Source organism: Fringilla coelebs (assembly GCF_963513975.1).
Source record: "Fringilla coelebs genome assembly, chromosome: 12".
Lineage (NCBI taxonomy): Eukaryota > Metazoa > Chordata > Aves > Passeriformes > Fringillidae > Fringilla > Fringilla coelebs.
The window spans coordinates 7047220-7291063 of NC_140038.1; the positions used below are offsets into that span (position 1 = coordinate 7047220).

Genomic DNA, 243844 nt, shown 5'->3' on the forward strand with positions numbered 1-243844 from the left:
TAACATGTAGAAAAGAATTGGGCCGGGAAATGTGTTTGTGGTTGTGTTCATTTGAATAAAAAATACATATCACAGACTAAACTCTCTTCACACATAGGAGGATATGAGCTACAGTCTAGGCAGTTTTGCCCTTTGAACCCAAACCATTCCACGGTTCTATTATCTCCATAATAGGTGTGGTGAGCTGAAAACTGAGTTAGAAAAATTCTTGTTTGAAACAAGGTGCTAAAAACCCAGAACAAATGCTAAATACTTGGTAGTCCATAAGTAAGACTGAACAAAAGATTATCTTTGCTAGGATGATGGTAGAAGTCCATTTTTCTTTCCTTCCTCCGTAAGAGGATTGGTTTAAAATGCTTGTCCAATGTTTTGGTTTGCAGCTGTGTTTGGAGCTTCCATTAATGATTAATTTGGGATTATCTTCAGGCCACCAATTTTGTTCAGTACTAATACTTTGTGTGTGTTTAAAACTGCCAATGGGGTCAAAAGCCTTCTAGATGGAGTGCTACGTTTCAGCTGCAGATGTAAATAATACTTGCAAAGTGCACAAGTCCCACTTTGCAACTCCAGCATTTTTAGTGCAAGGTGAGTAAAGCTGAAGGGAGGATACAAGTCTTCAGGGAAAAAAAAAACCACACCAAAAAAACCCCCCAAAACTGAAAAACAACCAATCCCAAGCCACTCTTTGTTTTCGAGTCACCTAAAAAGGAACACTTGAAGCATGTCATACTTGTAAAAAGCAATTCCTCTGTATTTCAGCATCATCTCAGCATTGTTTGCTTTTCTTTTCAACTTCAGAATCCATGAAAAACTGCCAGAATGCAGTGCTGGACTCTGCGACCCTCAACACCTAACAGTGGGACTAAATTAGACAAGCACTTGAAGCGGATATAGCCTTGCCAAATTACTGGAGGTATCAGCAACACCTGTCTGACAGGTGACAAAGAGGATCTGGCAAATCCAGTATATTGTAGGATCTGCCTCTAACACTGCTCCACTCTCACTGTTTGTTTCTAACTAAACTGAAGTTAATTTACAGCTCAGAGAACTGGCTACATTCCATTGACTAGGCCTGTTGTTCAACTCAGGGTGAAGAGTTCAACTCCATTTCAAATTCTTCTATTGTTTCCAGCAGATGATTCAAATAATGAGTGTGAGACATTCTGCCAATAACTAAATCTTAACTTCAAGTTAATTGTGTTTATATTCTATACATATAAAGATAATATGCCTCTTCTGAGCAGCGTCCCATGTGATGGTTGATAGATTTACACTCTTTTATAGTGAAAAAGCTGTATGTGTCTTATTAGTTAAATGTGAACTAGTTACTCCTTATGTTTCTTTATAGCTTGTCAAGGGTTTCCTGTGAGGAGCCGAGCAGGAAGGCATTGTGAGGGAGAACTTTCATCCATAGTAACAAATCCTGTTCTGTCTCCCGGTGAGTGTCAGGACTAGACACTGCCTCTGGCACTGAAGGTATGTATAGCACTGTTACCTTTGGTATATCCTTCAAAAGTGTCCCTCAGCTAGAAATGACTGTTAACCTATACACATATACTCCCATCTGTCCAAATGTCTATCCTACTGAGACACAGGATGTGAATTTTAATGGGAATTTATAGGAAGCAAAAAGAAAAGGAAGCTGGTTTTTTTCCAGAGGAAAAACGAATAAAACGTGACTAAAATAATCACCAAGACCAGAACTGCTGGTTAGGAAGGAAGAACATTTTTGTGTCAAAACTCTCCTCAAATGTTACGGGTTCTGTGTGGTTTTATTTGGTTTGTGCAGCACTGTTTTTGAATCAAATCACAAAGTAATGGTGACAAAGTGAACTTTATCTTTTTAAGTTAAAAACTATTATTTGCTGTATACAAACATGTTCAAACAATATCAGCTGTCTTTTCTTCTGCAGATTTCTAATTCATTTTATGAAATGAGCAAAGTTAATTTGTTTTTGTCACCTTGCAGAATCATAAATTACTACAGAATGAGTTTTATGTATTTAAAATATGTGAATACAATGTTCTTGGGCAAGTGCCTGCTTAGTAATGCAAGAATAACTCAATGTTTCCTTCCTAAAGAACACCAGGGCTTTTAGCTTGGCACCTCTGTGGATGCAATAAACCCACTCACCTGCTGGTTCAAGGAGGGATGGCTCTGCTTGCTCTGAGTTCCCTTGTCACTGCTAGCAGGATGACTGGAATGAGAGCAGCCACACGAGAAAAGGGTCAAGATTTCAACTTACTTCTCTCTATCAGATCATTTCAGTGACCTAGAAGTTGGAGAAACATAAACTTTTTTTAAAGGAGTGAGACTGTCTTTTCTCTGCAGTCCTCATGCTTTCTTCCACAAGAATTTAACTAAACTCCAGAAAGGAATACACTGGAAATTCTTTTAATGGGAGCTAATCAGTTTAGGCCTATACTTGGAAAATAATTCTTTTAAAGTTACTAGAATAACTACAGTGAAGTAAATTTCCAGAAAAATTATGCATTCATTCAGTTCTTTCCATGCCTTTTTTAAAAACTTTGTGGTGCTTTTTATTAGAAAATAGAAAACTTCTGGATTAAAAAGGAAAAAGTGTGTTTGTGTGGGAGAGAGAGAAAAGGGGACACTTTCAGTTGCCTCTTCTGATGTTTATTTAGATAACTGTAACAAGTTCATATTAGTGACCAATAAAACACAAATGTGCCTGTATGTAGATGAAATCTGAACTTTTAGGCAATCTAGAAGTTGTATATTTTTTGATTAAAATTTAAAATGCTTTTCAGATTATTTTTTTTAGCCATGCTGTCTGACCTTGCTTTATCCTAGTTAATGACATAAATTTTGGTCGTGCCATCTTTCAATTAGCCTACACATTTCACAAAATTTAATACTTTGAGAAAAGGTGCAGTTTGGATAGAATCTGGGCATATATTTCAGTGTTATTCCAGTGCTATTACTCCAACAATACAGAAATAATGTAATCAAAAAGAGGAGAGACTGTTCCTGCCTCAGAGAAGACAAGGATGTTCAGAGGGCTAGCCTGGGAATAAGATTCATTTTCATTTTTAGACTTTGCGTTGGTGAAGAGCAATGTAATGTAATTTTTTGAGCTTCATTTTTGTACTCCTTTTGTGGAAGTGATCATCCATGTCTCACAGGGCTTTTCCTAAGTTAAATATTTCCTCTCAGTAATCTCTTTTACAGTATGAGGTGCCATGCGAGTACGTAAGCCTTAATCATAAAGCTAATCTTCCTCACTTCGATTGGCATTTTAGCTCATGAATGTTCTTGGGCACCCAGAGGGATCAAGTCTGCAAATATAAAAAATCTGCTGAAAAATGTGCACTTAGTATCTTCCCTGACTAGGACCTATGAACTTAATCAGAGCACTGGATATACAATACATGCTTTGGAAATCTGCTTCCTACAGAGCCTGGTGTAGTCTCTATTGCACAATCATAGAATTGTTTGGCTTGGAAAGGCCTTTGAGACCACAAGGTCCGTCTGTCAGCCCAGCACTGCTGGTTTAGTCCACCACTAAACCATGTCCAACATGCCACATCTCACTTTTACTGTACACATTTAGTCTTTTATCTCCAGGGCTGGTCACTCAGCCACTTTGCTTGACAACGCTTTTGGTTGTCACAGTATAAACCTCCCCTGATGCAGCCTGGGGCCATTTCCTCTTCTTGTATGGCTTGTCACTGTTCTTTTCAGCCTTGTGCAAAGCACACACTGGCATGGAAATTGTGTCTTCTCTTCAGTGTTTCCTTGCTTGCTTTTGTGACAGCTGTCCCTTAGCCAGCAGATTTCTCAAGAGCAGCTTATCTGACAGATTTTTTTTTCCGTGCTGTCTTGTGTTTGTTCTCAGGATGGGAGGATCCAGGATAAGCCTAAGTGCCACAGCCTGGCCTCTATTTGCTTTAATGTGCTGTGTGTAATTCCTTGTGGGTTGACCTAGAGTTTGTCATGCAATGCTTTCTGACACAACTTCTCTAAGGTTGCAAGGCTGGGTCACACCTGTATCCCTGCTGCTGTCCAGAATGGCCACAAGCATCATCCTGTGGTGGAGAGATTAAGCTCAAATTCTGTCACTTGGAGGCTGATAATGAAATTAATAGCCTGGCTTCAAAAGAGAGCTGCCAGCAGTCATGCTCACAGAGCAACCAAGGTGGCTTTCCCACAGCAGATTTTGGGGCTAGCTGATGCTGGGGTTCAGAGTGGGCTGGAGGCCCTGTTCCTTGTTTCTCTTCAGCCTGTCCCCTACTCTGCCCCTCTCTGCAGCAGCATTGGAGCAAAGAGGATGGAGGCCAAATTTGCAACCAAGTGGAAGAGCTTTGTTAGGAAAGGCAAAGGAAGTGAATAGAAGAGGATTCTCACCAGTTGAGATGTGAGGAGTCTTACAAAGGACAGATCTTGCTAAAATGGCTTCATCTTCCACCTCAGAGGAAGTCAAGTGTGCTGAGCTAGGGAGCTGCCCTAGGCAGTACTCTGAGATGGAGGTATTGAAGGTGGCACTTCAATAACCATAGTGGGGAGTTGCATTTGTGGGGATTTAAGTTAAGACTTGGCCTGGCAAAATACCTGTCTCAGTAAACCCTCCAGTGTAAACATAATTTTGCCAGCATGGAAATACATGGTCAGGTCAGCTCTCCCTATAGGACTTAAGGGGGTGACATAAAAGTTCATATCAGGATGAACTGCTCTCAGTACAAGCCAGCAGCTCTGCTGGTGTGGGGATACAGTGCCACAGGCCACGTGGGGTGCTGGGAAAGGCCTTGTAGTGCAGATGTGCCCTCAGTATTGATTTTGTGGTTTCTGCTCATCCTCATGTGAAAAGATTTTCTTCTAGTTCCTATGGGAATAGTATCAACCCAAAGAGGCTGCATCACTGTTGAAGGTATTTAGTTACTATATAGCTGCCTTATTCCATTGCATAAAGCATTTATATGGTGTATGAGAAGAAAATTGACTCTAACTGGATCATTGATCTTCATTTTCTTCCATGAATAATCAAGCTATTTCTGGATTATTGTAGGACTTCCACTCTATCTCTTAAGAGCTCTATTAATGTTTTTTTTAAAATTGTTGGCATATTTACTACACAATTCTGTTCAGTGCAGTGCAAGAGGAAAAGGGCACACTCGATATCCCTTCTGGGCAGTTGGATTCCTGGTAAATCATGTCATACCTTTCTGACACTCAGTTCAGTTTCTCTTTGCCATTCTGGCAGAGTTACAGACTTGATGACTGATTTTGTGGTGTTTAGTTTAGAATAGTAAAAGGCTTGACAGCTAAATGTATAATACATATCCAAGAAATGTTCTTTCCTATAATGAAAGTCACAAGTCCTGTCATCTCCTGGGGAAATTTTATCCCCTGAATGTATTCAGAGTGAGAAGAATCTTCTCAGTTATCTTGGCTTTCAGGTCTTAGTTATTAATGTATTAGTCACAATCTCCCTGTAGGTGTGTATTACTCAGCAGGTTTTTGTTTGGTTTTGGGGGGTTTTTAGGTTCACCTGGTGGGTGGCCATGGCAGGGTGGAGCTTTCTTTCCTGTGCAATGAAGGCGTGTGCTTTCCACGTGTTATCTCACATGCCTGAATAATTAAATAGTCTCTTTGACGTCTACTGCCTGATAGAAAATTTACCTTGTCTACATGATTTACTCCTAGTGTTAGCTATCCAACACTTCCTTATTCTTATAGGCTTCAATGTACATTATGCAAAACTTTGGTTATAATCTCATTACTGATGATCATTAAAAATATATTTCTTGGAATAACGCACATATTAGGTTTCTAGTTCTGCTGGTCATGAACAAAGTAAGCTCAGGTCTTCCTATGCTGTGCATCTAGAACTGGAGAAGACATTTTGCTTTATATATCAGTGTAGGGGGATAAAATATAAGAAAATGAAGATAGTGTAGAAAGTAATCTCACTCCTAAGGAGTTGCAGCTGGGCCAGTTATCAAAGATCAGGAACAGGCCTGACTTTAACAGGCCACAGCTGTAAGCAATGAGAAGAAGAGTGCTATAAAAGAGTGGGGTGGCTGGTTGAGAGGGGAGCTGCAGTCAGTTGGCTGCTTTGGGAAGAGGAAAGAGGCAGTACTCTGAGGAGCTGCCCATGAGAAACACCAAGAAGGTGTGAAACTTTTGTGATAAGGAGACAACAGTATGGAACCCCTGCAATAAGATGACAACATATCAGTTTAACTTAATTTGTAATGAATGGTTCCTGGTACCATTGTTAAATGTTTAACCAAGTTACTAAAATAAAAATCCAGTCATTCTTCACCACCAGTAAAGGCATCATATACATACTAAAATACTTCACCATTTTGGAACATGGCATCATTTTTAAATGTATTTTTCATCTCAGCATTCCTCTGAGGTTGGAAGTGCTAACAGACAGTCCATGAACTTATTTCCAGATGAGAACTGAGGTGCAATGAGGTTGAGACTTGTTTTTTGGGTTTGCTGAGTTACTGTGTCCAGCAGAGGAGGGAGCTGAATTTGCCTTTTCTTGAGATCAAGAACAGCATTCTGTCCACCCTGATCTGCAGTGGCTGGTCACTTCCCTCCTCCCAGAGCTCCCAAGTCCCAGAGCCTCAGGGAGGTCACAGCCATTTAGCGACCAGTTTTCCCTCAGATGACCAAATACTTCCTCCTCTTTGAAAGAAATACCAAAGAAGTGAGCGAGTTATTGCCTCTAGGGCCAAAGTCAGCAATTTTGCCAAATACAAATCACAGAAGCTCTGTTTGCTTGGCAGTGCTAAGTTGTCTCTTGCTGTTGCTGGGATGGAGAAGAGGCAGGGGACTAGCAGTGGATTTATGAATTATTTAAACTCTTGCACCATCTAGTGGTAGCTTTTCAAAAAAGCCTCTCAATCATCTAAGGTAAAAGTAGATAATCTATTTAATTTTCTATTTTAGATTCCCCCTTCATGTATTATTAAAAGCAAGTAGCTGTGTAAAAGCGAATATTAATCATCTCTCCCCTAAGAGGCCTGATGTTATATTCCTTAACATGTGTTTACATATTTCTTGCAGATAACATAACTGTTGGGTTTATGGTCTTAAGCAAAATGCTCTTAGTTGCAGAAGAATTAGCTTTCAGAGAAGAGAAACCAAGAACAGTTTGTGCACAAAATAATATTTCTTTTCAGTTCAAAAGGCCAAATGTTCTCTTTAAAAGTATGACTTTTAAGAGAAGTTGGATTGGTACTCTGAAGAGTAAGAATATCCCCTGCACAGAAAGAGCAGTGACAGTGGCACTGCATATTTTTTTTCCATATAAAACTGCTGATGTGCCTTACATCTGCTCTGGGAAGATTCTGATGAACAGCCAGCCATGAGGAATCCATGCATTATCTAGCTCCTGCCACTCAGGCAATCAGCTTAGATATTGTGAGCTTTTTTAAGAACAAAACAAAACCCACCCTGAATTTCTTGTATTATTTCTAGTTTTTTAGCCTGTAGGCTGCAGTCGTTTCACACTTTCAAGCTTTTCTCAGGATGCAGGGGAGTGGAAATGTTTTAAAATAAAAATTAATGCTGAGTCTCAGACATGATTCCAGTAGCAGACTCTAAGCAAAGCACTAAAAATAGTGAGAGTCATGATAAAATTGCAAGAGCAGGAAGTGTTGCCTCTGAGAGGAGTGGGGAGGAATCTCAATTTGCATGCATTCATTAACTTGGTGTCTGAAGTTAAGCTGCTTTTTCTAGGGTGCTGCTTCTTTCTTTGCTGTAAGAATTTTTAAAATGTCACAAACCAACTCCTAGCTGAATGCTCTAAGGTAGTTTATACCCATTACAATAACATGCTATTTACAATACATTATCACAGATCTAGCACATAAATCAGTTTATTTATGATTTCCTGGACAGCTTTGATTTTGCAGGTAGACTGAAGCTGTGTGCATGCTTAATTTTTTTGGATAAAATGTTATGGGTGCTAATCTCTGGTTAGTGGAATGATCTGGAGCACGTTGGGAAGATAATTGTATGCTGGGCACAATGAAATCACTGGAACTGGTGATTGTGCTGCTTGATCTCCATTGTAATACCTATGGCTTCAAAAGATGCTGCATTAATACTTCTGCATAGAGATAAATCTGTATCTGGCAAGGTTATACTTAAATGCAGCTATTTATGCTCACACTCTTTTAATTATCATTTAAATATAAAAGCTTTGTAATTGCTGCCAGGTGTAATGCAAATACAGTGTAATGCAAATACATCTCACTTTGCAGAAAGGAGGCCACAGGGCAGCTCATAATTCTACAAAACAGTGTGAAAGGAGGTAGGAAAACAAACATGATGGGCTGGGGATTTGTTCTGCCCAGGGTCCTTAGACAGACTAAGGACTGAGCCAGGTCCTTCCTACCTGTAAATTGGAATGGTTTATGATACCTTCTCTCTCAGGCAGTATGAATCTAATAATTATACCTTAGAAAGGAAATACCATTGAAAGTGGGAATGGCTGTTGCCAAGCTTGTGATACTTGGTACTGAAGGAAAAATGTCCCAACTTCACCTTTAGCACTGGATGTTTAGTAAGTGCAGAAAGACAATTTTCTGGTTTTAATGAATAGAAACATCTGCTCCTGAACAAACTGAGTATTTAAGCTTTTGAATAGTGATTTGTGTGGTATCTGTAGGAAGGTAGGTAAGTTTGTTGTATATTTGTTGTAAGCAAGGAAAGCATATTTAACTCTGTCCAGTGTAATACATGACCTTTCACATTGTAATTTTACTGTATCACACTTTAAATGTGGTCCCCATCAATACTTCAGTAGTCTTTTTAAAATTCAGTTTAATTTGTTACAGTTTCCTTTTGTGCTCTCATTTTGCTCAGTAATTCCATTCTCCTGTTGACTTGTTTGTGGTTGTACATAAAATGCCATAAATTGTCTTAAATTTCACTAAGATTCTGACATTGAAATATGAAGAGGCCATTGTGTCAGTAATGGAATTTTTCTGTTTGCCATATTTTATTCTTTCTTAGACAGTAGTGAAGTGGTATGTTGGTGGTAATGTTTTCAAGGGAGAAAGACTTTTCCTGCAGGCCCATCCTTGTGTTAGTGCACTGGGAAATTATGAAGTAAATAATAATCACAGTCCTTTCTACATATCACAAGGAGGTTTTGGAAATGCTCTTTTATATATTGCTGAACTGATTGGTTATACCTGGTTTTTTATTATGTGTATTTGAGTGAAATACCAACAAGGTCAAAATGAAATCTAACAACCAACCACTTTCTAAATCTCAAAGTAATCCATAAGTATAGTGTCAACATTATCTTCAACGTTCTTGGGCAATTATTAGCTTACATCAGCAGCTGATGAAATTGTCCATGCTTCCCTTTTCATTCCTCTTGGTACTAACTTGGAATTTGAATGTTTAAATTATTTAATTTAATGTTATTTGAGTGTTTAAACAGATGAAAGTCCCATTGTAGTCTGGAAAAATGTCTAGCTGTTGTAGTTTTAAAGCAGTTATTGGAAATAAAACAGTGCCTCTCTCCTAACATGATGTCCAGTTTTAGTCAAGTTCATCTCCTGATACAAGTAATGTCAGGCATCAGAAATATCTAAATAGGCCTTCTCTTTGCATTTCTTTGGAGGAACTCAAATGCTCTGCACATTTCTTTATTTTGAGAGCTTTCTAAAAATCTCTATTCCAACATTTAAGTAACATTGACTAAATCCATTAGCTGGCCAGTGGCATCCTTGTTCCTGAAATAGGATGACAATCTATTTTCAATAGACTCCCAGCTACCTAAATGATTTGAGGAAGTAACCAAAATGGTAGGTTTGCTTTCCCAGGGATTTCAGGGGTGGGAGCAATGGAACTAGAGTTGCAAATACTTCTGATATTATTTGAGGTTTAATATTATTAATATTATGAATTCTTATTTAGTTCTTAGGAATCAAGTCATCCTTATGGTAAGACACTGTTATTGAGTGCAGGAATGAAGTAAAGATTTAGTATAACCATGGTTTTGCTTCTAGAAATGCCCAAAGTTGAATATAATTTTCTTATCCTTTGTATCTGCCATTTTCAGAGTTAAATGTGTGCTTTTACTTGTGATGGCAACCCCATAGCAACACCATCTGTTTATTCAAATTGATGTTTCCTTACAAGTGAAACGTGGTAGTTAAATATAACTTGACAATTACCTGACATTTTCAGAATTTAGTTGTTTTTCATTGCTACATAGTAAAAAAGCAAAACTGGAATTAATTTTGTTGTCAGACACTAACTGTATTGTAAATAATATTTTACAAAACCAAATACCCCAATTTTCTGTGAAGAAATGCTCTTATCTCTCACATTCACCCATTCACCCATGACTTGCTTAGTGTGGGTGGCTGTACATCCAGATAATTGAGGAAGGACAGAGAGTGGGAAGTATAAATTCATAAATGTCAAAGTGCCTAGACCAGCTTTGGTTAGCTTTGGAAAACACATACCATAGTCTAGTATGTCACGGGCTCAGTTTTACCCCCTCACGTTTGTTGGGATGAATGAGAACTGTGTTCATGTTACAGTTGTAGCTTTGCCCACTTGTAGGTGTAAGTTCACAAATGTCAAGGAATATCAATCAGCATGAGAGTAAATTTTTAGATCCCACCACCTCTTAAATTAGAGCTGTGCATAGGAGTTGGTTTAGCACTACTAGTCCTGAAGGATGTTCTAGGAACTCTGGGGTTTACTCTTTTTTTTGGTTTTTTTTTTTCCCCTCTTTAAGAATACTGTGTATTTCAGATGCCTGCTTGCAGACAGAGTTCATATCCCTGTGTTTAAGTATCCAAACCCAATTTAAGTTGGAGGTAGCTGCAGATGCTTAATAGAAATTTGTAATAGAAGTATCTGTCCAAGCAGAGTTCCAGTCTCTGCCAAAACACATGGTAAGATAAACTGGCATAACCTTTAAATGATTAATGAAAAAACAATCTGGTATGGTCATCTAGAATAAATGACATAACAGCCTTAATCATAGCCACAAGTGCAGTTACTCTGTTTGAGCAGGAGAGTAAAAATATCACAAATATCAAGTTCTTCAGTTTTATTTGAATGTCTATTTTGGTTCTGTTTAGTGCATAACTCAAAATGGAAATGTCGCCGTTCATCTCATTTCTACAGATTTCAGCATGGTAGAGAAGGAAGCAAGAGGAAAGAGAAAACAGGGTAATTCTGTCTCAAATCCTACAACTCTGTGGCAAGCAGAGTGGCATTACTGAGAGCTGTTCCTGTCTCTGTTCCTTTTGTTGAAGCTTTAGAGACACTATAAATTGTTAAAGGCTGCTATCACAACAGCACAAGTGCTGCCAGTGACAGCCAGTGGGGGCTTTTCTGCTTGTCCTACTTAGTCTTAGGTACATGGGGAGAGGCAGGGGAGAAGGCTGTAATGAAACTGTACAACTTCAGTTCATCAACATGAAAGGAAAGGAGATTAAAATGAAATAAGAGGCATGAGTCATCAAATTGACATGCACCACTGGATTTAGCAGTCAGTATTGGTAGGGTTTCTGTAGGAAGACCTGGGGTATTTTTGGCTGTTGCTGTCAATAGCTGTCAGAAGAGTTGGACTGAGCAAACTGAGATAAGAAGGAAGACTGTAATACAGAAGGGAAGTTTCAAAAAGCAGCATATCTGCTTAATTAATTGCAGCCTACTTATATATTCATTAACTGCTATTATGAGTCAATCTTTCTTTGCTTCAGATTTCCATTCTGAAGGTAGAAGCTAAAGAGCAAAGCAACTGTTCTCCAGCCACTTCCCAATACTGTTTTACATTTTGTCACATTTTTGTTCCTCTCATTTTAAATAATGAAGTACAATTTTGAGAAAAAGTTCCTAAGGGAAAAACAAGAGTGGTGTTTATACAGGAAGACTGTGCTGTAGTTGAGATTAATGCAGTCATAATCTGAGAGTGCTTTTAAATAAGCAAGTATCTATTTATTAGCAACATTATTAGAACTAGAATTGTGTGTGTGTACGTGGGAAATAAAACTGTCAAACCTGTAAACTTTTAAGTTGAGAAATGTATTTATTCCTCCCCCCTATCCCCAATGTTGAAATAGTTGACTCTAAATCCTGGGGTTTTTGTTTTGTTTTCTTTTTTTGCTACTTCAAGCTACTTTAAAAAAAGGAAAATACCTTTACAAATATAGAAATTCTATTACGGATTGCCTCAGATTGAGTTCAAGACTGAGTTAGAAGCTGTAACACAGGCTTTTCACATGAAATAAGGAAAATACCATTTTAATAACTTGGTTTGGATAAAGTTCTCTCTTCCATCTTCTTTTCTTCAAATACGGTTTTACTTGCCAGTTGTTATTCTCTTACAAAATCTGTTTAAGCAGCTAGCATAGTATCCCAGAAAGGTCAATATAATAATCACAAGGCACTTGTCTTCAAAAATATTTTTCTTCAGCACCAGTGGCTTGTTTACTTCGCATTTGCTGCCGTTGGGTTCCCTCACAGTGTTTTCAGCTGAGCCAAGCTTAGAGATGACACAGGACTTTTCCTGGCTTGTTAGGGCAGCATGTGCCTGAAGCAATCCAAACTGACAGAACAACCTTCTTCCTACTTTCTTTCTTCTCCTTCATGGAAGTCCTTGATCCTGGCAGAGAGCTGTAATTCTGATAAGTCCTTTTCAAAGCCCTAGTAACTGTTCTTGGGGAACACAACATGTCCTGAATGGTGCTGCTTCAGAGAGCTGAATCTTACCCCACATAATACTGGGAGAAAGCACACAACTAATGGAAGAGTCTGTTTCTTTTTGCTGTTTCCTTAGGTAGAGGCAGGTAGAAGTCTTCCCTTTATGGCCCAGTGTAGCTTCCTCCCATTGCACCGCCCTAATGATTGTGGTCCTGCTCAAGGCAGCTGTTACAGCGAGACCCTCCCCAGTCAGAGCATTACCTCAGGTCACTTAGTGAAGTCTTCCTGAATTACTTTGCACTGAGCACAGACAGGGCTGGTGGCAGTCAGCACAAACCCAGCACTGCAGCCTGTGGGAGAGGAAGCTTTTGCCTGTTGTGATTGCCACTGGGAAATGCCTTTGACACACTTTGGACTTGAAATACTCCATTTCTGTGAGATGCCTCACAGTGCACCCCTAAAACATTAAAGGAAAAAGGAGTTTGAAGATTGCTGCCTCGAAAGTTTTGACTAGAGACCTTCCTTAAAGATGGCCTGCAAAGTCAGGATTACTTAATCACAGAATTGAAGATTTAGCAAATTATGGAATTGTTCCATAGGTGACAGGAAATCTCTGAAATGCAAGATTGAGGCTGTGGTCAGGCTGCAGGTCTGGTAAGCTGGGGTTGGATTTTTAGTAGGGTAAAGAGCCAGGGAAAGAACTCGACAGTGCCAAATTCAAGTCATTGCAAAGACCCAGCCAACAGAGTCCTCAGGTCAAGAGACTTGGGTGGCCCCCACTCCAGGGGCAAAAAGAGCAACATGAACAGCAGGAAACTATCTTCTAGGAAGAGTAGAGAGTATGCTATTGGTGATGAGGCAAGTGGAAATAAAAGCAATTTACTGTATGGAAATTTGCCATTTGTTTGTATTAATATCTCAGTAAAGAGGCTGAAGAGACCATGAAGTGCTGCCTGTCCAAAGCAGAGCTGCCAGTATACATCTAAAGGCTATATTTTCTTTTTATTATTATTTTAATTTGCAGCTAAGAAAAAAAAAAAAAAACAGAAAAGGGATGAGGGGGAAGTCTGATTTAAAATGAGTTCCAGGCAGTTCAATTCCTTTGGCTTCAGCTGAATATATCTTTTTTCCAGAATGTTCACAAGGAGTTTTGTGTTATTGTATATCTTTCTTCTTGGTGATGCTTATAACGACATTTACCTTGAAGCAGTTGTTCTGAAATTGCCAGAATTGTCTCTCTAATGGTTACATACATGGGTATGTAACTGTGGGTCTAATTAGCTGCTTTTAAAACGTTTTGGTGAGGTAGCTTTATGATTTATCCTGTTTTTCTTTAGTTTAAACACCAAAAGGTAGTCATTCTTGCTGATAACAGGGACTAGGATAAATGTGTTCTACTGAAATTTGAAAATCACTGAGTCACATGGATAAATGTTGGAGTTGTTCTTTTTGTACCTGGACTTTGGCTTCTGTACAGTTCTTGCAAAATGAGTGCCTTTGGTTTAACAGTAGGTTTGTTGTGTGCTGTATATACAAATGTAGATGAATGAGGTTTCTTTTCTATTTCTACCTTTACCACAGTAAAAAAGAAGGAAATTGCAGATTTTTCTAAAGCCTAATGCTCACCTCAGTATGATCTGTAGGGGTTTTTTGCACACAGTGCAAGTGTAGGCCTGCTGAAGTAACTGCTTGTCTTTCCACAATTTGAATATCTCACTAGCAAGTTGTGTCTAAAAATATAAAAATACCATAAATTGCTGGAATTAATTCATTATTAGGATCTATTTCAGATTGGAGTAGTGATGAAAGGAACTATTATCTAAATTCTACTCCTTCATGATTTACTGCAGAGAACAAACTCCCTGCAGGGATACTGCACTGCTTCTGGTTTATGGGCATAAGACACACAGCAAATGGCAGTGGCCCATAGGAAGCTCACAGGGGATCTGCTAGAGATAATTACTGCATCTGCTTTCTCTTCCCAAATTAATCTGTGCTACTAAACTAGCTGATGATTCTGTTTTGCTTGATAATTGTGAGGAAGGTTATTTGACTAATGAAAGGCTCAGTCTTCCTCATTCACGCAGGTAAATTAATGTTACCTTGAGAAATGTAATGTGGATAGCAGGAAATAGGTTGCTATGAAATACTGTTTCTTCCTAATGCTCTGCCCTGAATGAAGGCTTATAAAATGTGTGACTTGGAGTGAGGGGTGTTGACCCCTGTGAGTGCAGAGGGGAGGTTCTTGAGAAACAGTGCACCTGCCATACCTGGGAGGCTGATTTCTTTTTTTTTTTTTTTGAGATGATAAGCTGTATTAGCTCGTGAGTATTAGGTGAATACTGTTGCACTGACTCTTAAAAACTTACATATAATGAGTCAGAATCGATTCCATGCAAATCTGATTTCTCCCTTGCTCTTTTTCTAACTGTCAGAGAGGAGGAGGAAAATTTTATAAAATACTTTTTGCTTTAAGAGTAGAATTTCAGATGAGTTACATAATGTCCATGAAAACTGAGAGTGAAATGTACTATTTTGACCTTCACAGTCATCTGATAAGTGTTTTACAGCCATTTCAATTTTGTCTTCTTAGTATCATTAAATTCTAGAGAACTAAGTCTAGTCAATTAAGATTTACCCACTACTTTATCTAAGTTTAAAATGTGGTTTTGAAAAAGCTTTTGATGTTTTAATACTGAATGTATTTTCAGAACAGAGAAAGCTCATAGCTCTATTTCCCATCCCAAAGAATATATTCTTTATGCCTCTCAAGAGTACATTCTCTTGGTTGTCTTAAGCTTCTCCTCCTTTTGTAAATAATATCTGGGTTTGACTCTATCTTGATCATGGCATTCCTGGCAGTGAGTGTCAGTTTATAGAGTCACAGACTATCTGGAGCTGGAGGGACCCACAGGAATCTCTGAGTGCAGCTCCTGGAGCCCCACCCTGTGCCTGAGAGCCTCGGGCTCTGCAGGGCTGTCCTGGGGAGCTGCTCCAGTGCCCCCACACCCTCTGGGGGAAGAACCTTTCCCTAATGCCCGACCTAAACCTGCCTGGCACAGCTTCAGGGCCTTTGCCCAGGCCCTGTCAGGTCAGCACAGAGCAGGGGTCAGTGCTGTACCTGCAGGGAGGGCTGCCCTCCATCTCCTCCAGGTGCCCTCGGCCACTCCTTGCACCGTCTTTGTGGGCTCCTTTGGACACTCTCAAATAGCCTCATGTCTTTATTATGCTCTGGCACCCAAAGCTGCTCACAGGAGTCAAGGTGAGGCCGCACAAGTCAGAACAGACAGCTATCATTTGGGAATATTTTGGATTGGGAAGGAAGGGAATCGTATTTAAGCCCTTTTCCCACACCTGAAGTTACTTTTAGACTTCATAGGAATTACTACCAATGAAAATTTCTAATTTCATGATTTTGTGCAAGAAATAAAAAGCCTGGGCACATGCTTTAGTTGCCTGGTAATTTTAATATAAAATAATGATGTTTTATGGTAAATTTAGCATTTGATCAGCAAACTGGACTAGCTACCTTCCTTCCAACCTAGATTTTTCTGTCACTTCTGGAATATTATCTATGAACTGACATGAGTAAAAGGAACTAAGGATGACTGAAGCAGGTATTTATATTTATGTCCAGTTAGGTTTTAATTTTAGTGTGATTTTTTTTTTGAATTTGTTTTAGAGGCAGGAGAATGGAGAATCAATACAAGTCAACTCTAGGGAGTGTTTGAGTAGGAAAGGTTAAGGATGATCATTTTAACAGAGATAGTTCACCTAAAGCAAATAACTTCTTCTTATTTAGGGAGTAGCTATTCTAAGTCTGTTAAATGGACATTGATGGTATTTTCATTGCTACTTCTATAAATATATACACAAAATGGATAAAAATATTTTTTTAATGTTCTGGTGTTCTTAACTTTAGTAACCTTAAGAGATTTCTGTTATAATAAGTAGTTGGCACTTAATTGTCAGCATCAAACCAATGAAATACAGAGTTCCTGCCCAGTGCATCAGCTGTATGGAATAGATTGCCTTCTGTAGAAGAGGATGTTCATGCTTCCTTCTTCCCTCTGAGGTTCAGCAGAGCAAGACAGCCTTTATGATGCTTACTGGATAGGTTTAATTAGGCCATTTGAGGCACTTTGGATCAAATTAAGAGAAGAACCTGTAACTGCAGGTCCAATTTCTCAGTCCCAAAGGCCACTGGAACACTTTCTGTAGACAACTGTGAGAATGAAAGCATATTATAATTTTAAAGGATTTTTTTTTCCTTACAATAAAGGCTTAATCTTTTTGCAGAGTGCAGGGAAAGAAAGAATGCTGGTTCAGAAACTGAACTCTTGTTGAAGGTAGTGGTGTGTCTAATGGGCTGATTTCAGTCTTCCTGCAGGGTTTTCACTTGGTATGTAAGATACATTGTGGATAAAAACTAGGTATAAGCCCCATTGTGTTGTGTTTCATTTTTTAAAAGCAAGGTGAGAGTGCCTCTGACCCATCTTCTGGAATAATGTGTGAAGTGTGTTTGACTGTTTATCCTGTGCCATGTGCTTTCTGCTCTTCAGGCTGTGAGCTGGTAAATCTCAAAGGAGTAACAGTAGCAGTCCCAGAAACAGAAAAGCCAAAATTAGGAAAGGCAAACTCTACAGCAAGCTGATTTCATTCTATTCTGTTGTATGTTAATTGTAGCAGAATAATGATCTCTGGAAATAAATTGTGTCCCTGTGGACAGGGACAACCTACATCTCCAGACCTGTGTGCACCACAGTGATACACTTGCACCAGATGTGCAGGGGCAAACCAGCATATGTGTAATGTGAGATGTTTAATGTTTCTTGATAGTAATTCTTCTCTATTTAAAATTGGTGAAATTTAGTCTTATCATGTTTTATTGCAACCATAGAATCCAGGCTCATGGCAAACAGCTGTGCATTGCTGTGTATATGTCAGAAAGTAACATCATGGCATGACAATAAAGGGGAAAAAGCCTCAAAAAACCACACAACAGACATTGCTGTCACTCTGCTATCTCTGTTCTACCTGTGTGCATACATATTTTGGTTTAATTATAAAATTTTCAGGCTTGCCAGTGCAAGTTCTGGCTGCAGTTATGTAAAAGAATTCTAGTTGATGGCAAAAATATATTTGCCCTAAGAAAGTTTTATTTTAAATGAAATCAGTGTTAAGAGATGTTGACAGACTGAAATCACCAAAGTGAATACATGTCTAATTACTTTTCATGAAGTGTCATCTATTAGGGCAGTGTCAGTCAGGAGGTGTCTCAGAGAAAACCCTCTTAAATTACCCAAGAACCATTTTCATTAAAATCTGTAGAGGCACAACATATGCTTTTCTGTAACAGAGATCCCTGAATTTTATATGTGCAAGAATCCTATTTGTTTGAGAACTTAATCTTGTGTTTCATGAGGCTTTTGCTGTTGACTTCCCCACAGTCAGTATCAGCCTGAACACATGCCTCTTGCATTTAGTCACACGTACAATTGCAACTCGTGTCTCCAAGGTCCTGCTTTGTATCTGAGGGCAACCCATCTTGAATGCCATCTTTTAGAAAATTAATTTTTCCTTATGTTTCTTTTCATTTGTTTTCTCTCTTTGTGTTACTTGCTTTTCTTCTCTCCCATCAGCAGAGAGATGAGTTTTGGTTTTGGCACAGAAATGTTTTTAGTGGCTGCTGTGGGAAGATCAGATGTAGTCTTTCAGCTTAAGCTGATCTGCAGCAGGAGAGAAACTTGGGTATGTAACTGTCCTTCTGCCTTTTTCTTTCTTTCTGATTCTCAGACACCCTGAGTACATCCTGAGTTTCTCCCAGAAATTTGAATAGTGTAACGTGAAGACTTGGTACTCTTGTTTCATTCTGCTTGAGCCACCCTGATTAGAGCCAGAGCCTGGGCTGTGGCTCATTTGGGAGTATCTCACATACCAAATGTGCATGTGCAAGTAATGCCTCTGCCTTTGAGAGCAGTGTCTCCAGGAAGCATCCAGCCTCCTGAACATGTGCTTGGCAAAGTTCTGCACATTGCAAACCCTGGAACTGCTGCATGTGAGCTTCTCCTGTCATTAAACCCTGGGGTGACGTGTGGTGTCCACCCATCTGCCCAGGGATTCCTCCTGTCATTAAATCCTGTACTGATGTGTGGCATCCACCCATCTGCCCAGGGAGTGCTTGTTCGCTCAGTAGTGTCACAAAATTACTGTGGTGAGTCATAGCTAAGTGTCCTGAGGTAAACTCCAGCCATACAGTGTGCTGTGCTCCCTTCAAATTGAAAACCCACAACTCAAAATCAGCACAAATGGAGTAACTGTTGAAAACTCACTTCTTCAGAGGATAAAATCTTATCTTGGATTCACAGACCCTCTCTCACTTAAGAATGTCTGCATTATGTGTAAGAGCAAACTGGATGAGTTCTATGGTGTTGTCATTAAACACCCTTTCTATCAGCAAACCTCTGATGGAACCTAACTCAGCTCTTTTGCTGGAGAAAAGGAAAAAAAACACCACAACTATTTAATTAGGTCTTCTGTACTCTCAACCAAAGCTGAATTTTTTTGGTGAGATTTTTGTTTTTCTAGATAACATTTCCAGTAAACACTTCTGTTGGTAGAAGCTGCCCACTTTTCATAGTCTATACACGTGGGCTAAGCTCTACTGGATTTGGCAGCATCGGACAGTGTGGAAAACTGGCCTGACATAGGGGATGGGGCTAATGCTGTAGAATCTTTTGCTCAAATGTATTCTCTGATTGCTTTTAATCAGCATATGGTCGGTTCCTGCTTGAGGAGAAGGGAATAAAACTGAGAAATGCAAGAGCAGCAATAAAGACTCAGGATTTTCTCTCTTACTGTCCAGTTTCTGAACTTCACCAGAGAACTGGATAAATGAGTCATTTTCAGCCTGGAGTAAACCCACAGTAATTACTGGCCTTAGAAAGCATCCTGCCCTTCTGTGTTTTGAGATGCACATCAGGGTTTTTTTAAGAAACAGGTTTGTCTCCTTTGATATAAAGAACTTCCTGCGTGCTGTTTCTGTCCATAAAACCTTCCTTTCCTCTCCAGGGGTGAGTAATAGCCCTGTGCTGAGCCATAGGGTAAACACAGACTTGTAATCAAGGAGGTGTTAGCAGCTAAGTACTGGTCATTAACTGCCTGTTAGTACTCAGTCATTTGTTTGCAATTTTTTAATTTTCTTTTTTTACATGTCTGGGAGGAGCAAGGAAGTGATGATTTTTATTTTCCGCTCTATACTGGGGAAAGAACTGAGCAGGAACATAAAGGCTGATTTAGGGACTGGTTACCACTGAAGAGTGGTTTTACAACATGTCTTATCTGAATAATACTCTTTTCTGTGGTTTTGAGTTTTGCAGGGTAAAGCAAGAAACATTCTTTTACGAGCTGGTCTAGAAATATGTAGCACTCTGCCATGATTCTGGACCTTGAGCTAACAGTTGCAAAACTAGCTCTATGTACACCTAATTTTGCACTTCTTACGTTACCTTCCTTCTCTAACTGATGGGAAGAAGAGCAAACCTGCTATTGCAGTAGATTAATTTCTGATTGGGATAGTTGGTAATTAACTTTTTCATTTTTCTGTGGGCAAATTTTCCACTGTGTTTAAAATATCAGGGGTTTTCCTATTATCTTGTTTTCACAGTTCGTGTAAAAACCACTACTGTTCATGTGACATGGGGCTGTGATATTTCATTGCTGTTGAGTGCACATACATTAGTAATTGTCAGTCACTAGTGTTGTCACAAACCTGCACAGGACAGGTTTCTGTGCTGTTGCTTAGAAGGCTCTTTCAGAAATCCCATTCTCTTCCATGCTCCACTGACCTACATGCATCACACAGAGTGTACTTGGGTTCTTCTGCTCGGCCATGGAGCTGCAGTGCTTCCCAGCTGTCCTGTTCTCCTCCTCATGCGCACGTGGATGCAGGGGAGAGGAGATACGTGGCAGATGCTCCAGGAAGGGATAAAGCATTTCCCTGTCTTCTGGCTTTCTGTCCTCCACACTTCCTAATCTCAGGACCTTGTTTTAAGTTTTTGCTGTAAAATCTGGTGATGAGACATCCCTGCAGGTAATGTTTCCAGGGAGCTGTTCTTTCATTTTCAGTTGTATTCATCGGGAAGGGTGAGCCTGTAAAGCCTTGATGCAGATATATATTGTGCCATTGTGCCATTACTCAAATGTGAGGTGTTCTGTGGTTTTTCATTTAGCACTTCCTCAGCCAGTGCTTTTTCCCTCCTGCAGAGTTTAAAAAACCCCACTGTATTTTGCTGCTAGTGGAAATGTAATAATTTATACTCAAGTGTTTGCAGCAGCAGTCTGGCCTTCTTTAGCACTCAATGGAGAGTGGTAGGTTTAGGTTTGGGAGTCCTCTAAAGGCTCTGTGACTATATTGAGTGCAGGCTTCTAATTTGGACACCTGTATTAGATGGCTGCTGTATTAGATGGCACTAATGGTCTCTGAAGAGATTAAGTTGTGTGCGTGGATCCATCCATGGCAGGAATGAAGTCCATATAGCCTCATTCCCAGTCCTGTCCATGCTCTGAAGCAGAGGATTCCTAGGGAATGGTATTGCTCCCTGTAGCCCCTTGTTTGCAAAGGTAGGCTTTCAATTCTCTTCTGTGCCATGCCTTCATTTAATAGCAGTGTGTTCTCTCATGTTCTTCAATGAATCAGTGTTGAAAATTTCTATTTCATCCATCTAGGATGAGAAACCAGATAATCTTTTTGCAACAATGTTCACATAATGGGCCAGCTTTCCTCTCAGTGTGTTTGGTAACCACATCAATGTAGTAGGAGCTACGTGTACATACAGGGAATAATGGTCTCCAAAATCCCTATGACAACTGCTAATTCAGTGTGACCAATGTATAATTTCTGCTTCAAGCCTGAAGCAGTCTTTGGACCATTAAATTACTCTTATAGCCATGCAGCTAAGGTGTTAAAAGGGAAAGGAAAGTATTGTAATTTCAGTCACTGGGGGTGGGTACATTTTAATAAAATCCTTCTTTGGATTTCCCCACTGAGGATAATAGAAGCCCACCACTGTTGTCTTATTAACCATATAGCTTGTAGTGCCTCTGTTCTTTCTTTACATCTTTCTGACTCTCTTCAGCTTCTGCTCATAGATAGCATTTTCAGGCTGAACACAATAATCCAAAAGAAAATTTACCTTTCAGTAGTAAAATATTTGACATTGCTACTACCTTTGAAAGACACTGTTTTCTTTGCTCTTTCCAAGGCTCCTGCAAACTGAGCAGAATCTAATCTCCCACTTTTAACTCTTAGGATTTTGTAAAAGCTTTTTGTTACTAAAATGTGTAGCTTGTTTCTTTTCAAACCAATTGCCACAAGTCTTCTAACTGGTTCTATGATTTTTGGAACAGTATTGCTGTGCCTCTGCATAGATGTGAAAAATATATTAGGAGTCTGCAATTCAGGAGGAGTTGGGAATGCTCAGGGATGTTCTTTCACATTCATTCAGGAATGCTCAGGAATGTTGGTTTATCTGGTAAAAGAACAAGTCCCCTGTTTCACAGCAATATGGTAATGCAAGGGTAATGCTCTATTAAAGAAAGCTGAGACGATCTTCATTACTGGATTATTGTCCATATCCAGAACTGACTTCCAAGTACTTGGTCATAGCACAGAGGCAGTTATCTTCTACAAGTTCTAAATTTTCTACTGGAAGACTTCTCTGTTCATGGAGATCCAGTGGATTAGGAAGTTTACTCCACTCCTGAAATATCAGCCAAAACTGTGGTCATGCTCACAAAGCAAAACTTTCCCATATTATTTATAAATCAGGAATGCTTACTGTGTTCCTTATGCATGCAGTGCTGACCTTTTAGCTACTTAACTTGATTTAGAAATAAGAAACAAAATTTCAATTGGAATGTTATGCCACCTTTGTCTGTGACAAACAACTTCCACATCTACATTTCTCTACAGTAAACTGCAAAGGCATTGCAGATTTTGTGCAAGTTTCAGTGGAGAAGTGTCATGCCATGGTAATTCTGTTCTGTACCAGGTTTCTCTGCAGAATTAACTCCAAAACATCTGTAGAACAAATCTTCTTGCATGCTGCATAAAAAGATGTGTTGCTAATTGTGTGGGTGGCATTTATCAGTCTGCTTGTGAGTGTCAGGAACCATATTGTATTATTTTTAAAGTCTCTGAAGGCTGATTACAATCTGTCTTTAACTGTAAAATAGTAATTTTAACTGTAAAATCTGATGTAATGACAGGAGAAATAAACTTCCCAGCTGACCTGACAGAAAAATGTGTTCTTGTTGAGTAGATATTTACAGAGTCAACAAGTCATAAAAGCAATTGGCTGGCAAGAAATGCTGCTGATTTCAGTGATGCTTCATAATAATGAGATTTAAAACTCAACTTAATTAGGAAATAACGTCTTTTTGGTCCCAGTCTCACAGGTCAGAAGGAAGAAGAGGTAACCAGTCTGATTTCTTGTCCTGCCCTATTCTGTCCTGGCCTGCAGTGTATGTGCTTTATGCAGCAAAGATTCTGATGATTTGATTCCTATAAACATAAGGAGGGAAAGTAGCAACTCATAGTAACCCTGGTTTTATGTACTACTAGCTACAACTACTCAAAACCAGCTAAAAAAATAGTTATACTGCCCCTTTCTAGTTCAAGTTAAATATTCATTATGTATGTCCTTCTTGCCTTTTTAACTGGTCTCCTTGTGTCTGTAGTTTAATTTATTTAAAGCATTAATTTATATCTATAGTTAAAGAAGATTCTTCCTAAACCTTGAAGGAAATATTTTTCTGTGGATATTGTGTAATAAAATAGAATAATACTTCTTAATAAGAGGTATTTCATTAGAAACTTTCCAGGTGCTGCAGACCTACCATCAAAGTATCACTAAGAGCTATTTCTCACATAGCAACCATAAAAGATGACTAGAGGAGTTTCTCTTCTTGGGGATAGCTGACTGTGTCTTCACTGTATTAGACAAATCTAGATTTTCTGAACAACTTTCTGTTGGACTCTAAGCATAAATATCTCTTTATCTTAGTATGCAAGATGAAACTTTTGTCTGTCCATTTGCATCTAGTCTCTAGTGGTCTTGCAGATGGGTATCTGTAGGCACACAGATTGTGGTAATTGGGAATGGGCCCCAACTGTGAGCAGCAGGTGAGCAGCACTGCCAGCAATGAGCCATGGAGTGCCCAGGGGCACTGAGCAACCACCAAAGGGAGCAGAGGGCACACAGGGGCAGTGCATCAACATGAGGGGTATAGAAGGTTGGGCCAAAGAACAAGAAGGGCAGATGCTGTCAGCCTTCTGCAGTGGTATGCTGTTACTCTGTTTGGGTTGAAGCTTTCTGGACTTGTATGATAATGCTCTGTGTATTGGGGCCATCCCAGCTGTGGCGTGCTGTGACAGGTATTAGCAGAAATAAGAGCACTGTGTGTTGTACTTATCATTTATATTCACATCAGTTGTAATGGAAAGGGATCCAATTTGCATTTCTGTTGGGTATAGTTTAAACTGTGGTATATACCTTGTCTTTAACAGCTTTGCCCCAGTTTCTGTGTGTTCTGAAGGGGGAGATTGAAGTGAATGCTTAGGCAAAATACCTAACAGACCAATGAAGCCTGATTAGATTCCTTATTCCACTTTTTTTTGGGTCATATATATGTATTTATATCTTTTTTTTTTTGTTAGCTGCAGCAAATCTGTGGTCCTCTAAAGAACTTCCTGCATTCAGTGAGGTGTAGAAATGTGGATAGGCTGAAGAAAAAAGTATGATGGATGAAGAAAACATCAAAGTATGTCAAGGAGATATACAGCAAATGCTGTGGAGGAATCCCCATTCCCCAAGCTGAGGATTCAGCAGATTTTCATTTAAGCTCATTTAATCTGCTAAATATTATTAATTCTGCGTTTTAATAATTTCCTACAAAATAACTCTTTCCTGTGAAATACTGTGAGATACTACCACTTCCATGGAGGCAGAATATGAATATAATAGCCCCAAAGTATACTTCATCTAAATCCAGCATCTCTGCATTTTCACACTTCATCTGGGACTTTCTTAGAAACATATTTGCTTTCCCATAATGGTGGCATAAAATAAAGTTTTTATTGTAGGAAGAAAATATGAAGAATGAGGAACTTTCAGGCCTCAAAGGATAGCCTCTTCTTGCATGTACCTGGCCACCCTTTCCTGTGCTAAGCCCCTGAGACTTTTGCTGGCATCTGTGGCTTTGCTTGATAGACAACTGGCCACGTCCTTTGCAGTGACCATCTCAATGAGTCCCCAGCTCTGTGTCACCACTTGGCTAGCTAGAGCCTTCACATCCCGCTGTCTTTGAATATCTGGCACTATGTGGCTTCTCTGACTACTTTTAGAGTATTTTCAGTCCTGAGAGATCTAGAGCAGCCACCTGAGGGTCACATATTCACTAATTAATTTCCTTTGCAAGGCAAATGGACTAGAGCTTTCATCAAAACTCTGCTAAACTGTTCTTTCTTTTACAGACAGCACTCTTCCTGGCTGGGCATCACCTGTAGGACAATCTGTACAGACAGGCACACAAAGGAAAAAGGTATGCCTTTTTGTAATTATGGATCTTTTTTGAGTGTGTCATTTATTTTTCTTTGCCGCATTTAAAGAATGCTGGACTTTGCATGGTGAAGAAACCAAGGAACTGTTCTGCTCATGGAGATTTTTGTTTTGGGGTGAAGTAAAACTCAATCATGAGCATAAAGAGTTTCTCTAAGGAGAATAGACAATGTGAGGGGCAAACAATCAGAGTTCATTTTGTGCAGGCCCAAAACAGTATTGGACAAAACTGTTTTGGTTTTTGCCTGTCATGGTTTGCCAACAGCTAATAACTCAGTGCATTTACAGCAAAGGGTTATGTGTACAACTGTTGGGAACTTTTTCAAATATTTTTCCTGTCCTGTTTTTTCACATTAACTGCAGATTGAAATATTTTTCAAAGGTAAGATGAGATTCTTTTGGGGCTTTTAACAATATTCTATACTGATGTTGGGGTTCTAACAGAGAACTAGATCTGTTTTTTTTCCCCTATCAACCCTCACTTGCTTATGATATCAAAATGCGTATCTGCAAAACTGTCTTCATGTGTCACCAAATGTACTTCTCTGGGTATGTTGGTGCAAAATGTATTACATTGTTTACAGCTGGTTTTTCTTACTGATTCAGGGCTGCTGAATCTGTCACTGATTGTACATCATCTGTAGCAGGCTGATTTTAGGTGAGAATTCTTGGTATTTCTAGATAAGGAGACCTTTCTTGAACAGAAACAGGTACACCTGTGATTTTTTTCCCCCTTCTATCCCACATATTTTGCCTTGTTCTTAGCCTTGCATGTTTCTGGTTTTGTCATAGTAAGTTAAAAAAATGGAGAGCTTAGTTCTAGAGGTGTATTCCTTAACCCATTTCCTTTTCAACTCTAATGTTATTGGAAGAGTAACAGTGAAAGACTGCTTTGGTGTGGGGGAGGAAGATTTAACCAAGTGAGACAGTGCACACCTGTGTGCACAGTGGAATAGCTGGAACCAGGTTAGTTGAGAAGTTACTGTAACCTGAAGTAGACTTTCATGTCGAAATAGAAGGCACATCTACAGCAGTAACTTACTGTAAGGTACCCCACTCTGCAGCGAGCAAAACCGGGCATGGTGATTTCCAGAACGAGGATGGGAACGGAAAGGAAGCGACGCTTCCCATCTCCCCCTGCCGCGGGACATCGCGGGGCGGAGGAGCCTCGTGGTGCGGGGGGCTGGGGCCGTTCGGGCCGTGCTCTGCCGCCGGCATCGTCCGGGAGCGCCGAGGCCGCGCTCGCCCGGGGCCGTCGGGCAGGGAGGAAGGCGGCGGCCCCGCGGGCGGCCCGGGCAGGGCTGTGCCGTGCCGGGGGCTCGGCGCGGCTGCCGCGGGGGCGGAGCGGGGCGGAGCGCGGCTCCCCGGGCCGCTGCGGGCAGCCAGGGGAGGGAGGGCCCTGCGGCCGGTGACTTCATGAGAAGGAGGCGGCGGCGGCGGGAGGTGGGTCTCGCTTGTCGTCTCCCGGTGCCGTCTGCAGGGCGGGCGAGAGGCGGCCGCTGCGCCGGGCAGCGCGGGCGGGGGACAGCGGTGACGGAAAGCGGCAGCTGGGGGGGGACGGCAGCGCTGGGTTGACTCCCTCCCCCCCTTCCCCCTCCCGGCCGGAGGAAGATGGAGCTCGGTTAGCGAGGGCTTGCGGGAGGAGCAGCGGGAGCAGGTAAGAGCTGCTACTCCTCCTCCCGCGGCCGGGCTGCGAGCGGCGGGCGGGCCGGTGCCATCGGCACAGGTGGGCCCGGCCGATGCCGTGTCCTTGCCCGCGGCGCCCCGGCCGCAGAAGTTCCCGCGGCGCGGAGCTGCGGGCGGACAGCCCGGGGGCAGCGCCCTCGGCCGCAGCCCGTGAGGGCAAAGCCGGGCGCTCAGAAACGCCGCCCGCCCCGTGCCTCGGGGTGTCGTGGCGGGGATGCGGGTAGGGCTGTCGGCTCTGCCCCCGCCCCGTCTCCCCCGGCTCATTGATGAGCTCCGGGAAGGGCTTCTGCATTGCAGACTCGCTCCGCTCCTGCATTCGCGGCTTCAGCCTCTACAAGGAGCCTGTTTCCTGGCCGGGTGGCTCGGTGCTGCTTGGGCAAGAGGCCGATTCGGGCAGGTGGGATGTCCTTCTGTGTTTCTTAGACCATGTCAGGACATTTGGGAGGATTGACCTCATTCGATAACTATTAGATGTACATATGATATTTGTTCTCCTTCTGAAACCGCTGCAAAAGGGTACTGCCTGCATTTGTGGGAGTAATGCTCATCAGGAGTTCACAGGGTGCAATATAGTGCAGTGAGATATAACGTGTGTATAAAACATAATGCAGTGAGGAACACGACCTTACATAATCTAAATTTAAAAAGCTCGCCTCCCCTACGCTTACCCTGGAGGTTGTAGGAATATGTCTGTTCTAGGCGCTTTCTGGAGACTCCTTCGGTACCTGTCTGACATAAAGATGCAGCGTGCCCTCTGAGCCAGTGCTGAAAATAAAAGATAAATTGTTGACTACTTTTGCTGTAGTTCTGTCACAGTAAGTTCCTCAGTGCTGGTCAGTGTCTTTCACACACAGTGATATTCATGGCTTCGTGGGCATACACAGCTCCCACAGCCAGAGGGAATGGTCTCTTCTGTTGTCCCTTGGATGTGCCTTTAAATTGACCAGCTAAAACACTCTCATATTTTAATAAACTCTTGAGGCTTCTCTCCCTAGGCCTGAATAGTGCTGCATTTTCTAGCATTTGGATATAAATTTGATGTGAACAGAAAGAAACCTTTCACACTTTTCATTTGACCTTCACCATCTCAGACAAATACACAAAACAAGATCAGGGAAAGTATTTTGGAGAGGCCTGGTTTAAAATGTTGCTGGATGCAATGTATGCAACTCATACCATATCTGGGATGACATACAATCAGTGTTCTGAGTTCTGTATCAAAGGGAACTAATGTCTGATAAATTTGGCCCACATTTTATTTTAACTCAGTCCTTACAGATGACATTGACTTTAATAAAGGTTGCTATGGCACAGATTTAAAGCAAATTGTATTAAGCTTCTGGAATTGAAACTGCTGTTGATAGGAAAAGTGTTGTTTTGTTATTTACAATTTGTTATTAAAATATGAGTGTGTTAGCTGTTAAGGCTGGATCTGGCTCTGTTTTCTGCTGTTGGTGTGAATTGACTAAATGGTCCCTTTCTATGGATGGAGGCCAGATTTTTCCCTGGTATGACTGTGCTGCTCATGCAGGGGCAAGCTAGACTCTTCCCATTTGAATCTGGAATATAGGTGAATATCAGTGCCTACCAGCCTCTGGAGCACTTTCTGTTGCAAGGCTTTTGCTAAAGCTGTAACGTTGGTGTGGAGTACAGAACCTCTGTGGGCTGTGCGTGCCCACACAGCAGCAGTCGTGGTATGACGTGGGGTAGCAATGGCACCTTTGTCAGTCTGGGTCTTTTGTGATACTACATTTTCATGTCTGTAGTTTTTACAAGAAACTCAGTCATCTTCAGGACAGCTTAATTCAGGTATAGTATAAGGGAATTAGACTGGGTAGGGATCAGGTCTTATAGAGTCATATTTTTGTGTATGTATAGTGCAAAAGTAACTGATTATTTGCTTAATAATAATGTATCTGTGTTTGGAAAAGCTTGGCTGGAGGTTTTTTTGCCAATGGAGTCTAGAAGATTTTAGTCTTGGTTTAATCAATACATATTCATATAGAGGTGATGCTGGCTGGATGTTTCAGACTCCAGGGAAGCGTATAATGAGCAGGTAGAAAGGTGCTTAGTCCTCCCCTAGTAAGCCTCACTCTGCATCTTTCACTGCCCTGGCCCATCTCTCTTATTGTCATGTTGGCAGACTCAGCAAAAAGGCCATTCAGTGAATGGCACTCCAGGTAAGGCATTTCACAGGGGTGTGCACATGCAGGCTGTGAACACTGACTGATGCTACTGGTGCAACCACTGTGCTAATTGTTGTCATAGTTGCCCTTCGTGTCACTTTTTAAAAATCAGGGAATCTATGTTTTAACCGGCACTATACATAGAACATCTAATTTAATTTAAAATTGTGTGTTTTAAATATAATCCCTGTAGCGTTTTCAGATTATTTGGGGTCTTGTACGAATTCATTATATCTGTGTCATTTGAGGGGGGTGGGGGATGTTTTTATTGAATTTGTTATATACTGTATAAATGCAAGAAACAAAAAAAATGTGTGTATCACTGTCACATACTGTTTTTTTGCCTGTTCTTGCCTTTGGACCCAGTAACCCTCTGTAGTCTTCATGGGAGGAGAAGAACACTTGGAAGGCATAATTATGTATTGAGTTATACAGGAGGGAAAGTTGGACCTGAGAGAAGAAAAGGACCAAGGGAACTAGCGAAATGTTTGTGTCCAGATAGTCTACACTTCATATCTTGCAGTTTTTAATGAAATCTCCTTCATAGTTTAATATTTTTGGCATTTCAAAAACATAATGAAATCTGAAACTCCTTTTGACTCAAATTTCATAACATATCTTGGGATTCATATTAAGCAAAAATTAAACATAAACTTTTAATTAAGCAAATGGTAAGCTTAAAATACCAGGTGCAACTGTTCTTAAATTGAGGACTGAAAATAGAAAAGGCTTTGTTGTTGTTGTTGAAGATTTTGTATTCTGCTGGTTCATTTATCACTGATGTGACTGTATAAGCATTCATAGATATTTAGACTAAAGCATGGAGCTAAATGATACATGGACCTTCTAAACAAATAAATCGCGTGGCTCTAACGAAAAAACTGGGAGATTAACCTGGCTGCTTAGTTGGTCTGAAAATTCAGCTGTATAGACTTACACAAAAGTAGTTTACCAGTTGAGGTATGGTACAAATATTACATGGATATTTTATTGCATTTTCCTGTATTTTCTTTATCATTGTTTTCCTAAGGCAAAGCATGACACAAAACTGAGAAGTTGAGTAAGATGGCAGAACTCTTCTCAAATCCTAGGTGGTAATTGATTTGCTTTATTTTAAGGGCAGATTAATTAGTATATACATGTAAATGTAACAGTACAACACTTTCACTGTCAAATATTTTCTATTTGTCCTTCCCAGCTACTGACCCAAGGGAGGAAAAGCTATAAATCTGACAAGCATGGAGGTACTGGAGATATGAGAGACTTGACTTACTGTTCTGTTTTCATATTGTTCTCCTAACATCACTGTTTTTGCGATTATTTCTGAGTTTAAGCACTTTGAAAAGACAAAGCCAATTGTGATGTATTTTAAGTCTCATTCTCAGTTTACTAAAGTTTCTTATTCCTCTATTTAAGGTTGGTGTTGTCTATTTTAGGATGCTGTTTTACCAGTGATTTTTAGCTATAGTGCTTTGCTGTAGTGTTTTACTGTGGATTTACTGTGACATTATCTGTATTGACACAATATAGATATCAATACAATATCTGTATTGACATTATCTATATTTATTTAATATCTCTTGGATGGACATTTTGAAAAGCTTTAGGCTTGAAATAGAGAACTTGTTCACCTTGCTTATTAGCTTTTATTAAAAGGGTTTGTAAATTCATTTATTTAGAGTGTCTCAGCCTTTTGAAATAAACTTTTGGTTAAAAAAAAAACAAAACAGAAATCTCAGGACAAAAGTATGAATTTGCCCTAAGTTAGTTTGAAAAATTATTTTCCTATGTATTTTATAGATTACATGAATGATTACTGTTGCTGGAAGTATTTTTCAATACTTGCAGGGTATTTTTCAGGCTGAGCATATTTGCAAATTCTTCATGATATATTTAGTAGAATTAGAATGCTTCGTGTTCTACATTGAAAATTCCTTTGGTCAGAACCCTGAGTTTTGCTGCTGTCTGCTCATGATTTCAGTCTTGTGTGCAATGCTTCAGTTTAGCCTGTACACAGAGGAAAGTATGGGGATTTTGTACAAAGGGTAAAGTAGCTATTTTTATCTGTCAGTGTTTTGCAGATACTCAGTTCTCTACAGTGATTTTTTTTTTCATTTGCACATTCTCTTAGGATCTGCTGAGTAATCATTTGCATTGAGTAGTTAATCAAGGAAGAGGCAAAACCCATGTAGAAATTGAGCAAGCTGTGGAAGAATTTTGATTCTCATTTTGGTCACAATGGTTATATTCTCACTATTGTTTTCAGAATTAGAGTAAGGAACACTGAGAACTTGTTCTTTAATTAGATGCTCGAAATATCACATTTCTAATCCTGATGTCTGCTGACATTAGTGGCCTCTGTCCTATGGAAATGTACAAAGTGGTTACTGCTGCATGTGCCCAGGAGATGTAATACTGTGATGTTATCAGAAATGTGTTCAAATGCCTTTGATTAAAATGGCTAGCTGCCATGGTGATAGTGCCATAGAAACTGGTAAAATAATCAGTGCCTATTAGGAAATCTGAATGAAAAATTCTTTTCTAGTTTTCTGTCTTTTATGTTTCAGCACCTAAACAGGAATGAAACTCTGCTGATGTTGTATTTCTGACTGAAAAACATACTGAATGAATTCCTTTGTATTGCAGAGCAGACCAGGCTCAGGTTGTTGTACTGGTACTGCTGAAACACTGAATGCATGAGTGACTGACAATTCAGTCATCCCACAGACGACTTCTACTCCCAAGAACAAGGGCACTGGGGTAGGAGACCTTTCTTACAGAGCTGATATTTGTTGTCAAGTCACTTTACTTTTTTCCGTTGTTTTTACTTTCTAAATAGTACAAGAAGTATAATTTCCTTCAAAAGCACTCTTCAAGCAAAGAAGGGCTGTGACTGTGTCCCATAGCCAGTGTCTACATAGACACAGCACAGTAGTGGAAGATCTTTAATGTGGGAGCCTGACTTTGTAAAGGGTTTTGTCTGACTCAAACTATGCAAATCTTGAGTACAAGAATGCCCAATAACATCATATAACACTAATATTTTTACTGGCTCAGCTTTTCTCATCTCTTTTGAGATCTATTGCAACAAGAAACAAAGTGCAAAAAACAGTGCCTGGCTTGCATTTCTCCGTCTCTGCTTGGACTGAGTCATTTCACTGTTACTGGTTAGTGACTCTGTAGGGTACTTACACCCCGTTGGAAATTGCTCAGCAAGGATATGGGGGGATGAACACGCATGTGTCTGTCTAGCTATATACTGATTAAATTGCTGTGCAAAACTTACATTGCCTGCAGAGTTTCCGAGGTAGTGCAAAGGAGTTTTTACCCTGTGTTAAATAGTTTTCTCTCTTAGAGCTGAGATCAGTGTGAAGGACAGCTGCCTGATGGTGGTGAGCTTGAGTTTATTGCTTACATTCACCCTGTACTAAGCAGCAGACAGTAGAAGAAAACACAGACTATCAAGCTGTACTCTTAGATACAGAGATGATAACACACTTTCTCTAATCAGAATAACATACTTACCTGAGAACAGAACCCAGACCAAAGCATTGCAGATGGATGTGTCAGGAACAGTTTCAGATCTGCCATCTCTTAACATCTGCCCATCTCTTACCTGAGAATATGTAATATCCCAGGAGCTTCTGTTTCAAGTCTTAGAGCTGTTGCATTGTCAGTTCTTATGAAGAGGAGGACATACAGGTGTATTAAATAAAATTATGGTAATGAGACAGGATTGTTTTAGTGTAAATAAAGCATGGATTTAGCAAACAATAATTAAGTGTGAAGCAATGAAATCACCCCAATGTCCCTCTAAATAACTCATTACATATTTGTCTCTGGAAGAGTACAACTGTTTTAAAGGAAAGGCAGAGTCTAAAGGGAAGGCAGATTTGTGTAATTTCAGCAGAAAGAATGACAGAGTGTACAGCCCATCGATAAAGTTCACATGTGGGAAAGATTCAGTTAGTATGGGGTGTTCATCTGTTCTGCCAAGTACAGCTGAGTTAAGAGCTGGAGACAAGTTTCCCTTCTGAACAAATTAATAGAAGAACATATAATGGAGAAAGTCACAAGGATAAGGTTAAATAAAACCAGGTTGATACACTGTTTGCATTTACTAAATTGCCATTGAAAAGTAGTATCCTTTTTCATTACCCTGAGAACCATGCATTTACAAGAAGGGAATTAAAATTTGAGATTGTGAAGTTAACCTGAAAATTCAGAATTTAAATGAAAAATCATGAGAGCTGAAATGGTTTTGTATCAGTATTAGTGTTTCATGTTTGGTTTTCCAACAATCATAAAAAGCAAGTTTCAAAATAAAACTGTGGGAAGGCATGCCAATATTAAGTAATTTAGGGCGGTGTTTCCAGGGTTTCCACAGAGCTTTGAGGCCCTATGAGCTACTCTCACAGCTCCTTAGTTTTGATATTGCAGGATGCAGGTGAAAGAAAATCAGATATTCTACTACTGGACTTCTTGCAGTAGTACTTCTGTATTGAAAGAAGACCTGTGTGAAGGAATGAATTTTTGAGCCTTGTAGTTGGGATTGTCTCAGTGGCTGATGAGACCTGTAGAAGCCAAGTGTTTCTTAGCAATAGACAGTTGAAGCCTTCAGGCTTCTTTATATGGATGCATATGAAGCTCAGATACACAGAACTCACATCTGTGCTTATAATTGAAGTCTTCTTAGATGCTTGTGTTGAGGTTCAGTTCACTGCTCAATTCTTCAAGACAGAGTTTCAAATAAAGTAGGAAAAGTTGCTTGCACTCATATGAGGAATCCTCCTTTTCTGAGAGGCACCCAGAAGTGCTTTGCTGGTTTCCCCTTTCTCTCATATTTCTCTCTCTGTGTATAGTCACACTTGTATCTCTCTGCTCTGGCATTCCAACCTGAGCATGCCTAGTAGATAAGGGCTGTGTAACAGTTTTGGGCAGGAAATACAAAGGTAGCTATTCATTAGTGTAGACTCAGGCTGTAGATACGCAAAGCAGCATTTAATCAGGATTATTAAAAGGATGTCTTTTCTTGGCAAGAATAAGAGGAAACAAAAGGCTGTGAAAAAATGTTATATGAAGGTTCTCTTAAGAAACCCCATGTAGAGATCTGTATTGTCTCCTGGGCAACACAGTTTACATTTTTATTATTCTGCATTGTTCAAAATTTCTTCTGACATTGACAGATAAAAGCCCATGCAGAAGAAAGAGCAGCATCATAAATCTAGAGCTGTGTTGTTTGTAACAATAATCACTATGTTGTCTCTCTCTGGGCTACATCATCTTTATAACAGGAGATACCTGTTTCCTGTCCCTTAATCCATCCCAAATACTGTTCTCTGTTCCTTTACTGTTCAAAGGGAAGATCCCTGTGATTGGCAGAGGAGGATGTGTCAAACAGTGGCTAGTAACTGGAAATTGAATCTTGGTACTAGTGACTTGGAGAATTAATAAGAATTTTGTAATAGGGTCCAGGTGTATTTTGAACTGGTTTTGTGGTTAAAAATGCATGCTGCAAACTGTTAATTACTTATTACACATGAGGGAATCTTTCAAGCAAGCCTGTGGCACTCACTGACACACGCCCCTCACTGCTGTGGTGTGTTGCTCATGAGGCTTGGTAGCACTCTGACTTCAAAAAGATGATATTCTGGTGTCTGCAGATAAGCACTGTGTACTCACCCTGGAAAACCTGATGCATGTGCTGCCAGTTGAGGTATTGCTGGCTGCTCCCCCTCAGTGCTAATGCAGATCAGGTGCTTGATTATGAGCACACAAGGCTGCAAAGTGTAGACTTCAATTAGCACAGAAATATAAATCATTATCTTTTGCTACCACCAGAGATGAATATTCCCTGAGCCTGAGCAGCTCAGTTCTAAGTGTCTGGAGTTGATGACATGTTTGCATCTAGCTGATAATCTCTTGACTTTCTTTGATACAGAATTTGAGAAACAGAGCTGTTATCATTTTCCTTCCTCCAGTTTTGTCTCCTAAAATATGCTTTACATGAGAAATGGCCCCTTCAAGAGCTATTCAGTTGTTAGGTTTCATTCCACATGCCTCTCATATTTAAGATTAAATATTTTCCTATCCAGTATAAATAGAGAGATGTGTACTCATGAGAGAAGATATCTCTGAAACCTGTTGGTTGTCATTGAATGTATCTTTACAGAAAGAAATATGTGAAATATCCTCCTTTGGATTTCATGATTAAGTTTACTTCCATAAAAAGTTGCTTCATTTTTGTGAGGTAAAGATTGGGAGAGCACATAATTTTACTGTGTATTTTGGGTAGAAATAGTCCTATGACTGGCTTTATTTTCTTACAGAGGTTATAGTAACATGTGTATGTATGTTTTCTGTGCACCATTTTTCTTCTTTATATCTGAGGCTTATCAATGGAGGAGAAAATGTCTCTGTAACAAATTCCTTGAGCGTCAGGCTGCCATGGTCCTTAGGAACTGGAGAAAAAGATGTCTGGGGCTTTAAAAATGCAAAATCCCTCAAGCTCCTCCAGGCCACCAAAATGGGCCTTCTCTCCTAGTAGAATAAGGCCAAAAAATAGCCTTTAAGTTGTGGAGTTCTGAGTATCTCTGGCAGAAGGTTACCTCAGAGGGAATCATTGTGGCAGTAAAATACATTTTGAGCTGAAATATTAAAAGAGTGGACGGACAACAAGTGGGTTTAGTTCACTGCTATTACCATTACTCTGTTCAAATCCATAAAACTGTCTTTTACTGTCAGAGAGCTGCAGATTAAGACCCAGATATTTTAAAACATCTCATGACTAATATCTATGAAAAAAAGTCTATTTTGAGCTGTTTGAAATGATGCCATGTCAGTATATTCACTTTTAAAGTGGGGCGAAATGTAACTGTATAAAATAGTTTGCCACATAGGTGTGATTTCTGGTGATATTTTATCTCCAAGCCATATCTTTCTTGGATATGGCTATGGAAAATATATTATGTTTAGGGAGAGGAATTAAAAAAGAATAGGTTTTCATGAAACCTCTAACTTCATCACTATTGTGTATTTTGTGGTATTAAGAGCAGCTAACTTTAAAAGTGATTCAATGCTGTAGTGTAAAATGTTGAGATCTAGATGCAAAAATGTCTAGTAAGTCAAACTCTAATTATAGTATCTTGTGGTTATCTTATTTGTTTTTATTGCTATACCATGATAAATTTAACCTGGTGTTAATTGTAGTTTTGTAATTTGAGATAATGAGCGCTGCAGACAAGGGTTCACCAAGTGCTGTGAAGGTGGAAATGCCAAAGCAGAACTTCCCTGTCTGCACAGCTGTTTATGCAAAGTGTGACCTTTGTTTCATCTCCTAGCTTAAGTTACAAAGCAAATGAAATGCCGTAGCTGTAGATATAAAACTTTATGTTCACAGTTATAAGGGGCTTTCACCAATTTTGAAAGAAAAGTTTGTGGAAAAGGTAGTTGAAGACTTAAGGATGTGTTCTAGAAGCATGAATTGGTGTCAAATTGCAAAAATATTTGCTGAAAACCTGTGGAAAACTTTAAACCTTGTAAAATTATTTTAAAGTAGGAAATTAGCTAATCCTCGAGTAATTTGCCATGGAAATTGTGTGGGGTTTTTTTTATTTTAATTTCTGGAAATTCCTAAGCAGGTAGGTAAACAAAATGTATGGTCTGTTTAATAAAATATCTGGATGGAGAGAACTGCTAATAATATGCAGTTCTTCTTCTGTGTTCCTTTTTCCTGCTCCCACTGTTTGCTGGGCTGGAATGTAGTGGTGTTACATATTTGTAGATCCAGCAGCTCTTCTTCCAGCCTTGCAGTGTAAAATTGGGTCACTGCATATAATGCATGTTAAATAAGACAAGAGGGTTTGTTGTACTTACAGAAAAAGTTAGCAGCAGGATCTCACAGTGTTTACAGGAAACATATTTTGGTTAAGGATAAGCACATTTCCTTTAAATAAATTACTAGCCATTCACAAAGTGTATTCCTCTAGAATCTTCCTCTGTATGTAAGTGGCTCAGGATTTACTAAAGTTGACCAAATGTAGCAAAAAGCAGACTATGGCTCTAACATCCAGTGGCTTGATAGCTCTTTTGTTAATGTTTTGCAATAGCACGTTTAAGTTTTTTGTGTGAGTAGTTGAGATAAATCTGATTTGTTTTTTTTTTTTTTCTGGCAGATTAAAATAAATGATTTTATATCAGTACCCATACAGAGAAAATAGTTTCAAAAGTTTCCAATGCTCCTTGCCTCAGTTGAAAAGCTGACTACAGGTGCTTAAGAAATCACATGATTTCTTTTAATTTGATTTAAGTTTCTAGTTCATTGTTGTCCTGATGATTAAACTTCCAGATAAAGTTGTAACTTCATTAATAGCCAATTTGTAAAACCCTATTCAAAACACTGATTCTGTATCTGATAAAGTAGACTTGCACCCAAGTCCCAAACCCTTGTGTGCTGCCTGTTCTTCAGTGCTGTGCAAAAAGAAGAGTTTTCCTAGCTCTTAGATATGACTGTTTTAAACTGAACCTGCAAGTGTGTAGTCTTTGGAAAGCCATGGCAGATATTTCAGAATTCCCTTCCAACCTTTCCCTTTCTGGAATTCTCCAGAACTGCTCCAAATTAATGTTTTCCTAGGAATCTCATGCTTGTCAATCAGAGGGCTTATATTGCTTTGTGAATGATGCTCAGTCATGAAACAAAGTTTCTAAAATATTAATTCTCACTACCTCTTAAAAAACTCCTTCAAATGAAATGCCCAAAGAATGGAAAAATGTACTACTACTATGCAAATTTGCTTTATAGTTTAGGGGACTAGGGCTTAAAAGTTATCTTTTTAATTTCAGAATATAGTTTCTATGTATCAAAGGGTAAATTCTAAAGAGAAGCCTCTTTACATTTGTTGTGGGGATTTAGTATTTTGATGGAGAGATGTCTAGGACGTGACTCACTGGTTTGCTGAGGCTGATGGGACATGGATGAGGTTTTACGGTCTGATCTCCTGAAATTACTCTAGCTGTAGAACTCAGGGATAGCATTTCTTCTTGAAATGCTATGGGTCTTGTTGAACTCCAGCATGCTCTTCAGAAAAGACTCCCACTCCTGATTTATAGACTTAACTCATTCGATGAATATCATAAATCCATAAAAAGTAGCAGCCTTGGACACACAGGTTGTATCTTTGTTGTTCAAGGAAGCCCTTTTGTATCCCCTTTCTTGTGACTAGGAGTGAAGTTGAGTGGAGAGTTTGGGTTTAAAATGACTGAAAGAAAAGGATTTCCTTTTGTGTAGTAGCTGAGCTAGTGTTTCAATTAAGCAGTAAGTGTATGAGGGTTTTAGAATTGTCATGACTTAAAACATACAAAATAAGCATCCTGTATTTGTAAAAGTGATCACAGAGTGTGACATGTTCTTGGCTAGGACTTCCTTTCTATCTACTTGCATTTTATAAATCTATCCTATGATAAAAGCTCCTGTTGGCTTTGCTGAGACCTTGGGTAGCTTCAGAGTCCTGTTTGCAAAGTCAGGCTACGGAATCAAGGCCAAGATGGGGAAGCTGCTACTGCTGTTGCACATGTTGGCACTTAGAGTATTTTATATGTCCAGAATTCTCCAGTGCCCAGGGTAGCAAGTGTTTGGGGAAAAAAAATCTTCTTTCTTGGCAGAATAAGCTAAGACAGCTGTTAAATTTCATGCTTAGCTGCAGAGCTCATATGTGATCACTGAAGATGAGTATCTGCCTTAAATAAAGGAGCAGGTCATTAATCTTTTGAGAGCTGTGCATGCAGTCTTTGCAAATACACAGGCCTTGGGGATAACATAACTTCAGTGGCAGAGCCTGTTAGCTCTTGTGTGTCAGGGTGGTGTTAATTGGAAGAGAATTAGAGTAAACTTGCATGCTTTCTAGCTGAGTTGTCACCAATCTGTTTAAAATATTTTAGTTGCCTTTCTCAGATCTTTACTGTTAATGAAATTACCTCTAAGATTTTATGCATCTAAAAAGATGCAATAACAGTGCCAGAAATTAAATTAATATGCCATGGGAGCTTTCCTAATGAAATTAATCTGGTATTTATAACCTTTTTAAAGAGGCTTTTCACCAGTTACAGCATAAAATGAACTCCCCGGAGAATACGATGCTCTTTGTTCAAGCTTTTATACTCCTGCCTGCTTCTTTCCATGATACATTAAATAGAAATCTTGAAATGAAAATTAATTCTTCGTTCAGTTGATTCCTAACTTGTTTATTATTAATTGTGAACTGCAGTTTTAGATTAGTATTTATTTTTTTAATCTGTTAGGCTGTGTTTTCCATGAGGTAGCAGACTATCAGTATAAAATAATTATTCTTTGCTTTTGGGGATTACATGTATATATTTTTTTCTTTACTGTTTTTATTTTGTAAATGGTGAATCAAATGTGCTTAAACATCTATAAACAGGTAGAATTCTTCCAAAGGTAGGCCACAGCTTGCTGAGGAGAACTGAGAGGAAACTGAGTATTGCTGCTGTCAGAGGAGAGGCAGAGTTAAACCAGCATGAAATGGGTTTATTTTGGCGCCAACGAGGGTTAGGCTTTCATCTGGTCCCATTTTGGATATCACTCCCCTGCTCTGCTGCCACCACTACGTTCAGTGGGTCTTCCCTTCCCAGCAGGGTGAGCACTGCTAGGTTGGGAAGGTTGGGTAGAAAGTTACATTGATTTGTGCTGTGCCTCTCCTTGAAGCTACCAGTCTTGGAAAGTGCTGGCCAGGGTTGCTGGGCATCCCCTGGCATTCATCTCCATTAATCTCTCATCTCTAGGATTTTCTCTTGTTGCCAGTCATGATCTTTGCTGCCTTCTTTCCTTGGCCTCTTCATTCTGAGACTGCTACTGCTTTCAGGGAACCCATGTTTTCAACACTTCAGCTCTTGTTTTTCTCCAGGTGAAATAGTTCATGTGCAGAAGGACCATGTGTGAGCAGCCTTTTTAACTGCGTGTTCTGCCTCTGTGCTAGTTGGAGGACTCAGAATGTGTGACCCTTGTGTTTAGTCCAGGTGTCACTGAGGGTTACAAGCCGCTTGTACAGACTGCAGGGAGCAGGTAGCAGGCTTCTGCCTGAGAGTTCAGAATCCAGTTTCGCTCTCCCACAGACCCCCACACATCCCCCCTTGTCTGCTGCCTGTTGGCATTTGCAGTGGAGCTGTTCTTTTCACTGATGCACTTATGCCAAAAGCTATGCTTGCTGCCATTAGGAAGACATTCACCTTGTCATAGCCTCTGATCTTCACTAACCTGAGTATCTTGCCTTTGCAGCATGCTTCCACAGAGAATTTCAAAGTTTACTTGGTTTGAAAGGAATCCAAATGTGGGTTCTGCTAGAACAGGAGGGACAGCATATGACTGCCATTTTGCACCTCACATGACAATTTCAAGGTTTACTCTATGTGAAATGTGAGAACTCTAATGTGAGAACTTTCACATGCTGCAGTACCTGACATGATAAATTTCAGGTAGTGTTGTAGTCCTTTGATGCAAAAGACTCCCTTATTGACTGTGAGTATAGAAACATACAGATAAAATTGAAAAAAATTAATGTGACTTAATAGTAGCAAGAAGATGTCTTTGTTCTTATTGCAAATTTGATTATTCCTTTATATCTTATCATTTGTGTTGATGGCCTTTTTCTCTGGTGCTTCTGACATAGTTAATGTGAGGGTGTCTCTTTGTGGATTGGGGAAGGGTCACATTTCCCCTCACTTTTCAGAGTCAGGAGTCCAGCTGGATGCTCTCTCATGCCTGGAGGCAGTTGACCCCAGAAAGTAGAAAGTGTTTGGGGACAATCAAGGTCCAAAAGCATCACTTGTACATCTCACTGTTGGCTGTCCAAAATTTTTTTTCTGTCACTAAGGTGCTTATAAAGAAAGAAATGTTAATGGGCTTCCTTGAATTGCATTGTAGAAACAGCAGAGCACTTTCTCTAGCTGTTATTTTATGCTTCAGGATATGTTGGGGAGAAAGCATTTGAAATATGAAGAACAGTTTCAGAGATGAGGAACTTCTTACTTTCTCATGCCATAGGCCTTTCTTGGAGCAGATAGTCATGTTCTTTCCTTGTAGTGTTTCTGCAGTTTTTGGTTCTGCTGATCTGTTTTAATCAGAGGGTTATTGGTATGTCCAGTGTTCCCAAGAGAAAACAGTATGGGGCCTGATGGTTTCTTCTGTTGGTTTAGCATCCTTTCTGCTGCTGAGTATCAAATTTAATGGGAAGGTTTCAGCCAGCTCCAAGAGCTGTGCTGCTGACTGGAGCCGAAGGAATAGTAACAAAATGTGCGCTTGCCACCGTTCTATTCAAAAGCACTTCTGTGGTTTAACTTGGAAGGAAATTACAAAATACTGCTTGGGCAGTTTGCTCTGCTTCTGTGCCAGAGCTGTAAGAGATGTCTTAGTACTTTTTGAATTTATTTTTCATTTAATCAATTAGAGAAAAGGGGTCAGGAGCACTCGGGGATGTAAAATATCAACCTTCATGCAAAGACAGAACCCATTCTAGATGGTAAGCCTCCCCTGTATTTGTGGTGGAGAAAGATGTTTGCCACACAAGGGTTTATACACTGTTAGGGTGGAATGAATATCTATACATATGTGTGTATGTGCATGTACATCTAGAACACAACAGTTTCTGTTCCTGCTGGGCAGTGCAAGCTTTTTCCACAGGCCCTTCCCTTCTCCGTCACCAGTGTGTCCCAGGCTTGCAGCAGGGGATGCTGAGGGGCGCAGTGTGTAGTGGATCTCGGGCCATGCTGGCTTCCCAAGGGAGCTGATTTGGGAGGCAGTGAGATTTTTAGGGAGTGAATGATGCAGGATTTTTTTAATACTCTTCAGCATGGGTTTTCTTTGAATTTGGGTTTGTTCTAATCTTGTACTGGGTGTGGGTATTTTTGATTTGGTGTTTGTTTTTTTTTTTTTCTTATCTCACATATGTGGTTTAATGTAAAGATCATTAACAACAAGAATTTGCAATGCCACCTTATTATTTCATTCTTACGTGACCTGGGATGAAAATAATCTCACAGGTGTAAGACATGATGGAACTGTCACAGTCTCTGTTTCTACAGGACAGTGAATGTTATGTACAAAGTGTGAGGTTTGTTGCTGCAAACCTGGCACTGAAAGGGCAGTTGGGTTCCTGCTGAGTGGCTATGTGGTTATTGGCTCATCAGCTAAGATCTCTTGTTATTAAAACATTTCCTGCCCCATGAAGAGCATTTGCAAAATGATGTTATGATAATCACCATCTTGATGGATACGTCAGGTGCTGAAGTGCAGACATGGAATATTAACAGCACATCTCTCCTCAGTCTGAGTTAGTCAGGTGCTGTAGCCAGGAGATGTAATAGTCCACTCAAAAGTACATCTTTTGTGGTTGTCTTAAAAACTTCTCAAAGATGCAGAAAAAAGGAGAGTAAAAAAAATTTTAAAATTACCTTTTAAAATCAGGAGTTGAGCTTCTCGACTCTTATTAAAACCTGTCCTTGCATCTTCTGGCAGCACAATTCTCTAACTTCCAATCATTCTCAACTGTCATTTACTAAATATTTGGAGGATTAACACTTCAGTTCTGAATTATACTTCTTCCCTTGATAGATCACTTAATGGGGGCAGGGGGGGAGTGAAGGAGTGTATAGGAGGCAGTTGCCAAATTTGGGAAAACTGAAGGGAACAGCTGCTTTATACATGTGTTAATCAGCTGTATTACTGCCCATGGCAAGTGAAGAGGGTTTTTGATATTCAGAATACTATGAGCAAAGAGACCCCTGTGGCTGAGGCAAAAGTTTTAACTTTAGGGAAAAATCAGTGTATAGAATACAACAAATCATTATTTGTTAAACCTGGGCACTTGAACTTAGGGCATGAGCTTTGTGATTTGGGTTGGTTTTTTTCTTCACACAATTGAGTAACTATACAGTTTCTTAAATAAACTGGAAGATACAGACTGTTGACCCCTTAGGCCATTTTAATTTTAGACACCTAAATTTAGAATTTGGACTCTCATTTAGAGCATTGGATTTGAGATTTGACCCAAGAGCTTCACCCTGTCCCTACTTACATTAGTGTCATCTCTCTGAACCTCTCCCTAATACTAAAATTAATAGCACTTCTTTCTTTCTTGAGACCTCCTCAAATTGCTTTGTCTTTTTCACTAATTTTGCTTCAGAAGGTATGTATATTGCAGTTCCTTTTATTGAAAGCAAAATTTGAAGCAGATATAGAATGCAGAGAGTTTTTTTCACTCATAATTAGAAATTTACAACTGTCTGCTTTAGGTGAAGCTTACCTTGGAGCTCTTCATATAGCTGTGCTATGTGTTCTATCATAAATTGAATTAATAGATTATCCAAAGAAAGGCTGCTTATTATGTTTTTTTTTTTTTTTTTAGAGTTAACTAATGTGTTCCCATCATTGTCTGGATTGTAAAGTAAAAGTTACAATATATAGTGAATCTTTAGGATTCCATAATTAAGAAAACAATTTTAAAAAATTACTACATCTGTAGAGAGGAGAGATGGACAGAGATGTTTGTGTTTTAGAAGGGAAATAGTTTTTGATATCCTCAGCACAGTTGCATATTCAACCTGTTACTGCAGTTCAGCTTTGGAAGTCAGGTCCAGCACATTCTGTGCTGGGAGTATTAAAATCAGATCAGTGCAGCTTTACATGGAACCAGTAGTCTCCAACTGTATAGAAAATGTGGCCTAAAGTCTGTCAGGCAGATTTCTGAGTTGGGGTGTACAGCAGACACATGCTGGAGTTCCAAACTATGTTAGGGATGCTGATCTATTTATAGTGTTCCAGGATACTGCAAAACCAGTATTGGAAGTGACACTGAATTCCTTTAATCACTCTCTTTTATTCTCAGCAGCTCAGTGGAATTAAGCTTTGGGCCAGACAGTGACAGCTAGAAGCCATTTATGTGAGCTCTGCAGAAAGCTGCCATCACGAAGGGTTCTTTATTTTTATGTGTAATTTGGGAAGAGAGTAGTGTTATTTTCCAGTGGTGTGGAGAAACTAATATACATTTCATGAACCATTTTTGTTTCATGTTTCAATGCTATCCAAGTGCAAATGTCAGCAAAATCTCTCACTCCCACCTTTCCAAAGCCATAAACAACCTCAGCAGTGCCAGTTCTCTGAGATTTGTTACTAATACAGTCTTTTTTTTTCTTTGTAAATGACACATATCAACAGCTGTACGATGATTCTGCATAGTCATTAAGGCACAAAATACAGAGATAAAAGTCTGTGACTTTCAGGACCCCTCTCCTGAACAAGGCCCCAGAAGACAGCAGCAGTCTTGTGTCAGAAGAGTGAAAGGGTAAGGAAGCATAGCCAGGGTATCACTTGAGGCCTGCAGGCGTGTGCTGATGAACAGTCACTACACATTTCCCAGAATAAGAGAAGTAAGACAGTAAAAAATATGCTCACAGTTCATCACGGCTAAAAGCTTGCTTTTTCCCTTAAATCACTTGTATCATTTTCATTTCTTGCAAATTATGAGAAGCAGTAGGGTTGTTAAAAGTTCCAGCATGCTGCCTTTCACACAATTTTTTATCATAGTTCTGATGAATATTTTTTTTGGCAGCAATATTTCACTTTTCTACATTTTAGAAAGTCCAAAGTAGCTTGACTTGGATGATTGGATACAGCTTTATCTGAGGAATATGTTCTTCTGTTTAATCAGAAATGCTGTTAATGGTCTACAGCTATTAGATGGCAGATGTAGTATCTGGTTTGGGTTGTGTTCTAGATAACAGAATAAATAGATTATGTAGAAGATTGTTTAGGACAAGATTAATGGTGTGTGTTTCATAGATATTCCATGGTTTGGGTGGATACATGAAGACTCAGTCTGAGTAGTTTATCTTTTTCAATAGGCTGGATTATACAATCCAAAAGAATTTCAAATACTGGGAACAAAAGGTTTTCTAATTCTGTTGCTGTGTTTTTCCTTTAGAAAGAGCTGAGTTTGATGAGATGCCTTTCTGAAAGACATCTCAAGTTTGGTATAGGAGATCCCATATATTGGAGAATGAAATGTGATAGTTAAGGCTAAGTGAGAATTGAATTCAACAGAAATCCAAGGGAAAAATCTGTAAATCAAAGCAGCTACAGAATGCAAGCCTTAGTACTGTAGCTTTCTGAAAGGATGCTGTACAAAAATAGTTGTAAAATGTATTTGTAGCAGTGGGAAACAAATATTTCAAATAAGCAAGTATAAATTTATGACTGAATACTTTACCATCCCCTTTTCTATGGGTTTCAAAACCTTCCATAGGTTTTGAAAATAAATTCTGGTTTGGTGTGTCATCCAGTTAAATTTAAAATTAATTTTATTATTCAAATAAGAATCATTTTGTAATTCAACAGCTTAGACTGGGAGTTTGAGATGGAATTTACTGAATTTTCTATCTAGTGTACTACAGCAATCTGTGCAAGTGGGTAGTTAAAGATGCTGTACAAATTCAATAATTAAATGATAACAGACTTTTTTTTCTAAAAAGCTTGCTCATCTGTCAGAAATCATTATTTTCTTTTTCTTGGTACACATATACATTTTGCCTACGGTGTGTGGGGGTGGTTTTGCTGTGGGTGTCTGAGAATGTACTTTTGATTGATGAGCTAAGCTGTTTCTTCAGGTACTGAGGCAAATAACTTTGGATGCAGCACTCCAGCAAGTGCTGCTCCTAAAGAGAGAGGAGGAGAGAGAAGCTGCTCCCACAGTGCTCCTGACACAGGCTTGGCTTCCCTCTGGGAGCTGCCATGGGGAAAATATCGGCAGCTTTCTACTGCTGCACTCAGGACTGTCCCTCTCCAAAAGCTGAGCCATGGCTGTGGTCAGTGAAAGATGGACAGAATGCAGAAGGAATTATTCTGAGCTTTGGGGACTCTAAAATGGCATCTTTTAGTGGGAAAGGGAATTGAGCAACTTACTACCTAATAAAAATACATGACTGCAGTAGCTTTGATTTAGTAGCTGTTGTGTTTCAGGAGGTTTTTTTGATTCGTTTTTCTCTCTAGGAATTGGATGGAGGATTTCCTATCAATAATAATGCTATTTCTTTTAACGTTCATAATTGATGTAATCTCCCCTTTCCTGTTCTTTTGTTTTCTGTGTCTCAGAAGGATTTTCCCAATTATTTGGTTGATGGAACAAAGGCCAACAAGCTTTTGTGACTGTACATTGGTAACTTGGTTTACCAGCTTATCTTCAAGTAATATTTTTACCTCTGGGAATATATTCCCTGATTCTGTATGTGTTACTGGTTCACCAAGGCAGCAACTTTATTTCTATTTTACTGTAATTTTAGGAGGTGTTTTCTTGTCTTCAAGCTTGAAACACATTTTGGCAGCTAATATCACTCTAAATGAGAAAGCAGGAAAAATTGGAACGTGGCAAAGAGCTTAGCTGTAGCACGCTGTGTTGATTTTTGCAATATCAGAAGTCCAAGCAGCTTTTGACATGTTTTCTTCCAGAAGGTGGGGGGAAAAAAGGCTTCTGGTAAGGGCCTAAAGAAATGAATGCTATGTGTTTCCAAGGTTTTCAGCAAAGGAGCACATTAAGTATGTCAGTAGCCAGAAGACTCCTTGTTAATCCCTTTCTTGCCATCCAGTGTCTACAGGCTGGGGAGAGGGACTTTATTTGGTGCAAATTTTAACAGAGCTGGTTTTCCTTGCATCAGTATATTCCTATTTGTGGAATATTTGTCACATGGTCCTATTACAATTTAAAGGAAAATAATTTAAATAATGCCTCCTATGAGCTATGATAATTAAATTAATTTTACACTAAAATATAAGTTTCCTTGCGGGCTAAGGAACAGTTGACTTCACAGCTTTAGCAGTGGATGAGACTGTCTGGAAGAGAGGCAGGTGAATCTCCCAGATACAGTACAGTGTGCTAAATATTTTGTTAAACACTGGAAAACTCCTGTTTAACTTTCCTAAGTTTACTAGAAGGATTGCTGTTTGCAAAAAATCTTATCATTTCTACAGTGTGTGTGGCATCACTTAAAGTTGCAGTTATTTTGCCTCATCAGTCATTGAGTAAAAAGACCTCTGCAAAAGAGGCATCTTCAGTGAGCAAAATCCTCCTTCTGTTCTTGTAATTTGTTAATATTTGAAAGCCAAATAACTTTTAGAGCCTGGGGTCTCACTCACCTCCTCTGGGTGCCAAAGCCTTTCTTTGCAGGATCAGTATGGCACCACCCGTGCAGGTGTCCAAAGAGCTTTGCTTCTGACATTGAAGTATCTCATCTAATGACTCCTCCAATTCTTCAGAGGAGTGGCCAGGAAATAAATAGATTTTTGTAAAAGGAATCAGCATTTCTCTTCCTCTTTGCAGTAGATGGTAGACAAAATATGTAGGCTGATTTTGTGAGATGTGTCTGCTGAGGTACAGCTCTGCTAACAAATAGAACATAGCAGGGGTTTTTGTTGCCATTTTGACTTCAGAGAGAGAAAACCAGACTAGGATCCATTTCCCTGCTTGCTGGATGCCAGTGAAGATAAGATTCCTTTTTGGATTTAAAACCCACAAATTGTACCCCAATGTTTGGTTACCTGCTTTTATCAATACTTCCTATATATATACGTAATTCTACGTAAGACAGAATTTCTAGGGGCTTGGTAGAATCCTTTTTGAGATGCAGATTTTTCATGAAGTTTTTTTGGGTTTTATTTCAATAACACAAAGAAATTGCGTATTTTCAGAACATACTTGATAATGAAAATTAACCTTATATTTCCAGCAGTTTGACTGAAAACTGCATTGCCTGGTGTCCACACAGCACAGTAAAAACTGTTTTGAAAGTCTGCAGTTTATTTATTTGTACAATAAGCAAACAATACAAAAATCCATACTGCAAGAGCTACCTTAGCAGATGACTGTGCTTGAAAATCCAATGACTAAGAAGTTAGGAAGTGATAAAAGAAAATTTATCTAGATCAGTGTCTTATGTTTACTTATTACAATGCAACCTTGTGATAAAGTCATTTATTAGGTCTCAGTTTCAAAGTTGTCACTTGAGCATTTCCAGCATATTTGAAAAGAGTGACCATAGAAGTTTTTTCAAAACAGAGCAATGTTTTTTAAAGATTAACTGGCTTTGTTCATCAGTTCCTCTTCCATATCAGTAGATGTGGGTTTTTTCTGTTGTGCAGATACTCTTTGAAAGTTTTGCCTGGTCCTGACTTACATAGGAAGGCCCTTCACAAATGTGTTGAGGTTTTCTTTTTAAAGGTTTCTGTGAGGTCAGAGATCTGTGAAGGCTCACAGCCCACCCACACAAGTGTGAGGGGCAGCACTCTGCAGCTGAGAGAGCTCTGGATTTATAACTGGGATGTTTTCTAGTCAGCCCTTTATGAATGAAAAGGAAATTTGTCTTCTTATGAGATGCTCTAACTACTTCCAGACAAAGAAAATGTCTTAAGCTGAAAACCTATTGCCATGCCTGACAATCCACAGGCTAAAACAGGCGAGGTGAATGTGTAGCTCCATTTAATGGTGTCCTCAGCTGTCAGGGTGCAAAGTGCCAGTGAACACTTGGGAATGGAAAAGGAGTGGCAGTGACGGTCAGGTGTGACTGCCAGGGTCCCTGTCCTGACTGCCCAAACATCCTGTACTGTCATGTAGAATCCTGCTGGCTGCTTGCAGCACCAACGTGGGACTTTATTGAGCTGTAAAAGTATCTTTTTATGGCCTAAGGGTAAATCTCATCTCATTTATTTTTTTGAAAGTGGGTCTCCAGTGCTGTAGGAGCACTGATCTGCCTATATGTGAGATGAGAGCTGAAGTTTCTGCAATCTCTTCTTACAAGACAAGCTTTGCAAAAATAAAACTTAACTATTTACTATAGGGGGGGGGAAAGGGTAAGAGGAGATGTTGCCTAAAATTACCAGAACAGAGAAGAAGACTAATGATAGTAGGAATATCTTTTTAAGCACAGACATGGTATAATGAGCTCCATGACTTAGAAATGGGGCTAGATAGAGCAGAATGGAAGCAGATGACCAAATTTTCAGTGGCAGGTTTAATTAACCATCTGGAATCTGAGGGGTTTTCCACCAGCTGAAGTCTTTTAATCAGTGCTGGTTGTCTTCCTAAAATCAGTGTTGTAGCTAAATGAATAGAGTCATGGAAGTATTCATGTTGGAGAAGACCTCCAAGTGAATCAAGTCCAACTTTTGACCAAACACCAGCATGCCACATCTACTCATTTTCTGAACTCTTGTAGGGATGGTGATTCCACCACTTCTCTAGGGAGCCTCTTCCAATACCTAACCACTCTTTCAGTGAATTCTTCCTCACATCCAACCTGAACCTCCACTGGCACAGCTTGGAGCCATTTCCCCTTACCCTGTTGCTATTTAAGAGAAGATGCTGACTTGCTCCAGCACCTCATTGTCCTTCTTGTAACACTCCCACTCAGCTTGGTGTCACCTGCAGCTGGACTGGCCCCAAAGCTGAGCCCTGGGGACACCTCTAGTGACTGACCAACTGGATTTAACTCTATTCCAATGGAAGTCACAGGCTTCATACAAAGATGACACAATTACTTTCTTTGGCTTGCCTTACGCAAGAGCTGAGCAGTCAGAGACCCTGAATTACACTACTGTCCTCTAAATTACTACTTTGACTTCAATTCCATTCTTCAATTTATGAGGATAAAATGCCAAATTTTTTAATGATATATTTGGTACAAATTTAATTGGTCAAAAATCTAGTTTTAAAAATGTCTTGTTTAATTTTTTCCCCTTTTTTCATTACAAAACTCTGATTAACCTTTTATTAATAATTTTCCTTAAAAAAGTTATAGCTTTATATCTCTAGTAAATAACAGAATCTACTCAGTTTTGAGAAAAATGCAGTGAAAGGGGAGGAAAAACCCCAGTAAACGCCTTTCTGTTACATCTTTTTAGATGTCCAGGGTGTTGGACATCTAAACAATAAATATTTCCATTTCCTTTTGATATGAGTCCAGCTGTAACTTTAATTGTTTTGGTTTATGTTTGGTGAAATTTCAATTCAGTGTTAGTTCAGGTTTAAAAAAGCAATGCTTGAACCAAGTTTGCAGAATGTGTTGACTACAGTTCTCTGCTTATGATTTTTTGAATTACAGATCTTGACAGCTGAAAGAACAGTTTTGCTGTTTTCTAGAAACTTAGTATTCCCATGGTCTTTACACTTAATGGAAAAATTAAAGCAAAAGCTTTCTCAGTGTACACGTCATTCTGTGTGCCTAATTGGATGAGCAAGGAAATTTGTGGATGTTCCTTTCAGAGGAAGTGTCTTAGGGCATGAGTTTGTTCATGCTGTAAATCACAAGCTACTGCCCCTCAGGGCAGCCCACGGGCATAAAAGCCTGTGACCACTGTGAGCCTCTTGCAGGGCAGCATGCAGCTCTGTGATTGTTGACCCCTTTTCTCTTCTTCTTCATTTTTGCACAGCATTGTATGAATGTTTCTCCACTTGCATGTTTCTCCTTCCTTTTTCAATGTGGCCAATTATGGCTGCAATTGAAGAAAACCAAGAAAAAAAGAAAAAGTCCTTCCCCTTCTGTGTATGAAAAAAAAATAATTTATGAAAATATATGGGAATATGCTAATACATGCTTCTTTTATTTATACATGCTTGTAAATATACTTGCTTTTTCTAAGAGCTCATTCTTGACATCAACCTGGATACAATGGAAAAATGTCCAAGTTCCCTATCATGCAGCTGATCTGTGTCCATTACGTATTTTGTACCTTGCTGCCATCTGTCCACTGGCACACTGCATGGATAGAATAATAGGGGAAAATTCCAGTTAACTGTGAGCAGCACACAGCAGGTATTGGTGGGTTTCTGATCCATGGAACAGCATCAAGTGCTCCTTAAGTTAAAGACTTCCTAAAAATCTTTTGACCTTTTATTCATATGATATTGTACTAGTTCTAAAATATGTTGCAATAACTAAACATTGTTTTAAAATGAATTTAAGAAATCTAGACTGAAATTTTGAGGAAATAATGTAAAATGTAGCAAATGTATTACTTTTTATACATATATATAACTATCTGGTTTTCTGCACTAGTTCAAGGGTTCAGCAGTGATCATTGCTGAAAACCTCACTCCAGCAGGGCTCTTCCATAGGAAACCTTATGTGCTGACAGTCAGGCAGCTGAATGGCACATTCTCTGCATTTGTCAGTAACCTGCTCTACGTGACCTGTCCAAGTCAGGCAGCACTGCAGCATTTTAGGATGGGAGTGCTTACAGCCCTCAGCTGAGTCTGACAAGTGCCTGCAAGGTCAAGGAAAGCCTTGCTCAGGTAGATTTTGATTCTGCAAGCTGTTCCCTTTGGCTCTAATTGTGTGTGCATTCGGAATATGCATGTCCATGGGGGACAGGATTACCAATGGAGTAAATCCTGGCCCTCTCCAAGTACAAATTTCTGTGTTACTACTCTTTGCTTTCTTCATTCATTCAGGGACAAATATCTTCACTGAGCTCCCAGACAGTTCTTTGCTCTTTTGCTTGGAAATAATTTGCAAACCTTTGCTAGGAAAGCAAACTGAGACAGGAAATGTAGCTGAAACCATGAGGATGCAGGTACTGGAGTGGGTTGTAAAGCTCTGCTTGGACAGCTCCTCTGGTGGAAGTCCATAAGAATTTACACAAATTCAGCAAAAATCTTGTTTCAGGTTGTAGTTTAAAAGTTATTTTCTTGGTCCTCTGGAGACATTAAAATATTTTAGGGAAGAACTGGTTGCAGTTTAGTTCAGCTTTTCCCAAGACATCTCTTTAAGTTTTATTCTTTAGATGACATTCCTCTGTTCGGGTCACAACACAGGGAGTCAGTGGTTCAGTGTCTTTGGCTAATATTATTTATAACGTTTGTTTTGTCCCTATAAGCAGGTCATAGAATTAAAATTCTGATTTCTTCTTGATGTCTCAGATGGAACATGCAGTTATAGAAGCAGAATTTTGTTTTTATTGTGGCGTTGACAGTATTCATAAAAGTCTGTGGTACACAGATGCACACCCTTAAGCTGATTTAGACAACAAATCCCTTATGAAAGATGGTAGGGTTTTTTCCCTTCTCCCACAAGAATTGCCTTCCTGTGGTTGGGAAATGTTTTTATAAGGTATATAGGGATAATCTGAATAGGGAGCTCGCTCTGTCTTGGAATATTGATCAATATCTGCTTCAGCAATAAAATAACATTTAGCTAGAGTGAGAATTTCCAAAGGGTCTGGAGAATATTGACAGCCTTGCATTATTTATTTTTGAGGATGAAGCTACAGAGAAAAATTTGTTTTATTTTCTTCTCTTGGTAAGCACACACAGAAGCTTCTAAATTTTAGGGAAATTAAAACCAGTAAATTAGCATTTTAATATAGTGAATTTTTTCATCTGTGTCCTGAAGATTGTGACATCCCTAGAATGATAATTCTTCCCTCCTGAAGGCAGTGTCAGAATGAGCAGTTCTTAGGAAGTTCAGCTTCTAACAAAGAAGGGCGTTCTGTCCTGCTCCAGTGATTTGTTCTCTGTGGGTTTCTGTGTCTGGAACTTGTGTGAGGCTGGTTCTTGTCTGGGTGCTTTGGGAGGCCTCTGGAGGATTGCCTGGGAATTCCTGTAGTGACTCTCATCAAGCCATGGGACATTTAGCTGGACTCACAGTTGCTCTGGAGATGCAGAGGAATCCTAGAAGTGTGTTCAGCTCAGATGTACCACGAGTGTGCAGGAGGAGAGATTTGCTCATGGCGGAGAAATCCAGCTTGCCTAAGACAGGGAACTTGGCATCCCTTCTGACCTAAATACTCGGTTTGTTTTCTGACAGAAAATCAGAAATGGCAATGTAAGACGTAATGAAAGCTTTCTTCTCGTATTCAATTTCCAGTGCATCAGCTTCTGGAGAACCTAGGTAGAGATAAAGGGGGTGGGGAAGGGACCACACTGCAGTAGGCAGGAGATGGACCAAGCCAGTCTTGCAGGGCTCTGATTTAGTGATGGAAAAATGTGCATGTTAATCTAGAAACCCTTTTTGTCTGGAAAAATCTCCACAGATTCTTGACAAGCACAGTGCAAATCATGAGGACAATTTGGGATTCCTGTTCTGGGCTTTTTGTTCTGAAATACTTGGTCTGCCCTGAGCATCAGGAAAATCTGTTTACTTTATTCAAAGTGTATCTCAGCTGGCTATTTGTGACTTTTGTAAATGTTATTGCAATGATAATCTACAGTGTGTCCTCGCATCTCCTCAAGTGTTGATTAGTTTGTTGTTTTATGTTTGTTAAAAGCTTTTCTGTTCCATTTGAAGTTTGAACTGTAATTTAATCCTTAGGATGCCCCACATGTAAGGCAGAGTTACAGAGCAGGAGGTTAGAATGTGGTGTCCCTTTTCTGCTGTGGTGCTGCCTTGGCATATTATCTGACATCTTTGGTAGATGAGTGTCTGAAAAGAGAGTGAAAGACGACACAGAGATGTTGTTTTCTCATCTTCTGTATTAGGCATCTCACTCTCCTCTTATGGTGGGTTTTTCTGTTTCAGTTTGTGTCTCAGCAGGAAATATTCCAATTAACTTACGTCACAGATGTACCTTGTTGAAGATCACAGCTCATTTTGCCAGGCACTGCTACAGTTTTGTTACGTGGAAATTTTTTTAAAACAGCAATGCCCTCTCTTTTTGCAATTTAGTATAATAATGATGGAACTCTGTAGTACTTGAAACTCTGTTTATGGTCAGTTGCACTGTTTTACCTCCAGCCTATTGCTCAATTCCCTTCCAGCTTTAAAACCCCATTGTATATTCTGACTGCTCAAACTGGGGCTGGTTTTCTCCTGTGCTCCCCAATGTCCTTCCGGTCAGCGACACAGTTGCTCAGTTGGAGATTCAGGCAGGCACAGTTCTGTTCATGACTTGAACAGGTTTTTACTTCTGCAGGATGACAATCTTTCTATTGAACATTGGCCTGTGTGCATGCTGGATGCATTTCAGTTTTATTCATAGGTAAAGATGCTCTGCCAGTATCACTGTGGAACATCTTGATTTTTTCTGGAAGAATGGCTTATTTTGCTGAGGTTTATAAATGATATTTAAGTTGCTGTATATGTGATTCTTCCTTAGCCAGCTGACAACATAGTTTTAGCCTTTTAACTAACAAAAAGATTCTTTTTCTTTCAATGAAAGGTAGTGTTGATGACACTTTGCCAGGTCAGCCTTGGAAATGTTTTATCCTTGAGCAGTATTCAGTCACTTGTAGTCAGGGTAAAGATACTTCTTTCTTTAATAGACTACAGTAATATCTATATTATGTGTAGGGGGATAGAATATAAGAAAATGAAGATAGTGTTGAAAGTAATCTCACCCCTGAGGAGTTGCAGCTGGGCCAGTTATCAAAGATCAGGAACAGGGCTGACTTTAACAGGCCACAGCTGTAAGCAATGAGAAGAAGAGTGCTATAAAAGAGTGGGGTGGCTGGTTGAGAGGGGAGCTGCAGTCAGTTGGCTGCTTTGTGAAGGAGACAGAGTCAGTGCTCTGAGGAGCTGCCTATGAGAAACACCAAGACGGTGTGAAACTTTTGTGATAAGGAGACAACAGCATGGAACCCCTGCGGTAAGATGAGAACATTATGAGGCAATAGTGGTTCCATATTGCACTGTTCTTTCTAAACCCATAATTCATCATTCTCCAACTGTCTTGCTCACAATATGCATTTGAGACAAAATACAATCTAACAAACAAGTGCAAAAAGAGCTTAAATACTTACCTTTAGAGGTAATAATAGCCATCATACTCAGTTTAGTTTCTGATGGATTGCTGCTGTTGGCCAAGCTCTTAGGTTTAAATGCTGAGCTTCCTTAAATTACATGTTACTTACATCTCGTCACTGTGTTTGAATTGCTTTGATCTGTAGTTCTACCGAGGATTTTGTTCTCTACTTTGACCTTTGTGCTGCACTTCAGAGCTCTTTACTTTGTCTAACCGTACAGCAAGTGAGTGTATTTGGAAATGTTGCCTTGAGTTTTTTGACAGATTTCATGTGTATAGTCTCAGGTGCTTCCAAAGTGCTTCTGTAAGTGGCTGGTTCCCCTGGTAGTAATTACACACACTTTGGATGCAACTGGCAAAGGAACAAAGCTGAGTGGGATGGAGTTCAAGACACCTGGCAGTGTCACCTTTCTCCCAGTGCCAAGGGGACATGTGACAGGTTCACCTGCCCCACTGCCAGGAGTGGGGAGAGCTGTGGCTGTGACAGACTCTGCCTTTTGTCATTTCCACCTCTGTCACAGTGTGTGTGTCCTGTCTGGGAAAATCCCTCTGAAGAGTTTCTCAAGATACTGCAGGTTAAATAAAGGCACAGGCTCAATCCTTGTGGAAGGCTTGGGAAGTGAAATGGAACATAATCACCTTACAGTCATTGACAGTCATTATTGTAATTTTTTCTGTTGCATTTTGTTGTATGCTGCTTCGTGCATGGCATATGACACTAGAAAGAGCTATTTGTCTTCTGTTGTAATTTACCTTTTTTCTGCTAGAGGGGGAAGAATACATAGATAAGTTTAGGGGGATAATAGGGAATATCCTCTAGAAAATTTCATACTGGTTTCTGCCACACATGGTGCCTTAACACACAAAATAATTAAAAACCAAAACAAAACAAATATACAAGCAAGCGAATGAACCAAGAATGGAGTACTACTTAGGATATTTTTAAAAAATTAATGCCTCCTAATTTTTGATAGAAATTATTAAAGCAAGAGTCATTTGTTATAAATAAATTTCCTATCTCCCACTGTATAAAAAGTGAAATGTTTTTCTCTTTCTTCTGCTAAAACATCTGGGGCTCCATGAAAGCAGCCTGTGGAGAAATTAAATGAAATATTACATTTCTGTGTTGTCAGATGTCTGTCAGCTGTTAGTAAGAAGAATATTAAATAAATCCTTTAGGCTCTAACTGCATGACTTACCATAGGGTTAGGGATAAATGTGTATCAAGTTCTCTGTTTTAAATTGACAGCTTCTCCCAAATGGGGAAAAATTTGGTGGTAGTGATGTTAGTGAAGAGATGTATGTTATCTAGAGATAAAAGTATGTCTATTTCTATCTGTATAAATATATCCATAATACACAGGCATATAAACAACAGAGATGCAGTATAGAAGCAATCTACCCATATGTTGCATATGGATTCTATAAACATGTCATATCTATATACATTTTAATGTGTCCATAGCATTTGCCTTCTGTCCATAAAAAGTCACTTTTATTTTGTATATTTATGATGCCTTTATTCTAATGCATTTGACTTCTACTTTTTAAAATATATGCTCATTTCTTTGCATGTTACTTGGTAAGCTGCTCAAAAATTATAGCAGATGTGTGGGGATTATGCTCCTTTTTATTAATGGGTAGGACAGTTGGGAAATAAAAATCAGGTCTAGGGATTGAAGTAGGCTGGTCATCTACAGAGAATCATGCTTTTCTTATTGTCTACATTTGTAAGGGAAAATATGGAAATAATTTCTCTGACTTTTGCTGAAGAATATATGAAGGGGATGAAGAGGATAACATAAGAAATCTATGATAATATTATGTACACAACTCTCTAACATGACATTTAATTTTTTCAGTCTATGGCAAGGCTGTGTTTCTTGCAGTTTGCATTGAGTGCTCTATAATGTTGTCTTTGATAACCTTGCAAAAGACCTAATTTGGTGAAAAAAATAAATAAAAAAAGAAATAATTATTTTCTATTTTTTAGTTTCTCCTAGTAGTTTAAAAGATGGAAGAAGTGGAAATTGGGGGGATTGTTTGGTTAATAGGTTGGTTGGTTTCATGGTGGATATTTTTTCATCCTTTCCAATGAGTTTTGATACCATCCTCTGTGCAGATACACGTTTGTGTGCTGTACAGCAGAGCAGATCCAAGAAAATTCTTGGTAGGAAAATTTACAAAATGTACCGTGTGCTTGCTGTGGTAGGCTTTAGTAACAGATTACATTTGTCACTAAGCTTTACAGTACTTTCCATGTGTAAATATATTTTCTTTAATGTATTCTGGCCTAGATGTTGTGTCTCAGATGAGAGAATTAATTAGATGGGGAATTCCAGGGCTGGATTATGTCAATGGCAAGTAAATCGAATTCTCTTCAGTTGATGTTAAGTTCTTTTCAAGATTAGTATAATTAGTCTGATTTTACAGGTGGAGAAACTGATTTGGAAAAGCAGAGTTACTCACATGGGTTTGTAGGAGCCTTGTGAAGCACATCTGGGTCTGTGTGAGGGAGGATGCTGCTGGAACTGCAGCCTGGGTGTCTGTGGCTGCCAATGAAACATCTCCCTTGCCATGGGCTGCACAGAACCAGAACCTTTGCAGGTCAGCTCTGTGTGTGGCACTGTCTGCTGCACTGAACATCAGGCTATTCTTGAACAGTGGGGGGTCCCCAGTGTAAATCCGTGGCCCCTTTACAGTGTTTAGATGTGCCTGAGATTTTTCTCTTTCCTCTCTTTCCACTTTCTCAAGACAAGTTTTGATGTTGTTCTCGACAGCGGGTAACATTGAGGAAAAGAGTGAGGAGAGGGATTTGAGGCAAGTGTTGTTGTGTGTCCCATTGAAATGCAAGTGGCTCTTAATGTGTCAGGATGTACAAGAAGGAGGAAAATAATAGAGAAATGTGTGAGCAGAGGTGAAGAACTGTCATTGCTCTCCACTACTGAATAGGCAGAGTAGGCTGATGTCATTGCCACCATAGGAACAAAAAAACCCCAGAGAGATGCTGGGCTTGATTACATCAGTTCATAAAATGGGCTTTGCTTTCCTCTTTGCACTACCAGCTTTGATGCAAATGCTGAGGTAATGCAAGGACTCTTAGCAGAAGTGCAAAACAGCCATGTAGTAATTTTTTTTAGCTTCAGAGAGGATTCTTTGTTATTGAAGGAATGGTGATTGTGCCACTCATTTTAGTAAGTACCTTTTATAATAGATGACATTCAGCTGGACTGGCAGAGACACATTTTTATCCTTTGATGCCATTTCTAACAGAGTCCCTAGTTGAAATGGAAAATTTTGCTTCTTCATCTTCTTTTACACATACACAGGAACTTGAATAGAGAAGAATAGAAGTCCTACATTATTTTAATGCATTGAAATATGCAAATATGCTTCCTTTTTTTGTTGTTGAACTTCCTGTTTATTCTGCCAATAAATATGGGAATTTGAATGGGTCCTAAGAATGCTTATTGAAGCAGGGTTCCCAGCTTGCTGCAGAGGGGGACTTGGGCTCAGTTTGAACACCTAGACTGGCCAATATTCAAACAGCTGCCTTTGCAACTTGTTTCAGGAACGTGGGTAAATAAGGCTCTGTGCCCTTACCCAGCTATTTGCAAAATGAGAGCTTAAATGTGTTTTGATGTAGGTTACTGATGCACAGACATGTAGATATTGTAATGAGCTTATCCTGGGGTTTAGGAAACATACTTGTGTTGCAGAACTCTACTGTCTTTGTTAAATGGTAGCTATCAGTGTAAAATTGGTTATCTTGTGCATCACATCTGAATTTCATACTTTATGCCAGCATGGTTTGGGAAATGTTTAGAGTGTGGTTTTCACAGGGACTGAGAAGACGTGTACTGGGGAATGCCCTTAATAAAGGGAACCATTAAGGGGGTTGTGAAAATTATATTTATTTAGCACATGAGAAATAACAGTAACTATTTTCTTTAGCATAATAAAAAATGTGGAGTAGGAGGAGGGTAATTTTGGAGCAAAACTTAGTCTTGTGAAGAAATGAGTGCATCCTGGGTCATTTTGGCAATGAAACTCTATAATATTACCATGTAAACATAAAACATCAGCTTGAAACACTTAATCTAAAATGTTGGGCATTTTTCCTTTAAAGCTCTGTCTTGCCTATTTTTTCAAAAGTAGAGTTAAGCAGTTTAAAATTTTGTTTCTTATGAAACATAAAAATATGTAAGGACTTTCTGTTACTATCATACTAAAATCATCAGACAATTCTGTTGTTTACAAGAGAAAATAATTTTGTGATGTATTTCATTCTCATATTAGGAAAAAACCCGCATCTGCCCACAAACTTTTACAGTTTTCCAAAGGATATAGGAAAATTGTATTAAAAAAAAAGGGAGGAGGGGTAAGAAGCAAGCATTCAAATTTCCATGGAAGCTCTGTGTTTATGTAAAGTACAGCAGCTGCACTGCAAATTCCCCTCTCTGGATGACCTCAGTTCTGAACAAGACAGACTGTTCTGGGTGCAGGTGTGATTACTGAATTATTTGTTCTGTTTTAGTGTCAGTCAGTTACAGAGAAGTATTATGGGTAAAATTTGTATCCGCTGAATAAAGTGAATTGGTAGATTTGGTATTCCACAGTTCACTATGTGCCTTCCTGCTATTGCAGAAATAGTTTATTTTATTCTCTTGAATTACATTAGTTAAATAGGACAGACAAGAGGAAGGGACTCCAGCACCAACATCTGAATACATCAGGCAGGCAGAAAGGCAGGATTGCTCTGAAGATACTGCTGGACATAAAAGACAGTTTTGACAGCTGAATTAGGATATTTTTTTAAAGAGGTTTGTATAGGTTGTTGGAATTGAGAATTTCTCCATGCTTCTTGAGAAATAGATCTGTGAGAAATGCTCACTCCTAACACATGCATCCAGCCAGCCTTGGTTTGAATGGGATTGTTTTGTGAACAGCCAGTAGTTTTCCAACCTACCTTAGACCACACTGGTCTTTGCCAGTTGCCTGTACTTATTTATATTCTGTATGCCTTTTATCTCTTACTGGTTTATGCAGTTTTATAGGAAAATCCTTTTCTTTCATCAGTGTTTGGTGCAGACTGCCAGAGAGCAGGACTAATGTACTGAAACGTGGCTGCTTTTCTCACACTTGTCTCCAGCCAGGCAGGTGCAGCCGGACTGGAACCTGGCTTCCTGAACACCTGATGGTGCAGCATGTCAGCTTTTCAGGGTCTTGGAAGAATCAGCACAGATCTAGAACCCACAAAAGCGAGTCCTTGTAGAAAGAGAAGTGTGGATTCCTTCAAATAATTAGCAAATCCAGCCTCTGCTTTGACAGCCATGTAAGAGAACTATTCACTGTAAGATGTGTGACTTCAGCAGCCAAGGCAAATTTGCACTTGTAGGAGGTTCTCCCTTTTATTGCTGAAAGGGCAATAAAAGGACAATGCATTTCAGGTGGGTGGTAGTCCTGTAAGGGTTAAGGAGTGATGGCAATGGTGTCTTTATGCATCCACTATTCTGATCCTTCTCTCTTCAAACATGGTCCTGACAGGACTGGCTTCATGTGAGGCACAGAGCATTAGGATAGAAATGTGTGTGAGAATTTGGGAACATTTTTTTAAAAGGAAAGGGGATTAAGATTCTTATGCAAAAAACAATGTACTCATAAACATTTTTGTGTTGCGTTTAATGAGCTTGCATTTTGCTGTGTGCTCTAAGTAAAAAAAGGACTGAAAATGGAAGGACGTTTGCTGAGACTGATTGTAAATACTGATCTTGTTTCTGATCCAGTGCAGCTTCTTTAAATGATCTGACTCTAATTGAAGACATATAGGGAGACAGATCAGATATCTCTGAGGATTAACAAGGGTTTGGGGTGAGTAGTGAATGATAAACAGGTCAAAGGAATGTATACTCAGTGCAGTCACACTATAGCATGATTCTCCTGAGCATGACAACTGCCTGTTTTTCTTTTGAACCATCTGAAGCAGATAGATCTTCCTCATGACATTGGTAATGCATTCATGGTAGGACTTGGAAACTCCTCAGCGTTTCTGATGGTGGGAAGTGGACGTAGAGGAAGAGGAGCTTGGCAGGGTCAAGGACAGCTCGAGCACCACCCACTGCTGTTGGTGTTGGGAGTAGTGAGACACTGTGGTGGTAAACAGCTGGGGTTTCTCTGAGTCATTCATTCTCCCTTCCCACCTCATGGCTCTGTCTACCTGTGTGGGTGGCCAGGTGCGTTTCTAGGCAAGGAAGTAATTAAAATTGATGTCACATCCCACAGTCATGTTAGGGGGGAGAGGGGACATGATTGGATCTCTTTCTTACCTGTTTTGGAGCCTTTGTGCACTCACAAAGTAAGTGTTGTATGTGACCATCAGTAAAAAGGGCAGGGGACCAACACAGCTTGTATCTTCAGTCTCACCTGTTTGTGACATGCCAGGCACTAGGCTGCACATCCCTATTAAGGTGCAGGAAGGGTCTTGTTTAGAAACAGAACTGTGAATATCTTTGTATTATTGTATTCATCTGCTTTCTTGGGGATGGATGGTGGTTTTAGGTTGATAGCAGCTGATCTAATAGAGGGTATAAAGGTTAAGGGGGATACAATTGGGGACACGTTAACTTCAGCAGGTAGCAGGGCTTGTGCTTGGATCAGTTCTGCCTCCTGCTGAGAAAAACCGGTGCAATAATAGTGTCAAGGCTGGGTGTCTTGGAGCTTGAGGAAGGTCACTAGTCAAGAGTTCATGGTGTACTCACTGTCCTGCACTAACAACTTGTGTCTGTAAACACCAGGGCTGGACATTTTCCTTCAGAAAAGGCACCTCCATGTAGAAACTTAGGGCAAGGTTGCTACCTCAGCATGAGGCTGCAGTAACCTGGAATAGTATTTTGTGTATGTGTTCTTTTGTTAGATGGTGTAAGGTAGAGCAGAGAGTCATCCTGCTTCTTTTAACAATAAAATCTGACACACCTGAGCCCAGGGAGGCCAGCTGGAAAAAGATATTGAAACCCCCTAGTAAGTGAGGGGGGGTAGTACCATGTAGCATTCAAACAAGTTATATATAACTTGAGGTAAATAAGAGTTGTTTCTTTATGATCTTTGAATTTGTTTGCATGTTTCTCATTTGTTCTTTCAGATAAGACAGTGAAGTCTTTAACTGCTCCAGAAGAGGAGGGTCTGGAAGGAAAATGTCTCTGGCAAAGAAGTATCAGGTAACACTGGTAGTGGGGAAATTCTTAATTTAAAAAATATTTATCTGAATCAGTCTTGATTAATTGAGTTACACCTGAATTTAAAGTTACAGGTTCAGAGGAAGAAAATCTTGAGCTTTTGGTCACTGAAACCAGAAAAGTGCCTGCTGTTTGTTTTTATGTAAAGTGCTACCGCTTTTGATATGCAAATAGTGCACTGTACTCTGTAACCGCAGTGTTCTAGAGAGCAAAAGGAAGGGCAGAGAAAAATGTGTGTGGTGCAGGAATTCAAATGGTATGGAGACATGGTTCCTACTCCCTTTCACAATGCAGTCCTAAATTCCAGTGAAGAACAAAGAGATCCAATCAGCTTGGACTCTGAGGGCAAGGATTGCCCTGTGTTGTAAGGGGCATTTGATAATTCCTGGGTGCCATGAGTATAAAAGGTAAATGAGATGACTGAATGTTCAAGGAGCTGGAGCAAGCAGTAATAGAACTGAGTGGGCTGTAGCAGAGTGACAGCTCATCATATAATCATCATGTTTTCCACTTAGAGCATCTCTGAAAAACAAGAAAGATGGTCTAATTCTTTTTGCTTTTCCTCTAAAAAGAGATTTTGAATAATTGTTTTTTGGAAAACCTTCATTGACTTCTGGGCTATAGGTACCTATTTTGAGTGATAGAAGAGTTTTAGCCTGTGGTTCAAAATATATTCTCACACTCAGACACCCCTCATTAGATCATAGGAGAATTTCCCTTAGTCATTTTTCTTTTTCCTTAATTGCCTTCTCTTGCACAGAGGTCAGGCTGGCTCTGCTGGCATTCCATGGTGTAGAAGCAGTCACTGAGGAAAGCAGGGATTTGTGCATGTTCTGGTGTCTTTGATGCACCATTCTTCCTCCTGCCCACGTCTCACCCCTGAGGAGCTGCCAGAAGAATCCTAGATGGGCGCAGATGGACCACCTGAGTGGCTTTGAGGGCAGCCCCCTGCCCTCCCCATGGCTCAGCTGTACCATGGTGGGGAGCCTGGCCATTGTCCCCCCTTCATCTCCCTCAGTCCTCAGTTTCAAGAAGCTGATTGAGGAGAAACAATGGTTCTGTGATTATATAAAGCAGTAGCAGGTTCCCAGGTTTTATAGGAAGCTTTCACTAACCTCTAAGTCAGTCTTTTTTTTTTTAGCATTATCAGGAGAATGGCAACTGGAAAATGGCTGTATTAGGTGAAATAGGATTTAAAGGAAAATGGGTCTCATGAGATGAAGCTAAAATCAATAGGGGATTGCACTCCATGCTGTGAGTCTCTAAGATTCCTCCATATGTACTGTGTGGTCTAGTTTTCGGTTGGGAGCTTGTCAGGTTTTGTATCCAGAGGTAGCTTTGCAGTTAACAAAATATGATTTTTTTTAAAGTGAAATTGCATTTATTATTGGTAAAAGTGGAGCTGTCCCTATGAAGTTGATGAAGTGTTGTAAAAATGTCTTGAAGGGTGAAGGCTGTGTTTTCCTGTCAAGTCATCAAACTGGGTGGTTGGTGCAGAGTCTAAGAGAGTAACTTCAATTGTTTGCTTTTGTATTCCTTCAGAAGGGGTTGCTCTGTTGGCAGCAGTGCACTTCCCTGAATTGCTGAAGTTTGTGCAGCTCTCTAGCAAAAGGTTTTCCTACTGCAGCCCACCACTGAAATGTCTGTATGCCTGTAACTTGCTTTGCTGTTAGCTTTCAGTTACTGTTGAGGAGTTGCATGTGTATAAGATTCAGAAATATCTTTTCCTCAGAAATTTAGGGCAGATAAATTACCTAGAAATCATCAGAAATTAGGAGTATACATGTCATTCATCTTCTGCCACCCGGGAATGAGTGAATGAAGGACATACATTCTCATTTAACTGAGAATTCTGAGCTTTCAGTGGCTAGAGGAAAAAAAGAGCTACTTATTTAACAGTGTTTTTAAAAGATTAATATGTTTAATAAAGTGTAGGTGTTCACAGTATTGGGCAGGCAAAAACAAGCTTTATGGCCTTGTATTTATTTCTCAGTCGTGTTTACAGACTGCTCAGACAATCAGCAGAGCAGGTGTCACCAGGTGGCCCAAAGCCAGTGGTGCAGAGAAGGAAGGAATCCACCTGTTCTGGCCTTCTGGGATTTAGCATCACCTTTGAGTCAGTGCAGACTGCTTTTGCTGGGGAAGTGCTATAAGGCTGATAGCTGGAGACTGGGCATAACATCCGTTGTTGGTTCAATTCAGATTGTACCTATCTTATTTCAGAAGATGAATGTAGAATGGAGATAATTGATCAGCTTGAGAGCTGAGATTTGGTATCTTTCTAGCACTGGAGAAGTGCCCTTGCTTTTTGTGATAAAGAACTATGTGTAAGGTCTTAATTAAAAAGAGAGCTTTCCCTTGTGAAAAGGTGTCTCTAGCTTTTGACCAGTCAAACATTTGCTGTGTTTTGTGTGACTTCATGCTGTTACTACAGATGCTGACACATAACCAGACGTCTGCCTCAAAGTGACACGTGCTCTGGGAGCTAAAGGGACTCTACAGAAAGCTTCCCAATGTCCTGGTGATACTGCTTCTGTCACCAACACCTTCATGAGTCATCAGAGATTGTCACATTTTGGTTTTGCCATAAACAAGACCCAGGCTGAATTTCCAAAGAATTATTAACCTTTATAGGAACTTACTGTAAATGTTTCGTGTTCTTTCCAGAAAAAAATTTCTTGTGGTTGTTTCAGTTTGACTCTAGTGCCATTTGTTTTTCTTTCGTTATGGATGAATCATCAAACAGCTGAATGTAGAATTGAATTTGACTGAGGTCAAATTCATTGCTTGTATTGGCAATTACAGTTCCATTTAAATCTATAGTTCATGCTTATAAGAAGCTGTGGCTTTTGCTTTGAGAGACACATTTTGTATCTTCATGCCCATTATTTTTGCTGTCATAGGAATTAAACCCAATTAGGATGACACCAATATTCTTTCTCTCATTTTCCTAACCTCTGTTTTATTACCCAGTGGATGCATTTAAACATCCAGGGATGGTGTTAACAGGAGGCAGAGAAACCACAAGGGACTTTTCTCTGCAGCCCCTTATGTATTAATTTTTTTCCTTCAGGTTTTTGCTATCTAAAGAGATATTTGTTCTGGCTATCTTTTAACTTCTGCAATTGGAACAGCTGTTTTTATTGGGCCTTGAGAGAGACCAAGGGGCTCTTTGATGGCTAGTAGCACTCTGAGAAATCCTTCCATGTGTGCTGTTTCTAACTGAGTGTTGTGAGTGTGCAGCAGCTGGGCAGGATGAGAGGGCACCAGGACAGCACACAGGAGCATTACTGAGGCACCACTTGCTCTCAGTGATTTGTGGGTGTGGCTGTAATGTGTGTGTGAAGGAAATGCTGCTGTTGCAAAGGAGTCTGATGAACTCCCAGATCTTGAGCACAATTTTTCATTTATAGTTGTGTGTACTTGTTCAATCTGCACATAACAATAAAAACACTGCAGTGAAACTGAGGTGAAGTTCAGGTAATGTTTCAATCTAGAAGTTTGAAATAAAGACTTTGGCAAGGGTGAAAAAAGTATCTGGATTTTAAATCTCTTTAAAATGTCTAAATTTGGCATTTTGGATTTTTTTCCTATAATGCTGAGAATTAAAGATGTGTTATCTTTAGTAAAAAATGTCAGTGAAGTTTTGCATGTCAAAAGTTATGCTGACATGAGTTCACCAGGTGAGCTCAGCTCAGCCTGTGGAGCAGGTAGTGCCTAAGGGCTTTAAGAATGTCCAGCAAAGGTGTGTTGTGTTGAAATCAATTTGTGCAACAGCATATACTTGGAAAAAACACAGCGTCTGTGCTTCATGGTTAATTTAATGAATGCTGAGGATTCTTTTAGATCAGTCTGCAAAGCTTGTTGGGTTTGGGGTTACTGTTTTTTTTAAATCATATTACTTTTTTTTGAACAAAATGAGTAGTTTTCAGTCTGCAGGTAAATTTTTCATAGGTAGAAATGGACTAAATCTATTGGATCTACTGGAGTATTTTACTCAGTTCTGCCACAGCCAGAACTGGTCAAATTGGTAGAAAACCAGCCCTCTCAACCGATTTTGAGGTGTTTCCTCTGTTTATCTAAGCCAAACAGGAAGGGGGCTGGATTCCTAAGAAGCTGCCATCTGATGTAGATAGCATAGAATTCTTTTTTTTTTTCCATAATAATGCTACAAAAAATTATTCCAGGGTCAGAGTGTGTAGTGGCTATGACAAATGGATGCAGAACAGTACATTAGTGTCACTTTTGGAATAAAACAGTAAAACTTGTTCTGCTCTTCTCTCCATCCTCACAGGCACATGATACTGCAGAGATTCCAAATCAGAAGTAAATCAGCTGGACAGTTGCCTCCTGCCTTCCTAAATAGGCAAACATATTAGCAACAGAAGAAAGGGGCCTACCTACCTCATTCCTGTGAGTAGCTATAAACATCCCCTGCACCCCTCAAATCAGCATCTGCCAGGTAGTTGTTTTGGAAAGCTGAGCATAAGGATGTGGTGAAGAAAACAAAAATTTTAATTTGTTTTCTTGTTGACAACAATTAAGTGTAGCCAACCAAAAAAAAAGCAACTAAAATTATTACCAGGCTACCAGCATGCCTATTGCCTGTGGCTACACAGAGCTGATGGATGATGCATTGTTACTCATTAAATGAACCTTTATCTGTGCTTCCCAAAGCTTGCATGCTGCATAAGTTCCTAAAACCATCCATATCATTGCCATGTTAAACTGATGCTGCAGTTGTGTCACTGCAGAAGCTGTTGGGGCTCAGCTCTTTGCTTTTGTATTTCTTGAGCAGAGGATCCCCAGAGTGCCCCCCTTGGTCAGGGCAGGGAGCAGAGCAGTGTTTGCTGAATAGCTGCTGAGGAGCTGATATTCATGCTCTGAACTGCCTTTTCCTTGCTGACTTCTCTGTCCTCTCTCCAGGGAGAAGGTGGGTTTGCTGCTGTGGATGCCTGCCTCGTTTGCTTCACCAAAATGAGTTAGGGCATGCAGGAGAGAAGAGAGACTTTTGCAAGCAGAGCCTATCATGGTGAGTCAGATTTTGTCCCTGCTTTTGCTGTAGAGCTTCTCACTGTCCCTACATTGCTTAAACCAAACTGTTTACACAGAATTCTTTCTTCCCTGGAAAAGTATGTTACACATAACACATCCTTGGCAGCAGTGCTGGATTGAGAGGTTCTTCCCTACTGCTTTTGCCTCCCCTACCCCATGAAGTCCACAAAAGTGCTTGGGGGGACCTTCGACAATTTAAAGCAGCAAATTGAATGGAGCTGAAAATAATTACTCTCTACTATGTATGCATGAGAAGTATGAGAAACTGTGGTCTGTAGCTTTGATTTGGAACCACAGCATCTGTCTTGAACATTATCCTAAAATTAAGTACATGTGAACTGTAGTTTTAATTTTGAGTTCTAAATACCCTCTAAAATACCTCACAGAGATTAACTCTGCATGACTACAGATGAAGTTCTGTCATTGTTCACTGTGATTGTGAAGGAGGTCCAGGAGTGCAGTCCCAGTCCAAAGCACTGCAGCATGGACGTTGTATCTGCCCTGGGATCTTCATTTATGGATTTGTTTCTTAATTTTGAAGCTTAACCTTAGGTTTGAAATTCACTGCAAAGAACTTTCTCGACAGCAATAGGGAGTAATGAAACATAGTTTGTTATAGAAGCATTGCCTTTCTCCCTCCTTTCCATGGTGATAATTCTGTCTCATGTCTTGCTTTCTTTATTGCCTTCATTTCTCCAGGTTTTCCCAGCCTCCCACTTCTGTGTATCTCAGTTTTCACATCATCTCAGTACCTTGTATGGATGCGTCAGGTCAAGCTTCTGGACAGGGGGTTCCCACATACTGCACTCAGACAGGCCTAAGCACTTGTGTGTCTACAAATGTGACAGTTTTGAGTAAATTCAGGATTAATTTAAACAAAACCAAATGCAATATCTTCTGAAAAATGTTTACTTTCAAGCAAACCTTCATACCAAATACATGTAAACAGACTGGATCATGTGTGGATAAGCAAAAAAGCAGAGTTAGAGTTCACAAATCTTTCTTTCCTACTTTCAAGCATTAATTTGTCCAGTTCCTGTGTTGTTTTGGGGGCACATTTTTTTGTTATTGTTGTTACTTGCTTTGGTTTTGGGTTTGTTTTTTTGTGGGTTTGATTTTTTTGGGGTTTTTCTTGTTGGTTTTTTTTTTTTGTCTCTGACTGCCAGAGGTCTCTGCTTGAACATAGTTCCCATGTCTGTCTCTGCTTGAACACAGATTCTTTGTCTCTTCCTTTCAGAAGTGGGACTTGATGTTCCAAACTGTCTTAAGGCTCTTGAACTATTGCTGAGCTCATCAGTTCTCTCTATAGCTGATGCACAAATTTTTTCCAAGCTCCACCCTTCTCTGTGCATACTGGATTTTATTTAAGCTTTTGAGGATTAAGTATGGTATTAGTAAAACCTTTGGGATTCTTGCTGAGAATTGTATAAGTATCCATTTTGATCATGGAGAAGCAGCAGTAACCATGCGCTGAATACAGAATTTTTCCTTTGGAACCATTGTCACTTCAGAAGTCCTTGTGAGTTTGGACACTGCACTCAGCATCTGTGACTCCCTGTCTTTCTTCTTGGGTGTCAGACTACTTTGATTTGTCCTTGCCAGATCACCAGCACTGAGTAGATTGCATTGCTGTGTTCTGCTGGGACAAAGTCAATCCATGTTAATGGCTTCTTTAATCTTTAAAAAGTGATTATTTTATTTGGGGCAGTGGCTCCAGCCAATTCCATTCTCTTGCTAGGGATAGTAGTCAAATAGAGATAAGCAGTGCCTGCATAAGACAAGTCAGACTCTAATCTTGCCTCATTTTGTGCCTAATTTAACTGAAAAAAATTTTGAACTTGGTTCTCAGAAGTCATAGCATTGCATGGTTTATGTGGTTTACCATCTCCAGCCTTGATTTCAGGTAATACTGGTTAGCCCTCTCTATTCTATTACCTCTTATGTATCTAATCTAAACCAGATTTATCCAATGTATCTTGCTTCTGCCTCTGAATTGTCTAATTCTACTGCATATTTCTGTTAGATCTTGGTTTTTAAGGTCCAGAAGAGGGAAAAATTAGAGTAGACCAAGGAACCTGCAGACTTGAGGAAAGAGGAGGAAATTCAATTATCTATTATTCTACCTTGCATAAGTTTTTTTTAATGGTATAAGTCTCTTTTAAGCTATTAATAGTTTTTGTAAAAATAGATCCTTCTTGGATATTTCTTTTACCAACTTCACAGAACTCTGTGTGTCCCCTGATGCCCTGGTTTAGATGGCTAAACCTTCAAGTCACAGGTGCTGTTTGTTGCTGTCTTGAGCTGTGGGAGCCCTTCAGGTCCTACTAAGATCAGTGTCTAGTAGAGCAAGTTGGTGTTCTGGCTTGTAAATAAGCCCAGGTGTCTCTCACCCTTCCTCTCAGAGCCTCCTGGGTGCTTTTCCTTTGCAAAGGAATTTCCAGGTTCTGGTTTGTTTTACACATCTGCATCAGGCAGCTGCTTTTTCCAGCAGGGCTGGGGACAGCATCACCCAAAGCACAACCAGCTCCTGCCCACGAGTTGTTAGCAAACTGCCTCCTTTGGGATGTAGGCCATGTCCCAGAACTTTCCTGCAGTGAGGAGGTGGTTATCACTTTTAATTTTCTGATGCAGTTACTATAACTTGTAGTCAGAGTGATAAGACACAAATGTTGTTTCATTTTATTTAAGTTCCATCTCGGTGGTTGCTGTGGTAGTATTTTTACAGAAGTTGGCTTATTATAGAGCAGTGGCATTTGGTTTTGCAAGTAACTGGGACACATTACCTGCCACTACAGGCAGCTTACTCTTGAATTCATCATTTGGCAGTTACTGTTCATTTTAGACTGATTTAAGGTGATGTACCATTTGATTATAGTCTGAATTTCAATATTGAATTTGTCCTACGAATCCTCATTAAGATACAATTAATAAAGACTAACTGCTGCATTAGGATACTTGGGCAGCTCTGCCTAACGTGGGTGGAAGTAGAACTGTGTTGTAATTACAGACAATGCTCTGTCATTTTGAGATTTAATTTCTAGTTGGATTGGTTATTTTAATAACTGTCTATTTTCAGACAGTTATATTACATAATAGCAACAATATTGTTACAGCATGAGGTACATACTGTTACTGAGTGCAAACATGGAGATGTAGAAAACATAAACATTCCAGTTAGTGCTCTTCTACAGGCCTATACTGCTTTCATCACTTATTTTGCCAGTGTGAACCAAACTAATATTCAGTTCTCATGAAATCAAAATACTTCTGCCATATTTTAGAAGTAGAGTAAAATACTTCTAAGTTCTATTCACAGCGAGAAATTAGATTCATTCTCTTTTGCACAAACTGTTTAAATCCTGTTTTTTACCACTGAATCCATTTCTCTAAAGCACACACTTCACAAAGCCTTTCAGGCTGGTGTATCTCTTCTCTTAGCCAGGACTGTCCAAGGTAGTTTCTCATGGAATTTCTGGAAATTTTTGTTTGTCTTGAAGACTTCTTTTTCACAGTAAACCTGTTTTTTCAAGGCAGGTAGTTCTAGACCTGGGTGAAAAGAATTAAATGTATCTTTTAAAAAAGGTTCTCACTGGACAGTCTAACAATTTAATTTAAAAATATGGACTGGTTCAGTTCAGAGCAAGATCCTGTCATTCACAGAAATATATCTTAATCTAAGAATCTTAATCCATGAAAATTACCAATATGGAGCAGTAGAAGGATACAGTTTAAATATTTGATGCAGTATACTTTGGTAGTATTTATACACCCCTTTTATAGTTATTTGGCATAAAGTCCATGGGAATTTCTAATTCTTTGGTTTTGCTGTTAATAATATGATGTGCATATTAGCATGGTGTCTGCAGACAAAAATAGAGGCAGTGGCTGCATGATGAAAGCATGATCTTTGTCTCTCTTGAGATAGTACTATTTTTTAGAAGGTGATTAGAAACTCCTTAATTTCTAATGTGTTAAACCTTTCAAATCAGAATGGTTCACAATAAATATGTCCATTTGTTCTTGATGTTGCATGTGTTCTGTAGGAGAGTTTAAGCATTGCACAAGTGAATTATGGCCCAGCCTAAGTTCATTCAGAGTCATTTTATCAGTAAATTCACGTGGTTTTGAATTACCTCTCCTGCAAAGCCAGAAGGGATTTCAGTAAATTAGACAAAAGCTATCTATACCTGATCTCTCAGTGTTTTTAATGTATATAAGGGCAGAGAGCACGTGGCTGGGGAAGCTGTTTGTATTGCTAAAAGAAGAAAGAGCCAGTTCATAGAGAAGACAGGGAATACCTTGTTTCCAAGTAAGTCATCTCCTCTCACATTTCTTTTGAGCTACCTCTGTGTATTTAAAGCATCAAAAACTGACATCATTTGTTTCACAAGGATGTTTAAAATCTTTGGAAACTTTACCCAGAGAGAATAAAATTTTGAGTAACTAAAATTAGTTACAGTATAAATGAGACCAGCAAGATTCTAAAAGCATCTCTTCATGGAGCAGTCAATTCTTTACAGAGGACTAGAGGAGCTTTAACACTCTTATAAGCTGAAATGACATTTGGCAAATAGTAAATTTCAAGGCTGAAAAGGGTCAAACAAACACTGTGGTGAAGTTCCAGATACTTATTTCCTGATCACATTTTGCTAAATTTGAAACTGAGTCTACATCCTTTGCAAAATGTGTACTGCATGTAATTATATTTCAAATATTGTTTCACTGGAGGCTATGAGATTTGACTGTTTAATTTGTGTTATTTATTATTGCTGTTACAAAAATGAATTGTGCACTGCTGGTATAATAAACTACCCAATGTCTTATCAAATGGGCAGGGATTAAAAGGATGTCTTATTAAAATGTCTTGGTTGAAAAGCTCTGTGAGTAATTGGATAAATTTTTATGGTGAGGTATTTTATTTTGTGAGGGAATGATGTTTCCCTTTATGCAGAAATTAAGAGAGATCTACATTCTCTTCAGCAATTGTTTAAATATTTTGCTGCATACAAGAAATGATTTTAATATTTTTTCATTGATTCTAAAAGCATCTGCTGGATTGCTCAATACTATGATGAGACAATTAGATACAATTTTAATTTTTGTGACAATTAAAGCATCACTGAGAGGAGGTGTCCCCCAAGAGGAAGCCAGTTGTTTCTTTTGGGAAAGTTTGGCTGGTGAAGGAGAAAAATGCCTGAAATTAGCACGGTGCTTCTTTTTTCACACTGACAGAAGTGTATGCACATGTCTGGGCTGACTCTGGGATGTGCTGGTGGCTGCACAAGTTTAGGGTATTAAATGACAAAAATCCAAAGAAAATGATGCTTCCTTCTCTCTGCAGAACAACTTCCTCCAAAGCTGATAGGATTTCCCAAATAAATTTTCTACACATGGAGCTGGTTTATTCATTCTGTGAATTCATAGATATAAGGTGTACCTTGAAGCATGCTGATCCTTGTGTGTTAACCAAAAGTAGAGGGATGGGGCCAGATAAAACTGAAGAGATTGGCACATTCAGCTTTGAGATCTACCTTCTATTTCTGAAAAATATTGGAGCTATTTATAAATTTGGATGATCACAGGACTGTATGTGGCTTATCATGCTTATGCTTGTTAGTTAAGCTTCTGATGTACTATTGTAATTAACTTTATTCCTAGCCTTCACAATCACAAGACTTTTTTTTTTTTCTATTTTTAAGGCCTTCTGCAAGAATACTGGATATTTTATCTTCACTGAAGTACTGTGGCACATTGCAAATGATGTATAAAGCTTTAATGTTTCTCTTTATTTCTCTTCAGAGTACACGGTATATACATTGTGCTGTTTGACATCATAGCCAGCTTAGTAATGCCCAGGAGAAAGTTTCCAAGGCCTAGAAGGGAGAGCAAAAGTACTATAAAAGCTAAACTCATCTTTATGCCTCTACCTACAATGAGCAGGGAGCTGATAAAGCTTTCAGTGTTTTTTTCAGGCTGTTTAAAATACAGATGCAGGAGAAGGAAAATGACTGCAGTTCCTCCCTGCTCTTCCTTAGCGCATTCAGCACTCTTTAGAGCAACACATGCTGGCCATTTTTCCTGCTCAGCCATGGCATGGTGAGTCCATTGACCTGTCTGCAATCTTTCCATTGCAAACATTCCTTCACTGCTGCTGCTCTGTGTTAGCAAGGCAAAGTGATATGGTTCCAGCAGTTCAGCTATTTTCTTAGCCAGGTTTCTCCAGTAAGAAACCTGATACACTTCAGTCCTTACCTTTTTGTCTCCACATGGGAAAACAGGCTCTTGCTGAAGCCTTTGGTCCCATAGATGTGTGTGCCTTCATCTCAGTGTTTAACAGATGGGAAAAACTGAGAACAATGTGAGCAAATCTGTCCCTTAGTAAATTCTTATAGAGGTTTGTAGAATGCCTGATAGGACAGGAAGATTTCCAAGGTCAACTTTCAGGGGTGACACTGGCTGGAGTGACATTCTATTAAGTGTCTGACTTCCCACAGGTAGAGTATTATCGGAATGCTTACGGCTTACCTCTAAGTAGCAATTGCATGATAATAAAAATTTTCTGAATGTCTTTCTGTTTGAGAGCTTAAGTTCTTTCATTTGAATTACAGAGAAGGTAATAGAGCCAGGTTTTCAACCTCCTGCTGGAGATGGTTTGTATAACTTTGGGCCACTTGGCTGTGGCTTTACTTCAGAAGACTGACAGTCTAATTTAATCAAGCAGATGTGGATTTGTATATGTGGAGTAGATATTCAGTCACATAAGCTGTGTAAAAATTCACAGGTCAGATTCAGAACTGTTTGAAGTTGCCCAAAAGGTTCTTTGCAACCAAATTTGTTTTGGATGAAATCTATTTATGGAAGTGGTATTTTTTTTCTTCCTTTTATTTAAAGTCTGCAGTCTATAGAGATCATCATCACAGAAGATATTTTTGTTATACATAAGAAAATAGTAGTTGCTGTGTAGTTTCCAAGTTGTGTATATTACAATGCATGTAGCAGATCCATTTCTATATTAATTAAAACACAAATACTAGTGGCACGAGTTTAGTTCTGATCCAAGTTTAAATATTTGACTGCTTGATGGTGGTGACCTTCTTCTTCTCTTGACATACCACTTTTACTTAGAAGCTAGTGCTTGAAAAATCAAATTATTATCAAGTGGGTAAAGTTCAGCTTGTGCCATTTTGCATTTCAAGTATCATGAACTCCCCAGAGATAGTTTGCTTTTCAGTGTGTGCTGACTGCAGCTCCAAGAAATGAGCTCATTCTGTCTGTCATGAAATGGAGAACACTGCAGGTTCCTCAACGGTTCAGCAAATGGAAAAGCAAGAGGCTTCCCCCAAACATTTGTACATAAGAGAAAAGCTGACTCAAGTGAGTCAATATTGCACATCTGCTGGTTTTGGCTGGGCTAGAGTTAATTTTTTTCCCACTGTCTGGTATGGGACTGTGTTTTGGATTCGTGCTGAACACCAGGTTGATGATATAAAGATGTTTTTGTCATTGCTGATTGGGGCTCACTCAGAGCCAAGGCCTTTCTTGCTTTTCCTTCTTCTAGGCTGGGGAGGGATCTGGGAGTGCAGAAGAGGTTGTGAGGAGACACAGCCAGGACTGTGACCCCCACTGACCACAGGGATGTTCCAGACCCTGTGACGGAAGGGAAGAAGGAGGAAGGGGGGACATTTGCAATGATGGTGTTGGTCTCCCCCAGCCACCATTCTGTGTGCTGGGGCCCTGCCCTCCTGGGGATGGCTGAACCTACCCAACCATGGGAAGCATTGAATTGATTCCTTGTTTTGCTTTGCTCTCCCTGCTAAACTATCTTCATCTCAGCCCAGGAGTTTTCCAGCTTTTACCTTGACCAGTTCTCATGCTGGTCCTGCTGGAGGGGGAGCTGTGTGGGGCTGGGTGGCTGGCTGGGGTTAAACCACCACAGCAGCACACACTGCCTGCCTGGCAGACTGACTGGTTTAGTGCAAAGTGACTGACATAAAAAATAAAGCCATCATTTTTTCAAATAGCTTTCTGCAAAGCTAAGCAGGGGAAATGGGAGTTCTGCTTCTTACACTGTGGTTGGTCACTCCTTAAACCACAAATTAAGAAAGCTCATATAGTTGGGTTTTTTGCAGGTGATGGAAGAACATGGTTTCAAGCCAACTTTTTTGTTGATTTTTTTTTTTTATTCTTGGTTGGGTTTTTTGTTTTGGGGGGCTTGAGGGGTTTGTTTTGGTTTTGGGGGTTTTGTTTCACTTGTTTGTTTTTCGTGGGGTTTTTCAAAATTCCTTTTGTGTGCTTTATAGTCTTGTCTGTCTGTTGAGCATCTGTCTTCCAAACACTACTGATCTATTGTTGTGGGACCAACTCCCTGCATCCCTGTAATTTTCTCTCTTTCCCTCCCTCCCACACAGCCATTTCTGTTTCATATAATACCTAAATGAACTTAAAGATCTTCATTGAAATCGTTCCTGTTCCACATCCACAACTTTTTATTCTGAACCAACTGTAACAGAATTCTCTCTCTCCTCCTTGCATTTCTGGCTAATAAGCAGTCCTGCTAGTCAGGCAGAGCCATTTTCTGCCATGAGTTTTTGAATAATTTCTAATAAACTGACAGTGGGTATTGTCCAAAGTGCTGAAACATTTGTTTCTAAAAATAATCAGCAACAACTCCCAATCAGCTCTGCTATGCATCTGGCTTCTGATCAACAGCAAAGCAGAGGAGTTTGATCAATGTCTTTAAAATTAAAAAAAAATAATTACATGTATGAAAGGGAATAGTTTTTTTGATAGCTTAAAGGATTTTTTTTTTAATGTATCTGTCAACTTTTCAGGGGAAAATGCAACTATTTCTGAAATCCTTTCAGAATCCAATTTCAGATGTTTTAAAAAGTATATAAATATTTTTCTCTCCAGCAGATTAAATTGAAAGATATTTATATGCTGAAGCTTGCAGTAAGCTCTACAAATATGTCCTAATTCCTTAGAGTGAGGTTGTCATCACGTTAACCAACTAAGGCTCAAGGAGACTGCAAATTCTTTTGTATTTTCCTCTCTTTTTCCTGTCTGGGAGTTCATGATGAGCTGTTTGTTTCAGAAGAGATTGTTCTTCATTTAGTTTACAGGTGCTCTTTTCAAATGTGTATTTGGTACATAAAATAAAAAAATGCAGGACAAGTTGTTTCCTTTTTTTTTTTTTTTAGCTGTTGCCTGTAGACATTAATATTCAATGTGGTGAAGGGTTTTATTCCCCCACCCTGGCTCTATTTTGCAATCAATAGCCTTTTCCATATGTTTTTCCCTGGCATTATGAATTTCCTAGTTGGTACAGGGCTATTTAATTCCATGTCCTGCTTTTCCACAAAATGCAGTAATAGATGATGACGACAGTGGCAATTAGAACTAATGGGCTACTTCTTAGAGATGCTGAATATCCATTAATCCTGTTGAACTTGGTCAGAAATTAGGCTATTTTAACATCAAACTTGGACTATCTGTTAGTTGCTGTTGCTTTTTTTGTGTGTACAATTCTGGTGCGTGTTTCCTTATAACACTTCCCTTGATTCATCAGTTTTTAGTTCTCCTTGTTTAGCCTGAGTATTTCCTATTATTATTTTTCATATTGCCTGAATTACAGGAAAAATCATAACTGTAGAGGTAGTTACAGCTTATTTATGGCTGAAGAAAACTAAGTATGTGTTACCAAATTGATTTGACTAAACGAAAGAGGTATTGGTTTTTTTTACTGTTTAGGGCAGGTTTTTTTTAATTTTTGATGAACTACCTTTCTTAGTACTAGGTAATTTCACATTCACTTCGCTGAATGACTTTCTTACTGCAGGACTTTTCAATTACTTATGTAGTCTAAGTGAAACACACAGTTGCTATACTTAAAAGTCTTCAAAATGTTGTGAATTTAATAACTCTAGATGCCATGTCTCAGATCTTTATTTCCTCATTTGTATCTCTATCTGTTTTAAAATCTTGGAGATGATATTAAATGATAAGCTTTTTTTAGGATAAGAAGTCTTCTATTCATCTTAGTTTCATTTTCTAAACTAAATGCAGTAACTGAGGAACATCATGTGTCACAGAAATAAGGGTGGGAGTCTCAGGGTTGGGGGGAAATTGCCCAGTTCTGTTTTGCTGCATGGTGTGTGTGTTCTTCCCTGCTGGAGCTCATTTAGCTCAGCACACACCAAGCTGATATTTCAGCTTCTGCTGAATTCCAGCACGTTAGACAAATGCCTGCTCGTAGCTTGCTGTTCTTTTAACTAAGGACTTACAAGGACTTGCTTTTTGCACATAATCTGAATTTCAGAAGTTCAATCCTGCTGCTATTTTTAGGGTACCTGTAAGAGAGAGAACTTTCTCATCAGTCTGTCACTGAAGCTGTGGGATGAACCAATTGAGGGGATCACTATTTTTAAGAGGAATGTGGAAAAATCACCAGTATGTGTTTTGCCTTGATGTGAGGAACAATGTCACGTGCAGAGTAACAGACAGTCAAGCCTTGTATTTAAAACAGCAGCTGAATTGTCTCCATAAAGGCATGGATGTGCTGCAGACTCCATTTTTAAAGACTATACTGAACCCTTAATCACTGACTGTGCACTTGACATACAATTAAGCATTTGAGCTTTCCTCTAATCTCTGTGTACAAGAAGATAAAGGATGCTTGCAGACTTGTATCAGTAAGACTATTTATACAGAGCTCATTCTGCTAACACTTTTGATGTCCTTTAAGCTTCTGCCTTCATATCCCTGTCAGCTCAATCCACTGCACACATTTTCTGAGTCAAACTGGCATAAGCTGGGAAGGGGAGAAATGTGTTCACATGCAAGAACACTGGTCACACTAAGACTTTTCTAGCAGGAGGAGAAATCCTTTCCTTCATCAGTAACTTGTGACAGACTGTGCAGACTTAGGACATAGATAAAGCAATAGGTGTTTCTCATGCAGTGATTATAAAGAGATTTCAAGTGATGAAAGTTCAGGGGAAAAAAAGAAACTGAGTTTGTGCCAGCACTTCAGACTGTGCTCAAGAACTTGTCTTTGAAAAGTTAGATCATTGAGGTGCTGCCTTACTCTGGGGAATGACAACTGTCACAGATCTGCAAGAACATGAAACATTAGCTAGTCATGAATCTTCTGTAGCTGAGCTGTAGACAGATGCCGTGTGTCAAATTTTGCATCCTTTTCCCCCCATAGTTTTCAACACAGACATCTGCAGGACACAGATAGACACAGTTCCATAGCTAGAATAGAATTATCATTTCTTTGGTACTTGTCCTTTGTCCTTTAGAAGACCAGTACCAATAGTGGCCATCTTTATCATGGAAACCCCTTCCTGCTGGTGGTCTTGTTATTTCTTGAATGTTACTGCTTCCCTATTATTAGAGTTAACTTTTCCCTCATTTGTTGCTTGAACTAAATGACATAATTGCAAAGAACCAAGGAGCAGTGAGCAAGGCCTTGTACTGAATGTAGAACTTGCACCGAAGAAGCCAAGTCTTGACAGAACCAGAGCACAAAGCTGATGCTATCGAAGGGGATGATTTATGTCTGGACTTAACAGCTACTTCAGTGTGCATGTATATAACAAAAATAATGGAAGCAAGCACACACTTGACATGTGCTCATGCTTGGGGAGATGCTCATCCCCATTGAACAGAGTATGGGCAGAGGTTTTCAGCACTGTGCAGCTGACCCTGAGCTGCTGAGAATATTGTAGGAAGTATTTGAGTCCCGTGTAAGAAACAGAAGTGGAAAATGGAACCCCTTTTGAGTTCAGAACAAGCAGTGCATGAGAGTCTTGGGAGAGAATTGAGGTATTTATAGAAAACTGGGTGGAGGAAGCTTCTTCAGCTCTTTGTTAGTGACTGTTTGAAATGCCAGATAAAAAAAGGGGAAAATGAGAGTTAATGTGGATATTCATTTTTAACAAAGAATATCTCTGATCTCTGGCCTCAGCTGATTCTGTTTCAGAGTCTTACCTTCAAAAGACCTGTTGGAGATGGAGTTCTTTGGTTTGCAATACGTATGTAGCATCTTCAGTCTGCGTTTCATTTTCTGTGCTAACTTCACACAGAAGCTGTTGCAGGGACTATGCCAATGTAAAAAGATAAATTCAAAATTTGTGCTCAAAATTATGAAAGAATTGCAACTGAAAGTTCATCCTGAACCTTTTCATATCTCATGATAATTTTATTCTGAGCTTTATGTAGTTTGTCACAGACCAAGTTGGGGTCATATAGGGAGAATTCTTCAGTTTCTTGGCCCCCTGTACAGGGAATACAGCAGAGTAAGCAGTACTTAGGGTTGTTCTTACACTGCTGAAGTTCCAATGCATGTGTGAGAAAGGCTGAAAAGGACTGAGCTATGTGTGCCATGTCCTTGTGCCCTGACCATTACAGTATCCAGGGTAATATTTTAGATAATTTATTTACAACTGCAAGCTAAAAGAAATAAGTTTTATTTTAGTTTAAATGGTAAATTATGATATAATAAAAAAAATTTACTGCAAGCACATAAGGTGAGTCCTCTTTGAACAGAAAACGTAGGCTGAGTGTTGGAAAGCGTTTATTACTCTCTGCAGCAGATGTGTTGAACAAAGCTACAAAAGTGTTTTGATTATTGTTTGTTAATGTGTGTTGGACAAAAAGGAATAAACTTTCTTGTTTATTTCCAGAGCAATGATAAAAGTTACAAACCCCTTAGCAGAAGCATCATCATTTGGTTTTGAGGGCTCAATATCAAGAGTTTTTGCTTATTTCCCTAAGCTAAGGGGAGTTTCTTAGTCTGGATATTTCAGTTTGTTAATATTGTATAGCTGGAAATGTGGAGGCATATTCACATTTGATGATTATTTCTATCCCCTGCAGTCCAAGTACCCTTGAAAGTGTTAAGAGTTATTTAAAGTTGCTTCTGTAAGTTGAGGGTTTTACAGTTATTTTTAAGTTCCCTGAGGGTGATAAAGAGAGGGTCACAGGCGAATGTGGTTTGACTGCATTTCCTTTGCAATATATGAAATTAAGCTTTTTATGATGCTACGAACTTTGAAATAATCTGCTTCAGTGTGAGGGTATCTGTGGTGTGCTACATCCATAAGTGAGTTCCAACAAAGAATTGAAGATAATACTTTGGTCATATTTATGGTTCTTGCATGAAAATATGTCCTGGTGAAGGAAAAAAAAAAGGTAGGACTCTTATTAACTCCTATATGTTAGTTCATATGCACCTGAGTTAGAGTTGGGTAAGTTAACACTTGTTAATTGAGGTACTTAACTCCTGTTACAGCTGAGCTGTCACACAGACATTTGGGAGTTTTTGCGTTAGGAACTATCTACTGAGGTTTGGTTACTCGTGTATGTATTTTAGGAAATAGCAAGAAATGATGTTATGTTCTCTTTTTATATCCTAATTCTCAAAAACTCATAACATTGTGGACCCTGTTATAGTTTTGCCTGTTTTAAAAGCATTATCAGAAGGAAAGTTTTCCATCATAAAAAGATTTGGGCTGTTAAATCCTGATTTAAGTGGGGTTGGGCACAGTTACAACTGTATGAGTTTTGTGAATGGATTAAAAACCCCAAAACAATAAAACTGATTGTAAATGCCTTTTAGAATGATAAGGTGAAGCTTATAGTAATTGGATTCTGTGTTTGCAAGCAGCAGGATTTATTCTTAGGAGATGAGAGTAGATTATATGTGGAAAGGGAACTGCTGTATCTTTTAAAAATAAATAGACCCTATGAAATGGTATTCCTTCTTTCTTCATGTGCTTGTCTCTTTATTTTCATCAAAAAGAGTGGCTGTCCTGATTGAGTCTGGATATCTCTTCATTAGTTCATTGCTTCAGATTTTGGAAGCTTAAGAGAAGAAGACTTTCAAAGCTGTATTTGATGAGTCTTAGGACAAAGAAATCTTAAAAGAAATTCCAAGTGCAAGTTGCCATTTTCATGTAGGAGAAGCCATAAGGATATTTTTGTACATTCATAATTCTTTTTTTATTAATCGTCTGGGTTGTGCCCAAGAATTTTGCATTCTTAATGCAAATTACTGTATGTGGTCATTTATCTGTATTAAGAGAAGTATCCATTAAGGTCAAAGGTAAAGACTATTTTGGCAGTTATTATTATTCAAACAGCAGAAGTGTAATGATTAATATACTACTATTCTTTTTTCTTCCAGATTTCTCAGGGGACAAAATTTTGCTTATTCATACCTTCTACTGTGGCAAAAATGGATTCTTTTCCTCACCAAAAACCAGCAGCATAACACCCATCCAACACCTGCCTCAAGGAACTCTTATTTAAAGTCTATTGTAAGTCAAATTAACCACTTGCTTAATGGTAGCTTTAATCAGCTGCGTGTGTCTATTTACAGCTCGGGGCCCAGGGGCGCTAATCTGGGCAGGGCGGCTTTGCTGCAGCTGCTCGTTGTTCTTGAGCGGCACCAGAGCGGGCGGGGAGCGCCGGCAGGGCTTGGGCTGAGCGGCTGCGGTGTCACCTGGGTGTCACCGGCTGTCCCCTCAGGGCAAGGCTTGGGCTGAGCGGCTGCGGTGTCACCTGGGTGTCACCCGGCTGTCCCCTCAGGGCAGGGCTTGGGCTGAGCCCGCGGCTCCGGTGTCACCTGGGTGTCACCCGGCTGTCCCCTCAGGGCAGGGCTTGGGCTGAGCGGCTCCGGCCTCCCCTGGGTGTCACCCGCCTGTCCCCTCAGGGCACAGCCCGCCGCTCCGGTGTGACCCGGCTATCCCCTCAGGGCAGGGCTCGGGCCGAGCCCACCGCTCCGCTGTCAGCCGGGTGTGTCCCCTCAGGAGCGGGCTCCGCGCAGTGGGGTCAGGCCCCGGTGACAGCGGCTGATCGGGACGCTGATCTGCCGTGCAAATGAAGGCTCAGCCTCCTGTTGCTATGACGATTGATTTCAGACGTCTCAGTGGAGAAGCAGGGGGGTAAAGAGCTCAAAAAGCAGAACTGCGAGGGGTCCAGCTGGTGGTGGTGGCTGTGGAGCTGAAGGCTGCTCGTGGTGCCCACAGGCCCGAGTGGGTTACTCCTCATGCAAGGCCGACTTGAAAAAAGTAATGAAACTCTACATTATAGATATCCAAAAATGGCTGCTCAGAATGCTTGCTTTTCATGCACTGAAGTTAATTTTATGCAGGCAGAGTACATGATAGATGTTTTGAGAGAGAAGGCTGTGTTCAGATTAAAGTTTTGGCCAGCATATCTTCTATATTAGAAGGAAGGATGGCATTTGGGGAAATATATTCAGTATTTCAGTAGAAGATCTTCTTCCTGTATCGTGACCAATTCGTAAACAAGGAAAATGACAGGAAAAAAAAAAGGGAAAAAATTCCAAATGAGGAAGCAATCTAGTTTGTTCATGTTGTTTCTTTGGAAATATATTCTAGTTAAGGAGATGGATGTTAGTTAATGAAACTGTTTAATAAGAGGCCTCAGATTAACATCTGAAAGCCTAATTGTCATTTTTCCAGTGCAGTATAATACAGCCTACTTCTTTATCACTCTCATAGATAAAAGAATAATTAATACTTGAATTTGTTTTAAAATCAAGGTATTTGTTTCAGAGAAATTCCATCTTTATCAGTGGCATTACATTTATCCTTTGCACAGCTGCTTTCTGTTAGAATACAATTACCACACTATGAGGGCCCTTGTGAATAAAATAAGAGAAACATTGTAATTACATTCATTCATATCTTGTTTTATCTTGTTATCTATATCACGTTTTCTTGTTTAGAAAAAAAATACTTTAGCAATGGTGGTGTTTTGCCCTGAAAAAATACTGAAGCAGGGGTGTAGGAGATCCTTACCTGAACTATGTCTCTTGCTTGGTTTATTCCAGTTCAGGACCCCTGTTTCTGTGGACTTCTTATTTATCTGTAACATTTTTTCCTTCTGAGAATGTAATCACTCTTAAGTAAGAGAAATGGTGTTATGAAAACCCTCTGAAGCTCCATGAAAATGCAGTTGTAAAAGTCTCATCTGAAGATACTTTAGTTGTGTCCTTCATTATAGCGCTATCTTGAAATAATTCAAATGCATAAGCAAGTAGTAGACTCTTTAAATAGCATTTCTGAAAATTGAAATGTACCTGCATTTTAAAAATACTTCCTAGTTGGTCCCTGAACCTTGATGGTGTTTATCCCAGAAGTGGAGTTGACGTTCTTGAACAGTTTTCTTGGACAGCTGTTCTTTGATGGTTCCCACAGAACCAAGGATTCTTCAGCATAGTTTCTTTCTTTCTGTTTTTTCCACCTCTGTGTGTAATGTTCAGGACTTGTCTACACAAGATACCAGGGAAAATTGATGCAAATCAAGTAAATGCAGGAATTTAAAGAGGGCAGCTCAAGTGCCACCAAGTCCCTGTGTGCACTATCCCATTCATAATTAAAGTGGTCTCCAGTGAATTCAGTTTAACTCACTTTAAAGGCAAGATGAGCCAAACCAAATTAAGGCCAGCATTTTATTCACAAATGAAAGTGTTTGCAAAGGAATTTAATGGATATAGACAAATCCAATTAAATTAATTGGGTTAATTTTCCTGAGTTCCGTTGTGTAGATAAACCTTAGTAATAATGTCTGATTTGAGCTTTTACTTTTTGTCTTTTTTGTTGTTCTCCTTTTGTTCCAAATCTCTGATATTTTAGACATGAGAAGGTAGATAACCCTCACCAAATGCTATCTTGTAATTTTACTGTGTTTTGAGAGTCCACATTTTAACACATAAATGCCCCACTTTGCCATCAGGTCTAGTTCACAGTAGCCTTTTCTTTAGGTTGATTACCATCGATTTGGCTTCTTCAACTAATGCCTTTTAATCCAGTTAGCAGAAAAAATACCATCTCCACTTTCTTATGTAGCCTGCATAAACTGCCACTTCCCTTAAGGCTGCCGTTCTCCTAAATAAATCTTCTCTTCTGAATTTGATTAATTATAGATTTCTGCTTAATAGCTTAACCTAATAAAGGGTGGTTTAATTTCATAATACTGTTAAGATTTTAGAATTATGGCATTTCCCATCAATTGTGGCCTGTCAGAAAGAATTACTTTCGAAACCTCAAACTGTGCACAAGGAGGGTCTTTCTGCCTTCCCAGGCAGTCTGGCAGCAGGAACATTGCACCTGGGAGTTGGCTGCACCTTTGTGCATTGCCAGAGCAGCTGAGAGCCAGCAGGGATGTTCAACAGGCCCTGAGCCCTGTCACACTGCAGGGACATAAAAATAGCCTGGGGGAACTGGCTTTATGCAATTGCTGGGTGTCTCTCCATTGGTTTCCCAGAGCACCAAGACTGTGCCTCTTATTGATAGTGCTTATTTCATCCTTTCTTTGAAAATTAGGAAAGTGAAAGGTCTTAGTTGCAGCTTAGTCATTCTCTGTTCCTGAGGCTTTGTCCAGTGGGTGTTGTTTTCTCTCTGTTCCTCACTTAATTTTCATCCGCTGTGTCTGTTCTGGATGCATGGAATGGGATTTGTTTTAACATGCTTGCTTTTACTTCATTAGTTAGCCCTGTGCATCTCTTTAAGCTTGTTTAGAGAAAAAACCCTTTGTATCATTTAACTGGGTGAAGCTGTTTGCTTTTGAAGAAGTTAAATTTAGATTCAGGTGAAGACTGTTCACCTCCAAGTGTGGCTCAGCTTTGAGAGAGAGCTACTTGAAGGAGAAGAAAAGATCAAATATAACTGAGATTGTACTAAATTGATTTCAAGTCCTATTAGCTCATCTTAACATTTCAAATTAATCAGTAAATCCTCTTTAAATACTTTTAAAATTATTTTTCTTATCATATAAAACAAATTATCCGATTTCACTGCCTCTTGTATTGTGCTGTTTAGAAATGTTTTAGGGAAGATGTTTGGCCAGGAAGTGAGTGAAAACACAGGTCTTCCTGTGTTTTGATGGCCAAGATGTGTCAATATCAATTCAGTTCCAGTTGACATTTGTGTGTCGTGTGTGACATTTGAAATGAAAACTGCAGGTGTCTGTGTGTCTGTAGTGGAGGAGGGGAGGAGTGGTGTGAGGTCAGTGATTGTGTTAGATCTGCTCTCTGTGTGTATTTGAAGTGTAAGTTGTGTTAATGCTTTGACAAGCCATTGAGAGCCAAGGTGGTGCTGATGGTTCCTTAGGTGAGGAGAGACCAAATCCATCTGGGGAGAAGTGGGTTTGAGAGCCACCTGCCTTCTGAGTCACTGTCTCCTTTAGAATTTATAGTTTATTTTCTTTTTTGCTTACTTTTTACATTTCCATCTCGGTGGGTTTTCACAGCTGATAGTTAGTTTTCTGGCAAAGATAATATTTTATGACTTTTTCTGTTGGGTTTCGTTCTTGTTGTTTTGTTTGGTTTTTTAAAAATCTAAATTCTAGATTTAAAAAACTTCCATAGGGAAGAAACCAGTGTTAGTTTAAATGCATGCAGGGAGGATCCTGCCAACTCTGCTGCTTCCAGAGTGTAGATTCTATGTGGTAATTTTGAGGTGATGGTGACATTATAAATGCAGAGATTGGTGTTATTCTTTGCTCTGAGAAGGATGTCTATTTTACTGTTGAAAATACTGAAGTAATGCTTATTCTGAGACAACTCATGAATTGGCTTCTCCAAGCTGATACACACTTCAGCTCCCCAAACTTATGAGCACTGCAGCCCCCACACAGTGACTGTACTTGAGGGCCCAGCTGGTGCATTTTAAATTAACACTCATTATACTACTGAGTCACTTCTGGTGGTGGTCTGAAATGCACCAATGCTTTGTATCATCTCTGGCAGGGTCCTTTAGTTTGATCCATATGTTTCCATCCTGCTGGCTAAGATTAATTTCATTCTTTCTTGTAGTCCCTAAAGAAATTAGTTTTGTTCAGTTTCTGGTGAACTTCTTGTACAGATTAGTGCTGTTGAGTACAGCGCGTCTGTGTGTGTTTGTTAAAAATAAAAGTAGCATTTTTGTCCTGCATTTACATTGAAACAGATCCAGTTGAGACAGAGCTTAGATGTCAAATTTGGCCATAATCCATTAAGGTAGTTCTCTTTCCAAAATATCTGCATTCCTTTTTAACTAGTCTCCTCAATATTTCCAGCTTTCCTTCTGTTACTACACTTTCATTAGGATTACCCTTTAGAAATGTTTCTCTGGCACAGAGGTGATCCACTGTGGTTTGTGGTCCTTCACTGGACTCACTCCAGTATGTCCATGTCATTCTTGGGTTTCAGATCAAGAAATGGACATAATACTCCAGATAAGTCTTGCCAGGACTGAATAGAAAGGAAAAGATCACCTCCCCTGCTATCCTCATGTGGCCCAAACATAATGATAGACTTGTATAAATAGTATCAAAGATGTGAAACGTGCAGTGGAACAGTGTAGAGGCCTATAGAGTGTGAAGTGGGTGGAATTAGCAGAACTACCTTTGTCCTGGAAAACATGGAATTGGTATCCAGTAGCACAGGTCTGATGAGGAGCTGTGAAAGAGCTCGAGTTGTTTAGCCTGGAGAAAAAGGGGCTGAGGGGCATCTGATTGCTCTGGCCTGAAAGAAGGCTGTGGAGAGGTGGGTGTTACTCTCTTCTCCCAGGCAACAGTGACAGGATAAGAGCACATGGCTTTCTGGTTGGACATCAGGAAGAATTTCTTAAGTGGAAAGGGCTGCTCAGGGAGGTGGTGGAGTCACAGTCCCTGGAGATGTTTAAGGAAAGACTGGACTTGGTGCTTACTGCCATGGTCTAGTTGATAAAGTCATGTCAGGTCATGGGTTGGATTTGATAATCTCAGAAGTTTTTTCAAGCCTCATTGATTCTGTGATCTTAAAAGTATCTTCCAACTGTAACAATTCTATGATTCTGTGACTTTATGTCCCACAGACTTTAAGTTTGTTGGACTAAGTTGGGTTTAGTGGCCAGTCCCCATGGATGAGGCTGAGAAGGACCCCACCCTCCCGAGGGAGACTGTAAATGGTGTTTGCATTGTAGCGGGGATATGTACTTGCAGAAAAAGGCAATGTCTCAGAAAGCAAAGGCATTCCATTTTTCAGGCTAAGTATAACCAGGTAATTATACATGAAGTAGGAAAGGACTGTTTCATGTGGGGGACAGTGAAATTAATTGGATTCCAATTTCCTTCACAGTTTATTTCCCTGTAGCTGTGGTGCAAGCAAGAGCCAACCAACATCATCTGCTGCCAATAGAAAATCTCCATGCCAGACCTTACCCTTGGCACGAGGTAAAGTTGCAACTGAGGCTGTGAGGAGGAATCAATAGGAAAAATCCAATTCATGCTCAAAGGTAAACTTTGGCCAGTGAATAACAAGCACAAAAGTAAAACATATGCTTTTCCTTACTTTGTGTATTGTTTAATTTCCTCCTGTTTTCTTTCCTTTGCACCATTTCAGCAGCAGGCAGGCAGGGTTGAAGTATGGAAATATGCTTAGGATGACTGTGTTTTAAATTCCAGCTGTTTTAATAGCTTGCCTAGCATGAACTCCTCTTGTGGTGACTGCTTTAATTCCTATTTTATGTTTGTAAAGAGCATTGCCTAGAAGGAGGAGGTTTCTGTTTTCAGGAATGAAAAGAAGATGCGAAATGCAGTAGAGCAGGCATATTTTTTTGTTGGCCATGGATTTGGCAGGAAGAATTCCCATGTGAGACGTTGTCACATTTCACTTGGGGCAAAACATGATCTGCTTCCTAACAGCTCCCTGGGTGATTGTGCCACCAGGAGAGCACCCTGGTAAGATTGTCCCCCACAGACTGCTCATAAACACAGTAAAAATTGTTCAGCAGCTACAGCATTGGTCACCAATAAAAGGAAATAGAACAAAGAAACCTCGTAAATTACTGTAATATCAGCTACTATGAACGTTGCTTTAGCCACAGTTCTAGAAAATGGAAGAAGAAAATTAACTCCATCCCAGCCAGACTCAGCACAGCAGAGAAGCTGTAAATTACAGAAGCTGTATTTGCAAGGCAAATAAAGGAACAGATCCTATGCCCTGCTGTGTGTGTGTCAGTATTAGTAAGGCAGAAGGGCTCTAGACATTTAAATCCTTGCTAAACCTCAGTTTATGAGCAGTGACAATGATCTGGTGATTGTGCTTTTAATAAACCAATCTTATGTTTAGCTGAATTGGAGTCCAGTTGCAAAGCTATTTGTGAGCTGCACATAAGAAAAATCAATAAAAATATGAAATACTAGGATAGAGAGAAGCTTCCAGTGTGAGTGACCAGCAGCTCTAGGCTAAGGCAGAGATGGATGATAAATGCTGTTTATTTTAATATGCTGCAAGCTTTTTTAGTAGTCTTGTTTAGGGGATAGTGGAAAAATGTGGTTTATGTCACCTGGGAGTATATTCTAAACCCTGTTTCTTTTTCTCCTTGGCAGATGGAGACCTTTTAGCCAGCCAGTGAGTCCAACTGCTGCTGCATGTCTGGCAGCACCTCTGAATGATCACATGACTCTTGATATGGATGCAGTCCTGTCAGACTTTGTTCGGTCCACAGGGGCAGAACCAGGTCTGGCAAGAGACTTACTAGAAGGTAAACTCTTTGGACCCAACCATTTCCTGTGCTCACTGCTTGCTTAAACCAAGAACCAGTCATAACAAGAGAGCTCTGGTCCAAGGAAACAGATATTTCTTGGTTTTTTTGCCAAGACAACTCTTGTAATAAGCTGACCTTAGATTATACTAAGGCAGGTGTTTTTAACAAAACTCTTAAAAACTTGTTAGTATTAGATTGCTGTGTTTTAAGTTACTAAGAGTCAAGCCCTATATGTTTATGTGCCAGTGAGAGAAGGGAGGAGACTTTAGCTGAATTTTCATATTCAGCTGCCTGAAAGTAGTTGTAAAAGTTTCTCAGGTCACTGTATTTAGTCTGAAAGGGATTTACTGTACAGTGATAGAGACACCAGAGGTATTTTTGGGTCCAAGTGGTTAATATGCATACCTGAGCTGCACAGCATGGGAGCCAAGTGTCTAGGTTGAAAAACAGCAAAGAAGCTGTATCAGAAAAATAACTGTCTATGTATTCATTTTGTTTTAGTTGTTTTAGCTTTATAGGCTTAAAAGTGGAAAGACACCATTGGTATTTGAGAGCATTTCATAATAGTTGAGTTTGTTCATTTCTTCTCGTGTGGGCTGACAATAATTGTGAAGATGGGAAGTTGGAAAGGAGTAGATGATATCTGCAATTTGCAGGGTGGTTCTGTGGGCTTAAAACTTCCATACTGAACTTGCTTCCTGAGAGGTTTGGGGTTTGTTTTATTTTTTTAATCTTATTATGCTCAAAGAAATTGTGTTAAATCAAAGTAACCGAACAGCTACAGCAGATGTAAAAGTATACCTCGTTTTATGTATCTCCTTTTTGCAAGAGCTGCTTCACTTTATGCATGCTGAAAATTTTTCATTTGGTGGTAAGTTCTTTCTTTACTCTGAGCTTTTCAGTAATAAGACATGATAGATTATTAACACAGAGATGCACACAATTCTGCAGCATTTCCCAAGTCATCTGATACATGAAATAAAACCTTGGAATGCCTAGCAAGGAGTATTAGCATAGACTTGCTATATTTAAGAGCCCTCTGTTTTGTCTGACTGATTTGATCAACCTGTCATTCTTGCCTAGAGTCTGTCTTAGTCTGATGGTCTTTTAGAAAAAGAACATGAGAAGATTTTTCTCAGCTATATCAGGACAGATTGTCAGATATTGTGCTGATAGAGCATTGCCAAAATTTCAAAGGGTTCCTACATATCAGAGGTCTTTCAGAAGAGTTACTTACCTTTTTTCCTTTCTATAAAGAGCAATGCTTTCAAATAAATATCGAATAGATTGTACTTCTCATTTCTGTAGATTAATAGATTCACATGGAGCATGCTAACAAAGAAATAGCAATAAACAATCTAATTATTCTGACAAGCTAATAGACATATGCATCTGCCCCAAATCATTTCCTCCTACACAGGAATTTCTCCAAGTAAAAGGGATTGTTGCTAGTTCTGAACAAGATGTGCTCAGACAACTATTTCAGCACTTGTGGCTGTAGCTACATTTGGTGTAACAGCTTCTAACACTGGTCATATCTTGTGCTGGAGGCTGTAATTGATGGAGTGGTTTTTCATTTGTTTAAAAAAGGCACGACAGGGATTGCCGCCCTCACAGCATTGGAACCCATGGAGTGGCTTCTTAACAATAATATAAACAATATTCAGAAGAGCCACCCACCCCCCTGTGGTGCCAACGCCTTGTACCTGGCCTTGGAATGATGTCCATAGTTACAATCAAATGTGAAAAAAAGGGGTGCACAAATAGTTCCCAAAATTTTCAAGGTTTGGTTGTTCGTAGCCCTAAAAATTATGGTCACAGTGAACTTGGAGCCAAAAAAAGGCTTGTGTAGAGCCTCATTTCCGTGAAATGGCAAGTTTTGGTCAGATCTTCTGTGACCCCATGGCCCTTTGCTCTTTCTGACCCACTCAAAAATTCTATTTTTATAACTTGCTCAGACTGAATTTTCCTAGTGTGCTCCTATGGAGTAACACCTCCTTTTCAGAGCCAATGCTGTTTGTTTTGTTCATCCCTGGGGGAAATTTCTTCAATTTCACTATACTGTAGATAATCAAGGGTACCAATTTCTACTTCCTTATCCACTCATTTTAACATATTAATTGTTTTGCTTTGGTTATGTCCTGCTACATCCTCAGCACAGTTGTGCACAGTATGTGTTGTTCATCCCAGCAGCAACACATACTGACTGTTGTGCAAATAGCTAAAAAATCTATACATTGCATATAGATTTTCTTCATTGCCAGAAGCTGTCCTAAATGTTGGCTCACTTGATGTTTCTATACTTTGCCTATCCTGCTGGTAAAATCCCTGCAGTTTTCTTCTGCTGAGCTTTATATCGAGTGCAGCTGCTTGTCTCTTTATCTCAGAAAACATTCTGCTGGTTGTGCTTGACATGAATCTTTCAGAAAGTGTCCATTATACTTTTGAAATGAAGAGGCAAAGAGATTTTAAAAAATAATAGTTATATAACATTTTCATGGCTGGTATCTGGTATAAAAGTCTAATATTTGACTTCCATATTTATTAAGCTGCTTACAGCTATTTCAGATTAATTATAAATTAATATTCCTAAATTTCAATTATGTATCATTAGCTGTACCAATTCTGTGTTAGTGGATTATACGCACATGCTAAACCATTTGTTCCTTAGAAATGTTATTTTCTCACTTTGCTTTCATTTTTGGATGATTACTTACTGATTCTTTCATGTTTCATTTCCTATCTCAGATGTTGTTTACCACTTCCCAAGGTTTTTACCTTGTTTATGTGCTCTCAAGGACTGAAAGCATTCTTGTGTATGTGAGGTGATAAAGAGTAGAAATTTGAACCTTCACTGGGTCTACCTTTTCAGCCTTTCATTCTCAGCATTTGCTGATTTATATAAAAACAGCCTAAAAAAATAAACCCCTCAACTGAGTGGTTAATATTGACAGAGCAATTTGACAATGAATGTGACCCAAGTGACAGAAACAACAATCTCAGCAAAACAGTTTGGAAAACACTCTATGCTGGCAGCCATGTGTATCCCTGCTTTGGGCAGGAGTGAATTCAGAAATGGATCAGCCTCGTGTCACAGGGAAACAGGAAATCAGCTGCAGGACTCTCCAGATGTCACCTCTGTGTGTGCAAGGCACCTTCTCGTCTCTAGGCAAACTCCTTTGGCTTACTCAGCTTTGGGAATGTTCTTAAGCATAAACTGAGAGCTCTGCATGGTGGAGAATTGATTTCTCTTCAGCTGTGAGCTCCAACTTGCCCAATAAAAGGAATAAGGAAGGTTCAGGAATAAGGAGGGCACATCCCTTTCCCTCCTGGATAGTCTGCCTGGCACCTCAATTCTATCACACAGAGTAACAGTAATGCTGGTGTGTTTATGTATAATCTACTTAAAATGTGGCCTAAGACAGAAGGAAAGCCAATAAAGAAAATAGTTTAAAACAAGTTGGGCTGTATGTGGTTCACAGTGTCAGGGCTGTAGGTGTGGATGAACTCAGAGATCACTGATAAATCAGGAGAAAGCAGCTCAGTTTTCAGGGAGCAGCAGGTGTGCAGGCCGTGACCCCTGGAATAGAGGGGGAAGGCATAGGATGAAATACTTTAAAATGCCAACAATGTAGGCAGTCATCAGCTACTGGAGGATTTGTGAAATAATAATACAAACTGATTCAATACTAATATATTTAACTGAAAACTTGCCCTTTGACTTATATAAATGGTTTCATTTATTTATATAAATGATGTGACATTTCATCATTATATAAAAATAACTGCTGTCTATTTCCAGCATCAAACAGCACTTAATTGAGGGATATATAGCTGAACATGAACTCAGGAACTGGGACATTGGCTTTCCAGTCATGAAATGTGAGCAGGAAAGGTGACTGACCCCATGGAACAAGACAGAACTGCAGTACTGAGACATCTCCTCAAAGAACAATGCATACAAGCAGAATTCAAAGAAAAGCATGTAATTTATAGAGGGAGAGAGACATTTACAGTGCTGTCATGTGATTGAGTGTACAAAACTAACTCCCCAAAAATAGTCTCTTATTCTCCTCTCCCTCAGATGGTTCCTTTTTTAGTTCCCTTGTGGAAGGCTTGGCAATGGGAAGAGGAAGCTGAGCTGCTACCAATGTCTCATTAAACAGGGAGCAAAACTGTCATTTCCAGCTGCCTGTTCAGTTTGGAGTGACTTTGCATTCTAGCAGAAAATGAGGCATGTGTTAACAAAATGGCCTTGCTGTTTTATTGTCCTCTGAGAACATGGACCAAAATTAAATCTTGTTTTAAAGCATATGGTCTAATTTTATCCTAATTTTGTGTATTAGTTTTTCAGAAGGAAAAAAAGCTGAAGCTCTTCTTACCTTTTGCCTCTAAATATTTGTTAATCTACTTCATGCCAAACAGGAAGCAGTGCCTGCATTTAAACAGAACTTGAGGATTGCTTTATTAGGAGTTGGTTTGTAAGAGCAGACTTCTTTGCATTAGCCTGGGGTGTTTGTGTTGCCTTCAAGTTGCACTTACAGTGCATTTTATAGGTGCTTTCTTGATGCTCAGTGCCTTCCTCAGATGATTCTTCTCTAACTGAAAGTTAATTTGTTGTCCCATAATGGCTGGATCCCATGGGTCCCTTGGTCCTGTTTCACTCCAGGCAGTGTTTCCTGACCCTTTGAATGTTTCCTCTGCTAAAGTGCTGTCTATACATGTTGTTGCTGCAAGTTGCCTTTCATTGTGGTTCCCACTATTTAGATCTTTTCTAGTTCCACATCTCAAATTACATCCTTTCCAGCATTTTATTTATCATTAAATCTGGAATTTTGGTGACCTTTCAAATGTTCTTTTAACATATTGGAGTAGGTGGATATTTGAAAGCTTGGAGGGGAGGGAAGGAACTGTGTAATAGTTGCATGTTTGCTTTTCCTACTAATTAATGATAAAATCCTCTTGGTTTTCATTATACCTGATTTAAGAAGTGGAAGACAACAGATTTATTAACTATTACAACCCCACTAAACTATAATGTTTTAGCCAAAACAGTACAAAGCAAAAAAAACCCAAGACTAAATAATGTCATGTTGCTCTGGGGTTACAGCACTGGAGAATGCCCAGCCCCACCTGGAGTGCTGCATCCAGCTTTGCTCCCCCAATGGACCTCTCAGGACATGTCCAGAGGAGGCCATGAAGATGCTCAGAGCACTGGAGCACCTTTGCTATGACCCTTGGGCTGTTGGGGAAGAGAAGGCTCTGGGAAGACCTTGGAGCACCTTCCAATACCTGAAAGGGCTCCAAGAGAGCTGGAGAGGGGCTTTTGACAGGAGCACAAGTGATAACACAAGGGAATGGCTTCAAACTAAAGAGGACAGGGTTAGATTAGATATTGGGAAGAAACTCTTCCCTGTGAGGGTGGTGAGGCCCTGGCACAGGTTGTTCAGACAAGCTGGGCTGCCCCATCCCTGGAAGTGTCCAAGGCCAGGCTGGATGGGGCTTGGAGCACCCTGGGACGGTGGAAGGTGTCCCTGCCCATGGCAGGGGCTTGGAATGAAATGATGTTTGAGGTCCCTTCCAACCTAAACCATTCTTGGAGTCTATGTTTTTGTCAATGCTTTTAAGGTGAACCCTAGTTGTGCTGTTCTTTAGCAGCTTGTTTATTAACCCTCTGCTAATTTATTTTGAGGGGAAGTGGCTACTTAGACCATATATTGTTTTATCTAAATCTTTGGTTTTTCTTCAGGCTTTTAATTCCTCCTGTTGTTATTCAAGGAACCATTATTTAGGGCAGAAACTTCACAGTGTAGCTGTGTTTATTTTTGAATTTCCCTTTTATGTAGGTGTCAGCTATCTCTGACACTAACACATCAGTACCAGCCTTCAGCTGGTGTTCTATTCCTTACTCAGCTGCACTTTGTTTGTTTGTTTTGGGGTTTTTTGTTTGTTTTGGTTGGTTGGTTTGGTTTGGGGTTTTTTTGGTTTTGGGGGGTTTTTGGGTTTTTTTGTGTGTGTATTTTGTTGTTTTTCCTTCAAACAAGTAGGACTTGGTTTCAAAGCAGAGACCTTTGAGTTTGCTAAATTGCACACCTGCTGACTCACGTAGCACATACAGCTGTTCAGGAAGGAATTGCTCAGTAAGTGTTTTTTCTGTTTGGTTCCAGCACCCTGATAATGATTTCACTACCTGTGTTTTCTAACCAACTTTGTGCTCCTCCAGCTTTTTTGCTGACTGATGTTCTCTGGCCGTTTGAAACTGGAAGCCTTTCCTGCAAACCTGCTGTGTTGGTGCTGGTTTGGAGCAATCAAATTGTTACTGATCCAGAGCTGCCAGTGGCTTATCTGATGTGATTGTGTGCACTGAAATAACGTTGTTATGGCTCTGAAATGCCTTTTAAAATACAATAATATGTCATATAAACAAAGAAGCAGCCAGTGAACGGCATGCATCAGATAAGTAATAGTGAAACAAAATCAGCAGACAATCTAAAAAATAGTCTTGTGTTGTTTTTGTCTGTCAAATTGCAACAAAAGCTTTCACTTGACTTAAATTAATTGATGAAATTATGAAAAATAAATTAATTGCCTGTTACTTGTCCTTCAGGCATAACCTCTGTGGGGGTAGGAAGGACTGGCCCTTGGGTTTGGGTGCCTGTGCAGGAGATGTGAAAAGGCAAAGAAAACGAGAGATGTGACAGAGAAGGGAGTTGTGTGAGAAGCAGGCTGTGGGAGATGTCAGAGAAGAATATCGCAGACACACACAAACAAACTTAGGAGAAGACTTCCTCTTTCCCTTCTCTAGGGACCAGAGGGACTCTGTGCAGTCTGCCCCAAACCAGGGGGCCAATGCCACTTGTTGGACAAGGGGCAAGACTGGAAGGAGGGACCTGCCCTTGCCCTGTAGGCTTTGGGTGGGAGCATGTGTTTGTTTTCCATATTATATAATTTTTTTTTTTGTCATTTCCAACCTAGCATAACTCAGGGGGTTTTTGTCTCTCAAACTTGGTTTGTGATGTAGTAAAATACAGTTTTTGAAATTCAAAAGCTTTTAGTATTCAATGTTTAAAGGGGAAGAGATAGGCAGTGTTAGTTCTGTTGATCTCCACAACCCCAAGCCCCACTAATTTCCTCAGTACCTTGCAGCTGAAACTTTCTCACCTGCTTGTCACACTGATAGAAATCCTTGTTCAGATCATCTAATCTGGACATTTCTGAATTTAATAATTTTCGTGATTGGTTCCCAGCTTGCCTCTTGTTTCTGCAGTCTATTCCTGTGGTACAAATTACATCACATTTTTTATTACATTTGTTAGATTTTTAAAATTTATTTTGCACTGCATTAAATTTTTGTACCTATATGTATTTCTTCTCTCAGAGTCTTTCATAAAACCCGTTGCTGCCTCCAGTTTCCTTTATTTTCATTTAGGATTTTTCTTTGCTAATTCTCCCAAACTGATGAATTCTCTTCTTTTTTTTATGGGCAGTAGGGAAAACAAGAGATTTGTCATTTGTATTTACTTGTGAAAGTGTAAACCAAATGGAGAGGGGCAAAGGGGGAAACCTTCCATCTTTCCAGTGGAGAGGGTAGCTAGGAACACTTATGCTGGTCAGTGAGGGTGACTAATTTTCAAAACCACTATTTCATGGATATGGAAAGGTGCTGAATATGTTCTTTAATTTGGTTGAATGTTTTTCTTGCATTTAAATGCTTGGAGGCTCCAGCAAATTTAGGGAAAGTGAGTCCAATAATAATTTCCTGTGTTGGTTTTCTGAAGTTTAGGGCTTTGGTGCTGAATTGGTGCTTCTGTTCAGGAGGTGGGGAGAACTCCAGGGATATGAAGAGATTTGAAAATCAAATATTGCTGTGTTAGGTATAGAAATTTTAATTTTTGTAAGGTTTCAAGTCTATATTAGAAGTTGAGTTGCTACAATGCACCATGGAACGTAACTCAAGAGCCACTGTGCAATCCAGTTTTAAATGCAGCACACTGTGAGCCTGCTTTCTGAGGGCTCAATGTAATTTTTATGACAGAGCTTTTATATAAGATGATTGCATTTGGCTTAAAACTGAGGCCAGCGGGATTTCTGTGAGTCTGCTGATTTTCTGCTTTCCTCTTACATACATCAAAGCCCTGTCACACAGCAGCCACTTACAGAATATGCACTGGGATTTTTGTTAGCTTCAGAATTTAAACACGAAAAAATCTTGAGCAGGGGAACTGCAGGGAATGCCCTGAGAAATGCTGTTTGTGTTGCACTGCTACAGGTCTGGTGCTCAGGGACCTGTACTCAATGAATCCAGGATGTTCCTGGGGGTCACTTAGCCCTGGGTTTGTAGCATTGCCAATACTAGAATAATAATGTTTTGTTTAAAGCTACATTTTCTAGAATTACGTTTATTGTCGCCTTCACTTTTTTTTTAAATTTTAAATTTACTTTATTGTTTTTATGGTTGAGAAGAAGAATTTAAAAATGTGTGTAAAGAATTTAAAAATCTGTGTGCCTCTTAAAATCAGAACCAAAGAAGAGCAGTTCTTACTCCAAACACTGATTGGTTTTGGGAATGCACTCATGCCTCTGTTTGGGTTGTGTAACTTGGTTGGGATGTGTGTAAAGTTAGAGCAGAGCCCTGACTGGATTACAGCCATTCACTCTACGTGGGCTTTTTAGGGAACAAATGCTGGCAATTGCTGAAGTTCTTTTTCCAGTATCTCTGACAGTTTTCACTGAATTTACATTTTGTCCTACAGACTTTCTAACAGGCAATTACAGCATTGCAGAACAATTCTGTGTGGCTCACATGGTGGTTTATATTATAGTCTGCTCAGGAGCTAGATAACATTTTTGCTCAGTGATACCAATTCTCCTTTCAGAATTTTTTTAGTACTTCAAAACCTGAGGTAGTTTAGCTCAACCCTGTAGGTACCAGCTGTTTGTGCTATTTTTTTTCCTTCTTTGGTTAGGATTTTGTTCTTCACAGATATGACTGCAACAGTAAAAGGCTTTCTTCTATCTGTTAAAAACTGCTTTGTACTATATTTAGCTTATCTCCTTGGTGTAAGCAAGTAAGTTATCTTTAACTGCTACTCAGGTAATGTAGCTTCTCAAAGTGCATAAAATGACAACCTTCTATGGTGTAATAAATCATGTATTAGTCAGAATCAGGTTACTTTTGAATTGCCAGGAAAAGTGCTTGTGGAATGCTCTGAAAGCCTCATGTAACTTATAGGGTCTCTCTTGTTATTAAATATTTTTAATTTCTCAATTAGAAACGTGTACTTGGAGAATGGTAGACATCTCTGTATCTTAATTTAGCAGGATTATTTTGAAAATAGCAGGAAGACATCTCAATGTGTTTTCATGGTTTTCTTGAGAATGCCAAGTCCTGTTTCACCACCTGTACTAAACAGACTTGTGCATCTCTGGATGTTTGCTGCATTCTGTGGTTATTGGTCAGAGCAATATACTGAAGTGAAGGTGGAAGCAAATCCTTTAGGGGATTCTGTGCTGACAGGTTCCATGAGCAGCTCCCACAGACATGGAGCCACACTGGCTGAGTCTCTCGCTGCAGGTTTTGTTACAGAACTCTGTCCTTTATTACCTGCTTTCTAAAAGGCTTTAAAAATCTCTAAGAGAGCAATTTCTCTCTCATGTATGAGATAAAGGGTTTGTGTTTGCATTTTAGCTGTTCTGCAAGTGAAAGATAAGTAGGTTTCTCACTCTTTTGGGCTATGACACTATCACTCTTGTCTTTCCATCATTGCTCCTAATTATTATTTATTACACAATTACAAATTATTGCTCCCTCTCAGTGGGATTTAGAGTTCATCCTAAATTGCTAATTTCTGGAGCCATTTGATTGGAATCTGAGCAAGGGAAGTCCTGGCCTTGATCACTCCTTGATACAATGCCATAGATTTTGGGTTTGTGGATGAGAGGAGAGCAGTGGATGGTGCCTTTTAGTCAGTGGTAGCTGGCTTTGACGCTTCTTCCCTCAGTGCTGCTCTGTTGGGATGCCACAGGCTGGGGGGGTCCCAGGAGGGTGGTGGGGGTAGCTGCTCCCCAGACAGAGGTGAGCTGAGGGTTCCTTTGCTGTTTTGCAGGCAAGAACTGGGACCTGACAGCAGCTTTGAATGACTATGAGCAGCTGCGGCAGGTGCACACGGCCAACCTGCCGCAGGTGTTCAACGAGGGCAGGTTTTACAAGCAGCAGGAGCCAGAGCAGCCTCCCCAGGTGACCAAGGCTGAGAGGCCCTGCCTGCAAAGGCAGGATGACATCGCCCAAGGTAAGAGCTCCTCTCTGGGGTTTCAGGGGACGCGTGGGTCTCCAGCCTGTCTGCTCAGGAGCCGTGCTTGGCTGCAGAGAGTGGGAGGCCATGTGCCAGCAGCGTGTGAGCTGTGTCACTGTCACGGGGCTCAGAGCTGCTGCTAGACCCTATTTTTCATGTTTTGGTGGTTGTGAGTTCTGCCTCAGTTCTGCAAGTTGTTTTTTTTAATGGGTGATTAAAGTAAAATATGTTGTCCCCAAGCGGTCCTGTGGTACTCATGAAAGGAGTTAATTAGAGGGTGTCACAGACCACTCTTGTATATAGCTTTCTATGCTTGTTGAAACAAACAAACAAAAAGGTTTAAAAATCTGTATTTCACTCTTTGCATTCTTACTCACAGTGTGTGAATAGGGTGTATGCTGACTATGAATAACTTTCAGCTTTAAAATGTCATTCTTTTATGGTTCTACAGAAACTGCCTCCTATCCCCTGCTGAATAGAAATTGAAACCTTGAGAAAAATTAGTCAGCTATCTCTAACAGTTAATTTCCAGTACAAGATAATAAGCATTAGAATTTGCTTTTTTGTTTGCAGACCTCTTATGGATTTTATTTCAGATCTCCCCCTCTCTCTGACTGTTGGGTTGCAATTTTTTTCTATTAATTTCTCAAGAAGCTGTAGTTTGCACCAAAATAAATTTGCAGGTCTGACGGCTTGTCATGTAGGCAGGTAATAGCAGTAGCCTGGTGATGGCTTTCTGTGCAGCCATTAAAAGGAACAGAAGGGCTTCCCTGCTCCTGCTCTTCCCTCCTATTAAACAGGAAATAGCATCAGTTCTTAGGAGTTTCAGTAAAGCTTTTAAAAATTGCTGACTTCCATCAGAAGAAAAGGAACAGTGGTGCTTCTTAAGTCTCCTTAAAGCACTGAATGAATATAAAGGGAGGAAGAGCAGCACAGTTGATAAAACCATGTCCCTTTAGCCTCTTTGGGATACAGTTGGCACTGAAATGTCCATCTGATGTTTAGTGGGTTCAGTAGGTAGTGTGAGGTACATCTGGCTTTGACCACTGGACTGACAGGAGTTTGGCTGCCAACTCAGTGAGGATCTCCTGACCAGAGGGCCACCTCTGACTGACAGGTGAACCTAGGGGTGTTCGGGGAGGAGCAGAGAAGGAAAAGGAGCACCTTGGTTTGCACCAGGGAGTGGAGAAGGCAGCCAGCAGGGGAGGGCTGTGCTGTGCTGGCAGGGGTGATGGAGTGGCAGCGAGGGGATGTCACATGGAGGTGCTGCCCTGCGCTTCAGTGCCCCTTCTCAGGGGGTTTAGCTGAGATGTACAGGAAGAAGAAACAAAGGCAAAATCAAACCTTCTACCCTCTCCCAACATTTAGGATAATTTAGGGAGTGCAATTTAACTCTCAGAATCAGAAAGACTTTGATCCATTAGAGAAATAAAAGTTCACAAACTGCAAGAAAGTTAATTTTAAATAACCATTAATCAGTTTGTGATGTCTTAAAAACACTATTATTGATAAGTTATGTTAAAGTAAGCTTTAATTAGGGGTTCAGAACATTAACTGATTATCATCTGCCTGTCAAAAAATTTTTCTTCCAATGAATCTTTAAAAATTTAAGATAGATCAAGGAAAAATTTTATAGGAATATCTATCTTTCATATTTTGTTACTTTTACTGCTGATCTTTTTTGCTAGAAGGAGAGTCAAGTTCCTCTGGCTTGCCAAAGGGACCTGCAATAGGAACAAGCAATCTTTCACAGTAGGGAAATAACCTGAAAAAGGTAGCAAACAAGAGGTGGAATAAATTCCAGGCATTGCTGGCCTTTTGGGCAGTGGTACGGGCTGTAACTGCTCTTTGGTTCTCCACAGAAAAGCGTCTCTCCAGGGGGATTTCCCACGCCAGCTCAGCCATAGTGTCCCTTGCTCGCTCCCATGTAGCCAATGACTGCAGCAATGAGCAGTTCCCTTTGGAGATGCCCATCTACACATTCCAGCTGCCAGACCTGAGCGTGTACAGCGAGGACTTCAGGAGCTTCATCGAGAGGGACTTGATTGAGCAGGCCACCATGGTGGCATTGGAGCAAGCAGGTGGGTGACTCCTCAGGTGTCTGTCAGCAGCTGGGTGACACCGTGGGTGTCATTAGGTGGCCAATCCAGCATTTGGGTTGGCCTTTCTAATCCTGCTTCATGTCCCATACTGCCTGGGAAATAAAAGCCAGAGAGTAAATGCAGCTGCTGTGTTCTTTGCCAAGTGACTCATATCCCAATCCTCTGTTTCTTTTAAAATATTATAGAATAAATGGTCAAATTTCATTAATAAAACAAAGAAATTGGGAGAGGAAGGAAGGGACTAGTGGGAAAGTCATGCAATAGACAAGGACATGAGTCTGGATGGTCAGAGGGAGTTGGTACTTCCAGTTCTCATGAGGAAGTTACATTGCAGTGACTGTGAAAGGGAACACCTTCAAGTTCTGTTGCAGCTTGAGAAAATAGTTTTTAGATTTTATGTAGTTATTATTTTTTGTAATGAGAAACTATATAACTTTAAAGCAATACTTCAGTATTGCCATGGGGGAAAAAAGTGTAGTTATTTAAAATTAATGTTAATTCACATCTATTAGTAGTTTTAAGTTTTAAGCCAATTTTGAAGGATATGGAGAAATCTATTTAAAATTAGTATTGGTGCCTTATGAAACAGCAGGAGTGCTAATGAACCATGAAATGAACACATCTGTATAGTGAAATGCCCAACCCATGTGATATAAAAGAGTTGTAAAATCAGATTTCATGGTTGCTTGTGGAATATGGAACAGACAGTTGCTTTTTTTGTGTGTGGATTGCTCTAATGGCTTGTGTAACACTGGATTGATCTGAGATTTGTTCTCCAACCCTGGTGCCCTATGTGAGCCCAAACTGATAAAGTGCAGCTCTGGTTTGAGGCAGGAGCTCTGCTAATCTGGTGTCCCACTGAGTACTTAGGAGATGTTGTCATGTGCTCTTTTTGGCTTTGGTAATTGAAAAGCCAGATGTACTTAGATAATAGCCTCAAACAGTACATACTTAAAGAAATACAAACAGAACCTCTGAACAACTGAAAGAACCCCAAGCAGTGTTCAGAAGGGCTTCAGGCCTTTTTCTGGGAGAAATAGCAGTGTAAAATAAGGTAAGAATGCAACCAGGCAACTCTGAAGCATGAAAACTGCAAGTCACCTATGAAGAAAATATATCCAGTTTCTCTAAGAACTAGCTAACCCAAGGAGGACAGGGAAAAGTGGGATGATTCTTCCTCTGGCAGCTCTGGCAAACTCTCCAAATTCCATAGGGATAGCAGAAGATACCTTGCTACAGGACCATTATTGACTTACCTGCTTCAGTGCAATTACAGCCTTTAGAGTCTAGTACAAACTAGAATATCACAGAGGCTTTCTGACCTTCAAATCAGAGAATATGTGAATTTAGAGCTGACATCTTCTAATCCATACAGAGCTGGCTGGCTTTCAACTTGAAATGGCTGCAGAAACTACCGAATTTGCTGCTAGCATTCCTCTCTCTCTGAAAATTAGAATAAATCATTTATTCTTTTCTTCACGTTAATTAGGGCAGTAACTTGACACACACTGGAAAAGTGTCTTCATCCCCAGACCCTCTTGCACGCTGGAAAGGAGAGGATTTGACCATTTGAAATCCTCAGGGTTTTGATCACTGGTGTCCTTGGGGGCTTTGTGTCCCCCAAACCATAGCCTGCATAGACCTAGTTTACTTTGTGAGCATTTCATTCAAATAACCTGGAGCTTCTTGGGAAACACTTCTGTATTTCAAGTAAGTTAAACAGATCAAATAATTTGCTTAAGAAAATCATGTAAGACATGATAGAAATGAACCTTTTGTCTTTGTTTTAGATGTAAAGATATAGTTTCCTGCCTATTTTATTTTATGTGATGTACAAAATGAAGATAATGAATTAATAGGAAAGCCACATAGTATTAGACATTTTATTGTCTCCTACCAACAGTTTGATTATGCTTTGGTCAATGACATAAAAAAACCCTGAAAGATGAGGTGCATTCCCTGCAAACAGCCTAAAATATATTTCAAACCAACCTATGAAGGACAGTAGGTTTTGTAGCTGAGATTGGGGATGTTGTTAAAGGAAGAGAAGCGTGTGCTTGGGTATAATACCATGATTTTCAAGAAAAAAGAAATATAAAAGAAGCTGATTAGGCAAAGGAAGAGGAAATTTGCTAGGAACTAACAGTTTACTACTCCCAAAACCTGGATTGGGAGAGCAGAATTGCCACCAACAGTGTCACACGTTGGTTCTGAAGTGGCCATATGAGCTGGGTGTCTGTAAAAGCCTGTAAGGTTTTTATGTTCTTTTTTTAAATGCTTAAACTCTTGCTAACTTGACATGTATGTGTGACAGCATGTCCTGGTTACGTCCTATCTGTATAGAAACTCAGGAGAAAATTCCCAATTTACTGCAAAGTGCTGTGTGAGATGATAAAGGAAAGGCCCAGACAAAGGCACTGCTGCAGTGTATTGTTTACTCCTTAATATGATTGCTTTTCAAATATTCCTCTGAAAGGATAGACTGTATCACATTCATAAAAGCATTTTGAGGTTTTGTCCATCTTGTAAACTCAGCTGTTGATTATTGCCAGAATTGGAGTGAGGTCAGTTCCTGAGTAACAGGCTGATCTCTGTGAGCTCTGGCAGGAATTGCTGTGGTTCTTCAACAGAGGATGGCTCAAGGTACTGATAATATTAGATAATATTAAATGAAGTCTGGGTGGAAGCAGTTTTATAGTTCTTAATATTTTGCTGCAGCAAGTTGATTTTCATTATAGACACATGCTCCCCAGTGTGTTGTTAATGTGTGGGTTGATACAAAGAGATGTTATGAAAACTTCTGCTGTACTGAAGTTGTCTGTTTTAAAAAACAGTGCAGGCAGAGGAATGGCTGGACTAACACAGTGCTTTTAACTGAAAGAAAAAACAGTTGTATGGCAGTGGTGAAGTATAATTCAATACAAATGGTACAGGTATTCTGTATGAAAGTCCAAGAGCTGTTTCCCTACACTTTTCTGTGCTCATGTTTGTTTTCTAAGAAGCTAAAGCCAAAGTAAACAGTAATATGCTGTTAAGCCTGGGCTTTGTGTCCCCCAAACCAGTCCACCAAAATTGTGGAAATGTTTGATCTCAGTTTTCATCTAAGCTTAATTTTCCTGTTTTTTCCCAAAGGGACCCACTATAACCACTAGGTTTGAAAAATGAAAATGCACCACTTTTTTGTTATAATCCAATAATAAACCCATACCTGCTTTTTTTTTTCAGTCAGCCATAAGCCTTGTGATGTTAACCAAGCCCCAAATGCTTTTTGCAGGATGCACTTGACAGAAGATCACTTTTATAGAAACCTCCTGTTACTCAAAAGATTCATAAACACCAGACTTTGGCATTTCTTACCAATAAATGTTAGTTAATCTGCAAAGCAATGCCACTCGTTATTTCCTTAAGTCCTACCTAAGGTCTGTCTGTTTTTAGGTATTCTAACTAGGCTTTACACAGCACCTTGGTGTAACTTATTGCTGAATATGATCCCACCAAAACATTCTGCTAAAAACAGGTGGCAAGTTGTTATTTCACAGATGCAGGAGTTGCTAAAAATTATCTTGTTCTTTCCAAAGGCTGTCTAATAGTGCTTTAAATTTAGCTTCTTTATTGCATATTTAATTTAGAGCTCTATAAGCCTAGTCTGAGGTGTAGTAGATTTACAAACCAGCTGCTAAAATCATTTGAGGATTACCAGATGTGCTTATTGATCTGCTATGCATCTTTACAGTGCAGTAGTCTTAACACATTTGGACTAATTGCAATTTAATTTCATTGTTCTTAGTACCCAGAACAAATAACTGGGATACATACTAAATATTGCTACACTGTTTTCCCCCGGATGTATGTTACCTGTAGTTACAAATAAACTTAACTATAATTTTGTAATGAGAACTTATTAATGGAGAGGCATTTGTTTGTTGTTTGGAATTCCTGCTGTTTTGGGGTTTAACCTTAAGTGCAAGACTGCCTGTACAAATATATAGATGCTGTTTCTTCCCAGCTTCCCAGTCAAGAAGCTGGGGGAGAATAAGTCTGCCTATTGCATTATTCATTCAATTATTCACTTGTGCATTACCCACAGACCTGCCAAGACTTGAGAAATGTACCCTCTACTCATCCCTGTTAATCATCTGCTCTTCCTCATCCCCAGAGATGCTACACAATTACCCCCATTTGCTTTCTTTCTATTAGAAGTGCTCCCATGACCTTTTAACCAAGACTTAACACTCCAGTTTGCTACCACAGGGCAGCCTGTGTGCCAGGAATTAGCCACTTTTAGTGTGGGCTTGGGCAGTGTTAGTCTTCATGACTTATTTCTTCACTGAATAGCTGTCCTTTTGCCAGGCTTTTCCAGAACCCATCTCTGGTTTATATTCTGTAAAACATGCTTCACATAGCAATGATGGATAAGTGATTCTCTAAGTATTCCCTAAAGAGAAAGGCCACATTCTGTACTATACCTTGGGCTATGCTTTGGTGTCATTTCAATTCTCTGGTAGTGTAGCTGTTGGTTTTAGTAGATCTAATAATGATTTACACTATGGGAAATGAGAGGAGAATTAGCTGTTGAAACAATCCATCTGATTGAAATAATTTACTCAATAAACTTACCTTTATAGTAACATATCTTGATTACCACATACATATTGCTTTTGTCTGTAGACAAAAGAAAAATTCCTTTATTACCTTAATGTCCTCTGTCATGTGCATGTGGGAGGCCAATGTCGATTATGTTTGGGAACTGACAGCAAGGCTCATAATGGTATTAAGGCAGTAAACTCCTTGGAAATCCATCACTGGATGCAGCATATGAGACTGGAAGATGCAAATTAATTAAAGGTGATCTTTTCTTTTCTAGATCCATGTAGAGAATAGTTTATCTGCCTAATTTCTAATCTTCTCAGTTTTGACTTCTAACATTACATTTAAGGTTATTTGGTAAAGAGGGTGTTGATGGTTACCCCTCCTGCTCTGTGTTTACCTGCACAGAGCACTGCTCCTGTTCCAGGCTCCTCTCCTCCTGTAACTGCTGTTTCCCTTCCAGGACGCCTCAATTGGTGGTCCACGGTGTGCACCAGCTGCAAGCGCCTGCTGCCCCTGGCCACCACGGGTGATGGAAACTGCCTCCTGCATGCTGCCTCTCTAGGTAAGGGGCAGTCTGGGCAGGAAACCTTCTGCCAGAAATATTCACTGCTCTCCTCTAGCCCCAGCCAAAGCCCAAAAACACATGAGATGCAAAGATTTGCATTAAAAGTCTGATTCTGGAGCAATACGTCCTTCACATTTTGCTGTAATGTTGTTTACCTCAAGCATACCTAAAGCAGGAAAGGAAAAGCTTTCTCAGGATATAAAAGTATAACTGGAACGATATCCAAACCCATGTATCACAAACTCCAGTCATCTGTATTTTCCTTATATTTTTTGTGCTCCTGGCCTAACAGGTCTGGAACAGGCAAATTCCAGGAGCTTCTGCAGGGTTGTCCTCTTTTTGTGCAAGGAAATTAATTCCTTCTCTTGATTTTCTTCAAACAGTTCTCTGCTGTTTCAAGAATGCAGTGTCAATCTCTGTTAGTTCCTTGTGGTGTTTGAGCATTTGGGGTGAATTAAAATAATTTGCAATTGATAAATTAATGGTTTTTACCAGATTTTTTAAGCCTTTCTGCAAATCAGTAGAAAGCTGTGAAGCTGAAGGTTGTTGATGTGCTTTCTACATCCTAACCTGCTAAAATCTTCCACCAGAAGTACTCCAAAGAGTGACTGTTTAAAAACACTGGGATTTTTAATATTTTCAAGAGACTCCTCTTGTTGAAAGATGCAGTAAGAAAAGAGTTTTTGGTGTTTCCAAGTGTTCTTTTATCTACTTAATTTTGTATGTTAATGACTGCAAATGTTTGGAGTATTTTGACCTGAACCCAGCAGCTGATAATGTAGTGACTGAAACATGGCTGTCTGTAGGCACTGGACTGGGGACAACTCTGCTTTCTTTTGGTGTAGGTTACTATTCCCAACCATATAAAGATGTTTCATTAGCTTAAAATGAACTTGAAAGCCTGTGGCTGGTGGTATTTTTAGACTTTCTATCATCTTGAATGCTTTTCTCTTCATTTTGAAGCCAGAGGAAATTTCCTGCTGTGTAAGAGCCGGAGCCTTTGGGAGCCGGCACCGTCTGTGATTCCAAGGGGTGCCTGCAGTGCTCATTAACATCCTTGTGCCTGCTGGCATCTGCAGCTAAAACCAACCTGAGCGCTGAATATTCCATGGCTTGCAGCAAAGCTGGAGTTGCCTGCAAGCAAGCACTGAACCAGCTCATATCCCTGGTAGTTCCTAATCAAAGTTTAAAATGTGTTAGAACTCTTGTTGCTCATTAGCTTATTTGCAATAACTCTTTCTTTTGGAAATCTTAAGAATAGTGGGTGAATTATTTGCTAGGGAGACTCTTCAATTATGTATTAGCTATTTCTATTTCACTATAGCTTCTTTGAAACTGGATTTCATCTTGTGCTGCCTTAGGGATGTGGGGATTTCACGACCGGGACCTTGTGTTACGCAAAGCTCTCTATACTATGATGAGGAGCGGAGCTGAAAGGGAAGCACTGAAAAGGAGATGGAGATGGCAACAGACTCAGCAGAATAAGGAGGTCTGTATGGCCCAAAGACAGCCTTGTTAATATCATTTAGGGTTACAAGCATTCTTCTGAAGTTTGCTGTGAAAGTTTTAATTGCTATCAAATTCTTGTACTGCCATTTTGTTTGGGGAAAGAGATACTTGTATTTGAAATTTTCATACCAGAATGCAAATGTGTTTGTAGCTTTGTGGGTATAACTATGCAGAGTTTTGTGCCTAAAAGGTCTAAGGGGCATTTGGAAAATGTAGAAAAATAAATGTGTAATTTAGCTATCAAAAGCATTTAAAAATTAGTGGATGAAATCCACAAAAGAGAGAGAGCCCCATTTAGGAAAGATTTCCCAGAATCTTGAATTAGGATTTTTAGAGCTGTGGCCAAATATTGAGAGGAAGTGTTCTAACTAAAATAATCTTTAAATTTGATTTGATTTTTGATTAAAAGCTGTACCTTCAGCATGTTACTATTTCCTGAAGATGTCTGTGCCTAAGCAGTGGCTTGAAAAGCCAATTTCAGGAGTAATCCTGAGGGCAAACAAGTGAATGTGCTAACTCTACAGTTGGCATTTTAGATCTTTTTAATAAATTAATATTCTTTCACCTGAGTAGAAATGTTGAACTATTAATGGCCCAAGATACTGAACTGAGTCATGTGTGAAACTCAGGTGAGTTGTAAACACTGGTGCAGAGCTCAGCGTGCCCTGTGTGTCAGCAGAGAGGTGACAGCCTTTCCTTGTGCCCCACAGTCAGGTCTGGTATACACGGAGGAGGAGTGGGAGCGCGAGTGGAACGAGCTGCTCAAGCTGGCGTCCAGTGAGCCGCGCACGCACTTCAGCAAGAACGGGGGCACCGGTGGGGGGTAAGTGCGCTCTGGGACACAGCCCAGGCTGCCTCTCAGCAGGAGAACAGCACAGCACAACTGAGGGGAGGTGTTCATGGCACCACCATACTGCCTTTGCAACTGTTGGACTGTTTTGGAGTGGCAGAATTTTGTAAATATTTAACTAGCTTGAGGTTACGTTGTATCCAAAAGAGCCTGCGTGTAATAAATCCTAATTGTTCTTCTTGTGGAACAAGCATGCTGGCAGTATCATTTAGCTTTTTTTCAGGAATATATTTGTGAAAAGATTTGGGATGAAACAGTATCTACAACATTTAAATACCCCTGACCCCACATATAGAATCTGCTTTAAATAGCCACTGTTATAAACCATCCCTTGCTTTCAGTGCAGTTATCCCCAAAGGACAGGATTATTGACCAGCCTTCAGAATGCAGAAGCTTTAGTTTTTGTGTCTAGTGTTTATCACTAAAAATATTTAGTATTTGCTCAGTGTATAATTTTCTCTACCTACTGTTTCCCCTGGAGAAAATAATGTGTGTTGGTAAGTAAATTGACAAAATAAGGTATACAGCACAGTGAGAATAACAAAGTTTGTAGAAAATATTCTTTGGACCCTGTAAGAATATTTTATTTTCCTTTTAATCTTGTGATGTTAAGGATAGGTAATTCTAGGAATTCAGGAGGACGTTGCTTAGAAAATTGTCAGCCTCAGTGTGTCTCCTTTTATTCTATTCTGAAGTGAAAAAAAAAAATGTATTTTCATTTAAATCTCTAGTTTGTTGCTTATGTTTGTAGATATTTTCCTGTTGATACGTTTCAGTTTTCTAATGCAGTTCAGTTCATATTTCTATTAAATCTGGTCATTCAGCCCCAGTTTTCTGACTTGTTCCATTTCATTCTGTGTGTTCCATGTACCACATATTTTTGGTACCTTCTAGTCAGAGATGCCCTCAAATGTTATCTTTGCCAGGCAGTCAACCTTCAGTTCCCAAGTACCTACACGGGGAGTATAGGTAGTACATAAATAACCTTCTTGTCATGGTTTGCACTTATCTTTTTTTCAATCAAAATAAAGCAAATACAAATAGCCAACAGTTAATTTTTTCCTTTGAAATAGTGAAAGATGGATCAGGCAAGAAATCCTTATCCTATTAAAGATTTGAATGCATACTTCTCTTTACATTCATTCCAAAGACAGAATGAATGTGGCAGATTTAATTATTTTTTCAGTTTAATGAGCCCATGTTCAAAGTAGGGCCCCTGACAAGGAAAAGGAATATCAAAATAGTATTTTTGAGATGGGGTATATTATGTCCTCTAGTTAGTTGCTATATTAAGCAAGCTTGCACATCAGTCTTTGAACTGTAGATGAGACGTTTTCCTTTGGTGTCAGAATTAGCTAAAGCATCAAAAGTTGTATTTGCTTCAAAAGATTTCAGTGACAAACCTAAGGCTGGAATTGTGCTGCCTCATTTACCTGCAAACTTCTTTTAGTTATTTTTCAGAGTGAGCTACGTGCAAAGGAGATCAGCAATTGTTGCTAAATTTCTAAAGATTCCTCCTTTGAGAACTCTTATTCTGAGGCTGGAAGTTGGAAAAAGAGAAAAAGGAAACACAGAAAAACCTGGTTCTTAAGTTCTTGTTTCCAGCATGTAGAGCAGAGCAAACTTAGGAAGCAGATTCTTGTTTTGAAACAGATTTGCACATCTTCCTGTAAATGTAAAAAATGAATTCTAGATTAACATAATTGCTTCATTTATCTCCATTTACAAGCGAAAGCAGAGGCACTGAATTGAAGGAACTGCAGTGAAAAAAGGAAAATGTCTGGTACCCTAACTATTGCCATCCTGCTCAAAAGAAAATTCCAACCTCTTCCTTCGCTGTGCAATTGTCAGAGCCTGCTCTCATGTGAGAGTCAATATCACTGTTGTTATTCACTGTTGAAAACCCAGGTGCTGTTGTGGTTTGAGCTCATACAGACCCTGGAAGTGGATGGTGTTTGTAGTTATTGTCACCTCCCAGCTGTGTCTGTGCTGTTGGCATTATCTTACTAATAAGTTCAAGGGACTTAAAATGGGAAGAAGGGTGGGAATACTGCTGTAGTCTTCCTGTATATCATTGGAATTGAGTTTGAGGTGGAAACCCAGAACAGAACATTTAAACAGGAAGTACCTCTCAAATGCAAGTGTCCTCTGAGGTTTTGGACTTGGCTTGGTATTCGGAGTGCTTCAACAAACAGCTCTTCATACACAACTCCTGCAGCCATGCAAGACCCTCACCTTGTACAGAGTGTGGTTTAGACCATTTAACAAGACATTGCCCTAAAATTATTTTTATTTGATCTGATGTCTGTTACAGGAGTGCTATTTCTTTTAAACTGTTCAGTATATGCAGCAATTGTAGGGTGCAGATAGAAATGGTTCATTTTAAGATATTTATTGATTATTAGCTGTCATTTCTGAAGGCTAATACCTCTTTTTATCTGACCTATTTTCAGTTCACATAAAGTACTGAAGCCAAGCACAGCCAAATTGCTGTGGTGGTTCAAATATGGAACCCAAAGCATTCACATTCTCTGTTTCTTTTCCTTTAGTCAATTCAATATACCTTTTTTTCCTTGAAGAATTAAAGAGAATGTTCCACTACTGTGCAATTTCCTGTGTTTGAATTGAAGCCCATTGCTGACAAACGCTGTAAGGAAATCAAAGGAGAGGTTCAGGTTCCTACACCTACAGCTGCAGCTGTGGTTTGTGCTGGTTTTCATTTGGGGATTGTTAAGTAGGAAAAGAAAAGTGTCAGAAATGGAATGGAGGCAAACTGAGCCCTGAACTCAGCTATCATTCTGATCTCCTGCTTCTGGCAAATCACAAGGTTGAAGAACTTTATCCCTGTCATGTTATTTCTGTGCATCTCAGCTGTCTGAGGCCATTGGTCTCTTGCTCTGTGTGAATCCCAAAATGAGTCCTAAACTCAGAATAGCTGTTAGAGTTTGTTGGACTGAAAATCTGGACCTGTGTGTGGGGAAGGAAAGCAGTGTTACCATAGGGAGCTGTTAGAAGGGAACCCAAGGACATGAGAACAGCTCTTGCTCAGAATTTACAGGTGAGAGAGCAGCAGCCAGCCAGGTAGAACAGCAGGGTAGGTGAATTTTCCCTTCCAGCTTTTTGAAAGAGGCTTTCTTTCATTCCTGGCTGCAGTACAAATTGGATTTTCCATAAGAGAGGGAATCTCCTTCGGGTGCTGAGACCAACCGTGTCTGCTGTGTTTGAACTGGAGGTACCAGTGGTCCTGTAGGTCAGACTGAGATTTTTATTTGTTTTTCTTTTTATTAGTAATTTGCTCTTAGAATAATTTATTTAGTCAGAGTGCTCTGGTTGAGCAGGATTCTGCAATGCAGATAGCATACTCTTATATAAGTGGATTTCATTATTTAAAGTTAGTTTTACATGAACAGAGGAATTAATTTCAGTTTCTTAAATTTTCTTTGGTTCCGTGTTTTATTGACAAAATTATTCTGTCTGCAATTTCGTGGTCATGTAGCCAGCATCTCTGAAAAAAAGTGGAATGATCACTGGATCAAAGGATGTGGCAGGTTGCTATGGATACTTGTTAATGATGATTTTTCATTCTCATTAATCTTTAGGAAAATTCATACTGAATCCTCAGCAAGTGGCACTGAAATGGGCCACATGAATTACTGGCAGTGATGGTAGAAAATGGAGCATCGAAGAGGTTTCCCAGAGAGGCTGTGAACTCTCTCTCCTTGGAGGTACCCAAAGACTGTCTAGACACAGTCCAGGGCTTTGGGTGGCCCTGATGGAGCAGGGCCTGAATAAGGGGTTCCCTAGAGCTCCCTTATGACCTCAGCCACTCTGATCCTGTGGCAGTGAGCAGTGGAATGTGTAATAGCAGAGAAGGGTTTGAAGTGTGTGAATATGATCAGAGACAGTGAATCAATCAACATGGGGATGTGATACTGAAGAGGAAAAAAGCCCAGTGGAAATGTAGAGTTTGTGCAGTCAGGCATGGCATCAGCTGATCAAAGGGACAGAGATCCCTCTGATAACAGCTGTATCTGGAATATGCCTTTCACTTCTAGAAACCTCATTAACTAAGAGATGAGGAATAATTAGAGGATTTGAAGGAAAAAAATTAGGACTGATAGGCTGGAAATACTAATGTGAGAAGATAGCTGGAAATCTTTCTGGCATATTGTCTTGCCAATAACATGATTCCCCTGGGTTGCTTTTGGCTGACAGATTACTCTGAGGTGACAGAATGAACTACAAATGCTGAAAAGCTGTTGCAGCCAACTGTGGAGAAGAGTTCAGTAAGGAACAGGGGAAGAAATTGCAAAATGGGGAATTTGGTTTGAACATCAGGAAAAATTTCCTGATGAGTGTGGGTAGCAGGAGGAGGGATCCAGGAAAGGAAAGGTGTCTCACTGCTTGACCAGTGAATGTCCTGCACCAGAATCATTTCCACCCTGCTATGCTCCTAGGCTGGGATGAAAGATTTTAAAGTGAGGGGAGGGGCTGATGCTATGAGACCTCTGAGAGGTTGCTGCGTTTGTACCACACACTCTGGAGCAGTGTCCAGGCACTTCTGCTCTGTTACTGTTCTTCACATGCACAGAAAATCAGCAGCAGTCAGTTCTGGAGGTGCACAGTGGGCAGGAAGAAGACAGGAGCTGCCTCCATTGGAGAATGTGCCTGTGTCACCTTGCCCACCTTCATTTGTCGGGGCTCACAAAAGCTGGGCTCTGGGTGTTTTTTGTTGTTAAGTTACACTCAGCAGTGAATTATCATCTTCACTTTTGTCTGCTTCCCACAACCCTCCCATTTTTCAGTCTTCTTCCCTCTAGTTTGTTTTTGTTTTCCAGGCAGAGGCAAAGTTTTGATATGTGGTACTGACATTAATGACATTAAACTGGGAAAACAGAAAGGCGATAACTGAAATAAAAAATTCATTAAATGATTTATGTAGTCATAGAAGGGCTTGGAAATGGTCAGCTAGAGAAGTGGGGACTTCAACAGATTTATTCTTGCAGTCCAGGTAAAATAATGACCTGTTTGGTAGAAAATTGACTTTCTAGGTTGGCTTCTAATGGTGCTGGGCATTTCCATCTCCTGGAAGATTGTGGAGCTGATCTAAATCATAGTGATACTAGTTGGAAAACTTTCTTTTTTTTAAATGCTGATATTATTTTATTTACAAAAGTGCATTTTCCTTTCCATTTCTTTTTCCCTACTTCAGTGATTGAAATATGGGTTTCAGAAGAATGGGGATATAAGGGACAGTGAAGAAGAAATAGTTGCTGGGGTGTGTTGATCCAGCAAAGTCTCATGGTTGGATCAAGCTGGTTCATAAAGTCTCAATACTGTGTCTTCCAGGGTGGACAATGCAGAAGATCCAGTGTATGAGAGCTTGGAAGAATTCCATGTTTTTGTCTTAGCCCATATCTTGAGAAGACCGATTGTTGTAGTAGCAGACACAATGTTACGAGACTCAGGGGGAGAAGGTAAGAGCTTCAATTAGAGATCCATGCACCTCTGTAAATTGAACCAACTGTAAACTGATACCAACAAAAGACCCAGCTGTAACACACCAGTGTTCATGGCAGAGCTGCTGCCTTTTTCTGAAAGGAAGAAAAAAAGGAAAACACAGAAGGATACTCAATCCATTTCTATTAGATAAAAGTAAAAAAATACAGGATAATTATACAACCCTTGCTGAAAACCTAGATATTCCCTATTAACTTAAATAACCACCAAATTACAGAACACAATACATTTCTGACTGGTCTAAGTGAACAAAGCTCTAATTTTGCCATGCTATTTAGGTGTCCCTTAAAACTCTGCAGAAATCAATCTAATCTGACTTTGAAAAATTGAATTTTAAATGTGTGTATGTTGGATTTTCGTTTTTAATTACTCCCTTGCAGCTTCTCATTCAGAAGGTTGCAGAATATTTTATTCAGTTCGCACATGTGAGCACAGAAATGTTAGATCCATATGTGGGGCCAACTCCACCCTGTCAGAGCAGGACTCAGAGCATTAAATTCAGCTCCCTTTCTACCATGAACTAACAGAATTCTAATTCATGATAGGGTGTTAATTAAAGGGGGATGTTTGGCTGATTAAAAGAGGATGTTCAGCGGGTGATGGAGTTTACTTCCACTGGAAAATACTGCATAATTTCAGTTTCCATTACAAATGATGCACTACAAATAATGGTTGTAGATTATTCTGTAGGTTATTGAGAAACACACCTGAAAGACAGTGCAGTCATTGGTCACAGTTAGAATGAGGGATTCATGAGGGGAACTCATCTTGTAAATATTTCAGCAATAAAGTCTCATTTTTGTAGCAAAAGGAAAAAAATTGGTTGGAAGCAAAAACAGTGAGAGTTTTCCTGACCAAACTTGCTGTTTCCCATAATTATATGTATAAACAAATTTAAAATCTTTCAAAGGAAAATTTTGCCCCTCCAGATGGAACATTCCATTAAAATTCTACTTGTAGGATTTTTTTGAGTCCTTCCTTAAAACTTTATCATGTATACATGTGTATGTACATTCAGATATATACAATGTGTGATCTGTAAATATGTTTGTAATGTTTCTTACGGAAATCTCTTAATGGAAGGCACAAGCAGAGTATGTTACCAAAAGACCTGACAGTGTATTTACTGATGATTATTAGAAAATAATTCTGCCTAGAAGCATTACAGGAAGGTACAACTCTGCTTACATGCATGAGAGTCATCAAGATTTTGTTGTAAGACCATACTACCTTTACCAATAAACAATTAGAGCAAGAAAAATTATGTAAGAGTGGAAGACCTTCCTTATGGTTCTTTGTATATTTCCTGACATTTTATAATGAAATTCTACCTGTTGTTGTGACTGTTTTCTGCATTGATTACCCCACTTTAAGCTGCTCTCCTGGAGCTCTGATGATGTTGCAGCACAATTGTTTATACAACTCATCTGTGCTTTCATATAGTTGTAAAAATCTCCTTATTCTCTGCAGCATTTGCACCAATACCATTTGGAGGAATTTATTTGCCACTTGAAGTTCTGCCAAACAGATGCCATTGCTCACCTCTTGTGCTGGCCTATGATCAGGCCCATTTCTCTGCTCTTGTCTCCATGGAACAAAAAGACCAACAGAGAGAACAAGGTATGCTTTAAACACAGCAACACTGGCATATGTATTGAATACAGTGCACGCAGTACTTTCTTTTACCTGTAGATGGATTTATCTGTCAGAAAGGAAACAATACTCACTAAATTTTATTGCTGCATGTTTAGGAATCTGAGTGACTTAATCACAATGGCACAGTCCATTTTTTCCTTTCAAACAATTGCAATAATATCAGCAGACAGGAGCCTCATTTATCCCAGGCACATCTCTCTGCCTTCAGTACCTCAGGTCTTACAAGAGCAGTAATGTTACAAACATGTTAAATGTCCTTCTTGAGGTTAGCAACTGCTTTTCTGTAGGATCTTCCTATACCTGTACTCCCACAGGAAAGGTGCTGGGAGAGGAACCCCTCCCAGATATCCAGGACAGCCTCAGAAGCATTAACTACTGACTTTCCTGTACAAGTTCATTCGGGTTAATTTCAAGGGTCGGTGAATCAAAGTGTTGTTTGTTTTGTGTGACCTGATTGTACCTCTCTTACTTCAGGGTCTTGAATGCACAGGCTTCAGTTGTGTAGAGCAGCAGAGAGCATTTGGCATTTATTTTGGGATGAAGGGAATGCTGTGGCTGCCAAGCCAGTTGCTGTTGGAGACTGCAGCAGTTCAGCAGCAACCGCAGCATTGCTGTTGGTCCTCCATGTGCTGTGACAGGAGGGAAATGGGCACAGGGATGCTCCAGCAGTGCCTGGGGCTTGCACCTTGTCAGCAGAGCAGCTCTGGCAGCTTTGGCACGTGGCAAGGGAGAGCCACAGCTGCCAAGTGTCAGCAGCAATGGCACAGGAGCCTCAGCACATGGGCAGCTTTTGAGCTATCAGAACCTTCTTAAAAATAGCATCCTGGAGAGCCAGGCCATTCATAACTTGTCGTATTTATGCTCTCACCAAGTGTCAGGAGCTGCATCTGAAGGTGTCTGAACTGCTGCAGGTACATATACACACATTAAAGCAGCTGCTGAGCTCTCTAGTGGAGGAGACGGTTATGTCTGCGTATGAGAAGTATGTGTGGTCACATAAATACTGATGTGAATGCTAGAAGTTCTGCTTTGGCATAGAGTCCTGTATCAGAACATTTAAAACACTACTATAAATAGATATAAAGAGAAAACATGCTAATGTCCTCTTGTCTGGAGAGGATTTAGGACACATTTTGACACTTCTTATTACACACAGCACACAGCCCCTGGCATTCTGATGGTCGCGTGGGGCCCTCTTGTTTTGAAATGCAGTGTCTGATTAAAAATGGGTAAATACTTTTATATTAATGCAGGCTCTACTAATGCAGGTCTTTTGTGTCTTTGTTTATGGAAAACACAGACTAGCTCTCAGCTGTCCCATGAGATTGCTCCCTTGGCATTGGAGCTTTCCATGCTGCTGTGCTCAGTCCAAGTAACACTTGTGAGAGGTCTGGCAGTGGTCTTGAACAGCACCATGGTGGTTTCTGTGTCAGCATTTTATTGTACTGGCATGTTTGGAAAGAGTTAAAGTGTTGTTCTTTTTAGATGAATAGTGGCACTTGAGGCTTGAGGATGAGAGCTGGGAAGTGCTGTGACTTCCTTCACAGCACAGAAGGCAGCACACCCAGCTAGGGAATGGCAGCAGAGTCCTCACTGTGTGTCACACTGCCACGGACCAGCCAGCGGCTGTTGCTTGTCACTTATCCCATCTGTTGGAGTTAGGGCTGGTGGGCTGTGCCTGGGGAAGTGCAGTTCCACCTAGAGAGCCACAGGCGGGTGGGGCCAACACCAACCAACGCTGCAGAGCCTGCTGGGTGTCAGGGAGGTGCTGCAGTCTCTGGGGTTTACTTAGAAATTAATGGGATGGACTCTGCTTGTGGCTGTGACAAAAAAATACTTTTCTCTCAGGAACCTGGGGAAATCTTACATTGAACCCCAACTATCAAACAGAATTCTCTGAGAGAGAAAAACTCTTGCAGTGAAGACAGAATTTTCAAAGTCCCTCACTTTAGCAAGTTTGTTTTCCATGAAAACACCAGTGCTTCACACCAGCCTATAAGACTATACCTTAGAATGGGGATACAATCAGCACTCAACTCAGTGAACACATTTCTGACATTTAGAATGTGTACAGGAGTTAAGACAACAGCGACATGCTACAATCAGCTCTAAGCTTTGTGTTTTACTTTGTCTTTCAATAAAATGGAGTATCACTAAGCATTTTTAATAGGTATTTTCAGTATCAGTAGAAATAGCAAGCTTTTAAAAGGATTTTTTAAAATTTTGTTTATAAACCAAAATATTTTTTATTAACTATGTGAAAATTAGTTAGTTTCAAGCTGCCTATAGAGAAGAAAGTCACATTTACCCTTTGAAGTTTCTATCCCAAGAAGAGACTGCTTCAACTTTCTGGTGGTTCTTTGCTCCTAGCTTTCCTTCATCACTTGTCTTAGGATTACAGTCGCAGTTTTTTACCAGGCTGTACCTGTAAGACCAGGTGCTACCAGAAGGGAACTGCTGAGTTGTAAACTTAAAACATTGCTCTTTCCTAAGTCGCCTTCTTCCTTTAAATGGTTGAGGTCAGATGTCAGTCCAGTCAGTGCCTGCTGGTAACTCAGTTAATTGGCAGAATATGCATTTTCCTTGTGAAACACGTTCAGTTAATTGTATTCTCAGCTATTCCAGCCTCTTTGTTGCAATTTCATTGAATGCATTAGGGTAAGCCCTCGTGTTACACCGGGAAGTGTTAGAAGTGCGTTCATCTGTCACACCAGCTGTACATTTGTGCCGTTCCGGTGCCCCAGGCCTCTGCAGTGCAGTGTTTTCCGAACGGCAGACTTGGGCTCCCGGCGTGTGCCCCGCAGTTTCCCTGGGGAGCTCCGGTCCCGCCGTGTCCGTGCGGAGCCTTTGGAAGCGGCGCTGCCCGGGCCGGCTTTAGGGGCAGAGCGCGGCGGTTCCCGGAGCGGCCAGCAGGGGGCGCCGCCCCGCGGGATTTGGGCCGCTTTGGGCCTTTCTGGGAGCGGCCGCTGCGGCTGCCGGGGCGGGCGAGCAGCGTGCGCCCAAAATGCTGCTGCGCCTCCGCTCTGACCGCGCGGGTGTGCTGCAAACAGCATAGAGCCCCATGTGGAGTCCCCTTCCAATAACTGAGTGCCACGACGTCTGGGTGGTTCCTCCAGGTTTCTTTGCCCTTGGATTGTCTGGAATGAATACTCAGGGCAAGTCCTGTAGAGCTCTGGTGCAGAAAGGTAAATGCCTTGATTAGCTGTCAGAGGAGCAGCAGTGACCTGCACCATGCTGAGGATCCTACCCAGACCCTCAACAGCTTTTACTTGTTTTCCTAATCAAATGGAAGCGAATCAGTGGCTTTAATTAAAACTGACATTGCTTTATTTCTTAGTCTCTTGCTGGTGATGAATGATAGACACTCTGTGACATCTGAGTGTGGTCCCTGCATGCTGAGTATAAAGAAGAGGCAGAGTCATTAGGACAGAGCCTGAGCAGAGAGGGGAAAGAGCAGAAGAGCAAAACTGCTGGCAGCAGTGCTGGGCTGTAAGAACAATAATGGCCTTTGCACTGCCCTCACTCAGAGGCCTCAAACTGACCTCTTAACCCATATGCATATTGATCTCTGCTCTTCAATTATGTTAATTCAGTTTGAATCCAAAATCACAATAGCTTTCTCTTGCTTTCATTCTTAATGCTGATAACAATATATTTTTGTTTGACAGTACAAAGGTACTAAACTAAAAAGGCAAAATAATTAGCAAACACATGAATCTCTGATTCTGAGAGATAGGCAGGAATATTGCAACATTTTATTGCTTTCTGCTATTCTAATGGCTCTGTCTCCAGGAAATGTTGATTGTACGGTACAAATGGCCATGTGGTTCTCTCCAGAGGTCTCCCCTCCTCCACAGGTGACTATCATTCACTCCAGGAGCAATCAGTGTATTAACCTCTCCTCCTTTTATTGCACAAACATGAAAACAGGCAAGTGGAGCCCAGTATAAATCATTTGTGGTGCTCTGGATGAGGCGGTTCTGCAGCACAAATTCTGCTCTTCTTGAAGCAGTGATTCTGCTTTTCACAGCTGAGTCTTTTCTTCTTTTTGTAATTTTTGTTTCCCCCACCCCAATCCTTGTTTCTTCTCTGCTTCAGCGGTGATCCCCCTGACTGACTCTGAACACAAGTTACTGCCTTTGCACTTTGCGGTCGATCCTGGCAAAGACTGGGAGTGGGGAAAAGATGACAATGATAACACCAGACTGGCCAAGTAAGACCCTTCTGTAACTTTGGTGTTAAGCAGTAAAATGTCTTGAGCTGTACCTGGTCACAGTACTGGGAGAACTGCTAGCAGTGAGGGCTTGGTTCATGTGCTCTGCTTACATGGCAGGAGACATGGGGGGTTCTTCAGCTGACAGTCACAATCAGACTGCTGTTGCATCTCCCCTGTTATGAAGTATTGCTTTTTCTTTCAAGCGTTTTGACTGCTTGTTCCCTTCTTTTTTATCTTTAGTTTGATTCTGTCTCTTGAGGCAAAGCTAAATCTTCTGCACAGCTACATGAATGTAACCTGGATCCGCATCCCCTCTGAGACACGGGTAAGGTAAACTTCCCCTTGCTCCCACAGCATGGGAGATACAAGGATAGGCTGCCTGCAGACACCTCAGTGCCCGGGCAGCAGGGACAGTCACTCAGGGCTCACTGACACCAATCAGGCTTACAGATTTTTCTGGTTATTTGTTTTAAAACACTGTTGCTTGTATATTTTTTGCTGATATGTGTCTTCTGGCTTATTTTTTCTGGTATAAATTTCAGTCATTTGTGTAATTTAAAGAAAACTTTTCTCACCATTGTCTTCTCAGAACTTTGTCTTTCTCTCCTGATGCCACGGTTAGGTCACCAGTTTCTTTCTGAGAGTGCATTTGCACTTGTGGACAGTTCCCAGTTTAGAGTGGCTGACAGAAGGGCACAGACTGGCACTGAACTGTAGCCTGCCTCTTCCAGAGAGCTGTTTTAGAACCATGCCCAGCTGGCACTGAAATTTCTCTGAAAATTGCATTGAATAGGTGGAGGGGTTGGGCTGGAAGCAAAAGGTTGCTAGGAGAGGATGGAGGACAGCCTACACAGATGGAGTTTGAACAGAGAAACAGAACACAGAAGGAGAAAGTATTTTAACAAGCTGCAACGAGGAAAAACCCATTCTTCTACAGTTTCTACAGTAGTAGCTACCACATCAGAAAAAGGAGAGTCAAAATGGTCTTGCAGTTGGTGGTGAGCCCTCATGGAACCTGGGTTATCTCTCCCTGCTCATATTTGCTGCATGATCATGGTCAGCTCACTGCAGCACTTTCCCCTCTGCTCTGTGGGAATAACACCTCTGCTCCCAACTGAGTGCTGGGGCACTCAGGGCTTCCTGGGATAGAGGACATGTAAGTACACAGGGACAGTGGTAGGCAGGTATTTCTGTACCAGAAGTATACACGTGTACAGAGCTTACCCCTCCCCACATCCTTGTAGCCAGTTGAATATTTCAGGTTTTTCTCTAGCAGATTTTAGGTTCATGGTGCCTGCAAGCAAGGCGGTCCTGCAGCAGTACATGAACAGAGTCCTGTTTTAAAGTACCCTAGGATCCATGTTACTGCATTTTCAAGGAAGGTGTTTTATCATGTTACCTAACATGTAAAGTGGCTCTCAGACTCTCAGACTTCTGACCAGTTTTATCTGCATTGCCTTTCCATAAACATGAATACACATCATTGTATTCCTCAGCCTACTTGCTAGAGTTAATGTTTGATATTTCAGATGAGATGTTTAGCTCTGGTGCATCCTCCCTTAATTTTCATGCACCAGAGACCTAAATAAATAAAAAGTCAATTTAAATAAGCTGGGTTTTGAACATAATCAATTTTGAAATACTGCTGCACACAGGTTTGTGTGCTGTATGCCCCTCACAGCTTTCAGCAGCAGCTCATTCTCCTTCCATTGCATCCTCCCCAGCTCCTTTCCCATGGGCTGAGGGACAGCCTACACTGCTGATGCTCCCTGTCTTGGCTCACTGGGGCAGGAGGGAACTCGCTACCCCCAGTGACTCAGGGACTGACTTTCACAGAGCATCTGAGTGACTGACCTCTAGTCTACAAATGTGCCTGAAATGAGCCAAACGCTACTGTAGGAACAAGCAAAATACATAGTAAGCACAGCTAGAAAAGCTTTATTTAGAAACCAGTCAGAAATGTCAGTGCATAAATTAAAAAATGTATTTAAAATCAGTGTCAAAATCTGTATTGAATTTGGGGTGGGTATTTTTGCACCAACTCCTGCGTGAAATGGATTTTGCTGTATCTAATTATAATTCCTTTTCCATAGCAGGCCCCTTTGGCTCAACCAGAATCCCCTACAGCTTCCGCTGGAGAAGACGTGCAGTCTCTGGCTGACTCCATGGACTCAGACCGAGATTCCATCTGTAGTAATTCCAATGGCAATAACGGCAAAAACGGTAAAGAAAAAGAAAAGGAAAAACAAAGGAAAGATAAAGACAAAACCAGGACGGATTCAGTTGCCAATAAAATAGGAAGCCTCAGTAAAACCCTGGGAATTAAACTGAAAAAGAACATGGGTGGTCTTGGAGGTCTGGTGCACGGGAAGATGAGCAAAGCCAATTCAGGGAATGGAAAAAATGGTGACACAGTAGAGAAAGTCAAAGAGAAGAAGTCCAAGTCTCGCAAAGGGAGCAAAGAGGAATCTGGACAGTCTGCGAGCACGTCTCCGTCTGAAAAGACCACTCCATCTCCGACTGACAGAGCCAGCAGCTCCCCCACTGAAAAGGTGAACACTAAACCCTTCTCTGACAAGCAGTCTGACCCATGGAAGTACAGCACAGACGTGAAACTCAGCCTAAATATTTTGAGAGCTGCCATGCAGGGTGAACGAAAGTTTATTTTTGCTGGCCTTCTTTTGACCAGTCACAGGCATCAGTTCCACGAGGAGATGATCGGCTATTACCTGACCAGTGCCCAGGAGCGCTTCAATGCAGAACAGGAACAGAAAAGAAAGGAAGCTGAGAAGAAGGCTGCGCTGAATGGCTCCTCTAGTCGGAAACTGGAGCCAGAGGCATTTTCAAAAGAAAAATTAGAACCATCTCCTCAGGATAGGGCATCACCCGTCTTACCTCAAAGCCATACAACCCAACTGGTTTTAAAATTTAAAGACCGCACTAGTCCCACTCCCGGGTCCTTTTCTTCACCCAGCAACGGCGCCAAGAGAAGCGGCCCCATCCCGGTGTCTGCCCACTATAGCCATACCCCCCCCGTTCAAAGGCAAAGTGTCATCCATTTGCATGACGTCAACTCCAAGCCATCGAGCTTCCAGGATGATACCTACAAGCCAGTGGTTGGCACCCTGAAAACCTGTGCCACCTACCCCCAGCAGAACAGGTCGCTGTCCTCGCAGAGCTACAGCCCCGCGCGGCTGCCCGGGATGCGCACGGTGAACACGGTGGAGTCGCTGAGCTACGCCAGGCCGGCCGAACACAAGTCCCAGACCTACACAAACGGCTTCAACACCGGGGACATCAGAGACTGCTTGGAGTACGCTGACGAGGACGCTCCTCAGAGCTGGCTGAACAACGACAAAAACCAAGGCAGAAGCACAGTTTGCCCAATATATTCCATCCAGCAGAACCGCTGTAAGAAGGAGAACTGTTCCTTTTATGGTCGTCCTGAGACTGAAAATTACTGTTCCTACTGCTACAAAGAGGAGTTAAAGCGCAGGGAGAGGGACAGCAAGGGACACAGGCATTGAGGATTCTTCCATGACTACTTAGTTTTACCATTTTCTTACTTACAAAGTAAACAGTGTTGGATTGCAGTAAAAGGAATCCTTAAAGAATAAAGGATTGATGAGTAAATAGTGTCTAGCTCTTTGCTTTTCTGGGGCAATGAGGAAATAATAGGAATAATTTATCATAAAAAATATTATTTTCCATTTTGTCAGTGTCTTTTTTACATGTACTGGTAAGCTCTGAAGGGTTGTTTACTCCTTTGTCAGTGCTGTGTATATGTTTGGTCAAAAGTTTACTAATGGTGCCTGAATTTACACTGACATCACTCAGGTAGTAGAATGATAGGGGAACGTCATACTAGTGAAGATGTGGTGTTGTAGTAGGGTAGTATCTGCCTTGCAGACATCTGAAATTATATAGCTATAGAGTATTTTTTCCTCCGTAAAACCTAAATTTTTCATAGCCTTTTTTTTTAGGAGGGTAGTGATTTTGCATACTGCACATTTTTAACATGGCAGCATATTGCATTGCTACTAATGTTTGTATATTTCAGTCTGAAATTGAATGATTCTGGAAAAATGGGAGTGAAAGGTCTGAATTCATGAGGGCTGTAGGTCGTCTTAATTTTCAGTTCTTACCAATTGTTTCTAAATTTTAATTGAAAAAAAAAGTAGATTTGAGCCACTTCTGTTTGCAATGAGTTTTTAAAGAGGTTTTATAAGAAAGTTCAATATGACCTCATGTCCCCAAGACCCCACACAGTATAGTTCTGCACACCTGAATTTCAGAAGTATTTCTGTTGATGTTAAAATGCAGAGAAGTATTACAATAAAATTAAAATATTTTTGAAAATTACTAGATATGGAAAATTTGATGACCAGCTAGGAAATTTAGGATCATTTTAGACTCCAACTGCTTGCCAAAACCAATGCAATGCATCAATTTATTGCCTTAGCTAGTGCACGAACCTGATCATTATTTACTTATTCCTTCTGAACATTATTGAGTGATAATTATTGCAAATGTAACTACTTGAGCCTTTCTTGAAGACTCTTGGCTCCTCCTCTTTTCAATTCTCCTAGAGTGAGTCATCTCCCCCCCAGGAGGCTCCAGATGGCTGTAAAATGCCTCCAGCAGGAATGGCAGCTCCTAGCACAGATTTGCACAAGTCTGAGATCCAAATATTTACGTAAGTGTTTGCAATACTTCTGAAAATAAAACTTTGCTCACAGAAGCATTTCTGCAAAGCAGACACTGCAGATACTGTTGAAGTAGATGGATGACATGAGGAAGTTTTCTGGGATACAGCTCTGGGTTTGCACCCCTCCACCATCAGCTGGCAGAATGTACTACAGGAGCTCATTTTAAGAGCTAATTTTGCATAACAGGTGAAAGTACTGCCTTCAGGGCTGCTGACTGCCACCTCAAGGTGCAGAACAGGAGTTCTGCCTTCCTCATTAGGGAATAACACTTTTCTGGCCCACACAGGAAAGATTCTTTGCCAAAGAGTCTCCATTTCTGATTGTTTGCTTGCTGCAGCCCAGTTTTAATTCTTGACAAGGGTGGCAGCATCACATACAGTTAATCCTAATTAACCCTGAAACTAAGTCTAAAGTCCCCTGCAAAACAAGGTGCACAAATTTCTGCTGCTGTGTCCTGCCTTTCAGAAAAAGCATGTGAGCTTTTCCAGTGTTCCAGATTGGTAGAACTGAGAAAAAACTTTAAATTGACCATATTTTTAGGTTTTCTGCTGAATGGGAGTTTTCAAAATACGTCCCTTGTATAAAAAGTTGAGGTCTTTGCCATGTGAGCTGTTTCATGAATCCAGACCTGTACTTTGTATTTCTTGCTGTATACTAAGCATACACTGAATCTCACTGAACTTGCATTCCTTCATGAAAGGGAAATGTTGGTATTTGTTAAAGCTCCGTCTGACTTCTGTCCTTAAGGTAAGCACCTTCCAAATCCCATGTCTCCTGTTGCATACACTGGTAAGCAGTGTCCTGTTTTGCTTCGCTGTTCTGATTATTGCATTTAAGTTCTAATTGTCAAAGAAAACTGGGATTGCAAATTATTCTAAAACAAGCCAGACCAGAAAGAAATTCAGTATTATACTTGATTGTATTTGCTGCTGAGACTGAGAACACTGGCAGGATAAAGCTTCAAGAAAAACAGAAATATTTAAGAATTCTTAGGGCATTAGAGTAGCAGTACTGTGTGATACTCTGAGAATCATTTCTATGTAAAGTTGTGCTTAAGAAATGTTACATTAGCAGCAATCCACACCAGCCCATGTGCTTAAGTGAGTTGCGTCTGTTCTGAATGAGGAAAAAAGCAGTAAATGTGTAAAAATAAGCAATTACCATGAGTTTTGCTGTTTCCCGTTTTCACAGGATTTGTTTCTATAGTGTGTTTTTAAGAACTTCTCATAAAAGAAAGATATTTACAGCTGATCAGCATTTAGGTAAATTACTCTGAGTTATTGAATACATTGTACTCGTGTGTTAGATTATTTTGAAAAGTTAGTCGGTCTTGTCTGCGTGGGATACCAAACCTGAGTGTTCACTGTCATCCTCAGGACACTCAAATAGTTCCATAAATATTTACCTCTACAGGATTGCTCACTTTAAAATATCTGTTGTATGAAATATTGACAGAACCCTTTTAGTTGGGCCTGTTTCCTTAGAACCTTTTTGTTGGGATATCTTTGAATAATTTTCTAATTGCTGTTTTCTTTTAGAATTCTCTTCAAACATTCTTTCTGTTTCTGGGCTGTTTGTGGCAGCTGTGCCATAGCTGTCATTAAACAGACCAAACATGCAGAAACTGTGCCCCCCTCCTGAAGAAGTGTTGTTCCATTAAAAGAAGACTGTAACTATAGGAGAAAATTTTCTACCTATTTTTTTAGAGAGAATTCCCAACTGCTCATGAGTTGCATTCACCAGTACTGAAAGACATTGTGCCATTCCTTAGCTACACGCTGGAGGTAATTATCTTTGGATGTGTTTTTCTGTTGTACTGTATGCTAACCTCTCAGTCCTCTTTTGGGTTATTTTTCCTGACAATTGGAAGTGTTTGCAGCCCACAGGCCACAGCCCTGTGCCTGATCTGCTCTCCCTACACCCTCCAGGGCTGTAGAGTTCCCACATAGTCCCAGATGTGGAGAAATCAGCTTTGCTTTGGAAGGACCCTACTCATTCCTTCTGTTAGCCTGAGTGGCTGCAATGCACACGTGTATTTTTGCATTTGTATGTGCTTTTTTCCCCCTCTCTTCTTGATAGTGATTCAGCGTTTGTCACTGGAGTCCAGATTTCAGAAGTGCAGAGTAAATACTGGGTAGGCTACACCTTCCCAGATGGATCACCAGGAGATATTTAGGTTGGAGGAAGCTGGAATTCTTTTAAAGTGTGAATGTGCAATTTTTCTAATTTAAAAAAAGGCTTAAACCTATTATGCAATTTTTTTTTTTACTTTGTTCTAAACTCTGATGCAAAGGTCTGTTTGTAACAGAGGATACCTGTGATACATAATGGGTTTCAGTCATGCTTTATATTAAAGTTTCATTTTAAATTATTTAAATAGAGTTAATAAACCACTGTTAGAGTTTACTAATATATTTTCAGAGGTGGATGTTAGTTTTAGCATATGGCTAACAAGCAGCTCATTCAGAAGATTTTGTAGATTATCAAAAGTAACTTCAGATTTTGGATTTTAAAACAATTGGTGAACCTTTTGTTCTATAAATACAATGGCAATATTGTCCCAGCTTTCTTTAGCAATTAGTTGCTTCTTCTTAAATCAAAGGTAATATGAGGAGCATCAGTAAAAGAAAGGTGCTGTACTTGAAAAGCTTTGTGTTGCTTGTATCCTAAGAAGTCTAAGCAGGCCAAGTGGAGCGTTCAGGGTGTCGTGGGGCTGGGAGCTGAGGTGTGAGCAGTGCGGGTGGCCCAGAGGGCGCTGCCCAGGACCTGTCCCAGGCGGCTGCCGGGCCCCGAGGGCCGCCCCTCGCACGGGGGATCTGCTCGGGGGGTGAACGTGTAGGTATCACACATGCACAGCACAGAGCTGACAAACACTGCCCTCCACCTCCCACTCTGCCACAGCTTCTCTGGTGCTCACGTCCACCAGTGGGACTGGTCTCCCTGGCAGCCAGGAGACTGCTTCTCTTCAGAAACTCTCAGCAAGTGTTACACAAGAAATGTTTTTGATGGGGACCTGAGCCTTTGGCAGTGCCTGTTCCCCACAGGCTGCCTACCTTACTCTTCCAAGGAGACAGTGGGTGAGAATTCTGCCTGGGGAGTAGAAAGAAGCCTTAGGTCTGCTTGGGCTACCTTTGCTGTCCTCTGCAGTGTGTGGACAGAATCCCATTAGTAGTGGGGGCCTTAAACCAGGTGCTTCATTGACATGTAAAACATTGCAAACTGGTAAGGGAGTACGGTCTTCATAGCACTGTGAGTGTTTTGCACAGGTGAAAACCCATATGTTCATAGAAACCACAATGATCTCAGATAAACAGACGTCCAGAGAAGCAAAATAACTGATGCTGATTGTAGATGGCCTTTTAGCTTAGTGTATTTTAAGTCTCTGTCAGTGCATTTGAAGAGTATATGTTTTAGGGAATGGCAGCTTATGTGGAGGATCATCAAACTATAGCATAGAAATGAAATTATTTCAGTAACAGACACTAATATGTATTTTAATTTGCACATGGATTTCCAGTGTATATGACTAAAATATTATATTGTTAAAATTGAGAGGAAAACAACAAAAAGGTGTTTGTAAGTATGTTCTATTTCTAGACTTAAGGCTGTATTATGTTGGAATTTTACAAGCCAAGTTTAAATTGTAATATAGAAATTATTTTTATATTATTTTCAAAATACACTACAGAGCAATATTTTGCGCCTTTATTATAAACAGGGTCATCATTTTAGTGGGTTACTTTCGGAAATGCTGGTAGAAATTAACCATGAAAAGAAAGCTTTGTAAATGTACTTGTTGTTTCTAACTGCTCTGTCTGTTGTGCACATCTGTATCTAATATGAGTTGAATATACAAATTTTTTTTAATTGAAAAGCTTTAAATTTTTCTTTATATATTTTGGTACAACACTGTTCCTCTCTATTTAATTCTCTTCCAATCCTAACCAACAGCCACTTTTATAAGCAGCTTCTGAATAACATGCATCTGGAAAATTTCCTTACCAAATGAAACATTTCTGCACAGATATTGACTTGGGACATTCATAATACACCCTGAACCCATTGGAGTAGGATTCATTTGCTTTTTTTTAAAAGAGAATCAGCTATTTATTGTTCCTTCAGAATGAAAATCAAGAGTGAATGCAACCATTTAGCATGTGGAGTAAAAAAAATCACTCTAGATCATGGAAATGTCATCCCTAATTGGCAGATACATCCTCTTAATATGTATCAAGTATGCATTAGCTCCTTGCAGATTGAAGTGTTCAGATTTTTTTTCTTCATAGTTCTTTGTACCGTACATATCAATTACTGATGAACTGTGCAAAGAAAAAGACTTCACAAACTAATGCCTATGTTAAATTATAAGTCTGTGTAGCTTTTAAAATTTCCTAATTTTTTTGTTTCAGTTTGTTGGGATTTGTTTGTTTAAGAATTACTATTAAGGTACTTACTGCAACCATAATTTTCAAACCTGGATACCTAATGATTGTGCATCTGAGTTTCTCCTGACCAATAGACTGGTTTTAAGGTGTACTGAGCATCAGTTTGTGTGGGAAGAAAAACTCCCTCTTGGTTTCAGAAGATCAATTGTTACTCCAACACATATTCAGGTCTTTTCCTTATTAACACTCTACACTTCTTTTCAGTCAGTGGAATTTACATTTTATCTTTAGTGTTCTTCCATGTGGGAACAAATAATTGGGCTTATTCATAAAGTGATTGTTCGAGTATGGAGAGACTTGCCTTGTACCAAAACACCACATAATTGTTTTACTGTTGCATTCTTAATGGGGCTCTTGTATTCCACTGCCAGGGTGGGGAAATAAGACCTTATTTTTTCCTTGGGTATTGTGATCCCGTTCTTTGTCTGGTTGGGTTATTCCTCTGAAGTGAATACGCTGTTCTGATTCTGTTTTCTGATGGTTTATCTCCCCTTACTGAATGCCTGTACTGTACCAAGAGAATTGAAATGGCTGATGCACATTTGCACTGTGGAACAGGCCATGTGGGTTAAAGCCACCGTGTTCCAAACAGCCTTAAAATTACGACTCTCTGGGGACTGAGAGTCACTTAACTGGATGCAGCCTCTGTCCTACTTCCTCATTTAACCATGACTGTAAAACTTTCAAGCCTGCTGTAGTCTGTGCATCTCCAGAATATTCATCTGAATACCCTGTTATCTTAACAGAAAATTTTGTTTAAAAGGTAGTGATTCCTTGACAAGTGTTAGTGTGTAAGGAAACCTTAGTCAAAAGAGGAGATGGAGTAAAACCAGAGAAATTCTCACAGCTAGTGGAGGAACCAGGGCGCCAAAATACTAAAAAGGGGGAATACAGTTAAGATGTATCAAAGCCTATTTCCTGTCAACATTGTATGTTTTGTAGATCTTCTTGTATTCTGGGAAAACAGAGAAATGTTTTTGTCATTCATCTCTGCATCTAATGGAGCCTCTTACTTTGTTGCAGAGGTCTGCTGTTGGGGAAGAAGGGAGAAAAGTTCTCTTCCCTTCTTAAAGCAAATTCTAGTGGCAGAATCATCTGGGATTGCAAAAATATGATCCAACGTTGGAAATAAACAGTGCCTAACTTGTATGTGCATTCTGGATTTAACTTCCATTTTGCCCCTTTCAAACACCATTGCTTTAGAAAAAGAAGGATGGGGAAGTTAAGAGACTAAGCTTGTATGCTAATGATCCAGTTCTTCCTTCTTTCACATATGGAATCTATATAAACATGAAAAGAGTTACACTAGAGTTGCACTTACCCTGCTGAGAGGTAAAAACCACTTTTATAGGTAAACTCCATGTAATTGCTTTGCCAGAGAGGAAAATGGAACCTTTGCCTGATGAAGGCTGACAGCATGTCAGCAGCCTGAGAGCCATGGCTGCCGTAGCTGAAACAGCAGCTCTTGATCATTCTTGCCTTTAACACAGGTGCAGTTCACTCTGGCCTAGGGTGTCTGAACAGTATCTTTGTAGTAAAGGTGAAGTGGAACACTGCCTTGCTGCCATTTGCTTCCAGGTTTGAGTAACAAAAAGCCTCTTCCCCGTGCTTTTGGTTAAAATATGCAGGAGATGCAGCAGCAGAATGTGGCATCTCAGGCTCAGAGAATGCCCCACATCTCCTTTAAATGGGCAATCAGGTATGAATTGAAACAGCCATGTGGGCGTCACAGAAGCGCTCTCATCTCTCAACTTTAAAAATTGTGTGCACTTTCAAAACTAACAAAAATGGAGCAATGGTTTTATTGTTTATTTGCTCAAGATTCTGAGTGCTGTAAATACAGTCTTTGTATAATGCACAGTGTGTGTACAGTACAGAAATGCTTTTCCCTCAGAGCCGCCGGAGAGCTTTGCATGCACAGGTGCCCAGCTCTGCCCACTCACCATAACCAAGGGGAACAAACAGGATTTAGGCCTAGACTAAATAATGGATGGAATTAGCCACATAGACCTAAACAGCTGTGAGTTCCCAACCATGGTGTTCTAGGCCGGCTTTGACAGCTTTGTACAATGACTGAGATTAGGTTTGTGCCCTTTCCTGGGGAGGAGCAATTACTTCTGTGTCTTTTCCAAGCCCATTGCTCTTAGTCTCTAACTCCTGTGTTCGTAATGTGCCAGGCTTAGCATGATCCAGCTAGGAAGCAGTTTTTAAAATCTCCATAGAGCTCTTGTTTTCTTTTTGAAATCCATCTCGAGTTTTACTTTGCATTCAATTTTAAGACATAAAGTATTGTTATGAACTTTTCATAATGCCTTGAATTTGTCTCTTGTGGGACTGAAAGACTTTGTTCTCCTTGGGAGGCCTTGTTCTTCCTCATTGATTCTTGTGAGTAACACTTTTGTATGGAAAAAGTTGAATGAACCATTGAAAGTATCTCTGCTGTTTACATGTACTTCTGCCATTTGGTACACTTTGTGTTTTTAAAACCCAATGCCTCTCAGACATGGGCAAAGCTTGAAGGACAGTCTGAAGTATTAGATACAAAAGGTATATGTAGTTAATTCATCAGAACTCTACTGTTGCTATTATATAATATGCCCCCCCAATTGTTTGTACATCTTTTTTCCTATTGCTAACTTTTTTTTTAATCTTCTATTTTCTTAGACAAATTCTAAAGCTGTTTGTCCTTAAAGCCTGTGATAGATTTTGCAGTAAAGAAGATTTGGCTTTTGCAGTTCAGGTTGCATATAGAGTGGCTTTTCTCCCAAACAAGAATTAAGGTAACAGATGTTGCCCCCTTGGCTTAAAAATGTATTTTTACTCATTAACTGAGAGTCTTTGTTCAATTATAACCAAAGCTAATTATATAAAGTTTAAAGTGTCAGGACTGGTAATATGACACTATCTAATAACCTGGCCAACTCAGCATTTTTAACCCACGGAAAAGTACAATACATGTATTTGTAGTCTATTTCAAAGAAAGTAGTTGGCTCTCACTGGGGTTTAAGAAAATGTTAATAAAGAATAAAGTAAGTCTCATTGATTTTGGTTGGCTGAGAATTCAACTTCTTCATAGTCTTACCACTCTTCTCATTTTTCAGAGTCTGAGTTTCTTGTTGCCTTCTATAAGTTTATACTCTTTTAGCAAATATCGACTAAGGCTTTCAATAAACTATGTAATAGAAATTACAGAAATTTATTTTTAGCTGAAATTACTCTTCAGGTTTTTTGTTTGATCATTTTCATGCAAAAATGAATGAATTTATCTTTTCCCATTTCCCCTTCCGTATTTATAATTTCAAAACACACTTGGTTGCAGTCACCTTTCTCTGCAAAAGAAAACAGTTGATCATTTTTAGGCTGACTGCCATATTGTTTGAATCCAGTGTTCAAAAGAAACAGGAACATTAATTAACATTCAAGAATAAGAAATATTTCTTGTTGTGAAAAATGTGAGTTCTTGAGAACCTTTTCTACATGCAGTTTTCATTCAAGTTAAATGCCATTTTTAATCTGATCCATACTTTGACAAAGATGATGTGTAAGAGCTGTTTTTAGCAGTTGGATTGTTACTTTGTAAAGTATTAAAGCACTAAACCAATTTTTGCAATAGGTAGTAAAACTTGCTTTTGTTTTGAAAAACTTCCAGTTATAACTGTTGCACTTTTTATAGCAGAACTGTATTTAATTTCTTTCTTTTATGAAAGATTACTCAAAGTAACTGATAGCTCTGTAATCTGTGTGAATTGGCTTCTCCATTATTTGAATCTGAGAGAAGCTACAATGCCTATTCAATAAAATTAACTTATTTCTAAAGTACCTGTTTGCTGGAATTTTTGTTTGTGCTCTCTCAGGGTGATGCTGGACAGACCCTGAAGCCCAGGGAAGAAGCAAGGACAAGGATAAGGGGCTGCTGCAATTTGTGGGGGCAATTGGCTCAGCACAACCTTGTGTGCTGCTGCCATAAAGTACATTTAAATAACAAATGGAGTCCCTTTCCCAGAACTCCATCTAGCCTGGATACCATGCTGAAATCAAGCTGTTAATTATGTTCCCTCAGAGGAAACAAAACTAAAGTAGTTCAAGCAGCCTAACATTGCTATGAACCCCAGATCAGGAGCAAGTACAAGTCCTGTGGGAAAGATCTCATTTCTCTTGCCTGTTGTAGGGGCTGATTCTCTCTTATCTAATTTCAGTGTACATCAGAAATGGTGACAATGGAATTGCACCATTGAAAAATGTCTGTGTCACAGTGACTCAGGTCAGGAACACCTGGAAATGAAGAGGGCATTGCAGGGGCTGCCCCTTGAGGGCAATAATTGAAGGAAAAAGACCAAGGGTAGCTTGAGTGAAGAATTTAAAGCAGCAAAAGGATCCTGAAATGGAAGTAGAAGCTGTGGTTGACATGCCAGCCATGTGCCTCTGAGGACAGATGATGAAGGCCTCTTCAAGCACTTATCAGGTGCCAGTATAGCCCTCTAATAATAGTTTTCAGGACTACTAAACAGCAAATCAAAACTCACAAAGTGCTGTGAATCTACAACAAAAAAACCCCAAACAAACCAAGTGGCAGCGGCTAGCTATTAATACATTTTAATTAGAAGGTAAAAAACCAAGGTGACACGTACCTTGTTCTGATAATTTTCCAGAATTTCTGTGTGCTAGCTGGGTTTGAATACAGTAACTAACACTTTCCAGAAGGCTGGCTACTGTATTACCAAGTGTGTTATAAATTTGCCATTAGAACTAAAGAATTTGTGGGGTTGAGAGAACAGGACACATCCAAGAAGGAAGATGTTTTTTAGGCAGGGCTGTGTTTATCTGCTGTTTCTGCCACAGCCTCCAGATCCTTTCTGTGGAGTAGAATGTAGCTGTGGAGGAAAACACCCATGTTTTTCCTAAGAATCTCCTATGTCAGGCCATAAAGCCACTTTTCTGGCCTTATAACTGCCCTGTACTTCAGGCAGATTATTTGAAGGACCTGGTGAGGGTGCTGCATAGCTTAGCTGTGATTTTTCTTTCACTCTGTAACTTCATGCACAGGCCTGGACATGTTCTCAGGTCCCAGCTGGCCGTCCCAAAGCCAGATCACAACACCCAGAGGAGAGGGAGCCTAAGCACAGCACAGACCTAGCCAAAAACACAGCCACAGCACAGCTGCAATTTAAGGCTGGCCATTCAGCTGTGCCTTTACTCCTATTTAATAGTAGTTAAGTGGTGAAGTGCTGTCTCCTTGAAAAGCTTCCCCTCTCTTAGCGAACACCACATAACATGCAATTTTTACAGTGACTTGCAGCATATTTTTACTCCTGAAATACAACCCTTCCGTTTTAGATCTCCTTAATCACAGTGATTTTGTGGAGAATAACAAATTTCCCATTCCTGGATTTAAAACTTGACTTTTTTCCTTATTTCCTTCCACATTAATTATCTCTCCTAAAAATAGACAGGTGCGGTCCAAAAATATCCAGTGGAGCCTTAATGAAAGGTTTCTTGCAGGGAAGCCAACAGCCAGACCTGATTTATTCACCCGGTCTTGTTGTTTTTGCAGACCCACCCTGCACCAGGTTCCTGTTTCCAGGCTTGCCTCTTATTTGCTCAGCCGGTTAATCAGTCCTGCTGCCTGCGAGGACACCTGAAGGGGAAGGCATTCACCACCCAGTCTTCTGGGGAGGTTGCAAAGGTGGGGAGTGTGGCTGCCTTCAAACCTTCTGCCCCTGAGAGCGGCTCCTCTCGTGCAGGGAGGAAGGTGCATGTAGGTCATTTCCTTTGGGGGACCTGCCAAGCTGCTGTGCCTGGGAGCAGGGGTGCCTCCCCTGGCTGGCCTTGCAACCTGGCAGCAGAGGAGGGATGGCATTCCTGAACAAAACTTTCTTCTTCTGTCCAGTCATCCTGTTCCTCCCAGCAGGCTGCAAACACCATTTGTACAGCAACCCCAGAGAGGGAAACCTTGGGATTTGTTACAAGACTTCCAAAGTCAACAAAACACTTGGAAGTGAAACCGAACCTGCAAGGCCTTGCAACTTCATGGATAATTTCAAAGGGTTTGAGTTGGTTTTCAAACTTGGCTTTGAGTGGTGATTCTGTGTTTTTGTGTAGGAAGTCTTGATACAGCCTGGGTTTGGGGCCAGCCGCTTGTGGGTGTGCCCATCTCGTTACTCCCCTCTGGGCAAATGGTAGCTGTGATGTTGATTCTTAGACGTATGTGAGCTTCCAAGTGTGGCATTTCAAGAGTCCCAAACTGACATCTTTTTTGCAAAGGGTGGGGCATGAGGCTTGAGAAAAAAAAAATGCAGGGCCTTTGAAGTGCAAGGCTTTGAAGTAAAAAAAAAAGCTAGCAAATTCCTGTTGCAGTTCACTGTCTGTGGAAAATCTGGAAGCTAAGACTTTTGACCAAAGAGGCTGGATAACATTTAAAAGTAACAGGGAAAGTGTGGGCTTAATGTTTTAACTGTTTATTCAGTGATGGAGAAGGTGAGCTTGATTCAGAGTGTGTACCAAAAAACACTGTCAGTCTCTGCCTTCCTTCTCTTCCACCGTGAGACTTTGAGTGCATTCAGATCACGGACATAAAATGTGTGTGTGGTGGAGGGGGGAGGGAGGAATTTCTCTCTTCCCGTTGCTATTGTGTTTTGTTATGTTTTGTGTCTGTTGAGTTTGTCTCCAGGATCAGAGAAGTGACTCAGAAAGTTATTTCCACAATAGGAGAGCCTGGGAAAACACAAACATTAGTCTCTTAAAGACACACAGCCCTGTTTATCACACACTGACATGCCTCACCTTCAGACTGCTGGAATTGCTACCACATGAGCTACCTTTCTCCTTTCTTTAGAACCCTGTCAGGATTTTGCACCTTAGGCCTTTCTTTTTGTTCCTAGAAAATAACATCAAACTCCCCTACCGTCTACTCCTTCCTTATTTTTCTACACTTATCTTCCCCCTCTTTAACTTACCTTCCCCATTTATGGCACCTCTCATCTGTTCCTCGCATTGGCTCATCTCATCCCTCTTTCCATGCTGCCATACACATGAAAGCCTCTAACCAGCACCATCTCTCATATCCTTCAGCTAGGCTTTTTTCTCAATGATGTCCTCATGTCCACCAACTTGGCAGTACCACACCTTCCCTCTGGGAGATTTCCCAATCCCACCTGGTATGCCTTGGGAGAACACTTGGGCTAGTGGCTCTGAACAAGCCAGCCTGGGCCCTATAAACCTTTGGGACCCTTTGGATTATTCCCTGTAGGTCCTAGTGCTGCAGGCCCAGACCTGCAGTGCTGTGCTCAGCCAGGCACGATCATCCAGTGATGCAGAGAACATCAGCTCAGCAGAAACCTGGCAGCAACAGCATCCTGGAGCCTCCCTTAGTCCAGCCCCTGGTGCCAACCCCTCCTTTTTGACTGAATATTTGTTTCAGCCAGCAGGAGCCAAAGATTAAATCTAACTCCTGCCAGTGCCAACCAGGTGGGACAGGTTGATCCTTTATTTACAATTATGATGAAGTAGCAATTTTACTCTCAGGCTCTTTTCCCTTGGTGAGGTAGAGCTATTACTAAGCTCAGTGGTTTGGTTTTGTTAGCACACCTTTGGGGCCTGCTCTTGCCTATAACTCCCCTCAGGTTCTTTTGTGTCCCTTTTCTTCTCTTTTTTTTTTTTTTTTTTTTTTTTTTTTTTTTTTTTGATGACTTGTTTAAATAATCTTGTTCTCTGAGTTGCCCAAAGCACAGATCTGCCCATAGCCTGTGTTCAGTCATGCTTCTCTCTTCCCCCTCGCTGCTCACATATATATGGGCATCCAGACTCCGTCCTTTTCCTGCTGCATGCATTGAGAAACCTATTCAGAAAATTCCTCCCTTTCTCTTTATCCTCTTAGCTGTGCCAGCAATGCAGTGTAGTTGGCTAAATGTATGTGCTTGCCTGCTTCAGCTCTTGCTTAGCTCCCTTCTCTGCTGCTCCTGGAAAACATGCTGCAGTTTCTGTTCATCTCTGAAGGTGCTGCCTTGCTTGCTTGCTCTGAAATTCTGTAGGAAGCCCCACGTGTATTCTCAAGTCAGCTGCTACAAACACTTGTCTCATCGTCCTCACCTCATTTTTATTTCAATCTTCATCTTCTCTCACTTTTCTATCTCTTTCTATTGACTGTGTATTTATATTTATGTCACTTTAATCTCTTGCAGTCAACTAGCAAAGCACGCCATGGGTGTGGTTCCTTGAAAAGCCAGCGCAGTGAATCTTAAAGTGGATTACTTTGAAGCCAGAAATTATACCCAGGTAAATGGAAATGGGAAAATCCCACCCTAATTCTAGCATTATTCTTGCTTCTCTTCTGAAATGCTGGACTCCTGCCAAGTCTGTGAACATTTCATGGCAAACGCTGAGTCACAGGCAAGACAGAAACCCTTGCAAGACAGAAAAAGGAAGCAGGAGAGATGCACACTCCTTGCATTTAGGAACCTGGAGAGAAGAAGCAGGACAGAATGTGTTAATGCCTATTTCAGAGCGAGGGTGCCTAGGCAGGGAGACGCATTACATTACAGCATCAAGGCAGCAACTCCAGACTATGTACAGGCATCGTCCTTTGGAGGGAATTGTTTCCCTTTTCTTCCTTCTAGAAAGTTTAGGAAACAATCTCTGAGTGCACTTCTGTTATCAAACACGAGGTGGATCTTTCACTGCAGGAAGACTTTGGGAATGCCACTGTTTAGGGCCTGTTGTAACAAACAGTGCCTAGAAGTGTTGTGTAACCTCTATTCTCCAGAAACTTCAGATTTATTCCTTCACATCTGCCAATGCCTTATGTTTTTTGAGAAAGTTGCTCAAATGTGTGTTTCAACTTTCTTATCTTCAAAATTAGGAGAGAACATTTCAGGATGCTGTGAGATTACATTGCTACTGTTTTGACATGGTATTGCCACTTGCAGAGATTATATCAGAAATTTGCAAAAAACTGAGCTTTGAAAGAAAGGATGGCTGACTCTCTGAACTTTAGGTCACGCATATCAATCCCTTAACCATTTTGTAAAAATTGCAATATATACCACCTTTGAGAAAGGAATTTCGCTATGCAACTACAAAATACCAGTTAAAGCACAGAATACAAAACAAACATCACGAAAACTTTCTCTCAAATGTTAGAAGAAATCCCATTTTAAACAATAGCAAAGGTGAAATTTAAATAAAGACACCAAATAAGATATCAAGTCTCAAATGAACAGCAGCAATATTAACAATTGATGCTTTTTAGATGATAGAGAAGGAAATAAAGAGAAAAGCAGTACTTCATAGTTATAAGTTTTATTTTGGAAAATGTAAACCTCACTAACCATGCATACAAGTTAAGACAATATTTTACAGTTCTTAATTTTCTTCCTTTTTTCATTTTTTTCCTTTTACAGTTGCATAGGACATTATCACAATATATAATCTATGCAATACAAAATACATAAAAAGTTACAGCAGAGCAAGAATAGATGAACATATAACTGTACAACTGTAATACTCCAATGTAGTGATTTAAAGAGTTGAAAAGTGAGCCACAGAAGCTTTCATGGGCTGCTGACAAACCTGTACAAGTGAGGGTGACACTGGCAGCTTTACAGCTCACTGCAGCTGGAAGTTTAGCTGTGAACACGTGCACGCTCCCCAGCACACGCGTCTCCTGTCCCCCACTCGGGCATGTGCTGCTGGAAAAGCACATGTGCACGCACACACATGTCCCCCACACGCACAATGTACACAAGTAACTGCACCTGTAACCAGAGATGAAACTCAACCACAAATCTCCAACAGGTGCAAAAAGTCCAAATGCAATGGCATGTGGATCTAGGAATTTCGTTCAGGCCCATCACTACTTATAATGAAATGGATACCTATTTTTGCTCTGTAGACATCCCTTCATTAGTCAGTGTGTAGTACAGACACACTGCTGTGTATTTATGTATACACACACTATACAATATACACATATATATCTATTTTTTAATATATATGTGCATATGCTCATATAAATCCATATATATAAATATATATATTTATAAAAACCTATACCAGTGGATGGGCTTTTGCATTCTATATTCTGGCTTATGGGATAAACAAGAATAATTTGGGTATTTGCTTCTGCCTAAGGCTATAGCTCTTATCCCCGAGAGTTACAAATACAGATGTTCATCATACCATTCACTGACATAGACTAGATGTTAGCACCTAATGCACAAACAGATGGTGTGATGGAGTAAAAGAGCACCTGAAAGTTAGTTTGTAGGCATGACCTGATAAAATTAGTAAATCTAATGGCAATGAAAAGGCAAAAACAACACTGCACTTCACAAAGTACAAATCCTGTAACTCATGACAAAACACTGGAGACGAGCAGTTGTGAAACAGGTATGCTCCTCACACAGCCTTTACTGCCTGGCTGTGTGAGACAAGGAGAGTGCTGAACAGCTGGGTAGAGGGTAATGAGGATTAAAGGTGTGCAGAGGCTCTCATAGCTACAGCTTGCAAGGGTTAATGCAGTAAAGAGGGTGGGATACAGACAGGAATTAGGCGTTACCATCGAACAGAGGCTTCTGATGACTTGTCGTAAATATATATCTTTGCAGTTATGTAAACAGATGCTAGGCATGTATCGTAAAAGCAAGGAACAATTAATTTGCAGATACAAAAAATTCTCACAAAATCTAGCTGCCAGGAATTTACCAGGACTGCTTTCTAAGAAGCAGGATGAAAACTGAATTCATGTTGCCATTAGGCCTTTGCACAGGGAGAGAATAATGGAAGGGGTGAATGAGGTTCTAAGAGCATCTTCAGTTTCACTTGGTAGCAAGGTGATGATTTTCACTTGCACCTATTTCCTGTAAAAAGGCAGTTCAGCTTAACACTTAGAGAAGTTAGAATCATGGCTGGAGAAAAACAAACTTTCCAGGGCTTTCTTAATAATAATAAAGCTGTTGCTATAATCTGAAATGAAAAAAAAAAATCACAGCAATGTTGTATTTTGTGAGAACACCTCAACAGATTGCATGAGGAAAGGAGGAGGCAGGAGAGATGCACCCTCCTCCAGATGGAGAAAGCTGCACCTTGCCAGAGCAGTATTTCCTGAGTGTGGCATGTTTGTTGCTGTGCCAGAAGGCTGATTTAGATTACACTGCTGGGTGAAACAACAAGAAGGTAAGAATCTGAGGTTAGTTTGGATCAGCAAACAGATTTCAAAACATAATTTGAGCTGTTCTGACTTCTCATGTCTGCAAAACTCAGGATGAACCATCATGAGAATGGAGTCTAATGACCTTGCTGATCATCAGACATTTCTAGCAGATGCTAGAAAACCCCACACTTTTCTCATATGAAAATATTAAGAGAAGTTTTTGTTTACATTCAATTTTGGAAAATACTGGTGGTTTGGAATTTATCATTTTATCCTAAAACTATAAAGTATTAAACCTTTAATGGAAATATTTGAAATTCTATCTGGGATTTTAAAACACAGTAACTTGACTGTCAGCCTAATACATCCTGAGGTATTTACAGCTCAGATGTAAAACCAAAAAAGTTTCAATGACCAATTTCAGAGTATTTTCTGAAAGTGTTGTTATGTTGGCTATATACAGTCCCACGGTGTTCTCATTAAATGAACTTAACTTAACTGAAAACTTTACTTTGAACTAATTTATTTTCTCCTGCTTAAACTTGAAAAATTAATAGTAAAATCTATGAAGAATATGAGTAAAATATTAGTTAGCTGTTAAAGATTACACAGTTCTGTGTCCCTCAGAATAGGCTGTCCCAAAACCTTTATATCTTATAATCTCAGTACTAATAAAACCTGGTGCAAACATTCCTTCTCCAGGCTAGTAAAACAACTTGTTTGTAGTGCATAAACTGATTCATGCTGAATTATTAAGTCCTAAATAAATGAAATGGAGTGGTTCCTCCTTTCCTGAAGATTAAATGATGCTCTTGTTGGAACAGGCAATTTTACAGCAAAATGGATTTGGAACATGAAGCCTGTAATGTTTGCCAATACTTAGTGCTCCTTTTTATTTTCTTGCTCCCCCTCTCCTCCATGTACCTCTCTTAAGATATAATGATAATAATGAGAAATGTGTTTGACTTGTTTTGAAGTATGTGCACAAGACAGAGCTGACCTGTAGAATTCCTTGAGCTAGATATCCGAAATGCCTCTCTACTAACTACAGCACAAGAGCACTTCTAGGAGTGACAGAAATTATTGGAATGTGAATTCCTGTTACCTGAATTCTATCAAGTTGTTAAAGTTGTGCATCTCAGCACACGAGATTTAAAAAAAAAAAAAAAAAGAAAACAGGAAATCTGTTGAGGCCAACAGATCTGGTTTTCCCCCAACTCCAGAGATTGGGCAACTCATCACATTAACTCTATTTGTCATCTTGCAAAAAACCCTTACTATGTTCTTTCATTTTCTGTGAAATGAAACAGTAGAATTGTGCCTCTCACAACTTCCAACTCAAAGGTGGAAATTAACAGAGGTGAAATCTGAAGCAGATGAACATGAAAAAAATACTGAAACATCTGCATTTGTTTAGATTTATAGTTGCATTTGTACTGATAAATACTTAGAGTATTTATCTGTACAAATAATAGAAGGTGTAGTATTACGAATAATGTGTATTATGGAAGTACCTATGAAACTACTTGGAAATCTATATTAGCTTCTCACAGTTAACATACAGTACAATTAAACCTTGCAAAACTGGATCAATGCAAAGCAGCAAGTAAGATACAGGTTCATTGGGAATCTGGAGGCATTCACTTAATATCAAATGATGGGTTTGGCATAGAGAGTTTCTTTTCACCATGCTACACTTTAATGCATTTATACCCTACAGAAAAAAAAAGCAAACATCCCAAAATTCCAGAATCAAAAGGACCTGAATTGATAATATGCACCATCAGACCCAGACAAACCGAGGAATGTATATTTGCTGCCAGTGAGGTTTTCAGTACATCACTATGTTTCTGGTCTGTTACTATATTTTCTACCATATAAAACATAAAAATCCTTGTGCTCTATCTAGTGTTAAATATTTGAAAGTTATTGAAAAGTAGCCAATATTCCCTTTCTGTTATTAAGCAGTTATTCAGAAATAAGAGCACCTTGCTTTATGCTGGTATGTCTATTTTTGAGAAACTTGAAGTAGTGCTGAGCTATAATGTCATTTCATTTTACACTTAAAAATGCATATTTTATTATTCCAGTCAGAAGATACCTTATGATTTTCACTTCCTTCTATCAATGACCACAATTTTGATGCAACAGAATACAGAAACTATGTCTTGGCCAATTCTTCTTTCTAAGATACAGCTGTACAGTAGGTAAGTACCTTGATAACAGTTTTGGTGGGCATTGGTTCAGTAATGCTATTTCCGTAGTTAATTAAAACACAAAACAAAACAAAGGAAGAAGAAATAAAGGAAATTGTTCAAGTCAGTGTGGTTTGATTTGAACATTCTGTTGGTCCCATACTGAACAGGCAGTGCAGACAGCTTAACAGCTTGGAGAGAGTTGACAACAGAATGCCTCCGAGATTCCAGGCCACCTTGCCATAAAACGTTACCCAGTGTAAATTTGTTTCCTTGTGATTTAGGTTACTCATTTAAGGCATCTTGTTGAAAAATTTTTCTCAGAATTTTATCTAGCATGAAACAAACCAACAAACAAGCTTATCAACCTCACAGAGATTTTTGCAATTGGAAGTTGGTTTTGGAGCATCTTCAGCATGAAGTGAGAAGACAGCTTGCTATCATAGGCAGAGGGCAGCTTGAAGAAAGACAAGATTCCTGTTTGGAGACTCCCCAACACAGGTGTATAATCAGGAAAATGAGCAATGGAAGAGTCCAGTACTACATTCCAGTATTGGGCTGGTTTCTGTAATGTTTGCTTGTTTTTTATTTTTTCCCCAGTGTGTGAAAGAACCTAACAAAAAGCTTCTGAGTGCAATTATATTTACAGAGTAAGGCCGTGGTTAGGGTGTGTCTTCATTGTAATTATTGTGTAACATAAATATCCATCCCTGAGAAAGGAGAAGGGGGACACAAATCCAACACAGTTGATTTTTAAGTGTATGTATGCTTATATTGTGCAATCCGGTTTTACAAACTACTTCGACACCTGAGGTGAATTAAGCAGATTTTTTTCCTTTTTTTTTTAGATTTTTTCATTTTCTTATAAAGAATAATGAAGAGGATCCATACATGGTTGCAAAATATATGAAATATTGAGACAGCAGGAGTCACTAAGTGTAACATATAAGTTTGTCTGTCCATGAGGTTAGAATAGCCACTTGTGTGGTTGGGTAAAGAAAATCTGACTAAAAATTGCAGTGGGAGGCAGCTATTTACTGATTTTTAAAAAAGAGAGGGTGGGAACTGAAGGAGGGGAAGCAACAGAGTTTTTTAAATGTGTGCAACACAAACAAAACTCCACGTTAGGCATTAGAGGCAAAGTGCTGACATCCAGTGCAGGTAGTCTATGGGGAGCTGGCGGGGCTGATCGTGGGGCTGGAGGCGTCCGAGCGGCTGTAGTCACTGACAGAGCCTGTCCTGGAGCCGCTGCCGCTCCGCCTCTTCAGCATGCTGGGGTGGAAGTTGGCGTGGCGCCGGGCGTGCTTGGTCAGGTGGTCGCTGCGCATGAAGCGTTTCTCACACAGCGGGCAGCTGAACTTCTTCTCTCCGGTGTGAGTGCGGTAGTGCCGGGCCAGCTCATCCGAGCGAGCGAACTTCTTGTTACAGCCCTGCCAGTTGCATTCAAAAGGCCGCTCACCTGCAGGGAGCAAACACGGCACGGTTAGACAGGAGAGCAGCGTCTTCCATGGGCTATTTTTCTGCACGCAGAATATAGAATAAAAAGGTTGGAAGCAGGGTGAATGCCACTTGGCACTAAGTGGATGGAGGTGTTACCCTCTGCCAGAGTAGGCTGCTGTGGTATTCCAGCCCATTTAAAAATGCTGTCAGACTAGTCATACACCTTGTTTGAGAACTGGGTCTTCAGGGATGCTGGGCTCCTGATCCTTTCATGGATATCTCATATCTCTTGTAGCCTGTTGAACTTTATGACTTAATAATATCTGTACTGAGCTTCATCGTATATTCACTTATTCCTCCAAGCTGTCCCTATGTGTCTGACCAAGTGCTGAACTTCACAAGACATGATGAGGTCTTCTCCTGCTATTTAAAACGTTAAGGTAAAAATGCAAAATGGCAATTTTGAGGCAGTGGATGTGATGTATTCTCCACAGCTGTGCCTGTGTTTTCTGCATTTGCTAGTACTGCAGTTTCCCTTGTTCACTGCCTTGGGTCTCACTCAGAAGTGAGGCAGGGGGTGCTGTATTCCAGCAGGGGACAGGTGTCACCTTGAAGGTACCAGCCTTTTTTGAATAGCTAACATAAACCTCATGAGCTGTGGCACTTAAGCTTGGAGCAAAGAGCAGTGAGCTCACAGAAGGAGCCATCTGGTGACCTGGTGCAGCTCTGAACAGATCTCAGCCATGGGACAGGGGCCTGGTGCTGTTTTAGGGCCATGCACCGTGGTAGATGTGCAGCCTAGGAAGCTCTGCAGAGACTGCAGACAGAAGCAGCATTGTTGTTGGGTGGGTGGGTATCTGGAATCTGTTCCCAGCTTCATCACTGATGTGCTGCATAGCTTGGGCACCTCATGTTATCTGCTTCCATCCTTAGTTTCTCCATTTCATAAAAATGAAAACGTTGAATCATGAAATTTGCTGTCTACTACTTCTGCTTATTGGTTTGGTTCTTACTGTCACTGAATCTGAACATCACATGTTCTTCAATTGTTATTAATTGAGAACATCTTATTCTTTTGTGAATACCTAAACACATAGACTTAGCATTTTTGGTAGTTGTAATTTTAGTAACTTCCTACTTGCACCAATTCTAATGTTTCTAATTCTGAATAGCCTTTTCAAGAGTCCCAGAGAGCCACATAACTTCTAGGCCAAAATAAGAAATAGAAGTTCTTTCCACAGTACGCTGAATGGGAAAAAAAGAAAGGAATTAGCCTCCTGGAGTAACTCAATACACCTTAATTAAAACTGTCTGAGATAAAAACTGACCCCAGCAAATCTTCAATCTAAGCAGCCAATCATCTGCTTAAAATTCACGGATTTGGCAATAACATATATCTTCAGAATCTGCTCAGGACGCTCCTGCTCAGAAAAATAGTTTTATAGGTTCCTTTTCTCTCTGTTTGTGAGGCCTCCAACATACTTCAGCCAAATCTCAAACAGTGTCTCAATGAACAGACAAGCAAGTCTTTTTAAAATAGGATTTTGTTCAAGAATCTGGAGAAAGCAAGTTTCCCTGATGTTCCCTTGATTATTTAGGAGAAAGACCAAACCTCATTAAAACCAATTGTTCTTAAGCACATTTGGTGGATTTCATTACACCTACAACCACAATGCATAATGCAGTGGTTACATCTGTGCAGTACACACAGATATTGTCCTATGGAGAACTGTGACCACCCTGCCGAGGGACTGCAGAAGACACCAAAGATGAACAGAATTGTGGCTTCTCCTGATGTAGAGCCTAAAAATCTCAGGGTTACCCAAATGAATTTAAGAATAAAACCACAACCAACTGGATTTAAAAGATATAGTCTTGGTGCATAAAATAACCCATGCAAATCCATTCAGCGTCCTCTTCAGCCTTATTCTGCCTGCAAACTGTCAGGGACTGAACATCTGCTGCTGGAAACAGGAAACAAATGTATTCTGGCTGTTGGTCATATATCCAGTTGTGTTCTTAGATATGTTCCTGCCTGTGGTGGCACATGCCTGGGGCGTGACAGCCCTGTTGTGTGACCACATTTACTGGTCTTGTCCCTATGTTTTGGTCATACTACAGATATACATCTAAGAGGACTTTAGAACCCTTGGGAAGAAGGGCAGTGAGGCATTGTCTTGGGGTAGATGTGGCCTGCAGAATCAGAGTTCCTCATCCCTCAGCTATGGCAGCAGTTTTTGCTAAGACAATGGTCTTTGGAAGTTTCTATTGCCTGAATTAACATCTCTGTTTATTTTTACCACTGAATGGTATCAGCAAATGTTCTCCACTGGAAGAACTGTCCCATGAAGTGACTGTTTTCAGACAAGGAAGGCAAGTTTTCATGCAATATTTTGCATTGCTGTTGACACCACCATGAAGCACAGGGAGAATGGTACCTTCTGTTCTGATCAGTTTAATGGCACCAGCTGCTCCTGTCCATGATTCTGGCATTTGGGAGCCAGCAGTAGGCACAACATTCCAGTTCCTAAAGAAAGAGGTGGTTCTGAAGCAGGATTGTGCAAGCTCAGTGCTATCCAGCACTAGCAGGTGATGAAGGTATTGCACAACTTATCTCCCCTTCTCCTCACTGCACATCAGGTCTGGATAAGAACATTCAGGTTCCCATTCATCTGTCTGATTTGATGTTGATGGTGGTGAAGATCTGGGTGCTGAGCCAAAAAATGTGGTATGTCTTCCAATATATTTCTACAATTCCTGTACTTCTCCTTCTTAGGGCTATTTCCCCCCACCCAGTCCTCTCTAGTCTTGATTTTATATCTTCCTGGTACTTGGTTTTAAGTTTCTTGGCCAAGTGATTTTCCACTGACAGCTGGCATTACTCTAGCAGTGGTAACAGTTCTCTAGAGTACTTCCCAGCTTTGTTGAGGTTTAGCAATTCCTCTTCAAAGAAAAACTGTATTGTGAGGAAATGCTGGGTGCCTTGTGTGAAGATACAAGAGTCATTATTATTGTTCATAAAAAATTAGTACACAGTCTGGAACAAAGTTGCTGGGGGGTATTAATTAAGGCAAGACCCAGCTGCTGCTCCAAAACCACACATGGAAATTCACAGTCTGTCATCATTCTCGTCTCTCAAGCAGAAGGGATGTGGTTTTCAATGCAGGTAAGTTATATAAATGTCTTTTTACCAGCAGTAAAGCAATCAACAGAATGAGAGATTATATGAATTGATTGCCTAATCTCATTAGGGAACATGCAGCCACAGTACAACGTTCCTGCATAAGCAATAACCCATGGACATGTTGTACTCAACAGAGAGCTTTCACCATTAAAATGGCTGTAACACAACACAATAAGGACTCTTTCAGCTCCATTTCAGGCAATGTTGAAGTCAAAATTTTACCTTTATACACTGAGTGAAGAATTTGATCTTATAGATAATTGTAGAAGTGTTTTCAAGTGTTTTCATATCTTAGATATGGCAGGAAACACACCAAGCATGTGAATATGTACACTGAGAGTCTTATGCTGTGCCTTGGCAGCAGCAGTGTCTTTGTGCATTATGAGCCTTACGAATAGGTCTCCAAGAGTCCGAAGTTTCCAAAAGATAAAGATGCTTGAAAATAAATTAATCAAAATGCAACTCTACCTTCTTTATCTTTGAAGACACAGACAAAAGATGCCTTTAAAAGATAAGGAATACTGTAATTTTTTTTTTTTAATTTTATATAGGTTTGAATGTTCCAAATCCTGCTAAATGGCAACCTTTCTAGCTCCTTTGCCAGGGCACATGACATCTAACTTGTGTTTAACTTACACAAACTGATGGAAAAACATCACACTGGAGAATTAGATTCAGCTGATCTCAACTGAAAATTACACAAGCAAGAACATTTTTGGCTTTTTCCCGAACTTTATCCAGTAAAAAAAAAAAAAAAAAATCAGGTAGCATAAAGCCACATTAAGAAACTTGCAGTGCTCACCACGTACGTGAGCTTTGCAGGTGCATGGAGTTCTGAATTCCTTTCAGGGGCACAGGCCTTGCTGTTCATTGTCTGGTAGAGCAGCCTGCCAAAGGAAATCCAGAGTTGCCTGGGCTATAGAAACAGCATTAAAAAAATGCACCTCTATCCTCTCTTGCTGGAAAGGATTCGGAAGTAACTAGAGCCAGCCTGTTATGATATTACATAAAGGTCCTTTGTATTATTCTGTATTTTACAACCATTATATAGTGAAGCAACTGTATGTCATTATGGGAAACAAAATCTAAAGGGATGGTGACACCAGATCTGATGTCTACTAAACTTGATTTGTACAATCCTTGTAGTGCACATATAGTTTTAAGGATTCTTTTCCTATATAGTGAGCCTCCTGTACAGACCCTGGAGTAATCTGCTTCCTGCTTCCCCTAATTCATCTGTCTGATATCCAGCATCTGAATATCAATTTAAAAAGATAGCAAGTACTGTATAGGCCTAAGCATAGTTTAAAAATAACCTACTAATGATTGAAATGCCCAAACAGTTTGAGACAATTGTGAACCTAACCATTTTCCAACTTATAATGCAAAGATTAGGCAATTGTATGTGAAGAATTTGAAGTGTCCTATCCACTGCCCTACAGATTAGAGTATTATCAAGTTAAAACACATACTGGGGGCTGTTTTCTTCAATTTAACTCATGTAATAACTCTGCACATTATGTTAGCATCTTCAAGCACATGTCAAGGCCATGCAGGAACAAAGAAATTTGTATCCTGGGAATTCAATGAGTGTCTGCAAAACCAGAAACAGTAAACCAGAAACAATTTTCTGTGATCTTTAATCTGTTCTGTTGCTTCCCAGAACAGGGTTGAATGTTGTTATAAAAACAGACTAGAAGCCTGAACGTGCCGCTGGATGCTATTCTTATGTTTCTACATTTTCATATACATAATTAGGAGTATATTTGGAAACACAGATCAGCAGGCTGGGTGGGGAGGATGAGGGGCAGACAGTTAAATAGAGATGTGACTGAAGAGGCTTTCCTCCAGGAGAGGAAATGCTATCTTGGGAAAAACATTCAGCCAAGCAGACTGTGTTCCTTGAGACTGGGCTGTTACTTGGAAAAAAAAAAAAAAAAAAAAAAAAAAAAACCGCCAAAAAGCGAGGAAAGGTCATTTTTCATTTTTCAATACTACTGATATGTATTTATGGCTGGTTTAATTTCTGATATTCTCTTGTTTATAAAAAGTCCTTTTGCATGGTCAAATAACAAAGCCGTCATCTCAGTGCAAGAGAGAATAAGGCTTTGATGGTAGGCAAATGGTGGTTTCTTTACCAAGTATTTAAAAAAGGATAAAAAATTTCCAAAGTCTCAAAATTTCAAATTCGTATAAGATGAAACCACTTTGTTTTAAATTAATGATTTTAGGGGTGATATTTCATAATCAAATAAGCCAAATTCCATTGGGTTTTTTTACATCTACTTTTTGTGTCTGTCCAATGGCTTTGGAGTATCTCAGTCACCTTCACACACATCTAACAGAGGTAGCAAGTTCAGCAATATTAAGCTTCACTAGTTCCAGGGAAATGAGGATGTTTTAGTAATGTTCTCAGGGAAAATAGAAGTTATAGGGTGAATTAGACTGTCACTAGACACCGGAAACCCAGTGTGGGAGTGTGATGTGAATGTCCAAATCCAAGAAAAGCTCCCGTTAGAGTTCCCATGTTACTGAACACTGGCACATAACAGTCCCCGTGCCCCTAGGACACACAGCAACAGCAGCTAGGTTGCATTAGGACCTGTAGACAGAAGCATGCAAAGTCCTGCTAATTCCATTATCTGTCATGTGACCTTTTTTCAGGAACTGGAGTTCTCAGAATTCCTGCAGGCACAAACCCAGGCATCTACAAAGTTCATTCACTTTAAAGCGTGCACGTCTTTATTTTGACCTTAACAAATCCAGTCACTACATTTATAAATTACTGGGTCTTATGTCTCCTGTGTGATTAGGAAATTACTACTGAGCAGGAGTGCAACAGCTACCATAACATCCATGATTGAAATCCCTGGTTTATTTTCTGTACTTCAACGTTTTCATTGCGTTTAGACATGAATGTTTCTTGAAAGGGGAATTTCCAAGTGGCAAGTTTATATTTGAAGTCCATGTGTGTTACCGTTTGCTGTGGAAGTGTTTGTGTTACTCCATCTGGGAGCACAGATTACACCCTGTGATTTATCTGTTACAGCCACAGCAACTAGAACAACTCAAATAGCAAATGACGAGCAGGCACGGTCAGATACTATAATGATAACAGCTACAACGCCAGAGAAATATAAGTAGTGAAAAATTCCTGCCCTAGCCTTAACCACAGACAGGTCTGTCTGAGAACCAAAATAGCTCATTTGGTATGTTCCATGCAGATATCTGGTCCTCTTAAAAAAATTAACATTCGCTTTCACCAATATGGAAACAATTTTTTTTAAGCAGATTGCATTCTATCAGTTATATTCTCAGCTTTTATTTCAAACATTATTGTCCAATAATGTCTTAAAAACACAATTTATAATAATTTTAACTACTTAACTGGATTTTTATCAGCGACATTTGCTTCTCTTTTGTCAAAGCAGAATCATTCAAGCCTGTTCCATCTTTTTTTCCCCCCAGGATCCTCCATCACATAATTTTTCTGTTGTCTAAAATATGCATTCCATCATATTTACTCTTTTCAAGCAGGGGTGCACAAGCTGAAGTGCTCCAAGTATCTATAGCTTACTATTTTTAGAATATTCATGGTTTTTGTCTTGTATTTTTGCACAGTGAATTAAGAATCTGAAATTAGAACCTGCTTTACCAAGTCATTTTCTGCCTGCCATTTTAACTCCTGATTGACTCCTGTTTAGCTCTTGCTTCATCTTTGCTGCACACCACTGTGTGTACAGTAAATTTAGTTTTGTGTTCCACTCCCAGCTGAAACCTAGTTCCAGGCCATTTCACACAAACAGCAAGTAGTCAGAAGTTATGTTCCAGGATCTGGAAAATAATTCTTACAGCAAATCTGCTTTAAAATGAAGCACAAATCTAATGGCCACAAATCTAATAAAAGGAAATATTGCTATATCCTTATCTAAGGTTTTGAATAGAAAAGGGAAATAAAGGCTAAAACTATGCAGATAAATTTTTTCCTGCTCAATTGAAAAATTTAAAAAACCCATTGAATTGCAGAATTTTGCGAACAAAGAAACCCATAGTAATTTTATTTTTAGTTGACCAAAATGTTTTACTTCTTTCAGTGTGGATTTTGTAACACTATTTAATTTCCTTTAGCTTTGGGGACAGTTTTCAAGACAGTGAGGATGTTAATCTGCAATGAATTAATAAAGCACACTAGCACACAACTTTTCTGAAACAAAAAAAAAGTCAGTTTAAACAAATTTCTGACTACTTGTCAGTGAAAAACTGTTCACCAAAAAATGTAGTTCCTGTAGTTCTTGCTAGTAAAGAAATACAAAATTTCTAATATTCTTCATTAACATTTCTGAGCAGCTTTCTATCCAGGAAGACACTTTTATTAAGTGACTAACTGGAGATCTGATCTTTGAAGGGAACAATTTCATTTGTGCTTTCTACTTCCACTAAACTCCCTGTGTTTATAAGCACAAGGGAATTCCAAAGACAGCCAAGGGTAATGACCATGAAAGTTTATCCTCCACAGAGAAATCTTGGAATAGATTTTAGATCTATGCTGAAAATGTGGCTGAGAATATGCCCTGTGGCATTGCAGCATGACCCAAAAAGCCTCGGGTGATTCCCTACAGCATGTTAAGTACAAGAAACATTTTCCGGAGTTGCACTGAGCTGCTTTCACTTCCTTCTACTTTTATCCTCTGGAGTCATTTTGCAAACTGGTGGTAAAGTGATGCAGCCTTCAAAACACTGGATCTGTTTTGAGTTCTCCCTTCAAAGAGCATAAAGATGCACTAATGTGCCATGCACTGCCATGACAAAGAAACAATCAACCCAAAGCTCATGCTGGAAAGACCAAGCATATTTTCCAAATATGTATTTTTATGATCTTCTCTGCACTGATACAGTATAATTCCATATATACATTTAGTGAATTTTGTTTGGTTTTCTTCTCTCTAGCAATGTTCACACTGTGTTCCTCTCTGCAAGAGAGTACTCCAAAACACAGGTAATCTTGCTGGGCAATTGAGAAATTCAATCCTCTCCTATCAACTGAAGATCATGGAAAAGCCCTTCAGGGTTTCCAATTTGAAATTCACATCTGTAGACCTGAGCAATGAGATGCTACTTGTTTTACTGCATCCTTGTACTAAGAAACATAATGGCAATATTTGGCTTTCACCTGTGCAGTTTGTCACTTCCTGGTTTCAGAAGAGTTCATGCTCTGTCTCTTCCTTCCACAACCCCTCCCTGTCTTGTGTGTTCCTTTATCTTTTGAAACTACAAAAAATCAGCTGCACTAGGCCAGGGCTTTGTGAAGCTCTGAAGTCAATTATACAGACTACATCAAAACACAGCTGGGGTGGCTGGGGGTGTGGCTGTGTTAAATATATTAAAGAGCTTTTCTCTTGAAATACAACCAGAAAGAAAATCACTAAGTGAGTTTAGCATTCAAGATTCCTTCCTTTTATTATGGGGCCTAGATATATGGACACAAATTTTGAAATAATCCTCTCCAGAAGTAACTGGAGTCTGAAAAGCTATTTCAGTAAAGAAGCTGAATTAGCTGAATAACACATTGAACCAACAGCACTTCCATAACTTTCTGAATAATTAATTAACCTGGTCATCCACTCATCACTTAGGTATGAATGTGTGCATCTGATGACTGGATTTGATGCATCAGAAGAATCCAGTGGAATAGAAAAGCCAGCAGAAAGGCAACTCTGAAAGTGAAGGCTCAGAAAAAAAGAGGGAGTGGGGAAACAGACATGTAATGTCTAAAACATCCCTATGGCTTAGGGATTCCTCATCACTCTTTTAAGCAAGGGACAGAAATCTGCAATTACTAGCAAAATGATGGGAGTTCATTTAGTAAAAGTTGATGAGGGCATCTTTGGTTTTGCTCCCGTCCCTAGCTTCCCATCACAAAACTGCTAGGAGCCACAAAAAAGAAGGCAAGAATCAGTGTTCTTTCTTGTTGGTATCTAAAGCACTGAAATTTAGCAAAACAGCTCCAAATCCTTAGTAAAAAAAAATGGAGACATCTGAGCCACTAGGACACCCCTGAGGCTGGAAATGTACCCAACTAGCAGGGACAACTTCCATATCTAGGAGAGTGCAGACTGGAATGGAACCTGCCTGCCCCACAGGAATAACTCCTATTGATTGTGCTTCCATTAAGTGAAATGCCTTTGTTTACATGGACTTTGACCACATCCAATTATAAAAGCAGCATTTTTTTACCTTCTTGCTGGAATATATGGGAAAATAAAGCTCTTATACTGAATACCAATGACAAGCCTAACTTAAAAAATGAAAGGCAACAGCCTCAGTGACAGAGAATTTATGTTCTAAGATAATGCAAACTAAATGTTGGGCTTTCTATCAAAGTGAAGTACCAGCAATCACTGCATATAATTTCTGTTCACTAAGCCTAAAACTCTTATTGAGGATCCTTATCTCTGAGGCATTAAATCCTAGACCAGTGCTCAGTAAAACAGCTGAAATCCACTAATTTAAAAGAGCAGCAACTTCCACTTGATTTTCTCTCTCCTGTGGCTTGTTCCAAGAATGGAGATCAATAGCTGACCTTTGACTTTGCATTTAAATGCCAGATAATTAAATTGTGTTATGCTGAAATGATGAAGTGATGAATTCTGGGGAAAGGAAGATGTATCTTAGCTATGTATCATTTGCAAACTACACTGAAGTATGACACTCAGCAAAGAAGAGAACTCTGAAGTTTAGTATAGTAGCCCTTTAATTACTGTATTTTTCTAATTTTTGTTACTTGGCTCTATGAATGTAAAAAAGAAGGATGATTATTTAAACACCTATTGTGATTAGAAAATAAGAAACATTTGTAAAAGAGCCTCAAAACACATCTAGGTATTACTGAATGACAAAAAACTAAATAATGGTGAATCTTTTTTTTCTTTTTCCATTGGTCAATTAAACTTTTAAATAAATATACTTGAAAAGAATACTGAAAATCCAAAAAATCTATGTGCTAATCAGCAAATCTGACCTATTGCATCACCCCAGCCAAGGAATTTCGGCCTAGAGTTCTTGCCTTGAGCCAAAAATTTGTTGTTTAAGGGACTTTCTTCATTCCTTTCATACAAAGATTGTGGCTTCACCATGGGTCATCTGGTCTCTTAAAACAGACTAACATTGATAAAGGTATGTGGGATTTTGTTCTTTTTCTGTCTTGTTGATGAGCCAATTCAAACATTTTAAAGTGACAAGGGACTACAGTAGGGCTCTCCAAATGCACTAATAATAAGCACTGTTTTTATTGAACAAGTCCAGTAAAAATTGAAACTAATAATGTGGCCCTTGATGAATACATATGCTGGACTGAGGCCTCGTTCAGTCACCTGAGCTCTCGTGTTACTCCTGTTGCAGCACCCTAGCAATGCTGATTTGTTGTCTGCTGCAAGCTTTTCAGCTGCACCACTCACCCTATGTTAGAGCAAACAAGGTGATTAATGGCAATGTTATGCAGACAGCAACTGAAGCCAAGAAAACAAACTCCCCAGACTCGATTCTTTCTTCTCCAGAAGGGAAAATGTCTTTCTGGTAGTGGAAACAACAGATCCAAGTGTATGTACAGGGAAGGTGCAGTTAAGGTACCAACAGAGGCACAAGGTTTCCATTATAGACTCCTCTCTGGATCCTTCCTGTACTACCTCAGAATTGCTCAGTCTGTTACCCAGCCCACTCTGCAAAACCAGAACAGCTCCAGATCAGACATCTGACTGTTAGCAGCTCCATGGGAGCTCTGGGGTATGACACTCCTTGGCATCCCATCCTTCTTCTGCCCACTCTTTACAGTGGACAAAGACACTACAGACTCACTATAGGACGCTTGCACTTCTCCTTCCAATCTGGGAATTTCTCTTTGTGAAGCCCAGGATTATGTACCAATAGAGCTCACACACTCTCAGGCCATTCATTCTCAGTGCTGTGGTCACTGCATAGAGAAATTACATATGTAGCAGAATTAACCAATAAGTACTCATAGGTCAAATGGCAGGAACCAAAAACGGCACACAGTGACTTCTTAAGGTCATAACTTTTTTCACAAGATTCTTTTGCAAACATATCTCCATGGATAAAAACTTGAACCTGAAGATGCTCATAGTACAAGAAAGTTTGAAATCAAACTGAAATTTCATAAACCATCCCTGTCTGTACAATGACCACGGGAACAACCTCTGCAGTGGTTTAGACTGCTTTCAATGAAAGTCTACCTCACAAATTGTTAGTTGTGGTGGCTTTCAAAAAAATTTGCACGGTAATGTTCATGATCTCTGGTTAGACAATAGAAATGTTTAAGTGGGAGAGCAATTAAATAGGTAATGACCAATTATATTAATCTGTGTGAACTCTGGGTGAATTCATGCTGAAATTGGGAAACTTTGGCTCCGTGAGCTCTGCCCAGCAGTTACATGAATAGCTGCAAAGAAGGAATCATATGACCTCATGAATCAGTCTTTTCTCTGTTGACATATCAATGACATTTTTATTATTCTATTCTATTAAAAACAGGATAATGCTTGGAAAAGCAAAGCTTATCAAATTAATGAAAGGCTGTCCTGCTATGCAAAATAACAGACTAAAGGATTATTCATCTAATCTGAGACCTGCACTTTATTTATCTGAGTTCTGGAAGACGCTGAATGTCATTTGCCTCCAACTGAAGTGCACATATTTTGGCATGAACAGACCTTGCGGGTAGGTTATGACATTTCATGTGCACAGCAGCTCCCAGGATTTGGGGACAGGATGAGATTTCATTTTGCTAGAAGCCAAGCAAACAGAAGTTAGTGAAGTTGTCTTTGGCTGTAATTGTGAAATGTCTCCTTGTGAACTTTTGAACTGTTCAATCAACAACATCACAGTAACACAGCATGCCTGAAACATGGGGCATTTATAAGCACAGCTAAAGCTGTAAAAGCTAAGTGAAAAATCTGATATTGAGAGTTTATTGCAACTGTATGGAAGAGAGAGGGAGTGGGATTTCCTGTTATTTTATTCTCATTCTGGCTGGATTCTTTGCCAGAGAGCAAGGTGGTGTTGAAGTAGTTTATGAGCAGCATCTGCCAATGGCCATATTGAGCATCCAGCTTCAGGGAACAGGCAGCTCTGGAAAGTAGTTTTATGGGCTGATAATCAAACACTAGATCTGTTGCTTGACACAAGGCAGCTACCATTCAAGGTATGCATAAAACTATTGCATACACACCAAAATCTTCTGCTTAGATTGTTAAACTACGCTCCCTGTTTAAACAAAGCTTCAGGTTTTTTGTATAAAATAGAGGAATTAGATTATATTGTAACAGCTGTAATGTTCTAAACGGCCCACTTTTAAAACAGGTAAACTTTTTAGAAAAGACAATTTGCAATTCAACATTCAACTCTTGCAAGTCTCATTTACATGTTCTATTTTGTAAATGCTTTCTCTGTTTATTTTGCATCTCCTTGTAGCCCCTTCAACCACAGCTGTATGAAAAGGAAAAAAAAAGAGCACAAGTTACCTGCTCCTTTCCAGTTTCAGCTTTTTTCAGTCTTTTCTATGTGCCTCTACAAATGTTTTAAGCACATACCCATGCAGGCCTCATTCTCATATCAAATCAGAAAATAAGTAAGAGAAGGTTTTCAACACTTCTCTCATTAACACCCAGGGTATGACAGAGCCGAAGTGCAGCTCAGCTGCTGTGACCACCCCACCCTCCTGCCCATTTGATGTCGGTTTTGAGGAGGGCGGGCGCAGGCTCTGAGGGATTCGGCCACACCAGCTGTGCCTGACGTGTCAGGTCACGGCGTAGGAGAGAGGCCATGGTCAGGGCTAGAACTCAATGAATGGAGCATTTGCGGCATTGTGGAGGATCCGAGTCACGAGCCAATTGTCTGAGTATGACTCTGGATGTGAGACATCACTGTAAAGCTGAGATCTTACGTAGAATGCAGACATATTTCAAAGACAGCTTTGCCAAGGGCATCTTGAGATATATAACATACCTTTCAAAAATAGAGAGGTGTTTTCAAAAAACTATCTTACCATGGACTCACAGAGAGAAATCAACTGGATTCCCTTTTTCATGAGCAAATACTTCTTTTCCTACTTTTCCATCTCAAAAGTAATATTGAAAGACACATCTATACTATTTTAAAATTTCTAAAATATACACATGTATGTCATGGCCCCTTTAGCAGCTCTGTCTTCCCTTGCCTGCTGCACCCATGTCTTCATTGCTTGCCTTTACAGAGCACTCTGTAGTGTTAAAACTCTGTTAAACCCAGTTACATGTCACTGCAGAATATGGTTTATAGTTTATGCATTGAATGATGCCACAAGGGCTGCCCAGCAGCCTTTCTCTGTAAGGATTTAAAAACCTTATTCACATGTAAACCATTTCACCTTGTGAGAGATCACTGATTCTTTTGCAGAGATTCACAATTCTATGGGTCCATATATGTCAGGTAAAAATTCAGTAGCTATAAATGTAGGCAAGCTGTAGTAGAAAGGTCCCTATTACTTCCCAAAATATAAATTCTTAGTGCTCCAGCACATTTATTGCTGCTCTTCTACACTTGTTTGATTAAATGTGCAGATCTATTCTCTAACACACCTACCTGCTCTTCTGGGTGAGGAGAGGAAATCCACTGGTCTTTCTGGATTTTTGAGGTGGAGCACCTGTTTCCTGTTTGCAGGAAATTAGTTGACCACACTTAACACGCCTGACGCACAAGGGCTAACGAAATACTCTAAAACACAGGATCTTATTGTGGCCAATTTTTTTCAGGAGAAGATTCCTGGGATAGGGAACTTCTACGAAATATGATAGGAATTGTACCACTACTATGAAATTCTAGAAGATATCAGTGTCATGTAAATCTGCAGGCTAGTTCCAAAACCCTAGGCACAGGATATAATTTTTACTTTGAAAAAGATCACAGATTCCCTGCTGTTCTTACTTCCATTTGGATTCTTGTTTAATCCAGTCCTAAATCTGAGGACCACAAAATTATTTGAACCTTATTTCCTGTCCATATTCCTAGCTCCTGCTGAGCACAATTCTGGCAGCCATGGGTCTTGGGCTGAGATTCAGGAATTGCAATATGCAGAACAGCAAGGTTCATAAACTTGAGTAATTGGGAGGTTCTGTTACAACAGACAGACTGTAGATAAACCCAAAGAAAACAGGAATTGCAGCTTCATGAGTTGTGATGTTGTACCCTGACTTAGCTTTGAGGGAATGAGATGATCCAATTATTGCTGTTGCAGCTTGACAGTGCCAAATGGGACAGCTTATTATTCCTCCCAAAAGATGTGATGCACAAAGTACTTTGAACTTGATTTTCAACCAATTAGTTGGAACTTGTTTCTACTTTCTTTTTAGAACTCAATTTGTGAATAATGGACAAACAAGAGAAAAACTTAGATTTTAGAAAAAATGGTTCATCATGACACTGCACAAAAACAGGTATATGTTTAGCATTTTTTTCAGAAAAGAAATATCCCAGCACTGTAAAGTTGTGTACACCATGCTGTCTGCATGTTCATTGAGGTGTGTTTTATAATTAGAAGAGTCAAGCACAAGACTGAGCTAGGAACTTAGAACTCTTTTTATATATTAAAAAAAAATAGATATTAAAAAATCCAAAGGTGGTCTGATTTCCAAGTGAGAAATGTGTGTGCAGTGAAAGTTACTGTTGCTCTTAATGTGTTAGTCTGTGAAATCACAACATATGTACTCAAATGAAAAAAGTATCCGCACAGTCACTTCTTCATAAAGGGAGTACCACAGACCTTACATGGCCCAGATGAGAATGGTACAGCCTCCTTGGAACTATTCTTAGAGCTATTTGATTGAGGAAACAGCTATGTGATAATTTGGATTTCTTTGCAAATGGGACTGGAACTCAGTTCCTCCACAGCATTCAAAGAAGAAAAACTATCAAGCACACCAATCACATCAGCTCCTTGTTTTTCTGTAAGAAATTTGTGTAAACATCTAAGAAAGCAATTTGCATGCCAGCACCAGAAAGACATAGCTTATACTGAATGAGTTTGAGTCTCTTGCAAACAACAGTGGTCATATCCACGTGACAGTGTATATTATAATTTTTCCAAGGATACGCTACACACAGAACCAGAGCTGGTTCTTGGAAAGAAGCTTTAAGCAAACATTTGGACAGAAGTTCAGCAGAGGTATGGAATGTTTATCCAAAGTAATTAGTCTGTAATTCACCTGCAAATGCTAACCTTGGGACCATAAGCTGATGACATAACCTCAGAAAGTATAGCTACTTTTTCAAGAATTAATTACAAAAGCAAAGCACCAGCCAGATAACATTCTCTCAGAACGTTTTTGTAACTTATTATATTCTTGATGACAAAAAAAAAAAGTAATTTTTCCCTTAAAAACAAAAATTAATCTAGTGATTTGTACAATCAAGGGGGAGTAGTCTATTGCATGTAGAAATTAAATTATGGTCCTGTAAACAATCTGTGTTCACCAGTCAGGATTCTTTTTTTCACTGAGAGGTTTGGTGTTAGACTGAGAGGAGGGAAGTACTTAAATCCTTATGAATCTATCAAACATGGTGAAAAGGAGAGCTAAAATTTTTCATGCTACAGAGTCCTGAAACTTCAAGGAATTAACAGCAGCCTATTAAACAATCTCATTTGAAATTATAGGGGAGAGAAAAGGAAGTATCAAGCAAAAGACATAGGTTTCAAACAGCATATTATCACACAGGTGATTTTGTTTTGATAAGGTCAGTGATATTGTTTTCTCCAGAGGCCATACTGCTCAGAAAAATTACATTCAGAAATGCAGATTAAACAGACGAGTTCCCCATGACTTTTCACCAGTAAGCAGTGTTAGCAAAAAGTCTCTAAAATGTGTAGCCCTTCACCATGAAGGCCCTTTTGGTATGAGTTGGGTGAGAGTTTATGCTTGGAGAAGCAAGCTGTATTTGCTTAGTCCACATTGCTTACTGGAAACATCAGCCAATTCCAAATACTGCAGCAGGGTAAGAAGCAGAATCACAAAATGTTCTGTTCTTTTTGTTGTCTTTTTTTTTTTTAGAGAACACCCCTTTGGGGACTGACTGAAACTTTTCTTAGAAGATACTGGTCCTGAACATCTGTACTTTGACAAGCAGTGTTTAAAAGCTGTTTCTCATTACACTTTTGTCTCTACAGTATATAGTCAGAGCTTTGTAAATTATCACTTTAGTATAAGGTATCTGACAGTCATGTTCCTAAACACATTTCATCTGCACGTCCCAGTTATAGAATTCTGGGACAAGGTTCATGGTAAAACATTTGTGCCAGCTGTTGTATAATATTTGCTTACATCAGTGAGCACAGCAAAGATAACATTGTAATCTGCCCGAGCACTTCATCCTCTGAAAGTGACCAATAACACCATTTAATTAAAATGGCTCCCCAGAAGTCACACTGCTACATTTGCCCTCCAAGCTCCAACATATGTTGGCTTAAATCATATCTGATTTGGTCAGTGAGGTAGTACCCTTAATGATATTATCCTGCAGACTGAAAGGAGATGCCAACACAACAAAACTCACTCAAGCCAAAGGAAAATGTGGAAAACTGGTGTAAATCTTTCAGCATGGTAATTACCTCGATCTGGTGTGGTATCTAAACTTGTTTGCAGATGAGATGTTAAGAAAGCTGTGGAGTACCTGAAGGAACGATGAGTAACATTGTTCCCGCAACTTTTGGCTAAGCTCCTGGTAAGGTTACTGTTTCAGATTCCCCACAAACTCTGGCCATCATTTGAAAACTTACCTTAGCAACAGTGCAAGGGATTCTGCAGCACAGGTGAGAGCTGGAGGCTTTGGGCACAGGGAGAATTCTCCCTCCAGGTTCCACTATTTGAGCAATGCTGAGTTAATCTACCAAGTTGCAGCAGCCCTATTCCACTTTCAAAGTCTCAGCAGTGCATGGAAGAGCAGCAGAATCAGAGTCAGGGTTCACTAGAAGTTATATTTAACTGTGCAAACCCACTTTTATGTGTATTATTAGTGCAATGCTATATATAGATGCATATTATATTTGCAGGTGGTGGGTTAGGAAGAGGTTTCTTTCCCAATGAAACACAAGATTCTGTGTTTAAAAAACCCCATGTGTGTTTCCTTATTAGGGACACAGAGTTGTTCTTTTTAAGACAAGTGGTAGGTGATTAGCTAGAGATAGTCTGACCTCATATCATACAGCTTGAAGTAAAACTGATTCTATTAAATTCATACCTAGCATCTACTAAAATTAGTAATCAGTAATTAGAATTACTTTATCCCATGATCAAATTCTGCATTTCTCTGTAATTTGGGAAAAAAAAAAAAAGCACTTTTTGGATACATTTCTTATAGATCTGTTTATGCTAGAAACATGTAGGGTACCTCCTACCTATGTAGGGGTACCTATAAATTCCAAAGCATTTACTTTTCTGGTTGCTCATATATTGGCTCATACATTTCTATTTAAGCTGGAATCTGGTTCCAAATGTTGCCAATCTGAGTAATTCTTAAATGCTAGTGAGAAGAATTCAGTAGTTTTCAGTAATGAAAGCTGGAGGAAATAGAAGGTGTAAATACGGTACATCTTTGCATAAGGGGAAATCTGTATCAATGAGAATCCTGTCTGAAAGTAATCCTGTGGGGTATCTAAGAAATTCAGTTTTGTTTTGGCCATGTTAGGAGAATTTAGAAGACAAATTTACAAATAAATCCTGAATTTATTACACAGGTGAAACATTCTATTGGCACTGCTTGTACAGACATATATACAGCAAATGGAAGTTTCCATTTACTTTGAGGGGCTTTCAGTGCTCTGAAAGAGTAAGAAAGCTGCGCGCAATTCACACAGGGCTTGGAAAATATATCAATCATCAGAACAATCCAAAACTGCCATGGCCCTCATGTATTAATGCTCGTCTGCAGTCCTATTGCTGCCATTTAAAAGAGATTGCAAATAAAAATTCAGTAAGCCCCTACCTATAAATAACAAAAGTTAGTCCATGGTTCTGTGAGGTTTTAGCAGCATCTCTGTTCTATTTGTTATAGCAGAATAAGGCCTAAATTACTAAATTAAAAATGTAGGAAAGTGCTTTATTCAGCTGGGAGGTTTGCAAGAATGTAAAATAGTCTCTAAAGTCCCAGTCTAATACGTAAATTTGTACCAATATAATTTCATTTATTTACCCTGAAAATGCAAAATAAATATTTCCCTGATCTATTAACAAACAGCCCATAATTTCACCAAAAATTTGCAGGAAACATCTGAAAATTTACTAATCTTTCTCAGCTGCCTCCATTCTAAGTTCCTGTAGTGGAAATACTGATGGCTGTTTACTTTAAAAAGCTCAGTACATCACTTCTGGCTGCTGTACCTCACCTGATCTTACTCTGGAAGAGTTAGCATTTCTGCTGCTCCCCTTTACCAGCTTTAAAAGCTACTGTTGAAGGTAGTAAGGACATAACTAGCATGCCCATTCTGCTTTTGGGTATTTATTGTCAAGGGATATACCAGCTAGCTGCAGGACCGAGGCAGATAGATGCAAAACATGCAGCAGCAACACCGTTCTTTCATATGACTTTTTCAAGGTCCTCTATTCCAAAAACTCATATAACTTATAACCAAATAATAAAGAGTGGTCTGGTAGAAATATAGGGTGCAATAAATCTAAGATAGCTTATTGGCCCATTGACTAACATCAGCAGATACCCAGTCACCAGTATTTTGCCTGTATTTCCCGAGAGCACTACAAAAGGACTGTAAGTGATTACAGCAAATCTTTTCCTTGCACTAGAGGTCATTTCAGGATATGCTTACTTTAATACCATTTGACTGGTGCCAAGTTCTTGGTTAGTAAATGCTTTTTATGTTTAGGCTGCAAAAAAGCTTCTGAGGTCGTTTTTCTACAAGTAACCACAACGGTGGCACTCTGAACTTTTAAAATTTTTCTTTTATATTAAGTGGAGGCCCTGTAAGATCTGCTGAATCTGCAAGACCTGAAAAATACAGGATATATGTGTCTGACTTCAGTGCCTGCACTTAAATAACCCACATTGTCTAGCTATTGTTACACTGAACACAGCAAGATAATGATCTCACTGCCCATGCAAATCTACCTAATAAAAGCCAAGTGGGTAACAAAGGGAAAAAAGTATACCTATAGAAATTCTACAGAAAGGACCCTTCAAAAGTTGTCCTGCATTTGAACAGCAGAGTATTTTTTTGGCTCTGTCAGCACCAACTTGCAGACAGCTGATCCAAGATTGGAAGGGGGCGGGGGGAAGTTGGAACATGCTTAACTTAAAAAACAGAACTAGAAACCACATGTCCAATATAAACAAGTTCCAGGTTTCTGGTCTTGGACGTGCCATAAGCATGTTCAGCCAGACAATAACACAATGGAACAGTTGTTTTATTTGGTTAAAGGTGCCTTCTTTTCAGATGGAATCCAATTGTGAGTTTGTTTCATAAGGAATTCCAGTTTACCAAAAGGTTTGTTTATGCAAAACTTCTGTCACATACACTTTCCAGTGTCTTGCAGAGAAATGCTGCTGCAGGAAAGTCTTCTGCAGATCATTCTGAACACTCTTGTCCATAAGACTCTGATTAATTTCTAATACAAACACAACAATCAATTGCAACTGTCCATTCATGAAAAACCTTGCTTGCCAGTTTACTCCCAGCTATGTAAGACCTAGGTCTTGCCACTGAGAAGGAAAGTGCTACTACCAGTGCCTAGGATGAGGAAAACAACTGGAGGGTCATCCATCTTCACTACTTCCAATAGTAATAGGTTTCATTACACTGGACCTACATGCCACTTCCATGCTAAAAGAAAAACAGTTTGTGGAAAGAGAAGTCTGTGATGTTTCTGATTTTTCATTAGACACATAGCTGGAACAATGATAAGTAAGTTTTACTTTAAACGCTTTTTACCTACAATGCCTAATTCTGTTGTTACCATAAACTTAATTTCTGTGTCTTCTGCATGATTAATATCTCCACAAAGACTGGGGAGAAAGAGCGGGGAAAGGAAATAAAGGGAAGCCTTTCATGGAGAAACCTGTATAACCATCAGGAGAGGTAGTTGCCCCGAATAGCTAATATGAATCAAGTGTCTGGTAAATACAGACGTCATTCAGCTGGATTCTCCAAGCAACTAATTTAGCCCTAACTCTTTTGCAGCTGAATTAACTGAATCTTATTATTCAGTCTTGAGGCAGCCACGGAGAAGGAGTGAGTAGGAATTTTTCTACTTTTCTTCCTGACTTCAGGTCCTTTTGAAACATGTTTTAAAATTTGCTTACTCTTTAAGAAGTTTATGCCCTGTGTTTATTTCAAAGACTTTTACATTAAGAAACTTGTAGCATATGCATATATATATATATATATATATATATATATATATATATATATATAGTTTGATCCAGGTTTAAAATCAATACTTTAAAATAAGAATTTTATTCTTGAGAATTGCATTGTGGGGGGGGGGACTCAGGTAGGACTTTGAGGGAAGTTGTTCTATGTTTTCTACTGACATTTTTTTTTTAATATGTTGAAATTTTCTTAGAGGAAGTAAGAAGGGAGTTGCAGAGCTCTTTCAGAGGAAACACAAACAATGCTTGGAAAATCTGTATTGTTTTTAAAAATACAGGCTTATTAAAAGAGTTAAGATTATCAGTTTTCAAAAAAAAAAAGTAGCAGGCTGCTGAAGTTCTTAACACTGAGAAAGAAGGCAGACACCTTAGGCTGGCAAGACAACTGTTTTGTGAGGCTAATATTTGAATATGTCCAGAAGCCACCATTTGGGCCCATCTCAGAAAAAAAAACTTACAGAAAATGCTTTGATGCACTCAGCAAAGTAAGGAGGTGGAAGGCACTTAAGAGACATAGCAGCCTAGAGGTACCTTGCAGCTTTTGGAGTGTATGCTAATGAGACTGAAGGAAGCATTCAGAGCCTATGAGTTGTTTCTAACCTTTAACACAAGAACTCAAACCCAGGAGGCCCAGCATGCAGAGGGACAAATTCATTTAGTCTGTCCTTTCGCCTTTAGGAAATCTGTGTTGGGGAAAGGCCTTTTCAATTTCCTCTGGCATCCTGTCCAGAGGGAGTGCAGCTCCCCATAGTCCTGGTATGCAGAGCAGCCAAACTGGCAGCTCAGGAGCAAAGATTGAAGCACCAGCACCACTCATTTCATCCTGCTGTAGACAAGAGCTGTCTGCAGTCCTCCTTTGCACTGCTCTTGAGTGGCACAGAAGGCCCTATGTTGGGTTTCTTCTCTTGTAATCTTTTCCTGCAAAGCCTTCAGTCTTCACCAACACTGTCTGCCTGCTATACACATGCACATATCCGCCTTCACGAGTCACTGTGTGCCTAGAGACAAGTTAAAAGAAACCTCAGCCAGGTCTAGTCCATGGGTTTTTATTTAGCTAGCTAGGTTTCTGGTAATTGGCAGGTGCTAAAACAGAAGATAAAAGTTTATTTTTATGATAGAAAAACTTGCTTCTTACATTGGTTAATTGGTTTCTACACACAGGGATGGCATCTTTATTCAGAACTTAAGGGAAGGTGTGCTTTACTGTTTTGTTTTGAATTAACATAGTGTGAGCAAATGAAACTTACTGGAACTGAAAGTGAAATCCAAAGCCCTATTTAAAATTGGTAATTTGTACTTTACATAAAGGCCTCTTTACCAGCCTGTACACAGACCATATACTCCTCCTGTTTGTCCAGCCTAATTGTTATGCTCTTGTCATACTTGTCACAGCGAGGTCTGACTGCTTTATTCTCAGATTGTTTTCAAATACCAATTACTAAGACTCCAGCCTGAGACTGGTGCCCAGTTCTCCTTAACTTCTGCTAATTTGTGCAGACTCATTTAATTCTGGTGACTGCCTGAAAAGCTGTTTCTGTGTTATGATGGGCTGCTTAGTGCTTAGAACTAGTAAGTGTAGAAGGACAGTTCAAAGGAGTTAAATGAAGGTTTATTTTGCATTTTCTCTGCATTCCTGATGGTGATGGTGTGCTAATGGAGATGGCTAAAATCTTGAGAGGTCACAATAACTTGGTGGGGAGCTGCAATACATAGGATTCTTGTGATTCCTGCTCAAAATGCCATTGTTTTTTCTCTATGTTTAAATATGTAACATAATGCAATAAGTTGGGACTCTCTACAGCCTCTCAGAACACAGTGGTCCTGGACAAGGCTCTGTAAGATTGTAGCCTGTACTGTCTCCCTTCTACCACTGATGCACCAAGAGACTAACTGGTTTCCAGTAATTCCAGAAAGTGTCCAGAGCTTTGTGCTGAAAATCTGCTTAAATGAAGGGAAATTCTGTTATGTGAATTATTTATCTGATTTTCTTAAGTCCTTTGTGTTTAGGAATTTTCTCAGTGGAGAGGATTTTTAAAATCCATGCATCAGTGAAACCATTTTTTATCAGTGGGGTCGGTATAGCTTAGGATAAATGGGGGTGCTGCCTCTGTGGACCACAACAGAGCTTCTGAGATCCACAGGAAAAGTATTTGGACTTGACAACTACCCACTGACACTAAATATAACCTTCTGGTAAACATTAAAACTTCAAGGGCTTTGTGGCTGATGATCATGTTGAACTCCAGGACATTCAGTGAAAGACTAGAGTGGAAAACATAAACATGAAAAGAAACATAGGGGGATGGGAACTTTGAAAGCTGGTGGAGAGAACAGAGAAGATTTTGGTGAATTTTTTTTTTTTTTTTGCCTGGTTCAAGGGTTTCCAGTGTAATAAAGCTGAAGTATTCATAAGGCTGAGAAAGGTTAACCAGTAATGTACCAAAAAGGCACACAAGAAACTGTGGATTGCTCCAGCACATTTTGTCCTAATAGAAGTACTAAAAAATACTGTACACTAAGTAAAGGACAAAAAGCAGATGCTCTTGGCATTTCCATCTTGGTATTTCTGCTTTAAATAGGAGAATTATCAATCCTCTGCACTAGTTTTTACTTCATATTTAAGCTCTGATATCTGGCTATAATTATCAGAAGGATTTCACACAGAGCACCAAACAGCTGGAAAATAGTACCAGCTCTCAGTCCCTATCAATGTGAGCTGGATTTGATACAGCAGTACTTGGAAGGCTCTGTATCTCTTTGACATAAGCTCAAGGATCTGGTCTATCCTTCCTTGAACCATGAAGAGCAAAGCCTTTACTTTCTCAGCAAAGTAACAGACAAGGACAAGCAAGTTTCTAGAGCAGATCATAAACTGTTTTTTCAAGTATCTCATGCATGATCATCAGTTATCTTCTAGCCTGCAGTGCTGTCCTCAGCCTTCAAGTCACCCCTAAATACCAGCTCATCTAGTCTTACAGCACATGGAAGAAGTTCTGCTCCATAGCAGAAGTTTTGACCACTCTTAGCAAACATGGTTGAGACTTAGTTGGATAGGTGTTTAAAGCAGCTTCCATGTGTACCTGGGGCACTTTCACCACTGCTCTATCAGGTGGATAGCCATCACCCTATCTATCTGACAGCTAGGCAGACTGATGTGTTACTTGACTAGTTCAGGATGACTAGAAAGCAGAGAAGACCCAAAGCCCTTACTCTAAAGCAGTAAAACACCATTATGTGTTTGTAAGAACAATCGTTTGTAAGAACAATCACTTTCTCTGTTGGCTTAACTCTTATTGTCTTACAAATTTTTTTCAAGGCTGTGACAATTTCTTTTAAAGGTAGAAAAAAATGCAAACATCTTAGAAAATATTCTGCAAGGAGAGTAAGAGGCATTTAAGCCTGTTTAAAACTCAATCCAAACAGAGACAGACCTGTTGCCAGTGAGGAGGGAAACTTGGCAGCTTTGCTTAAAGCTTCCCACACAGACACTGGAGACGAAAGAAAACAAAGACGCTGTAGTCCCCGAGGGTCCTGCCACTCCCTGGGCAAAAACAGTCCCTTCCGTGCTTTTCCTTTAGCTCTCAGACACACACGTGCTCTCTTAGTACCATTAGCTACAGCAATAAGCAATTGAGCCCTACGGTCCTGGAAAAAATACAGGAAATGAAGAGTTAAAAAAAAAAAAGGGAAAAGGAAAAAAAAAAAAAGAGAGAACTTGGAGGCGAGCCAGCGTCCCCGAATGACTCCGCTCTGCCGGCAGCCTGGAGCGACACTCCCCGCCGCCCCTGCCCTCCCTTCTCTCCCCGCAGGGCGGGCATGCCAAGCCCTCCTCTCTTTATCAGGGGCTGGAGTTCCCCTTCTTGGTCTCTGGTTGGTTTGGAAACCCAGAAACGTTGCTAAATTTATCTTTCCCTTTCAGGACAATGGCAAATGCCAGCAATAAGAATGCAAAAGAACTGAAAATTAATGGAGACAATTCCCTGCAAGCCAAGTGGAAACACCTTTTCTGTATAACTCCCAAGGCGGCAAAAAGCAGTTACACAGTGCAAAGCAGGACAGGCTGCCTGGGGTGCCAGGAACACGCTGTTCCTTTGGCTGTGTGCCACAGGGAATTGTCCATCCATATGCTCAAATTTGATGGGGCTTTATTCTCTCCCACAGAGAGCAAAGCATACCGTCAAATTACACTGGCTCTTACTTTATCTCAGGAAGGCAACAGGAAGAGCTGAAGGCACACCGAAAGTAAGGCAAGCATGGGTGAGGCTGCCACCTCAGAGCTCAAACTGCTCAGGAGTTATGTCATGTTTAATTCTGAGGATCTCTTTCTTACTGGTCTTTTTAAGAGAACTGACCATACATCTTAGTAAACTAATTTGCCATCTGAAATTACTCAGTGGAACATCTTGCACAAGTCTGCTCTAGTTGGTGTGGTGCCTCGACACATGTGCTATGATTGGTGCCTTCAGCAGAGGCTGGACTCCTCAATTTTTGGTGTCCCCTTTCCGACTGGAAGCCATCCTGTTTCCCAGCACCAGGCAGAGGCGTGAGGTGTGGCAAGTCATGGGGCCTGTTTCAAGATGGCCCTCCTAATACTTTCAGCGCAACTTTCTCAAGGCTTGCAAGACTTCCACTTTTTCTGTGGGTGTGTCTCATAAATTACAGTAGCAACAAAAAAGTGTCCAGCCTTCACCAAGAAGTAAGCACTGAACACCGATGAGTAGTACAAGTTACTGGTTGCATTCAAATGTTTTTTTCTTTTGAATTTGGTTCTAGCCAGCTGCCAAAAGCATTTTAGACACTGCCCATATCCCCCTCTCTCCTCACTCATGGTGTCTCCTTGTGACTGGTGTTCAGCCTCTCATCTACCTTCTGCTTACTCTAGCTTTCACAAAGTGTCTGCTGAAAAAAGAAACAGATACACAGCCATGTAGGTGCCTCTAGAACATTTAATTTTAAAATATCAAGAGTACCAATACCTGCATGGGAAGTGATAAGCTGGTGTAAAGAGAGGGACTGGAGCAGGGAGTAGGAAAAACGGGGAGGTAAGAAGTACTGGAAAGGGAAGTAGAAGACACACAGAACAAGAAGGCCAGCAGCTAAAAATTACAGCTTGGTACAATCCACACAGGTGACCCGCATGCCGTTCCCTATGACATTAATAAAAAAGGGCAACATTAGCTTTGAATCTATGCCCAGTAAGGGTTTATTCCCAGAGGGTTTTTTTTTTGTTGTTGCTGTTTGGTTTTCCCGAGCTTGAGTTCCGAGAGGTGAAACCATAACAGTGGCCAAATAAAAGTTTGTTTTGTTTTGTTTTTCATTTTAATTACCAAGCTGTAACAAATAAATCTCTGGCTGGATTGTAACTAACCTGTATGGGTCCTTAGATGAGCTTTAAGATGGGAAGATTTGCCATAAACTTTTTCACACCCCACATAGTGGCATTTGTGCTTTTTCTGGGGTGATCCAGGGTCAGTCCAGCTTCTTATGCGTTTGTTCTTTTGTCTGGGGCTTGGCTCAGTTACTGCAGCCAGGCTAGTAGGTGTGGCTGCTCTTTCTCCTTCGCTCTTACCAGCTGAAGACAGACTTTCTTCCCCAAACTCCTTAGGAGCAATAGAAATGTGTATTTGTTCTGTTATATCAAGCGTCTCTGTTTTTTCCGTCCTTAGAGCAGGTGAGTTTGGGACATGCTGGTTCAGATCTGCTAAAATGCTAGCTACCACAAGTAATGATGATCCATTGTCTTTCCCGGTTTCTCTGACTTCCCGTCTATCTTCTCCATTGGATGAAGGAAGTATTGCTGCATCAGGTTGGGGATCAGGCTCCCCTTTGGGACTATGAATAACAGCACGACTTGACATAGAAACAAGGCACTCTGCTGCAAAATGATCCACATATGCTGCTGTTGCCATTTTTCATAAGTTTAAAAAGAAATCCAAACAGACGAAGACAAAAAAAAAAAGAAAAAACAAAACCAACACAACAGCGCTCTTTCCCTTTTTAAAAAGATTACACAAGTAGACTTTTCCCTCCCTTAATTCTTAGGATCGGTTTGTAGGAGTAAAGGCTGATATCGCAGCCATCAAACCCACACTTTGTTCGTGACGATCACACCCAGCTTGTCACTAAATCGAAAAAGCGTTGGCGGTCCAATGGAAGAGAAAAAGAACAGCAGATAGATCCTGGCACTGGCAGCTTGTTGCTCGGAGCATGGATTAGTGCCGTTTTCTCAAGAAGGGAATGAGCTGGCGATGCGGTCTCGCAGCCCTCCCATCGCGCTGTGACAGCGGACCCGGCGCTCCCCGTTATCGCTGCCCGGAGCCGCCCGGACCCCGCGGGGCGTGGCCTGGGAAACATCTGGGCGTGACGTCAGCACCGGGCCGCAGCCCGCGCCAGCAGGTGGGCGGCGCGCGCGGGGGGCAGCGCCCGCCGACGGGAGGAGGCGCGCGATTGGCTGGCGGCGCGCGCGGCCGGCACCCTCCGCCCCCGCCGCGGCCGCAGCGCGCAGAGCGGCGCGCGCGGACCCCTCCGCCGGCCCCGGGCGCGGCCGGGAGCTCCCGCGCCTTTGGCCGCCTCCCGTGCGCGCTCTGAGGGAGGCGAACGATTCGGTAACGCCCGTGTCAAGAGTTGCACTGCGAGGGACAATTTATCAGGCGCTGAACTTTACAAGATGAAAACGCGGTGAAGTTGGAACTGGTACAAGTGACAGGAAGGAGCGAGGCAGCACGGTTTGGTCCGCAGCTCCACAGATGGAGCCGCGTGTGGATTTTAAAGGTTGTTACAGGTTTAACCAAGTGCCAGGGAACGCACTTGGAATCACCTTCCTGTCACAACTATAGCAATCCGCAGCCTCGGAATTATTTAAAAGTACAAACGCAAATAACTTGGGTTTCGTTATTATTTTCTGCTTGTAAAAAATACAGCTCGGCCAGTTTTATAGAGATTAATGCCTGAATCAAGGAGTTGTATGTGTGACTTACCGAGCAAAAGTAAAGAAATGCATCTTAATGGAGATCTGAGAGCACTTGTGACACCTATTACCTTTTGTTGGAACATGTTTCTCCAGAGTAATTCCTATGAAATTCATATCTTTAGTAAAGACTTTTTTTCTCTCAGACAGCGATGATCAGGGCTTTGGAAGCCCTTCTTTCTAGAGGAAAAGTTTTGTGGAGTTTGAGGCAGGGTCAGTGGAGTGAACACCTGTTCCAGAAACCCAAATAGTTTTGGTGTTAGCTTGAGCAAGAAGTTGGTTTCGTACATGTGAAAACACCACATTCAGGACTAAAGTCTGCTTATGCTACCACTGTGCTTTGTGAAGAAATGGAATTTATGTTCCCATGCAGCACTGCCCCTCAGGGCCAGGTTCATGGGGTAACCAGCCACAGTGCCCCCCTGTCTGCTCAGAGCAGAGCAGCCTGTGGTGCTCTCTGTAGCAAACACCAAATAACGTACACCCAGTGCAGGAAGATGTGGTTTAATGCTGAACCAAGACAGAACATTTTGATGCAGACATACCGTACTATACCATGCGTTCTGAGCAGATCTACAGGAAATGTTAACACATTTCCAAATAAAAAGGTTGAGTTTGGGACTTACTTGTTAAATGAAAAAGGAATTATGTGGAAAACATCTTTAAAAGAAATATTAGTTGTGCTCAAGCTCAACCTCCTTCTTGAGATCGAATTGCTTAAGCAGACCTACCTGGCTGTTCTTTAGTCGTAGATTCAGAGAAGAAACCCTGAAGCTCTTTCAGCTTGAGAAGAAACAGGGGCCATTTTCAGGGAAAAGAGGAAAGGGCAATACTTAGGCACAAGTTCTCAGTCTTAACTCTGGGATCAAGGACAATGAACAGCAAAAGGGACATCTGGACTTTTCTGGTTGCCAACCACCAGTAGGCTCTGATGGGGGGTTCTAGAGGCTCCTTGCTATTCTCTGTGCCCTCAGCCCACACAACCTCCTCAGCGCTGCTGGGTCCCTCTCCTACCGCCTCTCCTCGACGCTCTCTCACCCCCGTTAGGCGTTGATCTGGTCGAGATCTTTCCGGCTGTGTAGCAGTGGCTTTCCCGGGGTCGGAGGGGCCGGTGTGGCCAAGTCCCCGGCCGGGCAGAGGTGCTGCCACAGCGGAAGGGGAGCTCGCAGACCTCCGGAATTCCCGCCCTCAGCGCGGCCCTCACCGCCTGCCCACCGTGAGGGGAGAGCCTTTCGGGAGAGACGAGAGCTGTGATTGGCTGCCCCGACCCGCTCGGGGCGGGCCGGCCAATGGGGAAGGCGCTTACATGCCGTGCGAGGCAGCCCTCATGCCGGTGCTCGTGCGGACAGTGCCGGCCGTGGTGTCCCTGTGGCCGGGGCTCTGTGCGGGACAGTCCGCTGCTGTTCGTGTTTAGTGTTCGTGGCGTGGGCGGGCAGGACACGGCTCACCCCGTTCCTGGCTCCTCTGGCCGGCGGAGAGCGGCGCGGCGTCGTGTGCACAGCCGGGCCCGATGGCCGAGGCGGCTGTGAGCGGACAATGGCTGGTACAGTTGGGGGCCGGGAGAAGGGCGGGCTTTCTTTTTCAGATGATGTGTTGGGTTAAAGCCTTGTCCTGATAGCAGCTGCTGTTGTGTAGGAGTGCCTTTGAAGTAAAACCGGCGGCCTTACCCAAGTTGCCCGTGGTCCGTGGCCTCTCCCGTAGTTCTGCCGGTGTGCGCCGGTGTTAGTACCGGGCTGGGAACGTGGCACAGCGGCGTTCGGGGCGGGGGGATTAGGGGAGGAGGTTTGTTTGGGTGAGAACTTGCTCCCTCTTTGGTTGGATGAACCCTGTGAGCTGCCTTCTTCATTTGGGAAAGAGTAATGCTGTGAAGGTTGCTTTTATATGCAAAAGAGAAGTTAATGATATTTGACAGATGTTTATGTAGTCCAGTTAGGGTTCATGGATTGCTCTCTTTAAAATCATAACTATGAACAAAAGTGCACTTCTGACTTTCTAGTAGCTCACTAGAAGTAAAAAAAAAAAAAAAAAAAAAAAGTAATGTCTTGCACACAATTGGTATGAAAGTCACTATCGCGCATGTGCAAGAGCAGGGTGTGCAGTAAGTGTAATTGTCACCGGCACATGATTCCAGCTGCCCGGTGGGACCAGCTTTGGCTTCAATACAGGATTGTAAATCTCAAATGCAGCTGTGGCGACCAACAGTAGTGAATAACCTCCCTGCAAGCAGCAGGGGTACAAGGTCGGTCTGCTTGGCAAGGAGCTTCAGCTGTTACCTTAGATCCCTAGAACAAAAGCAATTTTTGGAAAATCGCTAGACAAAATACTGTGCCCATTTATGAACTCCTTATAATGATATATATTTACCTGCCTATTAGTTCATGGATAATTATTGCATGTTATTTTTTCTGATTAACTGGAAAAGTGAATTTCTGTAAGCACACAGTAAATCTTGAATTCGTCTCTCTTGAACATCTTATACCTGACTTGCTCTTACCAAAGGAGGTGCATTTTGAAACTGAGATTGCAAAAAAAGTAATAAAAATAGATCCTACCTCCTTATTTTATTTTCTTACTTGATTATATTGTTGATGTGTTCTTACCACAGACTAAGGTGAGAATTTTTCCCTCTGTTATGGCACTATTTTTTCCTTCCACTCAAGAAATACAGCCTGGTTTTTGGCAGAGGTTTTTAATATTTATTGCTTTCGTATTACATCATTTAGAGTTTTGTTTAGCTGCAAGTGCATAGCAGCAGAATAATTTTACATGGAATCCACCCTGTTTTGCCCTTCCCAAAATAGCTTATTGTTTTAATTTACAGGAATAAGAAACTCTAAAGTGCTTTGTGAAATGAAAATAGTTTTATGGACTCTGTTAACAGGAACTTTAAACAGAATAGAACAAAGTCCTTCTACTAATGCCAGACTGATGGCATGGCCAAAATAAAGAATTAATTGAGCTCTAGCAACATTTTTTATAACTGGTGCAAAAACTGTTATTCCAATTAAAAGTTTGCTGTAAACCAAATAATAGTGGAAGGCTGCAACATGCAAAATTGGGCCATCTGAAGGAAGAATTTTATTAGTGGGAAATGTAAGGAATTTTATCTGAGAGAAATTAGCTTACTATTTTGAAGGACGTGATAAGATCTAAACATGCAGTTTATTTACATTTATTTATATTTATTTTCTTTATTTATAGTAGCAGATATTTCATCAGCACTTTTCCTGCATGAGTTTACTCAGTAATTTTTTCTCTTTTCATACACTTCTGTTTTAGATCCAGTGAGTGAGATGCAAGAAGTGTAAGCCACCTGAGTTCTGTGGACTTCAGGGAAGTAACATTATTTTGTATCATCTCAAGAAGCTCTGTATGTGAACAGGAAAAGGAAAAGGCCATGTAGCTGCTCTCGCTGTTTCACTTCCTATAAAGCATCTGTAAGATGAAAAGATGTGGTTTCATTTTATTTTGTGTCTGTAAAGAGTTGCTTTTCCAATAAAACATAAGAAACAAGGAAAAAAGGAAACAGAAAATAGCAGATGTCTCTGCCTGTGTTCCTGCAGTACTTGTAGCCCCAATCCTATACTTTGACAGAATCTATCAGTCTGTACTGATGCTCTCCTGTGGTTCTTCCTTAGTGGTTTCATGGTTTGAGGGGGGGCTCTGGAAAGAAAAGGGACTGAAAAGGGATGGAATTATAAAGCCTATGGCCTGCAGCTTTCTGAAAGATAAGCTTGCCTAACACTCTGTTTTGTTCATGTCAGGTTAATAATAATGCAGAAGATGGGAAGAGAGGGAGGCAATAAACAGGTTCTTGCCCGAAGTGAGCCACACACTCCTCTGAATGTTTGCACAGAGTTGTTTTTACCAGGCATCCTGCTGTCTCAATAAAAGAGTGAGTATCAGATGTTTAGCCTCATCTTCAGAATCCCTTTAGCTCGTTTGAATTTGGACAAATCACTGTGTTACATCAAGTAATTGCTTGAATGTGTATCAACACTAATAAACTCCAGTTGTTAAAGACTTGGTAAAAAAAAAAAAAAATGCTCTAGTGGCTTACATTTGGCAGTACTTTTGCAGAAGGTGGAGGTAAGGCTTGAATATTAAAAAAGTCAGGAAGCCATTTTTACCTGTGAGTCAGCAACTTTGGCATTTCAGAAACACAGCAAGAAGCTTTGGAGGGCTGAGAAAGCGCTGTAAGCTCTAGTGCAAGCAGTGTGCTCTGTTACTGAGCTCCCTGGACTGGCTGTGACAGGAATCCAAAATGCCAGAATATTGCCCATTGTGCTGTTTAACTAATGATTGCACACAAAATGGGAGAAGGCATTGGCATGGCAGTGATAAAAGTATAATCAGGAAAATAAACTTTGAAAGAAAAAAAAATCCTCACATTTAAGAAGTATTTTGATACTTTCAGAACACAAAAGAGATTGTGTTCTCTGGTGTGCATACATCAGTTTGTTCTATTGTGTGTGCTGTGGAAAAGAGAGTTTAATATAAATGTAAGCATAATCTTGCATTGAGCAGTGATTGAAAGGTTTATTTTTTTTCAGCTGCTCATTTCTGCAGTAGGAGACTGAAGTGACCAGTATGGCAATGTAAGGGACAGGGAAATGGAGGGTCCCAACTGGGCTCCCTCCCACTGGTCTGAAGGAATTGGTATTCACTGGGTAATGTTGTATCTTTGTGGAAAATGCTGTGAAACAAAAGGAAGCACATTTGTTGTTCAGTGCTTAGTCATTTATTGTCACAAAGCATGAAATGATAGTTTAGATCTTAGAAGTGAGCAGCAATGATATTGTATGCAAACTGAATCAATTTTAATAGATTTTTTGGGAGAACACAATGACACTATCCACAGAATCATCAAAGGCACTGTGTGTGCAAATAATGCTTGTGAATTTCTAAGTGGCAACATTGACTGGGGGCTGTGGGGTGCCTTACATGCTCATAGGGATCTGTGGCTTCTGGGCATTACCCCTTCCATACTAGAAAGCTCAGAGGCAGAAGTCAAGCACTCCTTTGTGAGCAGGAAACTGAAATTTTCTTAGCTGAAATTCAGTTTCTGCTTCAGCTGTCAGACATTGCACTGATCTCAGCAGATCTCAGGAGACACCTGCAGTTGCTATGCTCATGGCATTCTTTCTTACAGACAAGTTCTGAGGCAGCTGTGATCAAAGAAATACCATGTATGAGGCTGTAAAAGACTATTTCTGTAGTTTCTTTGAGCCATGAAGCAGAAGAGGACTTCAAGGTGCTAGTGCTGTTTCTTGCAGCAATGATGAGCTGGTCATCATCAAAAGTTGACAGTGATCAGCTAAATCCACCAAGCAGGCCTGCTCCATGGTGTGCCTGACCTCTGCAGCTGGGGCACAAGAGTGCCTTGGTTCATCTCCAGATACAGACCTGCTTTTCTGCTGTGGTGCGACCTCTGAAGTGGTGACCCACAACTAAACATTCAGGATTTTTGCTGTTGATTTCCTTTTTTATCTTCCTTTTACCTTTCTATCTTCTAATTTCCATAAGGTTGCTGTTTATCCTACGTTACAGAAGAACAATTCATTGAGAGCCAAGCTGTAGGTGAGTGGTCTGTAACACACTATGAAAAAACTTCCAAATGAAAAAACTTACAAGTGAAGGAGTTCTCTTTGATGCCCAGTGGTTCTGAGATATCCAATCATAAATCAGCAGCTGCGCCAGTAAAGGGCCTTCTAACTATTGATGTAAAATCTTAAGAATATTGGGAATTGCAAATTTCCTGCCATAAGAAAATCACAGAACTTGAAAGGATGATGTGAAGTCCTGTGTCTGTTGTGTGGTGAGGAATATGGTCAGAAAAAGAAAAGAACTTATTTTAAATGCAACATCAAGTTGAATAAAGCTTACCAAAGAAAAGGGGAATATTCAAGTTAAGGTACAGCAAATATGGGAAGGTAAAACATTAAATAATTGCTACCTACATTTTCACTCTGTAACCAGACTTCTGTCAGGTTTTGCCAGCTGTGAAGCAGAAAGTGATGAAGTTAGAAGCCATGTATTGAGCATAGTCACTTCCACTGGATTTAATCCACAGAATCATTACTTTGAGCTCGGTTAAACTCGTTTCAGTGTTGGTTTTAGTCTTTTATGGTTTGCCCATTTATTATTTCTGTTTCTTAACTTCTCTTTGCTTTTTGCAATGTGTGAATATTACATGTTGTCACTTTTGCTAAGCTTCTTTTCATTCAAAAGCATAGAAAATACCAACACATCATCAGGAAGTGCTCAGATGAGTGAATTGATCCAGTAGCTTATTCAGTAAAAGTTGCATAACATTCATTCACGTTCATGCTTGCAGTTCAGCAATGACTCACAGGTGAAAACACCATTGCAAAATATTGCAAAAAATGCTGGATATTTTTGCAATATGCTTTCTGAAGCAGATATTATAATGTCAGGTGAGTAATATGTTAAGCCTACTGGAGTAGTCAATGCTCAAAAATCAGTATTTTATATTTGCAGAATCATTACAAAAAGGATGTTTGGGTACAGTTGATGAATAATGCTCGCTTGCTATTGGGCAGTTGGTATGTTTGTGTGAGACTGCAAACTGAATTTGGACTTCTGCCTTTCAGCTGAGCCACTGCAAAGAACAAAAGAAAGTCTTTCAGACAGCATCATGAGGTGGTGAAATTCTGTGTATTTCTGGGTGGCTGTGCATCCCAGTGGAGCCTCTGTGAGTAAGAAGATGGCTGCTTTCCAAGGCAAAACGTTATTTATTATCTGAATCTGGACATAAAGGTGAGAGTGTAATGGAAATTCAAGAGCAGTGATTATGTGATGAGGCTGATGAGAGCTTAGCAAAGTAGCTACAAATTATACATAAAAGCACCTCTGCTTATCCTTTTTCTTTTAAGGAGACCCTACAGATGCCTAAAATCCAGATACTTTGATGGAGATAGAATGAGTTACCCCCCATAACAATTCATAGATGCCCAAACTTAGTCCATGTGGGAAGGTAATCTAAACTAGAAAAAGGCACTCTCAAGTCCAACCAGGCAATTTTCTTGTAGAATGAGAATCTGATCCTTGCATTTTCAGAAATGCCCAGGCACAGGTTTTTCTGACACCCTACATGGAAATACTTTTTGCCAGCATAGTTTATGCCAATAAATGGATTAAGTGGTAGACATGCAATTAAGATGCTATGTGTCATGTGCAGACAGACTTCAGAGAGTTCTCTTGGGGTTTTTTTCAGGAACACTAGGTGACAGTGACATCATTTAACATGACTGTTCTCCTCTCCTGAGTCAGTTCCTGATGTAAAAGACAGATCATATCTCTATAGCAGAGGACAGTTGCAGAAAAATGTCATCAAACTACAAAAAAGGCTCAGTTTGCAGAGTGAAGTATAGAAATGATCACACACATGACTAAGTGCTGTGCAGAAACTTAGAGTTATTTTCAGGAATATGCTCACAGGAGACCACTAAAGTCTTCCAGCCCCAGCAGGGAATCCTAAGGTCATTGTTCACCTAAAGTGCACAGGTAAGGCTTTTCTTAAATCCAAATGACTAGCAGCATGTTTTGTACACTGCTGAATGTCACTGAACTCATCCTCTTACTGAAAAAGGTTTTTCTTTTTTTTTCTTTTTTTTTTTTTTTTTAAATACACAAACCACCAAAAAGGAAATTAATCTTCTCAGGCAGGCAATGAATATTCCCACTGCAGAATGCATTGAACCACTTAACTGCACAGAACACAAACCCATTGCCTAACAGACCTAGCCAGACCACACTTTCCACTACATTTTTATTTTGAAAACAGCTGAATGCACAAAACAAGTCAGTTTCATTCTCCAAGTAAATAATCTGGGCTAAGAGTAAATCAACAAATGCACTTGGAAAACTATCAGTCTGTATTCTTAACACGTTCCAGTTAGTACTATTTGAGCCCTTCTACGTTTGTTTTCTTTGAATCTGAGTGAATCCATTTGATTCTGGTGAATGTAAGTCCTCTGAAGAGCTAAGTCCACACTTCTTTTTTCAATGTTTACTAAAAGTAAATTCTGGATTACATAATTACTCTGAAGCAGTATAAAAAGATGCATTGGAAATCCATGTTGCCAGTGCTCTCCTATGGCAGTTATATTCAGAAAATGGAACTACTGCATGAATTGGAAAACTAACCAATAAAACAAATGGCAAATTTTCAGTCACCTGTCTGCAAACCACCTGCAGGCAGCTCAACAATAAGCAAACAGTTCTGTGGGCAGATGAATTCAAGAAAAACTCTTTCCTAGGCTAATCAGCATGGGATAACCTATACTCCAAAAGCTGCAGCTTCCCATCACAGACAGGGACCTATCCTCTATCAACTTACCTCTTTTCAAAGGACATCTACAACATTACTTGTTTTTATCACTTTAACTCACACAACAACATGAAAATACATTAAGTAGAAAACAAACATGGAATTGAGTGAGCCTGGCTTCCATAACAAAAAACCCACAACAACCAACTAAGAGGAAGTAGGATCATGCAAAGGAGACTCCAGAAATTTGGCTCTGGATTTCTATGTTTTACCTTTAGCAAAATTTATGTGGTGACTGCACTGGTTCCTCTGGCAGTCTAATGAGGTCCAGATTTTCTTTTCTTTAATTCAAATACATTTGCTTTAATACTTGATGCTAAGTCTGAAGTGTTACAAGCCAGGTACCTTTGATTTCAGTCATATAAAAACCAGGATTGTATTCTAAGGACAATCTCACCAGTCATTTAAGGAACTTCATTAAGAAGTTTTAGAGCTCACCTTTACTGTGCATAGCCATTTGCACCAAGAAGCTATTTGGTAAATCAGACTTTGCAGAAAGATGACCTTTGCTCTGAGCTCTGCTCTGTTACAGGTACTCTCAAGTCTTCATTCACTTTTTTACTCCTTCCCTTGCTGAAGTGCCCTCCTGCTGGCTTGTCTGCGCTCATCCAACTGCCAGTCACACCTGCTCATGGTGAAGCAGGAGCTCCTAGTCACAGATGACAAGAGCACAACTCCTCATGGCCTGAAATACATTGCACAAAGTTGCTGTACTGACTGGCAGCCCCTCTCATAATGTCTTATCCTCCCCTCTCTTCTCACTGCATGTGCCACTTGTCAGAACCTGGTAAGAATTGCCTGCTCTCACTTGCAGCACAAGGAATAAAATGCATCACAACCCATAGGTACCAAGTTGATCAGAAATCACAGTTCTTGTTTTTATTGTTTCTCTTTAGCCTATGAATCCTACAAAGAATGTGTAAAAATAAGAATCATTCCCTGTAACCCTTTATTAGTCTAGAATATAAACTATTTCCAAAAATAACTGACAACCTGAGGGTTTAATCTCAGTGGAAACCCAAGATATTACTTTGATGATTTTTAAATTTTTACCCTATATAACAAAAGGAAAAAAAGGCCAAATTATGTAGCCCTTGTGCTCCCAGCCTCCTAAAGGGCAATGAATGAAGAATGACAGACTCAAATGTCTTACTACAGAAGCAAGGACTCAATGGGCTGTCACTATTTAATTTCAATGTCTAGCAAACATATTCAAAACCAGCACAAGACTACCCAATAATCCACATAATACAGGAAAGCAGCAAGCTTTTACCTAAAGATAGCAAGTTGTCCCACACCACTAACTTCTTTATTCATTTCAACATTTTAATGTTGGCTTCCTGAAATACTTTTGGGGAGTATCATGGCAACCAGCACAATGAATGATTCCTCTTCTGCTGCTCTGAGAAATTATCCTTTACCCCTCACTGATGCTACCAGCTAAATTAGGTAACAGGTAGAAGGCTGATAAAAATTGAAGACATTTGTTCCACCTTTCCAAGCCCCTGACTCACCCTCTCCTCTCACTGCAGGTAAGCCAAGCACCAGATGCTCTCCCTCTTCTCTTAGCCAAGAGCCCTGCTCTGAAAGGAGCAAGCCCTCTTCCACTCCAACACTCACTCAACCAACCTTCTTCACTCGCCTCCTTGGAAAACTAAACCTCTTCTTCCTGTGTTCCAAACCCAGCTCTTTAGGAGACAAATGTTTTCCACTACCTTCTCTCCTGTCTCTCAGCCTCACTTTGCACCTGCTGAATGGGGAAACACCTGGGTCTCCTGTTTATTTTAATGGCAAGATCTGTAGCAGGTGGGACTTTTCCCCCAGCCCACAACTACTACCAGTACCACACTGCTTCCAACACGAGAAGTCCCAGGCCTCCTGGAGCCCTTGATGAACTTTTCTGAAGAGCCTGAAATCTCTGTTATCAGAGAATTAAACAGGAAGTCTTAGTTGATGGGTTACTTGTGGAAAATCTATATAACATGCAACAGAATGCTGAAACTCCACTGTGCTAATTGTTCCTCTTCTGTCTCTGACCCACAGCCCTGGGGTTTCCACCAGCTTGCTGGAAAGATGCACTTCTGCAAATATTTAATCAGACCTAAATTAAATTGAGTTGTGGCAGAAGGACAAGAGTTGTGTTAAAAAGAAATTGGAGAATTAAAGAAAGGTGACACGGTGAGCCTATTCTAGCAGGAAACAAGAGAGATGAGATTCTTCTAGCAGTTTCCCCTCTGAATACAAAACTGCAGGACTTCCCTATTCTTAATACTGCATAAAACATTCACAGGAAATATTCCTACAGGGTAAATGCAGTCTTTGCTTAAGCAAAATTTACAGTCAAGCTTTCACAGCCTTCCCTCTCTTGGTTATCAGAGCATCTTTATTTACTACATGGAACATAATAATTAAGAGTGTGATGTTTTATTGCTCAAATCCTCTCCAAGACAGCCTCCATGGGCTTTGTCTGTAATTGTGCCATTTACTTCCTACAGTGCATTACATCCCTGGAAATGCACAGGAACAGTGTGTGTGCAGAATACAATGGACACTTTGTACAGCACAGCTAATCCTTTGGGTTACAAGCAGTGAGCTCCAGGGTTGGGAAAGGCCCCCTTGGAACTCTGTATCCTTGCCCCATGGTTCACTCAGATTAAGAATGCTTTTTGTGATTTTAATTATGTCATTCACTACTTACATAAAGTCCTTCTAGTAATCTCAACAAAAGGTGGTGCATAGTCCATAACATATCTGATGTATCTCCTGAAGACAGCTTTGAGAAATTCAGAGAGGGCTTCCAAACCTAGGATAGAGTTTGGACTAAGTATTGACTCTTTGCTGCTGCAATTGTCTTTTACATACTTAGCCTTCTCTTCCTCCTCCCCCTTTGTTTCCTCCCTATTTGAATTTATTTGCCTTAGTTTTTCTTATTAAACATTTCTGTTCTCTGGATGCTCTCTATTTCAGCTGCACCCATGCAGTGCAGCACCACCAGCTCTACTCCCTTCCTGTGTGAGGACTCTAAGGTCCTTCTTCAGAAAAATACTGTTGATATTGGTGGACCTTAAGGACAGAATTAGGCAGCCCTTACTGAATACAGCTCTTTCCAAACCAAGGACACTGGCTGGAGCACAGCTTCAAGGAAAAAAGCCAGACCTGAGAGGTAAAAAGGCAGAAGACTTGGAAAGCAGAGCCCCAGTTAAGGTGAGCACCTGGTGGACTCCTTCCTGCGCGAAGGAAACAACAGCTGGCCTGTCCTTTCACTAAGGGTCAGCTGCTGTTAATTGCCTCATTGTGTTTCTTGCTTCCTCATTTGCAGGTTTCTCACCTGGGCCCAAAGAAAATCTGTTGTTTAGAGATGAGCTATAGAGTTAACACTGTCTTTGTGCAGCTACTTTGAAATACACAAGCATCTTCTTCATTTCTGTGGGTTCTGTGAGCTCCAGCTAGAAGGTGTTTGGCTCACAGCACTGTAATGTACACATTAACACTTTTTCACCCAAACAATGGCATCAAGTGTATTATTTAATATTTCACTATATAATCAGTAAAGCATTTCCATATGTTATTATCATCACATTCTAATCTGAACTGCCTGTATGGGATTATTTCTGAAAGGTATTGCAAGTTACAACATTGAAACAGAAAGAATGAAAATAAAATTTACCTTACTTATTAAATGAATGTTTATAATTTATAAACAAGTGCTGTCATGGCACTATACTAATTACTGCAAGAAGTAATTAAGCTTGCCTTCTTATTTTGTCTGTACAAGATTTCTGTTGCAAGCCTCAGCCTTCATAGTACACCTGAAAAATGAGACAGTTATGGGAGAAGGGCACAAACCCATCCAAAGTCACTGAATGAGATTATATCATGATGTTATTTCTCTTATTCTGAGACACAGCATGGCAGTTCTGCACTGTGGAATAAATACACTGTTATCAGAAAGGCCCAGTTGGTTCCCCAAAAAGCGTCCTACTCACTGAAGGCATTTATTATTAATTTTTTAATATCTGGGTTTCTTGGAAAATGCATGACATCATGTCCCTCACTCACTGTGCTTTGTTCAGCACTTATGCTATGCAAAATCATGAAAAACTGTTAAACAGTCAGCCCTACCCCGTGGCGTTTTGCTGTCACCACTGTGGAACAAGCAGTCCCTTGTTCTGGGCTGTTGTTGACCACAGTCATGGCTCAGATGAGCCCTGGTGTGCTCAGCTGGACAGAGGAGCACTGGCAGCTGTGGCACACACACAATTAGGCAGCACCTGCCATGCACAGCACTCACAAGCCTCATTCAGAACATGAAGCTGCCCCCTGATAGATAAGGAGGCTGCTAAAGACAGAGTAACTGTGCTCGAAGGAGCACTGCAAATTAGGCAAGCAACTGTTGCATTGCCTGGATATTATTAGTGAAGGACAGTATACCCCAGAAATTAAATGTCATGTTACTAATGGGAAATCTATTCCTCCCAGGTACAGGCAGGACTAACTGTAGAGATGCTGTGGCTTCTGCTGCAGGTGTTCAGCAGCAGGAAGACAAGAGAGGGTTTGAGAAGAGCTACTCACAGATTGCACCAAACAAGCTGAGGTGGTTACTGTTATCTTTTATAGTGCTAGTGGGGGTGCGATACCTGAAGCTGAGGGTTTGTTTAAGGAGCAGTTAAAAGCTTTGGCCAAAGTCCTGGCATTTTGATAAAACAGGAGTCCTCAGCTGGCAGTGCTGTGATAAGAAGGTCTGCAAGTGGCCTGGTTGCAGAGGCCCAGGATGGCTGCTGGAGACATATGAGGAGTGTTGCTGGAAAGGGAAAACTGCCTAAAAATCCCCATCACTAACTGGAGGAAGGCCAGTGTCTACTGGAATTGGTGAATAAAGTAGGCAGTTACAATTGAGTCGAGCCTGGATGAAGACTGTACTTGCCAAGGCCTTAAAGTACAGAAATCTTCTTTGGCCACCCCTGCCCCAAAGCCCATCAAAGGGCTGTGGAATGTGTTTTCCCTGTGTTTACTACTCCGTGCAGTTTAGTCTAATGCTGACATAGGAGAACTGTAGCAGGCATTCCTAGTTGTTTGAAGTAAGTGGTATCCATGGCCTGGGGAAGGAGTGCATTTCAATCTCAGCCAGGTTTCTTTGTTTCTCATGGATCAGCACTAATGGTGCTACAGTTCATCCTCATGCAAGTGTGGGTTCTCCAAGAGTGCTAATCTATACATCCCCACCACTTCTGATTCAGTGCAATGAAACTGTACACCAGATCCATTGTCTCATTGTTTACCTACTCCTGGTTTCTAAAGCTGAGACACTGAATAGAGGCAATTCTTCTAGCTCTGGCCTCATGCCTCATAGCAAACATGTAATTCCTGCCATTTACTTCAATTTTACTCTTGGGTGAAATTTGAATGTACAGCACCTGGTTATTTCACATTTCTTTTTCTCCCACAGGCTGGTCTCATTACAGAGGATCATCCTCACCAATTGGATAATTTTTGTGTGCTGAGTGGTGGAAGTGTGCAAGTTGGTTGCATGCATGGTGCTCGCATCTCATCAGTGCATGAGCTGTAGCCAGTGGGAATTGTTCCCTCCTAACAAAGGCTAAACTGGTGGTGTGAGGCTGCTGCTCTTTTTGGGAGTAGAGGGGCACTGTGTTCTGTGTGTCTTCCAATCCAGACACTACAATACAATGGTGGGCTTAGTGAATCTGACCCTTGAAAGCCTGGGGGCTATTGCATGTCCATAGACTTTTGTTTGGCCAGAAGGTGCTTGGGATTAAAACTGTTCTAGGATTTGGAATGTGATCCTTTTATGCAATGTGAAATACAGAGGCACAAATGAAACAAGAGCCGCTCAACCCATGCTGTGTTTTCTTTTTTACTGCCAAGAACTAGATGTGCTGCTGAATCTCAGGTTTACCATCTCACTCTATGGTTTGAAGGTAAGCAGATCTTAACTTCTGAAGAGCTTGCATAATACTCAGGTAGAAAGGAATTTCTGGGAGTCTCCCTTGTTACCTTTGCTGTTTATTTCTAGTTGGGAGTGTCAGGCAGAAGTGTTCTGAGGCCATGTTGCACATTTGCCCCATGTCCAGTGTTTGACATATCACCACGTGTGATTCACTGATCCTTCATGTACATATGGCACATGTGTTCCTTTCCAGATGCCTCACACCTAAGTGTTCTCTTCTCAAGGAGGATGATTCTCAAGATTATTCAGCACATTCAAAGTGACAAGACAAACTCATCCCAACCTTTGAAAAATAACCAGGGCAAAGAGATTTTGTTGATTTCTGCCCCCGTCCATTCCCCTCAAGCCAAACCATTTATCCTGCAGAATAACATCATAATGGTAAAGGATGCTAACTATTATGAGACTTGGTGGTTTCCTCTGAGAAAAGGTATCAAAATTCCATGATCTTCATCAGAATTTTCCAAATAGATTCTAGCTGCTACATTTTGGGCCATCTAGGGGCATAGAATATAAGAAAATAAAGATAGTGTAGAAAGTAATTTCACCCCTAAGGAGTTGCAGACGGGCCAGTTATCAAAGATCAGGAACAGGCCCGACTTTAACAGGCCACAGCAATGAGAAGAAGAGTGCTATAAAAGAGGGGTGGCTGATTAAGAGGGGAACTGCAGTCAGTTGGCTGCTTTGTGACAGTGCTCTGAGGAGCTGCCCACTAGAAACACCAAGAAGGTGTGAAACTTTTGTGATGAGGAGACAACAATATGGAACCCCTACAATAAGATGGCAGGGCCTCATGTTTGTGTCAACTCAGGCTCATGAATCCAAACATTAGAATAAGCAGTTATTTCTGCTTGACTCTAAGATCATACCCAAATTACTTGTAAATACACTTAGTAGAAAGTTTTTGAGAGACAGTGTATTTTTAGACAATGTATTTGCTAGTAGCCAGAGTTTCTGGAGGAGTGGAGAGTAATGAGGTGGAAGTGGTTACCAGACTTTTGAACTGCAGACTATATAGATATAAGAAAGTTATTTAAATATCAGTTAGATCCTCAGGTGATTTTCAATCTTTTTATTTCAGTAGTCAGGGATTAGTGCTGTGGGAGGCAGACACTGGCTGCAGTAACACTTGTTTTTCTGTTCTTGTGGTTACTCTTTAGGGTTAGGCAATGTTTATTTCCCGGCAGAACTGCTCAACAGCCTTCCTTTCAGAACTGTCAACACATGCTAATAGGTGTTTGAGGAACTGCTGCTGTAGTATGTACTGGTTACACTGTTGGTTTCTTAAGTTCTGTTACTTGTATATTGTAGGTTAAAAGAACCTCAAGAATGTCACTGTCAGATGTATACAAACTCAGCTGTGTAGTTAGTCTTTGTGTTTAGGCATGCACTGTACTTACTACTTGGAACAGTCTGCTGCACTGCTGCATTAAGGCTAAAGATTTGTGAATTAATAACTTTCATAGTTTAAAACCCAGTAAGGCTTCTTCCAGCCTTGCTTTTCCTTAAAAAACACAAGGCTGGGGGGTGACTGGATCGGTAGTGTGTTATGTCCCTGCAGAACAAAAGCATATCTTGTTCTAATACTTTCATGAAAAAGCTATCAGACTTGCTTGCATAAAGGCAGACTTGAAGCCAATCTCTGTCTTTCAAGGGCCACCAGACTCTGCACTCCACATAAACAGTGAAATGTTTGTGTCTGTCACTGTCTCCTATTACACTAGTGGTTTTTCATTCACTTCATGATCAAATCCAAGTTTTCTCTCTCTGCATGAAGTGCTGCCTCAGTAAACAGCACTAGCAAACCCACACTGACTTAAATGAGGCAAACAATTTCAATTTTTGTGGTTTTTTTTCAAAGTCCTCATATACTTGTTGCAGCCTGTATTGAAGACCTCTTCCTGTATCTTTGCCTCCTCGATTCCTCATCTATTTTTAAGTCTTATGTTCTTTCCTGCATCTATTTTAACTCTGTTACTGTACCATTTAACCCCTGTGGGATATGGGGCTTGTGGGAAAGAAATGGCGAATTACAAAAAAATTACACTGGTTAATCTACATACTCCTCCAAGGGTTTCATGGCACAGGACATGCAGAAACCCTGATTAGCTATTATGCATTTGTTAGTCAGCAGCTGTAATATGAACTGATGAAGAAATACTTAGTAAGGGTGTCATACTGTGTCTGTCTGATGTCTCTGCCTGGACTAATGCCTAAGCAAAATATGTAGTTTAATTCCTATGATTCAGGGTTTACCCACGACTCTGAAACATTTTCCTAATAGGACATGCACTGGTTTGGACTTGTTATGGGAATTCTTCTCCCTCAGGAGTATCAGTCTGTGCAGTGTCCCTGTGCTGTCAAAAGGTAAATAATATTCAAGCCTTGGGTCTCTCAAATGTATTTTGTACTACAGATCCCCCAGGGATTCCTATGAACTTGTGTTACATTCTGCTTGTGTTACCTAAACTGCTTGAACTTGTGTTACCTTCTATTTCTCCTTGATTCACTTTGTCCCAAGTCCCAGACAAGGCTGGAGAAGTATTTAATAAGACTTAATTCAGACTTTGGAGGAACAAGACTGGAAACAAAAAGTTGCACTTAAAACAATTCAATTCTATTTTAAATTTAGCAACTAGATAGCTCTCTAGTGGCTTAACCTCTGCTATGCATAATCCTAATGACATATCTCATCTTTGGGAGCTGGAAATTAGCATTCATGGCTAAAATGTCTTCCAAGTGTTTACAATACCTCCAAGTGATGTTTAACTTTTCTTTAGGATTAAGTTTTGGGGCACAAGTATGAATTATGTTGATGTGGGGTTTCCTGTATTGCAAACAGCAGTTCCTTCCTAGCCCATGCCTATTTAGCCAGGCAGTGTGTTAACACAGCCAGAGGTTTCTTTATAAGTTGTTCTGCCCAGCTGGTTCCAGGGGGGTGTGTTCCAGTGCCAGGGGGTAGCTGCTGGAGGTGCTTGTGCCCATCCTCACTGCAGGCCCTACCACTATTGCTTCGGTGATATTCAATTTCCATTATAAATTACTTTAACGTTGGAAGACTAACAGGCTGCTTTGGTCCAAACCTGCAGAAGTTAAATTTTCAAAAACTCTTGCATTCAGCAACACCTTACAGTGTCTCAGGGGTTGTTTTCAGAATGGTCAAAATTATTTCCTTCTTAAGGAACGTTTTTAAAAGCATATAAGTTTGCTCATAGACATATCTTGTCTGTTAGGTTACTTGAATCTAGGAAATGTGCCACTGAGATAATAAAGCCCCAGTGAAGTTCATACATGCCATGTTTGCTTTTCTGAGTAAAGCCAATAAGATGCCAGATCTCCCGTGTGGCCTTTGGCAAGCCTTTAATCTCAACTACATCAAAACTTTCCAGTCCTTTTGGACTTTTTGTTTTGGATGCCGAGTTGGAGGCTGCTAAATCAAGTACAAAACTTTCTGGGCTTCCAGCTGGACCTGAGGTGGTCTGCACAGCCAGTGCTTAGCTTATCCAAAACTGCACATTCTGGCAAATGTTGGGTTTTTCAGCCTGACCTCCACAGCCTCACTGCAGGGTCACACCACCACCTCTCACCCTGCTGCCTCAGGATCCCAGGCCATACTGAGAACTGAGCTCTGTTAGGCAGAGAGGCTTCTGAGCTTGGTATTACTGCAGCACAGGCTGCTGCTTATAGATGCCAAAAAGCTGAAGAACTAAGAATATTGTGCACATTCCTTAGTACTATAAGGAATTAAATTCTCTGCTATATTTTAGTTCAATGTCAGCCATTTTCTATCAATTTAACAGACTCCAAATAGCTTATGCAGCTCATTTATTTAAATATATGATATACACACGTCTTTTTTTCTCACCAAATTGCTCAACTTTTTCATTTTTTTTCCTGTTGACCTCCCATTCAAAGTTTTCTTCCTTTGTTCCTAGTAACTTTATTATTGTCTGTCTGTTGAAAAATATTCCTTTTCTTCTAGAAATGCTGAATGCTTTTTGCCAGTCATAACACCTCCTCTCTATCCTGTTACTTTATTTTTTGTTTTCCTTCTCTTTTAAAGATTTTTCACCTCTTTTTCTGTTGCCATTGCATGTTCATACACATGTGACTAAAGTTTAGTAATCAAAATACCATGTTATCCCCAAGTAGGAAGGTTAGTTTATCTCTGTATTTGTTTGGGCTAAGTAGATTGTTTTGGTTTTTGACTTGATTGAGACTTCCTTTCTCAGCAGTGTGTCTGTTTGCTGTTGGGTTCACCATGAATATGTAATTTAACTTCATATAAATCTCCACTCTGGGAATTGTGGTGCATTATTTTCAGCACGCTGGAGATTAAACTTTGGTGATGCCTCTGAAAAGTATGTATGTAATTTCAAAACCAAAAGAATCATATTAGTTGAATTAGATGTTCTTCGTGAAACATCTCTGTGAAAACAAGAGTAATCTGTGGCTGGAAAGAATAACAGAATAACCTTTATGGCAAATGTTTACATGCTTTGCACAATACTGTGTTTTGATGAAGCATTGTTCATAACTTGGCAAAGACCTCTTAAGGACTGTTGGCCAGAACAAGCTGTTTTTTACAAGAAAAACAACAGTTTTGAAAACTTTCAAATTAAATCTTTATTAATCCAGACAGACCCAACTATAATTCTCTTCTTGTTGTAGAGGCTTAAATAAATTAGCTCCTGTACATCCACCATCCCAGCCCTGTGGGATTTCACTTCACATTGGTGCAAAGGTGCAGATTCATGAAAAAACTGGTAACAAAGCATTCCAGCTCATGTGTATATGGCTGTATGGCATAGAAAACTGGAAAATCAAAGGTATTAGTTCCAGGTCTGGTTGACTAAATTTACCATACCTTGCCAGAAAATCCATGCAATAAATTAACTTACAAAAAAATATTGCCTGCCGTGAGGGTATCCTGGCAAGTGGGGGTAGTGGGTAGAACATCATGTTTGCCTCTAATTCTGAAATGTGTTTAAACATTTGGTGGATGAAGAGTTTGGTTTGTAGAAAAATCATTGCTTTGGTTAATCTCATGTGATTTTGCCACCATGCAGTGTAGCTGGCCAGCTAAATGCTTAGAAGGCTGCGAGATGGCAATAATTACAGTAGCAGTTGTAAACTGTGTATCTGTGTGCATCTTTATTATAACTGCATGATGTAAAACACAAAGGGCAGCATGATCTAACTGTAATGTGATTATTTCTTTTCTTCCTGCAGAAAAATTTCAATGTGAGAAATAATCCCAAACCCCTAAAAAGTGAGAGTATGTGTGTATCCCTGTGTGGTCAAGGAGGTGGAGATACAGAAAAAGAGCTGTTGGTACAGAACTGTGTCTGCTCCCTTCAGATGGGTCAAAAGAGGCAAGTTCAGATTTCTGTCTGTGACAAGCATGGTGATAGCAGCAAGAAAATGGAGTAAAAGCATAGCATAATTACTGCAGAAAAATTAGGATGAGAGTTTTATTGCTGTTGTGATCAAGTTAATTCTCAGAATTTTAGCAATAATCCTGCTAGTAGTAAAATAGTCAAGCAATCCTGATGCAAGAGACAGATTTCCAGCTGGGTGGCACATGGAGTTCATTCTGTTCTTATTTTGGCTTCTACACATGATTGGGCTTGAGTGAGTAGAAAGAAGAAGAGTAGTCAGCAGCTTATGTCAAAGTGCTGTGTGCAGGCCACAAAGTGAGGACTTAGGGAAACAGAAATGTTGCTGACTACATTATAAATTTAGTCATCTTGCAAAGTTCAAGGTTGACTTAATTCAGCAAGGCAGAGGGCCAAGCCAGTAATTTCTGTTTAAGCCCTAAAGATTGAATGTAGTGTACCAAGTTTTGTGGCTTGTTGAGAGTGAGGCAGAGGTGGAAATCAGCAGTTAATGTCGTTTCCTGGCAAGTGAGTTGCCCAGCCAAGTACAACTCTGTAGTCCCTTTCATGGAATATGGATTCCAGCTCTCAGTGACCTTCTGGTGAAATTATTGCTGAACTGCAGATTCAGACATTAGGAGTGTGCTGGATGCTTACTGTTTTGCAGGTAGGGCCTGATAAGATCAAAGTCCTGTCTGGTAAGGTTTTTACCTTGGTTAGAGCACGTGTTTTGCATTCAGAAGATACAGGGTAAGGTCTTTCTGATGTTAGCACATGTTGAGAGGTTTGAAGGTCATTGTTTGGGTTATCCCAACCTTTTAAATTACCTTACGTGAGGATCACATAAGAGAGCCAGGCTTTCTCTTCAGGCACTTTCTTCCTGACAAAATTGTCACCCTGTGAAATGGAAATTTCCACTCCTGATGTACATACCTTACTGCAAGTGGTATTCTGTCAGTCAGGACCAACTCTAGGCAAGTTGAGGCAGAAGTACTGGTGTAGGAAAGGTTAAACCTCAGAAACCTTTGCTTCTCTAGAAGATACGTTCTCTTCTACATTTCCTGCTGCTAAAAATGAGGGAGTATGCGAAACGTGTTTGATTTTGATATCCGGCATATCCTTGTTTACTAGGCTCAATCTCAAGGATTGCCTGGAATGTGATGCTAAAGCCACAGAGCGGGAGGACCCAGAGGAGGAGCGGTCAGGGGCCGGTGGACACCCGGGGGGAGGGGAGGCCACGCTGGTACCGAGGGGCGGCGGCGCAGGCGGGCCCGGCCGGCCTTGCCCGTTTAAGCGGCGGCCGCCGCTGTCCTCGCGTGCCCCGGCGGGCCCCGCCCGCGCCGCGCTATTTATAGAGAGCGGGGCGGGGCCGCCCCGACAGCGAGCGAGAGCCCCGCCCGGGGGCCGTGTATGTGTGCATGTGTGCCCCTTCTCCCGGTAGGGGAGCGCCGTATGTGTGCTTTTCCCGGAGGGAACAGCGAGGCTGCCCCTTCCCCCTGCAGGGGGAGCAGCGTGGGTGCCCTTTCTCCCTGTGGGGAGCAGCGTGTGTGTGCCCCTTCCGTCTGCCTGCGGGGGGAGGGCTGTATGTGCCCCTTCTCCCTGAGGGGGAGTAGCGGGTGTGCCCCTCTGCCTGTGTGTGCCCCTTCTGCCTGAGGGGGAGCAGCGGGTGTGCCCCTTCTCCCTGAGGGGGAGCAGCGGGTGTGCCCCTCTGCCTGTGTGTGCCCCTTCTCCCTGAGGGGGAGCAGCGGGTGTGCCCCTCTCCCTGTGTGTGCCCTTTCTCCCTGAGGGGGAGCAGCGGGTGTGCCCCTCTCCCTGTGTGTGCCCTTTCTCCCTGAGGGGGAGCAGCGGGTGTGCCCCTCTCCCTGTGTGTGCCCCTTCCTTCTCCCTGAGGGGACCGGGCAGCGCCTCCCTCCCCGCTGCACAGCCCCGAGGCTTGTGCGGCTCCCGCTGAGCAGGGGAAGGAGGGCGAACAGCGCTGCTCCGCAGGCCAGGCAGCCAAGGTTTCTGACCTGTCCCTTCTCCCCTGAGGAGAGAACGCTGTCTTCTTCCCTTCCCCCGCGTTTCTTTCTCCCGGGGGTTTGGCACAGGAATCTCCACCTGTTCTAACTGCCAATGCTGGATTTCCCCCTTCTTTCTGGTCAGTGGGAAATATGTAACAAAAAGGCCGACGTGTGCTCACTGAGCAGTCCACCCACGCTCTGAGCTGTGGAGAAAGGAATGGAATGCTTTCCTTTTGCAGAGGGATATCATTTACTACACACAAACCGTACTTTGTAAAAATGGTCAAGGGCCTTTGTCTCGCTGTAGAGGCTGTGTAACTGTGTAATGTATTTGTATATCCCCTGTAATCAAAGAGAAAAAGAGGCTGTGCTGAATGAGACATAGGAATTGCTATACTGGATTAGAGCCATCTCCTTCAGTATCCTGTGTGAACACAGCCAGAAAAAAAAGCACTGTTGAGGAAGGAAATGTGCATCTCCTTTTTTTTTTTTTTTTTTAATTTTTAAACTCCAAATATACTGCAGTATGTTGCTGCATATTACAAAAATTACTTTGATAGTTAGCATGCACCTTGGAACCTTAATTTCTATTTGATTTTTATTTCTATACAATGATAAATACTCCTGTTAGTAATTTAAAAATGGCCTTATTTCACTCTAAATCCATTGGAGTATGGCAACAGTTTCCCTTCCCGCATGTTATTTTTGTATTGCCACTGTTTTTAACAAAGGATAAATCTAGTCAGAAACACTCTATCTCTGTCAGTAGTAGAGATGGGGGAGCAGGCATCCACATATGATGCTTTCAATTTTGTACCTTTCCTACAAGTCTTAATCTGAAAAGCAGCAAGTTGTTACCACTTTATGGAACAGCTTCCCTCCTCCTTTACCCTGGAGCACAACTGGATGCACTCAGCCACCCAGCCCTTTGGCAGGAGTGGTATCTCACTGATCAGCAACTGCCCGAGTGTGACAGGCACTGAAAATAAGGCAAATTGCTTTAATGCCTCTGCCAGCAAAGCCGTGTGAGAGCAAATGAGCATGAGTCACTGAGTTGGAGTGGGTTGGGAGAATCTGAGACACTCATTTTATAGCTTTCCCTGGGTATTAGGGGATTTGCTCACTTTTCAGGAAAAATGTTGTGTTCCTTCCCATCCCTTTTGCTCCATCACCTCCTTTAATATAAAACAAATTGACCAGTGGCAGAGAGAGAGTTTACCTTGGAGGTATCTAGGGTGAAGAGAGCAAAAGTAATCTCTTAAGTGCAGGAACACCCTCAGCACTTTAAACCTCAGCATTAGAACAGGAGTCTCAAGTGTGCATTTGTAATGCTCTTGCCCTTTGCTCTTCAGAGGATTGATTTGCTCCACAAATATTTTATGAACCTCTTGAGACTGTGGCACTATGTTATTCTTCAAAAGTGTCCACTAGTAAATTCCCACTGGATTAGAGCATGGGCTTCTGTCACAACATGTTAAATAACTATAGGCAAATGCTGTCTTCATAAGTACAGGTCTGTGTGATGGTAGAATCACACACAAAAACAGCTGAGACACAATAAAAAGATCAATCTTGTATGAAAATAGTGAGAGGGTTGAGTGCCCTGTGCATTCTGAGATGGAAAAACAAAACTAGTAAGTCATTCAAGGGTAGCCTTGTTTGTAGGCTATGTCTGCTGGGGTGTCATCATTTCTTTGAATAGTTGACAAATTGAGTGCAGCTGAATCAAGTAAACTGAGGGCTAAGTATCCACAGACCTTTATTTTGCTGGGTAGTAGAAGTCACTGCACTGAGACTGGTCATCTCACTGTGTTTTCAGAAGGGATTTTTCCTGATAAAGTTTGTACCATGGGGAGTTTTGGTCTCGAGTTTATAGTCTGTCTGTTGTAAAGCTGAAATAAAAAATTGTATTTCTGAAGGTAAAAAGAACTGCTTAGTGCAGCTTCATGTGTCAATAAGAATATCTGTGCTGCAGGCCTGATTCATCTGCTGGACCTCAGCTCTTTGCATACCCACATTCTGGCTTTGGCAGAGTAACAATAACATTCTTTCATGTAGCCTTGCTGAAAATCATTCTGTTGGGGGCTTCAAAAGATGAGGCTTGGCTCATCTTGGCTTTTGCTTACTATCTCTTCAGCATGTTCCTCTTTTGGGCTTCTCCCAGGTGCCAGTTGGTACTACACTGCAGGGGAGATGTGCAGTGCTTTTTGCTCAGCTGTAACATTTTGGCAGGGAGACAGGAGGTTTGGCCTTTGGTAGACTTGGGCTGCTGAGGCTTTGTGGTGCCAAAGCTTCTCTCAGAGACTGGCATGTAAGTGCAGGCAACTCTGTGTGGATCATCAGCCAGGTACAGGCTTGATGTCATCCTGCCATTCGCACCAAAACACCAAAGAGAATTATCAGTGAACTAACGGAGGAAACAGTAAACCAAATCATAATTCTTCAAAGGACAGCAATCTTCTGGTGCTTTCAGAACTCACTTCCAGCAGCTTACACTCACTTTTTGCTCTTGAACTAATTTTGTAATCTTTGCTTTTGGACTATTTGGCTGATTATTATTTTTTGTACTATGAAAAATACTTCAGATGTCACTTAGTTCTGCTCCTTCTATAACAGATGATCCAGAGACAGTGTTGCTCAAATTTTTTGTATCATAATGGTAAGTCCTTAGTCAAGCAGTCCCACCGAATTGATGGGAGTCATTTGGTAAGTTGATTTGTGTTGATCAAACTTTGATGCATATTTCACTGCAAATAATTGCCCTTTATAATGTGTTGCATTTGAAATTTACAATCTGAAGCTTTAGTGACTGAAGAAGTTTTTCAGAGTCATAGCTGAAAATATCTAATGGAAAAAACAAAAGAAAGAGAAGATTATCATTAGGAAAAAGGAGTAAGAGGTCAGAAGTTCACAGTTGATGGTAAAATGGGCCATATGTCCTTTTAATCTCCATCCAGGAGATAAGTAAAGATCTGTGTCAGACTCCTCTTCAAACGTGTTTCGAACCACAGAAGGAAGGCATACATTTAACAGTGTCTGTCAGTATTTAACCTTTTTATATAGCCAAGAAAGAAATGGAGAAGAATTATTTTTTTTTAAGATGGTTATGCAAGTTAGGAAAGGTTGACTTCAAACTGCAGAATTGCTTTGTTTTAGTATGTCTGAGACTGCAATAAGATTTGGACATTTTCGTGAACAAATGGCTTTTAAAAGATCATATTTGTTCTAGAAAACTGTAAGTGATTTTATTGAGATCCTTAGGAAAAAAACCCCTAAACATCTGATGGAAGTGAATATGTGGACTAGAAAATACCTGCCCACGGGCACTTTAAATTATCTGTCAAATATGCTCATTTTCCTTCTCTTGAAGATACAGTAATGTTTAGTTCACTCTGGCCAGTTGCATGTTCAAAATTCTATAGATAACACACAGTATTAAAAAAATATATTGCAGTAAAGAATGGTATATACAATTGTTTCCATCATGTTTTGCTTGTTAAATGAGGCATAATATGAACTTACTCAGGTCTAAAGTGACTTAGTAGCAGTACTGCTTTGTTAGTGGGCATGTCTTGGATAATTGACTATATGCTCTTGTTAACATTTAAAGCTTATCCTCTTCCTGGCTGTTTTTTTTTTTTTAAGGTCTGGATGGAAACACAGCCACAGCCAAAGGGACCCTGGGTGAATTTTGTGAAGACAGAGGGCTCATCATTCCATTGTGTCTTCCAATGAAGCAAGTTGATTTTCTCCCTGATGGGCTGAAGAAACACAGGCTGTCCTGGCCAATGAGGTCAGAACTGTTAATATATAACTTTCAAATACATGGGTAGGCCTGTGACTCAGGCACTATTCTGCTAACTAAAGCAGTATTAAGTCTGAGGAATCCTGTATTTTCCTAGGCTGATTGGAGTTTGGCCTCCAGAAAAGAATTCACTCTGATTTGATTTTTGTATTCAGAAAGTAAGAGTAAACATGCTCAGAATGCTAAAAATTTTCTCTTCCGGATCATTCCTAACAGTAATTTGACTGTAGTTGTGCAGAGGATAGATTATTTTTAGCCGAGATTCCTAAATCAGGGAGAGACCCAGTGCAACCTTGCTATTTGTCTGAGTAATGTGGATTTCCCTGGCTAACTTTGTCTGGCTTTGACAGCAAAACAGTATTTGAAACTAGACTGAATAGCATCTCAGGCTGGAAGAGACCAAATAATTCTGTGACAAGAAGACTGTATCATGAGCTATTGCAGCAGTGAGGTCCACCGAAAACTGACTTTGTCTGTGTCTGTGCTCATGGAGTTTATTGATTGATGTTATTTGGTGACAGTCATGTGGAGCACAGTGCTGTCTTGAACATGCTCAGTGCTATCCAACCCAAGAAGCTCTTCTGCCATTGGGAAATAGAGATTTTCGTATGGAATTTGGACTGTACTTGAACTACTCTTAGAAAAACAGTGTTTATTACTTATGAGTTAAAATTTAAACTCAACTGTTGACCTAATTGCTATCAGTGAGTCCAACAGAAACTACAGGTAGTGACTAAGGACTCATTCCAACCAGTGATAAGGTACATGGGCAGGACTCTGTGGCACCAGCCCGTGCTAACTGGACCTTGCTTGAGGTCTCTGAAAAGTTCCCATGTGAGGGGAATCTCTTCTGGCACTGTGGGGCTTCCTGGAACATTATATTTGACAGTGTCATGAGGAGGAGCTGCTGTTTGTTGTGTACAGCCTGTACTGTGAGCTGTTCTGTTCCTCTCACATACAGAAGTTATACTCTGTGATCTGAGTTTTAGCTCTAATTGAGAGCATGGCACGTGTAACTTCAAAGAGAGTAATCAGGATGAGATTCATTGCTCAGTACATCACAAGGCCTCCATATTCCTTAGCTCTCAACAAAGATGGCAAAATCCTCTTCTGGCCCCAGCACAGGGTGAATTTCATGCAGGAATATGCATTTCTTCAAAGCTATTTAAGCTCCTAGAAGTTCCGATAATATTTAGTGGGATTTTCAGTGCTGCGCATCTCAAACATCTACAGCAAAGCAAATGGTATTAAGGTATACAGTGATATGTTTTTAAAGTATTATCTGCATCATGAGGCATCTATTGAGAAAAAAATACTGGAACAAATCTGGCTCCAAGTGTCCATTTGTAATTGTCTTAGAAATTTGCCTCTGACTTGAGTGGGAAAGGATTGTAAAAAGACTTAAGTAATTGGCATCTGACTTCATTATCCCACAGTGTGGTTTTATGATTTATTGAATAGTTGCCTACAATGACTGGCCTGTAGAGTTTGTTTATTTGGTATTAGGAAAAACATTTATATAATTCTGTTATGAACTCTCCCCTTCTGAAGGGATGTATTTGGCCCCTCTACAGGCCTGCCTTCTCTGTGATGTTCAGACATTTTCTGGGAAATTGCCATGGCAAGAAAAATTGCATCTCTCCTCTCCTCCTCCTTTTCTCTTTCTGCAAAGAATATCCTATTGTTTGTGAAAGGTAAGTACTTTGAGTAGCAGCTGCAATCAACAGTGTGATAAATGGTTAGTTTTAACAGTGGGGGTTTACTGCATAAGCCAAGTTCTAGCTCTGAAAGTGAAATTAGAGCTGTCAGGCCTCACACTGTCCCACTGCTGACCACTGAAGATTTGCTAAGCCTTTGTTGGTAGGATGTTTGAGAAGCTTTGGGTGGAGATAGCAGGCTGAAGCTCAAGATGATTCTATACATCAACTTCCTCCTAGTCCCAGCATGGACTTCCAGATGGTCTCACTCCTGGGTGAAACAACTTCTATTTCAGCCAAGGTACCAGGATGAGGAGGGCCGCTTTGGGTGTCACTGTGTTTATGTACACAGATTACTGAGAAACCAAGTAAGAGTGCAGCTGTAAGCCTTTAAAGCAACATGCCATGGAAAAATAAAACACAAAGTGTGTATGTGCATGGGGGAATGTACCCAGTGTTTTGCACATTCCAGCAGAGGCCTCAGTAAAGACTGGAATTTTAATTCTCATCTGACAACATTCCACGAAGACAACTTACATTCCCTTCCTGTTTCCCCCTCCCAGGAGATTAATGTAAAAAAAAATTGGCTGATTATTTATTCTGCCTTGGCTATCAAATAACTGTGGGAGTGCCAGCACTCAGAGTAGCTAGAGTACTTTTGGTTAGTTCCTGATTTGGTTTTTCTGGGTTTTGTTAGTGTTAGCTGTTTTTCTCCCTTTATATTGCCGTTCAAAATCAAGATTAGCAATGTCTCCAACTACACTTGAATCTCTGCAGGGACTCTTCAAGTTTCTTTTAGCTACACACATGGTCCAACCCCCACATGCCTGTTGATGTAGTATGAGGCAGGAAAGAGGTGAGGCAATGACTCATGTAAACTTCTTAACAGCACAATTAAAGTACAAAACCCCACCTATCCCAGTAGGAACAAAGATCTTGAGCTGCACAACACCTGCTATACAGTATTCTTATATTTGTTCGCATTTTTTTTTGTTCTGAATACAAATATGGAAAGTAGGCCCGTGTTCAAGGAATTTGAATGAAGGAAATGTTGGTTTTGGAACTGACATCAGTGTGAGATCAGGAGAACCAGACTTTGCACACAGTCGTCTGTTCATTTCTGGATTACAAAATACATACAAAAAGGTGCAGAAGTCTGTTTCCTCTGTATAAGTGGGCCTGGCAGCATTCATGATTATCCCATTTCAGCCACAGCTCATGACTAAAATAGTCAGTTAGTTGTATAGCTGAATTCATAAAACAATGAGTCTAACCACTTCAAATGAGGATGCTTTTTTTCCTCTTCTAATTCTAGTACTAGTCACAATAAAACAACTTCATTGCAGAAACTTCTTTATTGCACCATTAAAAAAATGTGTCATCTTAGAAAAAAACCACTGTCAGCAAGAGAATCCCTCCTCTATTCTCTTTGCCTTTTAATTGATAGTCATGGTTTTTCGAATGTGGCCCTTTTCCCTGGCAAACAAAACTCAGCAGTCCAGGTTCCTGGTGTCACTTTGAAGGAGGCACTTGGTACTGTCAAACCAGCCCGAGTTGGCACTGGTGCCAGCTGGGGTCCGGTAGGCATCCTGCGCAATGCGGGATTCCAGCAGGCAGCCAGCCACTATGGGCCACAGACCCCCAGGCCAGCGTGGGCCCTTTTCCCCAGGGAAACAAAACTCAGCAGCCCAGCTTCCAGAAGGCAGATTGCAGGAGCCACTTGGGACTGTCAAAGCAGCAAGAGTTTTATTTTGCACTGAGCATGGGGGCAGCTGAGAGGCAGAAGGGGCCTTTAGGAGCAAAGGGGGGCTGCAGGGTGGCACAGAGATGCTGAGAGGCTGCAGTGGGTAACTTGAGGGTGACACAAAGAGGCCGAGGGGCAGGGGGTGCCTTAAGGGGCAAAGTGGGGGGTGCCTGAGGGTGACAGGCAAACCAGCTCTCACACCACCCCTAACCTCACCCTAAAAACCACCCTTACCCAGGTGGAGAGTGCACGGTGGAGGTCAGGGGGCCAAGGGACAATGTTGGGGGGCTTGGGGTGACACACAGACATTGCGGGCTGAGGGGCAAAGAGGGGGGGCCTTGACAGATGGGGAGAGCTGATGCTGAGGGTTAGGGATACAAAGGACTTGGGGTACAGGTGCAACCCTAATGGTGGGACAGCCCCAGAACCCTCCCAGCAGCTGCAGGCTGTTACCCCAGTTAAAAGGTAGGGATGATGTTTGGAGGCTACTGAGTTACAGGTAGGGATTGAGCAGTTTTTTAAGGTTTTATTCAGGGATTTAAAAGGATATTTTAGGGGGTTTTTTGCAGGAGTTTTTTAGCAATTCTCTGGGAATGTTTAAGATACCTTTAGGGCTTTTCCAGGGCTTTTAAAAGAATTTTTTAAAGGGTGTTTTAAGGGCTGTCTTACTACTAATTAGAATCGTTTGGGGGTTTTTTGGGTATTCTTGGGTTTTTTTAGGACTATTTAAAAGTTTTAAGGGCTTTTTGAGGACTATTGAGGATATATGGAGGACTTTTTTAGCACTAGGGTATTTCTAAGGTTTTTGAGGGAATTTTTTAGGTTTTTTTTTAGGGTCATAACAGGGCATTTTAAAGATTTCAGGGGTATTCTTCGAACTCTTTTTGGAATATTTTGGGATTTTTTTTAAAGGTTCTTTGGGGATTTTTAGGGGTGTTTGAGGGGCTTTTTAAAAGTAGGGTATTTTTAGTGTATTCATAGGCAATTTTTAGGGTTTTGTGGGGTGTTTAGGACACTTTGAAAACTAGGGCTTTTTTAGGCAATTGATAGGGTTTTTAAGGGTCCACTGCAAAAAGGTAGGGAAGACATCTGAGGGTTTAGAGAGTGACAGGTGGGGCTTGGAAGCTGAGCAGCATTTTTCAGGCTTTTTCAACAACTTGTAAGGATTGCTGAGTTTTGTTTCCCAAGTAAATGGCCTGAACTGTATTTCAGGGGTCTGTGGCCCGAAATGGCCAGCTGCCTGCTGGAATTCCACTTTGTGCCGGAGGCCTCCAGGATTCAAGCTGCCACCAGTGCCAACCTGAACTGCTTTGACAGTGCTAAGTGCCTCCTGCAATCTGCCATCAGGAACTTGGACTGGTGAGTTTTGTTTGCCAGAGAAAGGGCTCGCTTTGGTGTTCAGGGGCCAGTGGCCATGAGTTGCCAGTTGACTGTTCGGGTTCTGAAAACCACAAAGCCCAGAGCCCCAGGCACACTGCAGCTCCAAAAGGTATGCCTAGGGAAAAACAGAACTGCGAAAACATGGCTCTCTCCCCACCTTTCTGCTCTACACCATCCTCTAGCTCATGCACCTTTTACTCCTTCACCTAGGGACCACAAGAGTAGAGCACAAGACCCACAGTCCAGTAAGAGGATAGATGACCTTACTTATCCTTTTCTGCTACGGGGATTCCAGGCAGCTTTTGCAGCTAGGGAGATACACAGTACATAGAGAATATGTCATGTGTGACATAGATAACAACATTGTGTCTCTGGCAGACCTCTGGCAACTAAACTGTCACTGGGAGCTCAGAAACTACCAATGTATTGTGCATTGCTTAACTTCATTCTTCTCATGCGCCTTTTCCTTGGGTAAATAGGTGAGAATCTTTCCTTATGATTTCAGTTAGTTCTAACATAGATTAAGATCTCTGGAGTTCTTCAGTGAGAGACACTGCAGAGATATGAAAGCTAATAAATGTGTATTTTTTCCTCTCTGGTTTATACTGCTACTTTTGAGCTGAATCATGAGCTGCTAGAGGAAATGAGGACAAGCATCACACCATACATCCTATACATGGCTTACTTGTGTCACCGGCCTTTGCTCAGGGTGGCAGGGAACGCTGTCATGCAGCAGTGCTACACATGGTGGCTGGGAGGGATCTTACAGGGAGGAAAAGGAGCAAACAATCCATTGCCTGTGTCCCTGTTTCTTGTGTCAGCCATGAGATGGCCAAGCTGCCTCACCACAGGAGAGGCCCACCCTGTTCAAGTTTAATGTTAAGAAATTGACTCCGTGCTTATGAAAAAGACATCAGTTATTGCCCAAGCCCCCCCAAACCCCTCAGGATAGCTCAAAATCCTTGTCCCACCCCATTTCCAACAAAGGCATCACAGAAAGTGACTGTGAGATCAGCTTTCCTTTTATATGTTCTCCCTGTGTACCATGTTGGCAGCATAAAAGGATAGGCAAGTGGAAACTGTCCCTTAGGGAGACCCTTTACAGGAGAAAAGCATTTATTTGCCTTAGTCTGATTGTTCCTTGGACCTTTTTAGAAAAGATGGTGGCTCTGTGCCAGTGTATCTGCCAGACTCTGCTGTGACATGAGCCCCACTGGAGGTATTATGAACACAGTGTGCTCTGGCTCCCTTCTGCTTGGAACACCCTGAACCTTCGCAGCAGATGAGGAAGACAGGGACTTAAAAATTCTTCTTCCCTAATGAACCTTAAGAACAAAAGCACAGAGCTGGTATGTGGGCTGGCTGCCTAGAAGGTAGCCCTGTTGGGAAGTAAGATCATGTGGTTGTATCAGTAGGGTTTGCTCACAGAGATGGCTCTGGCTTAGGAATCGCCCGATGCAGTGAAGCACCTGCTTCCCTTCTGGTAAGGAAGAATAGCTGGGGGAAGGTTGGTGGGCCAGAGTGGGAGCTAGACTGTTCTGAAAGCTTTACTGGGCATTGGCAAATGCTCTGGGACTTTGAGGGCCTAAGTATATTAATCTGTTTAAATACCTTTTGCCCAGCACCCTAAGCAGTGGCTGGGCAGTCTCTGAGTCTGTGAACACTAACCAAACCCAAAAATGAATATTCATCTCATTCTCTTTTTAATTGGTTGGATTTTTTAGTTGAACTAATTAAAAGCAAGGCCTGAGTTAAAATCTTGGTTTTTTTCAGGTTAGTTGTAGTTTAACATTAATGCCTGGGTTTGATACTGCTTATAATTGCAGTGAAGTAATTGTATTTTATGGTAGCTATAAATCTCCTTATTTTCCAGAAGTTAACGTAATAATAACCATTTTAAGGCTCTCTTATTACCAGCTGTAAGTCTAATTTTCTAACAAGATGCTGCTAATTGCATTACTCTGGCTTCAGCAGTTTTCTTTGTGTCAGAGCCCCTTAGAGGGGAAGTAGATTCTTAGCCAGAGCTCTTGTTTTGGTCCTGTAAAATATAGTTGTATTGTAACAGTAGCTTCTTCTTAGTAATTTTTATCTGCTTTATTAATTTATCATTGTCTAGATTTTGCTTTTGCATTGCTTTTGCATTGCTGACAGTCTAACTGCATGTAGTTCAAATAGATCAGTATCCACAAACTGTCTCAACTGATTGCAATTACATTACTCTCATTTCAGTGAGTACAGCATTTACCACCTCACCAGCTGGTAGAATTTTGATTGTATTAAAATTCTCAAAACACTACATTACCTGAAAATTAATTTGGAAACCCATCCCCAAGAGTCTGTTTCATAGTCTGCCTATGTGAAAAATAAATGGACAAGTTAGAATCTGCCTTCAGCCATAAGAGTTTTTGAGGCAAGTAATGTACAGTCGGTTAGGCACCTCTTGCTTGTGACCTTCCAGCCTTCACAACTGCTCTTGGGCAGTCACTGTCTGGATGCATGGCCCAACAGGTCTGGAAGGGAAGTAAAATTTAGCAGTATGATGAGCAGGGCTATAGCGAGTTCTGTATAGAGAGATGAAAATATGTCTTTTGGGGTTATACTGTCTGGCTGAACCTGTTACACAGTCTCAACTTTAGCTAGGTAGAGGGACACAGTATGTTAGCTCTCATTTTCAGAGACTCATTTTAAAGGTCAGTGTTCAAGCAAGAATTTTTTTCAGTTTGTGATCTTTATTAAAGACTCTGAGGAAAAGCAGATTAGAAATCCCGATTGCATTTGGCACATACTGCATTGTTAATGCAGCATCCTAAGAAAAGGATCATTGTACCTGAGGATGCAGCCAAGGAACTGAAACTTTGAGAGAACCCGTTACTTCGTCTTTGCTGTTGGAAGCTTTGTTTCATTCTGCAATAAGAAGTTCAGGATCCTCTGGAAATTCGGGTTATTGATCCTCTTCTCTCTCCCATAATCCTCATGTCCTTGAGTCTTGTTCTGGGGGGCACACCAGGTGTGTTCTGACCTGTTTCTTTGTCTTTTGGACTTGCTGCCAGATGGGCCTCAATGAAATGTGTCACTTCACCTTCCTTTGGGATGGAGATAGATCCATGTTTTTGCAGTTTAGTAACATCTGGAACTGGCAAATACTTAAGTAGGGAATTCATACCGCTGGCAAGCTGTGACGGTCAGAAGAAAACCTGAGTGGTGTGCAGGGCCAGCTGGCCTGCCCTCTGCAGAGCTGCTTCTCCTGGCTCGCAGGCGGCGTTCTCGCGCCATCTGCCGGAGCCTCCTGCTGGCAATGCGGTGGAAAAGCTTGGCTGCAGCACGGCAGAGGGCGGGAGACACGGGAAACCTGCCTCTGCCAGAAGGACTCCGTGTGTGCCATCGGCCGGTGAGAAACCAGGTGGGAACCAGCTAGCATGCGTAAAGTGTAAACAATAATTAAAGGTTTGCATTCATTATGACCTTTCTGGTTGTTTTTAGGACACACAAAACTACTGAAGCCAGTTATATTTAGAACAATGTACAAATCTCCTTTTATGGCATGTGCTGCTGTGCAGAAAATAGGACTCTGAAGGTAGTTTAGTGAAAGCTAAATAAGATAATTACTAAGTGGATTAATTTAAAATGGTTTGCTAGTTATGGGAACTAAAGCATTGTTCCAAAAGTGGCAGGCCACAGAGTAATTTCAGTCATACAAGGGTATTACTCTGTGCATTTTAGATAAGAACTCAATGACTACTGATAGACTTTGAGAATTTCTACAGCTCTCTGGTCACCTCTTTGGAAACTCACCTGCCCGTTAATCTTTTTCCCTTACAAATAAAAACAAAATGGAAGGTTTATTTGCAAGACAGCTTCTTTTCTGGTACTGTCCTGCAAGGATTGCTTTGTGTTACCTAAGCTAAATGTCACAAAATAGTTTGTTTAAACATCCTCCACCATGGGAGAAGTCAGCCTGCACCAAAAATGCCTCATTTAGGATTTTGTCAAAATTTACATAGACTACAGAATTTCCCTTACAGAAACACAAGTTGTGGTGCAGTGTTCCCTTGTTTGGTAACCAGCCTTGGCTGTTAAGTTATGTGGTTAGAAAAGATTAGATGGCCTGCACCCAAAATGGAGCAGTGAGTAAAAGTACTGCTTTTTCTGACATGGTTTGACCTTCTCCTAATTGCTGCCATCTGGGGAGTGGTATCAGCCTGCTCCCATCTGCTGTCATTGATTCTTCGAGTGGTAGTTTGGCTCGTGAGTGGAGGGGGTACAGGACCTTATTGCCTATCAGCTAATACTGGAAAAGTGAAACATAAATACCTGCTTGGTTCTCAGGCTTAAACAGCTACAGACTTAAAATTTGGATCTCTTTACTTAAAGCTAAACTTTCAGAACCCCTTTACCATATCACTTTCATGATAATCTGTGACACAGCACTGTCACCTTTGGCAACCGGTAAGTCTCTAATAGGAATAAAGCCTGTAGTAGTCCATGGCAGCAAGCAGGCTTACTCAAGAGAATTAGGAATTAGCCTTTGGTAATACCCTGAGTGGACATTTGCACATCCTCTCCCAGAGCTAAAAGAACCTCTACAGGCTAAAGGCTATGGGGAACACTTTGACTTTAGACAGAACATTATCTTGCTATGTGTAACTAACACACACCCCAAGGATGTGGTGCTTCCTTCAAGTCTGACAAGGTAGGTGCTTCTCATTTTTCTATGCTAAGGAAACAAGTAAGATAAATGGGTGCAGATTGGGTGCAGGTGAGAAAATAAATGTGGTTGTCTTTTCTACCACTGTTCTAGTGGCCGTTTGCTTGGGTCAAAGATCTTCTGCAAAGCAGAAAGATCTAAATAAGGCTCATTCTGCCTTCAGGGAGATGAGAGCCTGTGTTTTTCTGCCCAGAGGTGATTATCTCTTCTGGTGTGTCTTCTGATACTCCTTCATCCTAAGGAGTTTAAATCTGAGTGCTTTTTTTAATACAATAATATTTTTATATATCAAGACATTCTCTATCTTGCCTTTAATAGGAGAGAGGAATTCTTTTTTTTCAAAATGAATAACGAGAGTAAGTTTTTAGCTTTTTGTCTGATGGATGCTTGGGAGAAAGTACAGAGGTACGTATGTTTTGTTATATACTTGTTAAATGCTTTATTGAAGTTCAGGGGGTTTAGTACTCACTATACTCATAGGACAAAAGGTGCTGAAACATGTAACAGTAGAAGAAATAGATGATGAATGAAAAATGCTTGATGCTGTAAGCATGATGCAAGGCAAAGATCCCAAATTAGCTGATTTTGTTTAACTGGTGTTATTTTTGTTTCACTATAATGTTTTTCTGTTCAGTGCTCCTTGATCTGAAGCAAAGGGATAGAGCTCTGATCATTTGCAGTCCATCTTATTTACCATCCACACTGCAATCTCTTGTGGTCACAGTTACTTTGAGATGAACGTATAACAGAAAATCAAATTAGATCAGTAGTGTAGCTTTTTTCATATCTGTATTGATTATGAGGCTGCTGAAATGGAGCTTGGCATGGACTTAGTCATCTGTTGGGCCTTGAATGGCTGAAGGGAAAATTGCCTAGCCCTGACTGTTCCTGGGATGAGAGCCTGGGAGTTTTGCAGGGACTCACTGCACAGGAATTGGGAAGTCCTGGTGAATATGGATGTAGCAACTCTAAGGAAAACTCAATGGCAGCAATAAAACTTCAGTCTTAAGGTCATCTGCTCTTATTTGTGAGGACTCACTCTTTTGCTGGGTATTCATGCAACCATGTGTGTCATAAATATAAACTAGAGCTCAGACGTTCTCTTTGCAGCCTTAGCTGCCAGTTTCAGGGGTGTCAATGGGAAATTCTTCAAAGTACCTTTCCACTTGAAATCTCTTATTAATTGTGCTGCAGAAATCTTGCTTGATGTACAGTTTTCTGCTAGTAATACCGAGCTGAATGATACCAACATGTGCCTTCACCCTTTCATCAGACCACACAAGTTTGGAAATGAAAAGTTCAAAAGTAAGTTGTGAAACATAGTTCTTCCAAGAATCCATCTTGCAAAGACAACATGGATAAATTATGGGTTAAGCTAAGCAAGAGTAATGCATTATCAAGGAAGGTGTCTGCAGATGGAGTCAATGGGGGATATAGTCATCAGGACTAATTACATATGTATGTGTTCAAAGCTGCAAATGCTTTCTTTCAGTCTTGTCTCCATGGAAGCCAGTTGTCAGACTTGCTTGAAACTACTTGACATCATAGCTAATTTAAACCTGTTGCATCAAGCTGAGCCGAAGATTTCATCTGAAAAATACCAGTGGTTCAAGTTGCCTTATCACCACATTTCTTCTTTGATCAATTTAGAAATTTTTTTGATTCACAGTTACAACTAGATGTGTCCTGATAAAATAGGTTTTCAGTGTTCACTGAGTTCTGTTTAATCTGCTTATTGCCTCCAAAAACAAATGTCAAAATTCTGATTCAAATGTGTGTGTGTATGCTGAGATTTAGTTGGCTGCAGTGAAACAATATAACAACAGTTTTCTAATTTAACAGTAGGCCCAAACTTACAGATCCTGTAAAAGCCTAGTTCATATCAGCTTCATTAAAGGTGGAATTCAGCCTACTGCTGAGGGCTGGCATAAAGTCAATCTATGATTAACTCTCCTTAAGTCCTAAAATATGTGCTGCTTTTGTTTCTGAACTCTGCTAAATTTTACGTGGAGAATTGAACACCTCTAAGAATTGGGCCCCAAAGGCTGTAGTAATTGCTAAGGGGAAAAAAAATCTTAAATGTTTTATTGCACAGCACAAAAGAGTACTTCTTGATGAACTAGAATTTGTTTCCATAGTCAAGAATTTTTCTTCATCTTCTGTCAAACTAGTCTTGGATTTCATTGTTTACAAATTTTGTCTCAAGACAGTACCTACTTATAAAATATTTCATTTGGCCTTAGTTTCATTGTAATTCTATTGTTCTGGAGGACATGAAGAAATTTTTTGAGGACATGTGGGGAAAACTACTTTGGATGCATTAGTAAACAGGTATATATTGACTGGATATATGTGTATGTGTTTGCAGCTAAATGGATGTGTTAATTTGAAACTTTGCACTTTCATCTGTTGAGACAGCTTGGTAAGTTCAGCAGCAGTATCAGAGTGTGATGGTGACCATGCAGGTAGGGGCATTGCTGTTCTGGTGCTTCTGCAGTGGTGACTGTCCAGGGGTTTGTACAGCCTGGTTTTGGTGGCACTTACACTGTGCCTTCAGTAAAACAGTGTCTGTCAGCTCAGCATCTGGGTTACCCAGTTTTCCCAGGTACAACTGTCAGCCATGTTAGCAGGGAATGCTGAGCTGTGATTATTTCCATGAGTAGAAAAACAAAGGAATGTGAAGAAACTCTGCCAAAACATGGTTTATTTCTGTGTAATTCCCCCAGTTCCCCTCCTTCAGTCATATGTTGATATTTTGATGAAAATTCAAACTAAAGACCCTGGAATACATTTTAATTAAGAGAAGTGAAGGAGTGAAGTCTGCAAAAAGGAGTGTGAGAAGCCTGGACTGAGATGGCAGCATGGGTAGTTCCTAAAGATGTGCCGATTCATAAACGATGTTTTCTAGAGAGGTGTGATGTATGCACCAGAAAGGGGCTTCCTGTGAGGAAGAAAATGCCTCCAGCTTTACCTCAGTCCCTGGGCACAGATGGATAAATGCCATTACTCTGACTGGTTGGACAAGTTGTGGTTCTTAGGGTGCTGGGCAGGAAACAAACCCCAGCCCCAAACCTTTGTGGTGCGGTGAGCTGTTATCGCAGTGCTCGGGGGCTGAGCAGTCACCAGCTGCTCTGCTCCTGGGCAGGGAGGCACAGTGGCTATGCTGCTCCTTCTCAGAGCTGTCACAGCACAGAGCTTCCTGGTGTTTGCAGTCAGGATGGAGTATTGCTCTGCCAGCCAAAGGGAGGCTGTCCTGTGAGATGTGCAGGATGTCTCCCTTCTGGAAGCTCTCTGCGCTGCTTCACTCAGACAAAAAGTGGATTGTCAAAATGTGAAGTGGTAGAGTCTAAGAGTTTCATAAGTCAAACAGTATAGTTTAAAAACTTGTTTAAAGAGTTTTTTCCTTTCTGAAGGCACCTTAAAGTCAATGTTGCAGCCATAATGGTGCTGAACATGCATGTAGCTGCAGTGTAGATGGTCTGTTCCAGCTAATAAACATTTTACACTCCTGAGTTTTTCCCAGCTTAGTGAATAAACATATAGTCTTAGCTGACTGCAAAAAGATTAGTTTACTTCAGTGGGCTTAATCTATGACATAGACTAATCTTGGTGTGATCCTATTACTGCAAGGTCAGCTGGGATTGTAGTGTTTGATTGTCTTGCTTTGCTCATTTGATTCCAGCGTTTGTGGTTTGGAGCAGTTTTTGTCTTTGTTGGTATTCTGAGACCTGTAGTCAGGAGAGAGATAGCTGACTCATGTGATCCCAACTTTGAAAGGTTAGGAGCTTGTGAAGGAGGGAAAAGGGAGGTCCTTTTCTCATGGTGTATCCCCTCAGCAGTATTACCTTTTGAAATTTAAGTCGTAGCAAAGGAAATCCACAATCATTTGTCAGACCTCTGAAGATCTGTGTGGCAGGGGTTGGTCACCTGGAAGGTACTGCTCTGATAAATGTTCCTAGCAGAAATGGAGAGCCTACCACTGATGGAGATGATAAAGGTGGGAATTCTAAAATTGCCCCTGGACCAACATCTGGCTAATTAGGTCTGTCACAGGAAACTTCCCTTTGCCTCTCAGCACAACAGGCTCATGGCTATCAGGTCTGGGTGTTGCTGGTAGAGGATTGATCTGTAGCTGCCCAGAAGCTGTTTGTTTCCAGTGATTAACTTGGCACATCTCACCACTGAGCATGAACTGCAGCTGATGTCATGATCAACAGATAAGAGGGATGAGATGCACCTGACAGCTTGTGAGTGAGAGTACATGGTGGTGTCTTTCTCTGGCATAAGTACTACAGCAGCTCCTCTTGGCAATCCCAAGGAAATCAGTGAAAACTTAAAGGGTTTCCCCCTTCTTCTACAGAGATTGGGGACAAAAAGCACAGTTGCTTTTTTATCTAATGCCTCATAGGTAAATGGGAGCAATGGATTTTTCTCCTAATTGGTGCTATCAAATCTCCTCCAATTTAATTAGGTTTCACTGCTTTAATGCACCTTTCTTAACAAATATCAGTCAACAGAAGGTAAAACACTACCGTCAGAAAACATCCAGCATAATGGCAAAAGTCACTGGAATGTCACAGGACTAGGTGAGTGATGCAGTGACAATAAACAGGGACCAGCAACACACTGACAGGTGCTAAGCTCTGTCAGACAAGGCCACCTAGAATATGCTGATTCACTGCTTGCTGAGGTGTGCTAGAGTTGTTGCTGGACTGCATCATGGGTAAATTTAACTGAATTAAAGAAACCTCAAAGTGGTAGAGTTATAATGCAGAGAAGCAGGATCATAGTATTACATTTGTATTTCTCCTCCCTTTTCCTTCTTCTGGTGATAACTCTGAAATGAGATGTTAGGGTTTTGTAGCCATCCCTTTTCAATTAGCATCCTTGAGAGTTCAGCTGAGATTCCCTTTCTCTTCTCTTCTGTAAAAAGTTTCATTAGTGTTAGGAAAGTACTTAAAACATCTTGCAAAACTTTGAACTCATTACCATAAAGAACTGTGGGCTTGTCAGTACAGCTGAGAATTTTCTTTAAAAACGTTGGGATTTTTTGCTCAAGCACTTTGCAAACCATAATCATATTGTATCTGTTAAAGAACGCCAACTGATTTTACAAATATACTGGAATTCTGTGTCTTTGCATTGATTTATATGATTGCTTCTTTTGTTCAGGTAGAGAAACCAAGATATTTAAGATATGGGGTGACTTGCACGTGGTCCCATAGAAAATCAGGGACAGGAAGAGAATATCTGATTCTCAGTCCCTTACTTTACATTGAAACTTGTTCTATAGATTATCTTTACAGTTATCTTGCAGCTAACTCTACATTGAAACCTGCTCTATATCTTATCTTTACAGTATCTTGCAGCTAACTTATCCCTTATACTGTCTTGTTCTTCTAGCACCAAAATGTATTCGTATGCACATTTCTAGGTCTTCTCTAGGTTTCAGGTACCATTACTGCTAACTGGTCCAAATTAATTTTGTGTATTTTATTTACTTTTTTCATTTGAAAAGCATTTTTTTAAAGTCAGAGCCAACATCGTGGTGTACGATACCAATACATCAGGGTTAAGGAAGGGTTGCTGTCCGATTAAATTCCTTTTCATGCTGAGATATTTTTAAACCTTTTCTTAACAATTAATTGCATGTAAATATGAACATATTTGACGTTTCCCACATGCCAACGTGATAAATATTAGCCATAGTTGTATTTCTGGAGGCAGGATGGATAAATAGTCCATGAGTAATGCTGTGCATTCCCAAGGAAACAGGCGCTGCAAAGCGCACCAGATGGCGCTGGTGGCAGCCGAAAGCAGGGAGTGGGACGGGCCGAGTTTTGGGGAGTGGGAGCACTTCCCCTAGGGGCATTTCCCATGGATCCCACACGGTGGATGCAGGACTGGGAATTCTGTGCTTGGAGCTTTGCAGCCGAACCCAGTGCTATGAATTAGAGAATTGAAACATTACCAAAGCATCTCAGGGAAGTCTGTCCTTACCTATTTTCAGAATCGATGGCAATTCAGTTATTTCATAGTAAGAACCAAGTGCTTCTTCCACCTCGGGAATGATGAAGCACAGTAGGAAGGCTTGTTCCACCCTTTAGTACATTGAATAATAGCAGATCTTCAAGAACATCTGCTCATCCGACATTCCTTGGCTACCCAAGCAGGGAGCAAGTTTTTTGTCACCAGTTGCAGATATTTGCTTGTGATGGGAACTAGAAATAAGTGACTTCCAGAACTACGACCTCATTCTTTCAGTTCTTAGATCAGTGGAGTTTTGTGGGTTGGTATCCAGTGGGGCAGTTCAAGGTTTCCATGCTTACTTGTCGTTAAATTACTCATTTTGCTTATGCTCTAGCTTTTCAGTTCTCTCGTTTTCTTCACGACCCTTTCAAGTCCTCTGTTATTAGCTAAGTAAGAAACATTCTTTCTTGCAGCCTTTGGTTGCTCATAGGTATTGAAATGTTCTGGATTTATTTAACTAGCTTTGTTTGAGACATGGTAATGCACTGACACAAATGGTGTCTTGAATACTGAAACAGTGATTTTACTCAAATCAAATGAAATGAAAACAAAACCTTGTATAATTCTGAGATCCTCTCCTCATTGGAATCTATGTCAAAACCCCAGTTGCATTTAGTATTGTGAGGCTGAAGCTGATTTCTGCCTGTGTTTATGCAGTATTCATTAAAGTCACCCAGCCTCAATCCCATCTTCAGTGGCAGGCCACCATCAGTGACAGTGGTTCTACCTCTGAAATCAGTCTGGTTTGCATTATGGGTCTAGGTTTAGACCCTGCTCACACCCAGGAGGCCCCCAGCATCTTTTCAGTCTGCCCAACCCAGCAAAACCTTGGTGCTCCCCTTTAGCTGCAGTTTGTGGTTCCAATAACAGAGTTAGCATTCCATTTTTATTACAGAGCAAAAGTAACTGTATGGATGTACGGTTAGTTCAAATCATATTTAACAGGAAATATTTAAAGGCATTTTATTTATGACATCTAATTGTTTGAATGGGAACAGAGTGCTTGGAAAATAATGAAAATATAGGGAAAATGAAGAAAAAGTCTTGACCTGACTATTCAGACAAACTGATCATAATGGTCCTGTGGCGTGAATAGTCTGTCAGTGCTTTTTATCATTTGTCAGTCTAGGCTAGCAGGTGTTTTACTTTAGGACAAAGAAGTTCCTTGTCACAGAGACAAGTCTGAGACCAGTGAGAAGTCATTTCTCAGGGCTGATGATGCACAGAAAATGGAAAAAGATTCAGCAAAGCTGGTTTGTAAAATAATCACATGAAGTGCAGTGTAATCCTTTCTGTTGTCTAATTTATTTTATTACTATGACTGTGGGGACTGGAAAGAGTTATGGTTTTCTATCTGTCTAAAAGGAAAGTCACTTCTGAGTGTGCTGAGACTGAACACCATTGTAATTTATTTGTTGTCATTATCCTTAAAGTAGGAGTGAAATCATAGAATGTTTTTAGAGGCTTAGCTTTGTATCCAGAGTAACAATTTGCTTATTCTGTTGTAGTGTACCTAAAACAGTTATGAAGTTCAGTCTCCATACAATCTTTTCTTATTATTATATTCATAGTCATATTTTTTAGAAATCTGGTTTTACCTCCCCCATATTTCAAAGCACCACAAGGCAACAAATCAATTTTCTTTTCTTAGCTTGGAAGACCTATCCATTTGCAGAGCCCTAGGATGGCAGAAGGGCCTGATTTGTCAGATTGTCCCAAGTGATGCTAAATATGCCACCAGCTCTTTTAGCTTGGTTGGAAGGTGAATGTGATCCCATAGTGAAGGAATCCAATGTCCTGGTTTCAGCTCTGCCTCTCTGAGAGCAGCAGGAAGCTGTCACTAGCTCTCTAATTCCAGTATGAGGAAATTTTCATGCAAAGCAAATTATTGTACATGGGGACAGGGCATATAATATACCACTGAGGCCTGAGTTTTCAGAAATGCCATTAACCATGGGCTGGATCCCCATAAATACCAAGACTGATTTAGGTAGTCTTCTGTTCTGGATAAGGGTCTTTATCTGCTTCAGTTTATTAAAAGTCACTTGAGACAACAGGAACCTGAATTGAAGAAAAGTGGCAGCTTCCATTTGCTATTATAGGAGCTGTTGCTTTTTCAGCATTTTTCAGAATTAGGTCAGGAACTGTCTGAGCTTAAGCAATCAAAATTACCGAGTGTCTTATCAGTATTGGGGCCTGTAACCAATTATACTGTTCCTTATCTGTAAAATTATGCTGAAATTCTGTCACTAGTGGGGGGTGATATTTATAGGAAGAAAAAGAGAGAGAGCACAAGCAGATTATATTGATGTGTGAAGTATGAGCCTTTATCCTTTCTCAGGAAGATATTTAACATCTCCTTGGTGTGTTCCCCCTGCTCCCAGTCCATGAGCAATCAGTGAATGAGGAAATGTGCAGCCCAGACAAGCTGGCAGCTCTGATTGGTTTTCTCCTGGATATCAACCCTGCCATCAGACTGTGGGTGAGGGGGAGGAAACCACAACCTAACTGAAAGGAAAGATGATGTTCATCACATCTGGAGGTTCATGCTTTGTCCAACACACAGATCTTAGCACTCCCTTATTTGTCAGAGAGGAGAATGCTTCCTTCCTTCCCAAGGGTGCTGAAGTTCAGGTTTTTAATGTTCAAGTCACTTGACTGTTAAGATGGACAGTGCTGCAGAAGTAGCTGCCAAGTTCTAGTGTAATTTTAGTATAATTCACTGCCTGTTATGGGCAGGGACAGATGAATGCACATAACATTTTGTGCTGTCCTTGGCCATCATTTTTTTGTATTGCTATTTTTTTTCATCCCAGGTAGTTTCAAACCAGGGAAAGAAACTAAGTGACTCCGTTTTATTAATCTGAGATGATGTCCCTGCTAATAGTAGCCAGAGCTTCTTGTGATACTGTTTGAAAACACAGGAATGTCAAAAGTGCAGTGCTGGACAAATTTTTCTGTAAAAATTTTTCCTGAGGTCTTATTTTCTATTTCTAATGTAACACCAACTGACTGAGATGGAAGCTGATTGTGCTTTAAATTGCTGTGGGCTGCCTGTACAAGCCTTTAATGTACTCAGGAAGGGGAAAGGAGCCACAGAGCTCCAAGAGGGGAGCTCACCATGGTGTTCTGTGGTCAAATGAAGCCCATCCAAGCACAGTTGCTCAGATGTTAGTACCAGTGATCATGCAACCACATGGAAAATGGTTAAACAGCTGGCAGCTAGCCCTGTACATGCAAGCAGTTGTCAGCAGGCTCAGCCTGCTGTTCAGTGGGCCTGCTGTAAAACTGTTCTTCTCATGTCTCTGAGGATGCTGTGATAAAGCAGGGTCTAAGGAGCACCCTCTATCACAAATTCAGACTCTAAAGTTCTCTGTGCATCAATTCAGCACATTCTAAACTGCTAAGATGAACAAATTTTTTGGTTTTAATTTTCAGTTTGAATATATCTTTGTATGTAAAATGTGATAAAGAATGTGCCAATATAGAGTAACATCTTTGATACCCTGGAAAATGGGCTAGAGTGCACCTGTAGGAAATTTGCAGCTGTACCAAGGGGAACACAGCAGGAGGCTGTTTCTCCAACGAGCTGGAGGAGTCGACCCACACAAACTTATTAAAAGTTTACTGAGGCAAATGCAAAGCTGTAGGCACATTTCCCTTCCCAGAGAAAAGCAAGGTATGACTTCCCAGGAATATTTCTGAGATTCACATTCTCTGAACCTCAGAGAAAGAAAAAACAATTCTTATCTCATTTACTGCTCCTGTGTTTGTTCACAAGTGGAATGCACCGTGGAAGATTGTTTACCTGAAGGGAATTGATAATTGGATTCTGGTGTGAGTGTTTTGATTCGCTGACCAGTTGGATCCAGGTGTGTGTGTGTTGGGACTGTTGGCTGACAATCATGAGAGGCTGTGCAGTGGAGTGTTTGGCAGATTCAGTTTAGAAGTCATGTAATATAGTATAGAATAATATAGTATAGTAAAGTAATTAATTAGCCTTCTGATAAGATGGAGTCCTCCTCATCATTCCTCTCCTTTGTCGGGGGCAAAAATATCTGTGTTAGCAGGACCTGGAGTCCCAGTGAACAGCAAATTGAAAGTGAGTCAGCAGAGTGCCCTTGCAGTGCTGAAGGCTGTTAGTGAGGGGGAAATGTTTGTTCCCTCTGATTGGTACTTAGAAGTTTGCATTTGGAGTGCTGTCTTTATTTTGGGAGCCCCTTAGCACAGGATTTGCAAATATCTTTGTAGGAGCCCTTGGGATGAAGGTGGTTGGAGTGTGGAAGCCCCAGATGCAAAGATAGGCTGGAAAAGCTTGTTCAGCCTGGGGAGAAGGGGCTAAGGAAGAATTAAGTTGCGTTCTTCCACTAAGTAAAGGAGTGGTACAGAAAAGATGGAGCCAAATTCTTCTCATAAGTGCAGAAGAAAGAACCAGTGCAGCAAGGGAAATTCCACAGGGACATAATGAAAAAAATCCTCTGGGTAGGGGGATGGTGGAGCAGTGTAACAGCTTACCCAGAAGACTGGAAAAAGTCCTTGGAGGTTATCAGCATTCAGCTGGGGAAAGCCCTTGACCACTTGATCCAACTTTCAGGTTGCCTCTCCTTTGAATGGGAGGTCAGACTAGGTGAGCTTCTCTAACTTATTTTTTTCCGTGATTCTACAAATAGAGGGAAGCTGATGGTTCATCACCTCCAAGGCTGAGGGGACAGTGTGACCCAGTGGGTTTCTACTCCCTTGGCAGGTTATTGATATAAGATTACTTGCATGTGTTTTGTTATTTACTGGCATGGGGTTTGTTGTTCATATGATTAGTGCAGATATTTCTCACATGGGCACCAATTTACAGGCCCACTGGCACAAACAGAGGTTATTTATCTTTTCTGTCCCCTTGCTTTTCTTTAAACTTGCTGTTTTCCTCGCAAGAGAAAGAGAGGGGGCAGACAGTTGATGAATAAGAAGGCTCTAGAATGGATAAACAGACTGCTCAAGTAAAAGTACCACAAAGTGGCCTGCATACTTCTTCTGATTTTAGGTGTAGAATTAACTACATGGAACTTCTTCCCTCTAGCTGTCACCTGCCAGTGACTTACTGAATTTTTGTGTAAGCTGTTGCCTATTTAATTCAAATATGCTCTTGCCTAGGTTGCTGCAGCAGTGCTTTGAGGATATGTAGTTTACAGAAGAAGCCAACTCTTCACCCAGCAGTCCCCAGTGACCTCCAGAGTGCTCATTCTCATGGTAGGTAACCAGCACTGAGCAATATTCTGTGCTTTGCTTCAGGAAGGCAAAATAAAGAGTCAAGAACTGCTAAGTGTGTAATGGACCCTAGGCTGGTTTTTCAGTTCAACGTGACTCTTGAAACTTTTATATTGTACCACAAATGTCAAAGGACACCAAACCAGCTTGCTTTTTTCCCAGAAAACATTCTTTTAAGATATCCCATTTTTTAAAAGTGCTTTAAGGTTGTTTTTTTTATATTTTATAATCCATTGCCTATGAAAGAAACTTGTTTTAGTTTGCTACTCACGTTAAATGCCAAGTGAAGGAAGGCCTGATTCTACATCTTGTACATGTAGGTCTTTACAGAGGTCTAAGCCTATCTTACCTCTTCCTGTCAGTGTAAATAAAGTTCATTGGATTATGGACTGCTGCTTTCCATATTTAGTTTGACTACTAAATATGGGTGAGTAGAAACGTTTTACCTGACATGATGAACTACATATCAAAGCTTTAAATCTATTGCCTTTTGTTTTAAACTAACATCAAACATCTCTGGTGTGTTGTCATAGAATACAGCTCTGTGAACAGCAAGAGCAATGTTGTTTGTTTTTTTTTCTATGGGCTGAAACAACTACCGTTGTCTCTAACCAAGCTTTCCAGTTTTTAAAAACACATTGTGGTAGGGCCTTTGGGACATGGATCTGCTCATGACTGCAGATGTTAAATTCCCATGGTGTGGTATCAGTAAGATTTACAACTGCTTATGTCTTCTGTGCACTTTGAAATGAGTTCATCCTGCTTTTCCCAGAGCACAGGCTGTCAAGGAGCTTGATGGACTCTTGCAAATTGAATGTTGCCTGCACTCTGCTTGCTCCTTTATGGGGGTGTATGCTCTTATTTTTTTCATAGTCTGGAGTTGACCAATTTGATTTCATTACAAAACGTGGAGGACGATGGATAGGTGTGTCATTTCATGTCATGAATTGTTCCATTTCAGAACCAGTTTAAAGGTCTTTCACTTCCATACTGTGACAAATATTCATTTGTTGTCCAACAGTATCCTGTGGCCAGAGATTACTGTGCTTTCCTCCCTCTGTGCTGATTTAGCCTATGGGCTTACACAGATCTGATCCAGGCCACACAAACCATTGAATCAGCTCAACTGATGAAGCAGAAAACTCCAACATGAGACAGGAAACTTCATAATAACACTTGTTTAAAAGGTTTCCTAATGTGAGACTACACTCCTAAAACCACAAGCTTTTTTGGAAAACCAATTCAACTTGTGTCTCTCAGTCACAGAGCTGTTGAAAATGCCAGCATGGTGCGTGTCTCTGTTTCCCAATCTAATGGAAATGGCCCATGAAGTGTTACATAAACACAGTGGGGGCAAGGACATCAGCTTAGTTGCCTGATTTTTCTGCTGGGGTTAGTAGTCAGCAGCTTCTGTTGCACTGATTGCTTTCCACTGGCTCTCGAATGCAAATGTCCCTTTGGTATTGATGACTTATGAAAATCCAGTGGTCCTGTCCTTAAAGTGCCCCAAGAACAGTTGCAGGGAGCTCAGACATCTTAGAATCACACATCTAAAGGGACTGAGTCAATCGAGTTAATTCCTTACTTGCATTCTGCACTGTGTTTTGAAGAATAGATTTGTTTTCTAAATTTCTGCTTTTTGAAGAGTATGTCCCTCTTTTTGTTCTTTGCTGACCAGAACAACAAATTTGGTGCATCTCTGTGTATCAATCTCTTTCACATTGTTTTGTTTCAGCTTTCCAGCCCAGTTTTTTGTGCCTCCTGTAACCAGCTGCAAGCAGGCACCTTTGCCAACTTTACTGAGGCACAAAGGGATGAACCTAAAAAAACCTAATAAAGAGAAAAGCATGACTCTCTGAATCCTGTAAGTTAGTGGTTCTAACTTGACCTCACAATTACAAATCTGCCATCCCTGAGTATTTTTCTGAAATGGATCTCTGTTTTCTCAGTGTTCTCATCCATTTTTTTTTCTAAACCAGACTGTGTAACAAATTCCTGGCTGATGTCTTCTGGAGCCAACTAGATATTTCCTAGTCAATAATTACTTAGTTGTTCTTTTAAAGCACCTTGTGTCATCCTCATTTCTTTTTTGCCCTCTCCTAACTACCTCCTTTTGTTCTCATTCTGCACATTTTATGCAGAATAGTACAGAACAGATGCATTGAGATATTAGTGAAAATTCATGAAGATTATACACACCACACCTTATCTACCCTCATTCCCTAATTAGTTAGAATCTGATTGGTGATCTTATGGGTTGTTTGCTTTTAAAACCTTGTCACTCTCATCCTGGGGCCTGCTGTAGGCATCAGCAGTTATCCTTTAGGGCTCCACCAGGCTTCTAACCCATGGTCTGCTGAGGACCATCTGCTCTTTTCATGTGCCTTTCTACTGATACCAAAACAATTTCCATCTGACTGCCCTGTGCTTTGCACAAATAAAAACCTTTCGGGCTGCTGCTTCTAAAGTAGATTTACCTTCAATCACCATTTATTAAATCTCTGTCCATTAAAAACCATAGCTTGCAGAAGCTGTGTGCATTAAGCCTGATTATAGAGTCAGTAGAGAAGAGGGAGGGGGCCAGCAGTTGCTATCAGTGGATTGCCTTGTTTTTCTGCTTGGCTGGCTGCTGGTAGCACTTGTGACAGGGTCCATGTTAGAACAGAAGTCTCATTATTTGGCTTTGATTTTGTTCTATGCATTTGTCTTTCTTACTTTTTATTTAAGATGTAATTTAATGATTGCTGGCTTCAGGAAAAAACCTGCTCAGACTACGTGAGTGAAATCAGGGTTTTCTTTGATGCTGGGGTGCTAGTTCCATTATGGAGGGGATTAAGAAAGGAAAGTTCACAGGTTCCTTACGGAGGATGAGTGGCTCCTTCAAACGCACTTCATTTAAAGGCTCAGCATCTGGATCACAGAGGGTAAGTCTGCAATTACCCAAATAGTACAGCCAGAGGGAAACAGCTGGAGGCACTGTTTGGCCCTCTTAGTTCTAACAGCTGGTACTGTTATAAACCAGAACTATTCCCTTTGTGCATGTTTAAGTCTCAGAGGTATCAGTCGTGTTCATTGCACTGGTTCTAGTAATTAATCTTATTCCTGTTACAGGAGTTCTTTCACGAGCTTCTGTCTTAAGGATCTTTGGGTTAAATGTCACTGTCCAGGACTAGCCTGTAATTATTCCTATCCATATCAAAATAATTTTGATGACTGTTGATACTTGGTGTTCATCACCAATTTAGATGCAGTAAATGCAAAGACTGGTAGGATGTATACAAGATTTTAATGTGATTCACTGAACTACAGATGACAGATTCTATGAGAAATACAGTCTGTGGTTAGAGTATTTGCTGTGTAGGTTATGAATAAAAAAAGGAAGGTAGGAGAAAGAAGACATGAGTTACTGCTTTGCAATGTATGAGCTCAGCGTTACCATCAGCTTGCAGGTAGTAAATGAATAGTAAGAATTCATTTCTTAACTGTTTTCAAGCTATTAAGAGAATTTACGTACATATTTTGTTCACAGATTGATAGATTCTTTTTACAACAAGTACAGCCTACCTTCAGCTCAGGATTTCTTACATTCCAGCTGAACTGGCCTTTTTCAAACTGATTCCACTCAAATAACGAGATACGGTTTTTGTCTACTCTTTGAAACCCTGCAGCCCTCTTACCTCTAATTTCTGCTGATTGCCATCCCAGTGTTTGAGTCAGATTCTAACTAAGGCGGTGAAAGGAAGTTTGAAGCAATATAAACTGAGAGAAAAATGCCACAAAGGCAACTAAGTATGTATTAAAATGTTTCCTTCTCTAAGAAGATTGTTGTATACTATGTGCAATATTGGTCATAGTCATCTGTGATTGCAAGAGAGAATATGTCTGTGGCTGGGGGACTTCTTCAGCAGAGCCTGATGGTCATGGACCATTACCGGGGGAATTCCAAGCACCATCTCAGAATAAAGTAATTTACAGATTTACAGTGATGGTTTTTGTGTGCTGACTGTAGCCCTTCTCCCTGCTAGAGATTGTCAGGCTGCATGTAATACCTGTATTACAGGCCCAGTTACAGAAAATGAGTGCTAGATGGAAAACAAAAAAAAGCTTCAACTGTAATTTCCTTGGCAGTGGGGCCAAGCCCAAACAGAAGGTGTTTGCAGTGGGTTTATGTAAGGCAAAGTGGCAAAATGAAATGTCAGTTAATGCTTAGCAAGTGTTACTTTGGGTAACTTTGCCCAGTTGCTTGCACGGTTTCATCCTGATGCCTCATGACAAACCAGGCTGTCCTTCAAGAATCTTGAGTTTCATGAATAAGTGTGTATTCCTTGTTTTGTCCCCCCAGATGACTCCCAGCTTCATAGCCTGGTAGTATTAACTTTATTTATTGAGCAATACAAAGAAATAATGATAAAGGAAGTTAAAAGTATTTCCCTTTTAAAATGTCCCCAAGCCTGCTTTGATACTGCAAAGCATACAGCATTTTACTTCTTGAAAGGAATAAAGTCAGAGTAAGATACCCAGGCAAAAATTGCTTAATTTTGTCCCACTATTCCCATGGGAAAGACTAGTCAAGTGAAGGTAGAAGGAACACAGTTTAGATTTTGATTTTCTTGACTTTTTATTATAAGAAAATGTTGTCTTTCAAAAGCTGAAAATTCCTTTTGTGGCTTGCTTTTTTAAAATCTTCCTAATTCTTTTGGTGTTTATTTGCTTTAATGTTCATTTCAGAAACAGAAACTACCTTTTGTGAAAGAAGTTATTACAGTTGAGTAAAAAACTAGATTTTATGCTTATTTAACAGGCTGTGAGTGTTATTTCTACCAGAAATTATATGGGTTGGCTCTCTGATGTCAGTAGTACACTGTCATCATGCAGGCAGGTGAAGTGCTCATCTCTGGGAGTCAGGACATCTCCAGGCAGGAAACTGGGCACTGTTGTGCTTGAGAGTGGTTTGTATTGAACATTAATTTTTGCTAATGATACAGCTGAAAAGGGGAATTGAAGCTGGTCCTCAATGTGTGTGCCTTGGAGAGGGGTGTAGTGTTTTGGGATACATCTGGAAAACCTATGCAGGAAATGGTTAATGCCATGTGATTGAGGTTTATAATGAAAATTTCACCTGCTACTCTAATCTTTTTTCCCTTTTGCCACTCTGCTCTTGTTTTTTCTGAGGAATGTGTAACAGTGTGTGGTCCTGGCCCATGATTTTAACTTCTAGCTTTTACTGCAGTAGTGCTGGATACCAAGACTACTAAAAATGTATCCTGCTTAGCTCTTTACTCTGTTTAGTCTTCCTGTGTAGTCCCCTAACTTTGACAACAGTGCTGTAGAGGAAGATAGAATTTTATTTCCTGAGCAGTTTTACAAAACCAGCTGTTGCTACTTGCTGTGCAATTAAAGGTATAATTCTCTACCTCAACAGAGAATGCCCTAAATGACATGTGAAACCCATGATGTTTAAGGAGTGTCCTTGTGTGTCTGTGTTTTGATTTTTGCCTTGTAAACATCTCAGTTTATTAGCAAAAGAAGTAACTTATCTGGGTACATATCACTGCTCTGTCTTTCCCACTAATGGGAATTACTTCAAATTACTTTTCAAGTACTAAATAATGCTTTCATCTCTGCTTGCTATCTCCATTGACTTGATCTAAATGTCTTTAAGATATACCTGCTAAGACTCATTTTCTGTTCCTCTGAAGAGAAAACCATTTTATTGAAACAGCTTTACTCTGCGTTTATTTCTCTTTGCCTATAATTCTTCTATGCTTGTAAATTCTCTGTGATTATCTGTATAAGGGTATATTCAGTACAAGCCTTCCAGATGCTCAGATTTAAGCTTTTATAGAGCCACTAATGTATTTTATCACTGTCTCCTTCCTGGCTATCAAATGTAGTAGAAGAAAATTACAGTAATGCCTAACAAAAATTTAAAGAATATTTTATCTAAATGCAATGGAAAACTTTAAAAATCTCAACAGCACTACTATACAAAGTATAATAGATCTTTGTAATATCTTTAAGGAAGTGCAGTATTACCCAGTGGTTTACTGGAGAAACTTTCATAGATTACAAAGGAGAAGTTATTATTAGACCTCCAGACTAAGGCACATAACTTGTGCTATGTTTTGTAAATGACCAGACAAACCAGTGATGAATACATTCACTTAGACCAGAGAAAATGTAGCTTCTTGGCAGAAAACCAATTTTGTCTCCTCTTTAAGTCACTGTTTTGATCTGCCTTCCCATTTGCTAATGAAGCTTGAAAATTGGTGTGAAATCCCTCGAAGTGAGGTGCAGTTGTTAATATCAAATTGTATGTTTCATGTGCTTTCTTACCATAATATTAAACTTCACATAGGAAGAAAAAGACTAACAGGATGAATTCCCTTTCTGCTCCTAAAGTATTAGTCAGGCAGCTGTGATTCCTTCCAGTTGCATACCTTTTGATGGTTTAGGTTTAGCATGGTCATAGGTATACTTGGAAGTTTTGTGCAACTAGTGAATATTGCAGTTATGGTTAAAGAGATCCTTTGGTAACAGTGAAATAATTTTCATACTCGTTCCTTTTGAGAGTTTCAAGTTTTTCCCCCCAAACCTCTGCTCTGATTAAGACATGTGCCAGCCAATATTTCAGTCAATGGTTCAAGAGATAAAGGTGCTGTATTTTCTACATTTTGAGCAGTCAGTTGAGTGATGTAAGAAAGAAAATAACTGGGACATAATAAAATTAATTTCTGAGTATGTCAGTGTTAATGTTAAAAAAAAATAAAAGGGCAATATTTAAACTGCTATCACAGGCAGACTTTCATGGCCATAAGGGGAAATGAAAGCAGACTCATGACTGAAGAACAGGCCAGCAGGTTATCAGTTGCCCTTTTTCAAGTAACAAAGACTGTAGTTAGCAACCTGTGTGAGGTCCTAAGGTGAGACGCAGCAACACAGCCTGTGCTCCTCTCTGTAATGGTAGAAGGAAATGTCAGATTGGAATAATTTCTATCAGAGTAGCTGTTTTTTTTTAAGAGAAACTGAAATATGTTGTGGTTGGGTATATAACTTTGTCCAGTTTTGACAAGTCTTTTCTACAAAGAGCATTCTGCAGGCTCTGTCACTTCACTGCCCTGGATCAGCACTGAGGTGCTTTAGAGTTGATTGGATATTGCAGTGTCCTTCACAGCCTGGATAAGAGCATTGTGAAAAACATCTATAACAGAGTATGTGTTAGACAGCCCCAGCTCATCTGAATAGGAATTGGAAATAATTCCTTTAACCCCCTAAGCAGGATGTAAAAGTGGCCAAGTGACTTTTAAGGCTTTTGTTTTGCTGTGACACACCCTCCAAAGGAAGAATATCAGTGTAGGAGAGGATTTGTCCAGTTTGAGATGTAGAACCTAAAGGTTCTCTTTGGCACATCTGTGACCTTTTCCTTGCCATCCTGTCTCTTCTCAAGACAGACCCTGCAAGGTATTGCTCTTAGGAATCTCTCTCTTGTCAGGAATTGTTCCTAAGGGCTCAAGTCTCTTTTCTGCAGGAATGACTCATCCAGCATAGTCAGGCACGCAGCATTGCAGCAAACCCTGTCCCTACAAGTCAGTGCATTGCAGACATCAAACAGAAGCAGCTGGTGTGTGCATTCAGTGAGTAATATCTGATCTGTAGCACAAAGGAGAGGTTACCACAAAGGCATGGAAGCTTGCTGCTCAAGATGGGATAGAAGCATGGAATCAGAGACAAGACCTCTTGCACTGTGTCACTGTTCAAACCTCCTGTAGCTCTAGCCAAGGTGCTGCCCACACACAGCTGCTGTGTCATGGTGGCTTTCAGCAAGGTGAATGCCATGAGTTCTGTGGGAGCTTTTTTAGTTTAAGCCCAAATGTTTGGCAAATTCTTAAAACTGCTGGTAGCTGTTAGAAGAAGCATCTCACAGAACATCTGGGCAAATGGTATATCTGGGCAAATACTGCATAACCTCCAGAGTTTACCGCCAGTGCAGCCTGTCCCCCAGCCGGGTACGTATGTGACATGACTTCTGTACAGGACTCATGGCATGGGCTGAGTGTCAGAGTCACCTTGTGAGTTATGGGATAATGTTTTTTACTTTTCAGCAGTATGCTGCTGTCCTGTTCAGCAGATTATATTCACTTCTGGCAGCTGTGGGACTTGCCTGCATTTGTGTCTTTTGCGACTCTGCTTTGCTGCCAGCCAACATCCCGACATGAATTCCGCCTAGTCTCACACAAAAAAATCTGCCATAGTTGCTTGGTTCATGCTGCCCCTCTTGCTGTTTCTTGCTTACAGCATCTGTTCAGTGGCAGACTCAAATAAGCCTGATGCAGCTCTGAATAGAGAAAAATGAGAACAGAAAGCCTCGAGCAGTTTTTGCTTTAAATGTAGTTTTGTTGAAGGAATCTGTCAAGGGTGGATACTTACTACAAATTGAAACAAATGCTTATGAATACTGAAAATCTCTGTCTTTCAAACATAGAGAACAAGAAATGCATGTTAGAGTGCTTCTGAGGTGGATCATTTTACAGTAGCAGGAGATGCAGAATGTCAGTGTAAGAGGCCTAGAAAACACAAGTGTGGATAAACAAAGGATAAAACAATTTTTCTAAATCATTCTCTCATTTGGCCATGAAAGTGACATCAGTTCATGTCTCATGTAGCAGTAGTTAGTTAGTTAGTTAGTTAGTTAGTTAGTTAGTTAGTTAGTTAGTTAGTTAATCTTGCAGTGAGGATGTGGGTTGGGGTACTTACTGCTTTCCAGCCCTAAGTTTGAAGATTCAGCCACTGCCTTAGAGAGCAAAAACTTTGTGGTGCTTTTTCATTTCACTTCTGCAAGTGATTGAGATTCTTTTAATCTAAAGAATTAAAAATGTAATTAAAAACATGGGCAGCAGACTAAAGCAAGACTCAACATTGAAAAGGGGGGTGTTTCATGGGCAGTGTGGCATGTTGTATCAGCAGTTGAACTCCTCTGTTTTGTTGCTACTTGGTGAAATTGGGCATCTCCCTTTTCCTTTGTTTTTTTTATGTGTCTTGTCCACAGAAATAGTTTTCTGTTGTATGTGGGCCCCAATCTCTAGTGCAACTTCTATGATCTATGTTAATGGAAAAGTTAGAAAAGCTATAGCTGGTTAAAACTGATTAATGTTCTTCTGATCATATACCCCCCCTGCTTCAAGCCTCTTTCTAAATAAAAAGTAAGCCATGAGATAACCTGCTTAAGGGCTTACATCTGGGCCCCAGTTTTACCTCCTAGTATGTATGTTATTTTTTGTGTTGTCAGTACTTTTTTCTGCCTTGTGCTTTTGCCAGCTGTTAGCAGGCAAATTATTGCTATTGAGCAGCAGAAGTGTCATTGCAGGGTTAGCACTTAATCCAGTTTAGAGAGGGGAGAAGTCCTGTAGACAGGCATTAGCAGGGTAGAATCAGAAGGCCAGCTGGTCTTTGAAAGTGTCATGAAGCCGAGAGGAAACGGCAACATTTGAATGTACTTACTTGAGAGGAGTGGGAAAGGCCTGGAAAGCAATGTTACATAACCAACAGCTGGTTCATCAGCAGATGAAAAGGAGGGTGGGGAGGATTAAAGGCAGGTAGCAGGGGCTGTGAAAGGCAGCTGTGCATGCCAGACTGCCCAGGCTGGGGGGGCAGCAGCTGAGGCAGATCAGCTTGGCCAGGCAGAACATGAGCAGTGAGAAAAGGGAGTCTCTGCAGGATTTGAGCAGTTCTGGAGAGGGTGGCAGGGCAGTGGTTGCTGAGCAGATGCTGAGGGAATTGCAGGGGAGAGTGGGAGAGCAGTGACTCAGCCCAGCTCAGACTAAAGAGATGCTTCCTCACCTTTTGGGCTGTCCTAGAAAACCACCACACATTCACTCTGGAACATCAGTCTGATGTCAAATGAGTAAAAAACTAGATGATTAACTGTGACATAATTAGAGAAGAGTCTTGCATTTAAGAAAATGAAGAGACTGCCGGTATAGAAAATATTGATTTTTTTTTCTGTAACTATGACAACTGATTTCCTTAGTGTAGCTGGTAGTATCTTATCCAAAACTCAAGAAACTGATTAGAAGCTGATTTTTCATGCTAATCTCATAGTCTTTAATGGATAATTCTGGCCTTTTCTGCCAGTAATTTTACTTTTTTGGAAGAGTGTGATGCTTTTTGAGAATTTAATAGCATCCCATTAACATGTGATCCAATAGGAAATTCTCTGGAGTGTGCAAATGCAGCCACCTGTGAAGTGTATCAAATAATTAAAGCAATTGCTCTTCCAACACCCTGGCTCACCTGACAGGGGTTTATGCTTCATTAGAGAATTCTGTGCTGACAGTGTTGATTCTGTTTTGTTAAAAATCTGTTAAAATCCTAGATGTTCCTCATTAAGGCTTCATCAGCTAGATCATGTTAGAAGTTTTAAACTGGATTAATTCCCAGGTACTGAAGATAGAAAATTGCCTGGCCTTGAATTTTCTATAAGAGAAGATTCAATATCACTATGAGAATATCCTCGTTCTTTTGATGTAAATAGGAAGCTATAAAAGCAATTTTTTGCAGTCACAATAAAAATGAAGTAATCAAATTACTACAGTGACAGTGTCTCCTCTAAGTATAAATGGCTTAGATTTTGAGGATGAAGTTGAATAAAATTTCACCATGTCATCATTAGCACCTTCTTGCTTCAACTCTTTGTGAAGATGTCCTGTAAAAAAGTATCAGCTTGTATGATGTCCTCTTGGAAATTACATGAAAAGCCAGCCTTGTTCTATAAAGATTAATCTCTAATAATAGCTCACAGTAAAAGATGTAACAGCTGGTATGGATTAATATTCCTTAATATCTACTTTCATGTGATTAATAGCTGCTTAAGCCCCTACCAGTGGAAAGTGAGCAGTGGTTGCTAAGCTTTACTAAATGTACTGTTTGTAATTTTTTTAACAGAATAGACATTTAAATGTTTTCCATTTTTTACTGCCAGTGGTTTTAGTTGGCTTTAATTTCCCTCCTCCTCGATTTTCCTGTTGCAGGTCATGTATTAAAAATTTTCTTTCCCAAAAAAAAGGAGAAATGAGTTGTTCAGGGGTTTATCCTCTGTTGTTTCTGATGCACAATACCAAAGATTATTCCTAATACAATCATTAGTACAATCACCCTAATACAATACAATCATTAACTTCCATGTTGGTTTATTTCTTAAGATATTTTACAGAGACTGACAGGTCAAGAGGAATGCATTTGGTTTTAGGCTTGATGTTCATAATAAGTACTAAAGATCTTTGTCCAGTTCTACATTGCTGGTGGTGATTTTTATGTTGTATCTTTGCAAATGTAAAATCTTTTTCAGTTTGGTACTGAAGAGTAAAGGGTAAATTCCAAAGCTTTTTAAAAGATTTATTCAGTATGTGATTAGCTGGATCAGTGCTCAGAGCCTAGGGTTTGCTGTTTTGAAATTACATTTTAATCACTTAATAATTTACCTACATTTTATTGAAGTGAGTCCCCTAAATATTTTCAATTATAGATGGGGATTTGCTCATGAAACTGAAGACTGCAAATCCAGTTGGGAATCAGGTGTACTTCTTATGAGCTGACAAGTTTTTTTCCATTTAATGCCCATTAAATTCAGAGGTCAGGTGCAAGGCTGCTCTGGGTCAGCCCAGAAATCTGTGCTGCCCAGAGCACAGTCAAGGGAGTTCTGCAGAACAGGGAAAGATGTGGTTCCTCTCCCTCAGAGTTTGCTCCTACATGGAGATATTTCAGGTAGGGACTGTGTGGACCAGAAGTAATATTGTTGGGATTTAGGTGAAATTATGTTGTTGCCTTTTAGTCAGCACAGTATCCTTCACCAAGATGTTCTACAGCTTAGCTGCAAATTGTACAGAAGTGTTCAAGTCACTAGTTTTGGAGAGCTCACTAGTTTTGGAAATTAGTTTTTATCTTTTGTGATTTTTTTTTTATCCTGACATTTAGTACCCCCTTTTGATTTTGCTGTTGAATTTTTTACATGCTTTTGTATTTAGTTCGAATTTCACTTCACAATTCTCTAGAGCCATCCTTACAAAATTCTGATTGTTATTCCCAGAAGCAGATCAGACATTTTTTTGTTTGTATTTATCAGGCTTAGGTTTGAACAGAGCTGTTGAAAGGTGAAAAGTCATTGTGTTTTCCTAAATCACTAGCTCTGAGCATGGGAACACTGAGATGAGATGAGCTGACATGCATTCACCAAACACAAGTAATTCTGACTTCCATCAGCAGTGTCCTTCATCCTTAGAGTCCCAAACTGTTGTATCAGCTTTCTGTCTTCAGAATAGTTAATTTTCCAGAGAAATGCCTCCACCTTTTCAGAAGGATCTTGACATCAAGTAACATTAATTTTTGTTCTGTTTCAATGATAATTCTGCTGGTAAATGGTGCTGCATGTAGGTCTTCTGGTAAACCAGACAGCTGGGAGAAGGAGGATCCTTGTAGGACCCAGGGGCAGGCAGCTCAGTGCCACACTGATCTCTAAAGGCATTTTTGGGTTTGGTTCCCCCCCCAGGCACACACAACGATGCCCTCCATGCCCAGAATGCCTGATCTCTGCTGTTCCTGCCCCTTGGTGCCTGCTGAGGGGTGTGAGCTGCTCAGGCAGGTTGGCAGTGGGGATCAGCCCTGAGTGGATGTGGATCCTGAGCCTTTTGGGTTTGTGCAAGTACAGCCACCTCCTGAGAGCCTGGGAGGAGGGGCTGTGCTCCAGGAGCTCAGCATTACTGCTGCATTTGTGCATTTCATTCAGGAAATAGCAGAAGGAAATAACTGGTTTGTTGGACATGGCTGGCCCAGCACATTTGTCATTAGTGTCCCCCTCCAGTCTGTGGCCTAGTTAATTTTAAGCATTACTTCCCTCTCCCATAATAAATCCTGTGGTATTAATGTTTTGCTGTTGATAAAGCTTTAGTAGTTGGAATAAATAAACCCACTAATGCAATCTCTGATCTCTCTGGCATTCACCTGTGTCACTCAGTAGGATTTCTAAATGTTTTTTCATTTGAATTACAGATGTTCTGAAGTAATGTTTTTCAAGCACTGAGGGAGAGCCTTGTTGCCTTTATTTTGTATGACAGCATATTAGGAGGAAGGCACAAGGGCACTTGAATTTAATTGAAACTACTTGAATTTAAGCTGTTAGTGCCATTTTTTCCATCCTCTCTGGCCTCTAGCTGCTGAGGAGGTCTCTGCTAGGCCCTTTGGGATACTAACGCTGGGAGACACCAGGAATCTGAACTGGTGCCTGGTGTGTTGGTTCAGGCACCTGACTCAGCATTTAGAAATACTTTTGTTAGAAAATAATAAGAACTGGTCCCCACAAAGCCCTGTTAATGTTATGGGTCTAGTTCATTAGCAAACTCTGCCTGAATCAAGAGCTAGAGCAAGTCATCTTGCTGTCACCTTGATTTTTTTTTCTCTGAAAGGAAACAGAGGCTATGAAAATTTAATGGAATGAAGATATGGGGGGTGGTATTTAACTTGGTCAAATTGCTTTGATTTTCATATAATTGTCATGTTGAGAAGGTAAAATATTCTACTGATATTAAATTTTTACTAGTTTATACATGTTAATATGACTCTAGTGCTCCTCAAAGTGTTGAAATGGGCAACTACTTATGTTTTCTCTGCACAGACACACAAAACATCAAATGCATTTTACTGTTTTGCTAGAATACTGTCAGAACTCAAGACATCCCTCTGGGTGTCCAGAGTTGCCGGGACCCCTGCCAGGGGGCTCAGAGACCCTGGCACAGAGCCCAGAACACCTGTGGGTTGGATTATGACCCGTGGAACAAATTACCAGCTTTGTATGAAGACCTGCAAGCCACAGCAGTTTAAGTAGTGAAATAATAAAATTATCACTGGGTGAAAAAATAGATTTTTGGGGTTTCTAGAATGGGGGTTTCGGGGGCAAGATGGAGGGATTTGGGCATATCCAGCCTTTCTTCTTCTCTGCCTCCATCTTCTGCTGTGGTATTGGCACTTTTAGATTGGTTTAGAGTAGAAACTCACTGTCTAACATAGGTGATAGGTATTGGAAAGTAATTGTAAACATGTAATAGGTAGTTTTTAGTAGAACACCGCCCCGAGGGCAGGCAGTGTTCCTGGAACTGTCCTGCTGGACGGACCTCAGCAGGGCAGGAGGAAAATTTTTATAGATAAGAAGCAATAAACGATTCTGAGACTGAAAACTGAAGAACTCAGACTCATACTTTGAACGCACGGGCTGAAACAGAGACTTTGCACGCATCTCGGGGTCACAGTAATCTGCACTTTTCCAGAGAATACTCCTCAATTTAAAGCAGATTTGAGTAATTTAGAATGAAAATATACTAGTAAAACATTTCTATGTCTACCTCTGTTATGGTTGCCGAAATGTAAATAAAAGATGAGTTGAAAAGGACATGAAAACTGGGCTGCAAACCTATTTCATTCCTGCACACAAAATAAGGAAGCTGTTTTCGAGCTGCTTTCTGGAGCAATATGTAGAGAAACAGATGCAGCTTGAATGAGGGAGAGAGTGTTTGTAGCTGAAGCTTTCAGTGGTCAGAATTACCTAACCCCAGTTCCAGGAGTATTGACAGGCCCTAGTTCATGTAGTCTAATCATTCTAAAGGAGAGGTGATTCCCAGGCATTCTGGCAAAGTTACACAACACTCAAAGCTGATTTCCTAGAACTGTTGTGTGGGCTTAACCTTAAGTGGTGTTTAAAATGCACATTATATTTTGTCATTTGCTATATGCAGCAGGTATGAGTCCTTTTCCTTAGCTGCAGTGCTTTTACATTGCTATTTAGAAACTTATTTATACAGTTATCTACTTACATACATAAGTATATAACATATAGTATAACATATAAGTATATAACAAGTATATATATATATATATATACATATATATACACACCTATATACTTATTTATACAGTTACTAATCAGAATTATCATTAGAGCATTTGCTGTGTGAATAGCCATTATTTCTTTAAATCTCCACTGGCTAAGTGGCCTGATGAACTTGGGAAAAATGTAGGCACACTTTTGTGAAGCTTTTGTAATTACCAGCAGAAAGCAGTGACCCCTGCCCTGTGCTGATGGAATCCATTACTGAGTTCCACAGGACAGAAGTCAGCAGCTCTCCTTCTGCTCTGCTCAATTAGGAGCTGACACAGGTTAACGTCCAGTATATCCCCGAGATGGATGATGAGACTGGGAGAAACCACAGCATTTTCTGCATTGGGTTTCAGAGCTTTTTGGGTTCAGTGTGTTCACAGGGACAGGCTCCAGCTCAGCCAGCTTAGGAATGTGTCACCCCACAGTGTTTGCCTCTGGGCCATCCAGTGCTGAGGCTGGGGAGCTGCTCCAAACCTTCCCCTCTCTCCCAGCAGCAATCAAGGGCACAGCAGAGGCTTCCCAGCCGTCTCTGGCATTGCTCAGGCAGCCATTCTGGCATATTCCCCATCCAGGGGTAAGCACATGATGAACAGGTGTGTAATGAAGCGCAGGGTCTGCCTGTCCAGCTTCTCTGGGGTTCTCTACCAGGCCATAGACAGCCCCAGTGCCCTGCCTGAATAGGTGTTTGAGCCCCTGGTTTGTTCCTGCAAATTGTATTGGAAACAGTGCTCAGTACCAGAGAACTCTCCCCCAAATCTCATTTACCAGGGTATGAAAAGGCAGGATTTAGGTGCCACCTTTGCTGGTGTGTTTCCAGGCTTATGCAAGATGAGTAACAGTAAGTCAGAATAAGAAAGTGTCACGTTCCTAAGGCTTTCCTGGCCTTCATCACCGTAATGATTTAGTCTTCTTTCAATAGCCACATGTACTTGGATTAATCAGCCACTAGATAGAGCTGTGTTATATAGAAAGAACCTCACTCTGCAGTAGGACATTAAAATTTGGTATTCCCTAGTAGTGAGCCAATAAAATGGATCAGTTGTTGCACAGGACAGATATCAGATATGACAGGAAGCATTCTTTTTCCAAGATGCAGTAAATTCCCCCTCCATCCTTAATTATACAATAGGATCATGGATCTTTTCCAAGTGTACCTTATAATAAGACTTCAGTGAATAGTCCCATTTAATTCCTATACATTAATTATTAAATAAGGCATATCTTCAAATTACCCTAGCAGTTAATTTTTAATCAAGCAGTCATCATAGAGCTGTTTTATCATGACTGTGGACAGGAACCTTGAAAGCAAAGTTTATATTACCTTTTTGATTTTTCATTTCCCATATTCCCCTTCTCCCTTCCTCCCTTCTCCGGTGCTGAGAAATGCTGACGTATTGACCAAAGGGCCATAAACATGAGAAAAAGGAATTATCTGTAATGTTAGCTAATAAAACTCAGAACAAGATTGCTTTATTTACTACTTCATGTATTTTTATTCTGATTTATGTAATTTATAGTGCTAAACTTTGGAGATGTGTTTAATATCAAAGATCATTAGCAAAACAACTAGTGTTAGGTTTGGTCTTTTGACTGTGTTTAGGATGTTATTTACCAAATTTGTATTGAATTGGTACTAAACTACAATGTGCTTGAGGCTGCAGAATACACTTTCAGTAAGTCATACTGAAAGATTCGCAGAAGTTGTATGAAAGTTGAAAATGTATGGATTTGACAGCTTCTGCTGGCAGCAAGTGCTGCTGTAAGAACAGGATAGAAACAACCTCCCTTCAGCAAAAACTACTGATGGCATCCTGTAGCTTCAGTAGGTACAGGCACAGACATTGTACAGATAATTCCATGTGTATTCTGGCACTGGGCCTCAGCCATGAACAGAAAGAAAGACCTCTGGCTGTTCCTTAGTGGCACATTCAGTTCTTGGCCCTCACTGGAACAGTTCCAAAGTGCAGGACTTGCAGCCCGTTCAGTGGGTGAATGTCCTGCAGCCATGAGGCCATAACAATGAAACAGTTTTCTAGCACATTCATACATTTGATTTTTCTAGTTTCAATTTTTCATATTCCATGCTTGACTTAAGCAGAGAGTCCAAAATACACACTTTATCAAACACAAGCAAAATTTTTTAATAGCCAGCATTATGAGTGTGTATTTGATTCCGTTTTGTTATCAATTCTTGCCAATAAAGTGGCACTCAGCCTGCTGGTTGAGTGGATTTGTGATTCTTTCCAAGGATCAGCTGTGGATTAGGGAAGTGCAGCTGGTGTGTTTCTCACGCCAAGTAGTTTGGGCTTTTTTTTTATTTTAATGTCCTTTTCAAAATAAAGCCTGCCTCTTTTCCTTTGCCTTTTCTCGGGATTTCATCTTGTTCAGCAGTAAACTTCATCCTTTATCAAACTATGTGTTAATGAGGCTGAGCAAACAGGCATTGCCCAAATGACTCTTTACCCAAAGGTGAATTTAAAAAGATGTTCTTTGTTTAGTTTAACAAGGAAACTTGTTTAAGGAGTCTAACTCAGTTGTGAGTGAAGCTGCTGGTGTAAAATGCCAATGATCTTACCCTGAGGCTGGTATGCAGTAGTGTACAAGTTCTTGAGAGGTAGAATTCATGAGACTTCTGTCTGATAAAGCTTTTTTCCACTGCAGAGCCACATGGTAGTGGCCAGAGCTGTAATGTAATACTTTTACTGCAGTATCAAATGTTAATTATTTTGCTTCCCATGTAAAGAACATGACTGAAGAATAAAAGCAACCCAAACTTAGCAAGTAATTGCACCTCAGCCATCAGAGCATGCAAATTCACTGTTTATATTTGCAGATTTTTTAATCATGGTACTGTTGTTACAGGTAATTGTGGAAAGTTATGGCAACAGTTGAGGGGAATAGATCCATTTTAGAGTTCCCTGTCCATGGATTCATTCTGTTCAGTCAATGCTGGTGCTGGCAGAATCCTGACTCTGTGACCAGGTCCCTTAACCAGCAGTGATCTGTTAGAGACACTAAAGGAAAACTAATGCTTGTTTAATAGGGGTGATGATTGCTCCATGAGGGTAAAAGCAGCACATCAGCCATCTCTGCAGCAGTTGTCATCAGCAGCCTCTGTTCTCTGAAGGACTATTTGTAAAAATTACCATTTTTGCACTTAAAAGCAATAAACAGATGGGATGAATTATGAAGAATGCTAGTGACTTCTAACATGTCCAGTAAGTATATTACAGGGTGCTCTAAACCTTATTCTCTGTGTAGATACATCTGCTCAATGCAAATCTCAGTTTGATGGTTGAGTAGCTTGGCTCTTGGCTCCTGTTTGGAGCCCAGTGATAAAAAGATGCATTTATCTCAGGAAGTTCTCAGGTGACATTTTCACACTCTTCTCTTTCTCATACAAAACAGTTCCTTCTTGGGGAAGCACACATAATAATAATTGGCCCATTTAAAGTTCTTCACCAGACCAGTCTGAAAAGCCATGTTCCAAATCCCACCTTTCTGTGCTGGAAAAGTGAGGAGGTGTTTGGTTGGTGAAATTGGGCTGTGCAGTAGAGCATGGGGAATTACAGTGTGCTTTCATCAACTCCTGCTTGTTGCTTTGGGTTCTGCATCTGTTTTATTCAGTTGTGCATTTCAGTGCTTGAAAGCCTTTGCTTTTGAAAGGACTCCTTTAACCTGCAGCCTGTAACTGTAAATCAAGGTTATTGCTTTCTTGTTCATAAAAAGTGCAGAGTTCTATATGTTTCATGGATCTTTTCCCAGACAAACAAACCCATTCTGTTGTACACAGATTTGCTCACTGATAGTCCTGAAATAGCATTTTGATAAAATTAAGATTGCTGGCAGTGCTTTAAATATGGTGCCTATTTCCTCTGTGATTCTTGTTTCAGAATGCTGTTTTCTTTTCCCTGTACCATTCTTGAATGGCTGCTGGGGGAAAAAAAGTAAAATATCATGCTAATGCTTTATGCCAGTGAGCTGTAAATCTGTAGTAATCAGAGTTCAATGGAACTGCACATTCAGCAAAGTTGAACAGTGCTGAGAACATGTCCTGAGAACGTCCAGCTTATCCTGAGCTTTGCAACTGAAAAGCACAAATCATCTTACCTAATCTTTCATGGGAACTTCCAGCCTGAAAAACCAATAAAATAAGCACACTGATGGTTTCTATCCTTTCCTGAAAAGGCATTCTTTTTGCTTTAGGCACAATTTAAGTATACCTATATAATTCAGATAGATACCTCTCTCAGAAGTGTGAACAAAGTAATGAATGTAGTAAGAGAGTTGTACACACAGAGGAAGAATCCAAATTATTCTGTGCAGTGAATATTACATGGTCAGTACCTTTATAGTGACTTTTGTTAAACCCCTCACTGGGGCTGGATGCCCCTTGACAAGGATCTAGTACTCTCTGGGACTTGTTCAGGAAGCCATTCAAGAAGAAAAGGAGTGCATCATTTCAGGATTTTTCAGAACTGTGATCATTCGGGGACAGAAGAGGACTGAAGACATTAATAGACTTCAGCCTGTACCTGTCAAACCACAGCCTTACTTCCAACTAAGCTAGGAAGGGAGGGGCAAGCACTTCCAAGGACATTGAGATAAATGCAGTGGAATCTGTGGAAGTACTCTTTGAAATCTTGGCTTTTAGAGCTGTAGGATAAAAGAACTCTGTTCAGGCCTAGTGGAATTTATCAAGAAGCCAGTATGCAACACTGTTATATGACTTTCAGTAAAAGAGAGACAGTGTCATAATGGACAAGAAAGTGCTAAACAAGCCCAGGTAGCAAAAAGCTTAGACCAGAAATAGGCACTTCTCCCTCTCTCTCCTCCCTCCCTCCCTCTCTCTTTTTTTATTCCCTGCCACTCTCCCTAAGTGGAGTGCTACAATTTTGCTGAATGAATAAATACTGTGAGGGTTAATGTAACCATATTAACTGGTAAGTGTAGGGTCCAAACAGAGTGCCCCCACAATGTTAGTTATGGTCCCCTCCCAAATGAAAGGGAAAGCAAGAAGGGAAGCCATCTAAGAGAAATTCTCAGGGGCTCCAGCCAAAGAATATTTGAAAGAATTTTTAATATAGAATTAAATAATTATTAATTAAGAATTTTCTTGATTAACCAGAGCACTGCAATTCTGTAATTTGTTGTGGTATAGCTTAGATGAAATATGAGAAACATTCACTCTTGAAGGGCAGGCTAAGGAGGTTGATACACACTGGGTATTCCAGCAGGATTATTACAGAACACGTCTTGGAAAGGAGATAATGCCCCAGATTTCAGTCTGCCATATGAAAGTAGCATAGATGTATGTGATTGCTGCACCTAAATTACAAGAGGATTGCTAAATGTTTTCAAAAGTGTGTATAATATATGGCATATGTACATTAATCCATGTATGTGAGGTCTGTATATGTTTTGCACTTTACAAACAAAAAAAATAAATCTGTGTCTGACTTGGCAAGCTCTCAGTCTCACTAGCAGGGCATGATTGGAAGCCTAGATGCTTTTGATCAGGTATTTTGTACTCCCACATCTCCAGCATTCACATCTCCAATCAGATCCAGCAGGGTACCAGACCTTTTGTAGTGAATTTATATTCCTTATAATCTGCTCAGATGAGTCAGCATGGAAATAGGCATAGAGGTGTGGTCAAGTCTTCCCATATAAAGCCTGTTAGTGAGTTTCATTAGAAACTCTGTTTATTTATTTTATTTTAAACTTCAAAGCGTCTGCTTTGCTCTAAAACTGTGTTCTGTGTTCAGTGAACTTCCCTCACACTGGTCAAATCAGAAGGGCAGTCTTGTGGTGAGTATGGCAGTAGCACAGGGTAGGAGGATGAGCAGCAACATCTTGATTTGAACTCACTTCTGTTTTTTCTTTTGCTATGAGAAACATGTCAAGTAATTAATTTGACAACCTTCCATTGAGAATAAATTAATTTATTGCAAAGTATACATTTGTTCAGTGTCAAGTATCACTCTCAGCTGTTGCCCCAACAAACACCAGCTGTTGGACTCTAACCTTTATAAATATTTTGCTATTTAACCTCCATGCTGAAGCAGTTCTGTTGGCCACCAGTGCCACTGGCAGTTCCTCTCCAGCTGTTTCTGTGGTGGTGCAAGGGGCTGGATGTGTGCCCTGCACAGCTCTCTGGTGGACTGATAACAAACCTTAAGCTCAGCAAATTAATTCATTGGTAGAATGGCATTAGGGTTAAGTTTAGGTGTGCTGTCACCTCTGCTTTTGTGCCTGGTGCTGCTGTACAGGATCACCAAGTTGTTTAAATTGCCACAGTCTTTCTAGAGGGATATGATAAAGCTTGGAGCTGCCATATTTGAACATGCTGTCCTCAGACAAAGAGAACTTGAAGATTGTCTTGAACAGAAAGATAGAAGATTGTCTATATAAATTTATCTGCTGATTTACATACTCTATGGCATTTCAAGGTGAAATGATGGTATTGTAACCCATGTGTTTCTTTTCTCTAAGTGCTAATCTGAGGAGAAAGTTAGAAATGCAAGTTGAAAGGGTAAATTATGCACATGTTTCATGCATCTAATGAAATTGAGCATTTACTCAGAAACACTTGCATTTTTTCAGCCACTGCTACACTAGGTAGCAGAGAAAATACTTGCATTAAAATGTAAAACTAAATACACTAGGGAGAAAATTCCTGAATTCTTTTTTACTGGTTATACAGCTGAAGATTACTGAAACTAAATAAGATTTAGAGATTTCCTACCCTTCCCAGTAGTGCTTAGAAGAATTATTAACTTCAGAATCTCTCTAACAAGAGCATTTGCTGCTTGCTGGCATTTCTGTTTTAATTACTGGGGGGAACATAATGTGTTTGACAAAGCTGAAAGCTGCAATGCCTCACACTGTTTCAGCAACATACTGTGATTTTAATTTATCTTAACCCATATTGATCCGTGGGACCTGAATTTATGACAGCAGATTTCCAGTCCAATGTCCCATGATTCCAGAATGCCTCCAAGCAGTTTGGCTTGGCACTTACACTAACTTCACAAACTTTAATCAGCAGGTAAATAGCTGTCTACTGTGTAGGGCTAAGTGGGAGTTTGTACATTAAACTCTTCAGAAAAACGTAGTTGATGAAACCGTGTTCTCTTTATTGGAAAGACACTGGTTTGTGCATACCTGGACACATCATTGACTGTGAACAGCTTGCTGGGCATGCCATAATTTTGTGGCAATCTGTGGGTTCATCATGGCTGTAAATTAAGTATGTGTGTGTGTGTAAGCATTTACAGTACCAAGAGTTAAACACTTACAGAACCAAGAGTTAAGCAAATGCCTTTGTGTGGAAAGCTGGATGTGAGCAGTGCAGGTAGGAGAGGAATTCAAGTGCTCAGGCCCCTGTGGAGCTGCTGGCATGGATGGCACTGCTGTGTTGTGCCCTGAGTGATCAGCACTTTCTTCTTCTTTGTCACAGCTCATCTTTGATGTCAGTTGTGCTTAAGCAGAACACACAGTTCATGGCTGTTTTTTCTGTGCAAAGCCTCTTCAAACACCAAAAAAGGGGGTGGGGGAAGGAGAATTGTGAAACGTATGCGATTGCCAGTGTTGCTATGTGAAATTTAAAAGCTTTCCCTTAGGGAGGAGTAGTACTTATGGCACTTGACTGTATTACAGAAACACATATCAGTGGGTGAAACCTTGCCAAAAATAACTCATTTCCCTCACACTTCTCGCAGGATCGAACAGCCTTTCTTACATTAGCACCAGATTAAAAAAGGCTGTGTCAATTCTTGTCTGTTCTGCTTTAAAAATAGTCTTTCCAATTCCAATCCCTTGACATAACTCAACAGGAGTGCTGTGGATGCATTCAGAGTTGAACCTGGGCAGTAAAGAAGGCAATTATTTAACTTAGTTATACATCTCTGTCATCCAGAGAAGAATTGCAGTGATAGTATCACAAAGCTGAAAGAAACAATCAATTTTATTTTATAGTCCTGTCCATCTAAAAGCACTTATTCCCTGCATAAGCAGCAGTATAAATTTTTCAGGAACTAGGTGTTTCCAATGGACTGTAGACTGGGAGGGAGGGAGTGGATTGTATAAAGGAGAGAATAAGGGGAATGCATTTTTTATTGCTGGTGGTTTAATCAGATCCTACTTAAGGTCATAATACAGTTGCTGGGGGTGATAGTCTGCACTTCAAACTAGACAGATAAATCCATTCCATCCAAAGCCATTTTGTGCAGAGATTATCACATTTCAAGAATTGTAGCTTGGGTTGTAGGAATGAGATTGGGAATTAAGCCATTTCTCACCACTTTTGTTCATGTGTTATACTGTTAATTTATTACTCTTCAAGGCTGTGGAGTTGTTGTTTGTATTGGCTGTTCTACACCCAGAATGCCTGGGCTATTCATCACTGGTAGGAAGAGGGTTTATGATCATTTTGCTATCAAACTGTTTCTTCTTTGGGGTTACATTTTGGCTTGTATGAATTAATTCAGGTTTTATTGGAGTTCTAGAAGCTACAGTGCTGTGCTTAAGCCCACAGAGCAGTGAGGGAGGTGCCAGCCCTGCCTCGCCTGTACCACAGCCACCTCACCAGCAGTTGCAGTGACATGATGATTATCTCATCTTTTCTCATCTATTCTGGCCTGTATAGCTGTGAAGTTTATATAAATGCTCTTCACAATTCTCACTAGTTAGTAGTGGTTTATTCTGTGAAACCCTGGTCATTAGTTCAAGCTTTTATTCAGCTATAAAAGAAATAGAGGCTCCCTTGAGCTGCAGTTTTTCTCTGGTATGACAACAGGTTTGGCTTGTAAGCAGTATTTAGTTCCTCTCAAATGATGAAACTTGGATCCAAGGGGATTTTGACACTGCATTTTGTGGTTTTGCTACCCTCTCCCCTTCTTCAACATTTCTGAATTATGTCCCATTGTAATTACTGCTCACTCCTTTGTGACTTCGGTGTTTATAATTTACTGGGGCATTTCAAGTTTGTATTTGGTCTGATCATGACTGTGGAAAGGAAGATTACAGTAAATACCTTAGATGTTTTTCATTAAGTCTGTCTCAGTTCCTACTCATGCACAGTTTTACAAATAGTCTTACCCAAAAAACCTAAAACATTGCATCTTACAGTGCATTTTAGTATGTCAGAGTTCAGCTCCCACATTTGCTGTCCATTAATTTTACCTTTGATCTGTGTATGCATGAGTATCTATATGATATGGCTTGAAAGCTCTCAGAGAATGCTACATAAACACTGCAAGAGAATAAAGTTTTCAGGGTAAAACTTTCCCTTCATACTATTTGAATTAATTTAGTTTTATTCGGAGAGCATTTTCAAGACCGGTAAGTATCTGACAAGAAATGGTACATTGTGTAGATTTCATTGATAGACACACATTTGGGACACACCAGCAAATGCATGAGATCAGAGCAGTGTCATGTGGTTTATCTTTTTGTTGGAAAGGCTATTGGCTGCATTCAGCAAGTGAGCTATCAAACATTCCAAACAAAACTTACCACTTGGGAAAAGTTGTGTGAGCTGCCCATAATTCCTACAATTCCTACAATCAATATAACTGATTACCCAGGTATTGGATTTACAGCTCTTGCAATAAAGCCTGCTCATTTTTGAAAATAAACAAGTTGTTTGCTATCAGTGAAGCAAGAATACTTTTATTTTGGTGGTGGGAGTAATTGGGGTGTGGTTTGACAGTGAAGGATGTAATTAAAACTTTTTTGGTATGGACTCTTTATTATATATTAAAATACTGTTTAAATCAATAAAACTAAATTAATGAGTTCTTCCTTGCAGCTTGCTCCCTGTAATCATATGGGTACTGTTGGAAACCAAGGGAATTTTTTTCTGAGACAGTCACAGTGAGGGCAGCAGAGATGCATATCTTTATCCCTTTCCTTCACAGTGCATTTATATCAAGCCATGTCACAAAACAAACTCCAAGTGCTGTGAGCCTTCCCATAGTATGAGTGCAGGCATCCATGAAAACTATCCTTTGTCTAGTGGCCTTTTCTCTGAGAATGTAATTTTTTTCACTCATGTGTGTTATTCCTTTGAACTCTGAATTAGCACTTTGGCTGAACTTGGCAGAATTATACATTTAGAATTAAATGCCAGCAGTTTCTTCCTCTTACCATGCAGAATTTTGTCATAGGCTTTTCAGACAGTAAGCACAGCAGACAGTGTGCCCTTAACAACAGAAGTGCACATTTATTAGGTTTTTAGCCAACTTGGTTATGGTTTATTTTACACACATTGTGTATAAGGCCCTTTGCTTTTACAGGGCTGTTCCCCAGCCGGCCCCTGGAACATGCTGGGTAATTCCTATTGTATTCTATAACTATTGTGGTATTATCATTATATTTTTAGAGAGAGAGTATTATGTGTTATTTGAAGTACTGTTCAGAACATTCAGTGTAGGCATCCTGACAAGCTGTGGCGTTGCTTAAAATGCTATATCTGAAAAGTGTGGTTTTCAACATCATCCAAACTTGTTCTTTATTTGCAATAGCAAGGGGGGAAATTGTTCTTATTGCCTATAGAGGGGTCTTTGATCTCAGTCACCTTAAACTGAGGTCTTTAACAGTTACAGTTTTGTTCTTTTTGGGTAGATGCATGTCTTGGTTGTCTGTCTTGAGTCTTAAACGGAGGTACCAGAGCAGTTGTGGTGTTCCCAAAGGGAAACGCTGGCAGGCTGCATGTCCATACAATTTTTGACAAGGAAAGAGTCTGCAAAACTTGTGTTTGATTTTTATGAATGCTGTACTTTCTAAGGTGTGTATTTCTGTCATTGCAGTTTGGGCTAACAAATGGAAGAACAAAACACACATGAATGAGTTTTCCAATATTTATTCTTAAAATGTGTAGTGCCTTGCAAATATAGATGCTGTAGATACAACTCCCATTCTTACATAATGGCTGGCCAAGGAGAGCTTGTTCAGCAGCAGAGAGGAATTAATTGCTTATTAACTTCCATTTCTATAGAGTACCTATCCAAAAAAACATACCA

The 243844-nt window shown here is 40.3% G+C and overlaps 2 protein-coding genes across 3 annotated transcripts; one reads left to right on the forward strand and one right to left on the reverse strand.

The window, feature by feature from the left end:
- Positions 1–26815: 26815 nt before the first annotated feature.
- On the forward strand, positions 26816–123601 carry OTUD7A (OTU deubiquitinase 7A; the record flags this gene model as incomplete). Of its 2 annotated transcripts, none has more annotated exons than XM_084213732.1 (17): positions 26816–26938; positions 62081–62156; positions 66469–66587; positions 67101–67206; positions 81421–81553; positions 87364–87520; positions 88617–88771; positions 98881–99063; positions 100929–101147; positions 106219–106320; positions 107685–107812; positions 108543–108655; positions 114032–114159; positions 115673–115822; positions 119957–120071; positions 120315–120399; positions 122168–123601. In XM_084213732.1, the coding sequence occupies exons 7-17, from the start codon at positions 88687–88689 to the stop codon at positions 123599–123601; spliced, it is 2742 nt and encodes a 913-aa protein (XP_084069858.1). In that variant the 5' UTR covers positions 26816–26938; positions 62081–62156; positions 66469–66587; positions 67101–67206; positions 81421–81553; positions 87364–87520; positions 88617–88686. The 2 variants fall into 2 exon arrangements, with proteins under 2 accessions (XP_084069858.1, XP_084069859.1); XM_084213733.1 differs by having other exon boundaries at positions 122171–123601.
- A 14955-nt stretch (positions 123602–138556) lies between these two features.
- On the reverse strand, positions 138557–170878 carry KLF13 (KLF transcription factor 13). Its single transcript, XM_084213715.1, has 2 exons — positions 169983–170878; positions 138557–144028 (listed from the first exon to the last, which is right to left on the reverse strand). The coding sequence occupies exons 1-2, from the start codon at positions 170521–170523 to the stop codon at positions 143736–143738; spliced, it is 834 nt and encodes a 277-aa protein (XP_084069841.1). The 5' UTR covers positions 170524–170878; the 3' UTR covers positions 138557–143735.
- Positions 170879–243844: the final 72966 nt, after the last annotated feature.

What these genes read in the sequence shown, in the direction of transcription:
- KLF13 (XM_084213715.1), bottom strand. Translation starts at nt 170,523, where the DNA reads ATGGCAACAGCAGCATATGTGGATCATTTTGCAGCAGAGTGCCTTGTT. An exon ending in TCATCTAAGGACCCATACAG is followed by an intron (nt 144,029 to 169,982) that starts GTTAGTTACAAT and finishes TGCTCCCTGCAG; the next exon opens with GTGAGCGGCCTTTTGAATGC.